Here is a 261,119-nt window from a genome sequence, read left to right as displayed (position 1 = left end):
TCTATGATTCTGATGGATTCCTGTCTCATGTTGAGGTCTTTTATCCATTTCGAGTTTATCTTTGTGTGCGGTGTAAGAGAATGGTTGAGTTTCATTCTTCTACATATAGCTGTCCAATTTTCCCAGCACCATTTATTGAAGAGACTGTTTTTTTCCACTGTATATTTTTTCCAGCTTTGTCAAAGACTATTTGACCATAGAGTTGAGGGTCTATATCTGGGCTCTCTACTCTGTTCCACTGGTCTATGTGTCTGTTTTTATGCCAGTACCATGCTGTCTTGGTGATCACAGCTTTGTAGTAAAGCTTGAAATCAGGCAACATGATGCTGCCAGTTTTGTTTTTCTTTTTAAACATTTCCTTAGCAATTTGGAGTCTCTTCTGACTCCATACAAATTTTAGGATTATTTGCTCCAGCTCTTTGAAAAATACCGGTGGAATTTTGATCAGAATGGCATTAAAAGTATAGATTGCTTTAGGCAGTATAGACATTTTAACAATGTTTTTTCTTCTGATCCAAGAGCATGGAATGATCTTCCATCTTTTTGTATCTTCTTTGATTTCAAAAATCAGTTTATATGAGTCTTCCAGTGTTGTTCTTCTTATTCAGATTTGTTTTGGCTTTTTTAGGTATTTTGCTTTTCCATATAAATTTTAGAATCAGCTTGCCAATTTTGGCCAAAAAAAAAAAAGGCTGCTGAGATTTTGATTAGGATTACATTAAACCTATAGATCAATTTGAGGAGAATTGACCCAAGTTGCCTTTCCAAGCTCATTTCCTCAATTCAAAAAGGGGAAAAACAGTTTTGAAACTAAAAATTGTGATATGAAGAGCTAACCTGGCTTCTCATCTTCGTTTTTGAAATGTGTTTTTGGTGGCTATAGAATTCTAGGTTGAAAGCTTTACTCCCCAACCCTCCAGGCACCCAGGACTTGGGTGTTGTCAATCAACTATTTTTGGCTTGCATTACCTTTGACAAACAATTCAAATTGTATTATTGACAAAAAAAAATTTCTGACAAAACAAATTGAAAAAACAATTTCTTGTCATCCTTATCTATATTACTCTCTACATAATAGTTTTTTTTCTTTTCTTGGGTTTAAGACTTTTTGCAAATGTATTTTAAGTAACCTGGTGTGTGTGTGTGTGTGTGTGTGTGTGTACATATATAAAATATTTATATTTATTGTACTTAAGGTTCCATGTTCCATGACTTCTTGGATTTGTGGATTTACAGTTTTCACCAAATTTGGAAAAAAAAAATTGGCTATGTTTTTCAAATATTTTATCTGCTACCTCCTACCTACCCAGACCACTTGATGTTGTCCCACAGATCATTGTTTTCTCTTTTGTTGTTTTTAGTCTTTTCTCTCTCTTTGTGCTTCAGTTTGAGTATTTTCTATTATTCTGTCTTCAAGTTTGCAATCTTTTCTTTGTCTTGTCTTACCTGCTTTAGCACCATCCAGTGTATTTTCTATCTCATTGTATTTTCCATCTTACAAGCTTGAGTCTTTTTTCCCCATATATTCCATTGTTATGGAATATAGTTATAACTGTTTTAATATCCTTGCCTACTAATTCTATCATCTACATCATTCCTAAGTTTGTTTCTATTACTGATTTTTCTCTTCTTTATGACTTGGTCCTTCCTGGCTTTTAACATGCCTCGTAATTTTTGACTAGATGCCAGACATTGTGTATTATATATTTGGTGCTGGATATTTTGTCTCCTTCCACAGCATCCTAGCCTTCACCTTGCATGGCACCCATCATGGTTACAGCTGCTTGTTTGATGTCCATGGATATCTCTGCTGCTATGCCAGGGGCTCCCAGGGAGCATCAACACGTATGTCATATTCCTGTTGATACTCCAGCAACCAGCTGAATGCCTCCTGTGTTGCAGGTACTCAGCAGGTTTGCCAATGGACAAATGCATGAATCAATCAATAAGTGGATGAAAAGAACAACACTCAGATGCCCTTGTGTTTCAGTTGTCCACTATTATGTAACAAATTACTCCAAAACTTAGCAACTTAAAACAATAACTATTTGTTTATATCTCACAGTTCTGGGGGTTGAGTGGCTTCAACCTGGAAGTTTTTTGCTGGCCTCACTTGGGTCTCTCAGATAGTGATAGTAAAATGGTACTGGATTTGTCTGAAAACTGACTGAAATGCTGGGAGGGTTGGGCATCTCTCCATCTCTGTGTAGTCTCTGAGTCTCTTTCTAGTTGGTTTCTCCCTGTGTTCTCTCCTCCCCGTGTCCTCTCCAGCAGCGTAGCCTTAGCGTCCCCACAAACACACATTCCAGGAGGAAAGACTGAGTCTGCCAGTCCTCTTAAAAGCTAGGTTCAGAAATGCCCCAGCATCCCCACATTGAGCTCTGCACTCAGTGCAGAGTCTGCTTGGGATTCTTTCTCTCTCCCTCTGTCCCTCCCCGTGCTGAGAACTCTCTCTTTCTCTCTAAATAAATAAATAAATAAGAAATGGCCCAACATCACTTCCATGGTCTTCTACTGATTAAGCAGAGGAGCGGCCTTCATTCAGGATAGAGGAACTGAATTTTACCTTTCAGTGCAGTACCTTAAATGCACCTCCTCTATGAAGAGGTTCTGATATCTACTGTTCTTTTTCTCCAAAGGACTTATCTGATTTAGATTCAGGTGCATCTCCAGTGGGAAGGACAGGAGGGGCTCTGGTGTTAGGTCTGTCTCCTTAGGGACCTTTACCTGTTAGAGGAAAATCCTCAGCAGTAGCTTCTGACCTAGACACAGGGTTCCAGGTCAACATACCAAACTAGCTAACTCATGTTATCTAGTAACCTAAGTGGAGTGCAGGTTTACTACAAACCCTGGACCATGATTAGCTTGCATTCCATCACTCATTGTAGTTGTTATTATTTTTATGCCAGCATTTTTAGAACTCCTACTATTTGAAATGAATGTCTTTCTTTCTTCTTTGACCTTATACTTGACTTGTGAATTTGCCTTAAATCTGGAATATTTCTTTCTCTCTCTCTCTCTCTCTTTATTTTTTTTTATTTTTTTATTTTTTGGCCATAAATGTCCTTTTTTTTTCCTTGACTAGTGTTTGCTGCTTAAATTTAGTGTGATTTTTATAGTTGGTCAGCAATTATTTTTTTAAAGTGGTAAATTTAGGTATTCTAGGAATAGAAGGGCTTTGGAAAAAGTCCTTCCTTAACGCTTAGCCAAATCTTAATTCAGAGAAAAATAAAACCCAGTGAAAACCTCAGTAGGTTTTCCTCTAACGCTATAATCACCAGAGTGCAGGCATAAAAGCCACGAAGCTCTGTTTTCCTAGCACCTCCTACCACAGGCATTTAAGGACTTGAGTCATGCTTGTCAGAGCTGATGTTAAACAGAGGCTTGACAACCTCCAGGAGTTTTGATTCTTTGGTTTCATTTCCTAATTGGCTGCCCCTGAAGATCGCAGTCCCCTCAACCCCAGATGTTATGATGATCCTGACCCACTGCCTTTCTCTTTGGGGTCACCAGAAGTTCAACAGAACTGAGCAGAAAAATCACACATTTCCAACTTCTAGATTCCACAGCAGACATTCTTATGAAGAGCTGGACTTCTCAAGTTGTGTTTGTCTACCTGGAGCTTCTGACTCCATGCATCAGCAATGGAAATGCATGTTTGTTTTCCATTAAAAGGGGGAAGGAAGCTGCTCGCTCACATGCACAGATTTATACACCATCAGTCAAGCCCTTTTCCCTGGAGATTATCTGATGAATAAATTAGCTTTCTATAAATATATGTTTCAAGCACTCTTATACCATGCAAAGCCATTATTATAATTCATCAAAGCAACTATATAAATGGGGCGCTATATCAAAGAGGGAAAAATTAGGACATAAGGATTCGCCTGTATGTCTGGACAGATCCTTGCCTTCAATTTGGCACCCACAGTATTTGAACCTTTCCAGTGTCCTTGGAGACGTACCAGCCCCATACCTGGCCACCTTCCCACTTTCTTGACCTTTTCGCTTGAGATAGAACACACTGCATATGATGTCTGATCTTTTCTGCTAGATAATGCTTTGGGCTATTTTTTAAACAAAGCACTTAAGCTGATAAGAGTCATATTTTTCCCATCTATATTTCCAACATATTGCCAGAGGTTCTGAGCAATAGATATGTTTTTGAGTAAATAGAATACTAAATCAAGGCAATGGATCATAAGTTTAAGGCAACGAGGCTCTCTCGTCACCATCCAATAAAAAAGGTCACTAGACAGTGAGAAAGAAATGGAATGGTGGGAGATAGAAAGTTTTAATAATGCAGTCATCAGGAAGATCAGTGGAGCTTTACTTCCTCTTCCTGGACCTGAGAAGATAAAAGTCCTCCTCAGAGCACAGGAAACATGACTGTTTCCATCCCAAATGGCATGTGGTTCTGGGGGATCGATCACAGCAGTCCCTGCTCTTATCTCCTGAAAATTCATCACACTTGTCTCTCCTGGGTTTGGGGCTTGAGTCATTGCCCTGAGGAGGTTCAGGGAGGCACTCAGTTATTGGCCTTTTGTGCACTAAAAAAAAAGAAAAGAAAAGAGAGAGAAGAAAAGAAAAAAAGAAAGAAAGAAAGAAAAGAAGAGAAAGAAAGAAAGTAAAAAGAGAGAGAGAGAAGCTGCTAAATCTTTCCCAGGCAGGCCAAGCCTTCAGTCAGCTGCAAAATCCTTACTTCTAGATGACCTTTGCCAATGGATAAGGCAGAAGCAGAACAGAGTGAAAAGGGGCACCCACACCTTTGGTGGCCGCTTAGGTGAAAAGGGGTGTACAGACGACAGGGAGCAGGAAAACCTTCTCACCTCTCTTCTGTCCAAGCCCACGTTGAAGGGTGGTGTGTGCATTTAGACTTATAGGAAGGACAGCAGAGGCGACTGGTTGTTAGAGTGCGTACAGAGAAAGCAGAAAGCTAGGGTTCTGGACTTGGCCTTTGTCTCTCTCTGGTGCCATTGTCACCCTACCTCACAAGCCTGAGATTTTGAACTTGGCCTTGTTTTCTCAGAACAATTGACAAAAGGAGGGTGATTTAAAAAAAAAAAAATTAATGAATTCAACAACAGTGCCAAGGAATGTTGATCGTGAATTACCTCTTGCAGCACCGATGCTGCCGTTAGAGAGTTCTGTTGATCAAATAAACATACTCCTCTTTCTGCTAATAGTTCTGAGCTCTATGGTGGCTCAACGCCTCATGTTGTTTATGCAGTCAGTTCCAGAAGCAATAGGCCGTAATACAGTATCTTGGGAAGTTATCTTCTGTCTTTGGTTTAACTGGCATCTGTGACTCTGCTAAATTTTTTCAAAAAAAATTTTTTTCCCTGTCTCTCCTACTGCTTCTAAGCTTTATGTGATGTTTTATTTAATATGGCATGCAAGATATTGGTCTTCAGTCCAAATTGCAATTTCACATCAGAACGGATTCTCCTGACAGTTAGATGTGGATGGTCCATTTCTGAAGTTTACATGCTGTCCTAGATCTTGAGGGAAAAATGAACAGCTCACCTACTTTGAGACTTTGTCCACAATAAAAAAAGACACTCCCCCCCTGAAACTAATATGATGTAATTTACTAGTCTTCTTCAAGTGCTTTGGTGCAATAAGGGATTGTGTTAAAATACTGCAGACATTTCCCAAGAAACAGGCCCATCAGGACTTTAAATTTATATTGGCATGCATCCCTAACATTAGTAAGAACCTGAGGGTGACTGAGGCAATTACCTGTGAATTTTTGAGTTCCTTTTTCCCTAGATCTGGGTGCTGCCTAGCCTGCCATGTCTTTGTGGAAAGTGCAATCCGATCACAAGCTTTTACAAACCAGTCTTATTAATGACAGTTGGGCCAAAGTCATTCAAAGAAAAAATTCAAACTCATGTGCTGAATTTCTTTTTAGCTCTAACAACCTAAACAATGTGTTCCGAAATGGTGGACTATGAAAAAGAAGATCACAATTTTTACAATATATTAATAATTGTTTTTAAGGTTGAAATGAACAGAAATGCCCTAATTCTTTACAGAACATAGGGTGGCATTCAACTTTCTTTAAAGTCTGACCCCAATTAGCCTTCCTGTTTTATCTCTCACAGCTTCCCTGTTCGTGCGTTAATTTATTCAGTCTGTGCAGACTGTATTCTCTGAGTATCTTCCACGTGCCAGGCACTGTGCTGTGTGCTGAATAGAACTTTCCCCTTCTCCCTACCTATCTGAATCCTGCCATCCACCAAGGTCAGGGAACATTTCCACTTCTTTGCACACCATCTCAGATGCTCAAGGGCCACAGGGATCCCTCCTGACTCCTCTGCATTCCCTTTAAAGTTCATTTTGCATAGACTCTCTCTTGTTCCTCAACCAATTCTTTCAGGTTTCTGTGTTCTGAGTTTCCAATGGGCTTATGACCTCCTTGAAGGCCAGGATTGCTTCTCTGCGTTTCTCCCCAGGCCCCGCAGCTCCCAGTAGGTGTTCAGCATGCGTGTGAGTGAGCAAGTGGTCATAGAACCCCATTGCCTTGCCTCCCCCAACCCCAGCATCCTTCCCTGATGTTCCTGTGAGCACATGGCTTCTCAGAAGCTCAGTACTCACTGTTCGGACTGTCTGGAATCTTTTGCTCTCGGTTATCTGTACGTCTGACTCCCTTCAGGTCCCTGCTCAGGATCACCTCATCAGGAAGGATTTCCCTGATTACTTTATGTGAAATAACACCACCCCCCACTTGGCCTCATTCTACTCTGTCATTAACCGCTGGACATACTATTTGCTTCTTGGTCTATTACCTCTTGCTAGGGTATTAGCTCCTTGGCTTAGGGAAGTTTTCCTGTTTTGATCACTGCTGTATCTTGAGTGTCCAACTGAGGGTCTGGTTTCTGGGAGGTGCTCGGATATTTGTGGTATTCACAATAGGAAAACGTGTTTTTAGGAGCAGATCTGCCCTCACGGTGGGTCCTTCCTCCATAATTTGTGTAGCACCCATGACAGTTGTCAGTGACCAGCTCCAGAGGCCAACTTTGGGTGGACTTGAACTAGCCAGGATTCATGACATGAGCTCTGGGGTCTGCTACTCTGCCAGAGTCCTGGGCCTCATCTACCTGTGTGTCTACTGGCAAGGTAACCTCCCTCACCCTCAATCTCTACCCGTGAAATGAAAATCTTTACCACTGCAAAGAAGAAATAAGAATATAGGAGATGTGCTAGCATAGTACTTGGCACCCAGGAAATGCTCAGCCAATGTAGGTTATTACTGAAGTGGATGGAATGGCTCACATTTCGTGTTCGCCACTAGAAAGGCAGTTTGACTTTGCAAATGTTCATAGTTTAGGAATTTTTGAGAATGTGGATGTCAGCAATTGTTACTAAACTGAATGGGAGTATGGCCTTCAAAGGCAGGTCTACAGGGTGGTAGTTGCCCAAAAAGGAAGCATCAGTGCCATGAACTTAGCTGTGCCTTTCACTCAGGCCCATCCCTCTGAATGTGTCCCCAAATGCCAGGGTCCAGGTGAGGGCATTATTTCTGGGTTTGCCATTGGTTGATGCTGGTCTAGCACACAGAGAATGGAAGAGAATGCCAGTGTCAAAAGCCAGATGAATTTCCAGCTAATTTTGAGAGGAATTTTGGGGCATTCTCTTGATCTCTTTGAACTGCACAAATTGACTTTATTTTTTGTGCCTTTCATGCTTTCATTTAAACCAAGAGAAGAACATATGAGCTTCTCATGCTTTGTCATGGCAGCTTTCTGTCTTATTCCCATGGTAAGCATAACTGTGTTTCCTACAACATCCCTTAACATGGTTTACTATAACCTGCAAACACACCCAAGGGCCTTTGGTCTAGTAGCTTCTGCATGTGCAGGTCAGACACTTGGCATTAAGCAGCCCTGGAGCCAACTCAGGGCCTGGCTGCCCACCCATCTCAGGCAATGTGTGCCTCTCTCCTCACAGTGCATACTTCTCTCATTACCTAAGTTTAGCATTTGATTAATTCTCATTAACTCTAAGAAGGGATTTGAGTTCTTTTTCTATCACCTATCATTAGGATGCCTAGAAGTAATTTTCCTTCAGTGATCCTAAATATTCTTCAAAGACTAATTTGACCTTGAGAAGAAGAGTCATTTTTATAGGCAATTTGACAGTAGATTTGAAAAATCACCTCTGTGCATTCTAACAGGAACTGTCTTTGGGGAAAGCCAAAAAAAGCTGAGAAATGATGTGTAGGCTCTCTTCAATCATGTTTTCTCAAAAGGCATATCCAGTCTTGAAGTGATGGAGCCTGGGAGAGAAGATCAAGTTTGAAAACACACACACACACACACACACAAACAAAACAAAAACAAAAAGGCTAACAGCATTTCGTGTCCCTGATCAAGTTGAGACATAGTGGTCAGGCTTTTTTTCCTATCATGCTATTACCTGACATTACATTTCTTACCAGAAATTTAAATAAAAACAAAGAAAACAACTATCTACCATTGTCTGCAACCATCTCACTTTTTGACAGGACTTGCACTGCTTTCTTGAAAATGGCTCATAAGCTAGGGCTGTGGCCTTCAGGAGAGGGGACAAGGGATTGGTTGGGGGGCTCTGTCAGCAGCCTCTGTGTCCCTGGTTCAGGCTGACTGTACAGGGACCTCCTTGGTTCCACATTTCAGAGCCCCTGATGAGGGAATAGCATGGCATGATCAAAGGGTTTGAGGAATGTAACATTGGTAAGGGTTAAGATGGCAGGCTTTATACTTGGGTTCAAATCCAGATCCCTCCATGTACAAGTGGCTAGTTCTCCACTGACTGAATTTTTGCAACTTCACCATGGAAATAGCAATGCCTTCTCAGGAGGCAGGGGCCCAGAATGAGGTCATTCATGTCAAGGACCTAAACCAGAACCTGACCATCTACAGTGCAGGCCTCACTGCTGTTGCACATCCTGGTGGTTATAAGACATGGAGTCTCTGGGTCTGGGAGAGCAGGATTCCTGGAAGCAGGTCAGGGGGGACTTTGAAGGCATAAAATTGAAAGACTCACACACTGTTTTGCTTCTACTATTTTCATTTCTATGCCAAAACCAAAGTCTGGGCTGTGATTTTGAGAACTGAGTGTTGACAACCCTGGGAATGCGATGTGGTGTTCTTTTAAGCCCACAGGAGACCATTGACATACCTGAATTCAATCTGAGTGTTGGACATATGCGGTCTAGACACCGTCCCCCATCCCAACCCTCTCCCCCAGGGAAAGAAGTCCAGGCTTCTGGCTTATCTCTCTGGGGAGAGGCAAAGTTTCACAGCAATTTTTTTTCCCCCAAACCTCAATCATATTCCAGCCACTCTCATGTCTCCTGCTGTGTCTTAGTAATACCCAGAAACTATCATTTACTTATTGTTAGCCTTCAAAATTCCCTAAATATACTGACTTTTGTAACTTTGCCTCTTTTTAAGCTGTCCTCTTCCAAAACCTCGTTTGCATGTGCTGACTGTGTTTTTAGAATAATACACAAGAAAGTGACTACTTTAACTAGATGACATTAGCAATTAGATGAGAATGATACTCACATTTGTCTCACCTAAAATGATCTTGTCTCGCCTTGGATCATAAGTCACCCATAGGGACACTGCCCTGAGAGGCTGGTGGGAGAGCGAATTTCTGAGGAAGGAATGGTCTATTTGAGGCAGAACCATGTCCAAAGCCTCCTGCAACACTGTGGTCCTGGCACCTTTGGTTTTGCTCTCCTGTCAGTCAGTCCTGAACCCAAGGCTCCAGAAGAACAGACTCAGAGGAGCCATTTTCTGTCAGTGAAAAGAGAGTATGTCTCAGACAGCTGTCATTGAACAATTAATCTTCAAAATGAGATCTCAGTCACCAAACATGTGTTCTCACGAGCAAGGCCTTATTCTCATCATCCAGAGCTGCTATTAAACACAAATAATATATACTTTTTCCATTCATAATTATCTCCCCTTAATGCAGTTTCCATGATTATGATGCATGCTATAACTGTTGATTCCTCACGGTTGGAATTGTTAACATATTGTGAAAATGTGCACAAAATCATTCTTTCCAAGCTGACTTTTGCTGTTAAAATTAGAAAGACCAATATGAGTTTTAACAGCATGATAGGAAGAGTAGATGATCAATTCCTAAGCTCGGAAGTGCAATTGCCTCGCTAGGGCCAGGATTTTTTGCTTCCGCATCTTCTTTCTTCTCGTGCTTATTATAATAAAGACAATAAAGTAAAGTGAAAGGGGGTGGCAGCGGAGAGGGAATAATGGAATATTTTAGTATAGAATGATTTTGATTTAAATATTTTCCTATCTAACAGATAGACTGGGCTATTAGAAAACTGGACACAAATAAAATGCATTTGGTTTTCCATGTCGAGGGCTTGAAGTGACTTTTTGTTTCTAATAGTTCTGGATTTGCTGCTCATCCAGAAGAGAGAAAAAAAAAGTATTGAAAATCAAAAGGAAAAAACCAGACAATATACACAGTTTTTAAAACAATTGTCACTAAAATTAAGCACATATCTATTGAACTGACAAAAACCAAACCCACTTGTTCAGATCTGAAACTTGGCAATGGTGTCTCCCAAGAGGTCAATGATTCCTTTGATTTTTAATAACAATTAGGATTTTTGTTTGAACAATCATAACTGGATGGAAAATACTTTCTTGCTCTATTAGAAAAATAACCACTTTCTGTTCTTTCTCCCGTCCCCTTGGAGAATCTCGATGGTTTCCTGCCCAGCATTGGTTTTCTTTCTGCCGCTGTTCTATGGGCATTTTGTTCCATGAAACCATTAGGAAAACAGGTCAGGCATTCATAGTTGCAGTTAAATGTTTCCAGCTCTTCAGTCAGGAAACATTTGGGACCCACAAGTCCCAGAACCGGGGTCCAATGCCACTCCACACCCCTACCTCCTGACCAAGACAATTCATGTTGTTTTTCTCTGACCCTAAGGAGACCTTCCCTGACTCTCGGTGACAACTTTCTTCCCATCATCCCTGCGGGGGCTCCAGCTTTTGCAGGAGAACACCTTCTCCTGGGAAGCCTGTGTTGGCAAACCCCCCAAAGTTGTATTGAAATGTCAACACTTTCCTTGTTTGGAATTGTAAGCAGAGATCGGCAGAGCTGTCTGTCCCTCCGGCCTCAAAGGGGTATTTTAAATCTTGAGTATTTTACTCATACCCAGCACTAATGAGAACTGGAGGATGATAGGAAGAGAGGAAGTTCCCATAAGCACATATTATAAAAAATTAATGTCATCCCAAAGCAGACCACCCAGGCAGAAAACATGTCTCCTATACAAATGAGGGATGTGGGAAATACTTCTAATTAAAGTTTCAATCCTCCATCCAGATCGGTGTTAAAGCATGGAGATTTTTCTTTTCTTGGATGTTTGGTTTCACTATGGATATTTTGCAAAGATAACACTAGGCTTTGCTTATCACTAGAATCTCCATTAATATTTATTTCTACTGTCTGGGTTCAAGGCCTGGAGCTCTCTGTAGGAAAAGGAAACTAATCCAAACCCCGCTACAACATTCTTTTTGGGTGACATTTTTTCATTGTACTTAAGAGTTTATTATTCAGATGTTTAAGGAAACATAGCTTCAAAGTTAGAATAACCTGGTTATAGGCCCCTGCTTCTGTATTTCATGAGAAATCTCTGGAATTTAGGCCTTTACTGGAGTTATGGAGTAAATGAAAGTCTGGAGCATTCTTGAGAGAGCCCTAGTCATGTTTCTTTCAAGTTTGATGCGTAGGTCACCTTTGCCGACGTCTTAGTGGGGCATTGTTCAAAGTGGTGTATGTGGTTTTACTTGACCATTCCAATGGATTACTTGGATTTCAAATAGATAAGCTCAAAGATGTGGTTTTAAACACGCAGAACAAGAGAGCAGGAAGTCCATATGGCAGGGAATAAAGTCACACACACTTCTGAACACTTAAAAGGCTGTCATCTGCTAAGCCTGCCTGTAATAGCCACTCTCCAAGATAATTGCCACCCATGTGTCCTTGACGAAAGTGCACTATGCTGCCCAGGAAATTGGCTTAAACTGCAACAAGAAAGATTTTGATTAGCTGAGGCAGAACTTCCTGCCTAAACAAGCCTGGATTCTGAGAGAGAGGAGCTGGCGGGAGACCCTGAGATGGGCTTGAGCATCCTCGGCTCTCCATCCCTTCTCCTTCTCTTTGGCCCTTGAACTTCCTGAGATGCAGAGGAGGCAGGTTGTTACTGTCTCCCAACACAAGACATGTGGGAGCATGACTTTTAAGAAGCTTAGCTTCTTTCCTCTCTTCCCTTGTGCACAACTGGGACAGATTCCGGTAAAATCAACCTACAGATGATGACCGAGCCCTGTTCTGTGTTGCTTTGAGGGCTGGGTGGCTGCCCTCGGCGGCATATCCTCTAGCCAAGGGGGCCAGCCAGGGGCATGGGGGATGGGCAAGCAATGGGTACCAGGCAGGAAAAGGTTTCACCTGCAAGGGAAAGACACCTTCAAAGACGGGTAGGCTGGGTACCGAGGGGAAGCTTAGGGCAGTGTAACGGTGGATGAACTGCCAGAGTCAAATTCATGAATTCCCAGTCCATGCCTGCAGGAGCGGAGGCTGGGAGCAGGAAAAGTCAAAGAGGGAAGCAGCCCATGTCTGAGAGCTTACTCCACTCCTGAGCACGGTGGGGCATGCCGCTGGCTTGCAGACTCATCGTGGAAGGGACTGCCAGAGAATCCAGTGATCTCCGTTCCATTCACAGGTAAAAGCTTTTGATTTGTGTTTTCTTGAATCTCTTAGAACAGTGTAGGTTAAGAAGACCTTGTCACTGATGGGTTTACCACTTCTGTACACAATGAATGTGCCATGAGCCCTATTCTAGGATGCCTTAAACACATGGGTGGACTGACCAAATGCTGGTGACTTTTGTCGATGCCTCAGAGTCCGTGTCTACAGGGTACTTCTGACGCTAGAGTACCTTCATCCTGGGAGCAGTGCCATCTGCTCTGGCAGCTGGGGGCAGGAGGGAGCGGCTAGCACCTGTACTTGGGGGTCTGGAGTAGGCACCTCTTGTGAGCGACACAGCCTTCTCCCACTCAATATTTCATGATGCCTACCCCTGTCTTCCATGGGGCAGCCATGGGGCCCACCCCTCCCTGGCCCCATCTCCTTTAAGAGCCCCACACGCATGCCCAGGCAAGGAGTGAGGACGGAGCAGGGGCAGCCTCCCACCAGCTAGGCATCAGATTCCAGGGCCCCATACCCTCCTCGGTCGCTGTGTTCAGCCTGGGGGCCCTTTGGGCAGTCCTGGGAAATGCCCTTGAGCTGCTTGATTTGTGCTCCCGCTTCAGAGACCAGCATATTAGCAAGAATTATAAACACTCCTTTCTGTGGATCCTGGGTTATTTTGTCTATTTGGGGTAATAATTCTCATTATGCTTTGTGGTCCTTTTTAATAAAAATGACATTCCCCTTATCTTTAAAGGTTGAAATCTCAGCCTAATGTATGACCCACACTATCCTTGGAGAGTTATAAAAATTAGATTATATAACCTCACATTTCCCACTAATGAACATGGTGATGCTTCGGCCCAATGAGAGGGAGACAAGAGATGGGGATTTATGTTTTAATAATCCTGCTTAGATTGGTGTGTGTGGCCATGGGCAGCAGGCCGCCGATGGACGCAGAAGGCACTGCGGCTTTCCTGGCCAGCAGGGCAATATTTTTATGGCAGTAAATCTCTCTTGGGTGAGGGCTTCTTACACGGTACCGGGGAACGGTTGCGGCTGTGGTTCAGTGTGTGAAATTGCTCTGAAAATAAGACTCATCCTATCGCCTAGGAGAAAGCTGCCTGGTGCTGCTGTTCTTTGAGTCTCAATGTAGAGGTGCTGTCCTGGGCACCAGTGTATCTTACACCGGGCGACGTGATGCTGGTTGGCATGCATGCCATTTTGTCACTTATTCCTCACAACCTTCCTATGAGGTGGGCACTGGGAGTGCCCCTGTTTTATACCATGACCTTCTTGTGGGCATGTTTTCATTTCAGGATCCCCACATCCCGGGGCAGATATTAGTAGGTAACTAGTCAGTATTGCAGAATAAGAAATGAGGTGGTCAGTGTAATGTGTCAGCTCGGTTAGGACATAGACCTGAGATATTTGATCAAACATGATTCTAGAAGTTTCTGTGTAGGTGTTTTTGGATGAGATTAACATTTATGTTGGTAGATGTTGAATAAAGCAGATTATCCTCCATCATGTGGGTGGGCCTCATCTAATCTGTGGAAGGTCTTAACAGAAAAAGACTGGCTTTCCCTAAACAAACTGAATTCTTTTCACCAAGTGCCATTGGGCTGGATCTGCAACTTTTCTTTAAAATAAATCTCTTTCTCTGTGTGTGTATCTATCTATCTATCTATCTATCTATCATCTGTCTGTCTATCCATCCATCCAGATAGAGAGAGCTACCTAGGTATATTTCTATCTCTATCTCTATTGTTCTCATTGAATATGTTTCTCCGAAAAACCCTAACTAATCCAAGACCTAATATATTTTCAAATATGAGCCATATAAAAACACCTAAAGAGCTTTAAAAAATACTGATTCTCCAGGTACCATAACCAGTTATTCTGATTTTATTCATCAGGGTATAGGTAAAAAACGGTATTTTTTAAAAGCTCCCTAGGTAGCCATCAGGGAAATGTAAATAAAAACCACAATGAGATAACTCACACCTAATAGGATGGTTATAATAAAAAATACAGATAATAATAAGTTTTGCCAAAGACGTAGAGAAATTAGAATCCTCAACTGTTGCTGGTGGGAATGTAAAAATATGCAGCCACCTTGGAAAACAGCCTGAAAGTTCCTAAAATGTTAAATGCAGAATTATCATATGACCTAGCAATTCTAGTCCTAAGTATAAATTCAAGAAAGGAAGGAAAAACATATATTCATCTAAAAGCTTGTACATGAGTGTCCACAACAGCATTATACACAATGACCAAAAAATGAAAACAACACTAATGCCCATCAACTGCTAAACTGATCAATAAAAGGGGGTGTATCCATACAGTGGACTATTATTTGGCAATAAAAAGGAATTAAGTTGATATATGCTACAACAGGAATGACCTCTGGAAACTTGTTAAATGCAAGAAGGCAGACACGAAGAATTCAACTCAAATGAATCCTTTTATGTAACATGCCCAGACGAGGAAAATCCGTAGACAGAAAACAGATGCATGGTGGCCTAGGACTGAGCAGAGACTCAGGAGAGACGGGAGAGACTGCTTAGGGATATGGGGTTTCTTTTTGGAGTTATGAAAATGTTCTAAAATTAATTTTGGCAATGGTTATGCAATTCTGTGAATATACCCAAAACCACTGAATTGTACATTTTAAATGGGTGACTTACATAGAATGTGAATTATATCTCAATAAAGCCATTTAAAAAAAAAAAAAAAAAAGTTCCCCAGGCAGTTCTTCTGCGGCCTAGATTTGAAAAGCACTTGCCCTCATGCGGTCCAGTCCATGGGGCGGTTGCACTGGGCTCCCCTGGAGCTCATTAGAAATGCAGACTCTCAGGTCCCACCCCAGACCCAGACCAGAGTCTGCATTTTAATAAGAGCGCCAGGTGGTTCCTGGGTAAGATTGAGTTTGAGCAGCAGCTACTCCAGGAGACCTTCCCACGCCTCTGGAGTCACCCATCGCCTCTGTCTGCCCCGAGAACCTCAGCCTGACGTTTCCTGGATGTTCTGGGAAGCTTCTCCGAGAGAAGAAGTCCCTGGACCAGCATCCCCAGAGTGTAATTTGCTGGAAATGTCTATGTTGTATTTGGGCCATTTGCATTTAAAAGAAGTGATGACCCTTGTGTCAGTTTTCACATCTTGGGAGGGTGAGTAGCAAGGGGGCAAATGGGGAGGACCCAGAAGGCCCTGGAGGGCTCCACCTGCTCTCAGCCTCTGGAGCCTGGCATTAATACTTGGACTTGGAGGTGGCTCTTCCCTTGGGCTCTCTGAAGGTGAGGGGCACTGGTGCAACAGCTGTTAAATCCTGCGTTCACCCAGATGAGTCCTGCAGGAGCAGGAAATACATCTGATGCTCCCACCTGGCCCCGGAGCCCTGCCCTCAGCAGATGGCCCTTGACCGTGACCGTGACCGTTCCAGTGTTGAAAGTGACAGCTGCATTTACAGAGGATGAGTTTCCTCCATGCCGGCCCGGTATGGAGCCATCCCCTGACTTGTCCCACTGGCTCCTCACCTCAGCCCCAGGAGGTGGAGGGGGTGCCGCCTTTAGATCCACATGGCAGTGGAGGCACCTGGAAGTGGAGAAGTAACTTGTCCCATGTCATTCAGCTAATATCTGGTAGGGCCAGGATTCAAATCCCATCTGACTCCAGCAGATGGGTGGGTATCAGACCAATGTGGTGGATTTGGATATTTTGGTCTGGTGGTGGGGGGTGGCGCGGTGCTGGGTTGAAGCCCCATAGAGCTAGCTGCCCACGGGGCATTCCGGAGGGCTGGGAAGCTGGGGCTCATTCCAGAGGAGGTTGGCCACCACCCCGACCCTCCTCACCCTGCTCCCCAGCAAACAGCTGCTGGAACAAGGAACCGGGTTGAGCTTTCCACCTGCTTCTCAGTACTATACCTAGCCACTACCTCTTCCTGTCACTTCTGTCTGACCTGGCCTGCTGCCTGCCTTGGATCCTAAATACGTTGCCATTTCAGTACCATTCCAATTCTTTTTTGTAATCCCTTTCATTGGAACACCGAGCCCCTGATACGAGGGACCAGCAGCAACAGATGGCACGTCGGAAGAGCACCTGCAAAGTGCAAGCCTCTTTCCTGATCCTCTGATTGTCGGTCGCTCTTTCCCGTTCCAGTAATTGCAGGACAAGTGCACCCGAATGTGTGACGGTGGGTGTCCCTGGCTCTCTGCACCTCCGCTTAGCAAAGATGCGCCGTAGGCCCTCTGCCCAGGGTTTTGATCTGATCTGAGTCTGCAGCCAGGGCATTGAGTCTGAGCCAGCTGTACTAGCACATCTGGGAAGCCCATCCACCTCCCGTCTGAGCGTCCTGTCCCAATCCGCCTCCGTTTCCAGCCCTAAGTACTGTTTCCAGAAGACTACTGACCAGCACAAGAGCTGGTTTGGTGCATCTTGGAGAGGATCTCCCTGAAGTCCCCCCAGTCAGAAGAAAAGTGGCCTCTAGACCCTGGGATTTTCCCTGCACCACGCTGCCTTCCAAGTCCGCCCTGCACGCACCAGCAGGGCCCAAGTCCCCAGTCTCCTCCATGGCCTCAGTCCACACCCATCCCTTGGCCTGGCCCAGCCCCGACAGCCTGCCAGGTTGTTGCATTTACCCACCTCCCTACCCCACTTTTCAAATAGCATCAAATAGCTGATGCTGTGTTACAGATCACTCTACGTGTGGTGGCTGAAAACAACCACCGTTTGTACGGATCACGATTCGAGGGGTTGGCCATTTGGGCTGGTCTCACCTGGATGGTTCTTCTGTTCTTGGCTGCGCTCATACCTGCAGTGAGCTACCTGAGGCTTTGCGGTCTGGGATGGCCTCCGATGACACAAGTGGGCTCTGCTCACGTGACCTCTCCTCTGCCCGTGGCCCCGTTGAGCTCGTTCACACAGCTGCGGCAGGGTTCAGAGAGAGCATGGAAGTTTCGAGGCCTCTTGCCACCTGGACTCAGAACCAGCTGCCCTGACGGGTCATTCCCACTGTGCCCTGTCAGGCCAAACATGTCCCAAGGCCAGTCCTGATTCAGGGGGTGGAGAGCTAGATGGCATTTCCCCAGGGGTGCAACTGCAAAGTCTTCTTTCAAAGGGAATACATACAGGAAGGAGTGGAAAATTGGGGCCAGTTCTATAATCAGCCTACCCCATCCAACCTATCCCTGTACTGGGCCTGTCCTTAGCCTCAAAACTCAAACTCTTAGGATCTCGGGCTCCCCACCAAAGACAGAATTTTACACTCACCCTCTGGCTCCGTCCACCTCAAGATGCCACTGACAATACCAGGGCTCCCTTGCTACCCTCAGTCTGGCCCTCCTGGATGGATACGGCCCATCCATATCCAGGGCACCTGAATGATATCAATTTAATATGTCAGTCTGGAAGAATATCTCTAAGTTTAAGGCAAAACAAATAGAAAACACCCAGGGGACAGCAAACAAAAAACACAAAGTTGAATAGTAAAATATTAGGGTGTCTGGCTTGGGATGCCGTATTCACTACTGCTTGGCTGTGGACAAGCTACCTCAGCTCTCCATGCCTCGGTGTGGAGATAGGAATAGGTCTAGCTCCTGGGTTTGCTTTGAGAATTACATGAGTTTGCATTGTAAATTGCTTAGGACGGGTCAGGGCACATGGCGCATGCGCAAGTAGGAGCAATGGTTAGGTACCAGGAGGGCAGTTGTTAGGGAAGCTGTTCAAAGGAGGCAGTTTCCTCAGAAATCCTCAAATGTAACTTGTAATTATGTCAACCGACCGTGGTAATGGATCCACCAATGAAGACACAAACCTGCCCAGCGGGATCTCCTCTCGAAGGGGCTTCCGGAATTATACCCCGTGTAGCCAGTCCCTCTGCTCTATGCCGCGGGCTGTTGTGCTGAGATCAGGAGGACACTATGGGCTCTCCGGCTGGTCCTGTGCAGCTGGCCCATCCCTGTGCACAATGCTGTGCTACTCTGGCCCAGCAACCATCTCCCTCATGTGCCCCAGGTCACGCACAGAGGCTGTCAGGAGGAGGTTAAGCAGCGTCTTCCCTTAAGTCCTTGATACGGTATAGCTTCTGAAGAGCGGGGATTGGAGGTTGAGACTTTATTTATTAGGCTCACCACCTACTCCGCTCCAGCTAACTGGCCATCCTTCTGTTTCTCAAGCACACCACGGCCAAGCTTTGGATCTGGGCACATGTTATTCTGCTCTCCTGGAATGTTCTTCCTCCAAATCTTCTTGTCACTCTGGTCTTTGCTTAAATATCACCTCCTCAGGAAAGTCAGACAAGCTAAATTATCTCCCTAATTTCTCTATCACCACACCGTATTTTAAGATTCCACATAGTACTTATCTCTGTCTTATTTCTCCCTCTCCTTCTCTCTTTTGCTTTTGTTTTATTCAGTTATTGGTTTGTGTTCCCTACCCATTCTGTTCCCCATTCAAACATTTGTTTCAAGATGTCAAAAACCTTATCTTGTTCATCACTATTCCTAGTTCCTAAAACTTAATTGGCACCCTAGATGCTCAATAGATAGATATCTTTTATATGGGTAGATAGATAAATGGATGGCTGAGTGGATGGACTGGTTAATAGATGGATGGATGGATGGATGGATGGATGGATGGATGGATAGGTGTATGGATAGTTGGGTGGATGAATGGATGATCCGGAATAATTTTATTGGGCCGTAATCGGCTCTTGTTTTTGAAACCAAATACAGGATGAGGGGCTGAAGCTTTTCTTATTTAAAAGATCACTCTGATTGCAATGCTGTGATTGGTTTTGATTCCATATAGCAGAGCTTGTCTCTAGGAATTTGTTTGGTTTCAAAGTTTCCATGGTCTATTCCCTAAGAGTAATGTATAATCTCCTTATTTCTAAAATGTGCAAAAAAACCCATAACCATAGCCTCATTTGCTAGGTTTACTGTTGTCACCTTCTTGGCTGGGTTTTCATTTTAATGGGAATGCACACTGACAGAAAAAGACTTTTCTAGAGCTACCTTATAAATTCCCCCTGGACAACAGGGGGAGGGTGGGAGGTTCAGCCATTTTGTCTTGGAGTATCTGAAATGAAAGGGGGAGATAGATCATTGTATTACATAGGGCTTCCTATGAAAGAAATTTCTTTTTTAAAAAAAGCTATGAGTTTTGTTGTGGATATCTTTGGGTTCATTTTGCTTGGGGCCTATGAAAGAGATTTCTTTGGGCTATAGTAGATCATTTCTAGGGGAGAGCTCTCCACATTACTGCTAACCAACCTCCCTTTACTGTCTACCATCTTAGAATTTAAAGAATGGATTGGAAATGCTTGTTTTCCTCTCATTTTAATCCTTGATGAGCCAGAGCTTATCAGGAGTTTAAGAGTCAGAGAAAGAATCAACCAAGCACCATCACCCTTGATGGTTGCCCTGCTCCTGGTACAGAGCCATCTAGAACTATCTCTGACATTTGACAGTTGCTTCAGTCATCACTTAGCAATGGCTGTGGATAATCAGTTGTTTCCGCCATGTTTCCCAGAAAAACTGTATCCCCTCCTTTTGTATCTGCTTTCACAAAGACTTTCCAGTAGCCCAGAAAACAAAAACAAGCAAACAAACAAAACACAGCAAGTGTGCCAGTTTCCATGATAACAAGTGAAGTGAAAATCAGAAGTGGCTAGCAGGATCTCATGAAAATGTAAAGCATATCACATTTTTCTCATCCTCTCAAAGAACTTAGGTGAAATTATCCCCCAGGGGAAGGCTGAATTTGGCAGTCAGATCTGGTCATGAGAGAGCTTTCCGGGGCATAGTTAACTGCTGTGAACCCATTGCCAGAGTTGTACTGACCCAGATCCTCAATGGTACCTGGGAGGCTTGTTCATAGCTTTAGATACCAAAGTCAAATTATTGCTTTACAATTGGTGAGAGCCAAGTCATAGGTCCTACTGTGCAAACTGCTCAAAAATCTTAAGTTCTTGAATGCCCGGGTAAGATTTGTAGTTCCTATAGCTAGCTCAGCAAGATCTGTAGCCTTCAACTCTTTCTAACTAACCTTTACCAACCTTGCAGGTATGGCCCACCTTAGTGTTCCTCTCATTACTTCTTAACAGAAAGCAATTTGGGGGGGATACCTTGAGGGCTCAGTGGGCTAAGTGTCTGCCTTCAGCTCAGGTCATGATCCCAGGTCGTGGGACTGAGTCCCACATCAGGCTCTCTGCTCAGCTGGGAGTCTGCTTCTCCCTTTCCCTCTGCCCCTCTCTCCACTTGTGCTCTTTCTCTCTCTCAAATAAATAGATAAAATCTTAAAAAAGAGAAGGGAATTTTGTTCTTCTTTTACTTTTTGTTATGAAATATTTTATACTTTCATGAGAGGATGTGAAAAAAAATATATATATATAGTTTAAAGAATAACAAGGAAAACTACTTGAGTACTACCACCACCCAGGTTAGGAAACTTGCCTGTGCCTGGGTGTGTCTCTCCCTGTTTGCATTCTTCTTTCTTTACTTTTAACACCTGTGTTTATTTTGAACCTTTAAGTCAATGAAATCATTATATATGATATGATATGATATGATATGATATGATATGATATGATACGATATGATATAGATTATTCTGGGACTTCTTTCATTTAGAATGGATTCTGAAATTCATGCATTTAGGTGTAGCTCTTCTATTGTCACACCTGTATACTCTTCTACTGTTTAAATACACTACAATTTACTTTTTCATTCCACTCTCAAAGGGCCTTTGGGTTATTCCCAGCTTTTATGACTTTGTTTTGTGAGAAGAAATAATGACACTATGAATGTTTTTTTACATGTCTCTTCACAGACACATACAAGAGTTTCTCTAAGAGAAGCACCTAGCTAGCTCAGTCAGTAGATCATGTGACTCTTGATCTTGGGGTCATGAGTTCAAGCCCCATGTTGGGTGTAGAGATTACTTTAAAAAAACAACAACAATCCTTTTTTTTTTTTTAAAGAGTTTTCTCTAAGGGCAGCACTGTCTAATTGAAATATAAGATCACAAATAAAAGCCCCATATGTAATTTTTAAACTTTCTAGCAGCCATATTTAAAAAAAGCAAAAAGATGAAATTAATCTTAATGATTAACCCAATATATCCAAAATACTATCATTTTGATATGTAGCTAAATAAAAATTCCTAATGAGATACTTCACATTGTTTTTCTCCCATACTTTGTCTTTGAAGTCTGGTGAGTAGTAATTCATAATTACAGCACATCTCATTTCAGGCTAACCACTGTCACAGTTCAACTGTCCTATAAGTGGTTAGTGACTCCTGGTTACTGATTTGGACAGCATTGCCTTAGGATATGCACATTAAATAAATCCAACTATTTCCTGTCTACAGAAGATATATTTTGGATTCAAAGACATAAAAAGATTGAAAGTAAATGGAAAAAAAGACCTCATGCAAATAACAATGACAACAGAGTTTGCATTGCTATGCAATATCAGACAAAGGTGACTTTAAAACACACACACACACACACACACACACACACACACACAAATGTTACCAGCAATGAAGAGGCACATTTAATAATATAGAAAATTTACCCCAACAAAGATGATTGATTGATTTTATTAGACCATGCCAAAATATTTTCCAAAGTATTTATATTACTTCCATCAATATGTGTTGTCCAGATGGACTCTGTCCTTGGAAAGGCTTAATATTGTCAAACTCACATATGTGGCTATCTGGTGTGTTGTAGTGGTATTTCCCCAGGGTTTTAATGTGAAGTTCCCTGATTACTAGGAAACTTAATCATCTTCTCATATGATTATGGCCTACTGCTCTGGAAGGGTTTTTTTACCCTTTTTTTCTTTTCTTTTCTTTTTTAAGATTTTATTTGTTTATTTGACAGAGAGAGATCACAAGTAGGTAGAGAGGCAGGCAGAAAGAGAGAGAGGAAGAAGCAGGCTCCCTGCTGAGCAGAGAGCCTGATACAGCACTCGATTCCAGTACCCTGAGATCATGACCTAAGCCGAAGGCAGAGGTCTAACCCACTGAGCCACCCAGGGGCTCCTACCCATATTTTTCTATTGGATTTCCCATCTTTTATTTTCTATTTATAAAAATCCTTTTTATATTCTGTGTACTATTTCTTTTGACAGTTATATTTGATGCAAATATCTTCTATTCTGTGACTTTTTAAATTACTCTCTGAATGGAATCCTTCAGTACTTTTTTTTTTTAAGACGGGGGAGAGGAAGTGGAAAGGGGCAGAGGAGGAGGAAGAGAGAGAGAGAATCTTAAGCAAGCAGCTCTCTGAGTGAGGAGACTGACTTGGGACTTGATCTCACAACCCTGAGTCATGACCTATGCTGAAATCAAGAGTTGGACACTTAACTGACTGAACCAAGGGATCTTTTAGTATTTTTTAAATTTAATTTTAATTGTAACAGTTTTCTGGAGATAGAACTCATATACAGTTCACCCACTTTTAGTGTACAATTCAATGATTCTTAGCATATTGACAAAGCTGTACAAATACCACAATCACTTGTGAAACATTTGTATCACCCCTAAAAGAAATACTATACCTATTGGTAATCATTTCCTCTATCTCCAGAGATAATTCTTAATTAACCTTATGACCTAAATCACCTGGAAATTCCTTATCAATCACTGAGTCTCAGAATGGGTCCCAGGATGACCCAAATTGATGAGAGATGATGTTGGTGAGGTCAGCAAGGGTCAGACTGTGCAGAGGCTTGAATGACCTGAAAAATCATATTTTATTCTAGAAACATTGAGGGACCCCTGAAATACTTTAAACAGAGAAATAATCTATAATAGTTCATCAATTTTCACTCTAATTTAAGTTACCTCTTTCCTTCTATTTGCTAGAGGCTTATTTGGCTCTTCTTTTTTCAGTATTTTAAGTAGAAGATTATTGGTTTGAGGTCTTTTCCCTTTTTAAAATATAAGCATTGATAGCTATAAAATGTCCTCTAAGCACTGCTTTAGCTGCATCTCATAGCTTTTGGTATGCTGTGTTTTTCATTTTCATTCATCTTCAAGTGTTTTCTAATTTTTCTTGTGATCTCTTCCCATTTAATCATATTAGGGAGAGAACATGCTTTGGATGATAACAGTTTTTGAAATTTTTGACACTTGTCTTACAGCTAAATGTAGCCATATACTTTGAATCATATACTTCAGTGTCCAAACAGGGACAGTTTTCTTTGGGATAAATGCTAAACTGGAGAGATGTTCAGATGAGCAGTATCTACAGGTACTGTCCTAGAAACCAGAATGTATGTCACCCTGTTAATGTCTGAGTATGTGATGACATTTTTAAAGGTTTGCTGTGTATTTGGAAAGAATAAGTATTACATATTTGTCTGGCACATTGTTCTATATATGGCCATTAGACCAGACTTATGTATCACCATCAAACATTCTTTATTCTTGGTGAATTTTTGCCTGCGTAACCTCTCAGTTGCTGAAAGATATGTCAAAATATTCCAAATGGTTAGAAATAACTATCCTTGTAATTTATCAATATTTGTATCCCATTGGATACAGATGGAGGCTAGGATGCATACAAATTTAAAGCCAGTATTACTTTTGTGTGTTTTGCTTTTATCATTGTGAAGATCTTAGTCTCAAGTATTGTTTTTGTTTCAGAATCTATTTTATTGGTTACTAATACAGCTATATCAGCTTTCTTCCAGTAGAAAGCTGGTTAGTATTTAACTATCATCATCATCATCATCATCATATCATCATATCATCATCAACACCATTTTGGACAATCAATGTTTCAATTTAAATCAATTCTTTCCATTATTCATCCTTTAATCTCAGACATGCCATGTGGAGCCCCTTTTGTTCTGCCTCAAGTATATCCTACAGAATTTCCTTTACTGAGGGTCTAGATTTAGAAAATTTAATTTTTGTTCATCTCAAAGTGACTTTTCCTTGTTTTTGAAAGCTGTAGTCAATAAGTATAAAATTCTACGATGACAGTACTTTTTCTCTCAGCACATTACAGATGGCCTATTACTACCTTCTAGTTTCCATTTGTTGCTCCTGAGAAATTAGCTATCAATTTTTTGAAGGTGGTTTGTCTCTTTTTTGGCTTTTTTAAAAAAATAACTTTTTAATGTGCCCTGGTATGAGCGATTGCATTCCCTCAAAATTCATATATTGAAATCCCAGTGCCTGGTGTGAGGGTATTAGGAGATGGGCTTTTGGGAGGTGCTTGGGTCATAAGATAGAACACTCGTGAATGGGTTTAGTACCATTATAAAAGAGGTCCCAGAGACTTTGCTTGCCTGTTTTGTCATGTGACAATACAAGGAGCAATCTGCAACCTGGAAGAGAACTCTTACCCAACGATGCTGACACCTGATCTCAGATTTCCAGCCTCCAGGACTGTGATAAATAAATTTATGTTGTTATAAGCCCCCCAGTTTGTGATATTTTATTATAGCCAACCAAACAAATTAAGACAATAGGGAAAATGTCTAAGAATGCAAAATGGTATAATGAACCCTCATGTAATCTGGCTTTTTAAATATTTACTCTTTCTCTTTGGTGTATTAAAGTTTAGTATCTGTGCATTTCTTCTTTTATACTCTTGGGGAGGATTCATTGGGATTGGTTTCTTTTACCTTTCCAGTTTTTACATTTGCCCCATTCCCTCTATATTCTAACTCTACAACTTCACGTTGACCCAGATTTCTCAAACTCAGTACTCTTGCCATGATTCTCCATTGTGCAGGGCTGTCCAAAACCTTGTAGGATAGTCAGTAGAATTTCCTGGCCTCTATCTGTTAGATGACAAGAACACATATACCCTACCTTCTGCTAGTTGTGACATCAAAAAATGTCTCCAGACATTTGTCACCCCTGGAGAGCAAAACTGCCCCTGGTTGAAACCTGCTGGTTTAAACATATATTGAACCTTTTTAATCTGTTGTCTCTGTTTCTTAGTGTCTTGTTCATATATTCCAGATCTTTGTTATTTCTGGAATGTAATTTGAATAATTTCTTCACTACTTCTCTCTTCAGCTATATCTTCTTAGTCATTTTTAGTTACTGTGTCTCCGCTTATATTCCAACTTATTTTTAATTTCTATAAACATAATAACTTTATGTTCTGTCTCTGATAATTTCAATATCTGAAGTCATTGTTACTAATTTTTTGTCTTTGCCAATTCTTACTTTTGTTCCTTTATTTCCTTGTGTGCTCAGCAAATGAGTTGCTTGTTTTCCTTGGAACTTTCTTTGTGGGAATTCTTTATCTGTGGGATGAAAGTGAGTTTTTCCAGGGAGGATTTCATTTAGCATCTGCTAGATGCTTGGGATGGCTGCTAATCTAGGACCACTTAAACTGTTGGTTTCAGAGTTTTCAGATCTAGGTCATAAGGATTCTGGCTGAAATCCTGAGTGAGGGCCAGTTTGTGAGCATTGATTCTCAAAGGTTTTTTCCTCTTCTCCTCTGTTCCAAGGTTTTAGAGAGGTAATATTTCCCATACTCCCATTGGTGGTAAGGAGGTAGTGGAGTTATTTTTAATTCACCTTTACACTTAAAGTTAACTCATGTGATGTGGTTTTATTCATTAAGGTCTTCTAGTCGAAGGTCCACCTTCCTCCCAGGTGGACCCTGTACTTTGTCTATGGTATCTGTGAAGCAGTGCAAATTTCAGCTCAATCTACCTGTTTTTTTTTTTTTTTTTTTTTGCAAATGCCCCAGGGTGGTAGCTATTTAGCTTGCTCCTTAACTTGTATGTATACACCCTTAGTTTTTGTTTTTACCCTCATGCTCCTTTTCTTGCTAGCTCATCAATACTCTTTAGAAGGTATTCACAATTTTTTTTTTTTTGCCAGCATATTTAGTTATTTTCAGTAAGAAAATTGGTCAAGGTACCTGGTCTGTTATTTTGCTGGTAATAATTATTGAGTTAGCTTTTTTCTTTCCCTAGTTACAGGATCAATTAGTTTATTGTGCACACCATTTAAAATCGTACCTGTTCTATCCACTATACGCACCTAGCCTGAATTTTCTAGGTCGGTGTTTTACAGGAGTTGCAGATGGAGAAATAAACCAGGAGCACTATTAGATTGCTGTTTACAGACCTTTGCTTTGCCTTTGACTCTCTGGCTGGAACCAATTATTGAGCGACATGTGTGAGCTTAATGTAGTCCCCAGTTATTGAGGCTTGCCCAGAACATGCACTGGGATACCACTGAGCAAATCACTGTCTCAGCACAAATGGTTACTGGGCTGATCAGTTAATAATTTCCAGCATCAAGGAAACACTTTCTGGCATCCACATCTTTTTAAACTTGTTCCTCAGTGATTGGCTGCCATTTTTGAATGAGCTCGAAGTGTGCCCATCTGCAGTGAAGAATAGAAAATGATACCAGGGAGATTGTTTGTTCTTACAGTCTGGGAATGGTCATTAACAACAATAATAATGATCGTAACGAGCATGAGGACGATGACAGTGGTATTTACTCTATGCCATTCACTGTAACCAGGGCTTACCTAGAAGAACCAATCCAGATGATCTCATTTAGTCTCATGATCAACATATCCTGCTGTTTAATTATTGCCAGAATCAAAACTGATTAGAATTCTTGTATAGCTAATAAACCACCTCAGCAGCTTCACCTTGTTCACTCATCTTGGCATGAATTTTGGTAACTAGCTCATATAGGTGGGGCCATCAGCACTGAGTTCCACGGATCTTTCAATGGTGCATTTTTATGGATGACGTAGGTGTTTGGTTTTCCTACCACAAAAATGTTTTAAGGTAGAATTATTACAGTAATGCCTTATGATGTGAACCTTAGAGGCACCAATCCCTATACGTCTGTACTAGAGGTTTCAAGATGTGCCCCATGGAAAATCTTTGCTCTGTCTTCAAGTACAACTTTGATTGCCTCTAAGTGGGGCTGGAGTGGCCTCCTCTTCTGTTTTCAGAACCTTGGTATCTGGCCCATCTATTCTGTGCACCCATGATTTTCAAAATTTTTTATGAAAACATCTCCAACCAACCAAAATGTTTGTCAAGCACATCACAAATGACTTTTTTGTCCTCAAGGACTTGAGAGTGAGCTGTTAATATGATACCTCATCGTTCCCAGCTATTTTTTTTTTTTTTGGTGTATTTCCTGCACATTTTAACATTCTTCCACATGATTACATTGACACTGATTACAACCCAACCAGAAAACCAGAAAGTTAGCCTTGCTATATCATGACCATCTAATCCTCATACTTGATTCTAATTTCAAGAATCATCATCATCTTTCATAGCAAAAAGATACAGGTCAGGATCACATGTCCATTTCTGTTGTTCTATATTTTGGTGTCTTTTTCCTAGTCTTTCCTAAACTTTTATGACCATGACATTTTATAAAATTACAAGTCAGATATTTTATAGAAGATGTCTTAATTGGATTTTGTCTGCTGTTTCCTCATGATTCAGAGAGTATGTATTGTTCGCAGGAATGTCACCAAAGTGTCACAGGTTCTTCTATCCTTCCTCTCGGGTAGCACCCCAATGTGGACTCATCCCATTTCTGATGACATTAACTTTAACTCTTAGATTAAGGAGGTATCTGTCAAGCTTCCCCACTGTAATGTTACTTTCTCACACATTTAAATTAATAAGTATGTTATGGGAAGTTCTTTGAGACCAATTAAAAACACCCCAGTCTTCATCAAACTTTCAATTCATTCCTTTAGCTCCATCAATATTGACCCGTGGTTTCCTATTTATTCCAATTTATGTATTTTGATATTCAAAATTTCCCAGATGTGACCAATACTTTCTCCTTCTTTTGACATGTCTCCATCATTCTTTGAGTATTTCCTTGCTTTCTGACCTGAGGTAGTCCAGGCTTCTCCAAAGTCCTATAATCAGCTATTCATCCAAGGAACACTGCTTTCTTTTAGTGGAGAATGGTGTTTAAAACCAAGATCTGGCTAAGGTGTGTGTTCACGGCCATTGGGATGTCACTGTTCCCAGGCCTGATGATGGGCAGAACTGGGGATGATATGTATTCACAAATACACACCACTTATACCTATATTTATCTCAGTGTCTATATGTTGAAAACCATGAGCTTACACAATACTTTCAATTCCAATTCAATACCACAAACGTCATTCTAATTTTCTCCATTTCTTTATTTGTAATTCTAACAGTAAGAAATGTGACTTGTATTATCCTCTTTTTTTTTTTTTTAAAGATTTTATTTATTTGAGAGAGAGAGAGCATGAGAGGAGAGAGGTCGTGGAAGAAGCAGACTCCCCGCTGCGCAGGGAGCCCAAGCAAGTCCCACTTGAAGTATTTTCTGAATAAATAGAGGATTTTTCAAAATAAAGTGATTTTAATACCACTTTATTTTAGAAAGTCCCACTTGAAGTCTTTTCTAAATAAATAGAGGATTTTTCAAAATAAAGTGATTTTAACACCATGTTATATTAGAAAACCTAAAATATACATGGAAAGTAGCTCATAGAGTATTCTGTTCATTCTGAAACTTAAATCACCGCCTAGTAAAAATACTGATACTTCAAAAGGCACATTTGCTCTGAAATGCTAGTGCCACATGTAAACTAGCCCACTGTAGCAGTAGTGTGCTAAATGGCACCGATTAGTGTCTCATTATGTAGAAGCTTATTTTAGAAGAGCTCCTACTCTCTTTCAGAAAACTTCATTTTCACTACTAACCACTAAGTAAATTTGCCAAACTTAAGATAAGTGTTCATTATCAGCGTAATCAATTTTTTAAAAATATTATATTTATTTATTTGACAGAGAGAGATCACGAGTAGGCAGAGAGACAGGCAGAGAGAGGGAGGAAGCAGGCTCCCCACTGAGCAGAGAGCCTGATGCGGGGCTCGATCCCAGGACCCTGAGATCATGACCTGAGCTGAAGGCAGAGGCTTAATGCACTGAGCCACCCAGGCGCCCCCAGCGTAATCAATTTTTTAAAGAAAGGAACTAATACTAAAAAACATCAAGTCTCTTACTGCTCTTGGTCCCAGGACTCCAGGATCATGACCTGAGCCAGAGGCAGTCGCCCAACCAACTGAGCCACCCAGGCGCCCCATGACTTGTATTATCCTTAATACACCAATTACTTTCACCAGTAACTATAGGTAAACACTCTCCTATCACTGCCACCCACTGCACCCCAGCATGGGCTCCCTCATTCTACCAATGCTTCTGCACCCTTGCCATGGGGCCCTGCCACATGAAAGTCCCCCAGTGGGGTTGTCCTACTTATCCTGCTTAGGTTCTGACCCTCAATACAGACTGATCTGTGCAGAAGCCCTTCCCATGGGCTCTGCTTCCCCACGTGAGGGGATGTACAACCCCGCCTCACCTATATTAGGGTTTTTCTGGTGCCTTCCTCACCTCTCTTGAACAGTGGATCCCATGTTGGGCCACCTCTGCACATGACTCGGGTGCCAAAGCCTGTGTGGGGTGACCTTTCTTCCCCCTTGGATATCCAACACAAGGCACAAAGACACACCCCAGCATGGATGTCCTCCTTGCTGCTCTTGGTCTCTGGCATCACGCCCATCTCCTGTGCCACTGTGGCTCAGCCCTCAATGGTGTGGCCACCTACCCTGCTCAGTCCCATCTACTATCGTTTGCACGAAATTGTTGGGGAAGAGGAACAAGAATTTTAAAACTTTTATAGTCACAGACTCCTTTCTTCGAATGAAATTTTTGTATGTTAATGAAATTATTTTAGCTTAAATGTACAACATCCTTATATAAAGTAAATACATGAAAACAATGAGATTGTTAAAAAATTTTAAACTTTTTGGAGATCACTTTAGATTTGCAAAAGAATCACAATGGTCGTATATAGACAAGTGTAACTATCACACAGCCATTTTATTAACATCTTAAATAAATTAGATAAATTCTTCAAAACTATGAAATTAATATTCTCACCATGCAATTAGCTAAACTGTCGACTTCAGTGTCTCCAAGTTTTCCATTAATGTCTTTTTTCTGCTCCATGAGCCGGAGGACCACATCACAGTTGGTTATCTTATCTACCCAGTCAGTGAGGCTGTTTTCATGAATCCAAAAAGAAATTAGCAGTTCTGGGGGATAGTTGAAGACATATGGGGGAGAGTTGAAGGCAAACCTAATTTGTGTTCATGTGGATTTAAGAATATCTCGAATCACATGGATAAGTGGGTACAATTGGAAATATTTGTTTCTTCTATGGCTTACCTGGTCTTCCCAGGGCACTTCAGTTAAACCAATATGGCAGGACTCATTGTTCAGACTCTGGAAGAACACATCAACTCAGCAGCACAACTCACTGATTCAGTAGTTTACAAAATGTTAAAACTTGCTGCACAACACATTTGTTTATAGATGGTTTGGTTACATATTTATGATACTTAAAATACGTTAAGAGTAAAATGTAGAATAGACATTTGCAGGAACCCAGAGGCAACCTTCAGGACCTTGGGGTCTGGCCACCATTGCTCATGATACCCTAAAATTTGGATTAACTCAGATATTGGTGAAGAAAGGTCCTGGACTTAATTGCAAGGCCTCCTAGAATTGTATTTTCTCAACAGTGTGCTGGAGTGATGCCTTTGGGCTATGTCTGTGTCTGTTGACAGTCGTGACTGACTAATTACGTTGATGTTGATGAGGACATCGGTCCCTGCTGCATCACAGAGGGTCATCCGTATGAGGCACCTTGGAACAAATGCTTTTGTATGGTAGATTCAGCAATGGTGGTGCTCCTGTGTTTCTTTTGATCTCATGAGTACTATCAGTCAGTGACACTGTAATTAGTCCTCCTTTCTTTACTGTTGTCTGCTTTAGGCCCCAGCTGAGAGAGTGACAAGGACTTGGGTGGCATGCGTGTTAATGTCTCCATGTTTGTTTCCCGTTGCCTCTTCTGTTCTCACAGACTTCAAGATTTTATTTGACTAAATTGTATGTAAGCTGCCAAGGTTCCTTGTAGAACCAAGCAAGCATGAAGTCAATAAATAAGGAAGGAAGGAAGGAAGATGGTAGATTGATAAGTAGGATAGAAAAGTGGCCAAAAGAGAATTCAGTAACTCCCACGGGTATGTGCCAGGCTGGCGCGTCTATCTACCCAAGGGTCTTTCTTTCGAAAGTTGCTCATTGACTCATGTTGGTAACAACACCTTACCCTCCTACAGTGTCTTTGTCATAGCTGGTAAGGTAAAATGTTAATACTTATTTTTAAAATAGAGTTGGGTGTTCTTTTCATTGTATGAACTAATGGTTCAACATTTTTATTAAAGGAGAGAGAAACTGCGCACAGTCCTGCCCTTCAAAAAGAACCATTGTTAGTTAACGTTGTGCCACTCTTGGAGACTTCTGGAGCTGATCAACCCAACAGAGCCTACACAGATGAGAGCCAGAGGCTTGTTCTGGGAAAGCTGGATCTCCCTGGGCCTCCTGGTACACCTGCGCTCCAAAGACTAAAGATTTTGATCTGCCTGGGATGTGTCCTGGCGGGGTACCAGGGCCTCTGCCTCCACTCAGCCCCTTTGCCTGCCTGCTGCTTCCCCCACCCCCGCCCCCCTTCAGAGGTTTCCGGGTCAGGACACTGATTCTGAAAGGGGGCTGCCCTTAGAAGCAGCCCTCTGGTGACAGAGTAGGAGAGACTGGCTCCTGAAGTCACACCTGTGTTGGGATCCCAGCTCCGCCACTTGCTGTTTGTTGGATCACAGGATAACATGCCCTTTCTAGGTCAGTCAGGAAAGTGGGGCTCCCTGAATCACCCTCTGATTTCCCTCTTATTTAGAGCAAATGTCTCTAGAAGCACCAACTGCGTTCTTGGTGCATAGTTAGCGCGAAGCCAAAATGAGCTTTTCACTCTTGTTTTCACCATTTCAAGTGAAGCCAGTGGCCGGCCATTCTAGTAGAATCCACAGAGGGTGGATTCTTATCCACTAGGGCCAAGGTGTTCTGTGACCTCAGCCGGAGAGCGGTAACTGTCACATCACTGCCTTACCCTGGAATCTAGGCAGTGGGTCATCTCGCCTCCTCTCTCTTGGCAACTACGTTTCCTTGGATGTGTTTGCAGGTTACAGGCTCATTATTTTTGTTTCCATGTTGGCAGTATTTGTCTGCAAGTCATTTCTCAGTTTTGCCCTCCGGTGTGGGTAGAAAATGAAGAAAGCTTAATGAAGTCAAGACCAGATGACACCTGTCTTGCCAAAATAAGGGAAATGGCCTTATTTGTAAAGAACACGGACGCCAGTATTTGCCAGCTGGGGTTTGGTTCTCACTCTGTTCTTGCCAACACCGGACGACATTTCAGATGGGCATCTGAGGGACAGGGATCTGTGGCCCTGACTCCCTGGCTGTGAGGTCTGAGACTCGCCAGTAAAGAACTCCCCAGAAATTTCTTGGGACTCACAGCTTCGCAATGACATATGCAATGGTTAAGGAGAAAGAACCTTTTCCTGGGCAAGGGACCCAGGGTAATAAGGTATTTGGCAGTAATAGGAAATGCCATGTGCATTTTCTATCGGATGGCGTGGTCCCTCCCTGGACGTTGGCTTTCTGGATATTCTCCATCCTTCTTGTGTTTAGACAGCCTGCCTGTCCTTGCAGGAGGGATGACTCCGAGCCGGGCGGGCTTTGCGAAGTGCCTGAATGGTCCAGCTGTGTAGCAAATTAGCATAACTGGCAGGTCCCATCTGTCCAGTTTATGCTATGTAACTGATGCTGCTCTATCATCTGTTGTTTAAATTCTTAAGATGGTTTGAGTCTTAACTGCGTCATCACGGTAGAGAGGAAAGCACGTGAGCCTTGGACTCTCCCTTCCCCCAAAATGCTCACTAAGGAATGAAATGCATTAAGAAGCCTCATCTGGAAGATGAGGGAGATGAACCTGCCTTCTTTGTGGGCCATCCTGAGCAGGAGGAACCTCAGGTACTGGGCTAGTCTCTGGCGTGTGGTGGGGGCTCCAGGAGGGTCGCTGAGATCCTTACAGAGGTGCTGAAACTCAGTGAGCCTTTTCTCTCAAGTGGGCGGGGCCGGAGTAAGCCCATCGCGGGGCTGGAGACAAGTGTTTTCCATCCCCCATGTGTGTTTTTCCAGCACTGCTCTTTGGCAGCAGGTTAAACATCTGGTCCTGGGGCTGGAAGCTTCTCTGAGCATCCACTTCTCCACTCTGCCCCTTTGCTCGGTGTCCCCACGCCAGGGATCTTCAAACATGTTGACATGATAGCATTCCCCATGAGCCACTATATAAATGAGGACAGGGAATGTCGAGTTGGAGGGTAACAGGACGAGGAGCCCTGCCCACCCCTTTACCTCAGCACTGACCTGGGGACTTACACCAAAATCTGCAGCGCTTCAGGGAGTGATGAAAGCCACTGCTGTGGACACCTGAAACTCCCTCCCAGAGGGCTCTCCTGGCTTTACCCTGGGTGCCCACCGAGTGCGGCTATCAATGGAGCAATCTTCCTTAACCTCTGGCTGTGTTCCTTACCAGCCACTGCCCGCTGCCTGCCTATGGAGCCCACGTCTCAGCTTGCCATTGCTGGCCATGTGACTGTGGGCCAGTGACTTGTTTTCTGTGTCCCAGTTTCTGTATTGTGGGCTCACAGACTGGCCCCATCCACAGAGAGCAAGGAGAGCCCAAGGAAGACACAGGCTACTAGAGATACCCCAGATGGGTTGGGTAGGTGGCACGTATCTGGGGCTTACCCTGGGGCGCTGTAAGTCAAGGGTCCCTCCACACCTGTCTTCTAGACCTTAGAAGGTTACATAGAGGTTTTCACTGGGGTCAGACCATGTACTGTCCAGCTGGTCTCAACACTATGTCTCTGTGTCCAGGCTGTCTCCTTGAGGCAGCTTCTGGGAAGGAGGAAGGCAGGTGGAATGCACATTCTGATGATGGGGACGGAGTGCGACCCTCCACTTGCTGGGGCCCAGCTCATAGGTCAACCAACCATCACCCCTTCTCCATGACTTGCCCCAATACACATCCATAAAATGGGGTTGGGGTGAGGCCAAATCCCGTTGTGCACGTAAGCTGTTTCAGCTTGGTTCTTGTCGCATTATAAATAAGTGTTCGGGGAATCTTAAATGGTGATATATTTGTTATTTATATACATACCATGACTTTTTTATTTTATTTTTAAATTATTATTATTATTATTTATTTGAGAGAGAGAGAGAGCAAAAGTAGGCAGAGCAGCAGGCAAAGGGAGAGGGAGAAGCAGGCTTTCCACTGAGCAGGGAGCCTAATGCTGGACTCAATCCCAGGACCCTGGGATCGTGACCTGAGCCAAAGGCAACCGCTTAACTGACTGAGCCACCCAGGCACCTCTCCCATGCATTTCTTGTTCGATTCTAAACAACTAGCAAATTTATAGTCTACCACTCAATATGGGGACCTGACCCAGGAGTATTCGAATGCTCGGTAGGAATTTTGACTCCTGTATAGCTTTGAGGAATTGTGGTTCGGGGCTTCTAGGTCATTATTTCTCAACGTGTAGGCTGGACACCGTTTCTCTCAGAATACTCCTGAATGTATGCAGATGCCTAGACCCTATTTCAGACCTACCGAACTGCCATCTCTGGGTGCAGGGCCCAAGAATCAGTATTTCAACATAATCTTCTACGCGTGCCCCGTAGAGGACCCCGGATGTGGATGCTAAATCCTTGCCTCTGGTTCTAGCCTACACTCACAGGACTTCTCTCAGCCTTGAAACAGTAACCCTTTTGTTCTCTTTCTATCAGTCTGTCTGCATCCGTATTTAATTTTGAAAGCCTCCTCTACCCCGTGCTGTCATACAATCAGCCCCATGCCAGAAATATTGACTTCAACCCCCCCGGCAAAAAAAAATTCTTGCAAAGTTATTTGTCCTCTGGTTTCAGTCCAGATGTCATTTTGGAGGCATCAGGTGTTTTTAAGTGTCCAGGTCCCACTGGGTAACAGTTCACTTGTAACAACAAAAGCTCTGCATTTTTCATCCATTTATCTTCATGGTGAAGACTTATTTTGGTTCCACGGAGGCAACTAATTAATTACTTAATGTTCTTTTGTATTTTTACCAACATTAGGCCAAATATATGTCGTAGAACAAACCATCCATACAGTATGTGTCATAATTACTGTTTTGCAATTTCACACCAGCAAAAATTTATTAAAACTTCACGACTCATTAATAGTAAGTGATCATAATCGCTTAATAGAAAAGGAAAGTGTGCTAATGATGGCAGCCTTGATTAACGTATTTGACCTTAAGTCATGAAGTCAAGTGAAATTAATATCACTGAATGTTGAACATAAGGTTTTTTACAGTGCACATCATTTCAATCATCATAAAAGGCAAATAAACTAGTTTTGAGTTTGACTCCATTTGAAAGCCTTTTAACGCTTCACAACAAATTAAGGGAATGTTAATGAACTCCTACACAATGACAATTAAGTGACTAAATGTGAGTAGATGCAGAAATGGCTCTTTTCTATCAAGTGCTGGAGGAACATTGTCCTACTGGCTGGTGAACGTGCAGACAATTTGCTGGGGTACAGCCTCTCCCTCAACAGTTTAGTATGTGCAAGGGCGAGACTCAGCCGTCCTCCGAAGATTTTACTCTTTCCTAACCAGACAAAGCGGTGAGGGTCTATGAGGCATTATAACCCAGAAGGATATTACTCTTATTTGAAAGGACTAGCAATCCCTTTGGACGCCACCGAATGTGCCCTGTGCCCCACACGCAATTGGAACATTCTCCTTGGAGGGACTGAGGTCTGTCCTGCCCCTCCCTGGGAAGTCTGCATTCTTCAGAGCCTGGGTGCTGGGGAGAAAAAAAAAAAAGGTTCATACTCTTCCATAGGGCAGGGATTATATTTCTTTGTTTCCCAGAGATTATGTCCATCACATGGCAGGCCTCTGGGGAATTAGTGAAGGGGGGAGGGGCTGAGCCTGGGGGACACTCAGGTCACCCATTCTTTCAGAATTGAAAGTTGTGCATACTCAGATCCCCGCCACACGCCAGGACTGGGGCCCGGCGTCCCGTTCAGTTTCCAACGTCAGTGCTGCGGATCAGTGTTCACAGCCACTCTATTCACCGCAGTGGCTGTCGCCAACACGGGAAGCTGAGAGCAGCCCCGTGAGCGAGGTTCTCTTATTTACAGCTTTTGACACTTGGGGAAATGGAGGTTTGGAGAGGTCAAGAGGTTTTGACGCTAGAGTTTCTACTCTTTGCCACCCCATGGGGGCATAAGGGGGAGTCTGTCTTCTTTTGGGGGGGCATATAAAGCCTTGCTAGGTGAGGAGGCTCATGCTCATAGAGCTAAGCAACAGAGCAAGGACATAGAAGAGCAGAGCAGCCAGTGAGATGCGCTGGAGAGCCGCGGGACAGCTGGAGGCTAAGAACCCGCCGTGCGCTGCAGTGACTCGGGAAGGCTCGCCAGGGGGGAGCTGCGGGTGCGGTCGCGGTGGCCGTGGGTGAGGAGGTCTGCTTGTTTGTGCAGGGACAAAGTCCGACAGAAATTTGGGAGGCAGTGTGGAGTCAGGGCCTGGTGGCAGTGACGTTCGGGAGAACGTTCTGGAGAGGGAGAGGCAGGTGATAGCCCGTGGGGGGAGGCGGCAGGAACAGAAGGGAAGGGTAGCCGCAAGGGGAGGGAAAGCCCTACTGGCTCGTGGGATAGTGGCAAGGGAAGAGAGGGACGAGCCTGTGAATGCTGGAGTCGAGGCTGGTGGCGGGGCTTGCAGGCGTCCCCCCCACACTTCCCGAGAGAAAGTTGGGTCTTTTCCACTCCTCCCTCTTGGAACTTCTGCTCTCCCTCGTGGGTCCTCCTCTGCACAGGGGCCCAGCCTGGGGGGTTCTGCTTGTTCACCTTCCAATTCCAGGCACGGGCAAACCCCGCCAGTGCTGCCTCCCGAACCCTTCCCCTCATCTCCCCACAGCATGAGCACCCCAGAGCCTGCCCCGCCCTCCCTAGCATGGGCCACGTCCCAGCCCTAATTGTTCCCTCTCCCTCTTGGCCGGCTACATGCTGGAGGGTGTCCACCAGCCTACCGTGTCTGCAGGCTCCCTACCACCTCCTCAGCCTCCCGTTCCTCTCCCCAGTCCCTCCACGATAGCCCACTGGACCGATTTTTCTTTCTGATGCACCATCACCTCCCTTCCGACCTCGGGCTTTCACACCGCTGTTGCCCCCTGGAGTGCTCTCCCCGCACTGCTGGTGCTTTCTTAAGGTTTAGGACGATGCCTCCTGGGAGACGCTTCCTCTGGTCTCCCAGATTAAATAAAGCTGCTTCCTGGTTCCATTCGTCATGGCACCCATTGATCCCACAGGAATAGCGCCTTATGTGTCTTTAGTCCTTTGCTGTGTGCCCGCACGGAAAGCCCCTCACCGGAAGTGGTTCACAGCATCCCCAGACTCACCCCGGGAGGTTGGCTCTGTACCATCTTCACTTCACAGATGAGGAGACTGAGAGCACATGTCACCGAGGACCGTAGTTGTCACTGTCATATTTTATTTGTTTACCTTTACAAAGGCTCCTGGTTACTGGGTAAGCTCAATGAGCCTTCCCCGGCCAGGTACGTGTGTGCCAGGTACGTGTGGGCAAAATCTGCCGTCAGAACTCATTAAAATGTCGCCAGCGATGATCGCCTAAGGAACAATTCTGTTTCACTGTCAGTAAATCCCAAATTAGGGAAAAAAAATCCAGACATATACTTGAGTTCTTCACATTAAAAGAGGATTACCAATTTAAAACCTCAGGTTTCCTTAAAGATCTAATCCCTCTGTGGCTTTGAGAAAGGGGGGATTTGCAGGAAGCCTCTTCTGGAGGCACAGGGTTGCCAGAATGCCCTGAAGTTAGAGACACAGACCCTCCAGTTGGGCTGCCGGGTTCAGATTCTGGCCCCCCACCCCGATCTGTGGGGGCTTTGCCAAGTTACTTAGCCTCTGAGTTTCTCTTTCCTGATCCTCAAAATCAGGAGAGCGGAACCTGCCTCAGAGGCTGCGGTGAAGATTTGCAGGGATGCTCAATGTTATGCCGAGGAATGAGGGGCCCAGGGGAAGCACAGATTCGCTACTGCAGACAAGAAAAGGCAAGAAGCAAGCAGGGACTAAATTAGAAATGGACTCGATGGTAGGGGGCTGTGGGAAGATCTAGAAGCTCCAGGTGGCGCCTGGGTGAGCAGGGCTTTGCGGGCTCTGCACAGGTGGGTTCCATGAGTTGCACGGGCGGGGCAAAGTTGAATGGGGGGCTCCCTCCAGGGCAGGCAAGGCCAGCTCACCCAGCACCTAGAGGTCACCGGTCCACGTGGAGGCAGCCCTGGCACCTCCCTCATTGCCCCTGTCCCCTTACATTGGTTTGCTACCTGGATGCATGGACTTGTCCAGCGAGGAAGCCACCATCCCACTCCTGTGCTCCACTTGGTGGCTCACCGCGGCTGAGGCACATGGGCAAGGGGACAGCACGTAGCAAGGTCACTTGGCAGCCCAGTGCTGAGAGTCTGAGGTCGGCTCACCCCTAAACACAGAAGGGGTTGGCCAAAGATCACTTAATACCTGTAGGAAAAAAATGCTGGGAAAACCTCAGTGGAATAGCAGAAGAGAGTCTACAGTTGTGCTCCGCAAAAGTGGACAGTCAGTTAAAATAGTTTTCAATTCCTGGGTAAGCAGAAAGATGCCAGAAAAAGGCAGAAAGGAAGCCGAAGGAGAAAGTCCCATAACAGGGGACCGGGGGGCTTGGGGGTGCTGAATTGAGGGCTGTAGAGGCTTCCCTGCCACCGACCAGAGTCAGATGAAAGCCTTTCCGGGTCTCGTCCTGCATCCATGAGATGGGGAAGATCAACTAGCGCCCACCCTCCAGGGGCGGAATCAAAGCAGGACATGTGTGAAGGTGCTCTGCGAACCAAGACGACTTCTAAGTTAAGGAGATGCTACCCCAGTACCCAACGGACCCTTCAGGGACAAAAACATCCTGGAAGAACAGCAACAAACAAGGATTGTATCCGAGTATGGCTGCTTTCCTGTTCTGATGCTGGGTACTTCCGGACAACGGTGGTGTCCCGGATTCAAGGTCCAAGGACCAAGAGGGAACGCAGATGTGGACAAGAGCCATGTCTGGTAGAAACGACCTTCTTATTGTCTGCTATATATTTTCTTTTCCATTTGGGCACAATTTTCTGAAGCTGGAATGACATTCTTGCAAATTAAGGAGCGGAGCCCATGTTCCCTCGTAAGTAGATGCCCCAGTCCGAGGTAGGCCTGTGATGACTGCTTTTGGGTATTTGCTAGAAGCTCTGACAGAAGGCCTGCCTCCACCACAGGCTCTCCTTCCCTGTCTCCATGTTTTCTAGGTGGGGGCAGAGTGGGGGGGGGTGCAAAATTTAAAGCAAAGCAGGTACTAGGGACTGAGTGATTTCACGGAGCTGGCCATCCTGCCAGGGAGATCTGGCTGTTCTCCTCCAGCACTGCCCGGAGGGCCAGAGTGCCCACTGTCTGCTGTCATGAGTCCAAAGATAGCAGCCCAGGAAGTGACGGCAGGGGATCCGATTAGGGTGAGTTGGCACCCCTGAAGTTGGAGCCGGGCCAAGCACTTCCAAAGTTGTGCGAGAACAGGCCAGCTATGTTTTTCTGGGCACAGTCTGTAGGTAAATTAGATCTTTAAAACACTTAGGCAGGCTTTTGTCACTTGGTGTTAACTGTGTACCTTGCAACGACTTTAATTGGTTCCTTGTCTAGAATGAGGGACGGAAATGAAAGTGTGACTCTTAGGGGAGCAGTCCTGGCACTCCGATGGCTTGTTAGATTTCTTTTTTAATCTGCTGTTCTTTTCCTTAAGGTGAGGGAGGTAATCGAATTATCTTTTTGAAGACAAGTTCATGCCGCAGTATGTCAGTCTGGGCTGCTCTTGTAACATGGCCCCGAGTGTGGGTGGAGGGAAATGAAATGGGGATGTGGAGTGTACCTGTGAGCTTTCCTGCTCCAAAGCCAGGAGCCGTGGCCTCCCCAAGGAGAGAGGGAGTGGATAGTGTAAATGGGCAGTGGTGTCGCAAAACTGAATCCGAGTCCCCCTCTACCTCCGTGGGCTGTGTGACTTTGTGCTAGTCACTTGCTGTCTCTGAACGTCTGTCTCTTCAGTTGCAAAATTAGATTGATTCTGTCTTGGAGTGGGCAGGAGTGAGATCACATGCCCAGAGCCCATCCATCCTAGTGTTGGGGGGTAGAGGCGCGTGGTGAGTGCTCAGTAACCAATGGCATTTATTATTGGGCCGTTATTATCATGAGCCTTCTGTGGCACTGTCCACAAACCAATCCTTGACAAGGGAGTAGGAAAGCCCAGTTGAATTAAAAAAAAAAAAATCATAAAACTGTGTCCTACAGAGAACCGCCTGTGAAATGCAGGCTTCTGTCCTGGACTAGGCCAGGTCTTCTTGCTGTGCCGTGGACTGCCAAGTTGTAGACTGAAGCGAACAATGCTGGTGATGTTAATTACTGGGTTTTGTGCTTCAATATTTTGCCGTAAAACTCCTGGTAGTGATAAGGTGCCAGAGATTACAACCTCCCGGGGAGTCCTATTTTGAGCAGTCAGGACCCTGATGCTAATGCCCACGTATCAAACACAGCCTCATGCGGTGTAAAGTAACTTTTCCTTGCCAGGCACTGGGCTATAGCCTGGAAATTGGGAAAATGACCTATTCTGTCTTTAAACTTTTTATCCAGATACTATTTTATAAGATTACACAAATAATTCAACATTTATGATTGTATCTAAAGAATTCACTAGTCCTATCCTCTAATTACAGAATTGTATGTTGAAGACATGAAATCAGTATCTGATGTGGCCCTCCACAGACCCTGGTTCCTTTAGGCATACATAGAGGAGCTTTTCGGTTGGGTTTAAACCAGTGACTCTCAACCAGGGGGTTTTGCTAGCCCCTCCCAGGGGGCTGACAGCATCTTGGGGGGTGGTTGCTGCTGTCGTGTAGTGAGATGGGGCCAGGGTGGTTAAACATCCCACAACGGACAGGACCAGACCATCCCTTCCTTCCTTCAAGACAAAGAATCATCTAGAATCATCTAGCAGTATCTAGAAGCATCAACCACATTCGGTCCTCCAGCATCTTATCTCCTCTGCTGTCAGAAAGCCCCCGTATCTTGATACTGGGGATCTCCAAGCATCTGCAGACTTCAAGATCATTTTCCAATGAATTAAGGTAAAAGAAAAAGACACTACCACTGTAGTTTTGTTTTTTGTGTTTTTTTTTTTAAAAAAGAAAACAATGTTTATTAGGGTATCCTGGGGTGGAGGACCCCTGAACAGATTATATACGTACATTCTGTAGTGCTCGAGCAATATGTTAACAGAAAATCCAAACATCACAAAACCACTTCCAAAGTCCAAAGAGCAAAACTTGTACTTCTCTATGTAGGTGGTACTCCATGGGTGTCTGTGGCAAAGGACGCTGCAGACAGCGGCGTGAGGGAGCCGTGTGGGGATGGCCCCGGAAAACACACAGGTGCCGCAGGAAAGCAGGGACACACGGCGATGAGATACAGGTGTTGTCTGGTACGAGTGGGAAACTCAAGAAACACACGATGGCAAGTGGCGACCAGGAGGGAGATCACTCATCTCGATCCTAACTGGAGGCTTCCGTGAAGCTCACTATAGCCCTGACCCCAGCTCTGATGAGGCTGGGTGTTTGACAGAAGTCTAAAACCATCCTAAAAACCCAAATCCTCCTGGCTGGCTAACCTATATGAAACAGAAGGAACAGAAGCTGAGACATACCCTGTGGTTAGGGGTAAAAATGCAACATCATCTAAAAGAATAAACTTGAAAGCCCACACCCCGAATCTCACACAGCTTCTCCACGGGAGGCGGATTAAACAAGAGAAAATAATTTCAATATCTAAGGGATGGTGCACAGGAGAACAGAAAACCCTTTAAAGAAAACTCTGTGGTGAAAAGCATTCCCCCCTCCTCCCTTGGGGGAGAAAGAGAGAGAAAAGAGAGATAATTAGAAGAAATAGAAGGCCCTGGATTTCAGGCTTCTGAAACCATTTCTTCAACCCTCTGAGGACAATCGGCTGTTTCTGAATCTAGAAAAGTCTCGTTACGAGAAGATCGCAGCCACATAAGGCAGGGCCATTGTAAGTGGGTTCTCCAGTTCCCATTCTCTCTTTCCCACATTTCAGAAATGCTTTCGGCTAAAGCTAAAAAATAAAAAAGGCAGATTCCAGATCAAGCACACTCTGCATACCAAAAAGACAATGGCGGATCCCACAGCCCTAAGGAAGTTGTGACACAGAGAGAGAAAAGGAGCTTTTGTGGTGGGTAAGTGTCAGATGTCCTGCCGGGCCCCAGTGACAGTGACAGGTGACAGACCTTTAGCCACTCAAAAGAGCCTTGCGTTTCTTCTACCCACGGCATCGCGTGGGTGTTCCAATTCTTTACCCTACTTTACTCTTGTCTTGTAACCTGGGTTATATTTGCTGCCACCAAGGGTCTTTGCGTACTTTCAAAGTTTTGCTGTTTGAACAAACACTGCTAGACCTGCTTTCCTGTGCTAGAGCAGCTCTCGTGTCTCCTGTTCCCACCTGCACTGCAGCTGGTGCCTGACACCTGGGCCAGTGCCACGGACATGGCCACCTGGCCATGCTCACAGCCCTCTGAGGCCTCCAAGGGTGACCCCACTTGGTTCCCCGTGGCAGTCTGACCCCCTTCTCCGTGTTGCTTGAGCTGTGCCGGTGGCTTGCGACTTCTTAAGGACCGAGTCTGGAAGGCAACTTCTTGTACGACCTACAACGAGAATTTAGATTCTCTGAAGGATGTTAAAATGAAGGATTCTGCCACCCGGAAAAGATGGGTGATTCCGCAGGCCGCTGTCAGACAGCCTTGTCCTCTCAAGTTACTCATGGAGGAGGTTCCGTCCTGAAGGAGGGTTCACTGTGCTAGAGCAGATGGTCCATAGATGCCGTGATTGAAGACCACCTCTTTGCTTCTCAGGATGCTGGCACAGGACCGGGCTTGGTCCGGGCTTGGTGGAGCGGTCCACCTTTCCAGCCAGCATCCTGCACTTGACGCAGATTAAAATATCAGCAGATTAATTTCCCATGAAATCAGTTCACCCCATTTGGGGTCCTGTCCTTTCTGGGACTGGCTGGTGCTGCTCAGCTCGTCCTAGGGGCAAACGCTCATTTTTCATCTCTCAGCAAAAAACACGGTCAGCATATTTAAAGCTGCTTTGATTCCAATACTGTGTTCGACACTTCCTTCCAGGTCTGCCTCAGTAGCCTTTGCTGTCGTGTCCGAGAGCTCAGCGCTGGCGAGACAAGGCCGGCGGACCAGTTCTTGCAACCGTGTTACAGAATGAAGCCTTTCGATGCCCCCAAATTTTTCATTCACCCAACGTTGTTTAAGAACCTACCGTGAGGCGTGCTTCCTCTCAGGGCAATCTGGGGGGAGCTCCAGGAAGAGATGTTCAGACAGAAGAAGAGGCTGATGGTGTTTGGCCAGAATCTTGGTATTCTTTATGAAACAGAAGTGAGAATGGTAAGAAAACGCAGGCTGGGATGAAGAGAAGAAAATCCGAGAAAACCTTTTATTGACGCTGGTGCTGGGTTTGGCAGCTGCCCGGGAGCAAAAATAAACTCTTGATGGCAGGGAGACAAGACGCTGATGCTGGCACCTGCCAGGGGCAGACAGCCCAAGTTGCAGCTGCGCTGGTCGAACGAGCCTGGAGACCTCAGGGGGTGAGGACCTCAATGACTGGTAACGGGCTGCGGTTCTCTGCAGGCAGTTTATTGAAACAGGATTTGTGCGCCTCCCCACCCCTCTGGGCTGGATCTCAGAGCACTCAGAAGCGCAGGTGATGCTACCCGCTGAACCACCCCAGGCTTGTCTCCAGGAGCGGGGAGGGAGGAGCACATCAGAGAGCACTGGGGACAACCAAGGGATGCCTGCTGAGGATGAGCAGAGAAGACCATCCCATGGCTAAGGAGAGGAGGCTCAGAAGAGGGGAGGGCTGGATGGGGGAGCTGCCTGCTTGGAGGATTAACATCACCCTCAGATTGCTGGACTCCTGAGAGAAGCTTGTCTGTCTTCAAAAAGCCAGGGTTCCGTGTACAGTGGGCATCTGGCAGAAGAAGAGTGAATCTGGGCAGGACTACATTGAGAATGATTTGGATGAAAAAAAGTGATAAAGAACAGGAATGGGCACTGGGGCCCCCATAATCGACGTGAAAGGGATCAGAGTCGGCCCATCCTCTCAAGACAACTCTTTCTTGTGAAATGAAATGGACCCCAGACAGGCACAGCCCAGGAGGGAGGCAGCAGCAAAACCACCGACTGAAAGCCTCTGCCAGGAGAGCGTGTTCTGATGTAGAGTCCTCAAGGAGAATTCTAGACAAGAGACTCAGAACAAATGGTCACTCGAGAAGTCAGAGTCAGGAAGTGTCAGATACGTACATGAGATGCCTCTCTTAGGGATGAGAGGGAAACATAGCTGCTAAGGGTTTCTGAATGAATCCTCAGTTGTTTTACAGTTTTAGAATTTCTGAAAGGAAATGTCTTCCCATGTCGTCCAGATACCAGCTCCGGCTTGCTTTCCACCAAGACACGGCTGTCTAATTTAAGGGACTCCGGCTATTCTTGTGAGGACGAAGCTCCTATTTGGATCGGAAAGGAACACCAGGGGACCGCAGGACACTTACACCCATGGCGCCTGGCCTCCTGCCGCGCCTTGATTTTGCTCTTCATCTCTCCCAACTTCCTGAGTTGAGGGCAGATGGGTCCTTCTGTCCTTCCTGTTCCCAGCCCCTTGGTAACTCATGCCCATCTGTTGCCATTGCTTTTTGGTCTTTCTCGAAACTGTTGGTCCCCCATAGTCTCATTTGCTTAATCAAAGAACAGAAGCAACAAAAATCACAGGGATATGACTCCAGGAGATCAAGAACAGCGTTGAAAGGGAAATAGAAAATGCAAATGCATTTAAGCAACCCTTTTCTGGTCTACAGTTTATTGACTCAAATAAGTCACGCATGTCGGACTTAATGAATGAAAACTTATTTTCTAAACAATAGCTCCTCCAAGGCCACTGTTTTGTAAATAGTAACAACAGAAAAACATTTTTGCTCGTTCTAAGAAAAGAATTTGCTAATTATACCAACTCCCACTGCTTTTACATCTCGTTTCCCAATAAGCACTTAACACTGACTCAGAAATGCTTCCCCTCTCCTCCCTTCCCAGTTCAGCAGATGGAGTGTTTGGGAGTGTCAACTTTAGATGGAGGACAAAGGGACAAATGGGCGACAGGATGCCATTGGAGAGGACCCATCCTCGGAGCGTATGGACGATACCAGCAGTCTTCACAGAGACCAAATTCAAGGCCACAGCAGCTCTGGAGAAACCCTGTCCCATATTCGATTAACTCGAAGATTGCTTCCAAGACATTTTTTACTTTAAGATAAAGAATTATTAAATACATATTTTTTTAATGAAAACCACACTCCTCTTAGAGTCTGGATACAGTTCACTATACTTAATAAAAATAATCTGTGTAACTCTTAACTCTGATATGGGAAAATAAACATGGAAGGGGCATTCTGAATCCTTCTCTGTATTGTGCACTTCTTCCTTCATGTGCTCTATTCAAAAGATATTCAAACAGATATTGGTTAAAGATACTCAACACCAACTTGGAATGAATGTGCTTCCAATCAGTTTGGCAGTAGTGCCCTTTTTTTTCATTCTCTCAATAAGCAGCAGGGCATGGCTAGACTTGACCTATGGTCAAGTCTTGACCATAGTCTACATGGACCTAAGACCTACTAGGACCTACTGTTTCTGTGTTGTCAAAATCAGCTACAATGAGACGCTTTCTGCAGAAAGATGCCCTTACGTCTGCTGATACCCCAAATGCAGGGCCTGAGGGACAGGAAGTAATGCTTTTTAATGTCAGTATTGTTGCACAAGGAAGTCAAAGATTTAAGTCACTTGCCTGCTTTAGTCCCATGGCAAGCGATGATGGTGTTTCGGGTCCACTGTGTTAAACTGGGAATCACGCTGAATGGCAGAAACACCCGCTTGGCATGAATTTGTAAGAATCTCTCTAATGTGTTGTCATCGAACAACCTTTCCCCCTGTTTATTTCATCAGCAATTTATTTTCAAATTTAGAATTTGGTAACTCTAATATGCTTCTTTCTGAGAAGAAAAATGAGATCTTTGTTGGTGATCGATGAGGCTTTCCCAAATTTAATTTATGGGTTGCACATCCCCGTGTTCGTCACTGAAGGCCGCCCTTGTTAGCTCTGATAAGTCCTATTTCCTCTCCGGTCATCTGAAGCTAATTACAACGCTGCTTACTGCAGAAGGAATCAATAGCTTTCTACAGTAGATCACATAGAATCAGACCCATATGCAATTAGTCTAGTGTAGATACACAGAGATACCTTAATTAAAACAAAATATGCTCTGTAAGAGATAGGCTTTCATAGAGGACCGGAATTCCAAATGTTCCGACACATTTAACGTTGTTTATTCAAAGAAAGAGTCTTCATGAAACCTTTCACTAATCAAATCTGTTTGATGAATTTTCCTTGGAAACATTGTGAACTGAAAAAACACGGAACTTAGTATTATACATTATGTTTATTAACATTTGGATATAAATGTACTTCAAACACCAACAGAGCTAAAAGACTATGCCTTTATCTTGGATTGAATAGATTTCCCACCCCAGTGATTTGATTAATTCTTACAAGGCAAACATCAGCGGGCAAAGGGGATCAGTATGAACTGTGCACCTCGGGTTCCTCCTCCAGCCCCTCTACTGATGTGGGGAGAAATAATGCTCCCAGCACTCCAGTTGGGTGGATACTCCTCTTATCTATTCAGTGTTGAAGAAGCATGGCTCCTAGCGCTCCATCGCTGTAGATTCTGAATGTCCCCATCAACCAGACTTCAAAAGCGCACTTCAAGGTCTACTCGTTTAAGGATGGAGAATGATGGAAGTGATGTGCGGAGAACAAGCCACACGCCTTGTTTCCAGAGTTCTGTTCTGGTCCGCATATCTTTTGCCGGCCACCAACTCATCTCTACGCACCTATTGTTGGTCTTCTTGATCCACAAGCCTTTCTTTCTACATGGTCAGTCCCCGTCTGTCATGGAGGACGCATAACAAGACGCGAGTTGATTCCTGATGACCTTCGGACGAAATCCCTCTAAACAGTGGGCAGGTCATCACCGCTGAGTACAACCCTTAGGAAAACAACTGCGTACCCCGGCATGGATCAGCTTCAGAAGAGAGGGTGGCACGTTCCTGTCCCCCAGCCCAGTCAAACCGGCCTGTGTCAAGTAACATGGAAGCTGAGGTCCTGGATTATGTCAACCGGCACGCATGCCATCGGCCGCTGCAGCGCATCTACAAGGGGCCGCCAGTTTCCTCACAGGTATGCAAGCTTGTGTTTCGAGAAATGACAAAAGACAACACTTGGCTGCTCTGTTTCCTCCTGCCTGTCCACAGTTACGTGATGCAGAGCTTTCTGCTAAAGCACGAGGCTCCTCAGGGTCTGCTTCTGAAAAGCTGTCTTCGTGAAGTTAATATTGGAGCTAACACTATTTAGGAGAGGAAAACGAGCTCCATGTATTTTGTATTAAATCATCAGTAAAAAAATGAAGACAATATCATTACTTTCAAAATATAGAAAGCCAATAGTTGAAATCATTTAGTAGTAAAATTTTTTTCTACATATAACCTCATACATGTAAAGAGTATTAGAATGACATGTCAGCTATATTTGACTCTTGTTAGTGAAAGGGCTTCTCCCTCAGGTAAGGCTTAGGTCTTTCAGTGATCAAGGTACTGTGAAGTTTCACTCACACTCGCCCCTCTATTCTGACTAGAAGACAGACACTACATCTGGATGAGTCAGGTGTCTTTTGTTTGGTAGGAGAGCATAAAACTCTTCACAGTACACAAACAGTGTGGAAAATGCCAATACATATAGAAAGGGGAACACTGGCGCAAGCTTGTTTGCACGAAGTCCATCAAGATCCTCTGGATAAGAATCTTTGCTTTGTGACAAAGTAAGCTTGCATCCACCCATGGTAGGCTAAAGTGATGTCATCAGAAACCAAAGCCATTATAGGAGATATGGAAGATTTTTTAGAAATACTAAGTCCTTCTCTTGCTAGGAAAGGTCAGAATTAAATTGTTAAAATCATCCCCATCATCATCATCATCACGTCGAACATGGGCCCCGTTGGTTTTATAGCCAAATTCACGCACTGCCCCTCGACAACACAGCAGGCCCCAAAGCCTTTTCAGTATGGAATGTAGCACTGTATTGGGTAGCCCGCAGAAGCCCTAAGGATCACAAGAAGATTTCTTAAAAACAAAAAACAAAAAAACAACAAAAACAAAAAAAAAAAAGAAGAAGAAACAAAAGATAAAGTTCCAGTTGGATGAAACTGTTTTCTCAGTATCTCAACTGGGCTCCTAAAACTGGAATTTCAGATACACAAGAGGACAGGAAACAGCTTGTTTTTTTTGTCTTTTTACATGTCCATATTGTTGTTCAAATGCAGCTACGATGTTTCTGCCAAAGACAAAGATAATAAGGTGGACAGGGTGGTGACCACCAGAACCAGCAGTGGGCTCAGATTGCAGCGTGGAGGAGCAGCCATTGATTTTGTGGTTATGTGGCTGGAAGGACCAGCGAGACCATTCTTTTCGTAATCACGCTGTAAGAGAGAATATTTTCATTGTCACCCACTGCATGTATTCCCCCCATCCCAGTATATCTTAGCCACACTCTTTCTCTCTCCCACCTCCAACTCCCAACTAGTTGTAGCACTCACCCAAGCTGACCTAAGATAAGACCATGGAAACTTCAATTCCCTGACAGAAAAGAATCATGAATCTGGTTGAGAACTGGATATACAGACTTACAGAGTTTATGATAAACTGGCCAATGCTTGCTACTTGCTCCTCCACTGTGGCTTTTACTGAAAGCCATTTGTGGGACAGCTTTGTGTCTTCCTTCACTCCTACCTTCTGGATCTCCCCGTAGCTAGGGGAACTTCTCCTGGTAGCTTCTCCTGGTACTGACTGAGGAGGAAGCTTGCTGTCCCTCCCCGTCCCGGAGGAAGGGCAGGAAAAATCATCTCAGAAAACTGGTACAGGCAAGTGTCAGTTCACATGGAGATGGGCCACAAATCACACTGAGATAGGCAGGGCTGTCTACAACTTTTCTCTCCATTTGCCCTTTCAACCCCAGATTTTCTAGATGAAGGCGCCTGCCCCTCCCATCATTGGGACACCCCACACCAGAACCCTGGCTTTCGGACTCCCAGTGGGCACAGCTCTCCTTCCCTAAGATGGATGCCTCTGTCCCCACCACAGCATCCACTCAGTCCCATAATGCCGCATCCCACCGCAACGACTGGCACCTGCAGCATCATTCATCTCCTCTGTACAATGGGAAGAGGAATGTGGTCTGCCCTAGCTACCTCTGGGTTGCTGCAGAGGTCAAAGGAGCTGTAGACAGAAAACCTCTGGGAAGCAGTGAGAGTTTCTGAGTTTCTCTGTGAGGGCTGATTCTACAAGACTGTGGTCACACAGTCTCTGGCATTGAAACAATGGTATTTGTGCTGACTCTAGCTCAGGATGAGGATCCTGGGTCCCATATGTAGTTGGAACTTTGTGCCCTGGGATCCAAAGACCTCTCACTTGGCTCAAAGGGCAGAGGGACATGGAGGGTGCTTTAGATCTTTTTCCTAGACCTGACCTCATCGTCCTTGAACCTTTCCATCTTTACCACGGACCCACTGTTCTATGTCTAGAAATGCAGGGAGACCCAGAGAGAAACATAACTTACATCAGAAAGACAGAGGTGTGTACTGCCCGACATATTGGATTTCAGCTTCTGGGCCTGGGAAAGATAAACACATACACACATAAAGTCACTCACATTTCGTAAGGAATAATGGTTACCGATGATCCACTAATCAGTTGTCTAGGACAGGGCCACTGGTAGAAATACGTGAGCCACAATTATGAGCCCATATATAATCTCAAATTTTCTAGTAACCACATAAGAGCTAAAGGTAAAGATAATTGTGATGACATTTTATTTAACCCAATATATTATCTTTTCAACATGTAATCAATATAAAAAGTTATTAAATAATTTACTTTTTTTTTCATACTAAGTCTTCAAAATCTGGTGTGTTTGACACTGCACATCTTATTTCAGACCTGCCCCATTTCAAAGGCTCAGTAGCTCTCTGTGGCTGGTGGCTAGCAGGGGCCACACAAGACTAGGTTACTAAAAACAAAGTTTTGTTTTTGCTTTTGTATTTTTAGAGATGGGAGGAGAGAGGCTTGAGAGCATGGGCTAGGGACAGAGGCAGAGGGAGAAAGAGGATTTTAAGTAAGATCCATGCCCAGCACAGAACCCAACATGGCACTTGATCTCATGACCTTGAAATCATGACCTGAGCTAAAATCAAGAGTCAGACGCTTAACTGATAGAGCCAACCAGGCTCCCCAAGACAAAGCTTTGAAGTCATTCACATTCAGAACTCATTTATACCTATGAATGTTCATTCTGGGGATGTGCCTTTGAGGTAAAAATGTCACAATAAAAATCGGTGTTTGTTAGTCATATAGAGATAGGTCTTCCCGAAGCTCGTTTGATCATTTGTTTTATTTTTGCGTCTGTCAACAAGCACGGAGCTTGTTGGGCATTGCTGGGCATCAGGTGGTCGGAGCCAAAGGATGTGTCACTGGGCTCATGGGGCTGACCTCTAGTTGAGTAAACCACTCATGGCTTGAGAGTTTGGACACAGGGCAGGGACTCTAACAGACGGATCCCCCTGGAGGAGCTGTGCAGGGTATTATGGGTCCCGACCCGGTAATGATAAAATTGCTTCCAGGGCTGTGGCAGGGGGCTGAGCTGTGAAGGCTGTGAGCTCCCCAACTCCTCACACCAGAACTAGTCCCCACTGAGCTTCTACCAGAGTTAAAGAAGAGTTTCCATCACTCAGACAATTATAGTAAGAACTGCTGACCCAATATTGTCCTTTTGTTTTGTAAAGGAAAACAGAGTGCAGTGAAGTTGAGTGACTTCTCCAAGGTCACATATTTACTGTGCAATTTACTGGTAGAGTCAGGATATAGACCAGGTCTCTAAAACTCTTGAAAGGAAAATGTGCTCTTTCCTCCATTACAGTATTTCTCCCAGGCAATCTTGGCACGCTTGGTTCTTCATGCTCTACCTGCCCCCAAATCTACATGAAGAGCCCCCCGCCCCACCCTTTCTCCCAAAACAGGAGTCTGTTGGCACCAAAGACAGATGTCTTTGTGCCAACAGGATGATGCTGGTCAAGCATCACACCCTAAGGAGTGTCTGGGCACCTGGCTCCATGTGAACGGCTGCCGGTCGCAGGAAGACTTCTGGAACTCATTGGAGACACGCTAGGCTGCGGATGGCATGTTCACCCAAGGAGTAATTTATTGACCATAACGCTACTTGGGAGGCATCATAATCTTTACCTATATTTGCATATGCCAACTGTGAATATGAAATAGAAACCTTTAAAAAGGCATCGAGAGTAAGACAATGTGAAGCATCCTCAGGCTGTTCAAAGGTCACAAAATGTTATGTGTAAGAGGATCAAAGGAGGAATGGGAAGAGGAGTCTTTTCCCAAAAGCCTCCTTTTAATCTAGGGTACTAGCAAATCTGGTCCCTTGCATTGTTACCTGCAGAGAATAATGTACAGAACTTTACATGTTTTATTTCTGTTCAAGATTGGAATTGTGCCCAGATACCAAAACGGCCTTAAAACATCCCATTCTCTTTTTCCTTTGCTAGGCCATAATCTACAAAAAAGACACAAACCCTTGCTGTGGGCCTTTGCGCAACGAAGAAGCTCACTAAAATGTGCAGAGAAAGCAGCCAGACTTCTAGTCTGAGAAACATTATGCCTTCAAGTTGTTTCTGTGCTTGTGATCACAGCTAAACTATGCCTCCGTGTTGTAAACCACAGGCCTCTGAGTTCTAAGGGTCGGGGAGGCCTCTTTCCTACTTTGTTCTGTATGATAGCACCAGTATGTAGGTTTTTACTCACTAAGTACACAATCTGAGAATATTCACCAGCTATACTCAGTCACTTTAGGAATGTGCTGAATACTTGTTTAATACCCATCAATATTAAATAATTATAAATTATAAATCTACCAATTATCCATCTACCAATGGATAAGAAGTCTCCTGTCTTGACAGATTGTCTGAAGTGCACTCTAGATCTGCAGAGGTAGATTTCTGACCCTCACTGGTCACCGAGGGTTCACACTGTTTAGTGCTTTACAGGCATGCAGGCTCTCGCCTTCCACCCGGAAAGAGCTCCATAACCCAGGAAAATACATTTAAACCAGCTCCAGGTCTGGGACGTCTCTGAGCTCTTTACCCCGCAAGGCAGGCATCTTGGTATCTAACTACAGGAAATGGTCAACCCCAGGTCTTGTCTCACTGTAGCCCCATCGGCTTCACTAAAACTAGAGGCAGCATCTCTAAGCTCGTCTCACCTGGAGGACCATTCTTGTTGGCATAACTGGATAACCTGCAGAGAGCAAAGGTAATAATGTGCGCCAGGGCCCTACAGAGGCTCTGAGAAAATGCTTCCTCTCCTGTTAAGCACCTTCCCAAACCACCAAAGCCCTTAGCACTCTAGAGGCTCAGCTTTGCATGCACACTGGCCTTTAAATGCCCTGCTTACACAGTGTGTTAACGCAGCGTTCCAATGCAAGGCATGGGTAGAAACTCCCAGTACATGGAGACAGAGTGGAAAGCCCTGGAATTCTACCTGAACTCTGCAAGGACCACGGTGAGGTCTGGCAGTCTGATGAGAAGGTGACGGGCAAATGTTACCAGTTATGGGAACAGCAGCTGGCTTCTGGGTAACAGAATCACAAGACTGGACAGACGGGAGATTTCCCCACAGCAAACCTGCAGTGCGTATGAGGAGACGAGGACCGTGGGTCTGTTGCTGAGACTGGCTAGCACTGCGTACAGGAGGCGCGCGGCCACACTGGGCGTCTAGGGCCTCTACAGGTTTGTCAGCTGCACACGGAGGAGCAGAGCTTGGGAGTTTAGGTCGCATGCTTGTGAGTCTTGTATGCAGTTGGAATCCCTTCGGTAACGCTGAGGGTCAGAAACATCCTATGCAGATTCAGAGTCCACTAAGGAAATCTGGCTCTTAGAGCTCATCTTAGAAGCCTGAGCAACCTGTTATTTCCACATCTGAAGGGCTTTTATCCCGAGCATTTTCGGCCACATCATCAAGCTATCACTGTCTTGTTAGATGCAAACAGAATTACAAGGGGGCCCCGCCTTTGACTACTGCGAAGTGCACTTACACGCTTGAAACATCATCTCACAGGTGATTAAAAATGGGGATGGTCCCAGGAAAGTTAAAAAAACAATAGTTAAAACAACTTCTGAGACCTTGTAAGAAACTAGAAGTGTGCTTCTCCCTGCTGAGCTCTCGCCCCAGAAGACAAAGCGTGGAGCAATGGGGGAGCCAGCTCAAGGTCCTGTCCGTGGGCCCAGCAGTCTGGCTCATTAACGGAGGTCACAGGGACCCAGCACAGAGCATGGCCAGCCCGGACCTATCTAGACACCAAACCTTACAGTGTGGCTTTAAAATAGGACCTCTCCTAAAACAAACAAACAAAAAAAAAAAAACAAAAAGGAGAGAATGAGAGAGAGAGAAGAATAAAGAAGATAACGAAGGCAGTGCATTTCGTTCTCCAAAAGTCCATTTTAACCACTGGAATGACGTGTTGAAAAATGAATCCTTTAATCTCTTTGAGGAAAGAGGGTTTCGTAGCGGCTAATTCATAGTCCTGTGGTTACTGGGGAAACCACCTGACTCTGAACAGAGGGGAAACGTCACCAGCAAACCACGGGACCACAAGGCTTTCAACTCGAGGATGAGGAGATGAAAGGGACTGGTGAGCCCGTTTCCAGCCGAGCAGCCTTGCTGTCATTTTGGAAAACTGGAGAACTTGTATTCAGGCCCCTCCTAAGACCTGTCCCTCCAACAGTGTTGTAAAACTGTCCCTGGAGGTGATCTGCTAGTCCAGGCACGTCGGGTAATAGAATTTCCACCGCATTATAATTGTAGGGCCAGACCTTGCCAGTCCCTGGCACCAGAGGGTTAATAAATGCATTAGATGCTGTTAACCTCTGTTACCTGGAGTCAGACTGATGAGACTCCTGCTTTTTACCCCAGTGATTAGCATTTGGAAAGTCAGCCCTGGTTCCAGGAGGCTTCCTGTTCAGAAGACACAGACACACCCCTCGCCGGGAGGCCTCCATCCAGTGCCCTCCCCCTGCCCCAGGCCAGCACACAGACACAGGAGCTCTGCCCACAGCAGGATCCTGGCTTTTGCTGCCCCAGGACTCAGTTTCTGCAGAGAAGTCGGGGCTTCATCTTGGGCTTTCAGGCAGCGGTCAGTGAGCAGGGCAAGGACCATTTCTCCACTCTGCTCCATGCATAAGGGCAGCCCGTTTCTGCTCTATCTCCAGAAAATAAAACCAGAGGAAGTTACCCAATCCAATAGCAACAGACTGTCCAGGCTGCAGCCAAATGGTCATAATTAATGATGCTTCTGGATCTTTTCTCCCTTGCTTTACTGATTAGAGAGATTTGCTATATTAGGAACCTGTTTGCTTAATGACAGAATACAAGCAATAAACAGAGAAATACACAGACTGTAAAATGCAATCAACTTCGCTCTCCAGCACTCACTAAGTACCGAGCTGCATCTATCACGCTTGTCAATACCTAGTTTATGAGCGTACGGGTCTCTTCTGCAGCACAAATTGGACCTTTGTGAGGGGAAACTGCTGCAGGAGTTCTTCCTGAAACAGCCCTTCCCCAGCTTCAATCTACACATCTTACATTTTCGGGCAGGACAAGACACAGGAAGGAAGGTTCCCTGAGCAGAGGAACCTGCACTTTTACATTGCATTTTAGAAAGGCAGACTCCCCTGACTACAGACTTTCATGGGCAGTACTCACCGCACAGCAATTCTATTGTGACCTTGAAACATATTCGTCCAAATTAATTTCTACACAAAAAAAAGACAAAACAACTGCCTCATGAATCCGAGCTGTGGTCTGTCCAGGGCTCTGTTGTGTTATGCTCTTTTCAGCTTTTTGGATTTTGCCTGCTGGATGTGGGCGACCCTGGGAGATTTTACCACTGGTCTGGTCACAAGCCGCTGGCTGGTCTTTCTAAAGTCCCTGCCACGGTCTGTTTTGAAACTCACCTTCCTACGGATCTGCTTTTCCTACAAACTTGTTAACAACCACTTGCAACCACTGGTCTGAATAATGTGCAGTAAAGTCAGCTGTGTAAGACAAGTGGACACATAAATAAGCCTTGTTCTGAGCCCCTGGGCTTGAATGTTTGTCTTCTTGCACCCGTGCTCAGCAGGGAAGGGGTCCATTTCTGCCAGGCTGCTCTCTGCCAGCCCCCCGGACGCTGGCATAGATTGGGGAGAGGCCGAGGGGCTATGGGGACGGCAAGCGTGAGATGGGGCGAGTGTCCTTCCGGGAAAGGGGCTGCTTTTCTACTCTCTCGGCAAGACACCATGTCGGAACTGAACTTCAGCCAGAAGACTTCCATTACACGAAGCTCTAAGAAGGCCTTATAAAGATATTTCCCTCAGCATGGGTTTGGGAAGGCCCCCTGGGTGCCAAGTTTCCTTAGTCTGGTATGCTCTGGGCAGGTTGAGCCTGGTTGTAAGACGGGGGCAGGGAAAGGCTTGGAGGCCTGGAGTCAGGCCTTCCCCAGAAAAAAAATGCAGGCTCCGATCCTGGTTGAGCTGTTTAGACAAGGCCTCCAAAATCAGTGAAGTGAACTGAACTGAGGCCAGATTACGGGGGGCGGGAGTGTCATAGCCTTAAAAGAGAGGTGGATTCCTGTTCTTGAGTCACACCCACGGAGGTCTTGGATTCCCGGCACCCACGGAGTATCCCAAGTTTAACTGTGCACTTGAGCTTAGGGCCAAGCCTAGAGCAGAAACCCTCTCACCTGTCTGGTCTGGGGACGGCACCCGCAGAGTATCTGTCACTTGAGAAATGAAGTTAAAGGGCAAAATCATTAAAGTACTCAAAAATGACACGTTTGTCTCAAATTTTTATTTCAAAGTTGCTTTTCTTTTTTTAAACTAAAGCGTGAAATAACACTGAATGTGAGATCTGCTCGTAACGAAATTTGAAGTACACAATACAGTCTTGCTGACTATATAGGCCCAATGCTGCCCATCTTGCATCACTGAAACTCTACACCCGCTGAACAACCACTTCCTGTTTCCCCTCCCCCAGCCTCTGGCAACCACAATCCCATTCTTAGCTTCTATGAGTTGGAGGATATTAGATATCTGATGTACGTAGAATCATGCAGTATTTGTCCTTCTGTGGCTGCTTACTTCACTAAGTATAACATCCTTCAGATTTACCCCTATTGTTGCATACGACAGGATTCCTTGTTTATTAAGGCTGAATAATAATAGTTCATTGTATGTGTCAAATCAAATATTCTTATGTCAAATCTGAACATCAGGCATTTATTGATTTGGGGAGACAGGACCAAGGCCACCTTCTTTAAAAAAGTGTTTTCAGGCACCTGTGTGGGTCAGTCGGTTCGGTGTCTGACGTCGGCTCAGGTTATGATCTCAGGGTCCTGACACTGAGCCCTGTGTCGGGCTCCACACTCAGCAAGGAATCTGCTTGAGAGTCTCTCTCCCTCTCTCCTTTGTCCTTCCTGCTCATAAGCACTCTCTCTCTCAAATAATTTGACACATAAATCTTTAAAAAAAAGTTTTTTAAAGGAAGAGTTTCCTGATTGGAGTTCCCTGGCTTATGTTCTGCAGAATCTACCTCTATAATTAGTTCATGGTCTATAATTTCCAGGTTTACTTTCTTTAAAACAGGAGACACTTTGTTTGATACCTACAGAGGAATCTCAGAGCAGATTTTTTTTTTTTTTACCATTTTTATCATTTTTCTCAGTCTTTTATGATTTTGCCCCACCCACACCTGATCCGAAGACATTTTCTAAAGGAATTTAGCTTTCTCAATGTGTTCAACTTAGTTTTCATTGAAACAACTATGCTTTCTTTTGTGCTTTTATTTCAATCCTTCATATAATACTGATTTAAATTTGCAAGCAAAACACCAACCATAAGAGCATAAAAAAGGTTTGAGAACAAACGTGCCTGACCCTTTTAACCCTGTCTCTCAACTGGAGAGACCAAGGGCAGAGGTGAACAGGAGAACAGAGGCACAAGCTTGGGGCATGCAGTCGGCCTTGGGCATTAGATATTTACAAGAGAACGGAGAGGCTGTCTTCTGTGATAAGTTGCTTACATGAGGGTCCATTATGAAAGCTTCTACTATGGTTTAGAACTTATTCCTGGTACCAGCTTGATTGATAAAAGATGATAAATGGAACACAGGCTAGGAAAGTCCTGTTCTTGGCTCTTCAACCGTCAGTTTTAATGATAATAAGCCCCGCCCTCCTTCTTACCTCCCAGAGTTGTTCTGAGAATCAAAGGTAAAGGGGAAAGTCCCTCAGACCTCAGGGTGATGTGGAGGCTTGCCTGGCCTCTCTGTGTTCTCTAGGCTGGTATTCTTGGGCCAGGGCAGGGACTGGAGAAATGCAAAAGCTCAAGCTAATTTGGCTGGTGAACACAATATTGACTAGAATGGGCTCACGATCTTCTGTGATTCCTTGGATTTAAAAATGAATGCACTGAAAGAGATACAGTCCAGTGTAAGATATATCAACAGTCCTCCATTAGCTAAGCAGTCCCCCGGGCTTGGTCATCAGTCTCCAGCACGCCATAAAAAGGATGCCTACAGCTCCGCACTTGTAATTCAACACTAATGGCACGATGGTGCCGACACTGTCTCCAGCAGGAAGCCCTAACACGGCACTCGGGCTGGCCTCTCTCCCTGCCAGACTTCCCGGGACCGTCCTGCAGCTGTGTCCCTTTTCCCTAAGCTGGAGCAAACACAGGCTGCAAACTACACCAGAGAACTGTGTTTTCCTTCATGGTTAACTTGTTTGATTTGTAATGTATCCAGACAAGAACCAATTATGACCTGTGTTTTAGAAAATGATGCCCTATTAACAGTGAGATTATACCAAACAGTGTGTGAAAGACATTTGGGCGTGGGGCCCAGGGGGTGTTTTGCAGAGCAAACATTCAGTGAGTAGGGTCGAAAGGCGGCTCAGGGGATGGCCCCAAAATGAAACATTCGTTTTCTCAAATGTGCAGTCGGAAATGCAAATGCGCGAGAGCAACAGAAAAGATTCATTGTGGTTTCTGATGAGAAGTGCATGAAGCCTGTCTCGTCAGACACGCATCCTCACCGCCATCAGATAATATTTATTAAGTCTCTCATTCTCCCGTGCATTTACGTGCAGCTGAGTGCGGCCCCGTAATGGTTCCGTGACTTATGGTGGTAACTAAGGGTTCATATAAAATGCTGTGGTCTGCCGACGTACTCGACCCTGGGCTTTTGTTCACCTCCTCTTCAGAAAAGGGAGCACCCTGTGTGCTGTGAAAAACCAGGTGAAAAACCAACCTTAAAAAACTTTAAAGAAAAGCATGCTTTTAGTAGACGGAGAAAACACAGATAACTGAGGGAAACTGAGCAGACTCACCGCAAGAACTGTGACCAGCTCCCGTTCACGACAGTCCCCTCCTATAACTGACCCCATGGGCGCCTCCCTGAACACTCCCCACCGCTCCAGGACTTCCTGAGCAGAGCTCTCCCCTAGCACAGATCGGGAAACATGGGCTCAGAGAGGCGGGCCCTTTGCCGGGTCTCTGCAGCTCGAGTGGCCGCACTGAGATGCATCTGTTTGACCTCAGTCCCCTCGACGCCCAAACCCATGCCAGCGGACTCTGTGCCGGACATGGTGTGCACGATCTCCCATCACCCCCGGACCAACCCCTGGAAGTAGTTCTGGTTATCCTGCAGACAGCCAAGAAGGTGCCCACCTTCTTGGAGGCAGTAAGAAGCCGGGGCCACGCCGGCTGCCTAGGAAGTAGACAACAATGACCACTCTGGGGAAAACTCTTGCGATGTCCACTCCATGCCCACCATCCACAGCTTCCCTTCCAGACAGCTCTGTCCATGGCCTGACTCCTCTAGGGCTTCAAACAGGAGGGGTCCAGTGGAGGGGAGCCTTTGGTTGAACCTCACCAGAGAACAGGGCCATTTTCCTTCCGTGCACGAGCTCCACGGCTCAAACACAAGGCAGGGGCTGTTATTCAGGGAGGCAGAGCTGGTTAGAAGTCCTGAGGATAAAAGGTCAGTAGGGAATACAAGAAATTGGATTTATTTATGGTATGTGACCTAAGTGTGCTGAGAGGTATTCTCATAGGTTACCCAGAACGAGAGAGCGTATTTATGGCCAAGATGGTGCAGATGTCCTAGCCCTTTTTATTAAGTATGTTTATTACCCAGCAATTGGGTTAAGCAATTGTCCAACTGCTGAATTACTGTCCCTCTGATGGGTCAGCTCACTGCCCTCTAAACCACAGGTGCGGATGGCCTAATGGCTCTTCCTAGAATGCACTGAGCACCGTTCTTCCCATCCCCATCCTAAAGCTATTATTTCCATTTTTTTTTTTTAAATTTTTGACAAAAGTGGTAAAGAAAAGATGTTTGGGGGAAGACATGGTAAGTAAGTAATCATAACAAACAGCTTCAGTCTGAGGCTGGCTCCCTTCTGCGGGACACACACCCTGTATGATGCCCAAGTTCATGTTCCCCAGGAATTTGGGGGTAAAGGTCACCAAATGCCCCCTTAGTACAAGCTGCTTCTGTCTCCTGCTCGAGCACAGACCCACCAGGAAGATAAAATCATGATAAAAGCAGTTGCTCGGCTGAACTGGAGGCTCAGTAACTACGCTGGAGAATTTTAATTCGTTTAATGATGACCATCCACCGAGGCAGTAGTGCTCATTGTTCCCATATCACAGGGGATGAATCCAAGGGTTAAGGAGGCGAAGTTACTCGCCCCTGAAGTCCACAGGAAGGTTTGATTCTGTCGTAGCAAGAAGCCTGATCCTTCAGGATTTCCTATTCTTAAGCCCACCCTCTTTTTCTTAAAAACAAAAGCACTAACCATGCTGCTGTAGGCCTACTGTGCACATGGTCCCTCATCGGGCATCAGCACACTCCATGTTTGGGTTATATTATCGCAAAGCCTGCTTGGTTTGGGTATAAACTGAGAGATGGTGTTGCCTGCGTGCTCCACGGACTTCAGAATCAGTAAGTGCTGCCTCCCCCCCTTGTTATAACGTCGGGGAGGCCACGTGCTGGGGCACAGAATGGGTACAGACGGCAGGTGACACCTAGGACAGCAAGAACGCCTGCCACCTGTGGGCAGCGTTGCTGATGTGACGGTGACCTGGCACGGGCTACCCAGACACCCTTGGGACAGACAGCCGTCAGTTGTTGCCAAGCAGCACCACATTTCAGCCAGAAGATCTCTGGCGCTGACCAAGAAGGGGGAACTGAGTGGGAAGCAGGGAAAAGGAGCCTCTGTCATTTCAGGGTGATGCCAGAGAGAGTTTACCACTGCAGGAGCTTCCCTCCCACTCCCAGCCCAGGGGGCGGTTCAGAGTCAGCCTCTCCACCATTACGTCGCAGCCACTGCGGCTAACAGAGCGGAAATGCGCGGTGAGCCCCAAGTCCTTGTACCGCACCCCCACCAGGAAGGACTCCGGCCACGTGGGCTCTTCCTTCCATCCTGTGCCATTTCTCTGCGACGGGGCCCTGACCCACAGCTGGTCCACCCAAGGATCACTGCACCCAAGGGTCCTGGGACCGTGGTCCCAGGGTGTGCTCCATGGTGACTATCTGTGTGCCTCGTCTGGAGCCTCCTCTTTTAACGGTTTCAGGTGTCTGACAACATAACCCTGGAAAATCCCAGAAACTTCACAGCACGAACTATAATTCCAAGGACAACGTGAGATAGTGCCTATATGCTATATGCTAATACTTTTATTACTCTTAACAACAGTACACAATTATGGTATAATGTAGGGCTTCCCATTTTGCCACACACTCACAGAATGGTGAGGTCTGGGCTATCTGGAGGCATTATTAATACGGGGTTTTATTTGAGTCAGGAGCCGGGGTTGAAGCACTGTGATCAAGGGTCTTTTGTAAAACAAAGAACTTTCTCAAGAGAGAACCAATTTACTCCCTGTTCCTGCTAAAGCCCTTCAGGCCTTGCTGGTGTCCACCTTGCGCTTGGCAAATAGACTTATTCTGGCTGTAGGAGATTAGGGAAAAAAGATTTTTTTTAAAGGAGAAAAAACATAACTCATATACAGCGCTCTGTGTGCTTAATTTGGAGGGCTTTGTGGTTGAGAAAAATGGATGCGATGATCTACCTTCGTCGAAAAGGTGACATCTGGGTTCATTAAAGATATACGTTAGATTTTGATAAAGGCTATTTTTCTAAGTCATTAAATTGGTTTTTAGGAACCTTATACTCTCCTTCATTTGAACAATTATTAAACTATAAAATAGAATTGCACAATTGCTAAAACCGTAATCTGAAAGTTTATAGCTGGCTATAAAACGCTATATTATTAAACTATACTGAAGATGCTCAAGCCCATTACAACTTTTTAAATGAATTATAAAACCCTTTACTGCTGATAAAATAATCTTAAATTACAGTACTGTGTATTCTAACAATATGTTCAACCAAAGTTTGCTACAATGCAAACATGCCAATCACAGAAAATCATTCCTTGAATTAAGTTTGCAGAAGCTCGTCGGTGACAGCAGTTACGAGAGGGGACACTGGCAGGCTGGGCGGGTCGGCCCTTCTGCCCCAGGGAGGGTCTTTCCCCATGTCCCTTCCACCAGAGGACCAGCCAAGAGGGAGTCTCTCATGTTCAAAGTCTACACAAGAGACAGCAGAACCTGTGTACTGCATTGCAGGGAGGCTTGTGGCAACAGTAATTTTTAAATTCACCCCATAAATGAGATTTTTAAACTGTCAAATATTTAGTTATGCAGGACCTGCCCCTCCCACATATGTTATGGACGGAATGGGGTTCCTCCCCCCCAACTCATATACGAAAGCCCTGTTCCCCAGGTCTTCCGGATGGGAATTGATTTGAAGTCAGGCCTTTAGGGAGGCGATTCAGTGAAAATGAGACGGGTCCCAGACCAGTCTGACTGGTGTCCTTAAAAGAAGGGGAGATTTGGACATACAGAGGGATGCTGGGGATGCACAGGCACAAGGAAAGGCCACGTGAAGGCTCAGTGAGAGGGTGGCCATGTGCAAGCCACAGAGAGGGGCCTCAGGAGGAACCAGACCCCCAGACCTTCCTCTCCGATTTCTGGCCCCCAGAGCCGTGAGGAATAAATATCTGTGGTTGAAGCCCCCAGCATGGGTGCTTCGTTGCGGGGGCTGAGCACACCATTAGGGGTGCCGACGCTGCTGTCGGCGGATGGGCCATGTGCGCACCTACCCACCGCGGAGCCTGACTCCCAAGAGGAAACGTCTGTCTTTTTGGTCCCAGTTACACGTTCCAAGCTTCCGTGCCTAATGGGGTTCGAATGCACTACAGAAGGTGCATGTCGGCAGGCTGCGTGGCAGCCTTCATGGAGTCATCCCCAATTTTTGAGCTCTGAATTCAAGCACTCTCCTGGATGAAAGGCTTTGAAAACGCTCTACAAGCAGTTATTTCAAGAACTGTTTTTACAACAGCCTCTTTCCTCCCAGGGCTAACGTGGGCGGATTCTGGGAGGTAGCTCCCCTCTGAGCTCGTCGGCTGGCACCTGGCGCTGCGAAGATTAAGTCCCAGGAGGTCGCTGTTGGCCTCTCTGCGCTGGGAATAGTGGGGCCCATCACGCAGGGCCTCTAGGCCACTTAGCAGCCCGGTCCAGAGCTCTGCCTTGAGGCTTCCAGGGGAGCCCAGAAGCAGCCTGGGTGGGGAACCCCTGAGGCTTAGCACTTCTGCTCAGGGAAGACCCCTTGCAGCTCATCTCTTTCAGAGTGGGGGAAATCAACTTGCTCTGAGCATTATGCAAAGGAACTGTAGCTCTAGCCAACATTTGGACTTTTTTTTTTTTTTTTTTTTTAATGGGACCGACATGCTGGTGGGGGCTAGAAAATACTCTGTAATAGCCAGAAATGATGGAGACCTGACAAAGACCATAAACCAAATACCACACATCACAGGCAGCACCAAGGTCGTTTTCTCAAACAAAAGGCTCAGGAAATGGCATCTGTGTGGCCAGAGTCATTTAGATTCCGCACACGAGCTGCAGCTCGGCGGTGACTGTTCTGGCACGGGCCGGCGGTGACTGGTCTGGCACGGGCCGCACAATCCTGCTCGACTCCCCTCGCCGCCCCCCCGAATGCCCCCATGTCCCGGGTCCACATGCAAAACCTGAAGGGGGTGGAGGATACACATTTCCACCCACTCTGGTCAGCTGGCAAAAGTCTCCTTTGAAATGTCCCCTCTGGGTGGCTCGTCCAGGGTGCTGAGTGGTGAGAACACATTCGTCAGAAGGTTGAGGGTGTGCGGGGCCCTGTGGGCTGGGGAGACCAGCAGGTCCTCGGATGACGAGAAGCCAGCGGAGAGCCTCAGTCAGTACCTCCACAGGCCCCACTCCAAGAACAGTGTCGCCTTGGGAAAATTAACTTAAATATCCCAACATGGGCACTTGGTGGCTACTGCTGCCCCTTCCCATTGTTTTGCCTGTGCGACCCAGGGAAGACTTGGTCCAGTGAGGCTGCTTGCTCTCCCATCTCCACACGCCCCTTACCATGCAGGGAACCTGAAAACACTCTCCAACAACTTAATTTCCCCTGTTATAGAAAGGAAAAGGGGGTCTTTGAGGCAGCCCTCATTTCCCGGACAGTGGTCCACCTTCAGGGACGATTCTGCCCTCTAGGGGGCATCTGGCTCTGTCTGGGGACGTGTGTGGTTGTCACCATAGGGAAAAAGTGCTACTGGTATTTAGAAGACGGAGGCAGGCATGTTGCTCAACATCTTACAGTGCACAGGGCAGCCCCAAACAAAGAATTTCCAGACCAAAATGTCAAGAGGGCCCAGGTTGAGGAAGTCTGATCTGGGGGAACTGTCCAGTTCCTGACCAAGAGATCACCCAACGGTCCTTGCTGAAGTTTCTAAGATCGGTGCAGAGGCACACAGTCCACCTCCTGGAAAGAACAGAGAAGCATCGGACTCCAAATTATATTTCCAAACCACCACCCTGACAAGACCTCACCTTTCCTTGACCTTAACAAGCCTGTGCTACCCGTGCAAAGCCACTGGAAAACGGGACCCATCAGGCAATGCACAACGCAGCCCGGTCCCCTCAGGGCGTTTCTCTATGACTGGAGATGGGACAAAAAGGACCAGTGCTATCCAAGGGCCAAAAGCATCACAAAACTTACAAGAATAAAGACTTACACGGTATCTCCTCTGAGCTGGGCGCCACACTTTACACACAGGATCGCACCGAATCCCTCTAACAGCCCAGGAAGCTCCAGCCCTCCTGGGCGGCCATGGCCATCCCCACTTCAGGGATGAGGAAGTCAAAGCTAAGTAGTTTGCCCAAGTGGGGCAAGTGGGGGAAATGAGCCCACGCTAGAAGTTCAACTCCAACTTTCTTATGAGAAGTTTCACTGTTTGGTCCTAGAATTAAAATTAGAATTTGGCTAACTTTTGTTCCTGGTTTCTGGGAGAAAACTTTTACACACTTGAAAGTTCTTCAGCAATAGGAGTGCCTTTGGTATTCATGAGCCCTTCCGATCCTACCTGTGTTTATGGTAATGAGATTGGGGATTGGTTACCAGAGAGACCAACTACTGGCCAAGGGGCTGGGGCTTTGAATCATGCGAGGTCCCCCCAACTGCTTGACCTCCAGGCAGCAGAGAAGGGTAGAAGACTGCATTCAATCACAGGCCCAATGGCTCAATCAATCATGCCTGTGTAATGAAACCCCAATTAAAGCTGGTCACTGCAGCTCAGTGGCGCTCCCTGGTGGGTGAATGCATCAATGCCCTGGGAGGGGGCAGTGTACCAACCCCACAGGGAGAGGGAACAAAAGCTCTCTCCCGGAGACTGTCTCAGATCTCAGCCTCTGTATCTCTCCATTTGGCTAGTTCTGATCAGTTTCCTTTATAATAAAACCGTAATCCTAAGCAGAGTACTTTCCTGACTTCTGAGTCATTCTAGCGGATTGAATGTGAAGGGTCTTGGGAAGCCCTGAATTTGTAGCTGGTTGGTGGCCTGGGGAATCCCTGAAGTGTGGCTGGCACCTGAAGTCAGGGCCGTCTTGTTGGGGACCGTGCCCTTAACCTCTGGCGTCTGTGCTGTCTCTGAGAGCTGGCATCAGACCTGAGTTCCAGGGACACTGGTTGCTGTCAGAATAGATGTTTCCTTTCTTTATGACGGTTTACGAACCAGTCTGGCTCCTCCATCTGCCAGATGTTGCGCAAGAACGTAGAGACTGACTTTCATCTCTATTGAGTGAATAATGTTACCTAGAAACCGAAAGCTAAAGTGCTCTGATTTAGGTAACACAGTGTAGTCCTTTAAAACGCATAGAAGGGAAGATGCTCCTTTGGTCGCACCCCTCTCCCGATCCAGCCTCTCTGGGTCTCAGGCCTATTGTCGGAACAAATGGGAATAATAACAGTACTGACCTCATCAGGTTACTGTGGGGATTGAGGGAGTGACTCTATATACACATACTGTGCTTAGAACAGTATCGACTCGTGGGAAGAGCATATACACATTTGCTTTATTAACATCCAACCATAAGAACTAGCGCTGATGTGCACTATCAGAGCAAATAGTTCCGGGTTCTGTCATATTCGATGGTTTATAATGCTTCTCAGAGGCGGCTTTGGGGACCACTGTTGTCTGTGACACTATGTAAGGGACATTACTAACATTTTTAATTTTAATATTTAAATTTATTTTTAAATTTAATATTTATATGGATTATGTAGAGAGAACTAGCACACTGACTCACGTATATGTCACATGTGATTTAACAGCTTTGGATAAGTCTAAAAATTATGGTGTTCATATAAATAAGTATATCTAGAAATTGAGTTTGGTTTTTTTTTTTTTTTTTTTTTTTTTTTTTATCAGATTGAGAGAGAGAGAGCACAAGCCCGGGGAGCACCGGGCAGAGGGAGAGGCAGGCTCCCCGCTGAATAAGGAGCCGAACATGGGACTCCATCCCAAGACCTTAGGATCATGACCTGAGCCGAAGGCAACCACTTAATTGGCTGAGCCACCCAGGCGTCCCTAGTAATTGAGTGTAAAGATAAATATGAAGCAAATAGTAATACTGGCAGAATGCAGACGTGGGAAGGAATCAAAGTCCTGGGGTCAGAGGCTGGGATGCGAAGCTGGTTCTCAGACACTATCTTTTCTGCAGCTACGACTGTTTCCTGTTTACAGCCGTGTCACATCTTCCCAAGGTCAGCGCTGGTTAAAGAGATGTGGCAACAGCCCCTGGCAGACAGTCCCACTCTGGGACCAAGGTCGGACCAAGATCTGACTATTGTCACGGCCCCAGTCATACCATCAAGAAGCTGGTTGTTAGGGTAACACTCCTAGGAGACCCTTCTGGGCGCGGGGATATGGAGTTTGGAACTGTTATAAGCCTCAACACCTTGTCCTTTCTCCCTGCCTTTTGGTTTCCCTTCCTCCAAAGTACACTTGTACTTCCCTCCGTCCTTAGGACTTTTGACAATGACCAATTCTTAGAATCAGCTGGGTATCACCCCGTTCCCACGGTTCTTAAAATCTAAGAAAGCGGCTCCATCTTTTTTCCTCCATGGACTCCCAGTCCCTGGGAAGAGCCCTTCCTTTAGGGTCCCAGGGTCCAGAGAGAAAGCGCTCACACAGCTCATGAATCACGCTAAGAGTGGTAACCCCTTAACCACGTGGAGAGGGTTGGACAGTCATGCTGGGCCCTTTGCATAAGGGAAACCAGGTCTGAACCTTCACAACCGATCTGGGAAGCAGGTGACAGTGTAGAGCAGACATTCGGAGAAGGTAGGAAATGTGCCCTAGATCACAGAACAACAGGAACAGAACCAGGGTTCTCACTCTAGTCCATCTGACCCCCAAAGCTCATGCTCTTCCCAGCAAAGCCCCTCCTGGGCTGTCAACCACAGGTTAAAGGAAAGCACCGAAGAGGTGCCCCAGGGAGGCTCTCTGCCTGCTGGCGTAGGAGGACTGAGTCCAGGGGTGAGCGTCTCCATGCCAGCGGCCTAGTGTGGAAGCAAGCACCTCGCTCCCTCCCCCCCAGCTTCCCGTCCTCCCACCAATCACCCAGGGCAAGATCCCACCACCCTGGCCTGGCTCTCAAGTGCCTCTTCTCCAGTGGAAGATTAACAGGACGCCAAAGCACCCCATTGCTCTGCTAGCATAAATTGCAAGAAAAACATTTAGAATATTGATTAAGTGCTTCATGCTCGAAGATTTAAATTTACCTCCTGTATTTCCAGGATTAGCTGACATAATGGGGTCAGTCTGCTGGCACAAATGATTTACGGAACACCCATTGGCAGCTTTCCTTTTAAAACTCGACACTTAAAATTTTCACTTGGTCACAGCCAGAGGAGTCCTGGGTATTGAGCAGGTTTGGATGACTGCCTTCCTGCCGCCGCATCTAGAACTTTTGGGGTCTGGCCCTGGGAAGAGCTTTGAAACCATTTCTGGTCTGGTCTGACCCTATCAGGTACAAAGAGACTTTGTTTAGGTGACGAGGTCCTAAGGCAGTGGAGGGTTATGCTGTTCTTCCGGGATGGAAAGTCTTATTTCAGGTCTAGATAAGTTTCAATATTCTAATATTTAATATTCTAATTAAATATTTGAATATTATTCTAATATGTAGAAGTTAAATGTCTGGGCAATTCTTGCCTGCCCTCTGCTCCTCTTACCAATGGGTAAACATCCTGCATCCCATAAGCTCCCAGCCCATTTCTTTTCTTTTTTTTTTTTTTTTTTAGTATATTTTGGTGAATATATTTCTTTCTTTTTTTTTTTTTTAAAGATCCTATTATTTATTTGACACAGAGAGATCACAAGTAGGCAGAGAGGCAGGCAGAGAGAGAGAGAGAGAGAGAGGAGGAAGCAGGCTCCCCGCCGAGCAGAGAGCCCGACGCGGGACTCGATCCCAGGACCCCGAGATCATGAACCGAACCGAAGGCAGTGGCCCAACCCACCGAGCCACCCAGGTGCCCTCCCAGCCCATTTCTATAAGCTTCAGACTATGCTCTGCGAAGAGAAGAACTGGTTCCAGTCAAGGAGGCCAGGAGTTAAAATCCAGTGGGTGCTGCAGGTTCTCCGCTCCAAGAAAAACATTCACCTCAAAGTCTTTGCCCCCACAGCCAGGGAGGATCAGTAGTGTCCCTGTTGTGGGGCTCTTAGGGCCAGCGTGGTCTGACCATCAAAGCAGATGATGGGTGATCAGTGGGAAAGAGAACAGCAGCCCTCGGCACTGGTGATTTCAGCAGTTAGCCTTCTCACAGAGAGTATCCCTGGAGATGCTCCCATAGCTTCTGTGTCTGAGAAAACCACATTGCTGGTTTCTTTCTAGAGTGCGGCCTTAAAAGTCCCACTAGGGAGAGGGGAGGAACCCTACTTGAGATGGGTCTACAAGCTCTGGCCCTCCATGTCTCTCCACAGAGAAGCTTTCTTTGGCTCCTAAGAAAAACGGACTTTGGTCGTGGCTCTCACCGTGCACTAGAGCTCACCAACTGCTCACAGCTTTCCCCTACCCACCCGCCAGCCCTGGATCGGACTGTGTGTTCCCCAGGCTACCAGACTTTCTCTTCTCAATCACAGCCCTACAGAGTGGAAAGCAGAAAGGGGCAGAGGCAGCAACCTTTTGCCCAGCGTCCTCGGCTACGGTCCCTGGGCTGTCTTCCTCAGGCTCTAGCCCCCTGTTTGACCACGGAATCCAAGACCTACAAATGTCACTCTAAAGGGTCTTTACTTTAAGCTTCCAGAATTAAGTGGTGTACAATGAGGCAAAGTAGGGATTTTTCCAACACTTACTTACATCTCCCAAAGATATTTACTTTAAATAAGCGACGAGTACAGTCCATTTGGTTTAAATATCCTGAGCTTTTTCCAGCTAGCAGATCACTCAAGTGCACAGAAGATGAAATAATTGGTAGAATTTTTAATCTTCCTTTGTTTTTCATGTGACCACTTTGTACAATTCAAAAGGATATTCCAACAATAGCACAGCCTGCGTCATGCTTGTTACTAATATGACTGCCAATTAATCCTGACATGGGAGCTTGGCGGGTTACCCAAAACCTGGTATTTTATCACCTCAGGGGGTGAGCACTTGGACATTTCTATGACATTTTATACTAATCAATCAACTTTCCTTTTTTAAAGGCAAGCCTTTCACAGGAACTAAAGAAGAGTCCTATACGCCCCACACCCAAGGCCACCCATTTCCCCACAAGAAATGCATTTAGTTCTGTTGATTATTACACTTCGAAGCCGACTTTTGAAAATGTTTATTCTTATCTCTTCCCTTCCAAAGGGGAAATCTATCTCAAATGTTAAGACAGGAATTCAAGTCCCCAAGAGTTTCCTCATATTATTGTATATTTTAAAATATTACAGGAGGGTGCCTCTCGAGGGAAGTGAACTTTAGAGCTGCCAAAGATAGTTGACTTTCTCCAAATCTGCTACCTATGGATCCCAAGCTGGTTTAAGTCAGTTCTGTTCTGAGTAATGACACACGCAGCTGCGACAAACGCCATTGTAAGATATTTCCAGGACCCCCTGGCAAATGGTAATTTATCTGGAGACAGCCAGCCAGGCAGAAGAAGGACAAATAGGGAGAATGAATCTCCTGGGAGCCCTCTTCCAAAGCAAGAGTCCTAAATCAGTGCCAGGGACCATGTTCTCGGGGTGAAGGCCCATCTCTTATCACTCCCTCACCCCCCATCCTCTGGCCTCCAGTGATTCTTTCTACCGTTGTTAGGATAGGTCATTCAAAAGACATCGCCAAGCTGTGAAAATTTTACTGGCAAACTTTCAGTCTTTTCCTATTCCTTGTCTCCTGGAATTGCATGAATAACCCCAACCTAAAGCACGAGCTTTGTGCTTCCCCTATGACTTGAATGGCTGCCTTCAGGAAGCACCAAGGCACATGGTCCCTCTCAAGGAGCTTTGCCCTGCCGCCATTTCTATCCTCTTCCCCCGTCACAAGCTTTACTGAGGTAACATTGAGAAATAAAAATTGTATGCATTTAAGGACTACAACCTGATGTTTTGATACACGTGTATCTGAGGAAAAGTTTATCACAGTAAAGCTAATTAACATATCACTTAGGTAGCTACCATTTTGGGGGAGGGTGGGAGCAATTCAGATGTACTCTCTTGGCAGGATCCAAGTATCCGATACACTATTACTAGCTGTAGTCACCATGTTGTATACTAGAGCTCTAGATCCCATTCATCCACGTGATTGAAACCTGTTCCCTCTGAGCGGCACCTTCCTGCCCAGCTTCTGGTAACCACCATTCTCCTCGCTTTAAAAATCGGAACTTGGGGCACCTGGGTGGCTCAGTAGATTAAGCCTCTACCTCCACCTCAGGTCATGATCCCAGGGTTCTGGAATTAAGCCCCGCACTGGGTTCTCTGCTCGGCGGGGAGCCTGCTTCCCCCCCACTCTCTGCCTGCTTGTGATCTCTCTCTGTCAAATAAATAGAATCTTTAAAAAAAAAAAAAATCTGACCTTATCAGATACTACATGGAAGTGAGATCAGGAACCTGGAGGCATTATGCTAAGTGAAATAAGCCAAATGCAGAAAGACAAATACTGTATAACTTTCCGTTTTTTTACTTCCTCCTTTTTGTCCATTTCTAATTCAAAGAAAGAGCCCAGGTTGGTTGTCCAAAGTCATGGAATAAGGTGGAAGTATACCGGCCATTAGGCAGAAATCCCAGGCCCTCCAGAGAATTACTGTGTGATTCTGGTTAAGTCGCCAGCCCTTCCCTGACTCTGTTGCCTTATGTGTAGCAGGGAAGGATGTCTGTAAATCCGGCACAACACCAACACCCGTCTGCTATCAAGAGACCCAATGGCCAACTGATTGGTGATCAGACATCACATGGGACATTTTTAAAGTACCATTCTGGAGTATTCCTTCTGCCCCAGGCCCTGAGGTATTACCCCCATTTAATCCCCCCCATTCTGGCAGCTCGACCATCCTTGAGTTTTGTGAAAGCTGAGGCTCAGAGAAGCCCGGGCGCTGGTGAGGAAAAGAGCCTGGGTCTGAACACAGGCTTGGCTGCAGAGCCCAAGCTCTCACTCTCTGCTTCACGTGTGCAAAAATGGGTTCAAACAGGCCGTTCCCTTAAGAGGAAAGGTGAGGTCTGGTAGAACCCTGAAGGGCTCCCCAGAAATGAAATGCCATTTAGCTCCAACTTATGTGGAGTGTGTGTGTGTGCGTGTGTGTCTCCCAGGGAAGACAAGTATGGCTGCAACCTTACTCCTTGGTCAACCCCCACTGCCATTTCGCCCTCTGCAGAGAAGTTAACTAGCAGCCTCAATGTAAACATCATGCTTTAATTTTACTTTGCCCCTCTACTCAAGAGGCAGATTTCCTATCACTAATACAGGGGAAGGCAAAGCGTTGTTTCTCGGGAACAGAGCTCATGTGTCCCCTGACGTTGCCAGGGCAACCTTGCGGCAGCACCGAGTCCTCCTGACAGGGAGGGGTGGCTGGGCAGAGCTGTGTTCGAGGCACAATACTGTGGGGCCAAGACATGCGGGCACCACAGGAAGCAGAAGCCAGGCACTTTTTTAGGGGGGGGGGCAGTAGCAGAGGCACAGGGAGGTGGGGAGAGTGTCTCCTTATGGCTGACAGAGTCCTCTCTCACGGAGAAGACTAATTTCATAGAATTTCCAATGACGGCTAGTCTTCTGAAGCGTCATCTATTCGTTTGGTCTGACGTCCCAAAAATGTTGACAAGCTGCATCCTGCGCATTATTTATAAGTTCACTGAGGAGAGAATTGTTTCTGAGTGCCCATCCCCATGAAGTTTCCAAAACACCGAAGGAGCTTGATACACAGGCTATAAACACTGCCCCCACAGCCATGCTCCCTGCGCTCAGACACCTGCAGAAAAGAACCCGGTTTTTGCCATGGCCAGAGCTTGCCTCTTCTACCAGTAAGGAGCCATCTCTGGCCCAGTCTTATCACCAAAGTACACCAGGGTCCTATCTCTCATCTGGCCACTTGTCTTACAGACGCTAGAACCAAAGTGGACCCAGTAAGAGCAGCAGGCTGGCCTAGGAGGAAGCAGGACGCCGGGGACCAGCCAGAGACAAAGAACAGATCCTGTGTCTGTGGTGCGATGTCTGGCTCCAGACTCTCCTCTCCCTGGCTGGGGGTGGAGGATGGCGGGGGGGGGGGGGGGGGGGCTGTGCAAGTCACCTCCCCTCCCCAAGCCTGAGGGCTCTGCTGCAAGAGGGAGCAGTTAGAGGCTGTAATACTGCCCAAGCATCCTACTTCTAGCAGTTTCCGCACAGAGCTTTGGACATGGGACATGCTCAGGAAATGCTTCAGAAGCATGAAGAATATCTGGTTGACCTTGGGCCATGTGGCTCCCCTCCCCACCTTCCCCCTTAGTGCTGTGCATGTGAGTGTGTGTGTGAGTGTGTCTCAGGGTTTGGGACATGGGGGGACGGGACAGAGATCAGTCGTCAGTTGAGCGGCACGCAGGACATCCAAGAAGGGAGACATTGGGGAAGAGAGACCGCAAGCCAATCAGAAGCAGAAGAACTGCCCCAGGGTATAGGGTCTATAGGGAACGAAGGGGATTGTGAGTTAAGAAGGTATTGGCCAAAGAAGGTTTCCGGTGAGCCTGGTCCTTGGTGGCAGCAGAGTGGGGAGAAAAGAGAATAAACTCCAGTGACCAGTATGAAATGACAGCCAGTGCTCGGCGCCTGTGCCCTCGCCTAGCACGACAGGAAGCAGAGATCACCACGCGGTCACTCCTTCCCCCCAAATACAGGAAGAACCATGAAAGCAGCGGGAGTCTCCTGGATTCCCAGCACCGGTTCTGTGACTCACAAGCTCTGCGGGCTCCCGCGAAAGTGTTACTTCACCAAGCCCTGGAGCCCTCCAGTGCAAGCACGAGGCCGACAGTAACACTATTACTCTCCCACAGCCGTCAGGAGGGTAACGGCCGGAGACCTAAAGTGTGTGAAGAGACTTTGCAAACATATAAACACATAATGTCTTGCTAAGTAAGTAGCTGAATAGTTGTTATTATGAAAAAAAAATCAATAAAAAGGCAGAATAAACACTCCGCTTTGACTAAAGGCAGGAAACCACTGTTCACATGCCATTGTGGTTCTGCCCTTGGGAGCTCTGGATTAACCCCAAGGAAGTCTCCTGGCCACTCTTCACTGGCCTCCAGTCCCACGAGAGGCTTTGCAGGGTGGCTCTATCCAGCTCCTTTGACTTCAGAAAAAAACGTTTTCTTCTGCTTCTGGAAGAACGAACCCATAGGAACTCTTGGAATTAACACCTCACTAGTGACAGTGCCCCTGGTGACCTTAAGACAGAGTTACACTCTCTGTGTTAAGTTTAAATGATACTGGTGGTGACCAACCCAAGAGTACTTTCTCTTTCAACAGGCTGCTGCTTTGGGGGGAACACAGAATAAGCATAATAAAGAAATTGATCCCAGTTTGACTCTGCCGCTCCACAAATAGAAGGCCTGAAGATTCATCACCCCAGCCCCCTCCTTCTACAGGTGAAGACACCAAGGCCAGCTCCAGGCCCAATGACCAAAGTCACACTCCCAGCAAATGCAAGTCAATCCCAGAGTTTGTCCTTCTCCCGCTCTGCGGCGATTCGCAATCTTCATTTATCGTGGTTAAATGCACTTGTAAGATTCAAACCCAAGCAGCCCTCCCTCATTAGCCATCCATCTTTAAATGCATTGCAGGAAACTGGTCCCTGCTTTCCCCCGCCCCCGCAAGTGAGCTCCAAACGGGAGTTTGGTCCCCGCTCTTACCTGCAAATTTGCACAAGGTGGTAAAACGTGAGTGGGGATTTCATTCTCAGACCCTGCTGGCCCCAGGGGCTTGTTCTTGGCCCGGAAGGCTGTGGTGGTGGTGGCAGTGGTGGTCTGAACTGGGAGGGCTGGCTGCCACACGGTCACATCAGAACCATTGCCAAAGGCTTGAATTGCATTTTCTGCAGTAAAACAGGAGGAAATCCAATTTCAAAGTCAAGCAGCAAATGTAACAGACAGGATACATGAAGCCAGAGAGGCACACTAGAAATTCTGATTACAGTATTGGACTTCCCTGAACAAAACCCAACCATCCCTCCGCGCGCGGAGAGCCAGCCATTGGGTCAGGTACTCAAAAATCAATTCATTCATTAAACACCGACATGGACACTTCGGTATGCTTGAAGCACAAGACAGATCATGTTCCTTTTTATGTACCAGGGGCTGAGCAAGGTCCTTGCCCTGAAATACTCATCAGTCAAGTGCTTCGAAACCCAGCCTCGAACCTGTTTTTGGGGGATCACGATCTTCTAAGAACATCCCTGTACTCTGTTAAAATACTATACTAAAAGCAAACTAGTTAGTGATTTTTTTTTTAAAGTAACATAGCCCTAATCATGAGGCAACTTGGTGACCCCCACGCTAATTTGGCAGGCGGTAAAATCAAACAGCCAAAGACGTGACTCACTACCATAGAGCACCCGGCACAGGCTCTGAGCAGCTACTATGAGCCAAATGCAACTAGTACAGATGCAACTAGTTTCCTTACAAGAAAAAAAAAAAAAATCTACCCCAAATCTCATCAATACATAGTGAAAATTTAAGTAAGATTATTTTTTTCCTTTCTGCTCCCAGTCTTCCAAACAAAATCTGCATAATTAGGTAGGAGCAGCCCTGCTGAAATGAAAAGTTTAAAATGTAAAACTTTAAAAGCTTATTACAATTTCATGGGATTAGATTGTTTTTATGGCAAGAGTAAATTGGTTGTGTGTTGTTCCCCTCCCCAAAATGAATTAAAAACAGTTTTTAATCAGGTCCTCGGGGATTTGGCCTGGCTTTAGGAATTTGTTTATTTCATATTCATTGTATAAGAAATCAAACTCCTCCATTTGAGACCTGAATGTGCAAATTGTTAATATATGATTCTTAGCTGGCATCTTCCGATATACAAGACAGAATAATTTAAGCCTAATCTTCCTCTTAGAAGTGACATTTTGTTCTAAAATTGTTATCCTTTAAGTTCAGCAAATTGGAAGCTTGTTTTCTCAAACTTTACATTTTTTAGGCCGTAAGAAACAGCCTGGAATTAATACAAATTTGCTCCTAGCGGTCTTACATGGCTTAACGGGTGGGTGCAATGCAGAGAACGAGGGACAGGGAGACGGGTTTCTCCGAATGGCCGAGAACCACCACCACCACAAGCTGCAGAACGCTCCTTCCTCTTTCCTGTTCAGACACGGAGATCCAGGAGACCCCTGCCATGTATGGGCACTACCTGAGCTTTTCCCCTGTGGTGGTCTTGCCTCCTGGGGTGTCTGTGCACTTGCTCATTTGTTTACTCGAATGTCAGTGGAAGCATGGACTATGTGCCAGGCTCTGCTCCGTGGGCATCCAGCAGTGAACAGGAAGGATGGCAGCAACAGACAAGAGCCTCTGCCCTCCCTAGAGCCCGTGCTGGCTGGGGAGGGTATTAAGTGAGATAGAGAATCCATTCGGTGCTGAGAAACGCCTGGAGGAAATGAAGCGGGGGCTGAGAGTGTGACGGGGAAGCATAGCTCCCATACCGCGGTCCAGGGAGGTGAAGGAGGCGTCTGGAGAAAGACCCAAGTGAGTGGAACTCTGAGCCTACCTCCATCTCCGACTCATTCTTCTCTCTTCCCCTCACCCTGGCCATCCACTTTGGCTTAAAAATAACTGCGTTTCCCCCCAAGAACCAGAAATAAACAATCGGTTAAAGCTGTGTTCGTGATAGAGGAATCTGGGAGAGATCTGGTTAATCTGAAGGCGGCAGAACAGGGTTGTGACATTCGGGTTGGAACCTACAAATTTTAATTCCTTCTACTCTACAGCCTTTTGCAGGATGTGAATTGACGGCCCTGTGTCTTTGGTGCCCTGTGCCCCTTCTCATCCAAGTCTAAATGGGATGACGGTGAAAAATTCTGGCTGGCTTTGGTCCCTGTTGAAGACCAAATGTATTTATTTTTATTGAGACGTCATCAGCAAAACGAGACCAGACCAGTCTCCCCTTCACCAAAATATTATTAAGCAGAGACACCTTTAATTTCTCCATGAGGGAGCGGTTTTCCAGGCAGTGTGACTACAATCTTTTCTCACACTGACCTATACTGTCATTGCTTTATCTTCATTAAAACTTTCATTCTGCCAAAAGACTATACAGGATGTGGAAAAGGAGGATTATATATATATATATGCTTTTCTTTTTTTAAGTCAAGACCAAACTGGAGAGCCGAGGTTCAGTTTGAGGGTACCCCCAATATCTCAGCAAATGTCTCCATACTTCCCACTAGTTTTGTGGTTTTCCATTTCCCTTAGGTGTCCAGAAGCTTGTGCTAGTTTTAAGATGATTAAAGCATTTGGTTACAGCCACATGACTGAAGCACCTAGTAAGCAAATCATTTAGATCTGTCTTTTCAACAAAGGAAGCGATAAAGAGGTTTGAGAATAAGTAACACTTAAAAGCTTTTCCGTGTACACATGGTAAATTGTTAGCTAATTCTCCGGCCGTCAGTCACCAGACAGCAGACCATCATGGAGAGTGTTCACGGCTCTCAGAGGGGTGGCTGAACCTTAATTCCTAGAAGCTGGCTCCACATCTCTCACCAGGAAGTCCCACTTGGTCCCCGGTGTTCCGCCATATGTTCTCAACCAATGGGCCCTTTGATATCAGGCATGATACAAAAGCCTCGGGGCACAGGGGCTGCAGAAGGAGGAACTCGAGCTTTAGATCCAACTGTGGCCTGGAGGACCCATGTGAGTAGCAGCTGTTGACTCACCTGTGAAATGGAGAAGCTCCTACCTACACCTCCTCGCACTCTTGTGCAGAAGACAGTCAAGGAGACCATGTATCTATCGCACTCCCTGTGGAGTGAGTTGAAGGCCCCCAGTACACTAAGGGCAGCTGCCACCAAAGGAGAGCAGGTCCTCAAGCATGTCCGCTGGATCGTCCCCTCAAACGATGTGCATCTCCGCAGACAGAAGGGAGGCTCTGCACGGTCTGATGCCTGCCCATTGTTCACACCTGCATGCCTCTCTCTCTCCCTCTCCCTTTGGGAAACAGGTTTCCATATTGCCTGAAGAAAGTGGCAGTAACAGCCAATACTATTTCCAAGCAGGAGCAAGCTTCCCACCGCCCCCCAGCTCCCAGGTGCTCATCTCTGTCTCCCGAGATAACGGACATCCCGAGGCTCCCGCCTGCACCGCCAGCTAATCCCACTCAAGAACTGTGACTTCTCCTCTGAGCCAACCCTGAACATCCAGGGGGCTATTGATGTGAACGCTCTAATTTTTCTCAGCAAGCCCTCGGAGGCTTACCCCCATCTAATTTGTCTGAGCTTCTCACATTGCATATTAGACCCAGGTTTTAAGAACCTTTGGAACAGACTTCATGCTGGTGGCCAACATCAGAATTTGATCTGTGGGTAGAAGGGTTCTATCTGACAGGATACACCCTCTGTTGTTCGAATCCCTTGCTCTCTTAGGCCTTTGGATTCACAGACTTGGCAGCACCCACTCACTCTGTTCCCTGCTGCCTTGCGTAGTATGGCCAAGAGAGGCTGGATTCACCATCAGCGAGCCGGAAAAAAGAGAGGGGAGAGAGAGAGAGAGAGAGAGAAGAAGGCAGGCACAAGAAATGCAAAGGTATAGCTTGAACACAGAGAGGAAAGTGTGTTTGTGTGTCCCCCCCCCCTTTTTTTTAAACTCACTGAGACAAGTATTGTCCTTGAAGAAGTTCAAAAATTTCAGGCATTCTTCTATATCGTTCCCACTGTTGCTGCAGTCACACCATGGGGCCACGCTGAGGCTGCTGGAGTCTATGTAGTTGGGGGTCATGACTGTACCTAAGAAAGTAGAAACAAGGCACCTTGTTCTTATGTGATCGTACAGAATTTACTCTAGCCTAAGGAGAAACAAATGTTCCTCTGACACGGACACATCACGGATAATTACAAACGTTGTGTTGGCTGAATGGGAAATTATGTGAAGCAGTGCGTTTTCTTGGTAATTTATCTTGAGCACATAAAATAATTTACACATTTACTTAAAAAATTATAACAGAACTCCTTGAGCTGCACTTAGGGTGTTTTTTTTTTTTTTTTCCTGCTCAAATGGTATGGATGTTATGGAGCAGGAGAGAATTAACTTTGAATGCATGAGTTCCCAAATCCCTTGCATTTTCTTGAAAATGTCATTAATCTCCATAAATAGATAGAACTGGTTTCACGTATCTTAAAAAATCCTTTTAGGACTTTGCATCCACTTCCCTCAGAAGCAAATGGCTTCTTCAAAGGAACACAGAGGAGCTTCGAAGCTATCTTTTGGGTTCCCTGACATCCGGAACATATATAATGAGGCCTCTGCTCACCAGACACTCAACTGCTTTAAATAAAGTCTTCCAAGTTGTGAAGGAATTGGAAATAAACTGGAAATCCTCTAAGCTGATGGCTTCTAGAGTATTGTCTCAGAAGTCCTCAAAAGCCCTCAGAGAAATGCTGGGTGGTCTCTCTTGCCTACATCTTCCTATGCTCATGGTTTTTCTGATGAGCTCTGTGCTGGTGCAAATAAGCAAAGCATTTATACTTAATACAACCCAAATGTCTTCTTCTGGGTGGTTCGCACCAGGCGATGCCTAGTCATGCCAAGAAGCCTTCTGTTTTTCTGTATTTTGTGGACATAAAAGTAATAGTGGTCAGTGAGTCACAGGATATATTTTGTTCATTACAGAAAACAAAAATTCTTTGTAAGCTCTTCTAAGTCAAAGATACGTCTTTTTTACCCTACATTCCTTACCAATTCAAACACCATTATCTCCTGTTATACCTTGGGATGGGAACTTTGACCCACAACAGAGAGTAAGCACTTAATTTGGACGAGAAAGGAGAAGGTACCCCAAACCCTGAGTCCAGAGGTTAAAATGTGTCTACTAAGTAGCCAGTGAATGCCGGACACCATGATGGGTCCCTGACATATGGAAGAAGCAGGCACAAGCTTTGTCCTGACAGAAACCAGAACCCAATGACCAGTGCGGAGGGAAAGATCCAGACCCAAGAGGGAAATAGATTTTGGTCTGTAAAATGCATTGCTTCAACCATTTCATTCCATTATATGATGAGTCTTTCATCATCCTGGCCATGTGATGGCTTCCAAGCCAGAAATGCCTGGCAGCCCCGTGCCTTGGCTACTCATGGAGGATTTAATGAACACACATGCCTGGAAGAATATGGACTGAGATATTCATAGGGATTCTATCTGGGAGTGGAGTTGTAGATCTTTCCAGCTGTCTCCTTTGGGTTTCTCTGTATTTATATTTTTAACTTTTTAAAATGAGCACGGCTTAATTATTTCCATTGTTGCTCACACCTGTAATTCCATAGTTGATAACCCCTCGCAGAGATCAACTTACTTAAGAAAAGGAAAGAGCGAATGCAAATTTGGGGTATTGACTCAAGGAAGTTACACTCGTTGGGACATAGCCACAAAAACGGTAAACAGCACTGGGGAAAGGTCTTGGCCAAGAGAACACACGTATTCTTTAAAAAAAAAACAACGTGGGGATGAATGTGCAGGCACCTGGAATATCTCCCCATTAAATACCATCATTGATTTTCCCGAAAGCTCTTTCCGGTTTTAAGCCACTCTGGTGATTAAAAAAAAAAAAAAAAAAAAAAAAAATTGAGTCTGTGCTGTCATTCTTGGTGGGAAGTTCTTCCTGCCCGGTGACTTGTGCAGTCGCCGTGGCTGAGCCATCACGCTTCTGACAAGTGTGATTTCCCTCATCCCTCCACAGCCTTCACTACACGTTTGTCCTCAAATGTCAGTCGTGACGGAACCCTGCCATCGGGGCTTCTTCAGGCTCCAGGCCCTGGAACACCTGCCTCTCTGCCTGCCTGCCCCTTTTAGCCACGGACACAAATCTGCCTCACTTCTGACCTTCTAACTCACTGGTACCCTAACCGCACTGTTGCCCCGAGTGCCAAGACCCCGCTTCCGTTCTGGAGAGGCAGAAAACACTGTTTCTGCTAGGTCTGTTCTCCTGGAAACATCCTAGGCGACCTCACTCCCTGCACATCAGGAGCTGAATTACCAAGAATATCAATGGTAAGAAGGACCCCAGTGGTTAGGGGTTTTATTTCCATTTCTGGGGAGCAGCCTTTTTTATTTCCCCCGGACGGAATGACTTCCAAGTCCCCTAATTCAATGAGCTCAGGGGACTTGCTCCCCTCTTCCATGGCCATGTTATATATTTTTTTCCTTTCCTGTTGTTCTGTGTGGTTGGTTCCCCGCCCCCACCCCCCAAGATGCTTCTCAGGTGCTCACACCACAGTCTTCCTGCACTGGGAGATTCCTTGCTTCCCGCCTTGCCTTGGCACAGCTGTGATCCCCAGGTTTCTTTTTTCTGCAGGTAAGTCCTAGAGGACTTCATGTCAAAACCCCAGCATAAAGGTTACTGCTATTTTTCCTCTCGCAGACAGTGGCAGGCTACAATGGGAAGAGTCCGTGAGCATCTGTAAACCAGACTTCCCTCCCGTTCCGCTTCTCCCCCATCTTACCAATAAGCCCTGAGTATGCGAGGAGGCAGTCGGCATAGTTTTCCTTCAGACAGCTGCTGGCGGACCTCGACTCAGGTTGGCAGTTGGTAAAAAAATCCGCAAGGCGAGATCTGTAATGGGGAGAAAGGGAAGCTGTGTGTTTCGAAATACCCTAAACTTCTGGACCAACTTTTCTTTGTTCCTTCGTCAATACGCCTTTTTCCGCGCCAAAAGAAAAGCTCTTAGGATGGGAGCACCCCCTCTTACCCGACTCCCCCACCCAACCGTCCCCTCCTTCCCCAGCCCTCTGCCCACCTGTGTGTCTGCTTATTTGCAGAGAAGTCTTCAGGGCCTGTAGCTGGAGAAATCTAGATGCTTTGAAGTTTCCATTCAATATTTATTTCTGACAGACTTATTTGCATCTTTAGGAAATATGCTTCTCTACACACTCACCAGAGATCTACACTGGGAAAATATTTACTTTATACAGAAACATGTCCCTGGCATCCAAATAGGATCCTACAGCCCATCTGCTCCCGTAATTCCTGCTGGCTTTAAAAATACGTGTATTTGTCTTGTAAGTTATCTCTCACTCCCCAGCCCAGGGGACAGGGATTGATTCCTGCCAAGTGACACTGAGGAGGGGCTCACTGCTCCAGAACCGAAGGAGGGACAGGCGATGCTCACTTGAGGCACTGTTTCACTGTGTGATGGGGCCTTCTGGGGGAGGAGGTACCTGGAGGGGCCGCTAACCATTGCTGCACCTGTCCACAGCTGGGAAGCTGCCCAGGGGCCAGCGCAGTCCACTGGGAAGCCATGAGTGGTGGCAAAACTGCAGAGCCCCAGAGATGAAGACGGGCCACAGACACGCTGGTCTGGGGAGGCAGAAGGCTCTTTGTGGCCAACTGGCTGTTTTTCAGTCTGAAGAGCATATTGTTGGAGAGATCCTGAATGAGAGCGGGGCCACTGCCGAGGTCATCTCAGCAGACAACAGCTCTGCTTCTGAGCGAAGAACACAATGGACTTCAAGAGAATTTAAATTATCCGGCAATTATGGGAGACAATGGATGGTTGTCTCGGCTCTTTTCTCTTCAGCATACCCAAATTGGCAGACAACATACATAGTGCTGTTTTTCCCTCCTTCCACCCAAAAAACTGTCTTTACTTAGCATAACTTGGGTTATGTGCGAGCTTGCGTGGCGGGGCAGAGCAAGGTAGTGTGTATGGAGATCACAGAGGTTTGTAAAAGGTCTGCAGGAAGCCCATTATGTGTCCCTTTACTACAATAGTAGCTCGCGGGGAGTTAAGAGGCCCAATGAAGTTGTCTGAGTTCATAGCACACTGCAAAGGCTGCAGGGTGTCTGTGAGGGTCTGCTCTCTCCTCAAACCCTTTTAAGCAGGGGTATCTGAGCCTCCCGAGCTGCGCCCATCTGGGCCCCGTCCATGTGTGCCTGGTGCCATCCCTGTCAATCCCCAGGGCAGGTGCTACAGCAAAGCTTTATTTTCTTTGCACAGCACCTGGATGTCCTCAGAGAGGCCCCCACATCCCGCTTCCCAAGCAGGGCCATGTGCTGAAGCTAAGGGTCTTGGCAAAATCCTCCAAATGAGACTTGAGTGTGAGCCCGTCTGCATGCCTGGATCTCCCAACCATCTAAGCCTCGTTGGTGTTTTCTGACTCTAATTGAACACACTGGAGGGCATAAAACCTGGCCATTTTCTGTAGCCTGGTTAGAGGATTCATTTTTCCGAGGAAGTCCCTAAAGGTGGCCCGGGCTTACTCAACTGACTCCAATGGCATCCAGCTTGGACTGAGTGTTAATTTCAGAAGAATTTTCCCGGTCATGAAAGTTAATGATCTGGTGCTGCCGGGCTTCTAACTTTGCAGAGGCCAACTGTGGTTCAGGCAGCTGGGCTTCCAGTGCTGCCCACAACCTGAGCAGCTCTCTGACCTGGCAGCCCTGCACTCCCAGCCTGTCCCCCAGAGATGGACAAAAGGTCGCTTTGTCTCCGAGTCCCTGTTTCTCATAGTCTCTCAAGCAGACTATTAACTGAACGGCACCGCGATGCGGATTACTATCCTTCAGCGCGAGGCTAATGCCACCAGACTCATTTTGCTTAACAACCTCAGAATTGACTCACAATTGGACTCTGGAATGAAAGGCTAATTGAGTCAGTCTGCTACACAGAGTAGAACCCTGATTGGGAGGATAAAACCAGATACATGGCTCTGAGCAGAAGCCCGGACAGGCTGGTTTGTGACAGAAGACTGTCAGCACAGATCCCGGTCCTAAGATGCACACGGCTAGTGGACAGACAGAGTTTCAAGATGATGATGAGCCCAAGTAGTGTTGCCCAAACACCAACATTTGCCTGTTGTTTTTTTTTTTCTCTCTCATTCGACCCACCAACATTTCTACTTGGAGACAGGACTGTAACTTCAGAGGACTCACATTTTATAGATAGAAAAACTGAGGTTTACACAGTGCTGTGCTGGAGGTAGCCCATGCATGGATGACTGGTCCATCCTTGCCAGTCAGTTAACATCACAGTGGTGTTCTGAGAGTAACCTCAGAGGGAGTTTTTGCACCGCGGTGATGGGCAAACACCCGCCACATCAGGGCTCTGTGTCGTTCTTGGATAACCAGCTACTTAGCATGTATTGGCACGACCCTGTTTGAAGACCAGCAGGAGGTATTTAGTCCTACTGATAAAGCCTGTTTCATGTCTTGGGAGTGAAGTCCCAGCCCATCCAGTCTGACTTCCCCTTTATTTCCAGTCATCTTTGGGCCAAATAAAATGGTATAGGACCATTTACTCTCCAGTCCTTAGGGCCTCTCAAAGACCCTTCCTTCCTAACATCTTCTCCTTTGGACATGGTCCTGGGAAATCTCTTAAAGGAACATATGAAAATGGTAACAGATGGTTACATGTATCGTTAAAGCCACTGAGTCCTTGTCAGTTCCATGTTCCATGGCCTGAATGATGTGTCAAGTGCCTGAGAGGCAGGAAGTTCTGTCTCTGAACTCGAATCACCCACCAAGACAAACAAGGAAACAGATTACACTACTACTGTGACAAGGCAGTATTATTGTAGAAAGGCTATTGTAGAAAGGCAGAAAGGCTGCTAATAAAATAATATCTAACATGAATGAAGTATTTAGCATATGCTAGGTATGTCTTTATATTTTTCCCTGAGAACTCTTAATAAGGTAGAGGCAATTATTTTCTTATCTGAATATCACAAAGGAGGAAACCACAGCTTTAGTAGCAGAACCAGGCTATAAGCCCACGACTTAAGCTTTTAACACTCCTTGGCTAGAGATGTTCGTTCCAGAGAGCCTGGGAGTCAGAGGATGGCTCGGGTCCATCAGGCAGAGGCGGAGGGGGTATCTCAGGCAGAAGGAGGCAGCACAGGATAGAGTCAGTAAGTTCATACAACACCCGGGGTAATGATAATGGAATGTCTGTATGTGCCAGAGACTGATTTAAGAGCTTGACATGTGTGCACACGTTTAATACACCAACTTTAGCAGGTGATACTATCAGTCCCATTTTGCAGATGAAGAAACTGAGGCAAAGAGAGTTTAAGTGAACTCCCTCCAGGTCACAGAGCTCTGTGGTGGAGCTGGGACACGACTACATTCAATCTGACTCCAGAGCTGGAAATCATTCACAACTGCTACACTGAACACACGTATCACCCGGAACATTGTTAGCTGTCCCCGTGGGACGGCCAAGCCACGGGAGGCAAATGGTGAATGACAGGTGATGAGATGGCAAAGGCTTGAAGAGCCTTGAATGACCTCAGAGTTTGGATTTTATCCTCAAACCACTGGGAACCACTGAAGGTTTTTACTTGAATTTAATTTTATGTTTTAAGATTCTATTTATTTATTTGAGAGAGAGAGTGAAAGGAAAAATGAGCAGGAAAAGAGGCAGAAGGAGAGCAAGAAGCAGGCTCCGTGCTGAGCAGGGGGCCTGACGCAGGACTCCATCGCAGGACCCTGTGATCATGATCCGAGCCGAAGGCAGATGCTTGACCGACTGAGCCACCCAAGCACCCCTACTGAAGGTTTTTTTTATTTTTATTTTTATTTATTTATTTATTTATTTATTTTTTTAAGATTTTATTTATTTATTTGACAGAGAGAGATCACAAGTAGATGGAGAGGCAGGCAGAGAGAGAGAGAGAGAAGCAGGCTCCCTGCTGAGCAGAGAGCCCGAGGCGGGACTCGATCCCAGGACCCTGAGACCATGACCCGAGCTGAAGGCAGCGACTTTAACCCACTGAGCCACCCAGGCGCCCCCTACTGAAGGTTTTTAAACAAAGGAGTAACATGATCAGATTTGCATGTTGGGAGGACTTTTGGATCTCTCAGCCGCTCAGCAAAGATTTGCTTGAGACGTATCCCATGCCCTCACTGCCCACAATGGGGAGGCAAGACACTGGCCCGTGGGAGACATTGCTGCTTAGGAGACCGCAGCCAGTGGGGAGCCAGCGGGGAGACCTGGGGGCCTGAAGGAGAGGAAGAAAGACGGATGCACCGGAGGCAGGTTTTACTAGAACGGAAGTCAAGCCTGTCGAAAGGAGGGGCAGAATCGAGGCATAGGCAGCTCGGCACAGGGTGGGGCTGCGGAGGGACCAGTCTGCAAGGAAGATGAGGCTATATACAGAGTTCACTGCACCGTGGGAGGCAAGTGCCTTGCAGGTTCGAGCTTAAGATCTTCACCTGCCCAGTCACCAACCAAGGCCTGAGCACCTGCTATGCCCTGGTCCCCAGCGTCCACGGACAGCCCTTGCGGCACACACTTGCCCTGCCCGCCTTGGGTTAAAGAGTCTCATTGTAGCCTGTTGTGGTTGCTCCCCTGCCTGGGCTGCACTGATCCAAACACAAAAGCTTAAACGTCCAGTGTGGGATTAACAAAGAAATTCCACAATTGGATCTCTTCTGGAGACATGAAATCTCCATGACTACAAGCGGTGATGAACCTGATTTTCTCTAAGAAAATGAAAAGGAAATGAATAGGCACTAATGTAGAAATGTGTCTCCCTCCGAAAGAGAAAATCCCCACCCTTAGAAAGGAGGAAAACACCGTAAATGCCAAGGTAGCCTCAGGAAACCGGCAGAAGAGGAAAACAGTGGTTTATGCAGAACGTATCACACTAAGGGCAGCGTGCTGCTAACGGGAAATAGAAAAACGATTCTAATGATAAAATCTAGGAGAGTCTTCTCAAACAGCAGATGGTCTTTTGACAGTGGGTGGGGGAGTCATTTACCTACTTTTTCTGTAATATTTTTAGGAAAATAGTGTTATAGGAAACAGGTTAAAAAAAAATCCAACATACTAGTAATGCCCACTTTAACTCCTCCTGGATCATCCTATTCTTTTAAATGTGTGTTTTTTTTTTGTTTTTTTTTTTTTTTTTTCAGGATGAATCTCACACTTGGACATAAGCCGTGTGGTTCACAGAAATGAGCTCTGGACCAGGACTTGTGAGGTCCTGAGTGAGATCCAGCCTCTTGACCCGAACTCCCCAGAACTCCCACATTCGTTGCTGACTTCTTAGCTCTTGGATTTCTCTTCCACTTCAGCGATAAAATCTAGGGCTGCTTGAAGATACTTGGGAAAAAAGAGTACTTGTTTTCAAAGCATTATTATTGTTCTCACCCACGAGTCTACCTTGCCATGACACATGATTTCGCATCTAGGCATCGGGTTTTTACAGAGATCCAGATTTTTCCAGTGGACCCCCTTCCTCTCCCAGGTAAGAAAACCCAAGGCCAAAAGGTTTAGCTCCTGCCTTGAGTCACACGGTGGGTGGCAGCAGATGGCAGGTGTCAGCCCTAGAAGGGGAAAATGCAGAGGGGATTGGCCAGACTGTTCTTCATTTGACCAGACTGTTCTTCAGAGCCTAATGTTGTACTCTAGCCTCAATGAGCGCTCTGAATGGCATGCGGGAGACCAGCAGGGGTCATGGATGCATCCAGGACCCTGAATCTGAGCCTGACGAGTCTATCGATGCATTAGGCTTCCCTTTACTGAGGGGCTCTGGGGCCACCGCTGGGGTCCATTGAGGACTGCAGAGCTTGACTGACTGGTCCAAACCCGGAACCTTGGGAAGGGATCCCTTTATTCACCCGCTTGTGTAAGAAATGACTAGCATTTGTCTCTGACCACAGCGGGACCATCAGGGCTTTCAAGTCTCAGTTTTCAAGGCAAGCCATGTAGTCTGGAAAGGTTTTCTTAATTAGAGGAAACCAAAGTCCGAGGAAACAAAGCACACCAGGCCCAAGAGGGACACGCACCTGTCTCTAGCCCCAGCTCTACCTTTCATCTTCTCACACCTTAGCAAACTAGATCACTTCTCCAACTCCATTTCTTCACCTGGAAAATGGGGCGAATGCCATCCACAGTCGCTTTACGTGGCTGCTGTGAGAACTCATGGAAAGTTCTATAAAGCTCCTCACCCAGGATCCAGAATACACATTACCCAATACATTTTCATCTCCTAGCCCTTCTTTTTTTTTTTTTTCTCCCCAATTTCTGGTCCATTTCAACCTGAAGCCCTTGTAGCCCAGACCCACAGCAAGTTCAACACAGGGGGACATGCCTCTTAGTCTACCTTCCGCCGGCCTCTTGTATCACACACGGAGGCTACGTCAGTGGAATGACTCTGACCAAAACAAATTTCAGAAGACTGAAGCCAGGAATCCTGTGGTGTTACTTAATACCGCTCAGTCATATGAGCTCATAGAATAAAGGCACTTTTAAGAAAAAGCTACTTTTCCTCCTGGGACTTAGGGGGAAAGACATATTTTTAAAATGACTAAGTATCAGTGAGTTTGTTAATACTGCTAATCTCTTATGCAGAATAAAAATAATTTGAAAAACATGCTGCTAATATTAGCACCGGGATGACAAAGCAAGGGTTCTAGAATGGTGATTTTCTGGTACGGTGACACAAAACAGATTTTTCTTGTTCCGTTTTTAGAAAATTACCTTAGCCCTTCTTCCCCGGCAGCCTACCGAGAGCACATCTGGAAAGCATCCTCTCGCAGATCAGAGCCTATATTCAAGACATTCTGCAGAGGTGTTTTCTTGCCTTGCTGTTCCCCACTTTGTGGGTTCATGTGAGCTTCCGGCGGGGGTGGGGGTGTCAAAGCCCAGCATGTTCTCTGGGGCACAGTTTGCAGAGCTTGGGGGATGCACAGGTTGCCCTTCAGAAAGCCAGGGTCTTCCCCAGGCCCGTGAGAGAGTGTGGCTTCCCTGGAGCAATTCTGGGCCAGGTTCACACCCCCAGACACACATACCCACAGCTCTGCGCACCTTGAGTTTCTCAGCCCCCTAATGTGGGTTTCCACCCTGGTGGGATGATTAAAGCCCAACTAGTTAATGGACTTCTCATTGACAGCCAAACTATGACCCCCTATTTTCGGGAAAGTACTGTTAAGTCCAAGAAACTTTGCCTAACATCTCTGTTTCCTGGCACAATATAGCCCTCGCAGCCAAGAAGAGGTTTGCCCTGTTCCTCCCAAAGCCCTGCTCAGCTTCATCATGATACTTGGGAGGCTACAACCCATTTAATACATGCCGCTGTCCTCACTTGCCCTGGGGAAGCCTGATCACAAGGAGCTGCTCGTCCAGCTCCTTGGTACCTCTTGGCCCAACATGTGGGTCACAGGAGGCTATGATCACCACCTTCAGGGCTCGACCCCTGGTGTGGTGACAAAGCCCTTCCAAGGAAGGACTTCGGGAAGTGCAGGTGTCACCCAGGGCTTTAGTCCCTGTGTCCTGCTTGGGGTTTCTCTCCAGGGTGAGGGTTCCGGGCAAGCACGCCGCAGGGCAGAGATGCTGTGTTTCCTTAGCCTTTCTGAGGACATGAAACAGCGGCAGCCCCCTGAAGGGCGTCCAGGTCGGCATCTGATCGATCTCGGCATCCCTCATGAAGCCACCTTGCACAAGCACTGACAGCTGTCAATCAGCAGCTGCGGAGGGGCTGACAGGGTTTGACAGCTAATCTCTACGTGGAAAATCTGAAAAGCAAGCTATGGCAGTTGGCAAGGGAATCCATTCCAACAGTGAAGGGGCTCTTGACAGCCTTGGGTCGGATGTCCCAGAGCTGCCCTCAGGCCAGAACTCCTCCCTTCAACCCCCCTCTCCAATCTCTCCATGGACTCACGGATGGTCATAGTGTAAGCAGACTGTAAGTCCCCCTCGGGCACAAAGACCCTGCCAACAGTCCTACACTGGCTACACGGCCAAAGCAAATAAAGTTGTTCTGTATTATCCACGCTAAGAGATGTCCTCCAGTGCACAAAACTCCACTTGGACAGTGCTTGTTTTTATGAGAAGCAATGGAAGGAAAAGAGAAATTTGAGGTTTTCTGGATGATTAAATTATCATAAAACATTCAGATATCTACTAACGGTCTGTGACAAATCAGCCAAAACTCTTTGAGAGTCCATCTTATCCAATCAGTCTTTCATATTTCTGCACAAGAATTAGTCATCAGTGTTGTGGCTTTGGGCCACAAGAAGAAACAGAAATCTAGACGCTCAACCAATCTTCATCAGTACAGCCACTCCTTAAAACTCTAGACCAACATAGGATGAATTTTCTTCATGAAACTCTGCAGGCCCCTCCATCTTCAGGAGTGAATTATAGCAGTTGCCCTACATTCAACCCGGGAACCTGAGAAGCCCCAAGTCAACTAACTGCTCAGGCACCCCTGGGGCAGCAAAGGTCACCCTCCATGGTTTTACTGAATTATTTATGCCCACTCTCACTTTAGAAAGAATTTCAAGATGCCTTCAGATGTAGCTTTCTTTGATGCAACAGATAAATGTAAACGGAGTGAATGTCTTTGGGGCCACTGAAAAATCAGACAGAGGGAGTAGTACTATCACTACAAAATGCACACATACCCTCAGCTGGATGAAAGTTACATACTTGGCTCTGTGATTTCTAGCAATGACCGGGGACTAATCTGTTCTGCAGTTCATGATATACTACCGTAGTAGTAGGGGACTAATCTGTTCTGCAATTCATGATAAACTACTGTAGACAGAAGATGTCTATACTCTAATCCTGGAACCACGGTGTGAACATGTTACCTGGCCTGGTGATGAAAAGGGCCTTGGAATGTGTGCTTATGGTTTTAGGTCTTCAGGTGAGCAGATTCTTCTGGATCACCAGGTGGGCTCAACATAATCATAAGATCTTTAAAAGTATAAGACGAAGGCAGATGAGGAGGTCAGATGCCATGTGCAAAAGACTGGACCAGCTTTTACTGATTTCGAAGACGGGGCCATGAGACAAAGAATGCATGTGGGCAAAAGTCAAGGTAATGGATTTGTCCCTAGAGCCTCCAAAAGGAACTCAGTCTTGCGGGCGCTTGGATTTCGGCCCCACAGACTTGTGTATAGCTTCCAATGTCTAGAAACGTAAGAGAATCAATTTGTGTTAAAGCTATCATGTTTGTGGCAACCTGCTATAAGAGCACAGAAAACAAACACTCTTCTAAAAGTCAGTGTAGAGTAGAGGTTTTGAATACAGAATTTGAAAATGGAGCAGGTCTTTAGTTTGAATTCAACCACTTGCTAAACATGGCATTTGGGGTGAATACTTTAACTTCTCTGAAACTTGATTACTCCAGTTGAATGACAGTAACGCCTTCACAGCAGTCCTGGAAGATGAGCGTGCCAGGCACCTAGCCCCTGTGTATGACCTCCAGTTTCCTGGAGAAGGATAGGATTCGTCAGTGTGGTGTCTTCTGTTTTGCTCAGGACCAGCCCAGGATGTCCACACTGCCCTGGAGACCTCTATGAAGCCTTAGGGTAGAGACAGTCACAGTAATCTTTTTCTTCAAATTCTGCTGCTAATAACTTGGTGTATGAAATGCTTCATCCTGAGATCACTAATCTACATGTCTAAAGTCTATATGTGCTCAAATAACATCATGCTTAATCCTACTGTTATCACCAAAGAGTGACGTCTTCTGTGAGTCCTCCGCATCTTCTAGCAGAGGAATGTGTTTTATAGGCCAATGGAATCACACTCAGAAACAGTTCAGGGCAATTCCACAGGTCACTACATGTGGTCCCCAGATGTGGTCCATAGTCTACTGAGCTGGCTGGCATCAGGCCGGTATAAATTTAAGGAGGTGCTGTCTGACCTCTTGGAAAGAAGCGTTGCATCATGTAATGCTCAGAGCCAGAGAAACTGAACTCTAATTACTTTAGAGAAACATAAGTGAATTCTAGAAATTATCCCAAATGCTTCCTGGCCTCCTTCAGTCAAACCTTGCTTCTTTGGGGGTTCCCAGAAGATGAAAAATTGAAATTACACAGGCTCTCTTGACTTTAATAATTTGCAAAATTCCTCCCTTTGCCCTCACCCCCAAAGGACAAGCGCTAAACACCTCTGTGGTACCTGAGCTCCAAGCTCAGCAGAATGTTAATCTACCCTCCACACATTAAAAGAGCCTAGCTTCTGCCTGCCCTGGGAGGGGGTGGAGGAAGAAGGCAACGGATGTCTGAATGGCTAACAGCCTACACTTGCACAAATAGACTTTAAGCAGAAACATATGAAAATAAGATTCCCTATTAATCTTTAATAGGGTTGCAGACTTCCTAAGGAAAATTATGTTCAATAGTAAATATACACTAGGTCGTTTTTCTTCCAGGCAAGTTGTTTTAAGGTCAACAGAGACTTTGAGCTCAGCAAACAACTAGTCCCTAATATCTTCTTTTCCGGATGGGCCAATGCTCAGGAGACAGGGAATTGTGGTGTTACACGTCAAAAGAATAAATCACTTATTCCGTTGCCATCAGGTAACGCCCCCTTTTCCAGAATATCCAAAACTCTCCTCGGTAATCCCTTCTCACACTGACTGTCCTCTTGTCAACAGCAGCCCCTCCCCCACATCTCAGCCCCATTTTCCACATTTTCCCTAACACTCTCTGCTGAATTTAAAACATTTTCCCCTTTATTGTTTAGGGCTGAGGAGCTGGTTTCTATGGTCCCCATCAGCCATTTTCTAGGACACCGTCCCCTCAACCAGTCTACCCAACCCGGTGAGCTCCGGCCTTCCTATAACCAACTCACAGTGCACTCAGGGCTCTCCTGGGAGCCTCCCCCAATTGCGTGTCCTTAGAGCCAGTCTCTGTGGGCAGTGTTTTGTAGGCCCGTGTCAATGAACACACAAGAGCCTGATCACTGGGGTTAGCCCTCCTTTACAGTGGAGGACACTGGGGTCCAGAAAGGTCAACATCCAGCCGAAGTCATGGAGCTGGTTAAGAGTTAGAGCCAAATTTTCAAAAAAAAACCATAGGTTCTCCAGTTCCTACTCACCCCCACAACACGGATAGGAAAATGAACGCTCAATTAAAAAAAAAAAAAAATTTTAGTCTTGGGTTTTTGACGCCATTTTGACAAGAATTGTGTGCTTGAGAAGCTGAAATCTGATTTAAGTGGATGTAAGTGATATTTACCGGGTCCAATAAAGTGTAATGACAGAATGAGTGGGCATCCTTTCAGTTTAATAGTGTTTGCAGTTTAAAAACATAAAAAAGTAATATCTGTTGTTACCGCTCAGTAAGGCTGAATGCAATCCCATGATACAGCTCCGTGAACAAGTCCCTCAGCCCATGACTCCCCCACTGAGCACCCTTTCCCCACCCCTGGCGGTGTATACACTCAGGGTGCTACTGAAGTCAAGAAGTGCGGGGTGTATGACAGGCCCACGGGGAGAATTCAGCAGCCTCCCTAACAAGGCCTCTCTGGACTGCAGAGAACACTCTTGAGGCCAGAGACAGAAGGCATCTAGCAGGAGCTGGCTAGGCTGGGGCCATCTCCCTGGTACCTTCCTGGAAGAGGAGACACATGTGTGGTCCCTTCCCAGAGCTTGTGAGTGTGGAGGATCATGGTTTGAAAAGCCAGAAGTCCTGAAGTCAGACCACAGGTTCAAAGCTCCATGGTCCCTGCTGCTGTGTTTCATCTCTGCATCCCCCCATATGGGGAGGACTGAGGTCCAGGACCCACTGCCTGGCACAGAAAAGGGCTGGATAGGAATGTTACTGTGACTACACTCAAGGTGTTCCAGCGCTGGCTCTTTCTCTCTCCTCCCCCAAAACGCCCAAGTCCTGCGAGGCAGGGAATGGAGCAGGTGTCTCTCCTCCGTCACATGGAAGAGCAGGTATAACCTAGTAGATTATCAGGAGCCTCGGCCAGGGAGGGCCAGACCCCGCATGGAAACGGCTTCGGCTGGGTCACCCCCTGCCCCATGTGGACAAGGAACACTTAGTCTAGCTCCCTGGGGGGGCACTCTTCCGTGTGGGTTGGAACAGAATCCAGCGGACAGGCAGTGTTTGCTGGTACCTCTTGTACACCCAGAAAGCACCCCTTCTGCTTTCTCTGAGCCCGGGGATGCTGGGGTGCAGCCTGAGGGCTTCTGGGTAGACACGTAAGGCCGTATCAGCATTCAGGCACCCAGCGCCAAGACTGCTCACCTTGAGCTTGGTAGTCCTGCCCCAGCCAGCCCAGCGCCTGGCCCAGACTGCAGATGGCTCCCATAAGGCACTAACCTTCCAATGACCAGACATGATACACTGTCAGTCCAAGACACTAGGTATGAGGCCGTGGCCATGGTGAGCTAGGGCCAAGGACAGAGATCGGTTCCTTTTGGGATATGGCCTCCCCCCACCAATATCCTCCACTGTCCCTCTCTTACAATAAGCAGCGAGCTAGTTCTGAGACCACACTGTCACTGTCTGTCCAGGCCTAGGTTCAAAGAGACCTGGGCTCATGGAATCACAGCACTTTGGCAGGTCAAACACCCGCGTGTGTCTGAGTAATCTGCATTACAGTGCGTCACCAGCAGTGCTGCCCACTCCCACTTCCTCCTGACAACCAGAGACAGATGCTTCCACTCGGCAAAAGTGACAAGAGCAAAGCAAAGTGTCTATGTCAGCATTCCTCATTTGAATGGTTCAGGTCAAAGACTGCTCCAAAGGTCATTCTGGAAGGAGGATTTCTTTTCAAATAATTACCTCAAAACCCTCTGTTTTACTTCGTATTTTCCAGGCATAACTCCGCCAAATGAATTCCAATCTCTGGCCAAGCTCAGACTATGGAAAACAAACTATCTGTGTCCTCTCTGCAAAGAAGACAAGCTCCCGCCTGGCAGCCCTGCTGCTCAGGCGCCAACTTACTAGACACACGGTAGCCATTCCTCAGTGGCCTTGGCTTCTAAGGCCCTAGTCTGGGGTTGGGGGTGGGTATCAGAGCCTTTCACAGCGGATCCCCACAGCCTTCCAATTAGAGCCGGACATCAGTGCAGCATGGAATCTGAACTGTTGTCCTCATTCTGCTGCTGCCACCACAGGGCTGACAGCCCACGCCGCAGCTACAACGTGCTGTCCTCTCCTATGGCCCCTCCTCACTGCCTCACAAGTCCAATCTGGCTACTGCTCCTTCTCAGCCCCATTTTGCAGACCCCTCTGAGAGCAGAGCAAGACCATCAGACCAGTGTAACTGGGTCAACATTCTCGTGGCTCTCCGGCCAAGTGTGGGCTCCAGCAGCATCACTGGGAATGCTCTAGAAATGCAAGTTATCAAGCCCCATCCTAGGCTTCACAAGTCAGGAAGTGATCCCAAAGCAGGCTAACATTGGAGAGTCACTGCTACAGAACAATGGAACCTAGGAGAAGTCCCCGAGCCCAGCTCTCTTCCCTCCGTTGGGCACATTCACACTGTTCAGATGGCTCACTTGTCTCTGACTCTCTGGGTCCCTCAAAGCACCTGGCACTGCAGTCCTACTGAGCCACTGAATAAACCAACCACCAGCTAGTATGCGAAGCAAAAAAGCACATTTCTCAAGCCATATACCTAATTTTTAGCTAAACCAATTTTTTAAAATATTCTATTTATTTATTTGACACAGAGAGAGGTCACAAGTAGGCAGACAGAGATAGAGAGGGGAAGCAGGCTCCCTGCTGAGCAGAAAGCCCAATGTGGGACTTGATCCCAGGACCCTGAGATCATGACCTAAGCTGAAGACAGAGGCTTAACCCCCTGAGCCACCCTGGGACATGGAAGAGGTATTTCCCCTTTTGCTTTTGCCTATTTCCGAGAGAGGTTTTCCAGCAGGACAGTGTCAGGATTTTACACTGAGGTGAATATTCTTGCACAAAGGGCATTCTCTCTCCCCACACCTCCATCCCAGCAAGTTCAAAGCCATCAGATGGAGGCTGCCAACTCTCCAGTAGGCATTGCAACTGCTGAGCACTCACAACAAACCCTCAAACTTCCAGGGTCCTGCCGTTTGTAACTGGAAGGGCTCTCCCAGGTCCAACACCAGTATAATCCCGTAGCTCTCGCCATGGCAAAGGATCACGTGGGATGGCTCCCATCAGGGTGTATCACCCCACCCAGCACACCAAGGAGCAGAGGCTTGCCTGCAGCATGGGCTCCTACCTATGAGAAGAGAACCACTGAGTCTTCCGGACACAGATGGATTTTACACGTCAGCCTAGAGCTCTGCCTCACTGAGCAGAACGTGACACTGAACCCCTCTGGCATGCTAGAACAGAGAAGGAAAGACCGTCCTTGAAAGTGTTGCCCACCAGGAGGGCCTCTCTCGGAGTGAGGGGCCAGGCACGCCCGTCTGTCACACAGCCCTGGGGGTGACGGCTAATGGCAATCAGCAGTTCTGTGGGGGATCAGCATCAATTCCACCTGGCACTCAGCGCCCCCCCCCCACTCCCCCAACCTCACCATTCTGACCTGGCAGAGCTGAACGGGTTGGGTACACACTCAGGATGTCCTAGTTCAAGGATGCTATGGGAACGTGTGTGTCCACACACGTCTTCCAGCCCGAGACCATTCTGGTCCTTCTAGTGCAGCAGTTGTCACAGGGAGGTCCAGGGACCCTGGTAATCTCAGCTTTTTAGGGTCCATGAGGTCAAAGCTGTTTCCTACCCATACGAAGTTCTGATTTACCTTTCTGTCTCCCATGCTCTCACTGGAGGACCCTGTTTTTCCAGAAGCCACCCGATGTGGGATACTGCAACCAACTGAAAGCCTAAGCGAGTAGAAGACCCCAGGTGTTTTATAGGCAGACACTAGACTGGAAAAGTCGAAAACAATGCCATATTTCACCTTATATTTTTTGTTTTGTAAATATAGTGATTTTCAATAAAAATATTTCTGTTATTTTGAGTAACATGTAATGGGCTTCTCAGTGTTATTTTTTCCCTTGATGTTATTTTTAAATGAAGAACTAAATATGTAACCCTTTCTTCACCTTTGATTCTCAATATCGTGTCAGTTAGATCTGTCCCCTGCCCCCAACAAAAACCTCTTGGGATTCTCAGTACTTTTAAGAGTGTAAACGAGTCCTGAAACCAGAACGAGAAGTGAAATGTGTTTTGTGAGGGGCACTTGAGCTCTATCTGGATGAGATCCAAAGGTCTCTTGTCCAAAATTTTTGTTTTAAGAGGAATCGATTGTGAAAACAGAGTCCCCTCAGGTATCCAACTCCACACACGCTGAGCGGCTCAGGAAAAATTCTGTAGGCTGCTTGCAAGAGGCACCCACTTCGCACCAGAGACAGGCAGCAGAGCGTACACAGAACCTGGGCTCTGGCGCCCACAGACCCTCTGGGCTCTCGTCACTGCCTCCACCTGGGTGACCTCCTCATCCATGAGACAGAGTAGGAGCTAGTGACAGCCCCGCTTCAGGAGCTGCGGTGAAGGGCTCAGCACAGGGCCTGGCACACCATAAATGTCACACAAATGTCACTCTCCTCATCATCCTTCTCATCACCATCACTGTTATCCCTGCCTTCCTGTCACGCTGTCCCCGGCTCCGCAGATTCTGGGCTCCGGAGTCCTGCACCACGAGCCACTCTGCCCCCGGCTGTGGCTAGCCTCCTAATGGGCTGATGGAATGATTCACAGCACAGAACCAGCCAGAGGACAGGAGGGACCGGTCTCAGTGGCCCTGAGTCAGTCACCGCCCTTTGCTGCATCGCTCACATCACTGACTCAGACCCAAGCCCCTCTGAGAACCCTTTATTCACAGTTACTCCGGGTCACTGAAGCAGCACGTGCCCCGAGAGGCTGCCAGGGGTCCCCCCACTGCCTATTCAGTTTCAACAATAGTGAATTTAGCACGTCAGGCTGAACAATCTCGTGGCCACCTCCGTTCATGTCTTACTGGGTTATCTTTGCATGCCAATAATTGTCCATTCGCGACAGGAATGTTCTTGAGATGACACATGCTCCAAAGACCTCTGGACTCGGTCCGCCCCCGCCTCTGGCCCCCACTTTTCTCGAACGGTGCAACACTGGAAAGACGGTGACGTGTCAAGCTTAGCAACATGGTCTCACATAACGCTGTTGACATTTCCACGCACTGCTTAATGCTGTGGGTGCACAGAAGTGTAAAGCAAAGAATCTACCCCCTCCACCCACCAAGCCTACTTTAAAGGTCTCTGCCTTTAAAGGGGAAGGGTACATTACATCGGGGATTTAAGCTTCTTTATCCTTTAGGATAACAGCTTACATGCAAAGAGTGACAGATATCATTTATTGAGTGTTTGCGGTGTTAGGCGGTAGGCACGGTGTTGATGCCTTTGCATAGATACCTCCCTTAGTCCCTAGAGCTGCCCTGGGAAGAATGGAATCCTCAGCTTCCTTTACAAACACCAGACTGAGGCCTCCAGCCGCCCGCTTCCTAGAACCAGCACAACCAGGGTGCCCACTCAAGCCCACCTCATTCACCAACAACACTGACAACCACAGGGGAAGGAGAAGAAAAGTCCCAACTTCAGCCTGGAGTGGAACTTTGCACAAATTCTTGTTTTCCTTGGATGCAAAATTTTCTGCATAATTAATTGCTTTTGGAAATTACAGAGCAATTTCCCATTCACTGAATTGGAAATACTCCATAGAAATGTAAATGCCAACGTGACTGTGGGATACCTAACTTAGGGTAATGCCTGAGTAGGGGTCTGGGGCCTCTTGGCTGGAGCAAGACTCCCAGCCTGGCTGTGACAGCCTGGCCCAAGCGCTGCACAAGAGCTACCCCACAACTGAAGGGGCAGATCTCCTCCTACCAAAATGAGACTGCTCTGGGCCATGGGCTATAGGTCCTTCTGTCAACCCTAATCTTGTCTCCGGTAAAGGGCAAGTATGGAGAGGGAAAAGTCGGCTTCTTGGGGCCAGCATGCTGGTCAGCATGGGATGCCCCTGGCCCCCAAAAGTTATTGGTCTGGATGAGAGGGCTGCTCCTCCGGAATACTGAGGTCCCCCCTTTTCCCATTTTTTTGTCCAGTGGATAAAACTCATTTGCAAAAGGAGCTGCAGGAAATCGAAACAACACCTTCCTTTGGAATTAAAAACAAGAAGACATCATAGACTCTATGTGGTTGGGATTAGGATGACTTGAGGAGGAAGCCAGTTTATTTGTCAGTGAACTTTGGTCTTAGCATGTGACATGGCAGCTGGGCAGAGCAGCAGACTGCACAGAGGAGCAGGGGATCAGCTGGGTCTCTCTCCGCGGCCGGCAGTCTTGGACAAGGCGTCGGCCATCTTGGGCCCCCCACGTCAGCACTTTCAGGAATGAGTCCACATCTCTCATCTACCCTCCCCCCCTTTTACCCATGCTGTGGTCAAGATGCAATTCAGAAAATGGAGGTTTTCCTCTGATTAATGACATGGCCTCAGGGCAGGGAGAAGGTAGGCGGGCAAACACCTGGATGACCCCAACCTGGTGACATAACCGTGGATTATTTAGAGCTTGTTGTCACTCCGTGACAGCAAAGAATTCATCTCCCATGAGATACACAGCCAGGTTCCCGATTTCTGCTGCCTTGGGGTAGGTGAGGGTTGAGGACCCTGAACTCCCATGACTGCTGTCAGGGAGTTATGGAGCCCAACCGGGGAAGCGGGAGCTGCTGGGTGAGGGGCACATGACTTACATGTCCAGAACCCTTGAGGTCAAATAGACTGTGCTCAGTAAATGTGCTCCTAGTGAATGACTGAGTTAATAATAATAATAATAATAATAATAATAATAATGATCAGAGTAAACCAGTGTGGTCCACGAGGGTTTTTTCTTATTTGTAGAAACAGTTTTGTCATCACTAAGCTGTCACAGAGAAACCACTCTGTAATAATCAGTGAGTGCTCAAAAGGAAATTAGATAAAGAACTTAATGAGCATGTATTACCTGAGTAGTTTTTTTTTTAAATGATGCAAAGACGGACATTATGTCCTAACTGTCTGCGAAAGCGGTCTTTAAAACTGGTGCTGTCTTAGCTACTGAGCCATGAAGTGCGTCTGGATTCAGAGGCTGGCCGGGATCATCATTCCGCCTGTCTGGAACTGAAGACCGTAAGGCTGAACAGTGTGAGAACATTGTATTCTTGTCAGGAAAGACAATCATTTGGAAAAAAGGACAGAAACCAGGTTTCTGAGTTAGCAAGACCTGGCTGAACCAGGGAGGAACCAATCCCGGGGCTCCTCGCCCACCGCCTGTCCCTGCAGGGCAGCTGGGCTGCTCGGAGACCACCTTGTGTGCTGTGTCCAGTGCTGCTCGTCATCAAAGCCTGGTGAGTAGGTTGTTGTTGACATCCCACGCCTTCCTCACACCCACGGGCCCAGGCCTCTGTCCCATGACCACCAAGCCTCTCTCTCCAGGGCTGCTCATCCCTCCAGCCCAGCTCAGAGGCAGCTTCTCCAGGAAGCCATGCTGACCCACACTGCTGAGGTGGCTGTTCTCACCTCTGTTCTCCCATAGCACTTTGTCCCCTCTGAGCACAGACTACCACACCAGGCTGCAATGACTCTCGGTGCCTGCCTTCCTCTCTGCCCTATAGATGAGAAGCTGAGTCTTTACTCCTGGCACAATAACTGAAGGCCAGCTGGATGGATGGATGGACAGATGGATGGAAGGATGGACAGACGTAGGTGGATGCATGGATGGAGAGACATCTTTATGGGTAGATGGTAGATGCACAAATGGATGGATGGGCGGATGGAGAGATGGACAGATGGGGTGGGCAGATAATGGGTGGATGGGCGGATGGCTGGATGGATGGACAGATAGGTGGGTAGATGGACAGATAGGTGAGTAGATGCATACAGGGATGGCCTGATGGGTGGGTGGTCGGTCGCATGGATGGACAGATTTCCTATGTGCTAAAATCAGTGTCATTCTGAGTTCTACTCCTTTTCCCCCTCTGAGTGACTGACACCTGTGCTCACCATGATTTTCTTCCTAAAATTCTATTCTCCCCTCAGCTTTGGGGACTGTGCCTTTACCTCTGAGGGCCTCTCTGCACAAGCCTTCCCTCTCCATGTGGAACATGGACATCCTCGTGCACCACAGATCCCATGTTGTTTTTCTGAGCCCAGCATGTCTCCTCTGACTCTGGTAGTAGACTCTGCCAACTCTGGCTTCAATTAAGCCAAAATATACATTCCTTCTCACCTCAGTGGCTCATCCAGGGATGAGCACATGCCATAGCCAAGGCCACTCAAAGTCCTTGTGCAGGATTTTTCTAACAGGTTATAGTGGGGAAGAGTCCGTCTTTGATTATGAGGTGACAGGGTAGGTGCCTTGCAGCTCTGGGGGCAGCATTCACTGAGAAACAGGATGAGAAGGCAGCAGAAGGAGCAGCGAGGTGACAGTGTAGCTCCGGTGACACTGTGCCTGGCATCTTGGCCGTGACCAATTACCCTGCCTCCCCAGGCCTGAGTTAATACAAGCCCCCTCTTCTGGCCTAGCTACTTAAGCTAGGTTTCTCTCATGAAACCAAGAGTCCCAAAGAACACAGCCCGCAAACACGGCAGGGCCCAAACAATTCACGTCCTCTTCCCACCCCTCCAACCCTAGAGACAAGTCTGTTCCTCCTTCTCCTGTTCCCCGTCCTGGCTACTAACGCCATCATCTCTGCCTGGTCACCAGGCTGGAGAGACCCACGGTAGCCTCTGCCCATGCCAGGCACTCTCAGTAAACTCTCCTTTCTAGGGTGCCTCACGCTTCCCAACTGTCACCTTCTCCTCCTGGTTCATCTCCCATCCCGCTCCACCATAAGAACCTCCCACCTGCCTCCGGGACTCTCCCCAAGCTGATCCCCCTCCACACTGCCTCCTGGGAGCCCTCTGAGGCCCAGCTGGTCATGTCTTTCTTCCTTCCTAAAGCTTCCGTGGATAAAGTCAATACTTCAACATGGCCCTGGAGGCTCCCAATCTCTTGTCTTGTTATCACACATACGCTTCTCTCTCCAGGATGGTCTTCAGGCCCCTACTCCCACCTCCACCACAGCAACCTCCCTAAACCCAGCACCTTTCTTCTGCTGGACTTTCCCTGCTTCTCACCCACTGAGGCCCTTGGCTCCTGAGACCCTCCACTGTGACACCTCGCCCCCTGAAGAAATATGGTCTCTCCCTTTGGGCTTCCCGGGCAGACTCCATTCCATCCTTCTTCTGCCCACCTTCATCCTCGAAGACGGTCATACACAGTTCTGGAACCAAGACTCCATCTGTCCCTGCAGCTCTGGTAACTGACAGAATGTGCAAATATAAAGTCTCTGACTCTTTCTGTCTCGGGCCGAGAGAGGCAACAGCGACACTGGTGAGGACGTGGGCAGGTGAGGGAAGGTGGAAGAAGGTGAGGCAGAGACTCTAAGCTCTGGGAGGCACCGGGAAGGGGCGGAAGGAGAGAGACAGGATGTGGTATAAATCTAGACCGGCATTTTTTTAGTGACAGACTCCAGCAGGAGCAGACAAATGGCCCCACACCCGCCTCTGCCCAAGGAGAGATAAGGAAAGAGATACGAGGTGACAGGATTGCGCAAGCTGTAGTGGGTTCTCTCTGATTCACCCTTCAGGTTACCCCTATGAGCTCTGACACCGCTTCCGCTTCCGGTGTGGACTTCCGGCCTACCTCAAGGGTGCACAGGCCCGGGGCAGGGGCAGGGGCTGGGGCCTGGAGGACCCGAGTAGAAGCACGTTCTTCCCCTTGCTGCACTCAAAGGCAGCAGCAGCAGAGGTCAGAGGACAGCCTGGCTCTTCTCTCAGGATCCTGATGTTGCCTGCACACAAGACCTCCCCCCTCAAGAGTCTTGGCCAGGGGGCAGGTTCCAGCACACAGTCTGGGTGGCGGGCCGCTCATGTAGGTGGGACACATCAAAAACGCAGCCGTTCACCACTCCAGATGCATGGCTAAAGACTCCCATGTAATCATTTGAAGTAAAAACTGCTCAAATGAACTGGAAAATGTTTTACTTGTATTTTCTCATATTCCCGAACCTTTCTTTCCATGGTTCAAAAGTTTGCATTGTCTAATTGCTGATTTCCATTTGTGAATGAATCAGCGTAAAATAAAATTAAGTGCCAAATTAATCTACCCATCTAGTTTTAGGCATTAATTATCCTCTGAGCCATTTTCTCCCTGTGTTTGCCACATGTTGAGACAAGCCCAGATATAGTAATATAGAAGAACCCAGTTTGCAACTCAGGAATGCAGCCCAAGCCATGGAGGAGATGTCCTTGATCTCTAAGATCCACAGTTTACTGCGTGGAAGGGATCTGATTCTAGGCAAAGGAAATGCTCCTCACTTTTTTTTTTTTAATTTTTTTGTTTTATTTTTAAAGATTTTATTCATTTATTTGACAGAGATCACAAGTAGGCAGAGAGGCAGGCAGAGAGAGAGAGAGGGAAGCAGGCTCCCTGCTGAGCAGAGAGCCCGATGTGGGGCTCGATCCCAGGACCCTGAGATCATGATCTGAGCCAAAGGCAGTGGCTTAACCCACTGAGCCACCCAGGTGCCCGCTCCTCACTTTTTAAAGGTTCACTAACATCTGTCAGACTAAGTTAGTGGAGCAGAAATCTGTTGGATAGTTTTGTGATGTGTTTCTCAACTGCCCAGTTAATAAATTAACAACAACACATTTCCTCTAAGCGTAACAGAGTTGGGCCCAGGGTGGAGAATGGTGCTCTCCACCTGCTACAGCAGGATTTTTGAAAATCACATAGCGGTTCTTCTGAGGCTGTATCAGAGAGACCTTCCTGGTTCTGCTAAAAACAAACAGAACTAAATACAACAAAAAAATGGGTCTCCAGGATGCAACTGTAGCATCCTCAGTCCCCAGGAACAGGTAGAATCATCTACTTGGTGACCTGATCAAAGTCAGCATTCCTGGAAACTCTGGGGTACACGGAGCCAAAGCACCAGGACAAGCAAGTGGATGGGGGACAGAGGGCACAGAGGCCCTGATATCTTCTCTTTTGAGGTTCAGCATTATCAGAATCCTTCCAGAAGTAACGAGATATCCCTGACCAAGCACTGTTTCCTTAAAAAGGAAGAATTTCCACAATAGGAGACAACAGAGATGAACCTGGAGGAATTTATGCTAAGGGAAATAAGCCAGTCACAGAAGGACAAATACTGCATGATCTCACTTACACGAGGTATCTAAAACCATCCAACCTATAGAAGCCAAAACCGTATCACAGTTGCTGAGAGGTGGGGGAGGGGAAGCAAGGAGCCGCTAATTCGTGTATACAAATTTCAGTTATGCAAGATAAATGAGTTCTAGTGATCTGCTGCACACCCCTGTGCCTACAGATGACAACGCCAGACCGTGCGGTCAGAGGGCAGATGGCATGACAAGTGCTCTCACCATAATAAATTTTTTTTTAAAGGAGGAAGGAAAGAGGACGAAGGAAGGAAGAAAGAAAGGAGATGCAACGCTGCAATGGCCACTTTGGAAGGTACCGCCAGTAAAGCAGAAGTCTTAGCTGGTGGGCGGGCTCTGGCTGGAACGTCTTAGGGCTCCACCCCTAGGGCAACACGTCCTGCTTTGGGAAACAGCAGCTCCACACTGAGCATGAACGAAATTACTCCGGTGCCCAAGGTTGCCCTGGTGCAGAATGGCCAAGAAGGGCCCCGCCCACAAACCAAGAACCCTCTGGGTTGTTCTCAACAGCGACACCATGAGGCAGCACCTAAAGCCACAGGCAGGTAGCTGGTCCACAGCCTCCAGCTCACTCTCGGCCTGGCATGGGAAGCAGAAGGGGTTTTGGAGTAGAACTCTGTTGCTCTTAGCTGAGAACAGAAGGGGGCATACTCCAGAGGAAGATGCCAGACCTCTTGGTAATAAAATTGAGCTGAGGCATCTTTTTTAGTTAGAAAAATAAAGGAGAGATGAACATATTTGAGCACCCAGAGCCGGTGAGCAAGTGTAGAGTTTATTTTGGATTATCAGACTTCGGGGGGAAAGGAGGTAAGGCGGAGGTTTAAATTATGCATCTGGAACAACCTGCAGGAATAAAGGATGATGCCTCCTTTATGGCCAAACCCAGTCCTGACATCCTTCCAGGCACTAAGGAAAGCAACCAGAGGGACGACTGGCAAGGGAGACGCTGTGCTTCAGGGGAAGAATGTGTGCCTTTTACATTTCATCACATCCTCCTCAAAATACCTCTGCATTTGCTGTTCTATAGACAAGCTTGGAGGCCCCAAGCCCCCCAAGAGGAAAGGAACCAGTCAGCTTCTCTACAAGGGAAAGGAGAAAAGAAAACAAAGTCAAAAGGGGAGACTAGCGCTACCTCTCTTCTGTGGGAAGGCATAAGGCAGGAGAGAGACAGGTTTTGCCCAGGGGCGGCTGGACACTGATGGAGGAACCCGTGTGCCGCGACCAGGAAACCAGCAAGTGCAAGGGGAGGTTTAATGAGCCGAGGCAGCTCTGTGATGGCTGCTGGTGCCGAGATGGAGGGGGGTGTCTGAAAGGGTGAGCTTTCGAAGAAAACTGTTTTTAGGAAGCAATGTTTCTTCTTGCTGTCCCTTGCCCTTTGGAAGACTCAGATCAGGGCCTCGGTCATCCCCTCTGCGACACCTCCCGGTCTCTGGGTGGGTACGCGTCGGAGCACCTGTTATGTGAACCCCGCTGGGGCCCCAACTCCGGAATCCCAGCTGCTGCCCGGGGAAGCAGGCACCCCAAGGGCCTCCCCAGGATGGACGGAGGAGGGACGGAATAAAAGGGATAGGATTAAATACAAGATTAATAAAATATGATGAACGAAAACACCCTGAGCCTACCCGGCAGCTGAAATTACATTTACCACATCTGTCAGGGAGGAGGTCATCCTGAGTAATACGTCCAGGCCCTGGAAAGAACTTACAGTCTAAATCCCTCACCGATGGGTACCACTGGGGAAGGTGCTGGTTTACTTTCCCAGGAAGTCTCAGCACAGGGTATAAAACCCTTCAATTCCGCTGAGACAGATCTCACTTGGGAGCACCCCTGCGTGGTGCAGAATCGGGATTTCCAAACACCTTTCGAGTCATGTGCACCTGCCCTCCGCTGCGTGGCAGCTGTGGTCACCACATCCCTGCCTTGGTGTGACCAGGCACAGTTCTTATCAGGCAGGACTGTCCTGTGCTTCCCCCAGGACATTTCTGCACCATCAGCTGATGCCATTCTGCCACGGAGGCTGTGTCAGCACAAATAATTCCTGGACCCTTCCTAGAGGGTCAGTCTGAGCCCCAAATAGCACCCAAATCACCCTGTTACCTGCACACTCCCCCTGCCATCCCCCCCAGAATACCGCAAGCTCCCCATCTCTCAGCTACTTCTCACTACATCTCAGCAAAATACCAACCTGACTTAGCGAATCTACACCAACCTTCCAAGGATTCTTTAAAGGTTTTATTTACTTATTTAGAGAAAGGGGAGGGGCAGAGGGAGAGAGAGAATCTCCAGCAGACGCCAGGGTGAGCACAGAGCCTGACACACAGCTCCATCCCACAACCCTGAGATCATGACCTGAGCCGAAATCAAGAGTTGGACACGTAACTGACTAAGCCACTTGGACGCCCCCAGGAGTCTCTGTTTTGCAGTAACGCCGATGAACTGCTCAGGGTCGGCTCTCAGCCCATACAGGAGCTGTCTCAGACCTCCTCCGCAGCTTGTGTGCAAGACCAACCTCCTGAGAAGAGAAAGGAGAGGCTCCTTCACCTCTCCCAGCCCCCGTCCGCTGTTCAGCGGCCTCACACATCACTCCATTCCCCCCACTGTACAACTTCCTATCTTGAGGCCGCCTGGTTTGGACCCATCAATGAAGAGGACAACATCTACCAAAAAGCCAGGGAAGATCCTAGAAACTCAGTCCTGCTCCTAGAAGAGGGATCTCTTCTGCTCTTAGACTAACGGGGCACCAGGAACTTGAGTTTCAAATCCAGGGGTCTTCACAGGAGGGCTCTTCAGTACATCTGCTCCCTTCCTGGCCTGCCCCTAGGCCTCTCCCCGTCCCACTCCTCAACCGCATTCACTTCCAGCGAATGGTTCTTCTAGTCTCTGGTTGATCAGCTTCCCCAAGTTCTGGATGCGTGGGGTCCTGCCTCATCCTTCCAGCAAGCTGCCCCTGCTTCTAGCCCGTACCTAAGAAGATCCCACGGAAACAGAGGTCCAAGAGGGTGCGAGCCCTTGGAGAAACTCCACTGTAGGAACACCTGACTCCTCCCAGGACACAACTGCCCATCTGCATTCTATCTCATATAGCAAGTCACCTGCTGAGAACTTTAAAAAAAGGTGGAGGGACATTATTTCCAGAAAAATCTTGAGCATGCGAGAATTCTACAGATAACGAGGACTTTTCATTTTCTTTGGTCCGTTAGAACTAGTTTAAGGAAAGAATGGGATGCCATTGTCAGCTCTACTCAGCTCACCAGAACCTTCAGAATATAACATTTCACCCTTGCTCTCTGCTCTTTAGAAATGGGGAGCCTATAAGCCAACGAGCATATAGTCATACCCTCCTCTGTTTGTCCGCCTGTAAACACTCATGGAGTGCACAGGATTTGGTCAGAGAAGGCGTTCGAAGGCTCCTGGCCCTGCCCCGGGGACAAAACACAGCTGTTGTCAAAATGGTGCCCCCTCTGAACCTCCAGCCGGGGATCCCGCCCCCGTGTCTGGGAGCAGCAAGCTCATCACCTCAGGCTACAAGGACTTGGTCTCTGCTGATCAGAATCGGCTTGCTTCCATCAGCAACTAAATTCAACCCCAAGATTTAGAAGGACACCCATCAAATTATTGACAGTGACAGTTGGTGGAAAGTGGGTGCAGAGTGAAAGGGATCAGCTACCTAACTCTATATTCCTTAAAACAAAACAAAACAAAACAACAACAACAACAAATAACAACCATGGAGAGTATGTTCATGGATTCCTTCAAAAATTAAAATACATTTTTAAAAAATGGCCAAAAAGGCAAAGGAAGCCACAGTTTTCAACAACAGGGCCAGGCTTAGCAGGGTTTCCGCTGGGAGCGGAGTGGGAGGGTGCCCACCTTCCTTGGCCACGGGGATGACTGAATGGCCCGAGGCATTCTGGAAGTTCTTTTCAGGGATGGACACAGCTCAGGCTCTCGCGATGGTCTCTCCCAGGCTTAGACCTTGACTGTCAAGAGCCTCTCTATTTGCCACTCCCCCCCACCACCAACTGAGTTAACCCCTAAGATCCCAGCAGCAGCCCAGAGTTTGCTGAGTGGGCGTGAGTTTGCTGAGTGGGCGTGAGTTTTCACGCTCACCTGGCCTCAGGTGACCCTCTGTGCTTACTAAGCACCCCTCAAAGCATTCCCCAGTTAAAGACGGGAACATCCCTCATTAAAAACGCCTGACTAGCTCTGGAAGAACCTGGGGCCGAGGGTCGAGGTCTGTTTCTGGCCAGCAGGCTCCACTGCCTGCCCTCCCCTTGGCTTCCCTGCCCCAAACAGCCGCCCTGTAGAAACCCAGAAAACAGGAGCTCGGCCAGGAAAGCAGCCGCAAAGGTTCTCCCGGCCGAGCTCCTTCATCACCCAGCCCCCAGCGCCTGCTTACCTGCAGATGTAATTCGTCTTGCAGGAGTCCTGCAAATTCAGGCAGTTGGGCTTCTCCCTCTCCTCGTAGGAGCACACGGGCACGATGGTCTGCCGCCGCCGCTCGGTGCACGCGATGTCCCGGCAGGAGCAGAAGAGCATCCCGTAGCTGTGCTTGGCGGGGACCTTGTCAAAGAACTGCCGCAGGGCCTTGTGGCACTTGCGCCGGTTGCAAACCTCGTTGGACATGCTGGTGGTGCACGGGGTGATGTAGGCGGACCGGTACTTCTTGCAGGTGTCGTCGAGGTTACAGGCCTTGGCGGCGTCCAGGCAGTTGTTCCCCTTGGGCACGGGCTCCACTGCAGAGGAGAGAAAGGCAGGCGTGACCCCAGGGTGGGGGGCCCCGAGGCTCACATTCGCTCTGTTCTACCTGAGGCTCGGCCGGGTCCCGGGCGATGCTGGGAGCTCTGATCAGCTCTGTGTCTTGAAGCTAATAGGTAATGAGTTCGTGACAAGGAGAAAGTATATGGAGTGCAAAGGCTGGGAGCCCAGGGCAGCCCACAAGCCCCTAGCAGTCCCTTAGATGGATAATTAGGTAGTACTGAGTGAGGCCAAAAGGAGCCAAAGGAGCCGAGGCACCTGCCTGACGAGGTATAAACAAGGCAACAGGAGAACACGTTTCCAGCTCCTGGTTGGTAAACTGAAATTAGGATAAAAGAAAAAGGCAACAAATTATATACTTGTTCATTATACAGTATATAAAATGATATGCTGAATCTAAGTATAATTGCCATGCAATCCTCCAGGAATATAATTATGTAATAAATGCATATAGTACATGCTAATTACTATATGATTACAGAGTAATTACATGGTTATTTGAGCCCAGAAGACAAAATATTACGCCGGCTCTCTAAACAGGAAGAAGTAACTACAGCGAACTTGTGTTTAAGTTCTAGCTCACAGGCCATTGGAAGAAAACCAGAATACATTACGTGAAAATTTGCAAACCTCAATTACCACTTAACTTGCCACATACAATATGTGGGATCCATGAGTATTGAGGGCTGCAAACTAGAAAAATTCAGCGAGGATTCTGGATAGGATTTCAATGGGCTTACAAACCATAGGCCTCAGGAATCTTAAAAAACATATGTTGCCTTCTACCCAAGCTCTCTGTGCTCGTGCTCAGAGAAAACAGGGTTGTCCACTGCCATGCTGCCCACTGTGCCTGGAGAGAGAGCACAGGGGAAGCAGGGCCCACTGCAGCAGCCAAGCGGACTGGCGGACAGGCCCAGGCCCAATGCCACAAGTTAAAAGATGAGCAGACAAGGTTAATGTAGCTTGACATGATGACACAGGTGTTTTCACAGGAGGGAAGTGATGGAAAAACCTTGTAGGGCCTGGTTATAAGGGGATCCATGGAAAACTGATCATTAGGTGTAGCAGTGACCTTCTGGAGACAGCAAAGAGGTAGAAGACAACCTCGCTCAGTTGTGAGAATTGTTTTCCCCACACCCTTCCACTAAGTTCCTGCTCAGGTCTCGGCCCCTGCTTTGGTTCTGGAACGCCCTTTCATTCTCCTTGTGCCCTGGTCAGTGGGGGCCACGAAGGCATTTGGGAAATTACAAGAGGCCAGAGAACTGATTAAGAGAGGAGAAAGGATCCAAAAGACAGGGCAGTGCACTTAGTGTACATTCAAAGGGCACATGGCACATTCCCCAACCTTAAAGAAGGCAACCCTGCCAGCAGTGTGACAAGGATGAACCGTGAGGGCATTATGCTAAATGAAATAAACCAGTCATAAGAGGATAACTACTATATGACTCCACTTACAGGAGGTTCCTAAAACACTCAAGCTCAGACAACGGAGAGTACAATGCTAATGGCCGGGGCTTGAGGAGGCAGAAGTGGGGAGTTTCTATTCAAGGCACATCAAGCTTTAGTTACGCAAAAGGAGTAAGTTCTAGAAGTCTGCCATCCAACATCATGCCTACCGCCAGTGCTGCTGTATTGTACACTTAAAAATCTGTTGAGAGGGTAAATCTCCTGTTAAATCTTCTCACTACAATTTTTTTCTTAAATGTAAGTAAGTGAAGGGCACACAAAGAGAGTCTACATTTCAGGCAGCGAGAAAGACCCCCTGTTTCATGATGGTGTGTCTTGCTTTAAGAAAGCCCAGTATGCAAAAGTCTGAAGTCGCCCAATTACACCCTGGCACCACGATCCAGTACCCTAGTATGCCTTAGGTTCGTGTTTCTGCGATGACATCTGAATCCAACTATTTAATGTGAAGGCAATAAACAAGACATGCAGCCCTTCTTGGGTAAGCAGGACAAGAAGCCAGTGGCCGCAGAGATCCCTGTTGCTTTAACAAGCACACCTGGTACATTTTCTCCATCACGACCTTCCCAGACCAGCTTCTCTCTGGCTCCTCTGCCTTCACACTCAAGCTCCTCTGCACTCAAGAAATGAAATAGGCACCATGTGCCCGGACGGCATCACCAGGACCTACAGGCCTTGGTAACCCTTCCTGTCTTTTCCTCTTTTGAGACTTTTAATGTTGTGCTGTTGGGCCCGTCAACAACAGTGGTTTATATTCTCAAAGGTCTAGAGTTTCACAGAAGATTTCTAAATTATCCATTTTTCATGAGAGTCTAAAATAAATTAATATAACCAAAGACCAAATTCTGGACCATCTGGATTAGGCCCTGCAGGCGAGATACAGGAACATAATTTTACTGCCTGCATTTACACTTGTCCTGGTATTCAATGGTGTTTTACGATCTCTAGCTAAAAAGGGAAGAATAGAGGTGCAGAGAGGCACCTAACACCTAAATGATGTAGCCAGTGATATAGGAACAAACAGTTGACAGAAGTTCAGATGGAGGAAAATGGCGGAAGAATTAAGTCATCACATGACAGCCAGTAACACAGGCCTGCTCAACTCCAGAAAACTCAGGCTGACACAGGAGTCTATCCCAATTGGAAGCCCTGATTTAGCTTCAACAAAATGGTATTTTACCCCTTACATGAATGTCATTAACTTGCATTTCATTGTTTACAAAGTTCTGTTCCTATTTAATTTGTGTGTATTGTTTTTACAGTTGTGTAAAATTACAAAATAAAAGTGTATAGTTCTGGGGCGCCTGGGTGGCTCAGTGGGCTAAGCCGCTGCCTTCGGCTCAGGTCATGATCTCAGGGTCCTGGGATCGAGTCCCGCATCGGGCTCTCTGCTCAGCAGGGAGCCTGCTTCCCTCTCTCTCTTTCTCTGGCTGCCTCTCCGTCTACTTGTAATTTCTCTCTGTCAAATTAATAAATAAAAGCTTTTTAAAAAAAAGTGTATAGTTCTATGTTCATGTGTCAAATAAAATTATAGTAAAAAATTATAAAATTAAACACATAAGGTCAAGGAAATTTATTTTTCTTTCTTAAAGTAATCTGTATAATATATAAGTTTTTTTTTAAAAATTGGTCTGGAGAGAGGCTCCTTGACATGGGTCTTGGCAATGAAATTTGGGATATGACACAAGCAACAACATCAAAAATAAACAAAGGGGATGATATCAAACTAAAAATCTTCTGCACAGCAAAGGAAACCATTAATACCATGAAAAGGCAGGCTATGAAATAAGAGAAAATATTTGCAAATCATATATCTGATGGGGGTTAATATCCAAAATGTATAAATAACTCAGACAACTCAGTAACAAAGTAATAATTATGATAATAATAATAGTAATAATTCCATTTAAAAATGAGCAAAAAACCTAAATAAACATTTTGCCAAAGGAGATATTCCGATGGCCAACAGGTACTTGAAAAGATGCTCAGCGTCACTAATCATCAAGGAAATGGATATCAAAACCCCATTGAGCTATCAAAGTACACCTGTTAGAAGGGCTAATGTCAAGCCAAGAAATAATAAATTGTGCGGGGGAAAAGGGAACCTTGGGCACTGCAGGTAGGATTGTAAATTGACACAACCATTATGAAAGACGGTGTGGACTTTCTTTGAAAAATCAAAAATAAAACTATCATGTGATCCAACAACTCCACTTCTAGGCATACATGTGAAGGAAACCAAATCACTATGTCAGAGAGATCTGAACCCCTATTTTCACTGAAATGTTATTCACAATAGGCAAGACATGGAAACAACTGAAGTGTTTGTCAGTAGATAAATGGGTAAAGAAAACAGGCTGTATATACACACAATGGAATAATATTCAGCTGTAAAAAAGGAAATCCTGCCATGATAAGTAACAAAAGTCAGATAAAGAAAAATACAGTATGATCTCACTTTTATGTGGCATCTAAACACACACACACACACACACCATCAAAAAAACCAAACTCATAGGAAAAAAAAAAAAATCAGCTTTGTAGTCACCAGAGGCAGGGGAAGGTGAACTGAATGTAGGTAGCCGAAAGGTACAGACTCTGAGTTATAAGATACATATGTGGGGCGCCTGGGTGGCTCAGTGGGTTAAAGCCTCTGCCTTCGGCTCAGGTCATGATCCCAGGGTTCTGGGATCGAGCCCCACATCGGGCTCTCTGCTCTGCGGGGAGCCTGCTTCCTCCCCCCTCTCTCTCTGCCTGCCTCTCTGCCTACTTGTGATTTCTCTCTGTCAAGTAAATAAAATCTTAAAAAAAAAAAAAGATACATATGTAATGGGAAATGTCAAGTAAATAAAATCTTAAAAAAAAAGGTACATATGTAATGGGAAATGTCATGTACAACATGATGACTATAGTTAACAATGTTCCATGCTATATCTGAAAATTGCTAAGAAAATAAATCCTAAAAGTTCTCATCAAATACACAAAGACAATTTTTTTCTTTTTCTGTGTATCTATAGGAGGTAACAGATGTTAACTAAACTTGTGATTATCGTTTTGCAATATACATAAGTCGAATCATGATGCCATACATTTCAAACTTCTACAGAGCTGTCTGTTAATTATATCTTAAGAAAATTAAAAGAAAAACATTGGTCTAGTGTATTCCTGCTTTATTACAATAATGTCAGCTTCCTTTTTGAAGTTGGTAAAACTACATACACCATGATTTTTTCCTTCTTAATGTTACCAAAAAGAAAAGCGATATCTTAAAGTAAAAGCTCTGTACAAAGTGGGAATAGAATGAATTATTTTATGTCCAAACCAACTGCTTAAATTTTACTTCATTTAGCAAACTCACTTTCAGCTGATTCAGTTTTCATCAATACATAACCCAGCCAGAGCACCATCTCTTTACCATTATTTCAGAGCCTGTGACAAATCCAGAATGCACAACCTGAAACATTCAGAGAAGCAAACAAAACAAAACAAAACAAGTGAATTGATGTCCTGCACACAGGTCAGTGTGTGACTCGCTTTTTGTTTCTGATTCTCATTCACACAAAATATTCTCATGACCCTTTTTCCGACTTTTTATGTGAGGCCAATCTTACCCAAAAAGCAGAACCTGGTAAAGACGAAAGAAGAAAACTGCAGACTAATATTCCTTACGTAGATTCAAAAAGTTCGGTAGATAGCATTTAGCAATATGTTAAAAGGATAATGTACCAAGCTCAACTTGGGTTTATCTCAGAATGTGAGGCTGGTTTAATATTTAAAAATTAACATAATTTATCATATTAACTAACAAGAAGAAAACCATATGGCCGCTTATGTGGACAAAGAAAAAGTGTTCAACGAATTTCAGCACTCCTTCCACAATAGAAAATGCTCAGCAATCTAAGAATAGTAAAAAACCTTAATCTGATTAAGGGCATTTATGAAAAACCTACAAATAAAAATCATATTAATAGTGAAATATTGACTTTTCCCCCATAATGTTAGAAACAGATGAAAGATATTCACTCTTACCACCTGTAGTCAACACTGTTGGACTAGGACTAGAGGCCCTAACCATTGCAATTAAGCAATGAAAAGAAATAAAAGGTGTAGAGATTGGAAAGGATGACATGTCTATTTGCAGATGACTTGGAAAATCTTAAATAATTTACAAAACAACTATTAGAATCGGTAAGTGTATTTACCAAAGTCAAAGGATATAAAATTATCTATAATAACCAGTTGCATTTTTTAAACTATTAACAGAGTTTTAGGAAATAAAATTTAAAAACATAATTTCATTTGTAAGAGAACCAAAAAAGGAGTGCTTAAAAATGAACAAAAGACATGCAAGATCTCTACACTGAAAACTAAAAAGCACTGCTGATAAAATTAAGGAAGATCTAAATAAATGGAAATAGATACCATGTTCATGGATCAGAGAACTCAGTATCATTAAGATACCAGTTATCTTCAAATCATACTATGTTTTGACATAGGCAAGTAGATTCTAAAATTTATATGGAAATGCCAATGACATAGCATAGTCAGAGCAATCTGAAGAACAACAAAGTTGAAGGAGTTTATACTGATCCCAAGATTTACCACAAAGCTGTACGCATCAAGACAGTGGGGTACAACACAGGCATCAACAAGTCAATAAATGGAACATAAAACAGAACTTGGCTTAAATACACCCACACACCTAGAGTTATTTGTTTTTTGACAAAGTCACTAAAAAATATCTAACAGTATTAGAATGATTAAAAATCAATGTAAAAAAATAAAAACAAAACCCCTTATTTCACACCATACATAAAAATTAATACAAGATGGATCACAGACTTAAACCTAAAAGTCAAAATCACATTTTTTTAATGAAAAAAAAAAGATAATATTGGAAGTAGGCGAAGATTTCTTAGGACCACAGAAAGCCAAAACATAAAAGAAGAAAATTGGTATGTGAGATTCCAATAAAATTAAAAAGCTCAGCTCATCAAAAGACAGTGATAAAAAATGAAGAAAAGGAACAGACAAATCACAGACTAGAAGAAAGTAATTGCAAAACACTATCTGACAAAGGACCAGTATCTAAAACATATGTAGAATACCCAAGACTCAACAATAAGAAACAATCCAATTAAAAAGTAGGTGAAACATGTGAGCAGACACTCCACAAAAGAAGATATATGAATGGCCAATAAGCACATGAAAAGCACTCAGGATCACTAGTTATCAGGCAAATAAATGGAAAAGAAAACCACAATGAGATGTGCTATACACCCACCACAGTGGTTAAAATTAGTCTGACAACCCCAAATACTTTCAAAGATGTTGAGCTTCTCCATTGTTGGCGGGAGTGTAAAACAGTCCAATCATTTTGGGAAGCTACTGGGCAGGTTTTTAATAAAAGGAAGCATACCACTACCCTATAACCCAGTATTTCCACTTCTAGGTATTCATCCAAGAGACATGGGGATATATGCCCATAAAAAGGAATAAGAGTACAATTATACTATATTGATAATAATCAAAACTGGAAAAACAGCTCACATATCCATTAATAGGAAAACAGCTACACAAGCTGTGGTCTCTTTGTGCGGTGGAATACCACTCAGAAATAAGAACTCATGAACTACGAAATACACACAATAGCATGGATACATCTTTAAAAATACTACACTGGGGGCGCCTGGGTGGCTCAGTGGGTTAAAGCCTCTGCCTTTGGCTCAGGTCATGATCCCAGGGTTCTGGTATCAAGCCCCGCATCGGGCTCTCTGCTCAGCGGGGAGCCTGCTTCCTCCTCTCTCTCTGCCTGCCTCTCTGCCTACTTGTGATCTCTGTCTGTCAAATAAATAAATAAAATCTTAAAAAAAAAAAAACTACACTGAAGGAAAAAACAAAAGTCTTACACAAAGAGTACACACTGAATGAGTCTATATATGTTCACTTCTAGGGCAGAAAAACCCAATTTATGATGAAAAACATCAGAAGAATGGTTGCTTCTAGAGGTTGGAGGGGGGAATTGGCTGGGAAGGGGCAAGAGGGAACTTTCTGGAGTGACGGTAACTTCTATCCTGATACAAGTTTGAGTCAATGCCCACAGAATGGTACACTTAAGGTTTGTACATATACCAATTTTACCTCAAAAGGAATAAATATTAAGCAAGGATCAAGAACTGGTCACTAACAGGTATGCTAAAGCATGTAGAGAAAATATACTGATATCTGCATTTTAAAAATGTAGTGATGGGTCAAAAGAAGGATGGATACATGGATACTTAGCGAAGCAACTGTATTCTCATTTAATGATAGAATCTAGATGGGTTAACTGTAGAATTTTTTTCCACACATTTGAAAACATTCAAATAAACAACTGGAAAAAAAAATAGCCCCAATCCATATAAATCCTATTATAATAAAAAGTTTATTTTAACATGCACAAGATATGGAGCAACTCTTGGCACCCCTGAGCCTCCTTTCCCGGTTAAACACTCCTGAAATCATAGGAGACGTAAGTAAGAGTTGAGTTTTCACTTGGTAAGAAGATTGATTCCCGTATCTATATTTGACAGACACCCCCCACCCCCAGTGCACGCACAAAATGCTACATTGAGGACTCCAGGTCAGAGGGAGGAACATGCAGAAGGATTCCATTTAGGCCACTTGAGTCACACCCAATTCACCATCCGCTCACACGGCGCGGGGAGGAGCAGGAGCGCGCCTGTGTTTTATGGGCTGGGCACACGCGCCTCCTCGCCGGCGCGGGAAGGCTTCCGGACAGCTTTGCCATAACTCTGAGTGCCATCCTCTCCACAGCTCATTTTAGAGCTCGGCACTAAAATGCTGCTTTCCCCTCCTCCCTTCCGTCTCTAATCTCTCCCTCCATCTGCTGTTATTCATTCTTTAACTTGGTAGAATGTCTGGGATGCTGCCTGAATGGGGAGTATTCTCAGAATGAAGGCTGTTTACTAGAAATCCTTTTTTCTTGTGGGAGGACGCGTGTGTGTGTGGGCTGTGGAGGCTGAGAAGCTCCTTTCCAGCATCAGCCTCGCCCTGTGTTCTGGAGAATGCCACCGAACCAGCTTTTCCTTCCAAAGTTGGATAAAACCATGCTGTTACTTTGCAGGTTATGTACTGCTTTTCTCGATCATCATTCTGAGGCTCTTTGGCTGTGTTCACATCTGATGTGACTTATTTCCTGTTTTCTTGGGCACATGAGGTAAAACCTGCATAGCGAAGGGAGGGCCAGCTCCCAGAGCTGTGGAATATAAAAGGGTCAGGTGTTGCTGAAAAAAACAATGAATTAATTAAGAGTCACAGATTTTAAATGTGGTCCAGTCATTCCATGGTCTTCAAACAAGTCAGCTTTCCCCTGGTGGACCTCAGTTTCCCCATTTGGGAGATGATATATCCACGTTCCCTTTGTGCCTCAAGGTTCTTTGATTTGACAGTTATAATTTAAGAAATGCCTTTTCTGATTATGACATCAAGTATTTAGGATAAAACTTGAAGATCGGGAACACAATGTTAAAAAAAAAAAAACACACACACAAAACCTGGTGCTCGAAAGTGCAGGGCTCTTGGCTATGTGCTATTTCAAAGAGGACATGGACCAACATTTCCAACCCTGACCTACAGGCAGAGCGAATGTAAAACATCCCTCCAACGCTGGGAGACATGGAAGTGTCAGGCATGAATAATGCACCAGAAGAAGCTTTCACATTCTAAATTCCTTTGGAGCGAGGAACTGCCTTTATTCCAAGTACAATCCTCACACTGTCCCCAATCAAAGAGGCTATCACTGTGGCCACAGCCCCTCACTACTTACACTTAGATTTATACTTAGAAAATGCCACCGTTATTGGCAGATGCTGGAGGTAGCTAACGAGTCAGAATGATTCAGGAGGAAACACAGATGGAAGCAACTAGAAATCCATTGCTGTAGATTATGAGGTGGAATAAAACAGTAAATATATTAAAATCTGCATGGCCTGCATGATGTGGGTTATCAAGAAGAAGGTTCATAAGGCGCGTGGAGAGAACGTTTATGAAGGCCTGCCAATTTCTGGGAATCTTTCTGTCTTTCTTCTTTTGGGCAGCAGAAGCGAAGTCACCACCGGTTTCCTCTTTCTTTCTGACATGATTAATTACCATGTTAACATAACTAGCGTTCTTCTCCTAATAGGATCCCTCTCACGTGTTATTCCAGCAAATAAGCAAATGGGCAAAAGCTTCAAGATCTTCACAGAGTAGAACAGGCTTTTCTGGAAGCTTACATCTACAGTCCGGTCTTCTGATACCCACGCGTGTCAGATGGCAAATCCGATCACACAGGTTGCGACCTTCACAATCGATCCTTCAAGAGCTTGGCCTTTTCCAGATGGGGTGCTAAAGATTACATTTAAAACGCACATGTTGCCCCTTTGGAGCCCATTTTGTCTTCACACACCGTTCCAGGCATATTGTATTACACCATGATGGATTTCCTCCTCCCTCGATTTTTTTTTCCCCCCTATGTTACACAACTATTCTGAGCCTCGAGCCATGCCCATGTTGTCTCTGGGGTTCACAGTGACTGAATTATGCTGAAGACCTGTGAATTGGGAAATAACGCTTGTGTCTGATGAAGACCGTGCCCAAAGTGAACCACTAGTCATGGGCTCACTCGGTGCTCACTCACCCCAAGCTCACCCTGATCAACCCTCCATTTTCATAATGCGCACCCTGGGGTCCACCACCCCCATCTGTACCTAAAAAAAAAAAAATCAGATGCCTCCTGTAAGTGGTATGCAAGTCGCATGCTTGCTGCTGCTAGATGATGAATAGTGCTGTCTCAGCAAATGGGATCATTACATTTTTAATTAACCTTTCCAACCTCCTCCACCTCTTCCTTTTGTTATACATCAGATCTCTGAAGTTTTCTCTTGTTTATGTTCAACTAGGTTGGAAATACAGGGATGAGAAAGGATAGCAGGTGACGCAGGAGGGGTTGCCCAGGTGAGAAGGCTCGCGAGGTGCCATGCCTCATGGTGCGCGGAACATGGGGACAGGCGCTCCGAACTCGGTGGCTGGGTTCCCACCTAATTTTTGTTTTGGCAGCTTTGTGTTATTTAATGGCCTTGGCTACCAGGAAACTGGCTTTTTAAAATCTCTTTCAATCTAATTATAATTACGGTGTATAAATCATACAATGATCGATTATAAAAATCTCAGGTTCATAAATATTTAACTTAGCATTTAAATCCACACTGCAGGAGTGCATGAAATTTCTGAGCCCATCTCTCTGCAAACAACTGCTTTATTACAGTTCCAATGCCAATTACTGAAAGCTGAACCAAGTTTGTCTTGCGGCACACTCAGGCACATATCTGAGTACCACGGCTCTCTGCGTATTAAGATGGCACGGTTTCGTTATTTCTAAAATATGCATGCCTCTCATTAAAAAGATATTCTGCAAAGTCTTCTAGCGTCATCTTTTAATTCCTCAAGTATGGAGAGACACAATTATGATATTACACATAAAAACACTCATTAAAATATATTTTATCTAATGTAAGATTGATTCTGAGATAATTGAGGTCAGATTTGTTTGGAAAATGTATTGTGATATGCGCAGACTCTGATGCAAAGAGGAAATGATCTTCTCCGAGAACGCGAGCAAAACAGCTAAATATTTTTCAGCAAAATCATAAAGCCATAATTGGATTTCAATTTAGTAATAGTCGGCCCAAGACAGGCCATTTTTAATAATCTAATTATGTGTTCAGGGCCTACCCCAGAACTCAACGATGGCTTCAGAACTATTAATTGTACTCAATCCTGTTGCATCTTCAACCATGAAATTTGCTATTACATGTAGGATTGGCTCCTAGTTATGAGTATTTTTTTTCCAATCTCAGATAATCTTTAAAACATCCCCCCAAAATGCCTTCCTCATTCATTTTCTACAAGTGAACTATTTTAATGACTTTCTCTGGACCAGAATCCTTGAACCCAAGGAGCTCAGATGCGTTGTCCTTCTACAGAAAAAAAATTCACAATGAGATCTACAAAAATCTTCCCTATTTTTATGAAGACACAAACAACAGCCCTTTGCTTTTGTCTGATTTTCATTAATTAAAGGTATTTAATTGCTAACATCTCATTAGCAGTAAAATTAATGAGTACTTCAACTACAGAAAAAGATCTGCATGATAATGTAAACTTAATTCATTTTATGAGTACAAACTGTAGCTCTACTAATATTTAGGCTGTGCAAACTCCAGTGATATTTAGCCATTTCAACAGTAAAAGGCTAAACACGCCTTCAAAACCAGTGCTACTTCTCTCCAGAGAAAAACACTGGATGTGAGTCAAACAGGTAACAAAGATTCTAGCTCCCTCTGCCCTCTTTCACTAACATATCATCTCCGAGAGGACTAATTAGAAGGCAAATACACAGTGGTTTGTTTTCACTAATTGTCTAAGTTACTGTTAAATAAAAAGGTAGACTGAAAATAATATGTCCAAACTTTTAAACTGGCATACTCAAATTTAGAAACTTCTAAGTGTGTGCCAGGAAAAGGAATCGCTCTGGGAAGCTGGACTCTTATCTCAAGGAGGTTGCCAGCGCTCCAGACATTTCTTGAAACTCTTCCCTAGGAGCCTGAGGCATGTTCTTTGCAATACTCTGAGCAACAACAAATCTTGGCATCGGGGACAGATTTTAAAAACCAAATGTCACTTAGCACCAAATGTGGTAATGTAGCAGGCAAGGATGCTGGGCAATGCTCGTGGGGAGCAAATACGTGATAAATGCATGTAAGGATTTTTTTTTTTTTTTTTCCGCTTTGGGTGACTTACCAATCATGTCTGACAACGATCTGTGAAGTGGGGCTTCTTGAGAAGGTGTTGAGCCAGTGATAGCACGGGAGTAAGGAACTTACTTGAGAAGTTTTGCTTCTCAAGGTGAACCCTGTGAAGGACGTTGGTCATTTGGATGTGTGCCTTCTTGGTAGGTTCGTTAGCCATTGTCATGCTGGGCATTTGATATGTTTCTCCAAGGAGCTAGAGCAAAAGAATGCCACCAGAAGGCAGGCCAGTGGCTCGAATGTCACTTCCACTACACAGTCTATGGAAATGTACACAAAGAGAAGGGAAAGTATGCATTCTAAAGTCAAAGCACTGGCCAAAACGATGAAAAATGAAGAAGCTGAGGATCCTATTAAGTAGCCTGAACGATGCTGAGATAATAATGAATCACTGATGATGTTGGCAGTTGTCAGGACCCTCGCCGTGCGGGATTTCAGCAAAGATAAGCTAAATATCAGGTCTTTATTTTTAGTTAAGGAGCATAAAATTCAATGCCTTTCCTCCCACGAGCCTATTTACATACCTGCTGTGCTACCTATTTGCCTTCACCTGCTTCCCAATTAATACCCCATTAAGTCGCTCCACCTGCAGTGGCTTTTTCCTTCACCACAGCCCAGCAAACATCACTCATCTGCTACAGCTCAATTGTTTCTTTGGGGAAAAGAAACAAAAGCTGCATGAATAATAATGGCAGGACTTTTATAGAGTTTCCAGGGTTTGCTTCCTCAAAAGCCAGTAGCCAGGGCAGAATGTCTAGAACTGAGTGTAGACACATTCCGGAAGACGACAGACAGAAGGAGTGTCCATCCTTATTAGTCAGATCTGTGAATCTGGCTTCTACATATACAGGTGTTTTTTGTTTTTTGGTTTTTTTTTTTAAAGATTTTATTTATTTTTTTGACAGGCAGAGATCACAAGTAGGCAGAGAGGCAGGCAGAGAGAAATCGGGGGAAGCAGGCTCCCCGCTGAGCAGAGAGCCCTGCATCCCAGGACGCTGAGATCATGACCTGAGCTGACAGCAGAGGCCTTAACCCAGGGAGCCACCCAGATGTCCCTCTACAGATACAGTTTTAATGATTTTTGTTTCATTTAAAAAGGGTTTCATGACAAGTCGGGTTAGTGTTTTGTTTGGTGAAGGGTGCTCAGGCAACTTATTTTAATTAAGATTAGCACATTGCTTCTCTTTGATGCAAAGAGATTTTAAGCGTTTCAAGAGTTGGTTCCTTCAAGTAGTGACCAAACCTAGGGGGCGTCAGATTCCCCTAGAGAACAAAGTTTCCAGCATGGATTCCCCAGTCCTGTCCCAAGCCCTCAGAATCTGTGTTTTCAGGTTCTTCTGATGATCAGACTTGGAATTCACTGACTTTCAATGAGCGAAACCTTTTGTACTTACAACCCATCTGTACCCCCACGTATTGTCCTAGTAAATCCTGGCTTTCTGGTTGGTTCTGGTCAGTTTCAGGAACGTAGTCCCTAAGAGGAGCCTTCTCATTGGGTAGCTCTTAGGGGCTTCCTTCCACGACAATCCTGTTGACAAGAGGGTTTTTCTTGCCCACGTTCGCAGTGTAAGTTCAGAATCAAGCCCAGGCTGGAGTTAGCAGGCGGCCCTGGCACAGATACTTCCAAGATGCGCTAAAACAAAGCCTCCTCCCCCCACCCCTCATCGCCTCCTGTGAGCTGCAGGGGAAGCAGGCAGCAGAACACGCATGTGCGCGTCCACCTACATGCCTCAGTGAACCTCTGTGTTTTATCTCAACGTTATGCTGGCAAGTGTTCCTGCTCATTTCATTTCTAGCTTTAAATTGGTTCCAAATGCATTCACACGTTTACCCTTCTGAGCCTCAGTGTAACTCCTGTTAGATCCCCATTTGAAGAACTACACTAGTTAGCTCAAGGATTAAGTCTAAACCCTGGCACTTTTTCCATTAAAATTCCTTACTCAGGACCTCTGTGGTGTCTCTGCAACTTAATCTGCCGCTCTGTCTCCTGTAGGAATTGCAAAGTAAATACAGCTATATCTGGGTGGTGTTCCGTGGGCACCAAGCCACCTCGCCCTGGGAGGTCCTCGCCCACCTGGCTCCTGTCCACGGGATGCTGAGTGTGTGGAGGCAGGTGGAGGCAGGTGGGAAACCCAGTGCACTCAGAGTGTATCGGGAACAACTTTTCTCAGTGTCTCACACAAGCATATCTGCTGTGGAGTTGTCTCTCTAATGTGCACACATAAATTAAGAAGCCTGGGCTCACTGAGAGCAACCCCAGCTCCTAGAGCCCTATGTTTCCGCTTAGCTAGGACAGGTATAGGAAGGGGCGCCTGGGTGGCTCAGTCGTTAAGTGTCTGCCTTCAGCTCAGGCCATGATCCCGGGGTCCTGGGATTGAGCCCCGTATCAGGCTCCCTGCTCAGCGGAAAGGCTGCTTCTCTCTCCCCCTCTCCCCCTGCCTGTATTCCCTCTCAGACTGTCTCTCTCTCTCCCTGTGTCAAATAAATAAATAAAACTTAAAAATAGTAATTAAAAAAAAAAGACAGGTATACATTAGGCAAAATGCACCTGTTCCAATCCCAAAACTCTTGTAAGCCTCTACCTGTGCCTTCCCTGACAGAGATCTGGACTTGTACACCAGCTAGTTTTTGTGAGAAATGGCCAATTAACGAGTGGCAAGGCCGAAGCTGGCTATGAGTGTTGGAGTCAAGATGATCTTATGGGGTTTATGCCTAGAGAGATCAGAATGACATCCAGCACAACTGTGGCTGTACAGGCCAGCTGCTGCTGCTGCTCTTAACACCCCTGGATATGCCAGAGATACGGAGTCACCCTTTTGCTAGGGCATTCAGGGACAAGAGATGTGAGGAAGACCAGCCTCACGATGGCCAGCCATGCTGCCCTTCAGCAGGGAAGGTGTGGAGAGATGAAGAGTAACAGTGAATTTCTGCCTTATAGGAAGATAGCTTGGGTCCCCGATCCCCCTGCACTGGTAAAAGAGGCTCTGTATTGTAGAAAATCCTGTTTTGTTTTTATTTTTGTTGGGCCCAGACTCACAACCCTGGGGGCAAGACAAGACCTGAGCTGGAATCAAGAGTCAGGTGCTTAACTGACTGAGCACTCATGCACCCCAGAAAAATCCTGTTTTACCATATAGGAAGAACCACGCCAGACCTTGAATCTTTGTGATTTAGATTTCTTACTACAATAGCACCAAACACAGGTATTAGCCTTTGTACCGTTGGCCTTAAAAATAGAATAATGGCTCCTGAGAATTTCCCCTGATGTTTCTAGAGCTGCCCCCATTATCAGAAGTGATCAGACAGACTCCTCCCTATGGCATTAGCTAATGAACTGAGTCAAGAAAGCTGAGAAAGTTCTTAAAGTGTAAAATATGGTAGAACTAGGGTTCCCAAGATAGTAGCATGAAGGTTGAAATGGAGACTGGTCTGACTCAGTAAGAAAGCTGGCATTCCTCGAACTAGCGAGTGCCCTCCAAGAAGTTCTTGGGAAAAAAACAAAACAAAACAAAATGGAAGTCCAGTTGGCCATTTGGTGGGGAACAAAGTTTTCCCAGTTTCTATTTTATTTATGAGGTGTGACAGACGGTCTTCAATATTAAATTTCAGAGCTGTTAGTTTTAACTGAAAGGAGATCCCTCCCCTAGAGTCTTCTATGAGCAGCCCCCCCATGATTTCACATAAGAAGTTCTGTTCACTATTTTAAGTGGGACCATTTTAAGTGATTTTGCGAGTTGCAGTGGTGGTTTATGCAGTTCAGAGATTTGGCTTACGAATACATTCATAAAAAGAAGTAAAAATTAAATATATCTTCCAGAAAGATAGGTCAAATAGTAAAATAACAGAGAACCAAAGCTTTAGAAGTTTAACCTATGCCCTGAAAATTGGGAACTCATTTCTAGTATGGTGTCTGCATGTTTAAAAAAAAAAAAAAGTGAAAGCAACTGTTTACATCTATTTCTTGATACCAGTAAGAGGTTCTCCTAGTGTGGCGAAGACTTCTTTAAATTACCAATAACTTGAGTGCTCTGCATTTGAGAAAGAATAGAAAGGAAATTATAAATGTGATCACAAACCTCACACAATCTTCTAAGGAAAGGGTTCACAATCATGTGGCTAAAACCCAACACTGCAAAGGGGGCAAAGGTATCCACAGGAGATTAGTGTGTCAGTAAATACATAAAGTACAGAAGTCCCACATATTTGACATTTGAAGAACAAAGCTATCCATCAATGTCCTGGCACAGATCGATCAAACAGAATGCTACTGTTGAAAACCTAATAGTACGATGGTAATAATGTAGCCATAAAACCTCTGGTCTGTAATTGACTGTTTCCACTTGAAGCTAACGGGTCTAAAACAGTGACTAATGCTCACCTAAAGATTTCACTTGTGTTGAATGACAATCAGTTACACCTGACACTAGTCTCAATGGATGGTCTGTGCTGGATAATGGCTCAGGGACAGATGCCAAGGGGGTGCAGGGAGAGTACATCCCATACGAGCAACGCAGGTATGGGATGTTGAAATATGGATCTCAGGTATGTTCCCTCCTGGCTGCCTCCTTTTCAAGGGCTGAAGCTGTCTCTCTCTGACAAAGTAATTAGAAATGTATGAGGCTGTAGAGTCTAGTACCATTACAGAAAGTTCCTCAGGGCATCCACGTCTTAGTTGTCGAGTTTTGTTTAGTGAGCATATTACTATAAATTACATCCCCAGATCCTAAGTGCTGATGCTCTCTCTCCTTGCAGTAAGACATTAGACATGCAAAACCCATGGACAGGGGGCCAAACGGTAAGGGCAGCATCTGCAAGACTTGACCTTCTCTTTTCTTCTTCTTCTTCTCTTTCTTTCTTTTTTTTTTTTTTTTTTTTAGCTCCTACATGGTCTGTGAGTTCTGGATGCCAGTCTGGTGAACGGTTGGTTAAGTGGGTCTTCTTGGACAAGAGATGCAGCTGGACTGTCGACAGGGAGAACCGAAAGTTTGAAAGGAAAGCTTATTGTTGTTGCTAGATGACAAAACGAAAGATTATTTAGCCCTAGCACCAATTCAAAGTCTTCCATCAGTATCAACGGCTGCCAAAGGAATCATTCATTGTGGGCCCTTGCCACACCCAGACTGCTCAAGTTCAACGATGCCTGGACACACACACAGTAAGACCGTGAAAGGGCTGTGTCACACCTCTTCATGTTCTCATTTGTTTTTAATCTCCAGTGAGGTTTTACCTGCATTACCCGAAAACCACTAGCACTTTGGGAATGCTTCATTTTCAAAGCATGAGAATTCCACCCTTCCTTTCAATACGCACCCGTGAGGAGCCCTCTGCATCTTTCAGTTCATGGTCCTGAGTAAAAGCCCTTAATGCGCTGCATTCAAGTAAAAGGAAGTCTTCCCTGGGTTTCATTGTGGCAAAAATCCCCAAGACCTTTTCATGCCCCAAGATGGATTTGCACATCTCAGCTGTTCAGTTGGCCGGTAACTGTTGGCTACGAAAAGCAGAAATTTTTGTCTACATTGTGAAGCTCACTGTAACTAGAAATTTTAATTAATATGTCTGGTGACTTCTAATGGACTTTGAGTATACATCAGATTGCTTTGTGCCCTTTGATATATACTTAAAGGTAATTGGGTAGTCTTACTGATGTATTTTTAAAGAGCAAAGTATTGATTAATAATGTTTCAGTATTAATATAACCACTTTGTGCAGATCAAGAAACATCAATAGTAGAAAACCCATATTTATCTACAAATTAACAACTCCATATAGATCTGTTACTTTAAACTAAATGGGGTGCATCCACTCATTACATTCCAACAGAATGAGGCTTCTCATAACAAAGATTAAAGCTAGAGTTGGCCCTATTTTCCCACTGCATGAAATGAATGCTTTTCACCACTTCATGCCCCAGTGCAACAGAATAGCTACAGTAAAGCACACGATCGCTTCCCCTCTAACAGGCTGATATTTTTAATGCCTTCCTTGATGAAAACATTTCATACTTTGAGAGATTTAATTGCTGCCACTGCCGAGCAGAGTGAAATAAAAAATGATTGTACCACTCAAGACGGAGGTGGGGATGATCCTGGCTTTATTCCCGCTTAAAACCGGTTGTATGGTTCATATACTCGGAGTGTAAGTCCATTCAGATTGAATTACTGCAAAGAGGAAGTGCTGCAGTCTTTTGGCTTCTCTTGATGAGCCGGTTCCTGAGGCTGGGTTTTAGGACCCCGCGCCCAGTGCTTCTCCAACAAATAGGACCAATCTGTTCTCTTGTGTTTGTTTATATTTCTAAAACCTAATAGTCCCAATGATTCTACTCAAGAAGTTGGTTGGAGTAAAATTCTTCAGTTGTCTGTAGCAGAGCATAAAGGGTCCACTGACCTCCTGGCAGTTACTCTGTGTGGCCAAGACAGCCTGCAAAATGGCAGCCATGGGTTTCCATGCCAGAGGCATGGAAATTTTTGAAATTTCTGAAAGACTCACTTTGCTCTGAGTTGATGACAAAATATCCATACGTTGCCCCTGCAACCTGAACATTATGTCGATTTAGAGAGAGAGGAAGAGAGAGCAGCTGGCAGGGCTCCCTATCCTAGTTAAACTCCCCCATCTCTCTTCTGTAAGGAAAGTGGCCGCAAAAGCCACAACCAGGGAAATCCAGACTCAGAACTGAGGAGCCTCACCCAAGGAGATCACATGAGAAGATGTCAGTACCCTCAGAAGACAGGAATATGAGACTCCTGGAACCCAGTCCCAAGCCCATGTGTCTCCCTCTCATGTGTTTTGAACTGCAAGTCCACTGGCTTTGTTCAAAGAGGTATGTGGACCGAAATGTCATTGCTCTGTTTGGGAGAACCTCTGAACGAGGGCTCTGAAGGACATTTCATTAAAACCGTTTTTGAGCAAATGAATCTCCCGGCAGGCGTGAATCCCACTCCCATTAGAGTGTGACTCAGTGGACGTGGGGTGGGACCCAGGAGTCTGTATTTTAACACACTTCCCATGGGATTCTGCTAGACCACATTTTGAGAAATACTACACTGCTAAAAGAAATGGCTTCCTAGAAGACTGAATCTATTAATGAGATCAATTTTCTACATCCAGAAGTATAACAAGCCAATAGTAATCTAAGCCATAATGGGGAATGGTACTCTTTAATAATTCTATCGGAATTCTATCACATAATTCATTGATTTGCCCACTCATTCATTCATGGCGTTTGTGCTAACATTTATAGTGTTCACTACAGGCTAAGCCATTTAAATTTTGCCCCTATTTTTCCAAGACCAATCTACCTATTTGCATTCAGTTCGAGTGAGTGGGTACTAACTAAACAAATGGGGTGGTATAAATGTGCTATTTACCTGTAAGGAATTAAAAACAAAAAAAACAAAAAACAAAAAACAAAACAAAAACAAAAAAACCAAGCATGTCAGCCAAGCAGAAAACAGTCCCTTCCTAAAAACTCAAGAAGCAAATATACCTAAGGAATAAAATACAGTTAGAGATATATATGAGAATTTGGCAGAAACTATCAGTTGGCAAATGATGAACTACTTAAAAATAGTCTTATGACAACTGGGTATCCCCTTGGAAAAAGATAAAATTAAATTTCTTAGACAACCATACAGAAAAATAAATTCTAAAGTGGATGAAAGAATTAAATGGGAAAAAACAAAATTTTAAAACTTTCCAGAAGGAAGCAAGGGAGATAATCTTTTATGACTTTGAGATAGGAAAGAAATTTTTTAAACAAGGCACACATACTCCAAACATAAAGGAAAGATATAATAAATTAACTACATTAAAATAAAGAATTTAGTACGGGCAAAACATTCCAAAAACGAAGTACAAAGATAAGCCATAGACCAGGTTAAGATGTTTAAGACCACAAAGTAACAAAAGAATGACATCCAGAAATCCCATGAACTCGTATGAATCAATACAAAAGAAGAATATGATGAGGGGATCAATAAAAGATTGCTGGGGGGAGGGGGGTATGGAGAGGTGGTTGGGATATGGACATTGGGGAGGGTATGTGCTATGGTGAGTGCTGTGAAGTGTGTAAACCTGACGATTTACAGACCTGTACTCCTGGGGCTAATAATACATTATATGTTAATAAAAATAATTAATAATAAAAAAGATTTAAAAGAATATATTGCATTAAGATAAATTCCAAGGATGGAAAAGAACAGAATTTCAAGGTCAAAGGGCAAAAAGTGATATAAACTTTCTATTAAGAAAAATCTTAGTAGTATATTATTTAAATGGTGCTAGTGAGAATCAAATCAAATTTTCATTTTATCAAACTCTTTGAAAAAAGTGCTCTTAATTTTATTTTTAAATACCTACATTACAATATTACATGAATTAAACCCCTTCCAACTACATGAACTTAAGTGGAAAATTTTATATTTCTATTTAGCAATGATGAGGTCCACAGTTTTCTAAGATTCTTTTGGGGGGTATCTGAGCAAAAGCACTTGAGGACCACAGCTATAGAGAACCTACAAGACATATAAATAAACACAAGATTTTTCATTATTCATTGCTTACTTCCAATTAGCCATTATTATTACCCAAATGCCCACTGACAGAAGACAGGATAAATGAATTCTGAGACAGTCACATACTATAAATGGCAATGAAAATGAATAAACAAGAGCTGTGTGCATCCAGATGGATAAAGCTCAAAAGAATGTCTGAGAACAAGGCAAGTTGTCAGAGTCTAGATATGAAGTGGTAACAATTACATAAAGGATAAATACTTAAAAACCAATTGTGTGCACATCTATGTATATATGCATACATGTAGTGAAGATTAAAAAAAAATGCAAGAGAATAACAAACACCAAGCCAACATGGGAACAAATCCAGCAGATCCCAGGTCAGGAGGCTCTCTTTAAGAAGAAGAATACAGAGTTTTGAACAAAAATTGATGTGGATGCTATTGTATATGCTACATTGTCAAGTATATTCTAGACAGGAGAGCACTTGAGCCGGTGTTGATAAGAATAAAATCATGTATTTATTTGAGGGGTTGCATGGTCTGCCATGTTTTCCCTGGACTAACTTCGGGCTCCATACATTCCATGATTTGTTTCTCTCTCAGGAGTAGGCACCACAGGACACATTCATTTTGCTCTATGACCTCTGGTCCTGTGCGTTCAAGTCGTGCCACGTTGCTCACGAGTGGGCAGCTGGAACATTCCAGAAGCTATGCCACCAGTCCTGCCCTGGGATGTCTAGCAATAATTTAACCATGGGACCAAAGTAACCGGGACCACACAAGACTACCCTGCTAAACCCAAACTCCGCTTATGTCACTGTTTACCTTTGTTTGTGTATTTGAAATGTTCCATGGAGAGACAGAGGCAGAGAACATGCTGAGTGTGCTCGCATCCTGAAGTCCCCTGGGGAACAGCAGTGGGGAGTTCTGCTGTGAGAAGTGACTGTGAGAGCTGTCTGGCTCCAGGGGTGGGGCCACCGCTAGATCCTGTGACAGCTGTCAGTCATCCAAGGTCAAGCTCATGTGCAGCCCTGGCTGGCACAGGCGGTTCGCACCACACCATCCCATCTGGAAACGCACACAGAGACACATCCTTTCTTCCAGAAGAGACCGGTTTATGCCCCCCGCTCCTGACTCCCCACAGAAAGGGCTACCTGTTTTATCAAGACAAAAGAAATCGCTAGAGCCAAGCGGGACTCTGTCACCACATGTCACTTCATATCAGCCAGTACATGTCAAAGAATGACACAAAAAGCTGCCACCTGCCATCCGCTCACAGAGCACATCACACTTCTTTTTGTAAAACACTTCAACAGTAACCAAGAGAAAATTTCCTTTATGAACCACAATGCCATCTCGGTGAATGAGAATGAGTGAAAATCTCATTTTCTAGAACGGGAGACAAACAGAGGAGGAAGGGACTTTGCAAAAGATCTTAAGTTAAAAATACACCCTCCACTCTCCCCCCTACCATCATTCCTCCCTCACATATCCGTTTCCTGGGGACCACAGCGGAGGTGTCAGAAAGCAGCGTGGAGCCTTTTTTGGGAAAGGAGTTGTAACAATTTCTACCTAAAATGATGGATATTATAGGCTATGACAGTTGGGATTCTTTCCACTGTGCTTTTATCAACAGTGATAACAACCAAAGTTATTTGCCGGGGTGGGGGAGGAGGCTGTTCTGAGAATCACCCCTTTTGTCTCCTGGCTAAATCCTGGAACCCTTTGGAACAATTACCAAGAATTATATAATTGAAGGCCAAATGTGATTTTAGAGATAATCTAGTCCAGTATTCTAACTTAAAGGTGGAAGAAAGCAGCGAGGTGCCCGAAACCACACAGCCAGCTAAGGGCAGAGGCAGCAGAAAAGCTCCTGTCCTTCCTGTGGCAGAGAAACGTGAGTGGTGGGCTGAGCTTACGGGGGCAGACCCTGAAACCAGACCCTACGAGTGTGTGCCTTGGGCAAGTGACTTAACCTCTGTGCCTCCATTTTCTCATCTGCTGAATGGGAATGTGGTAGTAACAATATGAGCCTTTACAGGTTGTTGGAAGGATTCGATGAGATAATACACGCCCCCTAGCAAGAGCTGTTAGCACTGGCTGTTTTCGTTCTACCGTGAACCAGCTCACTCACTTGTTCCACACCACTGCCATGACTCTGCTATCAGAGCCACTGTTCCAGAAAGAGCTTTACCGGGGGTATGGACAGACAGCCTAATGAATGTAAAATGATCATGTCTGTATGATGGCTGATGTAAAATAATTGGCTTTGATCTTAAGGATAAAAGTCACTAAACACAAGGATGCAGCTTTTTCCAGGGAAGGGGAAAAATGAGGGGAAGGACGAGGGAGAACAAGGAGACGCACAACGGAGACGCGGAGAAAGATGCATCTGTATTCTAATGGGATCAATTTTTAACTTGATTCAAATCAAATTGCAAACGCATTATTTTTTAAAGGAAAGAGATTGTTCTAATAACCAGAGCAGACTGTGTGGAAGGACGGCTGCACACATCCAGACAAGGGACTGGCTGGGCACCGGCACCACATAAGCACTCCACAAGCCTAGGGGGGATCGCTCTATGGATCAACTACCTCCAATGCCATGCATGCTTTTAAAAGATGCTTCCAGAATGTACCTGGAAGACAGAGTCACCATCATGTTGGAGAAGTTATAGCAAATTAATAAGGATCTCGACATGCTTGAGAATACTTGGTGTATAAAAATGAAGTCATTACTCTTTATCTCCTTAAATTCCAAGAAAGCAAGAAATAGCAGCACAATAAAAAAATCTTTCATAACAGTTGATTAGAAAATATGGCCTGCGGAAAACCAGGCTCTCGTCGTACTTCGCACATTAAAAATCCAAATATGTTAGAGAAACTGGGATTTTTAACCCCCCACAGCTTTAACACAAAGGATCACATTAATAAGATACAATTTAGATTTGCATTTTTTAATAAGCTCGGGATCAAAGGGAATACATAGCTGAAGGGGTATTAAACTGTGAGCACACAAATTGCTCTCCACACACTGGAAGAAGAAAACACGTTTCCTTACCGCAGGAAGACATCTATAATTTGAGAAGCAGAAAATGTATTCTTTCTTTGGTACATGAGGACTACGTACCATTTCCAGGCACTTCGACTCAGTCCAGGCAGATGTACCTGTGCTGACTTGGTCCATTGTAACCTTACACGTTCCAACGTGTTATTTGAGGACAGCAGCCAAGGAGCTGATTTAGAACTTTTCATCTCATGTCCATTCCTCGTGATGTAAAGACAAGAATAAGTCCTTTAACCCCTCAGTTTGGGTAGGATATAGCTGTGGTTTACTATTTATCAAAGCATCCTTCATTATCATCAAAAACAAAACCACTACCATTCTAAAGCTTGAACTCAGGACTCCAGGGGCCATAGAGGCTCGCTTGTAACATGTTTCAAGCACACCAAGAATGACCTTCTGGAGATGAATGGTTATGTTAGTCAATATTTGCTGGGAGTTCATGATGTGTCTAGCACGGTATCGAGGAAGCACTCTACATGCATTATTTCACAGTGTTCTCCCCCATTTTAAAGATGAAGAAATGGAGGCCCAGAAAGACTAAGCGGTGTGGTTGGGATTTGAACTCAGGCAGATCCCTGCCCTTTGGATCCTCTGCACCCCCGAAGACCAAGTTATTCTTTCCCTGGCTCCCCAGCCCAGCCACCAGACCCTGGATCTTCTCAGGAGCATACTCAGAGTTTGCATGGGTCCTCCTCTTCCCATGTGGTAAATGAAGTTTTTATTTGCTGTCCCATTGCTCTTCTTAGGAAAAGCCCTGGCTACACTATATTTCCTTCAGGAACTTTCCCAGATCAGAGCTGGCCAGCCTTTTCTGCTGGTGCTCCTGCCTGATGTGTGATCTGGAAATGCTTCTGAGGGGTTCCACAGTAGGTGTCTCCTGGCTATCTTCACAGACCACACCTCCCAAAGAACAGTTTCAATATCCAAAGAGCATCTCTCTGGTGTCTCCTGCCCCAGCCTCATTTGTTTAAACCAAGGTGTCACCATCTGGATCAAATACCACCTTGAAGAAATCTGATGTTGGAACTCTCCATTGAGTGCATAAAATAGGACTGGGAATCCAGGCACGTTCCCCTACAAGCCGTGGATGTGTTTTTTCCTGCTGGGTTTCCATGAAATACACCTGAGTTCTTACTCCCCTCTGTGAGTTAAGCAAGTTGAATTGGTTTCTGCTACCCCAAACCAAGAGACCACTGACTACGAACCACCCCAAAGAGGAGCCTTTGTAGTTTATGCTACTGAACCAAGGACACAGGGAAACCCCTCCACTGGCAGGGATGCTGGGAACACACATGCACCTGTCACAAGGCCAGACAAGAAGGGAGCACCCAGTATGCCACAGCCACTAATTCCTTCTTGCAGGAGAGATAGCTGATGATCCTTAATGTGGGATGAGAGCAATAGCTTTGGTTACTGGATAAAATGATATTTAAGGAGAGACTTTTGAATGGTAGTGATGGATCTGCTAGGGAGGTAAGAGGCTCCATCTCCTTTGGCAAGATGGAAAGAAGAGGACCCATGTGGGATTTGTGAACGACACTGAAGAGGGCAGAGAGCAGGGCTCACTGGTTGGTGAGGGGAGGGTGCAGGAGGGTATATCCGTGATGAAAACCTGCGAGGCTGGCAGTCTTAAACTCTTGGATGGACACAGGCCAATAACAAATGGTCATTCATTTATTTAACTGGTTATCGATCATCTACCATGCTCTACAAATGAACCACAGTTTAGATTCCAGTGGGAGAGAAAAGCAAAGCAGAAAAATGAATTAAAAAGATACGTATTATGGAGGGAACAATTTCACGGTATGATGAGGAATCTGCCGCCGGGTTTGGGGAGAGGAGTCAGGGAAGAGCCCTCCCTGTGGGTAAGAGAAGACCTGGGGCAGGGAAAACCTCTGTCATGTGGGGACACCAGGAGTAAGGCTTTTGTGTCTGGAGCAGGATGGGAGAGGGGCAGCAGTAGGAAATGAAGTCAGACAAGCCGGCAAGGGTCAGGGATGCATAGATTCATAAGCATGGAAATGAGCTGGGATTTTACTCAAAGGGCAATGGGAAATCATTGCAGGCTCTGAGCAGAGACGTGACATGATCCTAGTCGCATCTGCTGGGTGGTGTATGGAGGGCTTGGTAGAGTGCAGTGAGCAGAGAGCAAACAGGAACATGGTTGGAAGGCGAGCGCGGTAACTCAGGACTCCACACTGCGCTATCCCACAGCCTCAACTCTGGAATCACCACTTAAAAACGTTCACCAACAGGCACCTCTCTAGCACCATACTCACCCACTCCGCAGCAGTAGGTCCATTCCAATGTAAACACTGTAAGACAGTGTCTTTTAGGTATTAATTTATTTGGGGGAATGTTAGAAAATCACACATGCTTGCTACCGTGACCGTGAGGCAAAGTTGTGCTGTGGACTTCCTAACATAATTTAGACTTATTTTAATATCTGCTGCACTAGTTTGCTAAGCTGATGATTTTTTATTATTCAGCAAGCAATTATCGCTTCTTAGAAAGGGAGTAGACAAGTCCTTTTGTTGAGCCCTGAACTGCACATCAACAGTGGGCTGAACACGCTATCAAACTACTCTTATTTAATGGTCAGCACCATCAACTGTGCAGACAGACAGACATCCAACATACAAATACTCCACGTGATCCTCTTTATTGTTCCAATTTTACAGACCAAGAAACAGATTCAGGATGGCAAAGTGATTTGTTTAACACTACAAAGGCAGTAATCCATGGAGTTCCTGGGTCAGGAGAGCAGGTTTAGAAGATGGACATGAAGGTTTCAAAAGACGTGGAGACAGGGAGAGTAAGGGGAATGCTAAGCAAAGCATGAAGACTTCCCAGAGCCCTCAGGGCTAGTGTGTCACTATGTCCCCTCCTTCCTACACCGTTCTGGAATTCCTGGAGTGGGAGTAGGCAGGTAAGGTGAGGACTAGGACACCTATGAAAAGTAAGAAGTTTCCCATGGCTACCCGGTCAAAGACATCCCACCTGAACAATGCCAGAGTTCCTGCCAGGTTGGGTGTTATCTGTGGCTTTGGACATTAAGCACCCATCCCTTTAGAACGTCATTTTGGATAACTTTCCATTTATTTGAGAGCTCTTCCACAAGTAGGGACACCACAAACTGTGAAAGTAAACAGTAAAGGTCCTAGAAAATAGGAAAATTTAGTAAAGACCTGAGATAGGCAAAGATCTCGTAAACAAAGCCCAAAGAGCACTTACCATGAGGGGAAACTGTAAGTGGGAATGTAGGAAATGAACAAACTTCTGTTCATCCAAGGAGGCCATTTCAAAAGTGAAAGGCGATCTACAGTGTGGGATGAGATATTGCCGATACATCTCTGACAAAGGGCTTCCATTCCAATTGTATAAGCACTCAACAGATCAATCATAAAAAGAGACAACGGAGTCGAAAAACAGGCAAAGTACTCAAATACGCAATTCACAAAAGAGGACATTCAAGTGGCCAAAAAACAAAACAAAACAAAAGGAAAAGTGCTTAACATCATTAGTCATCAGGGAAATGGCAAAAAGAAAACCACTACACACCCACCAAGATGAGCACAATGAAGGGACAAAATTAAAAAACAAAACAAAACAAAAAAGTGCATGACTGAGAATATGGAGTTTCTAGTACTCTTACAGTGCGCTGGTGAGAGCGTCAATCGGTAAGAGCACTTCGGAAAAATAAACTGATGGTACTAAAGCTGAATATAAGCTTTCTCTTCTGACCCAGCTGTTTTAGTCAACAGAGATGTGGACATGGATTCCCTGAAAGAAACCTACAAAAATTTTCATAGTGGCACCATTCAATAGCGCCAAATGAGATGTGAGCAAATGTCTAATGACCGAAGGACACATAAACTGTGATGTGGTCACGGAAGAATACTAGACGGCGATGAAAATGGGCAGTTGCTCCATAGATGAATCTCCGGAACATAATGACATCCAGCAAAAGAAACCAATCTCAAAAAGCATATGTGGTATCATTCCATTTACGTAACATTCAAATGGGCTGGAGCTGGAAAGTTGGCTCCTGGAGGGGTGGTGACTGGGGAGGGTGAGGAGGGGGAGGGCCTGGATCCTGGCAATGCCCCATTTCTCCACTGGGTGGGGCTTACGTGGCTGTGTTCACTTGGGAAAATTGCATCTAGCTGTACAGTTCGTATGGTTTGTTCGCTAGTCTATTAACATCAATAAAGAAGTCAACTATAAAGTTAACTTTTCAAAAGTGACTCCAAACACCATTGCAAGCACTGACTGAGCACCAGCTATGTTCCAGGTGCCGGGCTGGTGCAGAGGGGACAGGAGATCTGCCCATGCATAAGAACATGAACTTATGCATGAATAAGACCAGGTCCTACCAGCTTCGACATCCCTGGGCTTCTCTCCCTTGGTGACCCAGGCTAACCAGAGAGACTGTTAAATACAGAACAATCAGGAAAGACCTTACATAAAGTAACTTCCAGTTCTTCAGAAAAGGGAGGAATCCCAAGTAACACAATTATCCACCCGGGATCTTAGCTGTTTTCTAGAGTAGGGATTTACATACCCAGTAGAGTAAAGCTGAAAAACGCTTGTCATTCTCAGCCCCATTTTAAAGTAATATTGTTAGTAGCATCTCAGAACTCTTCCTTGTCGAGAACTGTGTGCCATCTAATCCTCATGGTGATCCTAAGAGATATGTGTCATTACTCCCATATTAAAGCTACAGAAATAGATTTAAAGCAGGTAAAGTAACTTGCCCAAGGTCACAAAGCTGATGACTGGCAGAGTAATCTGGATTAAGTTCACGTTCTTGTGCTCCCACGCCCTTTTAAGAATTGGTGGTGCTGTTCTAAACACAGCACGGTTCCAAATGCAGACTGTCCCTCTAAATCTTTCCCCCTCTAGTGGAGGAAGGGAAGAGTCAGGCAACAGACACCACCTGTCACCTGCCTTTCTCTTGCTCAGGGGGTGCTGAGAGGCAGCCCCAGAATGAGAGTGATTTGTTCTGAGTCACCTGCAAACATCTAGAAAGGACCCCGGTGAAAACAAAGGCTCTTCTTCCAGAGCCCAGATACGGATAAAACATTAATGGAATACAAAATTATAAAATATGAGTTTATAGTTCAGCCCCAAATTCACTGATTTCCTCAGCAACTTTTATCCTTCAAGCACGGTCAGCTTCAGGGAAAGATGGTTAACAGAGGCAAAGCTCTGAAAGCAATGTGCTGAGGAAAATGCTGGAAAGCACAATTATTCCTCTAGCACCTCATGAAAAATTGAAGGTTTGGCTGTCAGGGTGTAAAAGCCGCCCGGGTTTCGTGCCACCAAATCATCACGCTAGACGCATGCTGGAAATACAGGCAGCACCAGAGCCATCGAGGTTTACGACTTGGTAAAAAATAGATGGTTGTAAAGACCAACTCTGGTTTATGAATCTGGCCAGTTGGAAAGAGAGAAGTCCTCTGTCAGAACAGGCTCTCCAGCACACCCGCTAGAAAATGCTGGAAAACAAAGGCGGCTACCTTCCCATAGAGGCCAGAGTCGCCCCAGCAAATCAGCGGCACCTGAAGCAGGAGCCGAAGGAGACTGATTCCACTCAGCCATGGATGGGAGAGATGCAGGGCTCCCCAGCCAAGCCAGACGAAGTGTGCCCCTCGGAAGAGAGGACGGGGCCGGAGCTTCCAGAACTCCTCTGAGTCCAAGATTCGAGAGGGTAGACCAGCAAGGACAACAAAAGAATATTCCTTTTAATGAGAATAATCTATCAGCACTGTATCAATCTGATTAATGTAATGGGACCATTTCAAAAGGAGGAAATTACAGGTCATTAGGCGTAATTTAAAATTAAGTTAGGGGTTTAAATGATTTTCCTCAGTTTTCTCAAGAATTTACCCAGAATTTTATTTTGCATGTTTCAGTCAAAGGATAAATGGTATTTACGGGACTTTACAAACCTTTCCTGTGCAAAGAACTGTGTGTGTGTGTTGGCCTGAAATGTGGAATGCAGCTAAAACCGCCTCAAAAATCTGCCTTGCCCCCCAAGTCCCCCCTGCAGGGTTTTTTCCTGGTTCAGTGGAACCTGTATCCCCTCCTGACCTGTTCTTTATTTATTTTATTCAGTGATAAAGCAAACACCTCAATTCCAGGTTGTTTACAAAACAGTTTGATAATCCGATTCCAATTAAACGGCTAAGAACTACAATAAGAACAAAAATATAAATTATGTTAACCATCTGTTTTTGGCTGACAAAGGCGGCAAATGGAAAGGTTAAGTTGATACTCTGCATTTAGTCTGTGCTATTGTGGAAGGAAAACCCAATTAGAGATGGTATTTCATTGCAGGCTTTACACTGTTTTCCCTTTTGTTCTTTAATGTGAGTTGTACCCATTCTGTTCCCGAACCAGGGGAGGGTTCATTATCTCCTCCTCCAGCGAGCTACACTAGGGCCCTCTTTTATAAACAAAACACCGCCACGGCCGGCAAATTAGACCCAGTTCCTCAGCTGCCCCGTCACTCCTTTGTAGTGTTCAAGAACAGAACTGTCTTCACCCCATCACAAGACAATGGGCTCCCACTGCAACCCACGGTGCTTGCCCAGGTAGGATGAGCAAGGTCGGAACTCAGTGAGCAAGGGCTTTCAAACATGAAACAAGTAAAGGTTAATCCAACCATTTCCTCTGGCATTAGCTCTCCAGGCCCCACTGGTGTGTGGACAGCGTAGTCTCAAGGAGAACATCTCGAAGTCTTTCACTGAAGAGATGCTGCTGGTTGACCTGGATGCAAATTGTACCCCGGGTGAATAAAAGTAGGGCTTTAGTGACTTCTCCAAAAGCTGCTAGATCTATGTATCCAATGTCCAGGAGGGGCACACATGTTGTCTGAACTTGCCACGTGGGTAATTCCCAGCACACCAGCCCTTTGGGCGATGGGAGGCACCACCCTACCCATCACTTGTTCCAGAATCAAGGGTTCTTCTCACCTAAGCTTTCGTTCTTCTGAGCATGCTGCCCCCATGCCTTGAGCACCTCCTTTTCCTCCTGGTAATTTCCTACATGTCCTTGAAGAAAAGCTTTCCCTGCTGATTCTCACCATCCTGTCTTCTTCGCCAATGGGGCTTCTCCTCCTTCTAGCCCTGCCACACCTTCACAGGGCCAATGGCACTTGTCATAGTATCTGCTCATGCCTCTGTCCTGCTAAATTCAGAGTTCCTTACTCCAGATCTACCTTAGTAAGCTTTCTATCCCCAGCACCGTATACAGCAGATGATGGCCTGATGGAGGAATGAATGAAACTTCCACAGTCCAGTTTCTTGTCTTGAATCTCAGGGGTGGTGATGTAGGGAACTCAGTTAGGCTCTGATGTTCTCCTGGCTATGCACAAACACAGCAATCTGAAGAGACTAAGAGCCTTCCTTTCCCTACTTAGTGAGCTTGGTGGGTCTGAAAACTTCGGTAAGAGGAAGGGTTATTGCCACTAATGAGTTCTAGTGGTGTACAACTTGTCACCCACATCCTCAGGGACTGTCCCTATAGAATTACAATCAGATCCACTCCCCCCGCCCCAACCACCACTACCACCAAAACCTGTGCAAGCAGTAAGATTTATTCCACAGAAATTAAATGGCCATAGGGCTGGAAGATGGTATCACTACTCTTGATCAGTATATGCTACCAAGAAAGCAACGTAATGACAGCTATCCCATGACTGAAAATCTCCTTGTGACAATGATCACCAAGTACATCCAGAAATTCTATGACCAGATTTCTGAACTGTAAACTCCATGAGGGCTGAGAACCAAGGATGGGTTGGGTGCCAGGCTGGAAAGATATTTGTTGAATGAATGAATGAATGAATGAATGAATGAATAATTTGGGCCAAAAGCTTGGATGGTGGACAAAAAAGGTGGTTTTCTCTCCATTTCCTTCATGAGAAAACCCAGCAGGCCCAAAGAAGTGGTCTGTGGAAAGTGGGGTTGAACTCTGGGCTTCTAATGTGAGGCAGGAATAGGGCCTACGGCCCTGGAGTGAGGCCTGTACCCTGAAGGGAGAGCATTATTCCAGACGAGCCAGCATGCAGGGAGGGCAGAATCAGCAGGAGAACAGAGGTGGACACTGGGGACCACCAAAACAAGGAAGGGTAGAGAGATCTGCTCCCCCTTTCCCCGGGGAGCCCTCAGATCAGGCAAAACACTGAGGTATTCAGAAAGCCTAGAGTCTAGGGGGCTAACCCTTGGCACAAAGGTACTGGGTTCCCAGGGGCAGGCTCATAGGGAGGGACCCAGGGAGACCAAGCTCTGTGACAGAGCTGAAGGTCCCCTACTGATGCAGTCTTGGTCCCCATCAGCAGTACATGTGGTTCTTCTAAACAGGGAGATACACTTGACCCCTAAACACCACCAAACACAGGCACTGCCCCTAGTCCGCAGTAGAACCTCGTACCTGCAGAAAACAGTGTGCTGTCGTATGCTAATATAAATCCCAAGTGCCTTCCAATGCGGATGAGGCAGCTATGAACCCAAGTCATAAACAGAGATCAAAATAGCAAAGGAAAAACAAAGCAGTCTCTTTCATGACCTCAAAGTTACTATAATCAGCATCCCTAGTTACCGTCTGACCCTGCCACTCCGCAGAAGCCAAGGAAACCTGCTCTGGCCCTTTGTGTTCTAGTCCCATGAGACTTCTGACTTAGCCCTTCCCAAGTGTGTTCCTTGGAACTGGGGGAAAGGGTCACATGATGAAGCTTTTCTCCGTCAAATCAACTCCGAGCCTCCGGGTCTGAAAGTAAGGAGCACATCATTTTTTTCCCCCTCTTTCCTCCACTTGTCCTTGTGTCCCAGGTCCCATACCCAGTCCTTCTCCCCTGAGCACTTCTCCTCACCGAATGTTCCATGCTCCTGTATGGTAGACCCCCCAGGCAGGTGACACCCAGTGCTATCCTCGGTTTCCCACCTTACTTCAAAGAATGAGACACAGAACAGGGGACGTGCAGAGCTCTGAGTCTAGAGAGGCTTCCCCAGGGGAAGGGGCTCCCTTTAGGGTATAAAACGCCATGTTGCCCTGGGCCCTAGGTCTGCCTGGGGGTGTGGGGAGCCAGCCAGCAGCAAGCACGGTGGACTTGCACGACACATTACGCTGCTTTTGTTGGCTTCACGGCCCTCTTCGGACAAGTGAAGTGAGGAACTGTGGCTGCAGAGGAGGTGGCAGAGGAAAGCCCGCTCTGCTGAGCTCCAGGTACCCCCACCCCCCGCCATGGCATGAGGGCCACAGGAGACCATGCACACAGGAGCCCAGGGGACCGCACATCCTCTCCCCTCCTCCCACTCACCGGAGATGCTCTTAGGTCAGATCAGAAAAGAAAAAGCGAAGGTGGCCAACAATTCTGCAACTTACCGATCACTTAAGTTAGTAATTAATCCCAACTCCCATCCATAACTAAACCATAAAGACTCCAACATAAGGAATACATTTTCTTTGCAAAAACGGACATTTTACTTTTGTTTTGTTGTGTTCTGACTAACCCGTCCACCAGGGGCATGTTTCCCGGACAACACACAGAACCGTCTCATCAATGCCATGGACTTTGTTCTTCCCCTTGTAAGGTCTGTCACTCACTCCCCAGCCCCCCCACTGCTGGACATTACAGGGTGTTGGTTTTTCTCTTTCGGCTTTTGTTACTTGTTGTTACAAGTCATGTTGCCGTAAACATTCTGCAATTTATGTCTCTGAGCACCACATGTTCCTACACTAAATTCCTCGAAAGAAAATTGCAGGATCGAAAAAAAGCGTATTTTTTAACTTTAAAAGATATTATCAAAGGACTCTCCCAAACTGCTGTTAACCATTTTACATTCAGACCAGCACTAAAGAAGAGGGTGCTTATTAGCACTTTCCCCACAATAGTTACTTGCGTGGGTCTCTTAGTCCCTCCAACAGTCAGAAACTGCCTGGCAGGCAGGAAACGTCATTCATCCATCTCTGTGCATCACGTGCTTGGCGTTTCATCTCCCTCACAGTAGATGCTCGAGGAATATTTGCTAGATGAATGTCAGTAAGAAATCATTAGACATCATTCAAGTGCCTGGGATGAAACCATACTCCACAAGCAATAAACTAAGATCCAGTGTTATACAACATGACAAAGGCATACAATTATCTGTAAGAATAACCGTCCTAAATGGGCTGGAGATCAATGACCAATTAATGGGCAATATAAGTTTCACAAAAGGATGTATTGCCTTTAACAAATCATGCATTTAGACAACCCCCAAGCGGCGGGGACCACCAGGCACACAGCCATGAATAGATCTGAATATCCACTCACATGCCACATTAAATTCTACACAAGACAGGGTGGGTTCCTGAACTGCTCAGAAAGGAGAACACCTGTCAATAACCACAATGCATTATTAATTCTTTGGTTATAGGATCTTAATTTACTGCTCACCTCCTCAAAGGAAATCCATGCAAGAGCAGAGACCAGGGCAAACCTGGGACTCGTGTCTCCTTCTCAGGAGAATATTCTGGGCAAGATGGCACCACAGGTAACCAGAGAAACAGGAAGGCTTCCAGCCCTGGAGAATGGGCCCGGGAGGCAGAATTCAGAAGCACAGAAGCCATGACACCAACTTGGAAATGAAAGGCGAGTCGTGGTGCCATGAGACTAACTGGATGAAGGGGAAGGTGAAATCTGCGTCTTTGAGCACGGTTCGGGAAAACTTCCACTAGGAAATGCATGATCCATTACCTTCTAAAACTCTGGGTTTTCTTCAGTGTGGTCACCGCAAGGACAGTCTTCCTGCCCGAAGCTTCCACGCTGACTCACAGCATTTGAGGTACTGTTTGCCCTGCTGATTCTCAATCCCAGACCCTCACCTTCCAGCTCTGAAACAAGCGGTTCACATTTATGATGAATCCCACCATGTGTTACAAGAACCAATTTGGAAACAATGGCATTTCTGTAATAACAAGAGCATGGAAACTTCTTACATCAGGAAGGAAATTGATTATAACCATGCCATGGAAATCTACACCCTAGGTACCATTTTATTACTATTGTGCAAAAAATTACAGGTCAATCAGCAAATTGGTCATTTGACCCTATTCAAATAAGAAGCAGTATTTACGGCCGTTTAAAACATTTAGAATTATATTAAGGCCACAGCCTCAGATCAGAACACCTGGCTGAGAAGGGTCTGGTTTTCCGGATTGTTTCCTGCTCACTAGTTCTTTCTCAAGCTCAAGGTTTCTGAGCAAGATTAGCTTTCCTGACTTTGTTTTTTGGGATTATCCCAAATGTTGACTGCCTCATGTTTTACCAGCTCTCCCAGAATCCAAAGGTGCCAAGACTGGGTACCCAGCAAAAGCTGGACATGAGTCTACACGGCAGGCCTAGTCTGCTATGCCCAAGTCTACACAGCAGGCCTAATCTGGCCCATATCATGGATCTGAGAAGGAGATCAAAGCAGAGAAGAGCAGGGACTTGAGATCTAGGTAGAAAGAGGCCACAGATCAGAGATCCTATGAGATTCACATGACCTCTAGTTTCAGAGCTCAGGGCATAGATATCCCCACCAGCTGCAGCACTGTGCTCATCATGGTCAGGAGGTGGCTGGGAAGCTGGGGCAGCCCAGATGGCCTCCCAGCGCTGCTGGCTTCCTGAGCAGGACTTCCCAAGCTCAGCTGGCTCTGGGCTCCCTTGCCGAGCTCATGTGGTAGGCCTCGGAGTCCATTCCAAAGACATTCATCTGCAGAAGCTCTGGAGAATGCACACATATGCACGTGCACACACACACACACACACACACACACACACATAATCATATACACACACACAAAACCATTAACCATTGACTTAATGGAAGAATCTCACAAGAAAGCAAAAATCCCATGGTGAAAACCTCCGATTATCAAAATAGATTTTTAAGATTTTAAGAAGACAATTATTCCATCGTTCAAAGGATGGCTGCACAAACTTGTGACTATACTAAAAAGCACTTTAAAGGGAGAAGACTATAGTATGTAAATTATATCTGAATTGTTTAAAAAAAGACTGATTTAGAGAAGATTTCCTTTTGAGGGCTGTGCTTTCCTTTCTTTGTTGGACAGACAATGTGAGCAGACCCTTACGGACAGATTTGGGGTCTGGCTCTCCTGTCTTACAAAAAGCAAATACACCTGGGCGGGGAGCAGGAGGACTGGCAGACAGCCACGCCCTCACTGTCACGGTCACAAGGCTGCTGACAACTCTAATGTCATGTGCTGCTGCTAGCAGGCAACCCCCGATTCACAGGTGGGAAAGGCCAAGCCCCCTGCTCTTAATCTCCCCAGGCCTAGATGAAGAAAATCAATGTAATGACCCATAAGAGGAACCCGCTCATAAAGAAGGTCACTAAACACCTCCAGTTATCCACTGGCTCTTTAGGAAAGAAAATACCATAAAAATCTATGAGTAGGGCATAACCCCATGCTCCATTAACACATATGATTTGGGGAGGAAAAAGACTCATGGGCACTCTTGCTAACATTTTCTTCTTTGCTTCTATCCCTACCCACTGCCCTGGTTTGGATCTGGCGTTCCCTGGGTGTCCACATGCCAGGTACTTGCATGAGAAACACCAGAGGCCACAGCACACCGCCGACAACCTATTTGTTCTCAGTGCATTGAAGACATTGTTGGAAAACAATTTATCCCCAGACCCAGATTTCCAGTGTCACTACGGTGCCTTCAAGGCCCATTTCATCTTGGGTTGTCAGTTGCTAAGTGCACACTCTAAGCAGCATCTTGAAATTCATGCGAATTCATGAATAAATACAATTTGCTCCTTGGAAACATGCCTTCACCTTTCTCACGAGACCTCCCTCCCCCTCTCCCCCAGGCTCTGCGGACTGGCTGCCCCAGTATTTGGATGGCCTGAAGTAGGTCTACTGAACCCAAAGCCCATGGCCCCCACCATGGTCTTGGTTCTTCGATTTTCCCTTTTTAGAGGACAATGCAGCTGGTAAATTTGTGAGTCACGGGGGGAGGGGAGGATCTAGAAAGGCCACAATCTCACACTCGTCTCAAATATGGGCCACCGATTTCCTTCATGTGGCCCTACTCATTTAGGTATTCTGATTCATGTGAACCCCCAGGGGTGTGTGTCCCTAAGTTTAATCTCTCTCTCCAGCACGAGGGAGACATTGGACACTGAATGCCACTAGACCTTGTGTAATGCCAAGAAGTCCTTGCTACAGACACTCCATAAATGTGTTCACTGTACCCCCAGTGCTTCTGCTCAGCAGACATCATTCCTACTCTTGAAGAGATCTGCCACAGCCCCAGGTCAGGAGAACCTGGCCTCTCGCTTTCCCTGGGGGGGATCAACAAGAGAAGCCACTCTTCTCAGCCTTTCTTGTCATCATGGCCGTGCATATCACAGACAGAATGCTGGCTAATTCAGGCTGACAAGCCCCCAAATTAGAGTCCACCAGATAGCCTCTCATCCCCCAACTCCTCATGACTGGACATCTGATGCACTGTATCAATTAACACCAAGACACAACCTGGGGCTTAGTACCATGCACCGGCTTAAAAAATCAGCAGCACCTCTGTTCTGCATTTTCCTTTAAATAAAAATCCACTGCTGACCCCAAAAATCGCAGACTGTTTTGTTTTTCAGTAGTCTTTGTGTAACCAATTAGTCTCTTTTGTGCTCTCGGTTCTGCTTTGGTTTGGGTAAGAGTGAACAGCATTTAAAATGAAGGCATTGTTTATTCACAAATCAAATAAGCTCCAGACAGCTGCCCCAGTGGCTTCCTCATTCAGTTAAATTAATGCCCAAGGCCTCAGGGTGAATGGTCTTCTGGGGAGAATGTGGCCATTCATTTTCGGATTCCCATTTGGTGTTGGGTCTTTTAACGCCAAATCCTATTTAATGTACTCGTGTTATGTTAAACTGTGTGCAAATTTATTCTATGGACTACTTGACAGAATTCATACTATTAAAGTCAAACACGATTTGCACTTGAAAAATAAGATCTTTACTTCACTTTCAAAGAGCAGCAACCCCATGTTACCTTCAGCTGAGGTTAAGTCCGACCAGATCCTGCCCTCCCTCTGAAACCAACCCTCGTTTTCTTCCCCCGACCACTGTCAGAAAGGTGCATTCTGTTCCTAACTCATGAAACCATTTCTACAAAATTTTTCTAAGTTTCCTGTAAAAACTGTTTGGTTTTTTTTAGTATGTTAGTAGTGCTACTTTCCAATATTGTACTTTCTCATTCTGCCTTGCAAAGGACAGACAGTTCTTAATAACATGATGTTGAATTTTATAACTGTCCTTCAGATTTTGTGTTCTTTAAAAATGCTGAGCTTTTAAGAACTTTTCATCCTGAACTCTCTGAGCCTGAAGGGTTTTTAAATAAATGAGAGCCTAAGTTTCTTTGGTAGTACTATCTGGAGTCTCTCGACCTGCCTTCAACCCATCCTAGTCCTCAAAACTATCTAAGAATGCTCAAAATAGTAGACACGTGGTAATTGTGTGTTGCACAGTATTTGTTTTTATCACTCATGTATCCTTCTCCTGCTGTCATGGATAAGAAATTACTTTACATACTCCCGAAATCGTAGGTTCATTTTTCCCCTTGTAACTCTGAGGGTATCCCCCGAGGGAAACCCTGACTCAATCACAGTGCCAGGCTGTAAATCAAATGAAATTGTACTTTCTGTTCTCTCACATGGTAACGCAGATGAGCTATCCAACCATGGTCATTAACGGTACTTTCCTTGGTTTCCGAAATCACTTCTAACCAGGATAAGTCTGGGGGATTACTGGTTCTGTCCAAGCACAGGAAACAATTCTGGAACTCATTCTGTACATGCACACGGTCTCCAACACTGCCTTAACCTTGGGGTCACTCTCCCTTTATTTCTCTCTCTCTCTCACACACACACACAAACACACAAGAAAGAGACAGACAGACAGACAGACAAAGACAGACAGAAGACTTCGTGGCTATTTATACTCACTACACAAATGCTCCCAGAACCATGTTTCTTCTGTGAAGGCACTTCACTTCTTTCTTGCATCTTTAATACATCTCTCTTCCACATGGTCCCCTCTTAACATAAACACAGCCAGGCCTCCTTCTCCAAAAACACCCTCCCACCACTCCCCAAGTTTTGATCTGCTGCTGACTCCCCACTGTCAAACCCCTGAATCAGGAAGAGAAGAACTTCCAGCTCGGTCCCCCTCTCCTCGCCCGCCTTATTCCCTGCTTTTACCAAAACCCTCCACGGAATTCCCTCCCATGGAGGGTCCCAAGGATCTCCTTAACCTCACGTACAACAGTGTTTTCTCAGACCTTATTTTCTTTAACTTCCGATCAGCAGAAGATGGTCAGCTGTCTACCACTTCTGGACTTGCCCTCCCTAACATCAGACTTTCAAGGTTTTTCTCATTTGCCAACTGCTCTTCAAGCCATTCCCATACCAATATTTGGGCCAAGAAATCCCTCAAATTTGAGCTCGCCCTCCCCACCATCATGGACTGGGATGCCTCTGGATCGTCACAGGCCACGCTCCATGAGGTCTTCCCTTTGCTCCCTTGTGTCCTTCTGTCCCCTGAACGACTGTAGCACTTTATCTGATGTACCCTCTTACTCTCTCTGTCATGTTATCTCTCCTCCTGTCATCTCTCCCTGGCCAGATCCTGAATTTGTTGTGGATAGAAACTATCTCAATCCTCTTAAAATCCCCGTGCGTTTGGCCCAATGCCTGGTACGTGATGCCTGCTGAATGCTGAATGAGTTCATTTTTAAATCAGTTGTGACCAAAGTCATTTTTTTCTTCCCAGTTTCTTTGTTAGACTCTCATTTGACACCACTGGAAGACCAAGCTATGTCTTTACCGAGTAGAACAATCCATTCAGACAGCCTGAGTTTAAAATGGAGATTCCCAGGTTTCAGACCATGTGCGGTACTGAGTCTAGAGTAGATTCCAAGAATCTGCATTTTTATCCAGCATCCTAAGTAACCGGGCCACGCTCAGAGGAAGCCTGTTTTGTATCCCAAATCCTGATATAGACACTGCTACGAAAGACCCATGAGAGTTAACCTTTAGGTCAGGGGCAAAATTTAGTCCTCAATCACAAAATTCCTTTTTTTTTTCCATTTCATTTTTTTTTTCAGTGTCCCAAAATTCATTGTTTATGCATCACACCCAGTGCTCCATGCAATACGTGCCCTCCATAATACCCACCACCAGGCTCACCCAACCTCCCACCCCCTTCCCTCCCAAACCCTCAGTTTGTTTCTCAGAGTCCACAGTCTCTCATGGTTCGTCTCCCCCTCTGATTTCCCCCAACTCACTTCTCCTCTCCATCTCCCCATGTCCTCCGTGTTATTCCTTATGCTCCACAAGTAAGTGAAACCTTATGATAACTGACTCTCTCTGCTTGACTTACTTCACTCAGCATAATCTCTTCCAGTCCCATCCATGTTGATAAAAAAGTTGGGTATTCATTTTTCTGATGGAGGCATAATATTCCATAGTATACATGGACCATGTTTTCTTTATCCTTTCGTCTGTTGAAGAGCACCTTGGCTCTTTCCAGAGTTTGGCAACTGCGGCCATTGCTGCTGTGAACAATGGGGTACAGAATGGGCCTTCTTTTCACTACATCTGTATCTTTGGAGTAAATACCCAGTAGTGCAATTGCGGGGTCATAGGGAAGCTCTATTTTTAATTTCTTAAGGAATATCCACTATTTTCCAAAATGGCTGCACCAACTTGCATTCCCACCAACAGAGTAAGAGGGTTTTCCTTTCTCCCCTGAATCATGAAATTCTTAATTCTTAGTAAGAGTTAATCACCAAGAACCTCACAGTTTTTTTGTTTTTTTTTTTTTTTAAGGTGAGACAGGCGAGTTCAACTGTAAATAAACAATAATTTATCTACTAAGTACGAGAAACTCTCCTAGGCATTAGAATACGGCAGAGTTTAACAGACAAATGAAAATTCCTGCCTTCCCGAGGCTCACCTTCTGGAGGAGGCTGGGTGTCCGTGTGCCCAGACCTGTTACCATTTATGTAGGTCTCAGAAGAATGAGGGGAAAACCCGAAGTGTTTAATAGGGCCAAAGCACACATGTTTCCACAGCATGTGTAACTGGTTCCCACACTGGGTGGCCTTGGCCCAGTGTCCTTCTGGGTCAGCTATTTCCTTCCCCAAATGTCTACCTGCTGTTGTGTCCCCCATGGTTCTGGCCTCTGAAGGAAGTGTGTGGGTGCTAGCCTGTGGAAGTAAACAGTCCAGCCCCCTCTGGGGGCCTATGACCAATGGTGGAGCAGGGCAAGCCTGTGGGGGCTGGGCAAGGAATTCTCATAGGGTCCCCCGAGAGCCTCCCTCCCATTGTCTGTCAGACAGAAGCCGTGGGGCTGGTGTTGAATCTTTCATGGGTATTGGCTGCTGCTGGGATTGTTTTATTCATCATTACTTCTATTTGATCCAACTGTTTCTTGAAACCATCCACATCCAGCATGCAGATTATATGCGTACCAGATTTTCTTTCAAAAATAAAACCCACAATGACTCTGCTATGTAAACACTCTCTCAGTACTTCAGAGCACTTCAATAGCTTCCCTTTGAAAACAAAACCCTAAGTGGTATTTAGACATGGGTTCCAGATGGGACAGTTAAGTGCACCTTGCCCCTGGGAAACGAGCGGTAGCTTCATGGCTGCCAGCTCAGGGGCTGGTCCCTGTTCCTTGGCGGTGCCTCCTCCCCCTGGTCACTTCACATCCAGCTCCCTTCCCTGGTTGCCCTCGCCACCGTGGAGCCCTGCCTCCAACTTCAGGACACGGGTCCAACTCCAGAATCTCCAACAAACTCACCCAGCACCCCTGAGCTCACCCAAATCCTCCTTGGCTTGACCGGTATAGCTCACGCTTTGCCTTCCAAAGATTCTCCAGGAATCTATAAACTTTAAAAAGTGAAATGAAAAGCTCCTTCCCACAAAGCTGATCTTAATCGCCTGTTCGTCAAAAGTCCCCAATAAGCTCCTTTTAAATTTAGGGCCAGGAGAAAGTCACCAGGGCCACTGATGAGGTGACACTCAGCCTGTCTTGATACATAAACAGGGCAGGAAAATCTTTAACTATTTTCTTTGGCATCGAACGAAGTAGGCGGCACTAAAAAGGAAGGGTAACATGGCTTACAAGTTTCTCGATTTTTAAGTTATCTGTTGAGATAATTCACATTAAATGCTGGAACATGACCTGGACACTGTTAACTATTCAGCAGACGCTGGCTCTATCCACCCTTCAAACTCCTACCAAATCAAAGGAATCCTATACCCTGTTTGTTACTGACCAGAGTAGCAGGAGTGCCATTCACCCTCTCCTTTCCCGACATCCTGCCCTTAGACACTTAAAATGCAGGCTCCCTACTCCACAACTTTGGGACACTCAATGCATATTTTATAACAACTTATCTTTGTTCGTCAGGCTTTGGGAAGTCTCAGTTACAGACTCAGGGAGGTTCAGCATTCTGCTCTTCAAAAGGCCCCTGATTTCTCCACTCCGATCTTAATAAATCAAATGAAACAAACTATACTGTTTATGTAAATATAAACTTCTCAGTTGATAAAACTGGGCTCAGATAAGCAAGAAACCCCTACGAGTTTAGACGAGAAGGCACCAGACAAAGAGCTTCTCCTGAAAGCTTATCTGTTCTCCAGGGACCTTGATTTCAACGGCTGCTGTAACTCGCTGTCTGAAAGTCCTGGGAGAATTCATTTTTAATTTTAAATATTCACAGGACACTCCTTTCTGATAACATACCCTGGCTAGGGCTCCAAAGTCATCCTCACAGTTCTTCTAGGCTAATCTTTCTACGTTTAGCTGTAAAAGCTGTCAATTAGGAAACCCTCTCTCCCTGCCAGTCAGGAACCGCATCCTATTCTCCTGTACACAGACACACAATGAATCACAGGCTTCACTAATCCTTTAAGAATGTTAGAGGTCCCCCGGGACTGTTCCAATGAAGGCAAACCCTGCCCTGTATTATGCTATTTCCTACTAATCCTAGGAAAATGAATGTTAATTTATCATGAAAAAGGGTTAATTATGCATTTATTTCCGACGTAGGTATATGAGATCAGGCTCAGAAATAATACTGAGGATAATTCTCTTTTAAACGAGGATTCCATTTTAAGCACTTTTATCAAACAGACGCTAAACTCGGAGCAACCGTGCAGAAGAAAAAGAGTGGCAGGGTAATGACAAGACCCAACCATAATTTTAATTAACCTTGTGATCCTGCTTAAATATATTTTGCCTTGTAAAAATCTGTAATAACATCTATTTCAATCTCCTCTGCTATTAGTTATTAAATTGAAAATGGATGCCTAGACTGATGCGGCAAAGATATTTCAAGAAATTTTTCTTTATTCTCCCTGGTTTATTAAAGTAATAATTTGTAGCATAAAAAGTTCTCTGATTAAGTAATTTCGTGTAATTAAATCACCAGATTTATGAGGCTTCCTAAAGCAGCACACACAGCTGGAGTGATGGTGACTGCCGGCAGATGCTGAACCACAAATGCATCTCGGCCATGGTTTTCCTTGAACTTCGCCGCTGCTCAGACCGAGGGTTTGTCGGTTCCACGTGACCTCTCCCGTGGCCACTGAGGTTCTGAAGTCTTCTGCCTACTGTCTCCATCTTGCTAATCAGTTAAAGAAGGGCTCTCAGGAAAGAGTCATTCTGCAGGTGTCAGTGTGGGAACGAAAAGGAGGAGTGGCACGGAAATCGCATGTCCATCAGCCCACACACGATCACCCTATGCCCCAGTGTGGTAGCCTCTCCTCATTCCTTCTCCTGCATTCACTGATTCCCCACTGCTCCCTTCTGAGCGGAGGAGGATCGACTCCGAGACTTGAGCCTTCTCGGCCGTCAGCTAGGACAGCACCTAGGAAGATGGGACCAGGTTAAAGTTCTTGAGCCAGACTCTCTAATCGTTACAAAACCTTCAGACTTTTGCTAGCAGAAGAGCAGCAAAAATCCAGGATTCCTCACAATTTTCATAGAACATGCAGTCCCTGATCTCTCTGTGCTGCTTTCACTCCCGACAGTGCATACGTCGGAAGTCACCTGGGCAGGACCAGGAGCTTGCGAATGTCTACTTCTCGGGCCACCCACCCACCCAGCACGTGGTTCCTGAGAGCCTAGGGTGTGCTTTCCGGTGAGCTGGGATGGGGCAGAAACAAGGGCCCAGTAATCCTGTTCTCAGTAAGTTCAGAGTCCAGCAAGGAGGCAGACACGGAGGCCAAAAATTACAGTACGATATGGTAAGGTATGGCAAGGTGGTCAGTGAGAGGGAACGGCAGACTTAGTTGGAAGAGGAGATGCAAAGGTTTCTGGGCACAGGAAGTGGCATTTGAGTCCCTTCTTAAAGGGAAAAGAGGTATAGAGAGAACATGCCAGGCACAAAGGAGAACAGGTATGAAAGCAGGAGGCCACAAAGGGACTGGTCCTTTTGGGAAATTCAAGTTGCTCCAGCTGGCCTGGAAGGATATATACAAGGAGACAACTAGAGAGATGGCGAAAGTCTTAAGAATTCAGGACCATGTGTCCCAGGCTGAGGAGTAGGGACCTCATTTCAATAGGGCTGGGCCGTCACCACCTGGGGGCTTCCACAGAGCACCCCCCCCACCGCCCATGCTGGCTGGGACAGACCCACTTGCTCAGACTTGCTCTTGGGGAAGCTCTGTCTGGCAGCGGTGAAAAGACGGGCTTGAGAAAAGGCACACACAGAAGCCAACAGCCCTTCGTGAGCTTTTGCAGGCGCCCAGAGGTGTGAGGACAAAATACTGATGTGAAAACATCCTCAGCAGGCCATAAGCAACAACTTTTAGGGGTCTACTTTGAAGGAGACAATATTTATTTGGATATATAATTCACCGACTCACACGACACATATTTGTGGAATATTTTCTCTGTGTCTGGTACTGAATACAAATATCTATTTTTAAATTGGAAATTGTTACATGCTCAGATTCTTATATCAGTGTACTTTTGAAAGCACTTTCACGTGACTATTCAATCGCAGGCTCACCTCCGTGGCACTGAGTACTGAGCACGTCTAAGTTTCTGGGGACAGGGGCTGTGGGGCTGGTGCTTTCCTGGTTGCTGAGTCCCCACTGTATGTGATCCCTGGATGCAGGAGACTGGATTATGGTCTGAGAATGTGTTTGATGAAGGCATGATGGGTGTCGTGGCTCCCGTTTTTCAGATGAAGAAACCAAGGTTCAGAGGGTCCACAGTCATATCAGCTCAGTGAAGGAGCAGAGTCCAGATGCCCCTTCCAATCGCCCCAACACAGGGCTTTCTCCAGTACTGTGCCACCTCTGGTATAAGACACCTTTTTTTTTTTTTTAAGATTTTATTTATTTATTTGTCAGAGAGAGAGGAGAGAGAGTGAGCACAGGCAGACAGGGTGGCAGGTAGAGGCAGAGGGAGAAGCAGGCTCCCTGCCAAGCAAGGAGCCCGATGTGGGACTTGATCCCAGGATGCTGGGATCATGACCTGAGCCGAAGGCAGCTGCTTAACCAACTGAGCCACCCAGGCGTCCCTATAAGACACATTTTATATTTTTAACCCACATGTGATGAAGAATATCCCCACTGCTTTAACAGAACTGCCTTTCCAATAATCTACACATTACCTCTGAAAGGCACGAGATGGATTATCAGCCCCCCAAAGGATTCACAAAGGTTCTGTTCTACACCGAGGCACAAAATCTGATTGTTGTAAAACAAAACACTATATTAAATACCCACCTAAACTACAGAAGGCTTTCTGTAATGTATCTGCTTGCTTTGGACTGAATAGTTTTTTCCCCCCAGGTGAAAAAAGTCAGCCAGTGGCCAGACCTGCCAACCCTGATCTTTTCGATGAATTAGGCTTCTCAAAAACAAAAACAAAAAAAAAAAAAAAACGCTTTTCTTTTTCTTTGCAAACCTCCAAAAAGTGATTGTGTCCTTGTGGGTTAAAATATGATTCCAGTAAATTTTGATCTATATAAATTTGCCAGTAACCAAGGAGCCCTTCTCAGACTCAGATATATCTATATTTCAGGAAAAAGTGCTAAGTGAATTCTAACGAACAAAATGAGCTAATTTTGTGAATCTTCCAACTAGTCTTTTTCCTGCATTCTTCTCCTTAATAACCTATAAATTTTAGTCATGAGAATCATTCTTCAGTGTCTGGGCAGTAAAACTCTTGCTAAAAATCAATAGTCTGCCTACTTTTAAGACTTCAACGTGTTGTGAGGCGGCACAAGCCTTTCTATATAAAACTCCATAATGACCTAAAACAGATTTGATTCCAGAAATCAGGATTCTCACGCTAATAGGCTTTCTATTTAAGAAGGCTCTAGTAACTGAGAACAGACTACCAAATGGGTTAGATTTTTCAATTTTATACCTTAGTCCATAAGTGCTAATTTCTCAGTGGAACAGTCAGATAATATACTACCAGGGATTACTGAACTCTTGTCACAGTTCTGAAATATTAATTTAAAAGGTTACGCACCAGTGCTAATATAAATTATCTTTTAAAACTATCTATATGGGTAACATTTTAATAAGCCTTAAAACATGATTTTTCTCTCTCAATGTTGAAAGCAAAATATAATATATAAATGGCTCTGAGAGAGTTGTGGATTTATTGTATTTTTTTCCAAATGATTTGCCCGACCATTTCCCATAACTGATGAGAAAGCCCCAACGGGGGGTCCTGCCTGCAAATGCACTGTCCTAATCAATTTAAGGTGGCAGGTGCTCCCCGTTCCCTCCATCCTAGGACTCTAAATGAAATCTCTTTCTTCCGTAACCTGTTAGAAAACCTGCTCACGGCATTCAAGCTTCACCTGAGCACATCACGAGGAAGAGGCAGGATATGGTCAGGCCCCTGGGGAAGCAAATAAAATACCAACACTGCAGCGGGCTGCAAAAATGTCAGCTTTCCTCCAGGTTAAGAGCGTCTGTTCTGTGCCGAACATGCACCCGGCTTTATCCTCAACATGGAGCCATATCCTTGGGAAAGAGGATGACTTGGAGGAAATATGTGACTTCGGAGCTGTCTAACTACGTGCCAACTCCAAAAGATGCCTTGACATTTATCAGAAAGCGTGAGCAAGCGGGAGCCCAGCAGGCTGCCTTCAGCCAAGGACAGAAGAAGAGAAATAAAATGCAATGTTAGATTACTATACATAGATCATTAAAGGGTGAGATTAATGCGGGTTGATTTTATGCTCGTTACAATCCTCGCCTGGGAACCTCGTCCAGAATTCCCTTGCCAGCTTTGCTTTGTGAGCAAAATTAGAAGCTTCAAAAAAATCAGTAAAGGTAGCTGGCCCAGACCTCTGCCATCCTCGGGGTCTCTTGGATTTGCCGTGGTCTTACCATGGGCTCAGGCTTCCCTCTCCTCTCTCACCGTGGGTCTGCTCTATCACCATAGCAACAATATGTAAACATCAATATGGTAATAAAAATAAACAAATAATTCAGTTGCACTGCATTTTAAATTCAGGAGGAAATGGAATGCTTTTTTTTTTTTTTTTTTTTTTTTACATCCACTGCCTTATTTTCCAAAGGGACCTGCTCATTTCAACTTTTCAGGGCCTCAGCATTAAGTCAAAAAGCTGGTCCACATGTGAGGTAGAGTTTCCAGCTGCTTACTAAATGATTTCCTTTAGTTTTTCCTGTGGATTAAAAAAAAAAAAAATAGGGGCTACTAATGTCTGACGCAGGCAGACTGTTTCCACCACAAATAACCCAGCAAGTGCACTGTTTTTTTTTTTTTTAAAAAGACAACAACAAAATCTTTGATTTATAAACAGACAAAATATCAACCAGTTGCTTGTTTTTTGGTTTTTTACAGCCTGAGAATTTCAGACTACCTTTTCCACAAACATATGTCAATCTGCAAATACTTACAAAGAGCCTACTACGTTCCAGTGCCCCTGGTTAGCTTTGGAGCAGGGAATTTAAAAAGGACATGGCACCTGAAGCATTTGGAGACGGGACAGAAATGCATCCATAGAGAATACCTGAGGATCCTAAATGGAATTCATTCATTCTTTCTTCCATTTTTTTCCCCCTTTTCTGCCTCCCTCCCTTCCGTCCTTCTAGCCAGCCTTCCCTCCATCCCTCTAACAAACCTACACCATTGTGATGCCTTCCATCAACCAGGCACTGGGAAGACAAAGATTCAGTTCAGCCCTCCGGAAGTTCACCCCTACTCGCAGGCCAGCAGATAAGCCGGAGATGGCCATGCAGGGTAGCAGGTGACACGGTGGGACTGAGGTCTGGGGGCACAGCTTCGCAGAGAAGGGACAAGAGAGCTGGGCATCAAGGAGGAGAGGTCATTCACTAGGGAAACAAACAAGGTAGACCAATGACACGATCAAAAACAAAAAGCCTGTAACATACCTGGCTTGTCTAGGGAAAGGAAAAAGGTCAAGTGAGTCTAGAGCACAGAAGATGAGGCTGGAAAGAAAGCCAGAGGCCTGACTATGAAGAACATCAAAGGCTCTGCTAAGAAATTGCTGCCTTGGCCATAAGGAGTCATCTACTGTTCTAGAACCATGACAATTACAGGAGCATATCTGTATGTTATGATGGGGACAACCCTGGGAAGACAGAGAGAGAGTGTTTCATCAGGAGATTTGTACAATGGTCCAGGTGAAACTGTGAGGGTCCGGGCTAAGACAGAGGACACAGGCCTGGAAACACGGGGAAGGATCTGAAACAACCCAGAAAGTGGAATGCCAGGTCCCGCCGACTCTTCCTGTGATGAGTGGAGGAGGGAAAGAGCAGGAGGAAAACAGGCTGACTCTGGGCTCAGAGCCAAGGCAGTGCTAGGATCTGTGATGGGAAACTCAAGGAGAGGGCAGGCCTGGGGCTGGGGCAGTGATAAGCCTGAGGAAGCTGAAGGAGAAGCATCCAAAATAAGGATCTAGAGCCCAGGAGGAGGGCCTCGGCCTCCTGGGCAGCTGTCAGCCGAAACCACTGGAGTAGATGAGAAGAACACAAGAGGAAGCAAGCATCTTCACAGGGACATGACACAGCATCAGGGAGATGACAATTTGGCTAGAAAAAATGAATCACATGAACGAGAAACAGTAAAACTGCTTCCGAAGATCTGAGCGGTATCACTATCCATTAAACACCGCTACCCACCTCCCGCTCTTCCTTCCGCCTAACAAATAAGTACACACATCTGGGCCAGATGTCCCAATTCCTGAGATAGAAAAGGAACATGCCATGAAACAACGTCCACCAACGACCTCAAGTCAATGGCAGCCGGAGGCATGAGGCCCTAGAGGCCCAGGCCTGAGCCCATTCTGCCGCATCCATAACAACGGGGTCCGCTGGCCAATGCCATGGTTGCATTTTTTTTTAGATCTTATAAAGTTGCGTTTAGTACCTCTTGCTGGGTACCAAATTCATTAGACTTACAAAATGCACACTTTCAAAAGCAAAGACACTTCTGCCTGCAGTCTACCTGAGTTGGAATTGCATACAGATTTGGTTTGCACTTGGCTTCTTCCCAACTGGTAAATTGTGAAGTTTTCAAATAAGGCCAAATTATAAACACAGGAATCTTTGCCATGCCTGGAACCCTTCCCTGGAGCCCTCCAGCCCACAAGGAGTTGGTGGGGGGCGGGGCAGTTCTCGCCCCACACACTCATACAGTACGCATTGTCTTTACGGTCTTGTACTGCTAATTAACTACTTCCTGATTTATTATTATTTCATTGTCATTTGGCTAGATGTCAGGCTTCTTGAGAACAGGTTGAGTTACACTATTCTGGGTGTAACAAGGCAGAGACTCTGTGACTACACCACTTGGGCATTGAATTCGGGATTTTGGGGAAGCAATCCAAGGTTTCGAAATTGGGTGCAGGAGACAGATTCATGTCTGAGGGGCAACTGACTAAGTTCTACAAGAGGCAGAAAGAGTGTGCAGTGGATGCCCAAAAGAGGGCAGTGACAAATCACACCTGATTTGACTGGTGGCGGTGGGGGGCGGGGGGAGGGGGCAGCAGGGGGCATAGTTCATGACTTTGCTGGACTCAGTAGATAGACTCAAACCAAAGAAGCCCTGAAACCAAGTGGAGACGCTCTCCCAAATAAAGAGAAATGTGCAAACAAAATCATCACACGGGCTCTTTTGCAGACTCAGAGCTCTCTCTTCTGTTCTCTCTTAGGGTTCTTCCCCAGTGGAGTCATCCTCTTGGGTCCATCCTTTGAACACCTTGTGTGCACTGGAGCCCTCTACACGTAGGGGCACACGTCTGTTTGCAGGAGCCAGAGCTCTCCCCAGCCAGGGCCCTGCTCCCGATCTGCTCCCTCCCTTAACAATGGCCCATGTACACAGTAGTGTTAAATGCAGAGAGAGTTACACAGAAACAGAGGGTTGGTTGGCCTCCAAGCAGCTTCCAATCAGATGAGGACACCAAATATAACCTCAAACCAACCAACTACACCCTCAACACCAAATGACTATATTCTCAGGATTTTGTTCAATTTAACGTACTACCATCCTGCACATCAGGCACTGATCTAAGCACTTTATAAATGGTAACTAATTGACTCTTCATAAAAGCCCATGAGGTAGTTTGTTTCTCACCATTTTGTCAGTGGGGAAACTGAGGCATGGAGATTAAGTGAGTAGCTAGTGGTCATGTGACTGGTAAGGGGCAGGATTTGCACCCATGCCCTTCACTCTCAGCATGTACTGCCTGCGTTTTACTCAGATCCAAGAGTTGGACACTGGACACACAAGATAGGCTAGCTCTTCAGGTCACGAGGTCTGAGATAACAGTCTGAGACAAAGAGGTATGCCTTGGACCTGGAATAATGAATGGGATTCAGACAAGAAGAAGGGATAGGGACAGGCCACTCCATGCAGAAAAGATGTCCAAAAGAGAGCCAACAAAGTACATAGAGGTGACCATGAACACAGTGACTTGACTGGAGTACTGGGAATACAGGCAGAGTCCACAGGAAAGCATGTTGGATCACCTGCTGGGCACAGAGCCAAGCCTACCTCTTCATCCCACTCCTGAAGGCTTTCAAGAGCCACAAGGGTTTGGAAGCAAGTAGACGTTGTATCCAAAGGCACACGTTTTCTGGTCACAGAAAGGCTAGTTCAGATTCTTGAGCTCTAGGGGTGGTCGGCCCAAAGAGGCTGGCCCTATGCACAGTCTCCTGGAGACGAAACACAGATTCTAGGTGTCACCCACCAAGCCAACCTTACAAAGGCGACATTTTGTTTCCTATGCTGTGCATCTCGTAACTCTGGCAATCTGCAATTGGTCAAATGAATGAAATTCCTTAATAATCATTATTCAAATCCACGGCAGTCAGCAAATATTTCTTTCCAAACAAATACATAATTAATCCAGAGAACACCTTTTTGACTCAAAGGTTTTAAAGCATCTGGCTGAGGTGAACATGCAGGAAAAATAATGGTATTTCCAAAGGAAAATTCATACATAGTTCAATTTACAATATTGTAATAAGACTCTGCAGCATAAATTCCAACACACTGGACAGAAAACCTATTTGTGTAGCGTGTGAGAACATAAATAAAAGCCAAATACTTAGACTGTCCTCACAAATATGAAATTTTCTTTTGTGAATCTACGTTTCCTGACATGTATTCCAAGAAAGTTGGGTCCCGTGATAAATATTTCGACTCAAAGTTCTTCATCAATATCAACTCTCTCTCTCTCATTATTTAGTTACTAAATAAAAAGGATGGTAATAATAGAGTAACAAATAACAGTGTAATATAATTAAAGTTATGTGTCAACGGGCATTCAATATTCAGTCACTACAAATACTGCCAACAACAGCTTCCTAACTTTTTCTCCCAACATAACTAATTATCTCATCCTTACTTTCTAGCTTCAACACCTAACGGTGGCCAATCATTGGACCCTTTTCCCATTTTTCAGCTTCTTCTATGCCCAACGTTTAAGGTCCCATTCTAAGTAAGTCTCATTCTGTTTTGGTTTCGAATTCTGGGGTTAGAGCTGCATTTTGTGCTCCAACTGGAAACACTATCCCTTCTGGGCTTCCACAGCCCCACAATCACCCCCTCTATAAATACCGTTCTTTCTAGACCTTTCTATAAACCACATCAGTAGTTTCTTTTGAGAAAGCCTCCCTTTTCTGAGATCTTCATTCCATTTCTGCATAGTGTTTATAAGTCTTTTTATGGATAATTTCAGCAAGGAAGGGCCCTGGGTTCAGAAGCCTGATCTTTTCCCTCCTTCTAAATCACCACCAGCAACCACTGTCGTCCCTAAATAACGTGTTTCCTGGTAGACGACTTTGATGAAGCTCTTGAGGTGGATGATAATAATGAACTTAAATAAGCCTATCAGACTCCATTTGTGAGAACTTAGGGAAAAAGACACCATTATTCTCACGCCTATAAGAAAAATAGCGTGCAGTAATCCTACTGCTGCTCTCGTATGTGAGAGGCACTATGTTTCTTCTTGAGCAGCAGGAAACATGGGCTATGTGCCATGTGTACAGAATAAGAGAATGAAGTGAAGACTGGCTAGAGGCCTGGGTGCTCAGCCTCTGGCCCTAAAACTTTATAAGGATGCAACTATGAAGACAACCAAGGCCAGGGCCACCAGGCTGGCTCAGTCGGTACAGCACGTGCCTCTTGATCTCAGGGCCATGAGTTCAAGCCCCACATTGAGCATAGAACCTGCTTTAAGTAAATAAATTTTTTTAAAAAAGACAACTAAGGCCAGACTTTTATAGGCTCAAGTCACCAAGGGACTGAAGAAAACCAAGGTCATTGGCCTGGTAGTGGAAAGGGCACTCATTGGGCCAGAAGTCAGGAGTCAATAAGGTCTAGCCATGCATCTTAACATATGTCCCCATGCTGAAAGTCTTAGTTTAATGATTTGTAAAATGGCCACAATCACATCCCATTGAGCTATTGGTTCATTTTTTTCCCTTTTCTCAAGAATTTATTAAAAAACTCCCACAGCAGAAGCTATGAATTGGCTATACAGTACAAAATCATAAACTGATCTCTAAAAGTTTTCAGTAGAAATGTTAAGAAACGGAGCCAGTTCTGTTATACAATATCATATGTATGAAAGAACACACAAACAAAAGTGGGTGCCTAAAAAACACCTTGTTCGAGGATACGCATGTACTTGAGAACACGGACAACACACATGTGAGTTGTGGCTCGGGTGGGGAGGATAAATGGGGAATGGTGTGTGAAAAACCTCAATAAACCAAACACAAGGGGAACCTGGGTGGCTCAGTAGGTTAAAGCCTCTGCCTTCGGCTCTGGTCATGATCCCAGGGTCCTGGGACCAAGCCTGGCATCGGGCTCTCTGCTCAGTGGGAAGCCTGCTTCTGCCTCTCTCTCTGCCTGCCTCTCTGTCTACTCGTGATCTCTGTCTGTCAAATAAATAAATAAAAATCTTAAAACACACACACACACACACACACACACACACAAGAGTTGTCCCTTCCCAAGGCAGTGTTGACAGCACTCCATAAATCGAGGAGGATACCATTACTACTAATACTAGTAATAATAATAACAACATAACAATAACTCTCTTGCTGGCTCTGTATTTTATTTGGGAACCATAAAAAAGAAAGTATGTCTTAAATGTTCAATGAAAGAGTAAATCTGTTTTAAGTGGCAGAGCTTGGATGGAACATGGCTCTGTCTGTACTCACTCCCTTACTCCCAACCCCCAGAAGTCAAAAGTCTAATTAAAGAAGCACTTTGGAAAACTGCTAACTAAGCAAATCTGGAGAGCTCTTGCTTCTGTGGCCAGCACTACACTGAACTACATTCAGGAGCCCCCCTGATGCTAAGGCTAGTTCCAAAACAGATCAAGCTGTCCCCCATCTTCTGAGCTGGAGATGACCCAGAAACAGTCCAGAAGTTGCCTCCGCAAGCCAAGAAACCATCATTTGACTCATGTCCAACTTCTGGGAGCACTAGCAGACCCCATTCATCCCTTCTCCCAAGTCTCACATGCAAAGGACCTGTCACCATCGCTCAGAGGGACCGCATGAAGCAGCCTTCATTCTGAAAGTTGTAGCCACTGTCACTAAGCTTTCTGGTAAATACCCATGTTCAAGTCTCACCAGTACTTGAGCGCTCCTGGAAGACATTTCAAAACTATCTTGAGATCCTGGTTTCCCCATGCTTCCAAGCCAAAGGCAGCCCAGTAATTTGTGATGACCCAATGCCATGAGATTTATCTTGTAGAAACAAGGTCACCCAAAAACCTTCCCAGATGTCTGGCTGGACACATTTTGGCCTCTTTATTTTGCTTTAGCTTTCTCACTTTTCCCAAGTCTTGACTTCAAATGGGAAAATGCATTCTTTTCCTCTGAGTGAACAAGCACAGCATTTGTTGATCCGTGTCCTTTTGTTTAACCATTTCAAACCACCTCATCAGTGCACTCCAGGAAGAGGAGAAAAGAAGTTTCATTCTCACTGGGCCTGGGGTTCAAGGCTGGTCACCTCAGGTCAGATGAGGCCTGGTAGGTGAGGACAGCACTATACACTGGGATGTTACCACCCACTCAGGGAGCACTACAATGGGTCCAATTCAATTCTAATGGCTTATATTCACTGACTGCAGTGAGTGACACATACCAGTGTCTGTTAAGGGCTTTAAATACATTATATAATGGAACTGTCTCAAAAGCTCTATAAGCTGCCCTTTATTATTGTAAAGGTTCAAAGGCATTAACTTGCTCAAGAGCAAGAAGGTGGATGAGAACACTGATCACTCTGACATCATGCTTTTTCACCCCATTCCAGCCCTTCACTTACTTTTAGCATCAAGAGAGCAGAATTCAATGGATGGAGGGCCAGGTGCTCACAAGTCAACTGATAAGGGCAAGAGAGATGAGTCAAAAACAGTATCACTCAGGCTCCCCCTTTTCCCAGGCTCCTCTCGGAAAAAGGCTCAGCGCCCTTGCAGGCTGGGTGAGATGTCCAGCTTCTGGTCCTCCTTTTTCTTTCCTTCCTCCTCTTCTCTTACGTTCAGTCACTCACCCACTCTTTCATTATATCCACTGGGTCTCTTAGGTCAGGAGAAGCTGATACTGCTCACTACGACATTTTGATGCCATTCATCTGTGTTTGGTAGCACACCAGAGCCTCTGATCCGAGCATCACTGCCCACCTATCAGTCCCGGTTTCTGTTCCAACTCCCTGAAGGCTGGGGGAGTCCTCCATCTCAGCATCCCAGCGACATGCTCCAATTTCACTATCAGGACCTGGGACAGATCACCAGATCAACGCTCTCAGCTTCACCCCACCGCCTCCCCTAGGAAATTCCCTTGAGTGAAAGTCACTGCCTCAGCCTGTGCTTTGGAACATTCCAGCACACTAGCTGTTGAACATACTTCCTGAAGTTGCATGGAGCATTTTCATAAGACATGGCACCCATCCCACCTGGAAGACTTCTAAGAAAGTCACGTGTTTCTGCATAAGCCCAACTGCTCATGAAAGACACACTGATTATAGACTCTGATTCTCCTTTAATTATAAAGATAGCTCCAGAAAGGCAGCTTTCCTGACCCTGTAGTAACCAGTTCATGGACTCTCCAGGTATGCAGAGGAATTGCCTGCCAAATTGCCCCAGGTGGCTTGGGGGAGCCCCTGAAAATCCTGAGCTGCCGAAACCAGTCACTTCACCAGACACTAGTCACTATAAGAGGGAGAAGATGTCCGCAGAACTTGGAGGGGGCTGGATCAGCAGCCTTCTCTCTGGGCCCATGTACCAGAGGGCTTTCCTGGTCCTCAGAAATGCCCTCACTTACCCAGCTGAGGAGTAATGACAGCATTTCCCCAGAAGAGTGATGGGTTTTTTATTGGGCCTGGCAGGGACCTGTAGCTCCCAGGTATAGCCCCAAACCAACTCACCAACAGAGTGGGGGTGGCATCTGGCCACCAGAGTAGGCCGTTCTCTGGCCAGCCCCTGATATACAAGAGGAGGTGGCACCACAGCTGGGTTCCCTGGCTGGCTTCTCCAGCTCTCATTGAAATGTCTCCTCAGAGGTCACAGCGGAGACATGAGGTGCTCTCAGTGGTCTTCCCTGCCCTGAAGTGAGGCTAGATCGAGTTTTGCTCAGAGCAGGAGGCTCGGGGAAAATGGGCTGCATCAGTCATCTGGGGTTCCTGGTTGTTTAACCAGAGACCTGGCCATTGGTCTTGCTTGGACCTTCTTGCCCCTAGAGCCAGGACCAAGGCAGAGAGCCTCCTGGTGGGGACACCTCTTTTACTAAGAAACCACCCACCTTCAAGAGGCCATCATCTGAATTTCCATTGGCTTCTTCCATTTCCCTATCTTCACTCCCTGTCCCTTACTAGTTTCTTCAGGGAGCTCCTCCTTAAGAGATCCTTGGCACACATATTCTCATCTCAAGAGTCCACTGGACAGGAGGCAAGATGATATGGGCTGGGCACCACTGATTGTTTTATCTGTTACTGTGCCCTTCACAATGCTCAACGATATCCCCCAAAACCTACAACTGGATGACCTCTAGCCAATCTCTAGACATGAACTCTGTGTATCTTCAGGAAAGCTGCAGTCCTGATTCTTTTTATTTTCTTTCACTTCATTCTTTGTTCTGGTGGCTTGGGGGTGGGGAGGGAGCAGGAACCATGGGCAATTCTTTCCCAAGGCTTCAGAACACAAGGTCAGCCAGCAGCAGCCATACTGTGGTTTGACTAGGCCCTCAGCACATGACCCCAAAATGGCACCAGAGGCATGAAAGCCTCCTGTGTTAACCCAAGATGGTATGGTGGCAGGCATGATGGTCCCAGGGACAAGTCCCTGAGAAAAAGAGATGCTTGGGAGGGTGTTAAAACAGTCCTGGACCACCTTGCCAATGTTCCAAATAGGTCTGTATTTTAACCAGTGATGAAATGTGACTCCCCCACAACCCCCAAAGGAACTAAGTGACAAGATAAAAAAGCCACATTACTTCACACAGAGGTGATGGCAGTTCCTAATTACTGACGCACCACCAAGCAGGGGATGGCCAACAGCCAAACGAGCGGGTGCCCTTACAAAATGAGGGCATGTGGCACAAGGGATTGGTTGACACAGATGCCCGTGACACTGCACGATGCTGGAAGGCCAATCTTTCTTCAACTATATAAGTCAAAGGGGAAATCCTCTTTTAAAGAAATCCACATTGAAATACCATATTGTTTCCCACCCAATTATCTCTGGAGTCTGTATACAGACAGGGAAAAATGCTGAATGTTCATTTTAAGTGCCATCTATCATCTGCTTAATTAATCGCAAGCAAACTCCTACTAGCGTTTCAGGTGAACAGAACATAAAAGAAATGAGATTTTTCCTGGCAAATTAAAGTACTTATAGTATTTATAAGAAATAGGACTCGTCCCCGGAAGAAACAGAACAGTTTTAACTGAAATTCATGCCTCAAGACCTTGTGAGCTTTTTAAGGAACTTCAAGTGCTTCTCTCCCTTCTCAGGCTCAAGCTAACATCCTTGCAAGCTGTCACCCCAAAACCTGGAAGGTGACCTGTTCACACAGGGTCACATCTCAGTCCTGTCCCCAAGAACCAGTAATGTTCCAGGGAACTTTAGTTAAAATTCAATGAAAGAGTAGCTGGAGGTTTTTCACAGGTGTGTTCAAATAACCATGCTATTTAAATGAAGAAAGCATTTCATTTAAATGGAGATAGGGTTTTAAAGGGAACAAGGTATAAACAAAATGACTACAAAACTTGCATGAGTCAATAAAAGCACCAAGTATTTCCGAAAAAGACTTAACTCTTCCTGAATGCAAATATTCTGTGAACATTTAGTATCTGCATGTTATTTTCTCATTCAAAAATGCCCATCTGGGATCACGAGCCCTGGATTCCAGAGTCTGCTTGGCCAGCATCTCTGGAGAACACTGGGTGTCCCCTGTTGTCACCTGCCTGAAATTTTCTCTTTCACACTGAGGAAATTGTCGTCAGTGCTCTCAGAGGCCATTCTAAGACCTCAGGCTTATTCAGGAAGCATGCTGTAATAATACCCCAGGCCTGAAAACTGCTATCTTATTTTTAATATTAATAAAGTCTAATTAACATAATAATCTAGGAGTTAGTGGTTTGGATAATCCAATAAAGGAGCTCATCCATAAGGCATTTTATCTAGCACCAAAACGCAGGGATTGCCTTCTCTGTAACAGGTTTTAGCCTTTAATTGTGTTTTACGTAGGTAGGTATAAGCTTGTTTTCCTTCTCTGAGCATAGGCCCATGGAGGGACTAGAACAAAACAGTCCAAAACCTTACCAAGCTATGAGAAGGGAGCTGTTTGAAATCTAAACATCCATCACGGAAAATCGACATGAAAGCAGTACAGACCCGGAGGGACGGCAGCAGCGCGTCAGCGATGACCTCTGAGGCACTCAAAAGGCGGCCACATGTATGATCTCATAATAGTTCTTGGCCAAGGTTAGAGACAGAGATGCATTCTTCCATTCCTCCCTCCACCCTGTAAGTGCTTACTGAGCACTAGCTAGGGGATAAGCACTGGGTTATACTCTAGATATAAATCTAGAAGGTAGATGCCCCAGTCTTCTCAGGCCTTAAAATCTGGTAGACCAGTTAGCCAATGTGGAAGAGACCATAAATTTACATATACTGACACACTGGAACAGGACAAATAGGGCAAGAAGCAGGCTACCAGGACCAAGAAGAAGAAGAAAGGGGACATCTTAAGATAGGATGGGCAGGGTGGGGGCCTCTTAGAGGCACCATCACTTAAGCTGAGGCCTTCAAGGTCACGGGTCCAGCCATATATGCAGAGGTCCCCACAGAAGCTGAGGTTCAGAAGAATGAACACTATCGCCCCCGCTTCCTAGGTTCCTGGGGATTCAAAAACGTGGGTGAGAGTGAAAGATACCAGACAAAAAGGAACAGACAATATATGATTGCACTTACACATGCTACCTGGAATAGTCAAATTCTTGGATTTGGAAAGTAGAAGGGTGGTCACCAAGGTCGGGGGAGGGGAGGAATGAGGACTTAGTGTTGAATGGGGACAGAGTTTCCGTCTGGGTTGATGAAAAAGTTCTGGAGATGGATGGCGGTGATGGTTGCACAACAATGTGAATGTACTTAATGCCACTGAGCCGAACACCCAAAAATGATTAAAATGGTAAATTTTATGTTACTGTGATTTAAAAGGGGTCAGGGCAAGCAACATAAAAATTTATGCTCCCAAGCCTGCTCCTCGGGCCAGTTAATGAACCCCCCTTCAGCCACAGCACTGGTTCAGCCCTTTTACTGACTTAAAGGTAGAATAAATGTCCCTCCCCAACAAGATTTGGGTCTTATCCCACAATGCTTCTGTTCCTTCAAACAGCAGTTCAAGAAACACTTCCTTCAAGAAGTTTCCTTGAGGCACACGTTTTGTTTATCGAAGGAGTAACATCCCCTCATTGCCAGCATGTTCTCTGGAACACTCATGCGTATCTGTCTTCCTACCCTTCCTCTCTCTGTCTTCACCGGCTTCCCCCAGCCCAACTCCAGCTGTGCTCCAAGCCCATGTTAGCCTTTGGGGCAACATGTGCATTTGCAATTAGATACATTAACTTTCTTAAATTTAATTCTCTGTAAATGTCAATCGAAGCAGAATTATTACATAAACAGGTTCATTCATTCATTCATTCATTCATTCACTCTTATTGAATATAATATCTCTTAGGCAACAGAAATAAGCAAAGTAGCTTGAAAAACACTGACTTCCACAATTTAACTCAATGCTTCGGGTTTGATTTTCTATTCGTTTATATTTCCAATTTTATCCAGTAGAATGCTTTTTTCTAAGCCAAAGACAGAGTTTTCTATGAAGCACAGATATATAATAGTTGTCTCTTCCTCCATTTATAGCACTCATCATTTTAGAAGGTCAAGGCAAATGCATTAGGCCAGAGGTTTTTTTAAGGTCTCCTTTCCCGATGAAAGTAAAGATGGGCATAGCTCCCTATGAGAAGACAAATGCCCCCCAGGGAGGCATTTCAAGCTTGATGAGAGCCCCAGGCAAGGCAGAGAGCGGGACCAGAGCTCGGGAAGGCACCACAGCAGAGCGACTGGGACATAGCTCGTGAGCCAGATCAGAGCCAACGTTGCACATGAATGCAACAGCCAGCTTCCATGGAAAGAGAAAAGAATCACTCATTCAGACAGACAACTGAGCTTCTTTTCTATGAAGGACTCAGTGTTCCTTAAGACACAGAGCTGGCAAACGCAAAACTTGACTGGTGTTTGAAATCACATTTCTAGAAATAAAAGCAGTCACCAGACCTTCCTTGACCTAGACAGGTCCTCAAGAGAGGTCAGCACTGTGCCCTCCTGCTGAAGTTCAAGAAGAATGGGGGTGCTCCGAGGAAATCAAGTGCGCCCCAAGCCAGCGCTCTGCAGACAGGAGACAGAAGGAACGCAGGTCCACAGACTTTTCCAGAGCTCCCACAAAGACGCAGGTGCAGGGGCTGAGGTTCTTGAAGAGATTTCCAGGATGCTGCCAGGATCCCACCTTCTGTCAACCTCCTCTGCAGGGCCTGGACAGGACATGCATCTCATCCCGCCCCTGTTCAAACAGAACTGTGATCCAACAATACCCCAAAGCCATTGACAAGAGGCTCCGAAATTGAAAGCAAGGAAAGGGAGAGGGACAGGGGAGAGAGGGAAGGAAGCTGGATCTGACTTTGCCCCAGAAAAAGAAAAAAGCCACAAAGCCTTTCCTTTCCTTCCCTTTGCGCCACCGATGTGCGTCATTTATTTGGTGACAGAGCTCTGAATGTTAATTGAACGCATTAAAGGCATAATAACACAATCCAGAAAATTGTTTTGCTATATTTTTAAACTTGCAGCATGCCTGGCTACCTACAGCTGAACAAGAACAGGTAAAAGATCTCCTTGAAATAAAAACAAGGGAGCTCGAGGGGGGAAGCTGGCACCTACTCGAGAGTTCACCAGGTTCCCACGGAGAAAAGGGCAACTGCCTAGTGCCAGGCAGTTTGGTATCAATGCAATAGTTTCTGGAGAGCTGCCAGCACTAAGGTTAAAAAGCAATATTACAAGGCTTCTATGATGACAGCCTACTGGGAGACATTTGTTGAAAATTGCTTTGCCTATCATTTAGTCAGCAAAAAAACCCCACAGTACTAGTTATGCTAGAACTCTGTTGAGTGTGCATCTATAAATGATTCAAATTGTAAGCACATAAAGCCCCCATACAGGTAGATGTAATCACCATAAAAGCCTGGAGCCTCAGCTCTGTTCTTTTCCATTGATAGGCCGTATAAATTTTCACCATATGTTGCCAAATAAGAAGCATAATTATAAAGAAAGTATATTCTGAGTTTTAAATTCAACTTTCAAAAATGAAATCAGAATGACTGTATTTGGCGCGAGGCAATGAACTTTTCAGCAGCCACGTCGTGAAAACCTGACGTGCCCAACCGTCCAACATCCCGCAGCTTGACTTCATGTTAGCGCGGCCTTTGCGCCCTAACAGAAGGGGTGACTTATGTGCGGCTGGGGGGAAGTGACAAGGTTTTACTAGACTGTCTCCTCGAGTCTCCAAATACATGAAAACATGTTAACATGCGCCAACGCATTGAGAAGAAAAACGAAGGCCTTGTATTTCAGTGATCGGGGCCGTGTGGACAAAACAGAGTTAGTCTGCAGTTAGCGGAAGGTTAGGAGAGGCTGGACTAAGACTTTAGAGTCTACATGAATTCTTTCTTCTGCATCTCACTGTGATTTAAGGAGTCATTTCATTTCTTAGTGGTTTGGGGCTTTTTGTCTGCACTCGTGTCCAAGGCTCTTGCTTTATTGAAGGGGCACCCGCCGTCCTGGTCTCCCTGGACCAGGAATATCTATATTGATGGAAACAAATCCTCATTTGCTACCACAGACCAAGAGTTTGGGTTTGTAGGTTGGGTATCTTGAGGCCTCCTGCTTACGAAGGGGCTTGGGGTCAGACCCTGCTTGTAGCCCTGCCGGGGACCCCCAAATGTTAGGGGCAGGCCTGCCCGGAAGCTTCCGTTCCGTGACCTGGCCTGGCACCATCACTAGGCTTTGCCTTTGAAAATTCCAGTGAGATGGTTCTACCCCTGAGAGACCATATTTAAGGGCTGCCTCAGATGACGTCAGCATCATGGTCTGGTGAAAGGTGAATGAATCATAAAAGGCAAACACACGGCTTGCTTTGTGGCAGGCTGATTCCACAAAGAGTCCAACTGCAAATTGTGGACTGCCTCGTGCACGTCTGCCCAGCGGGAATCCCCTTCTCTCAAAGCTGAGAGACTCTGTCCCTCCCCTCAGCGTGAGCCCGCCCCCCACCCCTACCCCCTTAGGATCAAGGCTCAGGAAAACACAGAAAACCACTGGAGTGTGGCTGGGCCTTCTGAGGTACTGACGATCCAAACTGGCCAGCCCCATGAGGAGTTATAGGCACCCCAAACAAATAAGGAAGAAAAGAGGCTTCCCCTTCATTCTCAACCTAGCTTGGGGAAACAGAGGCAGTCCCAGAGGAGCGTTGAAAAGTGGATTTTCTATCCACACTTCCTTTTAAGGGGTCAACTGAAGGCAGAAACAGCAGCCATCTTGGAATCCAATCCTATGCCCTTTTCACAGCCTGCCCACTCTGTCTCTCCCGAGCTCCCTTCCACTCACACACAGCCGCATAGCCTCCCTGCCCCCGACGTAGAGCTATTCCCCAATCAAGCTGGGAAACCATATTTGTCAGGCTAATTTTCAGAAGTTACTAAAGTGGCCTAGAAAAATGGGAGCCAAGGAGCGTCAAGATTACAAAATAAAAATAGATTTTTTTTATTTTTTTATTATCCAGGCATTTTAAGAGCAATTATGTTGCTGCAGTCATAACAGCCACTTGTGCAAACAGCGGGCTGAGGAAGTACAAAAGCCTCCTGCCACCTCCACACCCACACCGGGGGCCATTAAAGTTTGGGGAGGGGAAGGAAACAGAAAGGATTTTGAAGACTTTGGGTGGTTTTTTTTTTTTTTTTTTTTTTTTTTTTTTTTTTTTTTTTTTAGTTGATTCTTAAAAATCTATTACCATATTCTTTATCATTCAAAAGAAAATAAAAGCAAACACACTTTGGGGAGATAAAATGACAAAAACTATACATGGGAGCTCAAAGATAAAAGGTTTCATCAAGTCCCAAGTTCACAGAAATGTCACCAGTCCCTCCCTATTAATCATGTCTGATTTGTATTTTCTGATGTGGTCAGCCAAGAAGGACGGGTCTCCGGAGAGACATAAATCCTGCTTTTGTCGGGAAAATTTTGTGCTCTGCTACCTGAGCAGACAGGCAAAGGGGTGCAGACAGTCTCTAAGCCAACCCGGGGTGGGGGGTGGGGGGGTACTATGGCATTTGGACCTGCTTCCAGATGGTCCTTCCCCTCCCCCCACTCCATTTATCTGTGCCAGTCTTGTCCCAAAGCCAACCAGAATCAACAATCTATAAAAAGCAAGTTCGTTATAAAGCCTCAAATGAAGAGCCTTAAAACAGCCAGTGAGTTACTAATAATTTGCTCTCCCTCAACCTGCTGTAGATCTAGAAAGTGCTTTCTAACTATTCCCATGAACTTGTTTTACTATTTACAAGTTGGGTCTGCTAGGTAAATCGATGTTGCCAAAGTTGACTGATAAATGAGAACAGAATACCTAAAAATAACCACATGAATTCTTTCCCACCAGAAAGTCAAGAAAATAAGCTGTTTCCGATGAATCATTCGTGACCCAGCTCACCTTTCCAGGTCAACTTTAAACCACCCCTCTCTGTGGATGAACCTGGTAGAAACTATGTTCTCTAATTTATCTTGAGGAAATCGAAAGGGAGTCTGAAAGGTTAATTAAAATTTCTGGTATAGCTCTGTGGATATCTAGCTAAGGATACAATATTTAGCTGGATCAAGCAGTGGCGTTCTGAATAATGAAGTATTCTGGCTGATACAGAATTACCTTGTATCCATGGATTACCAATGCTCAGTAGGTAGAATAGAGACAAAACCACAGCAGATCGATCCTTCCTTCCTCTCTCTTTCTATCTGTCTGTTATTTTTTTTTTTCTATCTTTCTTTGAGATCAATCCATAGCCCACTGAATCACACATAGTGGGGTATCAGCAATTGTTTCCAGGGCACCTGGGTTGCTCAGTCAGTTAAGCATCTGCCTTTGGCCCAGGTCATGATCCCAGGGTTCTGGATTACTCCCTGCTCAGGGGGAAGTCTGCTTCTCCCTTTCCCTCTGTCCTCCCCACCAATGTGTGCTCTCTCTCTCAAGTAAATGATAAAATCTTTAAAAAATCAATTATTTCTACATGACCAAATTAAGAAGATACTTGAGCATTCAGGAGCCCCTCTGAGCCAGGGTTGTCTCATGTCCTCACTCTACCAAGATCTTCCTCTTAATTCCCTAACCACCCTGAGAACCACTTCTGAAACCTCTAATTCAGCATGGTTTCTGACCAAATACCAGCTATGGAGATGGAGGAAAGCTGGGGTCAGCAAACACTTTCTGTAAGGGGCCAGATAATAAACGCTTCCAGGCTGCAGTCCACACAGTCTTTGTGGAAACTATTCAACACTACCACTGTGGTACAAAGGCAGCTATAAATGATATTTAAATGAATGGGCGTGGCTGTGCTCCAGTATTACTTTATTTACAAAAGTAGGTGGCCAGTCGGCAGGCCATAGTTTGTCAACCCTTGGAATGAAATAATATTTTCTTTTCCTTCATGGCCAGGTTTAGAAAACACCTCCCCCATGGAACCTGCTTTAGTGTATTCTAGAAGAACTCTTTCTTACTTTAAATTGCCCTATTGATTCTGTTCTATCTTTTCTTGTCATACTTTCCCAGTCAGACTGAGATATATGGTGTGCCAGGCAGACTGCTAATTTTGTTCTCTCCAAATTGTCAATCTTTGAACAGCTGCTTAGCATTCTGGCAGACAGCAGACTGACTGCTATGTGAGGGGTGCATCAGTGAGGCACTCAGATTCCTAAAATTGGCTCCCAGCAATTCAGCTCAGACCCCAACTTGCAAACTCAATTCAGGGAAACCCAAGTCTCACCAAAAAAGAGGGTTCCAGTTCTTATCCCCAACTAGTAATCAATCTCCCCCATACATATCCCATATTCTTTTCCAAAGAGTCTGTCTGGTCTTTTCTAAGCCATATTTGATGATGTTTAGCAACCTTCCCCATAGATAGGTGCCCTAAGGAGCTGCTTGGTTGGCCCACCCATCATTCATATACAGACCACTTTCAGCCTTGTGGTATTATTCTGACACTTGTCTCATCTTCCTCATGAATTGTGAACTCCTAGATCAGTGTTTGATTTTATTTTTTTAAATACAGCACACCCACTCGGTGCCTCATGTAGTGCCTGACACATAACAGATCTTCCATAATGTTAAACAGAAGAATAAATATGTAATCCTCTTGCCCCAGAAGCCTTCCTGCCCTTAGTATTCTTAATCTAACCGTAATGGCCTCCCTATCTGTATGAATTTCTTATTGGTCCTGTAACAGATTACCACACTTACTAGTTAAAAACAACACAAATGTATTATCTTATAGTTTTAGAGCTCAGAAGTCCTAAAATCAAAATGTCAGCAAGGCTGTGTTCCTTCTAGATTTTCTAGGAGAGAATCTTTTTCCAGCTTCTAGAGGCCATCGACATCCCTTGGTTTGTGACCCTTGGCTGGATCTTCAAAGGCCAGCAGCCTAGCTTCATCAAAGCTCACTCTCTTTCTCCTTCCATCTTCTTCTGTCAGTGCATCCACTTCTCTCTCTTTGACCCTTTTGCCTTCCCCTTAAAAGGACCTCTGTTTGCATGGATCCTGACCGGATAATCTCTCCAAACCCTTAATTAACTCACATCTGCAAAACTCTTCTTCCCAGGCAACAGAATATATTCACAAGTTTGAGAGATTATGAGGCATACACCTTTGGTGGGCCCTTATTCTACCTACCACACTTATCTTTAAAGGCTAACGAAATGGGAGGGGGTGGCTAGGAGACAAAGAGACAGGCATTACAGTGTCTGAAGAAGAGATACACTCCAGCCGAGCCAATCCCTACTGGGAATCCTTACCAGACACAAAGAAGGGCAGGGAAGGGCACACTTAGAAATTTTCCAAGTAAGGTTTCAAAATCTCCTCCAAAATTCAGACTGACTTTTCAGAAATCCACACATCACTACTTCAAACAAGAAGCAAATGACAGAAATTGGGCAGTCTTGGGCTGTTCCAAAAACCAAGGCAGCCTCAGGATGACTAACACTTTGTCCAGCACAACACGCCATCCTCAGCTAGCTATGTCATGGGAGATGCCGAGACTGAGGAGAGGCTTAAACTCTAATCAAGAGGGAAAGATACATGTTGGGGGAAACACAAAGGTAAAACAGTTTGGAGGATCAAAGCAGAAGTGGTTGGAATTCACCCTTTCACAGAATAATAGACTATACAGGGTGAGTCCTCAAGATGATGTCAAACCCTCTCACTATACAGATGAGAAAATTCAAGCTTCAAAACTATCTTTCCCAATATCACATAGCAATTAGGGATGGTGCCCAAAAAAGTCCCCATGCCCTCTGAATGCTGGTCCACTATGACATGAATTTTCTACTTTGTATCTGTACTTTTTTCAGATGTTGGAACAATCACACTTTAGTGGCCATGGGAAACATAAGGAAAGGCAAGGATTTAATATACTACTGACCCACTCAAACACATAAGCTCTGACCATATAGCCAGGGGTCTCCTTAAACAGAACAGAATGCTGACAGAGACCTTCAGAGAGGCCACATACATAATCATTTTTCTAAATTCTATAGCAAGTCCTTTCTCAAGATTGCCTTTACCCCAAGGCTCTACGTCACCCACCTGTATCCAGAAATTTATCCAAACATCTACCAAATACCTACTGTGTTCCAGGGGCTGGTAATAAAAGAGGAGTAGGATGGTCCTACCCATAAGAAGCTAGGCTGGTAGGGGGAGTGGGAAATTCATTCTATTTACCGCCACATCCTATTTTGACCCCAGATCGGCAACATCACACCTGATGATTCACTTGCTTTATTTAGCCAAAGAGACTCTAAATGACCCTTAGTTTTTTTTTTCTGAAAGCCAGATCTGTACTCATGTATCTAAGGCATGCACTAGAAGAAGATATTGTACTCTACACCATCTTGTTTTCCTCAAGTAAGAGCCCAGCTTTATTTATTTGCAAAAAAAAAAAAAAAAAAAAAAGTAAAGAAAAATTTAGAGCAAGGACAACAGTAACTCCCGTTGGTAAAGAGTGTAATAAATGTCTTGTATGTCTGTTCATAGGTACTAAATCTGAGCCACACAGAACTAGGGTACACAGGAAGCTAGAACAGTTAGGCTAACACATCAAAGCATATTTCTTTTAATAAAAAAATTGAGAGTATGTGCATTATTTACCCAAAAAAAGAAAAACCAAGTTCCGTTTGTGTGTGTGTGAGAGAGAGGGAGAGAGTAAAGCTGATGGATGGTACCAGCTCAAACGAATAAAGAAGCAGGTATACATCAGGGCCACAAGAACTAAAAATGGTCAAGGCTGAGAACCACCCCAAAGAGTCAAGGGTGGGTAGCAAGGGATATGTCAGGAACCAAACCCACAAGTTGATCAAGCCCAAGGCCAAACTGCAGGGTCCAGATAAAATCTAAAGGGTGGTTGAGATGTGCTAGCATGACCAGTGGGATAGAACAACAAATCCAGGTTTTGGAGGGCAGAGAGGAAAGGAGGAGCACCCATCAGAGTTACAATTCATCCAAGCGTGAGCCCCTCCCCCATCATCCATTCGAGTGTGGACGGCCTCAGTTTCCTCGTCGGTCACCCCTGGGAGACTCTAGCCTTCACCCTGTGGCTATCCAAGCCAGCTACACAGCTCCGTGCCTGCATGGGCTTCCCTCCCCTCCAGGGCAGGCTAAAACTCCAAGCCCCTTGGGGAAAGTTCCAGGTCCACTTTTGCAAGGATTTAAACTGTATTTTCTGAATGCCTTTCAAAATACATTGTAAAGATACCAAGGACAATCTTTTTAAAATAACAACAAAGTTTCTGTGATATGTGAAAATAAACCTAATCTAGGGGACCAGAAAGCCTGAGTTTGAGTCCTGACTCTTCCAAATGTATGAACTGGGGCAAGTTAATAAACCTCCTGGGTATTGACTTCATCAACCAGAGAGGGAGACACCAATTTAGATCTCAAAGGGTTCATTAATTTAAAAAATCCTTACGGAGGACTTAACGATGGGCCTGGCGCTACACTTGACGGGGGTGGAGGGCTGAATCATACAGCAAAGCCCTTGCTCTCATGCAGTTTATATTCTAGCTGGAGAGACAACCAAGGAATAAGTTAGAAGAAGAAAAATAAAAGAAGAACAAAATAATTTCAGGTAGTGTTTGGTGTGTATTCATCTCCTAGGGCTGCTGCAACAAATGACCACCCATTTTGTACAAGTACTAGGAAGAAATTAATTGAGCAAAACGGGGGGCAGTGTCTAGGGTGGCTCGGGAAGGCATCTCCGAGAGGTGATTGTCGAACAAAGAATAGCAGCTACAGGAGGAATATTCTGGGGCGCCCAGGCAAGAGTGAGCTCAGGTGATGGGCCCAAGAACCAGGACGGAAGCCTGAGAAGCTGACTGAGCAAGGAGAGGGGGGAAGCACTGAGAAAGGGGAGACCAGCGGCGCGCTGGGACCACAGCATAAGAGCTGACGTGAGTAGTGAATGTTGTACAGGATCTCAAGAACTAACAGGCACCACCTCCTTCTCCAAAAGGCTCAAGGGCTGAACCTGTAATCCATCCACCAAAGAGAGTGGGTGGTCCAAGCTCAGGCAGCCCCAACCCCCAGCAGGCCTCCATTCCAAGAGCGCATTAATTTATAGGCCTCTCTCCTACTCCCCCAACCCCGCAATGCAGGTGATTTCCTGATGCAGGATATTAACTTTCAGCAGCTGGAAGTCCCTAACCTCCACACAGGCCTAAAAGGTTTCCTCAGGTTTGGATAAGCCTCAGATAAGGAGCTGAACTTTTGCAGGCTTATGAGAACAGCACCTCCAATCCTTCCGAGACTCGCTCATCATGAACCTTAATCCATCTCAAATAAAACCTGTGCATACAGTCGTGGTCTCCCACCATGGCTGTTTAACAAGGAAAGAGAACAGCTTTGTCTGTTCTGCAAAAGCCTCCTCTGTTTACACTGTGCCCATGGATTTAATTTCTGAGATTTACATTTTAATTCTTTAAGATATATTCAGGAGGTAAATGGATAGAGAGCACTATGGTGAGGCCCTGTTCGTTCCTAGAAAACCTACTTGCCTGCCCTCTCTCTCTCTCTCTCTCCACCTGTTGTTTGGTCATCTGTCAGGATTGAATAGTGTCCTGCCAAAATGCAGGTCTACCCTGAACTTCACCACGGGAACCTCTCTGGAAATAGGGTCTTTGCAGGCATCATTAAGGTACGTGAAGGTCGTATCAGATGAGGGTGGGCCCTAAATCCAGCGGCTGGTGTCCTGATGAGATGAGCAGAGCCGACAGAGTGACACGCAGAGAAGCAGCTATGTGACCTCAAAGGGAGGGATGAGAGCAACACAGCTAGAAGGGAAAGAGCAAGGATCGCTGGGCCTCCAGAAGCGGGAGGAAGCAAGGAAGGATTCTCTCCTCAAGTCTTCAGAGAGAAGAAAATCCCCACTCATATCCCAACTTCACACTCCTCGCCTCCCAAACCATGAAAGAACAAATTTCTATCGTGTTAAGCCACCAAGTTTGTGAGAATTTGCTAGAGCAGCCCCAGGAAACTAGGAGAATGCCTGGAGGCTCTTCTCCACCCATCTCTCACCTGGACCCAGGCCCTGCCTCCTCCTCTGGGGTGGTCCAACCCCTCTGTGGCCTCTGCATCTGTGGCTAATGAGGCCACATGTTCTCTATTTCTAGGAAGATTCCCAACTGGGGTCTCTCTCCTTTTTCTCTCAACATTTAACGATGAAGTTTTGAAACATACAACAAAACTGAAAGAGTTTACAGTGAAAATCCTATACCCACCACGGACAGGAACTAATTAACGTGGCTCTCTACTTGCTTTACCACAGATTAACTCATCTCGCCATCCGTCTATCCATCCATACATCTTCTTGGTTTTTTAGATGCATCTCAAAATAAACGGCAGACATCAGGGCATTTGCTTCCAAATACATCATTAACTGGAGTTTAATATTTGCTTTCAGTCTTCTCCTTTTAAGATAAAACTGATATACGGCAAAATGTCCAAATCTTACGTGTACCTTCTCTGAGTCTGGGCAAAGGCACACAACTGCATAGGCCAAACCACCATCAAGATAGAGTCTTACCATCAGCCCAGGAAATTCCTTCCCGCCTCTTCCACATCAGCCCTCACTCCCCTTCCCCCACAGGCAACCACTGTTCTGAATTCCAGCCATCACAGATGAGTTTTAAGAAGTGCATGTGAACGGAATCATACGCAGTGTCCTCTTTCACTCAGCCCAACATTCCTGAGATCCATCCGTGCTGTGAGCCTCAACATTCTGCTCCGTTCCGTTTCTGAGTGGTGTTCCATTCCGTGGGTATACGTACTAACCACCCTTTCTCCTATCGATGCGCACCTGGGCTCTCTTCGGTATCTAGCTATAGGAGTAAACCTGCTACAGAGACTGAGGTGCGTGAGTCTTCTTGTTGAACACCTGCTTTCATTTCTCTGGGGTTGGGCTGGGCCCTCTCACATGACAATGGCACTGTCCATCCTCATCCACTGGCAAGCCCAGTGCAATCTCAGGGTCCCTCCAGGTCGTATGATGTGGTCATTGGGAATTCAGAGCAAGCACAACTGCCTGTGTCTGAACTCAGACTCAGTCCTTCTCTAGCTGGGAGACCTCCTAGAAAGTAAAATTACTTAAGCTTTCAGAATCAGTTTTAGCATCTGAAAAATGGGGATTCAAAATGGTGGTAAATGAGTGTATGAAACTTCCAGGGTTATTCTGGAGAAGTGAGTTCATGGATGTGCCTGGCCCAAGCAAAGTAAGGAGAGGCCCACCTTTGTCCTCTACTGCCCAATACCCAGCACAGATAGTTAGAGCCTGTCCCCAGTACCTGCTATTTCTCTGCTTGAAACACTACAATTCTTGGGCTTCCTGGAATAAGTCTCAACTTTGCTGCCTAGATTTTAAAACTGTTGCACAGGCTACCTAAAATACCAAGCCAGTTTTTTTTGTTTGTTTGTTTTGTTTTTTTTTATGGACTGGAACTTTATCAACTCAGGGACATAACATTCACTGTGCTGATCAAGAATGGTCATTGGCTATGGGTCACCCTTGAGTAGCAAAAGAAATAATAAAATGAGTAATAAAAATGGGAAAAGTCAATAACTAATACTATCCATTTGGTAGACAAAAGCTTTCCAGTCATATGGGAGTTCTGGGGAGCACAGGAAAACAAACAGCGTTTTGGCAATCAACCCTCCATAACTGGCCCTACCCAATTCCAACCCAGACCTATCAAATTCACTACCCCCTCAACATCCCATAAAAACACCTTGCTCGTCTTTGTCTCCACCTCCATCCACACTGTTCTCCTGGGTCCCCCCACTCACACACTGCCCTGGTCCTACCCACTTAGATTTTCTGCTTCCTCCAAAACTAGCCACAGCTTCACTATTTTAGCTGCTTCCCCTTTCCTGGGACCCCCGTCCTCTATGACTTAGTAGGTAGGGACAATGTCTACCACACATCCCATGCTTCTGCTCATTTCCTGCACAAACTTTAGACGTAAATATTTACTGATTCATCCTAAGTCCCCATATTCTGCCCTAAAAAAAAAAAAAAATCAATAGTGGTGGAAGAACAGAAGAGAAAAGGCTTTTGGGGAGCACCTGAGTGGCACAGTTGGTTAAGTGTCCGTCTCTTGGTTTCAGTTCAGGTCATGATCTTAGGATTGTGGGATCCAGTCCTGTGTTGGGCTCTACACTCAGCACAGAGTGTGCTTGAGTTTGTCTCTTCCTCTCCCTCTGCCCTCTCCCCAGATAAATACATTAAACCTAAAAAAAAAAAAAAAAAAAAAGAGGAAGAAGAAGAGGAAACTTTTGGGACGCAAGGGTAGGAAATGACTTGGCTTGGCTGTCAACTTGACCATCGATGATACTGTGAGAATTCTGTCTGAAACTTTTTAAAAGAACCTAGACTGCTTGTGCACGCATGCGCACACGCACAGGGGCACACACACCAGCCATACACAAAATGCCAGTTCCTCTGAGCTTTGTTATTTCATTCCACTTTCTTTTGACAAACATCTATTGAGCACTTACTGTGTGCTAGAGATTCAAATAAAAGACGTGCTCCCTTGTCTCTAGGAGCTCAATCTATTGTGGGAAAACAGATGCTAAACAGATCATTATAGCAAGGTGAGGGAGTATAGACAGAAGCATGAGGGGACAATGGGAAGTTCAGAGTGGAAAGCAGAATTCCCCACCCAAAGGGTTGGGTGTGAGGCGGGATAACCCAGCAGAGAGGATTTAGGCTGAATTTTCAAGAGTAAGTAGAAACAGGGGCATACCTAGGCGGGGAAGTAGGTGGCATCTTCTCAATGATTTCTAAGTAAAATGTCACGATGATTATGAATATTGTGTTAACAAGACAGTAAGAGGACCATGTGAAAAGGACAGTCCACTGCTCACACATACACTGGAGGCATCAATGTCAGGCTGAACACTCAGAGCACCTACCCCTGGGCCAGCCACCACAGTGGCAGAACCTGGGTAGTTTTCTGAAGGTAGGGAGCAGAACAAGACAAGGCTTCCTGAAAAGAGGAGAGAGCATTCCAAATACAACAATCAATAGATCCAAAGGCACTGAGGTGCGGTTGTGCATTTTGAACATTAAGGATCAATCTGATAGAGCCTTATGGGGATGAATGGGACAAGTTGGGGGAGGGGACCAGAAATGAGGGTGGGCGTGGCTCAAGGAGGTCTTGCCTGGTGTTCCCTAGAAGAAAGCTATTTGTCAAATCAGTGCCCACATCCAGCCATCAGCCTAGGAACATGTCACCAAATTCACTGTCTAGTATAAAGAACATATTTCTACAATCTTAGAAACTGCTCCACCAAAGATGGCTTTGGCTGTGAACAAAATATATGAATAAGTCAACTACAACTGTTTGTTCCATGGCTTCCAGCAGGCCAGGTTCCAAAAAGAACTGGAATGAAGCTCCCTGACATTATGGGGTTCAAGAGCCCCCACTCCCTGAATGCTAGGCTAGAGGAAACCAGGTGCACCAAAGGTAGCAGAGGGCATTCACCAGTGGTCACCAGCTGTCTCCACAGGCACCCCCATCGGCCGGCTGCTGAAGGCAGCTATCACACAGGCAAGCCTCCAAGTTAGAACATTTCCTCTGGCTGGAGGGGACAGTGCAGTAGCCCAGGCATCTGGGAAGGGGCACCCGAAAGAGGAAGCTGCGGGATACTGGCAGGTCAGTACAGCCCAAACATATAAACAGCCTCAGCCTCTCAAGTACCCTCTCTCCCAGGCAGAAAGCACAGACTCAAACACACCCCAGGACAAACAGCAATTTAAAGGGTTAGTCTGTCTTGGAACCCAGTAGGCAGCAACCAATTTAAGGAAGGTGCAGGGAAGTTTAAGCCCTCAATAATGGGAATATTATGAACAGACCAGTTATTTCATCCCTGGTCTGCCCAGGCTAGAAGAGAAAGTGCAAATGTCTTAGCTCAGAAACAAGGCACTATTCAATCAGTCTCTGCTCTAGAAAAGACAAACCCACTCAGAAGCTTGCAGAGGAGGAACTAGCTCAGAAGTCACGACAGCAAGACCAGGTCTGCTGTGAAAGCAAGAGAGGAACTGTGATGGACTGAATGTTTGTGTCCCCTTCCCAAATTCATATGCTGAAATCCTAACCCCAGTGTGATGGTATTAGGAGGTGGGACCTTTGGGAGATAGTTATATCATGAGAATAGAGCTCTCATGAATGGGATAGTACCCTTATTAAAAGGAGGTCTGGAGACCGCCTTCCGTGCTTCTGCCATATGAGGACGCGACAAAATGATGGCCAACTATGACCAGGAAGTGAGTTCTCAGCAGACACAGAATCTGCCAGCATCTTGATCTAGGATTTGCAGCCTCCAGAAGCATGAGAAATAATGTTTGTTGCTCAGCCCCCACAGTTCATGGTATTTTGTTATAGCAGCCCAAACTAAGACTCCTCTGCAACTGGGCCATCATGTCGGGCCTTGAGAAGGGTCAAGGATTTGTGACTGTGTCCTCCCCCCAGGAGTATTCACAAGCCTGTGGACAGCATGTCACTGGGAAAAATCAGGACTGCATACTGCAGGACCAGAAGTCAAACTACCTGAGTTCAAAATCCTCCCTCAGGTATCCTTGGGAGGGGGAATGTACAGCTAAACAAAGGGAGGAGGCTAGGATGATTCATGTGGTAATGGACTAGAGTTCGAGACTTTAGTAAGAACTCAGGTTTAACACAGATACACCTAGTTACATATAGAAATAGATATACAGGGGCGCCTGGGTGGCTCAGTGGGTTAAAGCCTCTGCCTTCCGCTCAGGTCATGATCCCAGGGTCCTGGGATCGAGTCCCATGTCGGGCTCTGTGCTCTGCAGAGAGCCTGCTTCCTCCCCTCTCTCTCTCTGCCTGCCTCTCTGCCTACTTGTGATCTCTCTCTCTCTCTCTGTGTCAAATAAATAAAATTAAAAAAAAAAAGAAATAGATATGCATATATAGGTGGGTTAGTACATACACTTCTATTTCTTTGCTCTGTCAGCTGAGAGGTCCTTAACAAATGACACTCCCTTAGCAAAGAGCACATTTAGCTCCTAGATCTTGGTTTCTAATATCATTCTCCATCATCTTAAAGAAATGGCTGAATCTAGGACAAGGGTGGGAAATAGGCAAGGTGAGCCTCGTGTATCGTCAAGTATCAGAAAATATTGCACAAATGCTCAGCCAAAAATTGACAGGGATATGTCAAAGGGGCACCAGAAGCCAGCTGAAAAGGTTCCCAGGGGCCAAAGCCAGAAATTAAATAAAGCTATACTGCATTATAATCCAAGGTAGAAAGTAAATATGTGTGACTCCGTATCGATCTAAATAAATGATTGAATAAATTAATAAATGAGAGCTAAGAGCCCAATCTCCCAAGCAGAAGAATAATTTATACAGCTACTCTCCTCTCAACAAGACGGGGCTTAATTCCTCCCTCCTTAAGAGTGGCTTATGCATACATTTCCTTCTAGAGTACATTATGAGGGAAAGTAACCTCACAGAGGAGCAACTTGAGAAACACTACTTCAGCCAAGTGATAAAGATCAACATCCACAGTCATAGATCATGTTGATAGTAGGTCACTTTTATATGATGTGATGCAATGGCACTTTACCTCTGTGATCTTCTGAAAATCCATAACCTCGGTCTAATCATGAGAAAAACATTACACACATTCCAAGAAAGGGGCATCCTATGACATATTTCTCAAAATACCAGTACTCCTCAAAGCTGTCAAGGTCATCAGAAACAAGGGAAGTCTTAAAAACTATCACAGCCAAGAGGAGCCTAAGGAGACATGACAACCAAATGTAATGGGGTCTCCTGGATGGGATCCCAGAACAGAGAGAGGACATTAGGTAAAAACCAAGGGAATCTGAAGAAGCTATGGAGTTTAGTGAATAATAATGGATCAATATTAGGTCATTCATTGTAACAAATGTACCATACTAATGTAAGCCATTAAAAATAGGGGAAACAGAGTATGAGGTATATGGGAGTTCTCTGAACTATTTTCACAATGTTTCTGAAAACCTAAAACTATTCTGTAGAACAAAACCCTCTCGATTTAAAAAAAAAAAAAATGGCTCTACCACTCATTGGTTATACAGCTGTCACAAGTTCAATTCCACTCTGTGCCTCAGTTTTCTCCTCTGTAAAGTGGGATTTTTATACCTACTTCACAAAATTGAGGGAGGCAGATTCTATGAGAAAATGTATGCAAAATACTTGTCCTAATGCCTGGAATATAGGAGGTACAGAAATGTGGCATAATTATTATTACTATCACCCTCATCAGTAAAATAAAAATTTAAATTTATTAGCAATCACCTCAACAGAAGAATCTAAAAGTTTCCCTTTACTGATCTGGCAATTTTGAAATACAAGTTACTGGGAGGAAAGGCTTGAAAGCCTCACCCCAAACTCATGCCCTGTGATTGGAATGGGAGCGAGACGAATCTGGTAAGAAGACAAACTGGTTTTAAGGTCACCTGGCAGGGAGCAGGCCATACACAGCCCACACACAATGTCAGAAAGCATCTCAGAGAATGCGGTTATTAAACACAGTTATCCTTTCCTTATACACCCCATACCCACACACAACATGAATGTATGTAAAATCAAATAATAACTTTGTTCAGTTCGTGCTGGAAAGACGGATGCATTTCCTACATTACTCAGAATACTCTACTGATTCCGGACAGAATGGGGACTAGTACACATACATAGTAAATATAGGCATATAGGAAGTGTGACCCGGGAAGCAGCCACTTCGCACCATAAAAATGTTAATGCATTTTTCTCATTCTCTTGTGAGCATCATGTGACAACTTGGAATTTTTAACTGGAAATGGTAACAATAGATTTAATTTATTTGTCCAAATCCCACACTCATAAAGAAAACAATATTTCATAATGTATAACATTACCAAGGGAGCCATAATTCATGGCTAAAGGGTCAGAGCTTTATAACAGATGGATTTTCTGAAGTGATTGCGAAAACCTAAGATCCAGCCTCAGCAGCTTGACCCAGCGGTCTGAGATATGCAAAAGAGCTCAAGGCAAACACATTATAAATGGCACTGGTCCCTGTCACCAAAGCCCACCCCAACGATTTACCAGGCTTGGCTGGGCTGCCAGAAACCAAACTATGATTTATTGCTCTCTTCAAATTAGTAAAAGCCATGCCATCCATTGTGGATTCTGAAGCTGATGCTTCAAAACGGGCTTGTGAGTAGGTCACGCTTTTGAAACCGCAATTCTTTTAACCTTAATTCCCAGCCACAAGGCTCTGCTTTCGCCCAAGTTCTTTAGACAATCGTCATAACTGGTGGTATGGCATATTTCTGGACTCTATTAACTCAAATCCAACTAAAACTCACCAAGACAGAGAATCAGCAGGAAGCCAAGTCAGGTCAGGAATCTCCCCAACTCTCTCATTTTACAGATGGGAAAACTGAGGCTACAGGCCAAAGCAACCAGCCTGTTGGGAGCCACACTGAGGTCTCCTGCACATTTATTGTATATATTACTATGTAATACATATGATACACTTTATTGTATATCGGAGAGAAGTGGCTCTTTAAAATCTAAAGGTAAGTAGAGGAGTATTTTAATGATGCCCTTGATGGGCACAATTTGCCAGCCTTAAGGAGAGGAGGTGTAAGTTATGGGCACAATATTCCCCACGGGTAAAGTGGGCAGAAAGTGGGACACTCAGCGGAGGCCAGCTGGCCAGGAACAGGCTGCAGGGACCTACCAAGGGGAGTGCTTAGGGCCTGGGGGCAGGTGCCCATCTCAGCCAAGCCTGAGCGCCCCTGATCCTGGCTTTAACTTCTCACACATTGTTCTTACGCATTTTCACAGAAACCAGTGTGGGCCCTTTCCCGTAAATGGACCACACCTTCTAACTTCCTTCCTCCAGTCTCCGGAAGACACTCCTACCCTCTTCACATGACTTCATCTCACACAACACTCTCCCTCACTTGCGATCTCCCGCCTCACCAGCTTCCTTCTGGTCTTGGAGGTGTTCCTGCCTGTTGCGGTTCTGTTCCTGGGGTGTTCCTGCCTGTTGGGGTTCTTCCATATCCCCCAACGGCTGGTCCTTCTTGGCATCCACTCACCATCCCATCCAACGTGGCCCTTCTCGCCACAAGCACCCCATCCTAGGACATTTCCCTCACTGTCCGCGTCCCTCAGACTGTGCCTTGATTGTTTACTGGCGTGCTTGGCATCGGTGCCCCCCAAGCTAGACCGTGAGTTCCCCGAGCACAAAGCCCTTGCTGTCTGGTCCGTCCCCGTCTCCACGGGGCCTAGAAAGTGCCTGGCCCATTATTACCGGCCACAAAATAAACAAGTGCACTATGTTTGAGAGCTGTCAACAATTACTTGAGCCGAAAGAAAAATCTCTTTAATAGCAAGACCCCAGCTCCAGGCGAGAACAGAGCGGGAGGAAAGGCGAGGCATCCTCGGGCTCCCAGTGCAGCCGGGACTTCAGTTCACAGCACAGAGCGCAGAATTAACTCAGTGGTGAAGTCTTTATACTGCGCCCACTTACGCTTTCCAACACCCTGCCGAGTGGCACCGCTCTGATTTCCAAGCCACTCACCCGGGTTCTGTTCGATTTCAGAATCAAGGCTGAGCCTACGGATGAGTATTCAAAAGGTGCTTCAGTAACTTCAAATGAGGCGGGCGTGCGTGCGTGTGTGTCTGTGTGTGTGTGTGTGGTCCTGACTTCATTATGAAGCGATGGATATAAAAGTGCTCTAAAACTCGAGATTCCAGACACGTGTGCCCGCACAGCGTTTTCAGCTGCGTTTGATGTTGTGAAGGGCCGCTCTACGGCACTTGGGCAGCGCTGAGAGCCATCCACGGGCGCAGGAGCGCTGCGGACAACAGAGAACGGGGGTCACTTAAGGCTCCTTGAAAACCTTGGCCCCACCGCCCTGGAACTCGGCTACACAGTGGGCGCAGCTGCGGGCCCACTGGTCCTGGACGGTCCTCACGCCCTGTGGGTCTAACCGCCCCAGCAAGCGGCCTCTGCAGATGAAAGAAATGAAGCAAACTCTAAAATGGCCCAGGAGCCGGCCGGAAACTCGCTGCCATGTGCACACACCACGGACGCAGCCAAGAAAGGCCCAGCAGTCGCTGCGGTGCTGTCACCTCCTCTAACAAGATTGATCTGCAGTGAAATAAAAGATAATGCAATCCAGGGGAAATAACTTTGGTTTCCTCTGAGAATGTCTGATGTTGGCAGCTTGCGAGGCTGCCCCTCTCTTCGGCCTGCCACGGGGCCCTACGGCCCAAATGCGCAGGTGGACACGTGTCACTCACGCACCACAGAGGCGCGGACCGACAATGGGGCGTCTCCTGCGAGCACCCCAGGCTCCCCCCACAAAGCCAAAGCTGGCAGGGCCTGGATGCCCACGGCGGGGTCAGGAAGCCCCAGCCGCTCGGAGTTCCCACTGTGTGTGTGGGTGGACGGCCCCCTCCTGCTGTTCATCTGAAGCCACAGTTTTCTGGTTGCTTATTTCCAGAGCCCTCCAGGGCCCCACCGCGCATTTCAAATCAATGACACAATTCTGGAACAGAGCTTCAGCCACAGAAGACATGGCCCAGTCGTGTTTTGGACTCTGTAAGCCACAGACCTTTTGCCTTGGTCTGACTTGATCATCACCAACACATCAGAACCGTCGCATTTTACCGGGCACTTATTTCTTCCGCAGGATGGCCAGAAGCAAAAGTCAGGAGGGGGTTTTGGCTACCATGCCTCCATATGAACTGGTCCTAGAAGGCCAGCACCATGTAAATAATTCACAAAAGCCAGTTGAGCTCTCTTCACTTGAAATCCTAGTAATACCATACACGGGAGCTGCTGCCCACCCTCCCGTGGGGCGACAGGCGGCTAGCAGCTTCCATGTCTGGAAGAGGCTCTCAAGTCCCGATAGCCAGTGATTTGCAGATGATTATAACTTTTGCTCTGCATATCACTGTTACTGACAGGCAAACCCCATCAATCCAGTGGCATGATGGATAATAAAAGGAGGCAAACTTGACATCGGGAGCCCTAATAAGCCATTTTTTATACCAACCATGACAGCCATGAATGCTCACGATCGTTCGAAGGAAAACCAGACCCCTTAGAAGCCTTTTCTCTCCCTGTTCTCCCGGGACCTTGGCACTCGTGCACCAGAGAGACTTCCTAAACCCAAGCGTTTTGTGTCTCAAAAGGAGGAACACAATGCAGCATTGCATGGCGCCTGTAGTCTAGTTCATGCAAAATAAAACCTTCTTATCCTCCCAGAGTGTCGCCACAGGCCCCCAGTTTGTCAAGGAAGGACACACATGGAACAAGGGGGCCCTGACAGCAAGGACTTCAGTACATCAACAGTCACGGCACCTTTTCAATTTTGCTCATCTCTTAGTCTCTAGCCAAATGGAACTTATTACTTATAGCTTGTTGGGATTTATGAATTATTTATAAAAGTAGGTCTATGACTCCAGACTCTTAAAAGACAAACACAACAGTCCCCTCATTGTTACCCACAAATGCGCTTCTATCAGAGAGAGCAGGCAGACATTCTCCACAACACACGCCGCATGTTTGGGCTGAAATAATCGTTGTGAAAATATCAAGCCTGGGAGATTATTCGGAAGCTATTTATGGGATGCCAAGATGTATTTTTAAACCGGTATCTTTTCTTCTGTGCCAGCCTTGGATTCAAGAGAGACATAGCAAACGTGTGCCACAAACGTATTTCCCAGCCTGAATATAGTTATGCCCTGCCGATGCTACCCAATGGTTCCAGACTGTGATTTAAAAAAACGGGGGGCGGTTGGGCGCCTGGGTGGCTCAGTGCGTTAAAAAAACGGGGGGCGGGGGTGGAGGCTGCACCCCCTTCACATGTGTCTGGCAGGTTCAACGAGGCCACGCACACGAGTCTCCCTCAGCATCTCAGAGCACAGGTGCTGGCTGTGCATCCCCAGTGAAGATGAAAACGTGCATGGGAAGACTCAGTTCAACTTTCCATCTCTGGCTCCCCAGAACACATGACCTTGGCTGGAGAAATAGGGTAGACACTGCATGCCCTCGCCGGCCCATCTCTGTCACAGGCCCAGCTAGAGGGGTTGCCAGGGACACCTGGGTTGAAGGTATCCTACCAGGGTCTTGTCTACACCTCCTCTCAGGACAGCGACATGTTTGTTGGGCAGAAAAAAGAAACCTCCACGAGAAACTGGCATCCGGAGCCCTGCCCCAGCAGCAGCTGGCCCTGTACAGTAGCCCTGAGGGATAGGGGCCTTCCAGATGAACCCTTACCCCAGAGACACCTGCTCCTCACTGTCCCACAAGTCCCAAGCATGCTGTTCCCTGACGTGGATCCAGCCATGACTGTCCCCATTGTGCCTGCCCAGACGGTCCAGGCCCCACCTCTAGGCATGGTCCAGAGGCAGAGGTGGGACAAGCAGAGGCCCAGAGGGGCCGATGGCACTTCAGGCCACCTCAGGCTATTGTCCCCATGGTGTCTCCTAAAGCCGCGGTGACGAGTCCACAGCGAATGAAAAGTTCCATAACCCTCTGTGCACAGACAACACCCTTGTTCCCAAAAGAGCACAGCCAGTGGAGAAGCAGGCAGGAGACCGTGAACTTACCTTGCTGGAACATATCTGCCAGGAGGGCGGAGAAACAAGAGAGGAGAGCAGGGGGAGAGAGAGGAGAAAAACATATTAATCATGATGCTGAAAATGACAACGACCATCATCACAGCTAACAGATGCTGACTTCGTTGAGCGCTCTGGGCACAGTACTTCCTTTAACTCAGAGGTAGTGGTCAAGAGCTCGGGCTCTGGGATGGAACTCCTGGGTTTAAGTTCTGGCTCAACACTTACTAATGCTGTGGCTTACATTTCCCAAACCACAAATAGATAGGAGTACTGGAAAGACCAAACAAATAATGTCCTCCGTTTTAAGAGCTTAGGTTAGTGTCCAGCACATAGCAAACAGAATTCGGTGGTTGTCATTAATATTAATAATATTATTTTTCACAACGACCCCATAGAGTAGGTTGTATTCTCATCCTTATTAAACAAACTATCGAAAGTGAGATTGGAGAAGGTTGGGTCTCTCATCCAAGGCCACAGAGGAGTAAGCAATGGGCTCGGCATTGAACCCAAAGATCTGATTCCAAAATCCGTCTCCTCACTCACCACTAAGTGTCTGACTGGTTTATACATAACACAAAAGCAACAACGCCACACAAGAAACAGAGGAAGCATCTACAAATATACCAGGGTTCCATATTTAAATCCCAGAAAAAAACATTCGTATGAATTCTCTGCTTCATAACTCGCAACTAATGTTACCATGTCTTCACATTAATCCTAGGTCAAAGTCTGTTAAAAGGTGAAAAAATATTAATTTTTTTTCAACAAATACTGGGGAGGCCACATGCCAAGCACTCTGTCCGGCCCTGGGAAACATACGTCTAGCAAAAGGCATAAATGAACAAGAAGTCACTAATATCCCCTAAGGGTAACCACCAACAAGGCATCTAACAGCTTACATTCACTTTTTCCTGTTTATAGACTTTATATAAATGGACTCATATGTTACGTATTTTTTCCTTTCTGTCTTTTTTGGGGTTTTTTTGCTGCACAGCAATTGTGGGAGTCACCCATGCCCCATGTAGCATGTAATAGTGGATCATTCATTCTCTTTCCCACGTAGTATTCCACAGTGCAATTATGCCCTAATTTATTTTCCCCTTGTAATCTTAATGGACATTTGGATTGTTTTCAGTGTTTGACAGTTAGGCATGGTGATGAGTCTGTTTGTACATATCTTTTGGTGAACAGATGTGCATACGTCAGGGCCTTTTCATTCAGGCTCGTCCTGCTTCTACTGCCTCCCAGTCACCCCAGAAGTACTCTTGGCCGCTCACATCTCTGACTCAGTAACTTCAAGTTGGAAGACAGTGCTGGTAGGAACACAGTCCCACCCAGACATGAGCCAGCGCCTGCCCTGCTAATGGGGCTGCAGATAGGTACAAAACTTCTGGAAGACAGCTTGACAAGATGTAAGGAAGTGCTAACTATATAGTTCTTGACGTAACTGTACTGCTTTCTGGAACTTAATCTAAGGAAATAACTCGAGACACTGAGTAAGTCTACAAGGATGTTCATCGCAGCATTGTGTATAATGGCAAAATGATGGATATTGACTGTTTGTCCCCAGGGAATCAAACCACAAATAATTTATCCCACACGATGGATTATGGTGCAGCCATTTAAAATGATTATTTAAAGACTTTGATTGCATTTGAAGGAAAAGAAATCAGACAGCAACGTGAAACATGTATCCTGAGCCCACTTTCGTGGGTGTATGCCTGCGTCTATCTCCACACAGACAGACAGCCATGGAAATGTTTGTCTTCAGTGATGAAATGTGGGGTCTCGTCTTTAAAACTTACGTAAGCACTTCTGTATTATTTTAATTTTTTAACAACGCCATGCTTTTCATCTATACTCTGAATTTTAAAACTTTATCTTCATATTAAAAACTACATAAGAGGGGTGCCTTGGGTGGCTTAGTGGGTTAAAGCCTCTGCCTTCGGCATTTCATGATCTCAGGGTCCTGGGATAGAGTTCCACATTGGGCTCTCTGCTCAGCAGGGAACCTGCTTCCCTTCCTCTCTCTCTGCCTGCCTCTCTGCCTAATTGTGATCTCTGCCTGTCAAATAAATAAATAAAATCTTCAAAAAAAAAAAAAAAAACAACATAAGAACTGTATTGTCAACATCGAATTTGCTGCCATTCAACAGCTACAACATCAGCTCCTTACAAGGTCACAGAGAGTGGAGACGAAAGGGGCACATGCACCTTTCAAAGAAGAAATACGCACCTGGTAGACTGAGCAGCCCACAAGGACAGAATCCCCGTGGGAGCAGTTCTCATTCTGCTGGTGCAGATGTGATACTCGCGAGGGGCATCTTTCATATGCCATACACAAGCTCCCCAGGGCGCAGCCAGGCTGTGGCTCAGGGATCACAGGCTGTAGGCTCACGATGCCCAGGGAGCAGGCTAAGAACACCACCCCATCCCTCATATTCACAAAAGCTAACTGAGATTGTAAATGGGCATAGTGGTCTGTTACAAGACAGCCAGCTCTGCCCTAACATATATAAGCAGTATATTACCTCCTAACTTCAATCATTCTTCATTGACACAGGTTTTGACCCAGCAGTATGTGGCTAGCACTGCCCCCACAACTCCATACAGTCCGGAGACCATGAGATCCGGACCACATGTGGCTTCCTAAATACACCTGCCACATGCATCTGCTGCCTGGAACGCACCATCAGAACCACCCACCCTCTGACCAGCCTGCACACCGGAAGGAGCCCTCCTCCTCACCCTTCAAATGTTACAGCCACTGCGAAGTTTCACACAGCCTATCCCCAAAGACAGGAAGTCACTGTTTCCACCTCTGTGCCCCTAGAGTAATGTGTGCACGTTGCAATTACCGCTCATATTATAATTAGTTATTTATGTAGACCGTGAGCTCCCGAGGACAAGAGTTATGTGTTTTAATCATCTTTGTGGGTCCTCACTGCCTGGTGTTGTATGCTCCCACACAGGAGGGAAGGAAAGAGGGCTAGTGTGTCTCAGTGCTCATCTGGTCCAACCCCCTCACTTTACAGATGAGGAAACTGAGTCCCACAGAAGTAGGAGACTTTTCCCAAGATCACACATGGCCCTAAAGACTCAGCAAGGACTACATGAGATCCATTTAACCTTAATGAAGCACAAAAGCTCATCCTATTATTAGCAAAGTACAAATTAGAGATTTATCATTCTCCTCTAATGAATCCAGACAAAAATTTCCAACCTTGAAAACATCAGTGAAATAAGATTAGTCTCTCAAATACGGATCCAGTCTCGACATCCGTCCAGGATCCTCACCCTCTCCACAGCTTTTGACAGGGATGGCTTCCTTCGAAATTCAGTACTGATTGGAGTCACTGGAGAGTATCAGGGGAGGGGAGGGAAGAACTTCAGGCAGGGATTTAGTCACGTTATTCCTTCCAGCTTCACTGTATATTTCATGCTTTAGCAGATAAATCTGCATAGAGTGCTATTCATGTCTTCTAATTCCAAAAAGCTCTCCTGATTCTCATATAGGCTATTTTAGATTTAAGAAAAAAAAAAAGTTTTTCAGCTTCATTTACATTTTGCACCTTTTCATTCAAATGTAAGTTTTAATAAACACTAGTATAAATATTACAACAATTTTGCACATGAGTTATCTTGTAATTTACACTCTAAATTTATGTCTTTTGTAGTTTGTGGCATAAATCATTCCGTTCTTAGCATTAGTTAGCTCTTTGCTCTGGATAATAACGGCTTGGGCACCGTCTTCAAAATTTCACTTCGCTAGACTGAAACAGCCATGTAGACTCAGGCTCAAATGATTCATGGACAGAAGAACCAAAAACAAGTAAGAAGAAGGTAATTCCTGCGCTGTTTGACTACATTTTACCTTCCCCCAAATTCCGGCTCTCAGAAGATATTAGCCACAGAAATACTCTTAACATCATGTACTCTGGTGTTTGTGCCCATCACCCCCAAGTCAAAGGGACTCATCACTCATAAAACTCAAACAGTCTCAAACCTGAGTGTGATATTTGCCTTGCAGGCTGACCGATCACGAGGAATCATATGGTAGTTGATCACTTACACGCTCTGAACTTGAAGTTCCTTGTTGATGACCCAGGGATATTTCAATGCCCGCACTTTGGTCTTGGGCAGTATTTAAGTTAGATAATTTACACAAACGTTCTCCCATCGGCTGCTGTGAACACTCACTCTGAGGGTAACACCCAGCGCCATCTTTCCTGCTCTCCCAGGAGTGGGGAATCACACAAGCACAGAGCTGGGAGGTGCCAGCAGCCACCCAGCCACGGTCAGGTTGAGGCCAAAGGACACCAGAGACACTTGTGCAGAGGAAATAAACCCCTTCAGACAAAGCTCTGCTCACACTCACTTCCCTCAAAGCCCAGTCATTCACGTGAACAAAGGCAGCCTGTTCTCCAGCCCTTCCCCCACCCCCTGGAGCCATTCTGTCCTATAGATAGAAGAAAGGCCAAGGAGAAGTGGGTGACTCAGCGGTGGGAAGAAGAAAGTGAGAGGGAACGCATATTTGTCTTTCTTAGCCTCGATGTCCAGTTTCTTCCATTAGGAGTGAGCATCAGGGGTACTTGCCTTCCTCTCCCACAGCTGCTGAGAGATTCACACCCCAGAGATCTTTAATGCACTGCGTCCTCCAGAGACAGGGGCCATAAAAAGACTAGATTACTTACTTATTATTATTAATAAGTTATGGCAATTAGGCTGGGTGATTCCTAAACGTTGCTGATTAAAAACTTTCTTGAGTGCTACTCGTTCACATGGCTAGTGTTTACCTCTATTAAAAATGATTTAACTACACTCTGGGTGAACCCCTCTCTTGTGCCTGGGTTAATAATTAGCAGTGCACCGAGCCACGCGGGTTAAGTGAGTTGGCTCTCCTTTATTTATCTATTGCTTTATTTTATGGGGAGAACTGGATGGCAGTCTTATTGCCCATTCAGTCTGCTAGGAATAATTTACTATTTCAATCCACAGTCCATGGCTATGGTTAGAGAAACCTTCACTATTATTACAATATCACACTTAGCCCACACCCCACAGTATTCAAGATATGCCAAACAGTGAAAGTGTGCCTGACTTCCATAAGACTAGGGGAGGTAAAGTTACCAGTTCTCAAACAATGTAATCATACTACTCTCTCAATTTTGCTTTCTTTTCTAGGTTAAATTATATATGAGGGGAGTTTAGTTTCTTGAAAATGCATGCACTTAACTCCCATTTAAGAAGTCTCACCTGGGGAGATAGCTGTCTTGTGAGTCCTCCTGTGGTTTGAGCTACAGAAAGAAAATTCTCTTTCAAGTACAAGTGCTTTTACAGTAAAGCACTGTAAATTTTACTGGGACCCACTAACCAGGGGCCAAGGGAGGGACATAGGGAACAGGTGAAATGAACGAGGCTTTCTTGAATGGGCTAAGGTTCACCATTAACCAAAATCAGTTGCAAGACCAGCAGAGCTACCCCCTCACCAAATTTCAAAATCCAGCCAGCTTTACCCATGAATATGAAGAGTAACTAGAATTCAGTCTGCATACTGCAGTAAATCTCTATGAATGAAGTGAATTCTTTCTTTTCCATGTTGAAAAGTGGGCACACCAATGCCTCCTCTCTCGTCTTACACCAGCACTCCAGAGTAGTTCTCTTGACATTGATAAAGCCAAGGTCCAAAAAATGGCAGGTGGGTTTCCCAAGGAGGGCTGTGCTAATTCCTCCTCTCTCAGATATGATCCACTGCCATGTTACCACATAATTATGGCCACTGGATCCCATGACCTAAGACTGGGTCCTAGCCCCCAGCCAGGGGTAACCTCCTGTAGCCAGTGTTCCCATCTATAAACCATGAATGGGAGAGATAAGCTTCTTCCCTACCTTGAGGCTATGATGAGGATCAGGTTGGGTAATTTAATCAGAATAGAGAGAGGGACTTTGGCATCAGATCATAGAAGCTCAAATCCTTGCTAGTTCACCATCCTAGCCATGTTGGACTAGCTATTTAACCCCCCTGGGTCTTAGTGTTTTCATTTATAAAATAGAAATAATATAACTTTCTGTTTAGACTCAAAGGGATAGCCAAGATGCATGTGAAGCAATTAGCACGTAGTAGTTGGTTTATGGTACATGTTCAATGAGTGAAAGTTAATGTTATTGTAATAATAAGCAATAGGATAGCATAGAAAAGAGCTCAGGTCTTGAAGTCAGAGCCGGTTCCTCGCCTGACTGTGTGACCTTGGGCAAATGACTTTAACCTTCCCAAGCCATGCATTTCTCATTAGCAACATACAAATTAACAGTAGCTCACTTCTGTGCTACCTCCTCATGCTGTGGAGATTAAATGAGGTAATATATATAAAAATGCACTGTAACTAGTACTCCAAAAGAATTCTATAAACTGTAGGATTATTAGTCAACACACATGTATTGATGGACTACTATTTGAGAAGCCTTCATGACTTGTATAGGACTGGAAAAGTATTAGGGGGGAAAAAAAAAACATTAAAATAAAATGATCGTTTTAATTCCTTCTTGTCATGTAGCTACATGCCATTAAGAAACTCTAAAGCCATTCTCAAATATTACCCGATGAATGAACTATTTTTAATGTGCGAGATCAGAGACCCAAGGACGTCCTATCTCCAAACACTTGTGATCTGAAGAGTTGTGCCTGAAACTCAGAAGTTCCACAAAGCCAGGGCCTGGCCTTTCTCTTTTGGCACCACTCACCCTTCTGAGATTGCCTATCTCTTCTAGACCTGTCATTATTTCTCAAGGTCACCATGTAAAGGGCTCACCCAGCCCTGCCCTGAGCTTTGACTCAAGTTTGAAACCACACTCCCAGAAGCCTAGGGTTCAAAGAAGGTAGGGGCATGGGGACAGCGGGAGTGAGACCCATTCTGCTGGACACAGTAGAGTTCTATGAAGAATTTGCCTTTAAGAATAAATAAAGGGTTCTGCTGCTTGATTAAATAAATTTTAAAGTCTGAACACAACAGACCACTTAAGTGGAGCCCCTTCCTATCCAGGTGCAAGTCTGTGCTCTCCTGGAGCACGGCCAGCGCCAAGGCTCCTCCAGAGCCCCAGCATGGCCTCCATGGCACCACCCGGAGCTGTGATTAGTCTCCTGTGTCTCCAAAGCCAGACAGCTCAGGCAGCCGCATGGCCATGAGCCCATCTCCACACTCTTCCTGTCTCCCCCAGGCTTCCTCAGGCAGCTCGAACTGAACACAGCCCCCTGAGTCACGGTGACTGGGCACTAGGCCTCCCTCCTCAGTCTCCAGCCCTTGATGCCAAACACTCACCCATTCTTTCATGCGCGTAGGCCTCGTTATCTCCCTCTGCTTTTTCTTCACTGTCTCCCTCTGGGTGCTGGCTAGGGAATGTTCTATGGTGTTCCTTGCTCCTGGCCTCTCCTCACCTTCTCTCGTGTTAGAAATGAAGACCAATACGTTGCCTGTCATTGGCGGACCTCTGAAGGCACGGGGCAGTCAGTAAATGTCTTCTAGTATTTGTGAGTAAGAAAAAAAAATTTTTTTTAAAGCCCTGAAGTACCTTCCTGCTACATTTTCTAGGGAATGTGCTACCAACATCAATCTTGGGCTGCGCGCTTGTAACCCATCAGCCAGCCCTGACGTGGGGAGGCAGTGTAAGAGATACAAGCTAGGAAGCCCTGAAGATTTTTACGACAAGCTATTCCTAGTATATCTCATTCCTAGCACAGAGGGATAAAGCTCTTAACTACTGAAAGAACATAAAAAAATAGATTTAGGAATAATACTTTTTATGATTGCATTCTGTATACTCTGAAAGTTATGTTCGAATGTGCTAGTACTTTATGGAGCTGATAAAGGAGAACAGTATGGCTTCCCAGCTAACAGTGTATTTTATATCCATTTAAAATGTTTTCTCTTAAATCGAATTACTTTTTGAGTAATTATAATAAGACTAATCTGGGCTTAATGAATTCATGTACAAATACTTTAGACTGCATTATTAAAACCTCTATGATATGAAACTATATTAAACTCAATCCCTCCAGCAACCAGCATTTTTCTTGGAAAAGAAAAGCATACATGACTTTCTCTGAATTCTTTTAAATCAGCTAACTGAGAAATCACAAGAAGCCACGTCGATAGCTCAAACAAAAGAAGAGTTTGATAAATAATACTGTTCTAATTTCCCCAAACTTACATGTCTGAATATTAATTAGGGGGGGTCACAGACGGTTTTTTTTTTTTTAAAGACTTTATTTTTTTGACGGACAAGAGATCACAAGAGAGGCAGGCAGAGAGAGAGGGGGAAGCAGGCTCCCTGCTGAGCAGAGAGCCAGATGGGCTGGATCCCAGGACCCTGGGATCATGACCTGAGCCAAAGACAGAGGCTTTAACCCACTGAGCCACCCAGGCGCCCCAGAAAGTATTTTTATTAGGCATCCACGTATGCAAAGGGCTGAAGAGGCGGGCACCTTCCAGAAGAAATTAGTTTGGCTCTGATTAGCAATACTAAGACCACTATTGGTATTTAAAAAAAGAAAAAAAAAATCAGCCTACAGCAATCAAGCCTTATGTTCTAAAAAGTCTCCCAACACAATGGCCTAAATACCTGGATTCTATCCGCAGTAGAGGCAAAGCCACTCATCTCTGGGATTTGATTCCTCCGGCTACAATCTGGTTTGATCTCTGAGGTCCCTTCCAGTTCTAAAGCATGATGGTTTTAAGTTGAAAATTACACACATTATATCAAATGTGCTCTTATGGCGTACAGCTTATTCATCATCGTACCCCTGTTAAATTACATTCACAGAAAAAAAAATTTTCATTCTCTGCATTTCACTATATCCACAAACATATCCATAATACAGCTGGTGGTTTCTAATTTATCCCAAGATATTATCTCAGGAGTAAGGTCTTTTTTCCCATTACACATAAATTATAAACCATCTGAAATCTTTAAGGTTTTCATGCTGTCTTCCATCAATTTTTATGCCCCCCACCCAACATATACTTCCCAAAAGATGTTCTAGCCGTTCTGTTTCCAAGTCAACTGACTTCAGTACCTGTATGTTCCTCACGCAGGTCTGGGAGAGCCAGGCTTTGATAAGATTGGTTGCCCAGATTTCTAAACTCAAACTAAATGTTTACAAATGTCCAACAGGATATGTCTCTCTCTTTGCCAGGTGATCATTACCAGGATAGACAACTTTTAAGTAAACATAAGACAATGGCCATCATCATTATTCTGATGGTTTGGCACAGATTACTATCAGGAGAGCTCCCAGGAGCCAGAGACAATTAAAGTCTGAGTTCGGAGAAGCTCCCCCCAGCATCAAGCATTGCTGATTAGAATGATTTAGGAAGTGAATATGTTTTGGCAAACTGGCCTACACATCTTCAGGGAGAACGTTTGGCCACGGGAAACACTCTGGCCCGACCTCAGTTTCAGTCTTGCCCTACCAAAAAGCCTCGGGATAAATGGGGACAAATCATTTACGCACCCTAGGTCCCAAAGGGGGTTTGACTAGAACACCTCTGCTATTCTTTCCAGGTCTATTGTTCTCACCTGAACGTCCCAGGAACCCTTCCTGGGGACTCAGCTGTACACCCCAGATCACCTGCCTGTCCCCCTGGTGCACTAATGCACTCTTGCCATTTTCTCTCTTTCTCTCCGCCAGAGCTGGAGGTACCAGGATGCCAGCGATGTTCTGTCCATCAGAATCCCAAGGTCTGAGGCAGAATACTGGAGTATAGTGGACACATCTTCGTAGTAATAATAACTAAAATGCTTTCAGAGTGTTCAATATATCACCCACTATTTTAAGTATTTCATACAGATTGCCTTAATCCTCTCCATTCCCCGAAAAGTTAGCAATCATTATTATTCTCATTTTACATACACAGAAACAGAGGAGCAGAGAGGTTAGCTGAAGTTACCAAAGGTCACAGGGAAGCAAGTGATCTGGCTTCACACCCCAGCTCCTAACCCTGACGCTACACTGTCTCTTAATGAATGGCCAATATGGATAGACGCGTGGAAGCTTAACGGCCCAAGTACCTCAGTCCTTCAAACAGTTCAGGGAGTTAGCACAAGCCATACCCATAATGCTTTTTTCATATCCGCAGCCCCATAGTTCCAGAATGCCAACCACAATTTTTTCTTTACCTTTATTATCTGTGGATTTGGGGTCCCATTGTGGAAATCACCTGGGTGAGCCCTGACTTTGTTAAAACTTTACAAATAATCTTAAAAAAAAACTACAATCTCTGTAGGTTTATGGCAACCGCTGAGGTAAAGGAAGGATATGAGGACAAGACGCAGAGCCAGATGGAAGGCTAAGATTCTAAGAGGCGGCTAAGTTAAGTGAGAACGATTCAACACAGGGCCGCACACCAGAGTGACAAAGATTGGTACGGCTCACAGACGGGTCATCTTTCTGAGGCCCAGGGAGAGGTAAGGGGACAGAAAACGTAGGGTGGGAGGAAGTGCGTTGTAGGCTGTACTCATACGGGCTCTGCACTCACAGGCTTGGAGCCGGGAGCTGGTTCGGCCACTGGCCAAGTTCACTGCCCCCTCCGAGGCTCTGCACCCCCACCGGTTACCCTGGGAGCCACAGATGCTCTCAGGGGGATTCAACCTCATGCAGCTCCTAAAGCCAACAGCGTCCCGCACACAGAAGGTTCTTAGAAGCAGGTGTTTGGGGCAGAGACTTGTGAGAAATGAAGTTTCCTGATATCACGAAATCAACACACTCTTTTGGACCCCTAGACCCCGCGCTTATTGTGATGAGTAAAACATACTTGCCGGGGTCTGGATGCAAAAAGCCTGCTCTCCATGCCCAGCAGCCCCCTGGTCAGATTTGTTCCCGAGGAAGCAAGATCAATGTTTATTTTGCAAGAAAACATTAAGCCCTGAAGTATGACCCCGTACCCGATATGACATACATGCCAGTATCTTGCCGAGAGAGGTGGGAGCGAGTAATTAAATATGAACGACAGGTACTTCATGAACCTTTCAGCGTGTGAGTCTTTCTTCTGGAAGGCAGTATGTTTTTTTAAAGTCGTCTGCTCACAGGCTTGGTAGATAACGCGCTCCTCTCTCTTCCCCATCATGCCCACGCGTGGCAGGACCTCACGCCAGGTTGAGCTCTTCTGCAGGGGGCCGGGACCCTCCAGGGGGCAGAGGACCAAGAGAGCTGAGGACCTCCCGATTGGCCTCTGCAGCTGTAAGGTTTTATCCTTGGGAGGAAGAGCCGGCAAGTAATAAATGTTGGCACCACACAATACACCCCACTGGGCTGCTTTTCAGAATGACAAGGCAAAGTTCACTCGGCAGCTTAAGATTCTTTTAAACCTGTATGATATTATTCACTGGCTTAGCACAGTCATGAGATGTAAATGTCATCTCATGAAGGATTTGCGCCGTTGGCTGGCCCTGAAGGAAACGATCCCAGCATCTTACAGAGCTTGAGAAATTTTAAGCATGCTTTCTGTATAATATGTATACATAAACACACACACACACACACACACGTGCACCCTGTGCATACACAGGGTGCGTGCGTGTGTGTGTGTGTGTGTGCATGTGTGTGTGTGTGTGTGTGTGTGTATTTTTTTCCAGCATCCTGTCTATTATTCTTCAAATCCAGAATCTGGGTTCTAGCTCCAGCCCTGTCCCTAACTGTTTATGGCTGGCTCTTAGTCCCTCCTGGAGTCCCTCAGTTTTCTCACCTGTAATTGAGGATAAAGCCAAACTTTACTGTTTTTCCGATGAAAACATAAGATAATGGATGTAATCACACCCAGAAAAAATAAAGTTAAAATTTTTGATGCCTTTTTAGCATTCCGTGGAGCTGATGTACTGTATTAAACAATCAATGCACCTAAAAGAAGCTAAAACCCAGATCCTACAGACAGTTTATGATAAAAAGGAGTGTCAGACACACGCAAGGCAAAAGTGTTTAATTCTTCAGAGAAAGTAAGACAGCAGAGTGAGGAAAGAAGAAATCTCAGGAATGGGGCTTCATGGACCAGGTCCAAACTAAGTTGGATCGCGAAGGGCAGTCTGAAAGCCAACATTTATTGAGTCTTTATTTCTAAGGGTCCTCTTTAGAAATTATAGAATATATAGAGAGATTATATAAAAAATTATAGAAAATATAAAGAAATATATATTTATGTACAAAATAGATAATATATATTTTGTTTATATATTTGTATATAAAATTTATTTATATATAAAAAGATATAGAAATATATAATTATAGAAAATACAATGCTCTCCAAAACTCTATGAATTAAATATCATTTTCTATCTTCTTTTTATCAATAAGTTAATTTGCCAAAGATCCCAGCAGCAAATCTCACTGTAGGACACTTTCTCGTCACCAGGGCACTGTAGAACCAAGAAGTGGAAATGAGAGAAAAGGGAGAGACAGGACAAGTGACTCCAAAAAAAAATAAAATGGGCTCATGGGAAGCCAGAAAAGACCTAAGGAAGTGGAGATACATGCTGTATTCACAGACTGGAAAGCTCAATAATGTTAAGATATCCGTTCTCTGCAAATTGATCCATAGATCCAACACAATCCCAACTGTAATTCTGCCAGACTTTATGCAGGAAGTGAGAAGCCAATTCTAAAATTTATAAGAAATACAAGAATTAAGAATAGCCAGTCATCTTTCAAAAAAAAAAAAAAATAAGAGCAGAGCAAAGTCAGAGGACTAACACCACTCGACTTCAAGACATATAATAAAGCCACAGTAATCAACAGAGAGTGTTACTGGCATTAAGACAGACAAGTCGATCAATAGAGTAGGATAGGGAGCACAGAAACAAACCTGCATTTTTACAATCATTTGATGTCTGAGAAAAGAGTCAACTCAGTCCAATGGGGAAAGGCAAGTCTCTTCAACAAATGGTACTGGAGGATCCATAGAGAGAAAAATAAACTTAACACCTGCCTCTCACCACACACAGAAATTCATGATATGCCCTAGACCTATAAATAAATGCTAAAACTATTATTTTTCTAGGAAAAAGCATAAGAAAATATTCTAGTGTAGGAGTAGGTAAAGATGTCTTAAAAAGTATTCTGAAAGCAACAGCAATAAAAACAAAAAGAAGTTAACTTTCATCAAATTTTAAAACTCTGCTCAATAAAGGACATCATTAAGAAAATGAATAATGAGCTATTTGGGGGAGAAAATATTCACAAAACCTGTATCTAACAAAGGTCTGGTATCTAGTATTTGTAAAGAACTCCTTCAACTCAGTAATAAAAAGACAATGCAACATTTAAAGTGAGTGAAACACTTGAACAGACACTTCACAAAGAAAAATATACAACTGATCAATAAGCCCGGAAAGAAGTGTCTAACATCATTAGTCATATGGGAAATGCAAATTACAACCGTAATAATGTATCAGTATGCACTCAGAATGGGTAAAATTAAAGAGACTCACAACATCTAATGTCAGTGAGGATTCATAAATTGCACCTGAAACTCCCCATTGTTAGTAACAGTGTAAAATGGCATTACTTTGGGGAAAGGTCTGGTAATTTCTTAAAGACTACACATATACCTACACCATGATCCCACAATTCTGCTCTAAGGTATTCACTCAAGAGAAATGAAAACATACATCCACAAAAACAATGTGTACACAAATGTTCATAACACTCAGAAATAGTCCACATGTCCATCAACAGGAGAATGGATAAACAAATTTAAGTATATTCAAATAATAGAGTACTATAATATAAAAAATGGAAATAGTGATATATACAACAGGAATAAATCTCATTAATATCATGCTGAGCAAAGGAAGCCTTACACAAAAGAGGACATACTGCCTGGTTTCATTAATATAAAATTCTAGAAGAGGCGAATGAATCAATGGGTGAAAAAAATGGCAGTACTCCCCAAACTGATCCACAGATTCAACACGATCCTATCAAATCCAGCTTTCTTCGCAGAATCTGGCAGGGGATCCTAAAATTCATATGGAATATTAAGGAATCTTGAAGATCCAAAACAATCTTGAAAAAGGAGAACAACGTTGGAGCTCTCATACTCCTACGTCCCAATTTCAAAACTTCCTACAAAACCACTGTCATCGGGACGCCTGGGTGGCTCAGTGGGTTAAAGCCTCTGCCTTCGGTTCAGGTCATGATCCCAGGGTCCTGGGATCAAGCTCCACATTGGGCTCTCTGCAAAGCAGAGAGCCGGCTTCCTCCTCTCTCTCTGTCTTCCTCTCTGCCTACTTGTGATCTCTGTCTGTCAATAAGTAAAATCTTTAAAAAAAAAAAAAAAAAAAACCACTGTAATCAACACAGTGTTACATGGGTTAGACACATAGATCAATGGAATAGAATTGAGAGCCCAGGAAAAAAACCTTCGCTCACATTTATAATCAACTGAATTTTGGATAATTCCATGAGGAATTACGGGGGAAACATAATCTTTTTAACTAATAATGATGGGACAGCTGGATATACCCATGTGAAAAACTGGACTCTTATTTCACACTACATATAAAAATTAACTCAGAATGGATCAAACATATAACAAATCTACAGAACTCTCGGTATAGTCACTATTCATATTTTGCCATGTTTCTTTCTATGAATATTCTTCTCATGAATATGTATTTGCTTTTTTCCAGTTGAGATTACAATATAACAATATGTCAGTGTTAATACAAAACACTTTATATGTATAATTCTGAAGAATAATCTAGGTAAGCACTAATTTTTCCTCTTTAAAATCATTCTCCTACCTTTGGACACATATTTCCAATTTCTTGCGTTAAACTGAAATTGAGGGGCACCTGGGTGGCTCAGTGGGTTAAAGCCTCTGTTTTCGGCTCAGGTCATGATCTTACGGTTCTGGGATAAAGCCCCAGATCAGGCTCTCTGCTCAGTGGGGAGTCTGCTTCCCCCTCTCTCTCTCTGTCTGCCTCTCTGCCTGCTTGTGATCTGTCAAGTAAATAAATAAAATCTTTAAAAAAAGAAAAAAACTTGGGACTCCTGGGTGGCTCAGTTGGTTAAGCAGCTGCCTTCGGCTCAGGTCATGATCTCAGCGTCCTGGGATCGAGTCCCACATCCGGCTCCTTGCTTCGCAGGAAGTCTGCTTCTCCCTCTGCCTCTGCCTGCCATTCTGTCTGCCTGTGCTCACTCTCTCTCCCTCTCTGACAAATAAATAAATAAAATCTTAAAAAAAAAAAAAACTAAAATTGAGATTAGGGAAAAAAAAAACTCTTAAAGGGCTAAATCTTTGTGGATAAATATTTGTACCACTGAGCTATACTGAGCTGAGAATTTAAATGAATGAATATAGTTTCTTAACTATGACATCAAAAGCACAAGCAATGAAAGAAAACACAGAGAGCCTAAATATCTTCAAAATTAAAAATTTCGTGTATAGGGGAGCATCTCTCTACTTAGAAGGGATGCTGTCCAAGTCATAAAGGGATGCTGCCCAAGTCACTTAATAAAGCCAACTGCATCTTAAAAAAAAAAAAAATCATGTCTCAGAGAGCACCATCAAGAAAGTGAAAAGACAACCCACAGGATTACAGAAAGTAACTGCAAATCATCTATTTGATAAGGCACTCATATCTAGACTACGTAAAGAATTATTATTACTTAAAAATAAAGACAGCAATAACCTAATTAAAAAATGGGCAAAGAATCTGAATATACATTTCTCCAAACAAGGTACATAAATGGCCAATAAGCACATGGAAAGTCTCTCAATGGCATTACGCATCAGGACAACACAAATCAAAACCACAGCGATGTAACACTTCACAGCCACTAGGATGGCTATCTGCAAAACAACAGTCAATACCCAGTGTTAATGAAGAGCGGTAGAGACTGGAACACTGCTGCTGGGAATTCGAAAATACAGGCTTGGAAGAAGAGTCTGGCATGACCTCCAAAGGTCAAATAATGAATCACCATATGATCTTCATTCAAGTCCCAGGTATACACCCAAAAGAAAGGAAAACAGATAAGGGGCCCTTGGGTGGTTCAGTCAGTTAATCATCCAACTCTTGATTTGGGCTCAGGTCATGATCTCAGTGTTGTGAGATCAAGCCCTGCATCAAGCTCTACACTGGGTGTGGAGTCTGCTTAGGATTCTCTCCGCCCCCCCAACCCCGCTCTGCTCACTCTCTCTCTCTCTCAAGAAAAAAAAGAAAGAAAGAAAGAAAGAAAGAAAGGAAAATGAAAGGAAAACATATGTCCCCACAAAACCTTATATATGACTTCTCACAACAGCATGAGTCATAATCACCAAAAAGTGGAAACAACCAAAATGGCCGTCAACTGGTAAATGGGTATTTCCAAAGATGATCTATGCCAACCTCTGCCTCTCGGGGCCACAGCTGGGCAAGCCAATCTCATAACTGCATCCAACTCTTCATCTTATGAACACCATCTAAATAAACTCACATGCTTGGATGTTGGCACCATGCTGCATACTGGGCACAGATGAAATACAGCATCTCCTCTCAAGGAATCGCAGCCTGGTGCCTCAGTCTACACCCAGCCATGGGCGGCCACAGAGCCCTGGAACATGGGAGTCTGAACTGAGATATGCTCTGGGTATAAAACAGATACTGCATTTCAAAGACTTGGTCAGAGAAAAAAGTAGAACAGTTAATAATTTTTTATACTGAATTACATGCCGAAATGATATTTTGGATTAATGGGGTGAAATTAAATGTTAAAGTTTATTCATCTGTGTGGTTTTTTTTACATCTTGAATATGGTACAGAAATTTTTAAGTGACATATATAGCTTTGTACTCTTGGGTAGTACTGGTTTAGATTTTTAAATATAAATAAATCATCGAAATCCTCCTGGTCCCCCGTGCGTTAGAGGATCATTTCATGCAGACTCTAAATGGTGATTAACTTTGAAGTCCACTCAGCAGTTATAAAATGCTTGCTGCCCTGCAATTATGAAGGCACAAAAGGTTCCTTGTTTGCTGCCCTCTGCCAATTGGTCCCTTGGACTAGAGTCGAAGATGTTCAGCACGGCCTTTAAACATTGGTGTGCCCAAGTCATTACAAAGCACAAATGTTTCCCAAATAAGGCAGGCCCAGAAAACTTTGTCTGAACTCTTTAAGACTCATGATCAAAAGGACTGCCTTTTAAAATGATGGAAGACCGAACTGAGATGACAGACCCCCATTCACAGAGAGAGAACTTTTCCTAAGAGGGGTTTCATCTCAAAGGGGCTTTGCATGTCATCTGGGAGGTTCCCCTGGGCACGCCACACTTGTGAACCCTGAATGGTTCAGGCAGGTTTCTGCTTCTCCTTCTCCAAGTCTCTCTTTGATCTTCATGTCCAGGTTAATAAGAACAGGGTCTGCGAAGCAGAGGCAAGCTCTAGGTCCTGGGCCCTGCTGAAACTTAACACAAAATCCAGAGGTATGTCTGCACCCCAAGAAAGGAAACAGAAATGGACTTCAGTGTGGCTGGTGATAAAGATATCATCACTGGGCAGCAGAGTCAAGATATCCCATGTTGCTTCTTCTCCATCCCAACAACACCCAAAGAACCCTGTCAAACAACGGACGCTTTCCTTCCTGCACTCTGGAGTTAGATCAGATTTGGAGGCAAAGTAACATGGTCAGAGCTGGTAAGTGGCACAGTCATGACTCCAACTCCATGCTACCTAATTGCAAAGCTACTGTCCTTAACAGGCACCAAGCCATACCATCACGCTCTCATTCCACAAATGCTACTCACTACTGCATGTTGTGGGATGAGGTGAGGGTGATCTTTTTTAAAACGATGTAAGAACTAGAATCCTGCCTCCACAAATGAGATACTCTCAAATTCTTGTACTTTCTTCTCTTCAGAGCTTCCAGTAAGTTGCAATAGAAGACAGTTTCATTGACTTGATTGCCTCCATTACAGAATGCATTATGGAAGCCGAGACAAAATTTCTCAGAGTCCTTTCATTTCTTCGGAGAACTCAACAGGTAGACGTGGAAAGTGGGCTCAATTGTGTGTCCTGTCACATGAGAGACGCTTCTTCTGTGGGCTCATTCGTGAAAGAGTGTTCCGTCAACCACCCCGGCCCCAGCACTGAGGGCAGGCACCCACTGTGCTCGGTACCAGGCATATACAAAGCCCAATAGACCATAATCTCTGCCCTCTAAGATATTTCGCAGTAAGTGCCTATCAAGTTATTTTAAAGGGCCTTTGTTTGGGGCAAAGTGTGCTATAAAGAACAGAGCTCATTTCTGGAGCCAGTCTGTGGCTTGAGACATCTTCAAATTATAGCAGTTGTTACAAAATGTACCTGACTTAGAGTTTCAAAAGAACTGGCTGTAACATGGCTATTTCTAGCCAGAGTGTTTCAGGGCTTGGGTAATCAAAACGTCCTTTTCTGTTCTTCTCCCACCCCTCCCATTATCGCCCAGGCTTGGTAGTCAGTGAGCAATTGGCTGCCTTTGAAAGCCCTGGGTGGTGTGATTTGGAAAGTTAAAGGAATTATGATGGAAATGTCATTGCAGGCTAACAGAAGTTGGGAGGGAGGCTCTGAGGATGAGATTTAAAGGGGTTTCAATCATCTCCCAGCTGGGCAGCCCTAGGAAGCCAGGAGGGCTCCAAAGAATGGCCAAGGGCACTAGGCTTCTCTCCCTCTGCTAAGGTGTGCAGAATAATGACTCCCTAGAGACATCCACCTTCTAATCCCTAGAACCCACGGCTATGTTACTTACATGGCAAAAGGGACTTTGCAGAGGTGATTAAATTAAGGGTCTTCAGATGGGGAAATGATCCTAGATTATCTCGGAGGACCCAATCTAATCATCACTCTGAATCCTTGAAAGCTGAAAACCCTTCCCAAGAGAGAGGTTCAAGAAGAACAAAAGGGCCGGAGAGATGCTAAGTTGCTGACTTTGAAGATGGAGGAAGGGAACCGGCAGCCACGAAATGCAGGTGGCCTCCAGACGATGGGAAAGGGATGGAAATGGATTCTCCCTCAGAATCTCCAGAAAAAAATCACAGCCCTGCTAACACCTTGATTTTAGCCCAGGAAGATCCATACTGGATTTTGAACCTAAAGAACTACAATAACTTTGTATTGGTTAAGTTACACAATTTGGGGTAATTTGTGAGAGCAGCAGTAGAAAACGAATATGCTGGTTACATCCAACCAAACAGTGGGAAGGTCAGGCAATGAGGCAGAGGGACTGTACAGTGAGTGCACAGCCAGAATGGTTGACTTAACCAACTAGTCAATTCTATCCAAAACAAAGCTCAAGTATTTTTATGGAATGACCTAGTACAAACTTCATCAGAGCACGGGGACGTGGAGAAGGAGCCCACACTCTGGGCTGATTGTGTATGCTCTTGTTGTCTCTACCCAACTCTCAGTCCTTGTTGATCTAGAGCTGCTGAGCACCAACAATGATATCAGACGGACCTGTTCTCCTGTGGAAGGAGATTAGGGAAAGGAAGGGCAGTATTCCCCGTCTTAGTCCTAAGACTTGAACCCTCCCCAATTCTCTTAATGGCTACATCATGTGTTCAATACAGGGCAGATAGTTGCAGTGACTAATGGAGATGAGGAGGTGGCTCTCCTCCTAGTTTAAAACACAGACATAGACTCACGTTTCTATAGAGATAGTCAGCTGCAGGATGGCCCTTCCCCCTAATACATGCATGTTTTAAGGAGATCTGTTAGTGCTAGGGCTCTGTTAATGATGGAGGACTGCGTGCTGGAGGGACTGGTGGCATCCTTGCCCCTCTTCTTTTTTCTGTAAAGGTGAGATGATAGTTTATCTTAAGCAGTTCACCGATACAAATATCCATGTGGGAGGGGAGGCTGTTCCACAGTATTCTGTATCCCCACTTGGGACCCCCTGGGAGCTTAGTTTTCCCCTTGATTTCCCTGGAGATCACTAGCTATGACTTTGACTTAAAATTCACAAGGAGCTTCTTTTGGCCATTTTTGTACTTTATGAAACCATTTCTCCAAGGGAGTAGTCACCCACCCATTTGACAACTTTCTGGAACACTCTCTCCATGTCGAATCTCATCAACCCAAAGGGCATCAGGTAATTGAGGACTTACAACCCAGTCTGAAGTGGGGTTCCCTTTTTTTTAAGACTTTTTACTTTTTTTTAGAAAGCTTGTATTTGTTTGTTTGAAAGAGAGACAGAGAGAGCAAATGGGGGAGGAGCAGAGGGAGAAGGACAAGCAGACTCTGAGCTGAGCATAGAGCCCAAAAAGCGGCATAATCCCATGACCCTGAGATCATAACCTAAGCCAAAAATCAAGAGTCAGGATGCAAATCAAAATCAAGATGCTAAACCAACTGAGCCACCCAGGTGACCCTAGACTTTATTATTATTAATTTTTTAATTAACATATAATGTATTTTTGCCCCTGGGGGACAGGTCTGTGAATCGTCAGGTTTACACACTTCACAGAACTCACCATAGCACACACCCACCCCATTGTCTATAACCACCGTCTCCCTACATCCGTACCCCCCAGCAACCCTCAGTTTGTTTTGTGAGATTAAGAGTCTCTTATGGTTTGTCTCCCAATCCCATCTTGTTTCATATAGACTCTTTACTTAAGAGCAATGTCTACACCCAACATGGGGCTCAAACTCATGACCCTGAGATCAAGAGCCCCATGCTCTACCGACTAAGCCAGCCTAGTGCCCCTACAGTGTGGTTCCTGACCAAAGGGACTCCTGATCGATCATGATTTTTACCACCATTTCCTAAGTGCCTGCTCTATCCCAAGTACATCACATGAATTTTCTGATTTAATCCTTACAGCATCCCTGAAAGATAAACAGCATCATCACATTTTAGAGACGAAGACTAATAATTTGTTCAAGATCACAGCGATAGAAAGGAAAGAGCTGGACTCAAATGAGTTCTCTCTTATGACAAAGCTCAGGTTTTGCTCACTAGACATGTGGTCTCCCAAGACTGGAACTATTTGCTCCCCAAGAGTTTCTAGGAATGTGCCACATGAATATACATACACACAAAGGCTGCTGTATGCCGGTTCTCAGTTGAAATCCAGCTTCTCTGGTTAGTTAAGGGAAGAGTTCTTGATGTTATAAACAAGACTGGTTTCAGGGGCACCTGGGTGGCTCAGTGGGTTAAGCCTCTGCCTTCAGCTCAGGTCATGATCTCAGGGTCCTGGGATTGAGCCCCACATTGGACTCTGTGCTCAGTGGGGAGCCTGCTTCCCCTTCTCTCTCTGCCTGCCTTTCTGCCTACTTGTGATCTCTGTGTGTGTGTGTGTCAAATAAATAAATAAAACCTTAAAAACAAAAAAAAGAAGAAGAAGGACTGGTTTCACTAGAAATATTTATTGAGCAACTACTAGACAGTAGCCATGCATAGAAACAGGGCTCCGGCCTTGAAGAAACCAGGTATACGTGCACACACATACACACACACACCACTGAAAGACAAAAAAAAAAAAAAAAAAAAAAAAAATACTTTATCAAAGCTGTCAGCAAGAGAAGTGTTACTTTCCTTTTAAGCAGCAGCCACCACAATTAATTCAGTAAACTTCAGAGAGGATGAACTTCGACTTCAAAGCAGAAGCTGAAGGAGATCATGGGAGTGTGGAAATACAGAACGTCTTCTGGAAGAAGGAAGCATCTTTGCGTTTGTAGGGGAGAACAGAATGAGAGGAAGCTAGAAAGGTAGGACAGGGCTAGATTACAGCGTGGGAAAGCCTGAATGCCATGTTAAGGAAAATTTGGACTTTATTTTCTATTTTCAAAATATTTTTATACATCTTAAATACTTTCCATGGGGAACAAAGAAGAGTTCTGAGCAGGAAAGTAAAATGTTGTGCTTGGAGGGAATTCCTGAAAGAGGTAAAGGGACCGTCAATGGCAGATGGGTCCCAGAGAAGGCAACCAAGCAGGCACAAAACCCGTCCCCAGGACTGTTTCAAGAGCCTGTGAGGTCTGAGATCCAGCAGACGGCCTCAAATTCCGACTCCAGCTTTTTCATTAGCTGGCTCTGTGACATAAGCCACATGAGCCTCAGTGCCCCCATGTCTTTAGTTCAATAACACGGAACTAAGTAATTGCTAAAACCACATCTACCTCTAAAATTTTATGATTCAAAGTTATACATTTGTACCCACTGCAGCAAATACACCTTTGTATCATATAAAGCATGGAGATAACTCATCCTAAGATCATTTGGATCTTGTTGCTGACTCAAATGATGTAATTTGTAGGAAGTATTTTTTTCAGTGTGTGTATGTTAGGTAAATCCAAGTGAAAACTTCTTGTTCTGAATGCTACCTTGATGAAAAAATGTTTTTCTTTCTTAAAAAGTATTCCCCTTTTCCCCTTTCCAGATTCTAGACCTCCATCTTAACTGAAAACCGCTGCCAACCTTTTCCCAACTCACCTGCTTAGTGAAGAAAAATAATCTGTTGGAATATACCCATAAATTTAAATTCTAACTACAATATAAAAGCTAATGCCCTGTGACAGGCATTACTTCACATTTCCACAACACCTAAATCAAGACCTGGGCACACAAGCTTATTTAGAAATAATTCTACCTAGTTGTGGATCAAGGGCACTTCCTTCTGCAAACAAGACCATTTCAGAAGGATTTCCTTAAAATGTGGTTCTGTCTGTAGCAGATAAGTTCATGTTATTTGCAGGTCCACCTGGGACCCCAGGAGGAAGACAGAGTATAGACAGAGGAGGAGAAGGCAGACCCATCACTTTCTTCCTCAATGGCTCACTATTCCTTCTCACCAACAAATGTCCAATAATTCAAATGGGTGAGAGAGTGTTGGTCCTTTATGCCAACCAGCCAGCCCTGCTGCTGGACTCTGGAAACTATTAAAATAAACAAGTTAAAAAATTAAACATGCTTCATATTATTTCAAAATAATATGGGCTAAAACACTAGCGAGTTCATCCTCCTGGGGAATCTACATTACGGAGTGTAATTTGGCAACCCTCCAGGATCTTGTCTTCAAAAGCTGTTGGGTGATTTAAAGAGATGAGTATTTTAGTGCCTTGACTTCTCCTTAAATATACATCATTTGAATGAATCCATTTATTGTAAATATCAAGGCATTGTGTTTAAAATTTCATCTCTCAAAAAAAATTATCTGCCATTTTTCTTCAAACCTTTTATGATATTTAAATGATCCCTAATTAAAAAAAAATACTAATCCTGGTGTTTAATGATGATAAAAGACTTTTCTATTTTTGTAACAAATCAGAACAAAAGCTATTACAGAGTAATTAAACACCACATTCAGCAGAGATACCGAGAAAGGGAGAACTGCAAATTACTTTTTACAGCTTGTTCTGAAGTTTTCTGAAGTGGAACACATTTTAATCATTAAACTCCTCAAAGGTGTTCAAAAGTAATCAGGAGGGTTGTGGGATAACCTCCACTTGTAGGGTACCAAAGCTTCAGATCTTCCCAGGGGCTTCCATCAAGGACTGTCACCAGTCTGAGGGCCCATCCGTCAGAGTTAACTGCTAGAAAGCCCACTTTTCATGTGTTTTCCTACTTTGGGGGGGGGGGGTTGGTGGGGGGGGGGTGCACAGAGATCTCCAGCCTTTAATTAAATACAACAGGCTAGTTCAGGTTAAAGAACAAGTGACTTGAAGTTCATGTCTAAACCAGAACCCTGACAAGTCAGTCTTTAGTTCTTTCCTGTTATTATTTTAAAAGGTATAATTAATTTTAATTGAATGAGTCAGCTTTCTGAGTATACCTGGCAGTGTGTAAGCATATTAAAATGTAAGGATTCCCTGCCTTATGGCATTCCCAGGATTCGTTCCCTGCATCTCCGTGCAATCCAGTTAATGATCTCTCCAGGCAGGCAGCCTGGGCAGACGATGCGGCCGCCCATAAACCCCTCGGTATACACACCCCTCACTCAGCATCCTCTCCAGTGACACCCTCCCCACTCATTAGATCACAAGCTCCCTGGAGGCACAGCCCTCCTGCTCCCCTTGGCCACCTGGCCCCCTCACCCGCTCAGCAGAGCCACGACCTATCAGCTGCCCCCAATCCATCAGCAACTTCCTCCTTTAAAGGTATCCGTCCTGCCCAACTGGCTCTTCTTTGAAAACTGAACCATCTAAATACAGTTGATCCTTTAACGACCTGGACATTAGGGGGGCGCCCACCCTCCCCGGTCCCTGATCTGCTTTTAACGTTTGACTCCCCCAAAACTCAACTACTGATACTTTACTGGAAGCCTTACGGATAAACAGTTGGTTAACACATATTTTGTATGTTATATGTATGACGTACTGTATTCTTGCAATCAAGTAAGCCAGAAAAAAGAAAATCCTAAGGAAGAGTGAATACATGCGTGTACCAAACCGTAAGGGGAAAAAAATGCACATATAATTAGGCCTACGTAGCTTAAACTTCTGTTGTTCAAGGGTCAACTATACTTGGCATGGTTTCTTCTAACAATTACACTTGGTTTTTCATTTTTCCCCAACACAAATTATGCATAAAGGCCCACCTCACATAAAAGGGGGAAAAAAGAATTATTGTCCTTAGAGCTCACTGAACATGGCTTTGGGGAAGAGTCTGTCATTTACTATAATCAATGTTCCCTGACATGGAGCATGGGAATGGGCTTCTGCAGATCGATGCATTTTGGGATATGACCCCTTTTGTCTCTCTCCTCAGTCCCTGGGTTGAACGAGCATTTTAAATCTCCCTTCTCTATGGGAGAAGGTAAAACTGTACTAATATTTACGACCCTGATGAATGAAGGCAGTCTTTTTGTGCTAAACCAGAACACAGCTCTGACTATCCTACTGCCGTTTTTCTTTTCTTGGTCACCTTTGAGGAAAAGGCCCACAGCCAGCTTACCTTAGTTTCCCTACCCAGCGAGGCCTTGAAAGTGCTGAGAAGAACTTCTACCCATTCAATTCTAATCTGGTGAGGGTTCAAACTACTTTTAACTGGATAACATCTTGGGAATCTAGAGAAATAAAGGGACAAGCATAAAGAAGAAAACAGCTCCAACTGGCATGGAGAAATAGGGGCTAGCATCCTAAAATTTAGCCAGTCTTTTTCACCTCGGGATTGCTGTTTCTGAACCCCCAGGGCATAGCCTAAACTTAAAATACAAGGCAGAAGAGACCTCACTTGGTCGGTCCATTTGGATCCAGTTTAGCAAACTCCTCATAGACAAGGGTCTCGGAACCTAGTCATGTTCTCCACTAGATCACTCAGTGGCCTTGGGCAATGCGTTTGGCCTCTTAATGTCCCTCCTTGTATATACAAACATTCTTTAATGTAAAACACTCCACACTTAGGAAAACTGTATAATTCAGGGACCCAACACAGAGCCCTGGGGAGGTGCAGAACAACACTTGGAAAATCTCAGTATTCATTCTCCAGACCCAGGAATGAGGGACATCAGCACTGCTCTCAGCAGACAAGCAAACCGAACCATCCTCTTGGAGGTGGTTAACCAAGGCCAGCCGAAGGCAGGAAGCATGTGACTAAATGGTCATTGCAGCTTATCTGAAAATTTATGATAAGCCAGAGTTTCCCTAGGCTGTTAAATTAAAGTTCCTTTTTCTGATCCACAGTTTCTTTTCCTAAGAAATGAGTCTCAAACTGCATCTATCCCGCCAATGATGAGTAAGATGGCACTGATGACATCGGATTAGACATCCTAACATCTTGTTGAAGTCCTGTACAAAACATCCCTGCACCTCCGGGCACTGAGAAACTTCCAGTCCACCCTCCTCACCACCAACCCCCAACACGCGAAACCCTAATCCAAACTGAGAAAGCAGATCTGACCTGTGACGGCAGCACAGCTGGTGAGAGGGTGAGTCCACCATCAATGGCGCCACCAACATTCCCTCCCCCAAACCGACAAATGTCCACCCCATTTGGTAAGGACTGAATGTTTATATCCTTCCCAAATGTTTTATGTGGATGTCCTATCCCCCAATGTGATGGTATCTGGAAAGGGAGGCCTTTGGGAAGTGATGAGGTTTAGGTGAAGACCCCAACCCCCCATGATGGGATTAGTGTTCTTCTAAGAAACACCAAAGATCTTGCTTTCTCTCTTTTCTCCCTGAGCAGCACAAAGAAGTCATGTGAGCACACAGCAGGATGACAGCCACCTGCAGACCCAGAGGAGAAGATTCAGGATGAAATCTGCCTTGTTGGCAACATGATGGGGAACTTCCCAACCTCCAGAACCAGGAGCAATAAATTTTTGTTGGTTTAGCCAGGCAGGCTATGGTTTTTATTACGGCATCACCTCTGTGAGCTTTGTTATAGCCCTTCAGGACAGTGACAGAAGTGGAGTCCAATGAAGGCAGCACTGAAGACCATCTCTGTTCCCTTCAGGATCTTCAAGCACTGTGGCCTTTGTTACAAGGACACAATCTGCACACCATGAACGTCGGCGCCCCCTAGTGCCCTCCTGGGATAACCACCCCAGCCCAAGATCCCCAGAAGGGACCTGCCCTCCGATAATGGGGCAGGCACTCCCTTCCATGCCTGGTCCAAACAATTTTGGGTGCTTTGCCAGGAACCACAGAACTGAGAACAACAAGTCTCTTTCAGCAGAGAAAGGGGCCTGGGATGGAAAATTTCCCATCCATTCCCAGAAAGAAGGTTGCCAGTACCTTCTCAGATGGAGAAAAAGTGCATACTGTTTCCTATTTATAAAAATTACCAAGTATGAACAAATTACTATGAAGAAAACAAGCAAATTAATATGGTTCCTGATTTCCGGGAGGCAGGTGATTTAGGAAAAAAAAAAAAAAAACAGACCCAGAGGAAAATAAGATGATTAAAAACAGGCACTGATGAAAACTATTGAATAAATCTCCAAATAGATACAAAGGAAACATACACTATGTGTATCCCATATGAGGGAAGGGGTAACTGTTAGAATTAATTAACACACTTACTTAATCAAGAAAGGAGATGAAGGAGGTAAAGGAAGGTGGAGTCCAGTCATCACCTCTTGAAGTGAGGCTCCTGTCTTTCCCCAAGAGCTGAAGTGCAACCTCATCCATGCTTCTGGAACATTCTCCCCCATCCTCCACCAGCACACTGGTTATATCCTGTGATTATCTGTGTCCTCCACCAAACAGGAAGAGTTTACTTCTTATATGCAACTTTGTTTCAGCACTACCACCACAATAATAATGTTAGTGAAAACATAACCTGAATGCTTATTTGGGTCCATGTATTGAGATAAGTGCATTATCTCACTTAATCCTCACAACTTACAAAGCTGTACCATTATTATTGTTTCGTAAGTGGTAATATGTGTATGTGGTCCAAAAATACCCCCCCAAAACAAAGAAGAAGAAGAAGATATACAGTGAAGTCTCTTTCCCACTTCCATCCCCCATAGGCCAAGTTCCTATACCCCCTTCACATATGACTATTATTGTAAGTGTCTTATATATCCAACCAAAGTTTATGATTTTAGAAGCACCTAAAAGGTAGCATATTATACAAGTTGCTCTCCACTTCACTGATCTTGGAGGTCTTTACCTAGAAAGCCAACTGAGACTTCTTTATAGCTATACAGCTTTCCACTCTGTGGCTGGACCATAAAATATTTAACCACACTTCTACTGATGGACACCTGAATGTTTCCATTATTCCATTTTACGGATGGGAAAAACTGAGGCTCAGAGAGGTTCGTGATTGTTCAAAGTGACACAACTGGTAAGTGACAGCGGAAGCCCTTCAGGTGAAGTTGGTTAGATTCAAGCCTAACACCCTCACTTTTTTTGTTAGAGAGAGAGAACACATGTGTGCATGAGTGGGGTGGGGCTGGGGGGGCGCAGAGGGAGAGGGAGGAGGAGAGAATCGTAAGCAGGACCTACACCCACAGTGAAGCCTGACACAGGGCTCCACCTCACGACCCAGAGATCATGACCTGAGCTGAAAGCAAGAGTTGGACACTCAGCCAGCCACACGGGTGCCACCCAGGTGCCCCTCAAGCCTGAACTCTTGAGCAACTTGTTGTATTTATCACCCAGAACACCACCGGGTGAGCAGCAGACATGCCATGAACACTTGGTAGACAGATGAATGAAGCAACAAAACAACAGCGGCAACAACCGCGAGAGGAAGGACTGTGCTCCTCTCCAGTACCCTTCCCTTCTCCAACAGCGAGAGGAAGGACTGTGCTCCTCTCCAGTACCCTTCCCTTCTCCAACAGCGAGAGGAAGGACTGTGCTCCTCTCCAGTACCCTTCCCTTCTCCAACCGCGAGAGGAAGGACTGTGCTCCTCTCCAGTACCCTTCCCTTCTCTCACGGTGCTTCCTCTTCACTCTCTAGGTAGCTGGAGCCACACATGTCCATGCCGGGCTCTCAGCAGAATGGCAGACACAGACGTTTTCCGCCATTCCTCCATCCCGCATAGACCCGGGTCCTGCCTGGTCCCCACACCTGATTTAATCTCACTCGGGTCCTGGGGTAAAGGACATGCTAGAATGGATACAAGTGTTAGCTCTGCAGGCCAAAATCCACCCCCCCAGCGTCTGCTCAACAAGGTCATGCGGGAGAGGGGAAAGTGTTCCTGGGGGCCAATGACACCTGTGCCTACCTCCCCCAGCATCACGGGGACACACGGGAACGTCACTGCAGAGGAGATGGCCCCCGGCCCTGTCTCACTCCGAGGCTGCACGGCCAGCTAGCTCTCCTCCACGATGCAGGCGTCCTGAAACCCTTCAGCTCCTTCCAAACGTGCCAGAAAGCTGACACATGTAGCCTCATTTTAACACTGTGTTTTACATTCGTCTCGGCCTCCCAATAAATTTAACACCGGAATTATATACAACATTAAGTGCGTTCAAACACAGCTGATGTCTTCGCAGGCTCTTGGGTGAAGCAGCTGCCGGGAGGTGGGGCATTTGACAACAGGAGAGCTGTGTCTTTCAACATTCGGGACCCCGGGGAAGGCCGGCCTGAAAGGTAACCTCCATATGACCTCGCAAGGTATCGGAATGGTTTACTTTTTCTGATTTGTAAGTGTTGGAAGCCCACTGCAAACTTTACCATCTGCACTCAGCCTTCGAGTCCCTCAAAAGATAGGAACAGCTGCCTTGGGAAGGCCCAGACTTCAAAATGACCCAGCATGTGACATACACCATTCCTTGTCCACATTCTCTGAATACATTCTGTGTCCATGGGCAGTTTCTGGAAAGTGATTGACTGCATCGGGGAAACTCACACCCGTCGTTTCTCTTGACACTCTGCTGTCCTGTTTGATGATCAGGGATATTTATTTAACAAGGGCTCAGAATTACAACTTAATTGGTTGTAATCTGCTCAATGAAGGAATAATGTCCTCTGCAATTATTCTAATCTAACGCATTTAATCTAAAATCTATGGGACATTACAGATTTTTCTGAGTCAGAATATTTAAATCTCTTCCTCCACATTTAATTTTAAATTATTGACATGCAAAACAAATGACCATTCCTTTTAAAGGCTGCAATACCAGGGAAAAAAAAAACTATAAGTTTTGCCCATGTTAAGACTCGCTCACTAGCTATAGGATAAGCATTTACAATTCCCCTAAAGTGAGAAACTTTGAAAGCTTCTGTGTTTAGTTTTTCATTTTCCTTACTGGATTCATGCTGAAGCCTGTGGAATAAAAATCTCAAAGCAGCAGTATCACGAGCCACGTGATATCAGAAACAAATAGGAAAATTTATTTTACCAAGATGCCCAGAAAGAAAGGGAAAGAAGTCATCAAGCCAATCAATGAACAAACATGTTCATCTTTATTTGTGGGTTTCCACTAAAAATGTTTATATTTACATTCTTCCTAACACATCCAGTTAATAAATTTTGTTCAAACAAAGCCTTAACACTGTTATGCTTTGCATGCCTTTCATTTCTCAGGTTTCGTGTATAGTCAAAATGCAGATCACGATGGAACAATTTCTTGACGTTTTTGTTTTATAATTATTATTATCACAGTGCAATTCTAGCGGGCCTTTGCTGGATATATATCAGAGGTGAAAATCTTTTTAAAGTAAATCATTATAAAATCCCTTTCCTTTATAACATGCTGGAAGTGTAGTGTCTAAAGGTGTTTTGGGAAAATAAATAATGGAAATTTTGTTATTGATCTCATGCAGAGGCAGTGAATCTAATGAGTTATTGTTATTTTACCCACAGCAAATATTATGAGGTCCAAAATAATAACATTCAATTAAAAAAAGAAAGCCAGATAGGATGTAAGACAAAAACGTAACTTAACAATGAATTCTTTTCAGTACTTCCTAAATACTAATTTAGACTTGTCGTACATTTAGAATGAAATTCTTTTTAAATAGTTTCCCATGCCACAGTCATAATTAAAATGATTATTTATCTTGTGATAGGCAAGTATCATCTTCAACAAAAGAAGGTTACTGGTCTTCATTAAAAGATAATTTATACTTGGGATATTGTTTTAATCTAACAATGAAAATAAAACCTTAAACTGCGAACTGAATCGCCCAGAATTTAACAAAATTTTTGAAGAGTTAAATTTCGGCACAAAAAATGAAAGCAAAGTTGAAAGTGTTACACAATGGAGCCCTGTTAGCATGGCTCCTCATTATATGAGTAGGGGGCCATCAGACTAAAAGGTCATGACCAACGTGTCCCTTAGAGCTTCCCGAGATCCAGGAAATCACAGCTCTTCGTCCAGGGAGAAAGAACATCTACAGCAGGTGTTCGTTTGATTGCAACGTGTTATAAAAAATGGGAAGCTGCTGCACTTTAAAATTCCTTGTCTGGTTCATCAAGTGACCAGAAAATCCAAGTGACTTCTGAGATTTAAGAAGTTTTAGCAAGCAGCTGCCATCTTGAGTCTTCAGGACAAAGCCCCCACTGTTGTGCTACAGGCTGACCTAACACGCGGGCCTTTTGCTCCCATCGCTGTGAAGCTGACGGACAGCTCTGCCATTCCATCACTGGGTAGTAACACCTATTTTCTTTCTCATAAACCCTAACAAAACCAAATTCACAAAGAGACATTTTCTAGAGATGGATTTCTCTTCAAGAGGTCAGTTCCTACCATCTCTCAAAAAAATCAAAGCACCTAAAGGGTAAATGACTCACTTTAAACTTCTGTCCTTCACCAGATAGCATCACTTGTGCAGAGTACAAAGAACGCCCTGAAATAGGGGAGAAATAACTAGAAAAGATATATCTATCTGCCCTCTAGTCACCACAGTGTAGCACAGGTAATTTTCACCTGCTTTTCTAACCCATTAGCCCCTGAGCTGCCTGCTGATGAAGACAGACAAAACCACACATTTCTCTACAAGTGTCTGTGGAGTGAGAGGAATAAACGCATACCAGCTAAAAGACAGAGTGCTCACTCCACGCCAGGGATGATGCTTTTAATCTTCAAGGCAATGCAATAAGGTAGGTACAATTAAGATCATCCCATTTTACAGATGAAAAAACTGAGGCCTAAAGAGAGGTTATGATTATCCAGCTAAGACTTACGGAGTTGGGATCTGACACATAACCATCTGCTCCAGACCCCATGCTCTCAGTCTCTGTGCTAAAGTTATTAACAAAAAAATAAAATGGCTCTCAGTCCTCAGAAACACGTCCTTACTTAAGACACACCTATTTTCACATAATGGGTAATTTATAATTTCATAACACATTGGATTTTTAAAACATGTGTGGTTTTGCAAAACAATACTCTCGGATACTGAAGTGACAGAGTATCTTCTGCCAGAAGAACTTAAAGAACTTCTAAAACCAACAACAGGGGGAGAAAACCAATTCACATGTTTCCAAGAACCTGTCACCAAGAGGATCACGGTCCCCATGTTTTCGTCCAACTAGCTTGTGAGCATTTCAAATCGCCTGGAAGAGACTGAGAAAACAGAGCGAGGCCTTGGAGAACCAAACCTGTCCAAACAAATCTCAACCACACAATTTCTGAGTCCTTACACTGCCTTCATTCACATGCAAAAATGCAGAGTCTCAGAAGGTCTCAGAGGCCTCCCATCTGAGGGTGTCCTCATTGTCTCTTTCTACCAGATTAGCATCCTCAGCTGATCCTAGCAGCAGCTCAATGGGTATTAATACATATTGCCACATGATGCAGATGAGTTTGGGAACGGAATTAAAATTCATTGGCTGAGATTCCACATTGGCAGTAAATGGAAACCCATCAGATGCAGGTACCATCTGGAACCGAAAGGATGGTCAAATTGGATATTTTTCTAAACACAGAAGTGTTGGCCATGTTATCTGTGATCATTGGATATAGGTGAAGACGAGCTTTTTTATGTGTAGGATTTCATAGCTTTAGCTCAATTATTGTCTACTTTTTTTTGAGGCTACCTAGAAATGATTTCTCTAGATCCAAAGACAAGGTTCTTCAACACAAGCCTTGGGAAAATCAATGGGCTATCTAGCCATTTTTCACTGGAAGGTAGCAGGTCATACCTAAGGATCTGAAAAGTGGGTTCAAGTACACAATTCCTGAGCAAGAGTTTTGATCTTGAAAAATGGTGATTTCCAAAAGGGAGACTTAAAAAAAAAAAAAAAAAAAAAAAAGAATGTCAATCATACAACAGCTGTGTTTACACATACAAAGTGAAGTGGAAAACTGTGGCAATTACTCAGATGATTTCAATCAAAACATCCCCTCAACTGAAATATCCAGAAAATGGGAGATATGACATGGGGAATTCTTGTTTTTTGGCTTGAATTATCCAGATAATTGCTTCATCTCCCCACTGTTCTTATTTAGACATAGCCGAAAACCCATCCTGCGCATTGGCAGTTGAAAGTGCAATTATTTGCAGATGTACATACTTAGGCACAAGTGTCTATGGTTACAATTATGTGCAGATGTAGCTCAGCGTAGACCAGAGTCAAGTCTGCAGTTTTAAAAACCTGTTTTGAAAATTTGACTACAAACAGAGATTAATCCTTTTAAGCCCCACCCCCATAAAAAGTCACTTAAGCAAATAATGACTACTTGTCATTATTAAAAAACCCATCTACAATAAAACATGTCCTTAAAACTGCCATACTTTGATCCTTTCATTATTTGGGGAGAGAAAGTATTCACAAAAAACAGAGTTTTTAAGAACAAAGAACCCCTTCAAGAACTGTCCTCTTTCCACTTCACAAATCACATTTATATCAAATGTATTTCCTTTAGTCAGCTAGAAAAACTACCACCCTTCTAAATATGACTTCTCGCCTTGATTTTGTAAACAATCTACTTTATCCAACCCCCTCAAAAACACAATTTCCATCATTTCTTGTGTGACATTTAAAATCTCCTACATGTATGCCCCCTAAATTTAACTTACTTTGTAATACATTCTCTGAGTACAGAATATGTTCAAATATTTGTATCACAAAAGAGAGGCAGAGAATGCCATTAACTAAAATTCAGCCCCAAACTATAAATTCATTTTAATTAAAGATATGTGATAAGCACACATGCTGAAAGAAATGAAGGAGGGCAATGCCAAAAAAATTATCTTTTGCAGAGAAATTAAAAATTGCAGGAAGAATTCAATAAGGCAGGGAGGCCTTTTGAAACCTTCTGTTTGCATCCTTTTACCTAAGCATGTTGGTTAAAATTTGGTGCCTCTTGGTTATGGTGACCTGAACTAATACAACCTTCCCTCACCACTCCAAAAAACCCTCCAAAAAAACAGAAAAGAAAGAAAATATTAAATGTAATATAGTAACAACAAAAACAAAATGAAAGAAAGAGAAAACTGGGGAACTAGGCATATGCTTACAGAGCAATGTTTTTCAACTTGGGCTGCACATTTTGAATCATCTGGGGGCTTCCAAAAATCTTAGGGGGGTGGGGGTAGTCCAGGCAGCAAGACACTAGAGTTCCATGGTGATTCCAGTGTGTAGCCCATCTTGAGAGCCACTGTGACAGAAACAGGAGTGAGCAGCCACCAGGACCACAGGTTCTTGGCCAGGAAATTATCAAAGACCTCCCTGCATGAAACCAGTGGCCTGGAAGGTTCAGATTTGAAAACAGGCCCAGAGTATCTCTGCTCACTCCCTGGGGACAAGACACAGAAAGAAGCTTGAATTTTGTAAGACCGTGGACTCCTGAGGATGTTCGTCACATGCTGTGTGGATCTCAAGCCAAGCAATTCACTTAAAACTAAAAACCCGTAACCCATGAAACCTGTATGGCCCAGCCAAACATTTCTTCAAGACTGTTGTGGTATTAAATGTGGTTTCTGAAGCAAAAAGGGGTCAGTTTTTGAAGGGCTTCTTTATCATTAAAAACTCAATTTTCATGGATACCTCCTCTCTTCAAAGTAAGATAATTTTAAGGACATGTTTTATTATTTGTGGATTAGCTTTTGGGGAACAAATTATCATTACCTGCTTAAGTGACTTTTTATAGAAGGTAGAAAGTAAAAGGAATGATCTTGGAGAACCTGGGTGGTTCGGTCAGTTAAGTGTCTGCTTTCAGCTCAGGTCATGATCCCAGCGTCCTGGGATGGAGCCCCACATCAGGCTCCTTGTTCAGCAGGGAGCCTTCTTCTCCCTCTCCCTCTGCCTGCTGCTCCCCCCTGCTTATGCTCTCTCTGTCAAATAAATAATTTTTTTAATTTTTAAATAAGTAGATAAAAGAATAATCTCCGATTTTAGTCAGATTTTCAAAACAGGCTTCCAAAACATCGGACTTGCTGGTGTACAGGTGAGCTACAAATGTAGGAACATATGAACATATATAGGACTCCCAGGGAAATCCACTGTCACTGACGATGAACTTATAGTTGAAATATTAAAACATACAACAAGGTGCACCTGAGTGGCCCAATGGGTGAAACATCTGCCTTCAGTTCAGGTCATGATCCCAGGGTCCTAGGATGGAGCCCCACATCATGCTTCCTTCTCAGCCTAAAGTCTGCTTTCCCCTCTCCCTCTCCCTCTATCCTCCACTCATGTTTTCCTTCTCACTCTCTTTCTCTGAAATGAATAAAATCTTTAAAAAACTTAAAAATTTAAAAAATAACAAAACAGACATTCACGATAGGGTCTGCAGGGGCAAAAAATGGGAGTAAAAATTGTAAGAAAATATGTTAGTATGTTCAGTGAGATAGAAGAAATGGAAACCACAAAACACACCTCATAAAAAAGAATAAGATTAAAAACATATACATATATGAATTCTAAAATGAAAATATATAGCTGTTGAAATAAACAACTCAACAGATGGGTTCAACAAAACCCCAGAGAGAAAATTAATGAGTAGGAAGGCAGGACTGAAGGCCTGACTCAGAGTGGACCTCAGAGAAATGAAGAAATCGAGAATCTGAATGTTTTTAGATATGGAGGAAAGAATAAGAGCTCTGTCTCACAGATGTTCAAGAGGAAGAGAACTTGAGAGGATGGGGAAGTATTAGAAGAATCACTGAATACTCCAGAACTAAACAAAGACACAAGTATCCAGATAGAAGAAAAGTCATATCTAATACCAAACAGGAGAAATTCAAAAAATGAAACCATATTAAATATTGATAAAATCACTGAACAAAAAACATCAGGAAAATATTAAACTATTACAAAAGAAGAAAAGCAAAAAAGGCTAGCTCAAAGGAACAATGGTTAGACTGACAACAGACTCTGCATCAGCAACAACAGATGCCACCTGGCAGTGGAATGATGTTGTAAAAGTGCTGATAGGAAATAATCACCAAACCAGAATACACTCAAGAATGAAGCTAAATAAAGACATTTTCAAACATAAAAAAACACAGTGAAACAATAGCTGATATAACACTCAACAACGAGGAAACCACCAAGTTTCAAAATGAGTCGAAGATCTGAACAGACATCTCACCAGAGAAGATACACAGATGGAATATGGGCACATGAAAAGGTATTCAACACCACATGCCATTAGGGAATTGCAAGTTAAAATAAAACCACCATGAGAAACCACTGTACACCTATTAAAATGGCTAAAACCCCAAAACCTGATTAATACCAACTGCTGACAAGGGTACAGAGCAACAGGAACTCTCATGTGTTACTGATAGGGTCACAAATGGTACAGCCACTTTGAAAGACAGCTTGGCAGTTTTTGCAAAACTGAACCTAGACCTAGAATACAGCCTACCAATCACCCTCTTAGGTATTTAACCAAATTAGTTGAAAACTTATATGCACACATGCAAAATTGAACCTAAATATTTATGGCAGCTTTATTCACAATCTCCAAAAATTGAAAGCAATCAAAGCTGGAAGGAAGATATCCTTTAAGAGGAGAGTGCACAAAGAAGCTGTGGTACATCCAGACAATGGAATATTATTCAGTGATAGAAGGAAATGAGCTACCAAGTCACAAAAAAGACATGGAGAAACCGTAAGTGCAATTGCTAAGTGAAAGAAGGAGGTCTGAAAGGCTGTATGATTCTGACTACTTGACATTCAGGAAAAGGCAAAACTATGGAAGCAAATCAGTAAAAAGATCAGCAGTTGCCAAAGGCTCAAGAGAAGGGCAGAGGCAAACAAATGGAGCAGAAGTGATTTTTAGAGCAGTTAAGACAACTCTGTATGATTCTGTAGTGGTGGATACAGGATATTATACATTTATCAGAACCCATACAACTATGTAACATTAAGAGGAATGCTAATGTAAAATATGGACTTCAGTTAATAACAATGCATCAATATTGGTTCATGAATGGTAATAATGCACCAGACTAATTCAAGATCTTAATAATAGGAGAGTGGGAGAGGATATATGGGAACTCTGTACTCTCTGCTCAATTTTTCTGTGAGATCAAGCCCCATGTTGGGCTCTGCACTCAACAGGGATTTTACTGGAGATTCCCTCCCTCTGCCACTCCCCCCACTTCTGTGTTCTCTCTCTCCCAAAAAATGAAACGAATCTTTTAAAAGAAGAAAATGTACTGATTACTTAAAAATAAAATCTAGTTTCAGTGCATTTAAAAACAAGGTAAAAATCTGTGTCTCCTTAAATGATATGTGAATTATATCTCAGTAAAACTGTTACAAAAATGTTCATACCCACAAAACCCAACAGTTCTGTTTATAAGTATAACCCCCCCCCCCCGCCACATACGCACAGAGAGGCCAGGATAAAAATACTCCTGCTGGGGTGCCTGTGTGGCCCAGTCCTTAAGCAGCTGCCTTTGGCTCAAGTCATGATCCCAGCATCCTGTGATTGAGCCCTACATCAGGCTCCCTGCTCAAAAGGAAGCCTGCTTCTCCCCCTCCCACTCTCCTGGCTTGTTTTCCCTCCATCACTGTGTCTCTCTATCAAATAAAGACATACAATCTTAAAAAAAAAAAAATTCTTGCAGCATTATTTGTAATCTCAAAAGCCAGGAACTAACCTAAATGCCTATCCAGAGTGGAATATTATTCATGGAAATATATACGTCATAAAGCATAAAATATGGACAGGATGAACAACAGCTCCATGATGACTGAGTTCCAGAGAGGCAGAGAGGAAGACATCTGCTCAGAAGAGCAAAAGGCATTTCAAAGTTAATATATCCAAAATGAAAGTCTAAATCTTCAACTCCCAAAGCAAAAATAACACTCATTCCTTGGTTTTCCCTTCACCTCAGAAAATGGCACCATCATTCACCCAGTTAAATGAAAATACCTTCCTTTCTTTGTCTTCATTACATATTCCTTTACCATCTATTTCCCCCCAGACAGAATGTAGGTTCCATGAGGACAGGACCTCTATGTGCTGTGTGCCCACTACACCCTCAACATAGAGAACAATGTCTAGCTTCAAGAAGATACTCAGAGAATACTGGTAGAATTAATCAATTATTCAGCGATTCTTTTGTAGACTTCAACTTTACTTACAGTCATTCCCTTTTAAAATCCTTCAAGGCCAGCGGGGCAGCCAGTGGTGGTCCACAGGCTGAATCAGACAGATCTACTGTCTTAGGCCCTTCTAGAATGTGGTCCATGTGGGGAGAGGAAGAAGGGAGACAGCAGGAGACCAGAAGAACTGGAGAATAGAAGACCACAGGGTTCTGCCTTTTTCTCACTATGAGGCTGGGGCCAAGTCACCCATGGTCTCCAGACCTGAGCTTCACCTACAACCTGCCAGGTTTGTTCCAATCAGGTGGGAAGATGAAGAGCTGCTCCTTCCCCTGGACCCTTAAAGGGAATGAAGGGGACATGCTGCCTGCAGAGGATAAAAGGAAGATGACCTTGAGATGACCTCAAATCCCCAGCTGGAAGACAGTCTCAACAATTCACATCTCACCTTCCACAGGTGAGCAAAAGGCTCCCCCAAGTTCCTTCCAGCCCAGAGCTCTGGGACTCATTGTTTCCAACTGTCTTGAATTCGTATCCCTTCCCACAGTTGAAGGAAAATCAAAACACCCAAAAGCAACTTGGCTTTGAACCATGGAGTTTACAAAGCATCTTGCCATGTGTCATTCCAAGCGAGGCAGCCAACAGGTCTCTGAAGTACCTGGGGCAGGTATGAATATGAGCCCAATTCTCCTGAGACTGGCAGGTTGGGGGTGGGGGTCAGCCTAAAGGAAGGGGGCTGTCTTAGAAAAGCAAATGAAGCACTTGTGTCCCAGCGTTTCTTTTTCTCAGATGGGTGCATCTGGGCCTCCTCAAACATGACAATGATGACAATGGCTGAGCACACTGCACAGACCCCACAGTTCCTGCCACGGTACACTGGCACTTGGAGGCACACAGGCTGAGGACACAGGCCTGCTCCTCCCCAGAGTTCCAACCAGCCAGAGATGACCTCCTCCATCTCATCTCACACACACCTTCTTGTTCACCTGCTTCTTCACACCACCTGCCTCTCCCTCCCCCTGCCTGGAGTACTTCTCCCACACAAACCATGTCTGATCCCTATTACAGGCTCTTACATAGCACCACCCAACCCTCCTTGAGAGCACTCTTTACACTTGGAATTTTCTATGTATTTGTGTCTTTCTCCCCTGCTAGATGATAAGTTTCATGAAGACAGGACCAATCTGGCTTTGTTCACCACTATATCACCAAGCACCTGGCCAAGGATGGCATGTGTGAGGCTGAGACGTCTAGGAACCCGAGAACCCTTTGTGGCCATGAAGGAGGAGTATGGAGCTTCTGGAAGATGTCACTCTGTTGACCCTAAAGATGATGCCTTCACACAAAGGGCAGATCCAAGACTGGAGGTCAAGAAGTCATGTTCTTGGTGACAGTGCCAGAAACTTCCTTACCCCCAGATATACTATAAATTCTGAGAGCTAACAAATTCCCTTTATTATTACAGCCCATGACACATAACAGAAAGAAGCCTAACAGGTGCACCTCTCTAATAATCTGCAAGCTCTCCTGAAGCATGGTTGTGTACCTTTCTCTCTTACTGCACAAGTGCGGGGCTCCTAATACTAAATGGTTCACATTTTACACATTCATCTGCTCATTTGCCAATGGTTTGTGAGGTATGCTTTAGGTGGCTTTCTAGGAATGGGGACAGAGACCTGAATGAGCCAGATGAGCCTAGGTCTTTGCTTTCATACAACTTAACGTTCTAGTGAGAGAAACAAACAAGGAAAGCAACAAAATCATCCTGGATAGTGGTTAAGTCCTATGAAAAAATGAAATAGGGAGCTGTGATAAAGGATGGGGAGGGGGAGAATATTTAGCCAGGTGGTTCTGGAAGCCCAAGCCCACGGGTTGAAAATGACAAGGAGGAGTCAACCAAGTGAAGACGAAGGGGAAGAACATTCCCAACAAAGAGGGGAGCAAGACCAAAGGCTCTGAGACCGAACAGGCCTGATGGGTTTGAGGGCAGGAAAAAAAAGGCAGAAGGGCTAAAGAGTCCCTGAGCCTTCTGGAGAAGAATGAGACAAGATGAGGCCAGTGAAGTGGGCAGGGAGCCAGTTATTTAAGAATTCGTCTTCGGAGGATGGTCCAGATGCCTGCAGGAACAAAGCTGTCACGCCTTCAATTCTCTTCATCCTCTAGGCCTGTTTTCCTTGGACATTCTGCATATGTCTGCCAAAGGCAGAGAAGGGGATTTGAGACTCAGCTCCTGGGACCAGTCTGCCCTTAACCATTCTGGCCTCCAGTTCTGTCAGCCAGGCATCAACCACAAGTTGGACTTGAGGATCCTAAAAAACTCTTTCAACTCCAATATTCTATCATTATTTCCCTCTGCACTTTTTTTTTTTTTTGTAAGAGACAGATCAATAGAGTATAGCCCCCCAAAGAGAGCTAACTCTGGAGAATTACATTTTCAAGGCACAGGGTAAAGTAGGTCACTCTGGTCACACTCAGACACCAAGTGTCTGACTCAGACTGTTGCTTTGTTCACAGCTCAGAGTTCTAGAGTGTGCTAATGCAGCCATGGATGCCTTTTTGTGTAAGTTACATGAGCCCCAAGAGCAGATGCCAGGGCTTGAAGCCTCCTACTGCCCCCACCATCAGCCCCCTGACCATAGTTTCCTCCCCCTCCCGATGGTGGCCTTCCCCCTCATTGCCCAGGGCAGCAAGAGGTGGTCATCACTGACAAAAAGATGCAGGATTCCACCACCCAGGCATCCCACCTCATGGAGTGCACCAGTCTTTTGCCCCACTGGAGGCCTTCATGCTCTAACAATGCACTTCAGCCAGTGCTGGGAAGGACAATTCTTCCTTGACATTTAGATCTCGGGTCAAAGTCACCTCCTCAAGGAATCTCCTGATTTCCCTGTGTAATGGGATTTCGTTTTCCCCTCTATTTGCTGGCACAATGGTCTATCTTCTTCAGAGTACCTACTGCCAACCAAAAATGCTTGCTTTCACTCATTACATCTCCTCCACAAGACCATACGCTTCCCGAGTTCAGGGGCCTCACCTGTTTTGTCTGTGACCCTGCCTCAAAATGGACTTAGCACAATGCCCGGCCCACCAAAGGTTGCCTTGGTAAACATTTGTTGCTATTTTCAAACTTGTTGGTATTTAAAAATTGTGCTGATGATTTGTTGAAGTCATCCCAAGACCCTTGACAAAGCATGGAAGGGCACATGGGGAGTCAGAATAGAAAGTTCCTGGGGAAATCGTCTGACTGGAGCACCACCACTTTCAACCAACACAGCTTGGATGGAAACAGCTTCCAGAGTACCATACGCCACCCCCAAAGGACAACAGCAGCACAAAACATGTGAAGGTGCCAGGTTCAAACCACCGGGAATGACCCAGAGACTCTGCTCTGCCCATTATTTAATGGGATGTTCAGAGACTCAAACCCAGATCCAGGAGGCATGTCAAGAAGTTCTCAAGCCCCCTGTGCCGGTCCTCTGGGAGTTTAAATGCCACAGTCTACAGACTCCCTTTACACCTGGAAGCTGGTGGGGAGGAAAATCTGCCAACTCTGGCACCCGTGCTCACGTCGTGGAGATGTGTCAAGTCCTCCAGCGGACACAGTGCCATATCCACAGTCAGGACTTACAGAGCAAAAACACCGGAGTCACTGGGGCTGAGGGGAGGTATGTGTCCAAGAACAGAACATGCTTGAAAGCTGAGTGAGCCAGGGGGAGGGCACAGAAAAGGGCAGGCCAGGGAGGACCCTGCTTTGTCGTCATTCTGGGTCATAAAAGGCAGCTCAGAAGAAATCAAAAAGCAACATAGGGCTTTTTTTTTTTTTTTTGACAATTACCCAATACAAAACCCTGAGTATAAATTTTTCTATTTTAGGGTTTTCTAAACAACCTTTAACTTAGTGTTTTATACCCAGGGTAAATATTTGCCGGGAATTTCTGGCCCACATCAGAGTGCTTATCTAAAAAGCGGTTTGGTTCTGCTCCTAATGGGAAAATTCTGCATTCAAGTCAGGAGACTCACCCTGCGTGTGAACCACCATAACCCTACTTCCCTCAGTCTCCAGGGCACAGGGCAGCAGGAGATGAACGCCGGCGGATCTACATAAGAGCCCTTTCTGGAAGATCTATCTGTGTCCATCGCACTTCCTCTTAATTAAGGGTGAGGGTGTGGAGGAACAAGTCAGTGACCCGCCTCCCGCTCAGGTGCTACAGCGGCAGCCTGGCCAGGCCATGGGAATGCTGGGGAAAGTTAAGTAACCAGAAGGCAGGGCTGCGGGGAATACGGAGGAAGGTACGCAGCCCCCGCACAGTCCCAGTGGTGGGGCCGCTCTCTGTGACAGAGGAACCAGGCGATGGTCATCGGTCGCTCATCTCGGAATCCCAATTCCAAACGTGGCACGAAGGGGTCTGCAGCGGCGGCCATGAGTCTGAGAGGAAGCTAAAAGGACAGCACAAGGGCCAGGCTCACCCACAGTGAAATGTCTGGAGGCCAATGAGTATGTTCTCACTTTTTCAATAAGAACCTCCATCATTTTGGAGGGCTCCCATGCAGCGTGTCAGACACCCCCACCCCTGAGATCCCAGCCTCATGGGGGACTCTGCACAGCAGCTATTATCCCCAGGTGACAAATCAGGCAGGGAAGCTGAGCAGAGTCCAAGAACTTGCCTACATGGTGATCTGATGAAGTCTGAGGCACATCGGGGCCCACCCCCAAATGCACTTTCTTTCCACCACAGCACTGCTCCCCTCAACATAGAGAGACATCTCCTTACGACTCTCACATGCCTCTGCCTCACTCCTGGCTGAAGAGAGAAGGCAAGTTCAATAGGGAAGAACTTGAGCTTGATGGGACCATCCGGCAGGCAGCTGGGTGGATATATTCTCAACCGGAGCTCCTCAAATAGGGAGTTCAGACTCCGGGGTCCTGGGAACCCCAGGAAGGAGATATAGGTCAGAGCAAGGGACTCGGTAGATACTCCAAGGCGTGGCACCAGCACATGGGTACATGCCAAGAGCACAAGGATGCCCGCAGGCAGTCCCACCGGCACTCGACAAACTAAACCAGGGTCAAGAACAGGGAAGCAGCCAGGAAAACTCGTGGCCACGTCCATAGACTTCTTTCTAAATCGTCCCCCAGATTAGAAAGACAGCATCATTTTTTTTTTTTTCCATTCAGATACAAACTACTGTTCAGCCCAGAGGTCGCTGAGAATTCATCTTGCATTTGGTGGCTTTGGTTCTTGACCTAACAGTCAGGAAGGCAACGAGCAGAACAGCATGCCAGGAGCTAGGCTTCTGGAGCTGGATAACCTTGGCCTGTGTTCGGCATCTCCCACCAGCTAGCTGTGTGGCCTAAGGCACGTCTCTGAGTTCTGGTGTCCCCTTATGTGAAAGGTGAATAATCCTCCCCTCCCCCACACTGGGCCAACACTCGGGGCTGTCGGGAGGATGAAATGCCACAACCTATGAAGGCATCTTGAATTCTCCCGCTGGGCAGCCAGCAGGCATTTCACAATTAATGTCTTCACAACTGCTCTGCCAGCTTTGACTGTGACTTCAGGGACGGGACTCAAGTTGGAGGCTTCTCAAAAACATGCCTGGGGACCATCACAGCGAAACCTTCAAGCCTGAAGAGGCGTCCTATGGAGATGCCACCCCTAGCTGGCAATGCCTATTTTTAGAGGGAGACTTTGGCACAAGAAGGGTATTCTAAGAGCCAGATCGTTGGTGAAGGTACATGGGATAGAGCAGCAGGCCTTCAAAAAGAAGTTGTCACCAAACCCAAAAGGAAGTCATCCCCAGCAAATCGAGGCCAGCAAATCCCCAGCAAATACCCTTCTACGAGACGATCTAGAAAGATCTCAAACCCAGACAAAAGGGACTGGGAGGAATGGACGCTGCTCAAGAATTCTGTCCCCCAGCTGACCCCATGCACACTATAGAAGCAGAAAGTTCACGTTCTCTGCCGAGTGAGGTAGCCACCAACAGCTGTGGAATGTCAAAAACAAGACTGCTTGGGTCTACAGTTACCCCTCCTCCACCAGGAGAGGAAAGAAAACGCATTTCTGAGTCTCTACTTCTTTATGTTTTGCTTATGAGGAACAAATGTCGACAAGATATAGAAGACACGGCTCTGTTTGCCACCAAAATGCACAGAACATAATTTTGTATGAAACTACACTTGCTTAATTGTGATGCATTAAGTATTATGTTCATTGTTTCTGAAACTGGGTAGAAATGAATAATTTATTTCAGACAAAAGAAACTCTTGAATATGAAATGCCTCATCTTTTAAAATTACAATTTGGAAGACAAGAATGAAAAAGTACCCATAGCCAGTGAACCCTATACCGCTAATAGAAAACAATGCTTCGACTATTTCTACTTTGTTTGCAAACATTACATTTTCAAAACATTCTTGAGAATAATAATAATAATAATTCCCACTAGGTTTTCACCACAGTCACATCTGCTCAACACAAAGCGAGCATATCCAATATAAACTTTCCATGCTGGGTGAACACCTTTTCTTTTCCCACCCATGTGCCTTGGCTCACCTGGAATCCACTCCCCACATCCCTGCACTGCAGTCATCCCTGCCCCCTCCTTCTAGAACTTTCTGTCATCCATCAAGTTCCCTTCATCTTTTCCTTCTCTGCCCCCACCTCACCCTCCCTCCATGGCATTCCAGTCTTCCCTGAACTTTCTTTCAGGCTCTCGACCACCTCCCCAGCAGCCAGCACAGTGCCGGACACAGAGTAAGGTCTCCAAGAGCGTGACTCCATTTATTTTGGTAGAGATGATCCATGGTTTGGACTGAACTGAATCGGTGACCTTCATTTGAGGGATGGGTACTGATGTGTCCCTCTCCTTCTCCTTTTATTTTTCTCAGAGCAGAAGAGATCGACATCCACTCAAATCATCTCCTATTCCTGTTTCACGCTAATAAACTGGGAGAGGAGAAAGAAGGGAGCTCGTGTGCACATTAAAAACAGAGAGAGGCAGTCACTCAGCCACCATTTATTAGGCACTTCCGAGCACTCTTCCTAAGTGTTACCTCCAATAACCTTATGAATCGGATACTATCATTATCCCTATTTTCAGATACAGAACATAGAACGGAGTGAGGTACCTTTCACCCTTAGTCCCATAGTTCGTGGGTTCCGTGAATGTGGAGCTCCAATCTGGGTGTGTTGAACCCCCGAGACTTCTGCTCTTTACCATGGCTCTTCCATATTTCATAATTTTCCAGGATCACCAGGACCTCATCTCCTGCCCCTCCCCAACCCCACCCCAATCTCTGGAATGAATGCAGATGGTCTGCCTGGTGAGCCTCGATGTGGGAAAGGGCTGGCCAGCCCTGGGTGCGTTCCTACCCAGAGATCAGCCGCAGCCCAAAAGGGCAGCACCATCTCTCCCTGCTCCTGCTCCAACGATAGCATTAAAACCATGTCATAAACACACCCTGGGCTCGAGAAAGGACACAAGAGCCAGCTCAGTCACTTCTTCAGAAGCAGCTCCGTGAGCTCCAGTAATTAGCGGCTGCAGTCCCAGCAGCCCTCCTTCCTCGGCCTTGCCTCACCAGGCATGCCCCAGGGTGAGCGGGCATCTCTTTCAATTAAGACAACTCCCTGCATTTAGAATCTCTGAGTTTTCATTCAGACACTCTCTTGCAAAAGGTTCTGAAGCAAGTTGAGGATCTGGTGCAGAAAACAGCCAAGTGAGACACAGGACCAGAGAGCAGAAGAATAAAAGGATCTACAGCAAACAAATGAAAAAGCAAGCCCACACGCCGAATCTTCGAGTCTTCCAAACAGGTACTATCCATCAGGACTCCAAAGGGCCACAAAGAGGCCAGGCAGGCCAGAAGGACAGCCTGAGCCACTTGTTCCATCCCAAGCCCAGGACAGAGGGCAGCACTGGCGTTGGGACTGCGAGGCTGGGGAAGCGGGGGTGGAGACTCATTCCTCTCGGGGGTCCCAGACTCTCCCCATTCCCACCGCCCACCAGGACAGGCCTCCTTTACCCAGCCAGGTAACTCAATGTCTAAGGAACAATTTGCAGTGACGTTCTCTCCGACCATGATCATTAAGACCCTTCAGGCCTGGCTCCAGACTGCTCTGCCTCCTTCCTGCTAATACCTGTCTGCTCTGTTGACCTCTGCTCCCCACTTCCAACCCCCCCCCCCACCTTCCCAGGACCACCCTGTGAGGCCCAGGCAGCCTCACTAACTCCTGACTCCTCCACTCACCTCTGGCATCTCAATGGGGAGCTGTGTGCACTTGGTCTTTGCATTCTGGAGCCTCGCGCCTCTGTCCTCCCCTCCAAGAAGAAAGTAATTCTGGGAGAGAGGAGCCTGAACCTGACTTACACTTGCCCTGAGCCCGCCAGGGACTGAGGCTGACAGCACAGTGCTGCAGGCCCCATTTCTTACTTCCCCAGAGAGTACTTCGTATGATAAGAAGTTACTCATTCTCGTCAGGCCTATGCCATACTCTAGCCTAGAAGCATCCAGAGTCCTGTGTATGTTTTCACAACACAAAACTATACTACGTCGAACCACATGCAATTTCTGCTTTTCTGCCATGATGGTCTACAAAAATGGCAATTCCATAGGATTCAGCCTCAGAATGCAGCAATACCAAGGTAAATTGGCCATCATTCTGTTTCCAGTTCTGCTGAGACAAAGGCCAGCCCGTGAGCGTGGCAACCCTGCCTCTCTGCCCGTGAGCGTGGCAACCCTGCCTCTCTGCCCGGCTCTCCTCCTGCCACCGCTGGCACACAGGACTCCAGCCACAGCAAGCAACTTACTGCCAGCACCCTGGACACGTGGCCCATGCCTTTGCCCATGCAGCTGCCTCTATCCAGAATGCCCTCCCAGCCACACCTTTTTACCAAGCTCCTCTCCATGTCTGAAAACCCAGCCCCAAGTCACCTGAGGCAAACCTCCTCTGACCCACAATCCCATCAAGTCATTTATTCTCTCCTCCGGTCTCTCTGTGAGCCTGGTGAAGTTCTACTCATTCGCATACCACTTTGCATCATTAATTTTTATTGTTTATCCCTATCCCTAAACAAAAAAAGAGGGTCCTATTTACCCTTGAATTCCCTAGGCTTCACACAGGGCTCACAGTAAGTTCTCAATAAGTATCAGATGCGTGAATCTGGCAGAAATGTCATTCCATCAAACTGAAATACTGAAAATTGACAGAGGTCATGGAAACTGACCAACTCTTCTCTTTATTCTAAAATAAAGATATGCATTATGTATATAGAGAGGTTACATGTATATCTCTATCTCTCTATATACATACATACACATCACTCAGTACAAAATGCATGATAATCCTTCATGGAGTCTATGCACTTAACTTTCCCAAGATTCTCTCTCCTGTTACCTATGTGCAAATGGGGGCTACAGCATGGATTCTAGAACCAGACTTCCTGGATGAGAACGCGGCTCAGCCAACTCTTAGGTGTATGCCCTTTGACAAGTTTCTTATTTGGACCTTGGTTTCCTTATCCATCCAGTGGGACAAAGACACAATTATTGTTAAATAAAACATAGACAAGGTATCCCATGTAAACATTTAGTTCATTCCCTCTCCCAGCTATTGAAATTATTATGATTTTTATTCCTCTTGAGGTCTCATTAGGAATTTGCTTAGAGTTTCAGTCCGGTCACTCCTTTCCTCATTCAAAATGCCACTGGCTACATTTAAGAGTGCAAGAAAACAGTGGTTCCAACCAGGGCTCTCCAGAATGCATGGATTTCCTGGTCTCTTCTTCATCAAGAGTTTGTTTGGAACTCATAGTAACAGAGATCAATGAAACATTTCATAAACATGGGCTTTAAGAAACCTGCTGGACTGTTCCGACAAAGAATGCAATCAATACTTATTTTCATACATTATTAACTGTATACCGAATGATAATGTGCAAAGGATAACAAAAATAACAGTCGCCATGGTGTTTCTTAGACCATTCAGAGGGACAGGAAGGAAAGGGGGACCAGCATGGTGGAAGACAAATGCATAGCATATTAGGTCACCTTAAAGTGGGACTAAACTATGTATTCCTTTCTTCGCCATTGTGTAATGCTATTTATATGACAACATGACAAAAAATGGCCCTAGGCATTCTGCTGTACTTTAGAAGCCTTCCATCTCACACCAAAATGAAAAAAGATACAATCCAGAAATTGCTTCTTTGGTTAATATTTCTGCAGTTCCGCAGGAATGGTTTTAATAGCGTGTGTGTTCTGGATTTTGGTTGTCAATTAAGAACCCAACAGAATGCAGGAATAAATATGAAAAGAATAGATACTGCCTTCTGTTTCAATGTTGGAGACCCTTTGTCAAACAGTGTTTCAAGATATAAGACAGAGAAGGAAAAACTGGGAATTAAGGAGGGAGACAAGGAGCTAGATATCTTCACTTTAAGATCCACATAAAGGATCCCATGTCTGCGTTTAAAACTTTGTCACCTAACGGCAGAAAGAAATGCCAGAGAAAGATGCGAATCTAAACTCTTCCGCTCATCGGCTGTGCAGTCCTGAGAAAGCTACTCAACCTCTCTGAACCCAGGTCTCCTCCTCGGAAATCGGAGATAATACCTAGCTTTTAGTGAAGTTGGGGACCAAAAGGAAATCATGCCCATGGACAGGCTGGGCAGTGTGGGGCACTCAATAGAACTCTAAGGAGTACTCTTTCCCCATACCCACCTCCCCTTTAAAAAGAGTACAGGTCCAAAGATTACATAGCTCTGGGACTGATGGGCAGAATCCCTGAGGGAACTGTGGTTTGACCAAAAATAGGCCATTTGACCAAATGATTAAAAGTCTGTCATATGCTAATGCTTGGACAGGGTGGACCTTGGGCCAATTTAGTAGGAGTAAATTGCAATTGATTTTCGAAGAAATTGCTTGTTCTCTTGCCTTTCCTCAGCTGTGTCACACTCTCTCACACACAGCTGCCTTTGTCACAGCCAGAACCCACTGAAACACATGTCACGGAAGATCTTTTGGAGGCACATTTTAATAATACAGATAACCACATTCACACACACACACACTATCAATACACTGACATGAAATACAATATAGATACACAAATACATCTATAATTCTGCGTGTGTATATGCATGTTTATATAGGTTTTTAGGGGACTCAAATTTAAAAACAATTCTGCACCATGGTTGGATGCTTCTGGATGTTTTGCAACTCCCTCTGTTGTTGGAGAGCTATCCCGAGTCATTTTTATTTTTTACAACAACATACTATTTGAATAAAGATCATACAGGAGCACAGCCCTGCCTGAACCTCCTCTCCACACACTCCCCAGCCCTATCTATGTAAATTCTTGGCTATGAAAAGAAAATGGTTAAAAGATCACACAAGATAAAAAATCATAAGAATAAAGGTTAACAATGGCTGCTTTCACCCCTAATTTCTGATATGGTGATAGACCCTCTTAGAACATTAATTAGAATGGAAAGAGATGAAAGAAATGCCCAGGGGACATAATAAATTAGCCCCTTATGCAAATCACCCATTCGTTTTCATCACTGACCCAGCTAGCTGAGTCTCTAAATTACGGGAAGTGGTTAGCTTCTTTAACAAAAAATTCCAGATGAAAGATTAATTTTTTTTTTAATCTGAAGGCTGGGAGGGCTTATAGCAAAAAATAATTTCTCACTTTCCCTTGCAGAGGACTCTGAAGGGGGCCAAAAAAATATGAAAATTAACATCCTGGCTCCTGGTTCCTGTTGCCAAACAGAGACTAATTAATTAACCCTTGTTCTGAAACAATTCCAAAACAACAGACAACAATCCCCTTAACTAAAGCCAAGGGCTGTGGCTCTCACCCTCCGTCCAAACGGGTGCACAGACCTGAATAGGTGAAGGCCGATTTAAAGAGGGAGAGGGGGAATGCCAGGATGTGGAGAGTCTGAATATCAATTTAAAAACAAACACACACCTAATTTTACTTGTCATCACTGTCCTGCACAATTTATGTTCTACTGCCCTAGAAATTTATGGAACGCTCAGTTTTCTTATCAGTAGAATAAAGGGATTGGACTAGAATGACCTCCAGAAGTCCTACTGTATCTATCACCCAGTGATTTTATGTATCCCTTTGTAAGCAAACAAGGCACTTCTGATCATTTAATCTGTCTAAATACAATCTTCTGACACGCAGCGTGTCTACGGGACTCACTCCGATTCATTTTCTCTTCCCTATTTCATTTTCCCCTTGTCCCTTATTTTTCCCACTTACTTCTTACTTTGTTTCATCTTCTTCCATGTATCCAAATGAGATGCTTTAAACACACTCTGGTTCAAGGAAGGTGTATATTGAATAAATCATGCGTTGTAAGTGTTATTAATGTGAAAAATATATATACCAAGATCACAAGTTTCTTTGGCCTGAAGACAATGCTCGAGAGAAAAACAGTAAGTCCTAAAATAATTCAAGATTCAAGATGCAGGTCCTTGGAAAAAGAAGGAAAATATGTGAAAGATCATTCTAGTCCACTGCTGTCATTTTATGAAAGGAGTGGCCACCTCTCCTTTTACAGGAAGTGTTGACATGTGCCCAAGGTCACCTGGCTAGTGACAGGTACAGCTAGAAGCAGGACACCGATCTCCTGACTCCCAGACCAGTGCTCCTTGGACCAAACAATCCTAAGTTTGATGGCTTCTTTTGCTAATTGGTACTATATCCCAGAGAACCAAGAAAGGACATCCTTTGGCAAGACTAAGTTTGGACAGCAGAAAAATTAAGAGATGGCAGAAAGAAACACTTCTAAGGACTAAGGAGAAGGAATGAGGACAGACCCGCCGGCTATAAATAATTCTGCACCTTGTAACAATCTTCAGTTCATCCAATTACGTGTCACTCACAGATGTTTTATCTCCCCTCTTCGGGGAACGGGACCTACAGTCACGCTATGCAAAAACATTTGACTGTCTCTACTTTCACAGCTTTCCTCAAACATCCAGGCCTTCGCAGTAAGTCTCTCGCCCCTGGACTGACCTGCTGTTTTATCCATGAAACTTCTTGAGTTTGTCAGTTAATCTAAGTAACAAAACTTGCCTTTGAGACATGGTCAGTGACAAAAGAAGACACACATTCTTCAGGTCATCATGAGGGTGATCAGAAAGTATGTGTAGCCCAGACTTTATTTTTGTTTAAAAAAAAAAAAAAAGAAAAAGAAGAAGAAGTGTACACACACACACACACACACACATTCATATATAAAGGAAAAAATTCTGGAAAGTCTCATATCAACATGTTTACAGCTGTGACTAGGGGTGATTTAAACTCCTTTTCCTTTTTTAAACCTGTTTGTAATTGCTTATTCTACAAAAAAGTAAAATGAGGCGCTGAGGGACTGGACAGGGAGAGAATTTGAAGGAAAAGTAGTGGTCTGTGAAAGTGAGATGTTAAGTGTACTCGGCTCAGCCTGTGGAGACGGACGCCTCTCCCAGGTTTAAGGCATGCCCTTCTCAGGGAGCAGTAATTCTTCCTGCTATGAGAGGCGTTGGAGAGCAGATTTATGAGGAGAGGTTGGAAGAATGGGAATCAGTCAAGCTGAGAAGGGAGAGCTGATCACAAGAATCCGTAAGCACAGGAAGAGCCCCCAGCCCGGGGATCACCAGCTGCAACACAGCCCCTCTGACCACAGAGAGTAGAAACAGGGCCCAAAGGAACAGAGGGATTCAGAGCAGGAATAAGGAAGACCTTCCCCAAAGCGAAGTTAGGACCCAAGCGGGGTTATTACTCTTAATAAGGCCTTGGCTCCAGGGCCCTTCAGATAAAGGCTGGATTTTTCATTTTTGTCCCTGGTAGTTTAGGAGCAGCCTTCCCGAAGGCTCAGGATGGCCATCCTTTGTTACTCCATGATCAGGAAGCAAGGTCTGCTTGGAGTCAGGAGGGAGAGAACAGGGAGCATGGCCGTGGCAGAGCATTGAGAACGGTGGAGACTTACTGGGGGTCAGGGATGCTTTGGGGGCTGGGTGGGTATTTTACATGCAGCATCTTCAAATCCACAAGAACCTATAAGGGAATAACCTTCATCTCTTTCTACATGCAAAGAGCCTGAGGCACACTGAGCTCAATCGAGGTGCCCAAGATGAAGGAAGTGGCAGGGCTAGGAGGTACCCAGGTTGGCGGATCCCAGAGCACGTGTTCTCTCTCCAGCACTGGCATGCACCAAGGGATGGAGGCACAAAGCTGCCGGGGGCACTGGTGGGACAGCAGGTGATCAGCTGGCTTGTTTGGGCACAGGGCAGGTGGGGTGAGACAGGAGGTCACTTAGTAGAAGAATCTATGGAAGAAGACTGAAGCCAGACACTTCTTCTAAGTCACTGGGGTGCTAAGATAAGGCCTGCCAATGAGGAGACCAGTTTGGATTGGGAGGAACTTGACTTGGGAACGCAGGAAGAAGGTCAATGCAAAGTTCAAGTGAGAGGTAAGAGGAGTATAATTAGGGAATAGAGAGTGGAGAGCAACTCAAAACACAGCAGGTAGGACTGCAAAAGAATTGGTGATGGGTCCCCTGAAGGAATGAGAAAGGCAGAGGAGGGTGGCAGGAACCCTGAAGCTATAACTCAGGCAGACAATGCCATAGGGAAGACAGAAGGTTCTGGAAGAGAAAGGTGTAAGGAGAAAAAGGGCAGAGGTGATGAGCTCCGTTGTAGATGTGCTGGGTTTGAAAGAACTGAGATACACCAGGCAGAGTTGTCTGGGACTCAGATGTAAATGCTGGTTGGCTCAGGAGAGGCTGGAACCGGAGGGCAGGCACGGAGTCGCCCGTGTAAGTGGCAGCGGCAGTCCCAGGAATGGATGAAATGTGTCCAGAGAGCACAGAAAGAGGCTAACACTGGCCTCCCCGAAGGCATTGCCATGTTCTAGCAAAGGTTCTAGAGGCTATCAAGGACTGTGTCCCTGGCCAAGTCACTTTCCCTCTCTGAGCTTCAACTCTCTAAAAGCAAAAGGTTAGACTAGTTCTCTATGACCCTTCTCGGATATTCAAACACCCATGGTTAATGGGATGACTACTCAGAACAGGAGGAAGGCTCCAGGCTGAGCATACACCCCACATATCAAGCAAGTCCCCCAACTTTCCAGTGGGAAAGACAGACACATACATAAGTCCCCTCGGTACCCCATGATCAACAGCTATCGTGAAGACAAGAACAAAATGCAGCACGGAAGTGTCTTAAGCGGAAGCGCCTCTCTGGGGGAAACTCCAGCATGGCCCCCAGAGAGGAAAATGGATCTAGGTCTCAGGGAACTAACAGCAACTTCCCCATCAGAAGCAAGAGCATGAGCAAAGGCACGGGAAGGCAAAGACACGTGAAATGCTTGGGAAATGGACTGCTCAGTGAGCTTGAGGGAACAGCGGGTGATGGGGCTTAGAGAAGGATGGTGGCAGCGAGCCGGCCTGGGGAGGCCAGAACAGGCGACACAGGCCCGAACAGGGACCAAGGGACCACCAGGGATGCTCACCTACTGGACAACATGATTAGAGGGGCTTTGGAGAGCTGAGTAGAAGGCAAAGGACCACTACACAGCCCAGCAGCTGGAATTTACCAACACTTCTCTTGTCTGATAGGACCTTATCAGAGTCTTCTTCAACATGTAAAATATTTAAGAAAACTTTGTGTGTGTGTGTGTGTGTGTGTGTGTGTAGTGACCTAAGTACGATGGCACTTTAAAACAGAAATGCTAAAACATGGCTAATGATTCACAGCATCATTCAGAAAAAGGGGTCACACTCAAAAGAGTGTTCAGGGGCATCTCCTCCTGAAGCAAACTATTTCCAACTGCATGAGAACCCATGTCAAGATCCTAAGGCTTCTTGGGGAGGTCTAAGCCGTTCCTAGTATCCTAATATCCAAATCCTAATATCCCTCTGTCCCCACATCCCTATTGCTTCTTGTTTGCCATACCATTGGCTCCGGTTATTTCTGAGAAAGGTCTGTCCTCTCTTGACACTTTTCTACAAAATCCAACCTCCCAGTCAATACTTTTAAACCCCGGAGCCACCCCCACCGCCCCTGCCCCGGTGCTTACATCCTTATAAGGTGCTTATATCCCCCTCTGACCACCTATCCTCAGGCTCTTCTTGGCACCCGCTGTGCTTTCAAAATTTCTTTCTACTTTGCACTCTCCCTCCAGAGAGTCCAAAAAACATGGCCATCAGGTTCGTCTCCCTTTCAAATCACTATTTATTTCTTGCTGCTTCTAGAACCTGCACAAAGAGGAAAAGGCAAGGTTAAAGAGCAGAGAGTCGTGGCAGATGCGAAATAGACGTGGTGGCTTTATCCTCCGAGCCTCCATGTGCCCACACAGTTCTGCTCTTTTGGCTCCCCAGACCCTTTTCCATGTTCTCTCCTCTCCCCCCACATCCTCTCGCACTGGCTCCCTCTTTCCTTTGCATACTTCGGCTCACCGCTTGGATCTTCCTCTTTGAGACCCCTAAAAACGACGCTGGCATCAACTCACAACGAAGGCCCCTCCTGGAGCCCTTAAAACTGATTTCAAGGCCAAACGCTTGAACCGACACATTTCCACCGAGGCTGTGGCACCGCAATTCCCCAATTCTCGCCTGACAAGGCTGTTTGATTTCCTTCCTGCAGCTCAGGCTTCGGAACAGAGGTGACAGGTTTGAGACTCTATCTCATTTTTGTTCCCTTCCTTGTTCCTGCCAGGCCCCTGACAGCACCTCAATATGGCTTTTTAACTGCTGATCAACTAAACAATGGCAAAGATGGCAGTGGCTTTGAGGAGTCCAAAGAAAATGGAAACACGAGAATGTCAAACATGTCTTGTTCAGTGAGACGATTCAGCTCATACGTAATGTATGTGGATAAACATTCACTTCACATTGGGCAAAGAAACCCAAATATGGAAACTCTGATTGCTACCATATCTGTAAAAGGCAGAGGCCCTGTTGTCCTGGTTTCCTCAGAGAGATTTTCAAGACAGGGGAGATGTTCTAGAAACTTAGAATCAAACCACAAAAAGCAACATTTATCATCCCGCTCCTCTGTCCTTCCCTACCCTACAAATGCCAAACTGGATAATATGCATTATTCAATGACTTAAAACCTCTCAAGGTTCCATCTGGCTTTCCTATACCCACTTAGGGAACACGGTCCCTGTCAGAGGTCAAAGCTCACCAGTGCTGGAACCTAAATTCAATGCCCTTGAGAGATAAAATTTAGCTCCAGACAAGGCCTTCCTGGCTCTAATTAATTCATTATGACTTCTGGGTTCTCAGCAGGACAGGTCTCACAAAGTCAGGGTCATATTTGCTAAGAAAAGAAGTCTGGCTGAGAAAGGGATCAGGAAAATGAATGAGTGAAACTTGGTCCATATGCAGAAGAATTCCTGGTACTCACAGAAGAAATTCAGACAACCCAGGGGTATCTGAGAATGACCAAGCCATTTTAACCATACAATGCGTGCAAGGATTGAAAACACAATTGAAGGGGTGCCTGGGTGGCTCAGTGGGTTAAGCCTCTGCCTTCTGCTCAGGTCATGATCCCAGAGTCCTGGGATCGAGCCCCACATCGGGCTCTCTATTTGGCAGGGAGCCTGCTTCCTCCTCTCTCTCTGCCTGCCTCTCTGCCTCCTTGTGATCTCTCTCTGTCAAAGAAATAAAAAATCTTTAAAAAAAAAAAAGAAGAAAACACAATTGAAGAGCACACTGAATGGGTTCTGGAGGTGACCTCAATCTTCCCTCAGAATCATGAGCTGTTAGGACTAGAGATTATTTATACCCATGGTCTCATTATACCAAGAAAAGAGAGCACCAGAAAGGGAAAATGAGTCTGTTGCAGTCCTATAGTCCACAGAAGTTCTGAAATTAAAACCCAAATGAGCCTTCCTCCTTGCCTGCGTCCTCACTCTCACTGTCCACAGAAAGGCTCAGAGCCCTCTAAGCATCAGCACAAAGACTAAAGAGTAAGGCTTCCAGGGACAGGCAGCAGGCAAGAGGCACTGCCCTTCAAGGATCAGGAAGGCCAGGTTCACTTCTGATAGGCCATGGACCACATCCCATCTCAGCTCCTAAGGACCTGCCCCTGAAAGAGCTCAGATGGGTCTGTGCATTTTTTCCTCCGGTACATGAGACACTGCCCCAGCTCCCCAGGAGGGAGCATTAAGAGGGCTCTGGGGTGGAAATTATCAGCATTATTTAGATAATATATGAATGCCTCTGATACTAAACTTACACCAGTATATCTTATCCCAAAACACACATCTTAGACCAATCGCACACACACACACACACACACACACCCCTCCTCTGAACCCCAAACAGAATAATGTAGAGGAATGCTTCTTAGGCTTCATGTGTATACCAAGCACCCGGACCAGCGGTCTTCTTAAAACCTAAATTCTGATTCAGTAGGTCTGGGGTGGAGCCTGAAATTCCACACCTGTAACCATCTCCCAGATGATGTCCATGCCACTGCTGAAAAGACCACATTCTGGGTAGCAAGGGGTGGGTGTCACAAACACCTAGAATCAAACAAATCTGGGTTTAAATTCTGGTTTCCTTAATCACGAGCTTTGTGATCTGACTGGTTTCCTAACTTCACGCTGCCTCCACTGCTTCATTCCTAAAATGGAAATAATACTACTTCAGAAGCATACGAAGATTGTTATCTGAGTTAATGATAAAAAGTTAACACAGGGGCGCCTGGGTGGCTCAGTCAGTTAAGTAACTGACTTGTGATTTCCACTGAAATCGTGACCTTGGGGTCTTGAAATGGAGCCTTACACGGGGCTCCATGCTCAGTGCAGAGTCTGCTTGTCCCTCTCCTTCTGTTCTTTGCATCTCTCTCTCTCTCTCTCTCAAATAAGTAATAAATAAAATCTTTTTTTTAAAAAAAAGTTCTTAACACAGTGCCTAGAATATAATAAGGGCTCAAATAAATGCAGCTGCTGGCTGTCTCTGAGATTCAGGAGGGCAGAGGCGACATCTGTCTGGCTTACTGCCAAAATCCCAATGGCTGGAACGTAGTGGGTACTCAGTGGGTGTTTGTGAGTGAATGAAATGTATATAAATACACCGACACATAATATCAGTATTTACATACTTCCTTAGTTCTATGGGTTTCTGCAGGAAAACAGAAAACATTGAGAACACCAGAACACTCTCACCCATAACAAACCATCATCTCACAGAATTCAACATTCACCACCACGTACAACCGCCAACGAAGCGTCTCATTTGTGATGGCTGTATATACTTGAGTAAATGTCTTAAGTGTAAACCAATAAAGACAACATCAGTCTGGAATCTGAATGTCATTAAGAGAAATTACTGCCTTGCTCATTATTTATGGGGCTGTCTGAACCCCAGTGTTACGAAAACCTTAATTCTGAAACTAAGTTCACTTCCAAAACAAATGTAGAATTGCAAAGACAGATAAAACAAACCAAGGGAAGCCAGACCACTTTGTAAAGGACCAATGAGGCAATAATACCGTCTCTGAGACATGCACACACTTGCTCAGGACAAATTAAAAATAGAATCGTTAACAAATGGTAAAGCTGAACCTTTTCAATCAAAGGCAGACAACTGAGTCCATCCGAAATTCCTCAACAACCTAAGATTATCTTCAGAAGTCTCAGAAAGTAAGTGGCATCATTGACAGATCCCATCTGCAGGGAGGCTCTGTGAATGGTACGTAGCAAGAAGGGAGTATGATTGCCACCTACAGACAGAAGTCCCTATGCATGAGACAGCCAATCGTATTTCAACGTGGAAAAAAAAAATTCAACGGAGTCACCTCCCTCCAACCTCTTTCAAATCACCACACCACATTACTTCATTTAGAATTACTTTCAAGTCATACAATCATCTCTAGGCATTCTGCCGCTTCATTATCTTCATCCTATTTCTAATTTCCCAGAAACGCTGTGCCATTCAACTATCTACTTAGACGCTCTCTGAGAGCCGGAGAGAATGCAACCCAATGGATTTCAAGCAGGCAAAGGCATCCGAGTGGAGGCATGAATCTGCTTACCTGGTATGAATGGGACCACCCGGAATATATCAGACAATCTGCTGTTAACTGGCTCATAAGGGGAATCTTCAAGCAGATCATTTCCTAAAAACAACAGGAAGATGGGGCTTAGATCGCAAAGCAGACATATTTCAGAGTGGTTTTCTTTTCTTTTCTTTTCTTTTCTTTTTAACGGAATCTAAATTCTAATGATGTTATGATTGTGCAACAAAAAGATGCCGAAACTTTCCAAGGTCTCAAATGCATCTATTTGGCTATGGTTACTTTGCATTCCCTCTGCCTTTGTTGTCCTTCCTCTCCCTAGAGTGCCATGAAAACACTGGAGAGCAACCCAGCCTGATCTTGCCAGAAAACTCTCCCACTCTTTGCAAAGGAATGAAATAAGAGAGGAAGGAACCAGTGATGTCACCGGTCCAGCTTACCTCCGGGAGCCAATGGAAGAAAAGTGACCCAAAAGAGGGCCCCCATTTCTATGCTACTCAACACAGCAGGGGGCCAGAAAAGCCCCGGTGCTGGTTATTCAACAGTCTCTGAAATAGGTTTTCACTGTAATAGGTTCTGGAGCAAGAGGCAGCAGAAAGGTCAAATCTGTAGGTTAACAAATGTTTGGTGTCTCAGGGGAGAATGGATGCCCTGGACATCTGTGTTAGATTTACAAACACTAGCCACCTCTGGCACACAAGGACCAAAAAATTCCCATTGGAATGGATGCTTGTGACAAGTGGTCCTTTTTCTCTCAAAGCCACTTCTGTGTTAACCAAGGTTGAACCACATCAGCTGGCTCAAGACTCAGTTAATCTAAGACGACAAATGGTTTTTCACACAACTGTCTTTGATCAGGTTTGAGGAGGGTAAAGATAAAATAGAGCCTAGTGGACCTTTTATTCCTAATTCTTGATCTTATGTCAGAGTAGCTAGAAGGGAAGAAGAAAGGGGAGAAACTGGGGACACGATTCAGGGCAGGTCTTTGTATGCTCATCCTCTGAAGCTCTCCTTGGAGAGAAGTTGTGAGTTCCTGCCCTGTCCTTAAACGGGCTCCTAACTCGGATGCTCTGACCAGGTTTCAGAGAGGTCAGCGGGGGCCGGGGGTATCCCCTCCCCAACGGGTTTTCCAACAACCAGGCCCCCACAGTGCTGCTCCAGAGGCAGCAAACACCAGCTGCCGCTGTCCCTGGGGGCCAATGAAAGGTCCTCATTCTGCAGCTGGGGAGAAGCGAGGAGAGGATGAGGTCAGCGGGCCCGGCTGAGGGGCCCGCCGCCTGCCTTTGTGGGGTGGGGGTGAGGGATGGGGGTGGGGGGCCAGGACGGTCGGCGCGTACCCTGCAGGCTCTGGTACATGCTCCAGTAGATGCGCAGGCAGTTCTTCTCCTTCTTCATACCCCGCTTGCAGCGGCAGTTGTAGAGCGACTTCTGCTTGAGGGCCTCCATGGCACTGCGGCACTCGTCCTTGGCCTCCAGGCCGGACGTCAGGCTGAAGTTGGTCTCCTTGCCCGCCACGCACTGCCTCAGCGTGCGGTACTTGGTGCTGCAGCTCTGCTCCTTGAGGCACTGGTCGCTGGCTTTCACACAGTCCAGGCGGTCCCCGCCGCTCACCTCGGCCGACAGCAGCACGTCTGCCGGAGGAGGTGGGGGAGCGTGAGGGCGGCGGGCCAGGACCCGGAGCCTCCGGCTGCGGGGAGGGCGCGTGCCTCACCCGGCTTCTGGGGTGCCCTGCGCCGCCCGCGGGCCCGCCCCTCTACGCCGGGGACTCATTTTCCCGCCCCGAGACCTCCGGCCGCCGGCGCTCCCCGCAACGCCAACCTCCACCCGGCGTGGCTTTGCGGGCTGTTTGCGGGTTGCCCCCCGAGCGCGCGCTGCCCGCCGCGCGTGCCCGCCCCGCCGCTCCCGGGGCAGCCCGGCCCGAGCAGCTGCTCGGTCTCCCGGAGCCGCTGGCTCGGCCCCGCCCGACGGAAGCCGGGGGCTTTCCGAAAAGGAGGGCCACTGCGGGCCGGGCGCGGGGCGCGGGGCGCGGGGCGCGGGGCGGGCGAGCCCTGGACCGCGGCCCGCCGGGCGGGGACCGCTCAGACACTGTTCGGGGAAAAGTTTTCCCTTCGAAGTTTGCTCTCCCGGTCCAATGCTCGCCCACACCCCCACCTGCCCACTGCTCCTCCGAGAGCTCCCAGGACTCGCAAGGAGCGCTGGTCCCGGACCTGGAGGGGCTCGGACCCCTTAACTCTCCGCCAGGATTGGCCATTACAAAGCACAGAAAATTAAAACCAAGCACAAAAAGCTGCGGGCGAGTGCCGCGCCATCACCGCCTCCCAAGCCTAGGGTGCTGAGGATTCAAGATCCCCTTCCCCAAAACGAAACTTCGCCCTCCCACACCCACGCAACCGCGCTGCAGTTGAGGGGTTGGGGGCTGCCCCGAGTATCCCCTCGGAAAGACTCAGCGGGTTAGGAAGCTAGCGGCGGCCTCGACTTACCCAGGAGCGGCAGGGCGAAGTACAAGGTCGCCAGGAACATGGTGCCGGCGCGCAGCTGGTCCCCGCCCCCCAAAAAATCCCGAGCCGCGGCTGGGTATCGACGAGGGAGCTCAGCATACAGCAATCCCCGGACAGCCGCGCTGCTCTGGCCGCCCAAAGTTCAGCTCCATGCAGTGCGAGAGGAAACTCCCGGGTCCGTCCGCCACCAACGCCGCCGGCGACTCAGCTCCCCGCGGGCGGCCGGCGCGAGGGTGGGAGGCGGTTCCGCTTTTAGGGGTTCAGGTCTGACCCAACCTGGAAGGGAGAGCGCGCTTTGAAATGAGAGCCGAGAGCGCTGGAACCTCCCCCGCCCCCTGCCCTCCCCTGCTCCCGCCTTGGGGGACTTTCTAGCGCCCGGGTGAGGGCCCACCCCTAACCGTGTCGGGGCGCAGGAGGGGGCACGGGGGGGGCATGTACGTGTATTCCGGGGAGCCGCCCGCAAGGGCAGGGTAGGAGCTGGAGAGGTCGGACGCCAGCTCCCAAAGTCCAAGGAGTATCAATCGGGTCCAACCCAAGAGGCTGAACGCAAGCAAATAAATAAATAACGTTACTTTCCGAGCGCTGCGAGCGGAGCCAGCAGCTGCCGGGAGTCGAAGCACACGGCGGCGGCAGCTCTTTCTCCAGCCCTGGCGCAGAAAGAGCCCCTTCTCCCGGGAAGTTCACCGCCCCCCTCCTCCAGCCAGCTCGCCCGCTCCGCTGCCGGCCTCTTCACCCAAACCACCAATCGCTGCCCCCGGTCGCCGTCTCCCGCTCCTCCCCGGGCTCGCCTCTTTTCTCAGGCAGCGGGGCAACCGGGAACCGACGTCCGGGCTAGGGCCGAAACCCGGCTCGCGCGCCCCTACCCGCCGTGGGTCTTCCGCTCCCTCCCGGGTGTCTGCGCCGCGCGCAGGCTCTCCCGGCGCCCCGGACTCGGGCTCATCAACGCCACGGCCCGGGGCGAGCGCACTGGCCGGCAGCCCCGGAGCGCCAGGGCAGGTGCAGCCCCGAGCCGCGCGCGCCCCCGGACCCCAAAGTTGAGGGGCGTCTGCAAGAGGGGAAAAGAGGGCGGGGGAGCGGCGATGGGCTCCCAAACCCACAGAACGAGAAAACTCTCCAAATGCCACCAACCTGGACTCAACCGACCGTGTCCAGCTGTGTCGAGGAGCCAGTTTGTTTATTTATTTATTTATTTTGGGGGGTGTCCCCGCCCCTTCCTTCCCTTTCCCGGCTCACTTCTCTGCGTTAGGAAGAAGATGCGGTAATCTTCGAGAGCTCAGAGGGGCTGAGTTGGGCCAGGACGATTTCCGAGCAGAGTCCCCCCGGCTCTCGGCTGCCGGTTGGGATATTGGAAGCTGAGTGGAGGCTAGCGGGTTCCGAGGCCAGATTTCTTTGCCTGAGGACCCTCGGCCTGCTCCTGCTCCCGCCGCCCCATAGCACACCCGCCAGCCCCCTCTGAGGCTCGCACGCACGGACGCCGCAGATGAACACACTCGTCCGCGGCGGGACTCGGCGCCGGACCCAGCACGCGCGCACAGGACACGCGAGGCTATGCAGCCGCCCGCGAGTGCTGCCAGACACACTCTCTCTCTCTCTCTCTCTCTCTCTCTCCCTCCCTCACTCTCTCTCCCTCTCCCCTCCCCTCGCAGACACACACACACACTCAGACACAAAAGGGCACAATGCACAAGGGCTCTTTCTTTCTTCCGTCCTAGTGCAATCGAATCAGACCTTTCTAACGAACACAAAGTTTCTCCCCACGTCACTCGCGGCTATGACTCAAGACTTGGCGCGTTAAACTCAGACCCAGACCCTCGGAGCCGAGATCGCAAGATATGCCCACGCACCGATCCACGCCAGCGCGCACGCACTCATATGCACACGCAGCCTCTCTCTCTCTCTCTCTCTCTCTCTCTCTCTCTCTCTCTCTCCTGGAGCTTGGGCAAGGAGACAAAAGCGGAACCCCCGGCCACTGCATTTAAACCGCGCCAGACCTGGCTTTGGGAAATTCATAAGCTAACCTCCATCTTGGCTGTTTCAAGAGTAAATTTTAAGATCATAAATTTTAAAACCCAAGATATACACAGCCTTTCCCCCCAATTTCTGGGTCCACTCGTTCTCAGCCATGCTACTGAACCCCCCCTACCCCGACCGGAATACACACTCCTCTCCCCGAACACCGGGGGGCGCCCGGGACAACCAAGTCTGCTCTGGGTTCCGAGCGGAGTCTCTGGAACAGCCCACAGCTCAGGGCTTGGGTTCCCGGTCTTTGCTGATATCCAAGTTCATCATTTATGGGAACCGAGTTTGAATAGAGTCAGGGTGAGCTCAGCTGTCAAATCTGCAAACCCATTGCACCAGACAATGGACCGCGGAGGAGAGAAAAGAAATGATCCTTTTGATTAAGTCGGCGGGGGGCGGGGGTGTTAATTGAAAAGGGCACAGGCTCTGGGTAAAATTTGAGATGGGGGAGTAAGGGCCTAGAGACAAGGTGGAGAGAGGAGAGGGTGGGTATCTCTCCATTCAGCCCCACACCAGCCAGGCGCGCCCGGGGCTTCGGTAGCCGCTCAGATGCTTACTGCGCATTGTTTGGGGGGTAGGGGAGTGGTGTTTGCGCCTCCTCGCGCGAGCAAAGCCCAGGGGACACCCCTCAGATCTGCACGCCTATGCACGTGTTCCTCAGGGGATAGGTATGAGAGGATTGACGCCCTCAGGGAGCACCCTCCTCAAAACGTGTGTGTGTGTGTGTGTGTGTGTGTGTGTGTACACGCGGGGGGGGGCGCACACACACACACACACCCTCAGAATCACACCATACACGGATTTCTTGTTCAGTGTATCAGTTTACACTTGGTTGTTGAGTAAACAAAGCAAACATATGTCACATTTTAGCGACAGATGGTTCAAACCAAGGGATACTTAGTTCTTTTTCTCGAACAGTGGTAACGGTGTAAGTTACTGAGCGGACTAAGTGAAACGTGATTGAGTCTCCCAATCAAGTTCTTCACCTTAAGTTTATTCTCATATTTTCACACACAAAACAGATAAATCCCGGGGAGGTGGTTTTAGCAAGGAGGGCCCAAAGTGAATTAAGAGTTTATCCGAAGACCCTGTTTCACACATGGACACCCAAAACGTAAAACCCTCTTTTGTCATCCCATTTCATAAGTGGAGGTGAATGTCTCCCTTTGGGAAACCAGTAATTAGAATTCCGAGTCTCAACAGATAGCGGAGTTTCCATCATTGCTGACCACATAGGATGACTGGATAGCAATGAGGTTTCATTTAAGGATATCACCCACATCTCTTCTAAGTGTTCTTTGTTTAGAAGTGATTCTATGCCTCTCTCATGTTCCACAGACATGTTTCAAATGAATTTTTAATGGGATGGAGGAAAGGTGGAATAAAAATTCCCCAAATGTAAAATATGGGGCTTCTTTTAAAATATTTGTAGCTTTAATATTTCTGAACCATTCACTCACAGTAGTCCTCATGAAGTCCTTACTGATGATGGGAACAGAGCTTTATTTTCTCTAAAAAAATAAACCACCAGTCACTATGTGTTGTCCAATACAATAGTCACTAGCCATATGGCTATTTCCATAAAAAAATAATTAAAATCAAATGAAAGAAAAATGCATTTGTCCAGTAGCACTAGCCTCATTTCAAGTGCTCAGTAGCTGCCTATGGGTAGTGACTACCTCATTGCACAGCACAGATTCAAGGGATCTCCATCATCACAGAAAGCTCTACTGCACAGTCGGTGTGAAAGTAGTTAAGGTGATGTGTATCACCTTAGAACAGTAGAATAAATCAGGCCTGAAATGAGTGCCTATCCTGAAATAAGGAACAGTAGTAGTAGTTGTTGATTATGATAACTTGCTAGTTTTTTGAAGAAGGCAGAGAATCCATGAAGACATAGCTCACTACTGGTGTGTCCTCCACTCAGAATGGAGATCATCAAGCAAAGAAACCAAAGAAAGGGGAATGGATATGTCAAAAACTGATCTTCCAAGGAGAGCTGTGTGTAAAAGAATGCGGCCCTTACTCTCCCTTAAGACTTCGTGTATAACAAGTTAACAAAAAATTACTGCTTTACAACTATATCCACTAACTTTTAGAGATGAGACAAATGCACAACTGGAAAGCCCTTGGAATATGGAAGCTAGAAATGCACGTGACTTACTGTATTAATATTATCTCTGTTTCCTTGGAGCTTATCTGTTCTTATGTGTACAGGACTGATCTCAGGATGAAAGGTGACATCGAAATATCAAATATTATTAATAATGATAAAGGTTCATGCCATCCTCTGTGACATGTTTTCTCAGTGGGAAATTGGCGTTAATGCTACAAAATTAGGTTCAATCTACCCATAAGCATGTGAAATGAGCAATTTTCTTGCATTTCTTCATGTAAGTGTATTTTCATAAGTTAACATATGAGTCATGGTGAGAATGACAGTTTTATTCCGTGCAACATTTTGTCTCCTACTCTCATTGCCTTGGCCCTATAGAGTATAACGTAAAACACCTTCATTTTGTAAAATTATGCTGCTGTAAAATCACTCGAGTTTCTCTAACTCAAACTAGTCCATCAAAGTACTTGACATTAGGCAGTTTGACAGACTTACGCTCTAGCTATGCAAACCACTCACTATTCTCTAAATGAGCTATGTTTTTATTTATTATTACTACTACTATTGCTACTACCGCTACCCTTATTATTGTTATTATTTGCTGATGCTACACCTTTGACCATGCTGTTCCACCTGCCCAATGTATGTACTCCATCCTGAAATTTTAAGATGCAGCTCAGCTCCAACAGGCCACTAAGAATAGCAAGGAGTCCTTCAGCCAGACTGGGTAGTTCTCAGTAGTGTGTTCCTATGGCATGGTTGCGATTCTTATCATTGCTGTTGTGACATGCGTTGCTATACCTGTTGCTATGCCTATATATTGCTGTATCGTTAGTTGTTATACCTGTCTCTTGAATTAGAATGTGAGTTCCTTGAAGGCAGGAAGATGCTCTATTCTCCTCCTCCTCCTCCTCCTCCTCCTCCTCCTCCTCCTCCTCCTCCTCTTCTTCCTCCTTCTTCTTTTTCTGCATCCCCAGCATTTAGACTGATGACTGACACTCATCACCTCCAATAAACGAATATTGATTGCATGAATAATGAGTGATGTTGTTTCTCATTTTCTTCTGACACAATAATTCTACTGAAAGGTTTACATAAAATTCCTTTACTATACGAATCATACTAAATATAAGCACTTCATGCAATTACTGGTATTGCTGTTCCAATAATAGTATCAAATATGTATTATTCCTTTGGGGATTTGACATTTACATTTTTTTTAAACAAAACCCATTATTGTAATAGAATGCTCTTTTTCTGGTTCACTTTAATAGTAACATATGACATATTTCATTTCTGGGAAATGATAGCTCGCCTTAGGTCATATTTTAAGGCATAAAGCCAGAGGCAGAGTAACGTTCCCACCTGAAGTTCTCTAATCATCTAGAAATGTGCCTCTCTCTGAGAAAGAAGGATTTAGAAGGGCCAGATTACAATTACCCTGGAGCCTTCATCCTCGAAGGCAAATTTTTAAAAGCCAAATCCCCCCCAAAGTGCTAAAAATGCTTTTATAGACACACAAGACCTGGTGCAGTCCTTTAGGAAAATGAGAAAACAGTAACCATCCAAACTTGGAAGGCTGGTGTAAGGGTCTACATGCTGACCCGGATCTCATCTTCTAAGGCTATACTTCAACATTTGCCCTCTGGCAGTGCAGCAAGAGCTTAGGTGCTCTCAGGTTTCAGAGCCCTCTTCCAGGCTGACTATATTAAGATGTGTCCTTTGAACAGTATTTGCAAATGGTAGCTTCTTATTGGCTATCAAGGTGCCTGACCCCTAGGAACCAATGTTAGGAAATCTCTCTGCCTCCTTCATTTTCAAGCAATTTTCATTTCTTAATACTAATAAGCCAGTGCAAAGATTTTAATGCATTTGTTAAAGAATATTGCATTTCATGAGCATTGAAGTCATTTGTACTTTGGCCTTCTGCCACAGAATGCATTCAAGGTGTGCAGCCCCAATGAAATAATGCGCCTGTCACGTCTTATTGCTTGAATATATGGCAAAAGATGGCCCATCTTCTGGGGACTTGCAAGCGTTTTTTAGTGATTGCTGAAGGTGTCAGATTAAAAGCCCTCCTTAACTAGACAGGATGGAGAAGAAACCCCTTTTCTTTCTACCGCTCTCCTAATAAGCCCTAAACCCTGTTCCAGAGAGACTGTTCCTTCATAAGGGCAAGAAGGAAGCTTAATCCCCAGCTTTGTCCAGTAATTAGCCTCTCTCTCTCCCCGGAGACAGCAAACACAGATGCCGGTCCAGATGAGCTCCAGGACAGGGAATGAAAACACTGACTCATTTCTTCGGAAGCCTTTTAGCAGCCTGTAAGACAATGAAAACTTCTGGTTTCTACAGAGGCTCATTAGGTCTGAGGTGGTGGGATGAGGCCTCTCCCAGCAGTGGGGAAGCAGGGGGCTAGTAAAGGCGACCACAAACTGGGAGTGAGCCAGTCAGAGGTCCCGGCTGCAAGAGGGAAAGGCTTGTCCTTTTCAGGCCACTTGCCCAGGTGGCTTTCCATAAATGCCATGGAAATGCACTGTTTACCCAAACCCAAGCCTCTGGAAGCCCCAGAGTAAGCTAATGCAATTAGCTTACCATTGATGGCAATGCCTCCACCAGAACTAATTAAGCCAACGGTGCTTGTGGCACAAAGGATTTGGGGCCTGTTTTAAAGCATCTATTGTGACATCATGTAAAAGTCATTTCAAGCTCATCCAAAACTGTTGCTCTGAAAACAAATGCAATGTAATATTCTCTGAGTTGTGGTTTTTATTTTCCTCTGTCAAAAATCTGACAAAAGTCAGTTGGAACTGTCAAGAAAAAAACATCACAGGAGATGAGGTTTTCCTCAAATTTGAAGTCTATAGAAGGAATGACAAATCTAATCTATAGATTACTCTAGCACAAAAGTGAATTAGGATAGCCTAGGAGATACTATCATATTGAAAATACGAGGTTGCCCTTGACACTGTTCATATATTTGGGGCCATGTCAAAGAATTAAAGGGAAATCCGTCTGGTTTGGGTATGAATTATCTGTTCAGCTCAAAATACAGAAGAATCAATGGGATGGATGTTTGTGTTTGTGTTTTATCGTGTTAAGAAACAACTCATGTGGGGCACCTGGGTGGCTCAGTGGGTTAAACCTCTGAGGTCATGGTCTCAGGGTCCTAGGATGGAGTCCCACATGGGGCTCTCTGCTCAGCGGGGAGCCTGCTTCCCTCTCTCTGCCTGCTGCTCTGCTTACTTGTGATCTCTCTCTCTCTGTCAAATAACTAAATAAAGTCTAAAAAAAAAAAAAGAGAGAGAGAGACAACTCATGTTAAGAGACAAAAAGAACTTCCCACCTCTAGAGGTTCTCTTGGTGAAAAGGACCCATTAGCCTTCAATATTTTGTCTCAAGGGTCAGTAGAGATTCTGTCTGGACTCTCTTTCTCTCTCTGAGCTTTCATGGACTACTTCATTGATTCATTGACTGATTGCTTTGGTTGATTTGTTTGTTTTCTTGTGCCTACCCAGTACCCAGTATTGTGATGTTCACCACAAAGAATGCAGAAAAATGATCTTGCCTAAGATCAGACCTGAGTGCTTCCTTCCAAATGGTACAGACTCCCAACTGCCCCCTGGGATTCTTCTTTCTTCCTTCTATGACTGTGCCTTTCTAGGCACAGGCCATTCTCCAATTATTAGTTACAAACACCCTTGTTTTTATAAAATATAAACTATAAAGATATGAAAATGCACTACACAACGTATCAGTAAGTGTTGTTTCAAAATGCTTTTAATTTCTCTATGTGTTTGGCACCTGTATTGGATTGTCACGTAAAATGTCTTTCTTTTTGTGAGTCATGGTCAAAAACTTTGGAAACTACTGCTTCATTTAGTAATACTCTGGTTTTTCTTTGGAAGGATGGCCAGCCATATTAAAGACTGTAGTTCCCAGCCCCCCTTACAACCATTGTGGTCACGTGGCCAGGGTCTGATGATGTGAAGACTGAGGGGAGTCTTACTCTACACGATTCCATTGCCCACCGTCCTGCTCCCCTGGGCAGGTTGCGGGGGAGAGTGGTGCGTGCTCTGTTCCACCAGGCAAGTAAGAATAACAAGAGATGACAGAATGACAAGAAAGAGGTGACCTGAGTCCAAATTTGACCTCCTGGAGTGCAGCTGTCTGCCATGGATTTCTACCATAGATTTCTACCCCTACACTATTATTCAAGAGACAAATAAACTTGTCTTATTTAAGCCACTGGTGCATTGGGTCTCAGATCCGTGCAGTTAATCTTGCACACCTAGTACATTCAGTTTCTAATGAGAGAAGAAAAAGAAAGAAAAGAAATTTAACTCAACAATTATTTACAGAGACTATCACGGGCCAACCCTCCACTAGGTTGCTATAGGAAAATACAGGAGAATGTTGGCTCTAAAGGAAAATGTAATTGCTTTGATGTACAGCGTATCTAAAATAATCAAATAATACGGTAAAGGAGTGTAGAATGAATAGTCAACCAGAATGGAAATAAAAATCAGGTTCTACAGAATCAGCATCACCATCATGATAGACCAAAGGCCAAAGGCTCCTTCATTAGAACCTCGGGAAGAACAGGAGGCTATCCTGTGGGAAGTCATTCTGGATTTGATAAGAAAGACTTCCCTATGGGGTCAGACCAAACCTATCCAGACATACCTCTATTTCAAGATACATTGGTCTTTGCCCTGTTCTACAAGATGAAGCTTTTATTATTTCTTCTAGGTAACTGAGCTGCTAACAATGTGGGTATTCTGGAATTCTGGGTTGTTTTTTTTTTTTTCATACCCATTCAAAGCCATTTAAGACTCTGGCCTCCTTCCTTGGAAGATGCATAACTTGGAGATGCTTGCTGGCAAGGCAGGGGCCCATGAAAAGGAAAAGTGTGATTTCAGCAGACTCACTACAGAGGTATGTATTAATTAAGTTAATTGCGCCATCAGTGATGCAGACGATGGCAGTAACTGCTCCCCGTAATGGGGCTGGGTTATTGCCATCATTTATTAAACGTGCTGGTTTTCTTAAATGTAGTCACTTTCCTTTTGCTCTTTAAGCACCTCCCCACACACATTTGATTTATAGTTTACCACATAAATCCAATTACATTATTTGGTTTTCGTACCTGTTCTGCAATGAACACGTTATTTTTCCCACTGAGCAGATGAGGAAACCGGAGCTCACACTGACGAGGGACTTGCCCAGGACCACCTAGCTTCTTACCCCAAGAACCAAGTTCTAAGCCCAGTGTCCTTTTCTGTAGGCCAAACTAGCTAAGATTCATGATATTCCAAAGGGCAAAAACCAAATTTTTATATTCTACATCCCTTGCACGTTGAATTGACAGGTGTTAAATACTAATTTATTGCTTGAAAATGAATATTTAATTATCTGATTGCTTTATTTATGAAAAACTAAAGTAGTAACTTCATATGGATTGATTAAGACTACATACAACCTGGGGCACCTGGGTGGCTCAGTGGGTTAAAGCCTCTGCCTTCAGCTCAGGTCATAATCCCAGCCAGGGTCATGGGATCGAGCCCCACATCAGGGTATCTGCTCAGCTGGGATCCTGTTTCCCCTCTCTCTTTCTGCCTGCCTCTCTGCCTACTTGTGATCTCTGTCTGTCAAATAAATAAATAAATTCTTAAAAAAAAAAAAAAAAAGAAAGAAAAATCTCCGTTTGCCCACTGAAAGGCAGTACTGACATGACATCTCAGTCTTCACAGAAAATCACAGTGGAAATAAGTCAGGTGAAGCCAACTGTACCTTAATATTTTGGAAAAATGTGTGGGAGGGGTCCTGAGTAACTCTCCAAATTATCAAGTTTCTATTTAACCAGGTTGTATGTAGTCTTGTTTTTTGTTTTTGTTTTTGTTTTTGTTTTTGACAGACAGAGATCACAAGAAGGCAGAGAGGCAGGCAGAGAGAGAAGGAAGGGAAGCAGGCTCCCTGCTCAGCAGAGAGCTTGATCCCAGGAGCCCGGTATCGTGACCTGAGCTGAAAGCAGAGGCTTTAACCCACTGAGCCACCCAGGTGCCACCAAACTGAGATTTCTATTGAATGTTACCAACTCCATAGCAAGTGGAATTCCCATTTTGGGACTTAAGGACAGATTCTTGTCCTGCCAGAATGATTTCCTGATTTTGCTGCC

The 261,119-nt window shown here is 45.3% G+C and overlaps 1 protein-coding gene across 6 annotated transcripts; it reads right to left on the bottom strand.

Annotated features, from left to right (window-relative positions):
• Nucleotides 1-41,970: 41,970 nt before the first annotated feature.
• On the bottom strand, nucleotides 41,971-252,391 carry GFRA1 (GDNF family receptor alpha 1). Of its 6 annotated transcripts, none has more exons than XM_004751864.3 (11): nucleotides 251,938-252,391; nucleotides 250,792-251,085; nucleotides 249,649-249,942; nucleotides 248,330-248,413; nucleotides 190,407-190,421; nucleotides 108,555-108,891; nucleotides 81,684-81,793; nucleotides 78,840-78,974; nucleotides 74,896-75,077; nucleotides 50,610-50,663; nucleotides 41,971-49,473 (listed from the first exon to the last, which is right to left on the bottom strand). In XM_004751864.3, the coding sequence occupies exons 2-11, from the start codon at nucleotides 250,829-250,831 to the stop codon at nucleotides 49,318-49,320; spliced, it is 1,407 nt and encodes a 468-aa protein (XP_004751921.1). In that variant the 5' UTR covers nucleotides 250,832-251,085; nucleotides 251,938-252,391; the 3' UTR covers nucleotides 41,971-49,317. The 6 variants fall into 6 exon arrangements, with proteins under 6 accessions (XP_004751921.1, XP_004751924.1, XP_004751922.1 ...); XM_004751867.3 differs by lacking the exon at nucleotides 251,938-252,391 and adding an exon at nucleotides 251,673-251,915; XM_004751865.3 differs by lacking the exon at nucleotides 251,938-252,391 and adding an exon at nucleotides 251,382-251,523.
• Nucleotides 252,392-261,119: the final 8,728 nt, after the last annotated feature.

The sequence above is a fragment of the Mustela putorius genome, unplaced genomic scaffold, assembly GCF_011764305.1.
Source record: "Mustela putorius furo isolate JIRA1106 unplaced genomic scaffold, ASM1176430v1.1 tig00003909_pilon_pilon_pilon, whole genome shotgun sequence".
NCBI lineage: Eukaryota > Metazoa > Chordata > Mammalia > Carnivora > Mustelidae > Mustela > Mustela putorius.
Note: the sequence above shows the minus strand (reverse complement) of the source record. Positions and strands in the feature narration are given on the sequence as shown.

What these genes read in the sequence shown, in the direction of transcription:
- GFRA1 (XM_004751864.3), bottom strand. Translation starts at nt 250,831, where the DNA reads ATGTTCCTGGCGACCTTGTACTTCGCCCTGCCGCTCCTGG. An exon ending in CATGTACCAGAGCCTGCAGG is followed by an intron (nt 248,414 to 249,648) that starts GTACGCGCCGAC and finishes TGTTGTTTTTAG; the next exon opens with GAAATGATCTGCTTGAAGAT. An exon ending in CGCATACTCAGGGCTTATTG is followed by an intron (nt 78,975 to 81,683) that starts GTAAGATGGGGG and finishes CTACTTTCTTAG; the next exon opens with GTACAGTCATGACCCCCAAC.